This window comes from Penicillium canescens (genome assembly GCF_028828765.1).
Source record: "Penicillium canescens strain IBT 15451 chromosome Unknown utg000001l_segment0_segment0, whole genome shotgun sequence".
Lineage (NCBI taxonomy): Eukaryota > Fungi > Ascomycota > Eurotiomycetes > Eurotiales > Aspergillaceae > Penicillium > Penicillium canescens.
The window spans coordinates 1429608-1691427 of NW_026703963.1; the positions used below are offsets into that span (position 1 = coordinate 1429608).

The window sequence follows — 261820 nt, forward strand, 5'->3', positions numbered from 1 at the left end:
CTTCGACAGGTCTAGCAGGTCTGGCCCCCGCGACGGGAACACTTCCCCGTGGTCGAATTTGAATCCACATTATACCACTTCAGGAACGTATAAGTCAAAGCACAGGGCTACTGGCCACCCTCTATAGCTACTAGCTACTCTTACGAATTTATTATATATTAAACATCATCGCTACATTTTAAAACTTAATTTCACATAGATCCGATCAGACGATCGGTGGCGTACAGAAATTACGCTTTTTATGTATGTATTAAGCTTAAATCTATTGGTTAGCTAAGCTCCTTATTAACTAACGTTATTATGGCCATAAAGTCGCCCTAAAGCGGCGCATTGGTCGGTATGACAGAGCGGAACCGTATTAAAACTCAGCCACCGACGTCGTGAACAACAACGGGATTCTAAATTCGTAACGCGGTCTAGCCTAGGCCATTAAATTCCATAAGTAATCTTATACCATCCAGATCTCATAAGCCTAGATCACTAACTCGTTACGTATTTCAAGCTAAATTCTGATGGCGGCGTTTAAGTGTTACACGTAAATATTGATGGTTTGACATGATCAGCCCCAAGGTCATCTCCCATAGTTTTCCTTCCTTAGTTTTCCCTTCAACCAACTTTACAATACATCAATACTTTGATATTGCTTCTTCTTCTCGTTTGCTTCCTTTAGTAATCCTTCAGCTTATGCTGAAGAGAAATATTGATATTTGTGCAGCGGTAATCCTTGTTTCTTTTTGTTTTCATCTGCCCCTAAATCTCGTCCACTAGCAAGATCTAAAACCTAACATTTTGGTCTCCCTGGAATATACTACCCACTATGAAGACCTTCACGCTAAGCAACCTGAGCTTATCTTCATTTTCTTCTCCAGCACCACCCTTGCCAATATCGTAACAGAGACTGGTCCTGATGGGATGATTGTCAAAATCAAGTATATCCCTGATGCCGTCACTCCTTACAAGCGTTCTATCCCTGGCGGTAACAGCGATTGTGCACAATAGTCTTCAGCAAACCTTCCTGTGCGTGTTCCTTCCACTGAAGCTCATGATCGAAAATTACCCCCAAGAGTTTGGCGGTCGTAGATGGATTGATGGTATATCCATCCATGGTAAGCTGGCCCTGGCCCTGTTCTTTGCTCTTCCGGGTAATGTGAATAAGCTCGGTCTGTTCCGCAGCGAAGCAGGACCCAGTTCTCCGGGCCCAGGCTTCTTCGATCCGGGGTATGCCTTCGGACTCGATTTTGGCCATCGAGTCAAGAGATAAGGATAGCTGTATGCCGCTATCGTGGGCTGCAGAATATGGACACGAGGCTATCGTTCGGCTACCTGTTGAGAAGAATGCTGATCTCGAATCGAGACATGACCATGGCCGCACGCCGCTATCTTTGGCTACAGAGGAGGTGCGATCAGAGGCTAACCCTCAGGAACAAGAGGCCATCGTCTCGCTACTTCAAGAGAAGGGCGCAAATATCCAGAGGGAAGAGGAAGGCGGAGATGGCTCCGCATGGGGCGCCATAAGTATAAGTGCTAGCAATGCCGCTGTCAAAGCGACGCTGATAGGACGAGGTCAGAGCGAGAGATGATAGGTGATCCTCTACACAGAGAACCAAGTATGGGATATAAGGACCTGATTCCTGAGCCCGTAGGTAGACTATCCTGACATATGTACTCATAAATGACCACACAAAGATCAAATCGCTGGCAGTGTGGCCCTGAACCTCATACAATTGTCCAATATAAGGCTTGCCATTGGTCCGCTACTCCCATTGCCCCACACGTGCATAGGTAGCGCCGGCGGCCCCGGGCGCGTAACTCGCATTTTTACAGTATGCAGGAAGGGCAGTTACAAAAAGAGACTTGTGGGAAGCACATCAAATTCGAGGCTCAGATCAACAAGACGGAGGCTTACACGGACTGCAATCTCAGAAGTCTTGCATTGAAATAAGAGTATCCGACCACCTCTTCCGTATCATCCGATTGAAAATAACTCCTTTGATGTACGGCGTGGGATGGTGGATGACAATATTGATTGTAGGATACTTTCAGTAAAAGAAGCTGTCTAAGCGATGGGGGGACGAGAAATGATTGATTTACATTTGGTGGGATCGTCGTTGGGCTATGCACGATGACCCCTGCGGTTTAGCGGGGCTTAGAGTCGACCAAATCGTGTGCCTCTTTTGCCCAGGTACATAGGTAGGATACTTAAAATAGAACACGCAAGAATCGAATAATTAGGGCTTACAGCTCGCTGTTGTTAGTTCCAAGCGTCAGGTTTTCAAGCACCTAGCCAAATTACACTCTAGTATTCCTCGTGCCTTCTTCAAAGCATTCCACGCCATATTATTATGCATCTTCTTGTCGAAAGATTGCAAAAATAACAAAATTGGCTTAAATTGAAGATCACCGGTGGCTGCCACATCTGTATAATGAACTTCATGACTCGAATTGGGCTCATGTCCCCTGTTTCTTTCGCCCTAGTCAGTGAATCATTAGCGGCCGTCCTTCCAAAACGGAACAATACCATCACTGTCCCAGATGGTGTAACTTATTCCAATAATGTTATTTGTACACCAACCTCATGGACTGATATCGTGTCCTTTTTCCTGGGCAACTACGTAGCCCATGCGGCGACAGTCATCAATTTTCCCGGAGAGCCAGCGGTCATCACCACAGTGAATATGATCTTAGCCATTCTTTTCCCCTGCATGGGCGCTAGCCGGGGAGTGCTGGCCATCATTAGGAGGGGAGCTCTACACAAAGATCCTCTCAAGCGGGCGCTTCAATCTAGAGCATTATGCATGGTTGTGCGATCCCGAGAATGGAATCCGATACCTTCGCAGTCTGTGCGCTCATTATCGATAATGCCTATGTCATCCGATGTGAACGAACTCTACCCGTTCCCATACGTGAAAATCGGTATGTTTTGGTCATTTTATTCACCGGAGTTTCTTGCTAAGATTGAGTAGCCCGGAATAAAAACAACTTTGAGGAAGAGATCAAGAAGCTGTGAGCTGAAGCGGTCATCTTAAACTAAGTATTTCTGCTCACATTGTTCGTCTAGGGAGGCATATACCGGCTTGTTTGAATTCAATGTCTGCAACCCTCCGTGGCTTGTACAGGAAGGTACCCCATTCCATGTCGTGCCCCCACGCTACACAATCTCCGGAACTTGTGACCTTCCTCCTGGTTACGAATTGGCTTATGTTCCATCGACCGCCGTCGTAGAGCCTCTCTCGATCGCAGAACGACTTCGCTTCAATGGCCAAGATCCACAAAATATATCGTCGATATATAGCTTTGGGCCGCCGTTGATTGCACTAATTCAAATAGTCTATGCGTCGGTCACTATATACCAGTCTCGCGGTAATCAAGTGGACACATATGGGTACGCTGCATTTGGATTTACTGTTATACCGTATTTGATCATGTCGACCGTCAATCTGCTCGGCAATATAGTCACCCACAGTTACCCATCAATCTACCTTGTTCATACTGAACTGATGGATGAAGCAAGTCACCGCGGAGGTATTTTCGCTGGCGTTGTTGCAACCCTCAAAAGCGAGCCACTTTCAGTAAACAACATGTTCGTTTTCTCGGGCTTATGCCAACGTCGCCAAGGGTACCTGTGGGAGTTTGAAGTGGGAAAGTTGTATCGCCCTGGCGAAATCGAACCGGACGGTCCAATGGAAAGGAGACCTAGGAACTTTTCCTATCCAATACGCGCAACCGGCAATGGTATTTCTGACGCTGTTGCTCCATCATCCAGCGAATCACTTTCATCGCAGGATGAAGAAGCCAAATCTCGACTCATCATCGTCTGTCCAACCTGTTACAACTTCAAAGTCAGGTTCACAAGATTGCTTCCACCCCAGGTCTCTACTCCAGCCATGTTCATTTCATCTTTGCCCCTGGTAGCTATCGGTGCACTCTCGCATTTTAAGGCTGGCTCAAGCACTGTGGCCCAAAGGGTTTGGATCTTGGGATCCACTGTCTTGAGAATGGTTAATGTCACCAACCCAATGTTCGCGGACTGGATCATTCGCACCACCATCGATAATCCTGCCCTGGCAAAACTTCGTGGACTGAACTTGGCCGACCCACGAGAAGAGAAGTATTTCTATTTGGATTTTGGTCTCTTTTTCCTTCTGATTCTACTTTTGTGCGTGATAACCGCTCCAACAATCGGTCAATTCGTTGTGGTTGGACAGATGCTTAACGAGTATGGTTCGTGCTCACAGCTTCAAAAATTGGGAGTGTAGCACTATATGAGGTATTGGTCAAGGTGTCTGTCGGTATTCATGTACTTTTCTACAATGCTTTAGGGCCTTATACTGTATTGTTACTACACGCATAAATGTCTTACACAAATATCTGTCGTCAACAGTCTTGGACCATAAGTCCTTTCACACCTCTACCTTTATATAGTCGACATGATCAACCTACCAGTTTCAAACCACTACAACCAGACACTCTTGAAAATGGGTAAAAAGTTGTGGGAAAAGGAAGGCAAAAGCAGGGGAAAAACAACGCATGAAACAGTACACTTGCTCCGAGGCTATCGTGTCGAGACTGTGCATTACTTTATGGTACTGTATACACATTTATGACCCCCTTTTGTAGCATTATAATTGAGTCTACGTCGATGTGCTATTATGCTAATAGATCGACCTCAGTTGTTGTTCCATTTAGATAGATGAGATTCCCGATTAGCCAGACGATATGGCAGAATGGAAGCAAAATACATGTATCTTGATTCATAACAAATAATTCATTCTTGTTATCATTATGGGCTACGTGGCCCAAACCGTAAATTGCAGTCTAAAACAGACTGATGCAGATAAATATGCCGGTCAAATATGATGCGCACGTCCAAGTGACCTAGCCAGGGCGGCTAGGGACCGTAGAAGGAAGGGGATGTAAACAACTCAAATGGTCTCCATCAAGTAGAAAGGCAAAAAAAACTTCATTGATAGAGCATTTACTCAGCCGCCTCGTGCATGCGGACAGTGACCAGATCAGCAGGCGAGCTGGTCAAAGTCAAGCCGTAACGAATCTGCTGGTCGGGGTTCACATCCTCGATCTGATCGAAGCGCTGCAAAAGTCGAACAATGACATAGCCAGCCTCGGTAAGAGCGAACTGTTGACCAATGCAGATGCGAGGGCCACCGTTGAAGGGGATGTATTCCCAGCCGGCCTTGCGGTTGGCCCAGCGATCAGGCTTGAATTCGCGGGCATCGGGGCCCCAGAGATCCTTACGGCGTTGCATGACATGGGTGGTATAGATAACGGACTGGCCCTTGCGAACGTAGACGGGGTCTTGGCCGTCAGGACCACCACCGCGAGGGATGGTAGTATCGCGGGTAGCACTGCGGCGGTTGAATGGGACTACGGGGTAGAGACGGAGGACCTCGTTCATGACATACTGCAGGTACTGGCAAGACTTGAGGGCAGCAAATGTGACGTTTTGCGGGTTAGAGTAGGTGCCAAACGTGGAGATGATGGTTTCACGAAGCTTGGCGAAAACTTCGGGGTTGCGGGCAAGTAGGAGGGTGGTCCAGCTGAGGAGGGAGGCAGTAGTATCGCGGCCAGCCAGGAGGATGTTCAGGAGTTGGGAGCGTAGCTCGATTGGGTCCCGGGTTACTTCCAGAAGGGCGTCGAGGAACACATAGGGGGTCTTTCCCTTTTCGGTGTCCTTCTTTTCATTGTCGGCAGCTCGCAGAGCGGTTGCAACAACCTTGTCAACAAAGGCTTGGACTTGCTTGTCTGAAATCTTGCTTTGCTTGGTCTCAGCGAGGAAGGGAAGTTTCTCAAAGCGGCCGCGCTGCGCGCAGATGAATTGCGAGTAGTCAAAGTGGCCGGCGAAAGAATCCTCGGGTCTGTTCAAGCCGTTCAGGGCACCAAGTTGGCTCTCTACACTTTCACCGAACAGGAACTCTGTGGCAGAATCGATAGTGAGGCGGAAGAAGATAGTCTGAATGTCGGTGGGAGCTGTCCAGCCGTTAGCTGCGACAGGCAGCGCCTGCATGGCCTTTTGCACATGTTCTTCCTCCAAATCCAACTGACTGATTTGCTCCCGGGTGAACTGAGGTCGTAGCAGACCTCGGGAACGAGACCAATCCTCACCATCGGCAGTGAACTACATTCGGTTAGTACCCACACCGAGCGGGAAGAAGTTATCATGTGACTTACAATACCAGTGCCGAGCAAAGGGTGCAAAGCTCTCCGACGAGAATCACCGAGTTCGAACTCCTTGAATTGTGTTGCTAGCACGGCCTGGATATTTTTGGGGTCGATAGTAAAAATGCCATCACGACCGAGATTGCGGATCATAAAGGTAGTGACGAAGCGGTTCTCCTGCTCGGCCATAACTTCAAAGCGCTTCTCAGCCAAGTCTGGCACGGTGTTTTCCTTGGCTGCTGCCAGAGACTGCTTCAGAGTGTCGATTCCAAAAGGATCCTTGCAAGGATACACGGGCAGACTGCCACAGCCCAGCTTTTTGGCATTGCGCGAGTGCTGCCATGAGTTGATCACCATACGGATAACCTGCAGCACGACGGCCGCGGCCGCAAAACCCACGATGAACGTCAGGGCCATATTGGTGTGTGATTTTGTTCAAGGAGAGACCCGAGGTTTTGCAAGGGCATGAGGTGGGTTATATGGATGAATGCAGCATTACAGGCAGAGTGGGGACACATCCGGAACACAGTAAGATTCAGTCAAGATCGTCAATGTCGGGAGCCAATGAAATGCACAACGGAGGTCAGAGTCGATGAGCGGTCGGAGTTCGCACTGATTTCTGTCGCTGAGCCGATCGATCTCGGACCCCTTACTTGGTGAGTCCAAGACAGAAAAGATCTCGGAGTCCACAGGTTTCACCTTCGGAGACACCGCCAGGTTGCAAGTCTTTGTATCCACAGAGATCTGGAGTTCGTACCCATAAAATAATCTTGATGTTCGCGCCACAGTCGGTGGGTTACGCCCTTTGGCCTCGGTCGCACCCAAGGGGAGGTCTGTGGGGTGTGAAAACACGAAGCGGAATTCGGAATTCACAGACTGCATATACTCCGTACACTGTGCACAAATCAGAATAACTTCAGAATAACTTTACATTTGTTCTGCAAAGAAGTATAGATGAAGTCATGGGGCGATGTCATATCATGCGGGCCACCCCTGTCGATGTTTGCATTAGTGTAGTTGCGGCTTGGCCACTGCCGAGGTGATGAGTGATCAAAAAATCACAGGATGAGGAGTTCTTTGATTACTTGTCAACTTTCTAACTCTGACCATCTCAGCTCAACCCGATGCAGAAACATGAGAATTCCTCGGACATGCTATCAGACATGCTCTCATCGAGATCCTACCTGGACTTGTCCCCTGAGCGGCCACAGGATCTCCCCAGACGGGAACTAGACCCCGAAATTAAACATGAACCGGAGCGCAATCTAAGGCCGCGGAACAAGCGAGCCCCTAAAGCACCGGAGATGGCCGACCAACTAGCCATCAACAGGGAATCGGCAGCTCCGGATCGTCCCGCTCGGAAACGAGGTCGGCCAAGACTGGAGACGGTCAAGGATGCAGCTGCCATTGAGGTAGGTTGCGATATAATCTCTTTAAGGTCCACCTCGCTGACTCCAACAGGAACGTCGTCTACAGATCCGGCGTGCCCAGCGCACATACAGATTAAGAAAGGAGTCAACTATCCAGTCTCTCAAATCTCGCGTCGATGGGCTAGAACGGACCTTGAAGAACGTGTCTGATCTACTCAGCGCCGCCGATCAAAATGCAGCTGGTCACCAAGGCGGCGCACTCACGGCAAAGCCGGGTATCAACTATCTGGCTCGCGCACGGGAATTGGTCCTAGCAGAAATCCAAAACACCCGTTCTACTCCAGATGAAGAGATTGAGCAAGCCGGCAGATCATCGAGGGATATCTTCGGATACCAAGTCTCACATGCGTCAAACGACACGGTGGCACATCCCCAAAAGAAGGACTACCCTTCATACTCCAACCGCGCCAGATCCCCCTCTCCATTAATTAACCGTATCCTCCCGGTAACAACAATATACACATACAGCCACCAAGAATCCAATCTCTCGCGACGCCTGCACAGATTCTGTCTCGAGCATACCTACCGCTGGCTCACAGATGCTCGCACTGACCCAGCACTATTGGGTCGCGTCTTCGGACTGGTACCTTGCATCCAGGACATGCCGGGTATAAGACGTAGTTTCCGGCGCACGCTGCAGTCTGAGATTGGAAGTACGCTGGAAACTACCAAGCTCCCTTTCTACACGCTCGGCGGAGCAGGAAAGCATTTCCCCCGTAAGGGGAGAGATGGAATGCCCATTTACCCGGAGAATAGTCGAAGACCTGGCAAGATTCTGCGGAGGATGGTGAGGATTCTGCAGCGTGGTGGGATTCAGGATTGGGATGAGGATTGGAGTGGGGACCGGGAGCCCGGGGTTGCAGGACTGGGCCACGGGAAGGTGGAGATGGATAGGGAAGAGAGGATCCGTTCGTTGGATCTGGATGGTGAGTGGTTTGATTGCCATGATATACAGGGTTATCTGGAGCACCGGGGTCTTGCGCTTGATGGATCAGCGCTGAGGTTAGAAGTACCCGCTGCTCTGGTTGGGCATTTGCATGGGTTCTCGCCAGATCGGTCTGTGTCGAGTTTATACACTTCTCCCGAAGAGGTTTCAGTTGACCGGGCCACATCAGTGTCAAGTCCGTCTCCTTACATGCTGGACATGGAGTGTTTCTTCAATCGTGAGTCACCATCTATATTCTTTTTCTTTCGTCAAGATATACTCACACATCACCAGTCCTCCTGGCCAACCTACGAATCCTTGGTCGCGCTCCAGGCTTCCGAGTGTGGGATGTTGACGCTGCATTGCGAGCCGCCATATACCGACGCCCCTTCAGCTAGCAAAGGCGTACGGAGAACAGCGTATAACCTGCAACTATATCACGCCGCCGCATTGATCAAAGCATTATTGAATGCCAAGAAATTAGAGAGTTGAACTCCATCACTGGCATTGTTCTGGGTATAGTGTAAATTCGGAAAAGCGGTGTAAAAAGGCAACAAAAAAGAAAAGCAACAACAAAACCCACAAAGACCCCCAACACGTCACATTACATCTGATCATGATCCCAGCAACCTCATCATGTTCTCAGTATGCGCATGTCGGTATCGTTGGTCACGTATAGTAGATCAAATCGAGATAGAAGCCGTCAAATCGTGAACTGTTTAACAGCAAATTTCCATGCACTCGCAGCAGGCAAGACCGGCGCAACTATTTAACGCGTTAGTTTCATTTTTACCCCCTCGAGATGCGACTTCGATAGACGGTATAACCGGGTGTGATAAATATCTTACATTCCGCAGCAACAACCACCGGCGCCACCTCCACGCAGCTGCATTTGCTCTTGGCTAGTCTAGATGCGACAAGTGTTAATTTTGGTTTTTGGAACTGTATCAGAAAAGATATTGCACATACGGGCTGCTCAGAAACAACGGCCTGGTTGCTTGAAGGGGCAGCGGGGCTGATGGGCTGCATGGTGACGGTGTTGGGGTTCCAGGTACCCTCAGTAGGGGTCTGATCGTTGATCTGAGTAGACTTGAAGAGGTTGAAGTTGAACATGGTGACAGAGTGTCGTAGAGTTGTAGTATAATTTGAGACGAGTGTATGCGACAGGTAATATGAGCCAGGAAAAAGTCAAAAACAGGAGAGAAGGAGACTATATGTACTTTAAGAATGTGGAGGATCAGCTCCTAAAATACAATGAAACAACTACGGTACAATTAGCGCCCGACACTCATTCGGGACCCGTATGCATGGGACTTTGTCACACATGCCTACACTCCAGCGCTGTACGTATGCGCTATGCTCGTACACTAGTTTCAGTGGACTAATCAGAATGATGCTGCCTGCTGACTGCGGCCGAGCTATGAACAACGCAGTGAGGCTTTGCACACATACGTAGTCCACTTTAGACTTGTTGATGTTCTATATTTATTAACCAGGACTTTTTGCATACAGAAGCAGAACGCACAGCCTCATTCACGCACCCTAGTCCATCCATCTTCAAGCATCATGAAACTGGCTCAGCCCTAAGTTCTTCAGCCCTGCCGCGCGAGGGTGGGCTGCCAAGAGTCTTGGCAAAACACTTGTATCGACGATGTAACGAGGAGATCACAGTGGTTCAAATGTTGGCATAAAAGATTGTATGCATTAATACCAAGGCTGTTTGATTTGTGCATATATACGTAGATAAAATATGTGTCGCTTCTCCTTGTCTTCTTACAGCTTCGAGAGGACACCATCTGGCTGCAAAACTGAAAGATAACATTTTTGAATCTCGCCGATCGTTCGGCACCTGCTTCCGATCAGTAAAGAAAAATTCAAAAATCATCATACGAGCATTCCACTTACCCGGCCAGTGCCATGGTGATACGCAACTCCTGGCGCAGAATTCGGATCGCCAGTTCAACTCCTTCTTGTCCGTTATACTGTCAAAGTTTAGTTATGATCAATACCACCAAAACAGGGGAAATCGTACAGCCAAACCCCAGCAGGGGATCCTTCCCATAAAACAGAAGTCCGCTCCCAGAGCTAGAGCTTTGAAGATATCCGAACCTCGACGGATTCCACCATCAACTGCAATCGGGATCCGGTCTTTTGCTACCGGCGCACAGGCACGAAGGGCGTCCAATGTCGAAGGCATGCCATCTAGCTGGCGGCCTCCGTGGTTTGAGACGACAATTCCGTCGACACTATATTTGATAGCTAGCTCTACGTCTTCGGGAGAGGTTACTGTCATAGCAAAGCGTTAGTGGATCATCCATCTGAACACAGAGAAAGGAGAAGAAGGAGTGAACATACCACCCTTGAGCCAGATCTTCAGAGAAGTATGCTGTCTCAACCAAGGAATCGTGCTTTCCCAGTCCAGACTGGGATCTACTAAACGTCAATTATCTGTCCTGCACATATGACACATACACCTCTTCATCCGTCGCAATCAAACATACCATAATCAGTGCGGTCAGAAGTATCGCCGCCGTGACTCAGAATATTCGGCCAAGACATATCTTCCGGAATGCGATACTCATGGCGGTATTCATTCAACCGTTTTCCCAAAACGGGTACATCAACTGACAGAAAGAGTGCCTTGTATCCAGCCTCTGCAATACCAAACCATGTCAGTCCAATATACAACGAGACATGATTGAGGTTGACCGTTAAAGGTCAGCCTCAGCAGAAAAACATACTCTCAGCCCGCTCCAAAAGCTGAATCGTAAGTGACCGATCCCGGAGCACGCACATCTGCATCACATATGGATTACCCGTTCCCTGCGCGGCAACATCTTCGAGAGGATAATTTGAGTACGAGGATAGACCCATGACGAGGCCGTATTTCGCCGCTGCACGTGAGGTTGCGAGTTCACCGTCTGAGTGGGCTAGTTTCATTGATGCGGCGGGACTGAAGCCGAATGGGAGGGAGACCTGGTGAATGAATTGTCAGATGTGATCGTGATCGAGGTTGGATTGCATTGGTCAATTCGTGAGGAAAGCGGACGCACCTTGCTACCAAGAATCTCTGTGCTGGTGTCGATTTTGTCAACATTTTTTAGGATTCGGGGGCGGATCTTGTATCGATCATAGGCGGTTTCATTCTCGTTGAGACTATATGGGAAGAAATGTTAGGAATGGAGACTGGTAGTTCGCTTGTAAGTTTCCATACGTGATCAAATCCATAGCTCCTTCATTGTAATAGTCTATCGGAGTCAGCGTTGTCTGTAGCAATCACAATCGTCGTAGTCACTCACCTCTAACCATCGGAGCCAGCCGACTACTCCCTAATCTCTTCAGATCAGCAATGCAGCACACATCTTTGTGAAAAGACTCTCCACGGTGCGCCATTGTTGCGCTGGGTGTAGGGTGTGGACGAACTGAACTTGGAGATAGAAAGAGACGACGGCAGCACGACTCAAATAAGATTCGCAGCAACCCAAGCTAACCTCAAGGCGAGACTCCTTTTTTTTTTTTACCAAATACAGCTATGCACCATTAACTGCCCTTTTGCTATAGATTGAATGTTGGTTTCCTATCTTGGATTTCCCCACGGGCGATCGTCGGAACCGCCTGCCTGGTCGAGAGAATGTAACATTGAGGATTTCTAGTCGCACACGACTTTTAGAAAGCTGTTGTCCGAAAGGAACTTTGGTTTGAAATCATATGATATGGCGCGCATTTTTCTGTAGGTGGTCCGATATTTGTTTGAGTCGCTCTGCTAATTGCTTTTTTATAGTACTGGCGCCTCGGGCTACATCGGTGGTGATGTCTCGCATCTCCTTAGGACGACACATCCCGAATATGAGTGTCGGGTTTCGATGCGAGATGTATCCAAAGCCACTACCCTTACACAGGCTTATCCAGATGTCCGCATCGTCTTGGGTATCTTGGCTCCTCGTTTCTCGAGGAGGCTAGCCAGACGGATATAGTTGTTCGTAAGCCATCCCCGGTAACAACATCGAGCATTACTAATGTACAAAGACGCTGCAAGTTCGAGTCATATCAGAAGTATCAAGGCATCACACGTGGCCTAGCTAAGTGAGCAGTGTCGAAGCCTGGTGAGATTAAGCCAGCAGAGAACCTGGTAGATGATGGTCACTGACAATTAGTAGGATACTGGATCCAGATATCTGGAGCGAGCGTAATGTCAATTTCAGACATCGTCAACGGTCGCTTCAGCGAGGCATCTGACCAGGTGTTTAGTGATGTCGATGGCGCCGATGAGGTCTGCGAGATCATCCACCTAAACTCATCCAGGCAGGTTGTTGACGACTTCATTCCCAACTTGACATTCCCACCTATCATCTACGGCCAAGGAAGAGGTATCCTCAAGCAACGCACTGTTCAAATTCCCGAGCTTGCTCCGGTGGCCATCCAAATTTGGGCAGCGGTTCAAGTCAGCAAGGAGGGAGTACCTGGAGCAGTCCTTACCATCTCCGATGTGAGTGATGTGTTCTTAAAACTAGTTGAGAACGCCGTCATGGGCGAAAATGGCAACGGCAAGATGTGGAACAAGGAGGGCTTGTATTTTGTCGGAAGTGGCAGACTGGTATGTCTTCAACACCTTGGTTTACATATCAAAATTAATGCTAAAATGAAATCTCGCAGCTCATCGCGGAGGTCGCATACAGGCAGATTCCACCATCATTCAAAGCCCGAGCCCGAACGAGGGCAATGAATTATCGGTCACGCGAACGTGTTGTGGGGTACCAATGCACAGCAGCACTCACAACGTGCCTCTCAAGTACTTGGATGGACACCCGGCGGTCTCTCATTGCAGGAGGAGATTCCGACGACAGTGAAGGATGAGGCAATTGGTTTCTTGGCGGTAAGATAAGATAGCAATTCACCAGTTAGGAAGGCGTTTCCGAGCTTTGCGGGGTTGGCCCATCTCCATGTTTTCTATCAATATGCGGAAATGACATCTATTGCAATATATCTATTTTCGTCATGGTTACAAAGAGACAACGTCCTCATCGGTCGCATGTGCTCGGAGGTTGCAGCACATGCAGGCGCCGGCATGTCAAATGTGACCAGAAACGGCCCGTTTGTCGGACCTGTCGGGCCCTCGGAGTGACATGCGAGGGATTCTCCGATCAAGTGCTTTGGATGCGCACTGATAGTAGCGAGGAGGCTGAGGGACCTCGTCGGGGTACTAGGCGGCATCTATACACAGGTAAATCGTCCGATCAAGGATTATCGTCTGATATTAATTCATGCTATAGAACAATCCAGACTGTCTATGAGCGCTGCTCTCGGATCTGATCTAATATCTGGATCTATTGATGCGTCTTTGGCCGAGGTCGACTCGAGACTCAGAGACCCGGAACGTTCACTTGATGGTGATATTGTGATCGGACCTTTTGCGGTCCTCGACTTCTCTACTACGCCAGAAAAACCACAGCCACTGCAAGAATTACATGAAGTCGAACCTAACCAGGTTGAGTCTGAAGTATCATCTGGGATTGTGGCTGACCAAATTGATACCGTGGTGTCAGAAGACATACAAGGTCCCAGTCCTTCCTCAATCCTAGATTCCCTATCCCATATCGATGACTTCCTCCACTGGTCTGATCTGTTGAGCTTCAGTCCAGATCAGAACAGATTTGCTATGAATGGTGCATCGACTATATCAAATGATCTAACTTTCGATATAAGCCAAGAAATGGGATTGCTCCCAGCGGACTCGACCATGAATGACGAGCTGCTCCGGATGTTCACACCCCAGCAGACACCAGCAGATCCCATACCAATGGATATTGATGCTTTGAATGATACCCCGTGTCTTTTGAAACACTTCCAAGATATTGTCATCCCACAAATAATGGCAATCCCATGTCTGCAGAAATCACCTTGGAAGATTCTGAATGTTCCAGCGGCTGTAGTCACTTATGGTGACTCAACCTTCCTCGGGACGGAGAAAATTAGCCATGCTAGGCTTGCGAACTTGTATGGCTTACTTGCATGCTCGGCCATCCATCTTGTTCTCAATCCCTCGACAATATCGACCAAACCACCCGAGTATTGGTGGCCGGTTGCCAATCAGGCGTACCAACAAGCCAAGGACCATATGCAAATCTCGCTACAGTCTGAAACTCACGGTCTAAAAAAGGCAAAATACAAAGATCAGCTAATGGCTGCCTGTATTCTTATTCAGTTCACAGTGAGTAACCTTTTCGAGACTCTCTGAATAGCACTAACTCGTTTAGATAATGTCCGGTCAGCAACAGCATGCTCGATGTTTCATGATTGATGCAGAGCGGTTATTACGGCTTCGGGGGCTATCAAAGACACGAATATCAAAGAAGGCCCGACTTCTACATCATGTCTATACTTGGCTACGAATCGTCGGCGAAAGCACTTTCGTTCTACATGACTACAATATATCCTCCTCCTCCCTCGAAGCTCTTGGCTCTCGATTCAAATCACATCGGTCAAGCGCTACACGGCCCTCCGATACAACGATTACCAAGGAACCAAACCCCCGCCTCGATGACTTCCTTCGCCTTGAAACACAAAACTCAGATAATGATCTTAACATCGATGAACCGAAAGATAAAACCTCTGGACTTCACGACATTCATCTCCAAGATTCACGAAGCTACCCTGAGACATTATACAAACAGATCTATGGTATCCCGGAAACATGGCTTAGCCTGGTATCACAGACTACCAGACTCGCGAATGTGTTAGAGACATTCCGCACAGCACGTGAGTCAGGCAAGAATGTCAACTTCGAAGCATGGGACGCTCTACAGCGACGCAGCATGCGCTTGGAAAACATGATCTGCTCTTTCAGTCTGGGTCGCACGAGGGGTGGAGTCTTGGAACTTCATGCCGACTCCAAACCGCACAGTCATATGGTGGAAGCATTGAATGCAGCCCTGGTGATCTTCTTCTACCGAAGGATCAGACAAACCCATCCAGCTGCTCTTCAAGGTCATGTTGACAATGTCATTGCTGCGTTGGATTCATGCAGTGCGGCCATTGCACCAGATAATCCCACTGGTCCGGGGACGGCATGGCCACTGTTCATTGCAGGATGCGAGGCCATGTCATCGTCAAGACGAGAGGCTATAACAAGCTTGTTGGACAGAGCAAGTTCTGTTTGCGGATTTGCTGCCTTTGCAAGCGCTAGAAACATCATTTCTGAAGTATGGCGCAGGCAAGATGAGCACCTTACTGCCAATCGAGGTGATTTAATGCCATCATGGGTTGATACTGTGAAGGAAGGACAGATATGGCCCTTATTTTGTTGATTTTACTAGCGATTTACTTTTCTTGACTATGTATATATCTCTAACGTTACATTCGATAATTATTTACGGCAACAAAACAATGTTTTACAAATACTTACTCATATAGAAAGATACAGAGTATGCAATGGAGAACGCTTTCATTTCACATATTGAAATTTCGCTGGCTATGTATCATTATTCTGAAAATATTAATATAGCAAATCCCGAAGAAAGTCGTGATTATTTGTGATACCCCCAGGGTTCACATTCGAGAATGCTCCGTCTTCCATGTTTTGCTTGAACTAGTCAGTGCTGCTGGAGCCTATTGAATTGAAGATCTGGCCTCCTCATCAGAGACATCAGGCTGGGGTTTCGGCTTGACACTCCTCCAGCGAATCCCGAGAGAGAGGAGCAATGCAACGGCAGCAACACTGGTTGCGACGTAGAACGTTCGGGTGATCGCGTAGTTGTATGCATGCAAGACGCCTGGAATATGCTCTGCGGAAACCACGCTCCTCGCTTCGGCGGAGCCTGCACTGAGAATTTTCTCTATCTCATGGCCCTCAAATCCCCAACTGTCCAGTCGCGAGACAAGTTTGTTCTCAAAGATAGCCTCAGCAATGGCGAGGTTCACGGAAGCGCCGAAGAATTGGAAGCATTGCAATAATGAAGTGCCGACAGGAATATCTTCTGGCTTGAGGACTGTTTGTGTCGCAACATAGGGCATTGAGAGAGTCATCCCCACACCAATGCCTTGGAGAACTTGGAATGGGATCCACTGCTGGTGGGGAGTGCTTTGAGAGAAGGTAGAGAAGAGTCCCGTTGCTATGCTCATCAGGCCCGTTCCAAGGAGCATGTAGGGATTTGGGTATCCAAGATACTTGAGTGAGGCACCTGTCAGGGTTGCAGAGAGGACATCCGACAGCGCTAAAGGGAGGTACATAACTCCGGATTTCGTGGGCGAGGCTCCTTTGATGACCTGGAACCATTCTGGAAGGTAGTAGATCGAAATGTAAACAGCACCCATGGCGAAGAACTCGCTGAAACAGGAGAAGAACATCGTACGCTCAGTGATCAGACGCGGCGGAATCATGGCATTGTCACCCCGTCGTATTTGCCAGAAAGCAAAGACAACACCAAGACCCACACCTCCAATGAAGAGGCCAATGATGGTGGCACTCTTCCAAGCGTGTTCGGTCCCTCCCCATTGAAGAGCCAAAAAGATCATGATGATGGCGGGAGCGAAAAGGAAAGCGCCGAGAAAGTCCAAGTTTTCCAGTCTACTAAGAACAGACGGAGCTTTCGTTGAGTTGTGCGGAGGTGGTTTGAAAAAGAAAACCAGTGACAAGATAGTGACAGCACCGATGGGGAGATTGATCCAGAAGCACCACCGCCACGTCACATGCTCTGTGAATGTACCACCTAACACGGGTCCAATTATGGTGGCAATGCCGAAGGTTGACTGAAGGATTCCAATATAGAAGGGTCGCTTGACCAGCGGGATGGAAACCGCGACAATACAGAAGGCTCCTGTAAAGCAACCTGCTGCCCCAATTCCGGCTATAGCGCGCCCGATTATGAACATAGGACTATTGACAGCAAGGGCACAGAGCAATGAGCCGAGCTCGAAGACGGCAAGACATCCGAGGAACATGCCCTAATACTGTTAATGAGCTTTCCATCTCCAATTAGAATTAGAAGATTGGGAATATCTCACCTTCATTGCAAAATTTGCAAACAGTTTACCTGCGATAGGCTGCAAAGCGCACATCGCAAAGGAGTATGCACTTCCATACCAGCCAATATCACCGGTGCTTTTGAATTGTGACGTGATCCGAGGTATAGCAGTGGCAATAATTGAAGAATCCAGTGACATGAGGAAAATAGAAAGACCAAGTCCAGTGATGACCAGGAATAGTGGAATTCCGGTCAGCTCGTAGGCGCTCGCATCGTCTGCGCCAGAGTCGCTGTTGCCAGTCGACAGGCTGTTTTCCTCGGGGAGGCGTAGACCCTCGATGGGATCTTTCTCAGCCATTTGGTCTGGTTTTTAAGAGGGCTATATGGTTGAATTGAAAGACATCAACAATGGAGACGACAACATTATATACTGAGTGAACCATATAGTTGATCCCCACCCCCAAATAAAGCTAAACCGGTTTGGGCTTAGCGCAATTGAATCAAGGTGAGTCATGATGGCTCAAGGTGCATCATTGGTCCGCAGCTACTTTCTAAGGGAGGCTGACATATTTTTAGTTAGCACCCATGGGCCTACCTTTATAAGGACTATATAACCTACAACGGGATAAATATTCGAGCATCTACATAATTATTTACAAAACTACGCTTAGTTTACTTTTTATTACAATTAGGTATTAGTACAAGGTCAAGGTGGGAAAGGCAAACACCAAACATTTCATTACTATACGGATGCTGAATACGTCAACAGCACTTAGGCTTGTGAGACTAGCTAGTTATATCTGGCTACTTTAACCCTTTCCTCACGCGTTCTTCTTGGCCTTTGCTTGGCCAAGCTTGAAAATACTCGACCTGGCCTCTTCCTTGTCCAGCCCAGCCCCCTTCAACAAGGTACTATCAAATACATTCCTTGGTCCCACAGCGTTCAAAAACCAAACCAAGAAGGCATTAGAACCTTTCCAAATCGAGGCACTCTTCCCACTGATAACTTCGTCTACAACTTCACGGGCGAACTGGGCCGGCCCCATCGTCTTTGCAAGGTGAGTAGCTGTTCGTGCCTTTACAGAATCCTCCACCACGCGGTAAATACTCTCCGGCCCAAAATTGACATTGTCCGCCGCCATCAATGGGGTCGATACCTCTCCCATGTACAAGGTTTTGACTTTGAGGCCAAGCGGCTGCAACTCGAGTCGAAGAGTGTCCGAGTAGGATGCCACAGCCGCTTTGCTAGCGTTGTAAGCGGAAGCGAATGGATTCGGGACGCGCGCTAGGACAGAGGCGACATTAACTATTATTGGCGAAAAGTCTGCAGTCACTCCGGCGAGCAGGAGAGGGGTGAAGGCAGTAGTCACTTCCATGAGGCCAAAAACGTTCGTGTTGAAGAGTGCACGCACGCGGGCGGGATCTGCCTCAACAGCGGGTGCTTCGTAAACTAGGGTGCGAGCAGCGTTAATTCCGGTGCAAAACCCTGCAGTCGATTAATCTGGAGATAACCTACGAGTGCCCGCATTGTTGAAAAGTATGTCCAAGGAACCTCCTGTACGACGAGAAATTTCTGTCGCTAGAGTCTCGATACTTCTCGCGTCGGTGACATCGAGAGTGAGAGTCTCAATATTCTTTTCCTGTAGGTTGGCCAAAGTCTTCAGCGATCTGGCGGTCGCAAAGACGCGGAAGCCCTTAGAGGCAAACTGCAGGGCTAGGGCGTTACCGGCACCCCCTTGGGAACATCTAGCGAGTGGATGGTTAGGTCAGGGAGTATGGAGGGAGTGAATGATCTCAGCGCACCCGGTGATCAGGATTGACCTTTGCTTTGAGTCCGACATATTGAGGTGAAACGAGGCCAATTATGAAGCATTAACCGTACAGCGCCTGCTTATATATTTTGACTAGTATCAAGCACGAGGACCTCCAGGTATAATCTAGGATATGGGAACAAGACGGGCTGATTATTAAACACTTTAACTTACTATCAGCCACCCAGCCGATTTGCCTCGACTCCGGCCCACCACGGATCTCCCGAGATCCTCTGCGTCCGTCATATTCGGTTGAGTTATTTAACCATTCCGTAGCGACTCCACACTAACTTTTACAAGTCGGCAAGATAGTTGCTCCATTCCCACCGCAGATCACAGACGGCATTCTTAAAGTTTTCCGGCATTTGCCCCTCTCGCAACCGAAAGCATGTCGAGTTGACCTTTTCTATAAGTACAAGAACCTGCTACTCTTCAGCGTATCCTTTTATTTCTTCGTTGCGCACCGGCACATCATGAAGGCTCTTATTTCCAATCGCAACATTGTCACCAGGTTTGTCAACCTCGTCTGTAGCAAATCAGTCGGTGGCCAAGGAGGACAGGTCAAGGATATTCCCATTCCTACAATCTCGCCAGACGATATTCTCGTCAAAGTCAAGGCGGTCGCGTTGAATCCGACGGATTTCAAGCACCTGGATTTCATTTCTCCTCCTCACTCAATTATAGGCTGCGACTATGCCGGTGTGGTCCAACAGGTCGGCAGCGCTGTCAAGTCAGGATGGAAACCCGGCGATCGCGTCGCGGGCGCTGTGCACGGCGGCCTTTTTCCCAACAAGGGCGCTTTTGCCGAGTACTTGGTTGTCGACTCGGATTTGGCTTGGAGGATTCCTGATGAAATGAGCGACACGGACGCCACCACTTACGGCGTCTCAGCCGTGACTGCCATGTTGACCCTCAATGTCCGTCATGGCCTCCCCTTCATCCAAGGTGATGATGCAGCCCTTGGAGATGAGGCGATCTTCATCTATGCTGGAGCCACTAGCGCTGGACTGTTTCACATCCAGCTTGCAAAGGCAGCAGGGTATAGAGTTGTTACTACGGCCTCGCCGCGTTCATTCGATCTTGTCAAGGCGTACGGCGCCTCTGCAGTGTTTGACTACAACTCGGCAACCGTCGCAGCAGATGTTGTCAAGGCGTATCCTAAGATCTCGAAGGCCGTCGATTGTTTCTCCGAAGGGAAATCAACTTCTGTATGTGCAGAAGTACTAAGAAATAATGGTGGTACGGTGATAACGCTATTGCCCAATGGCAAGTCAAGCGTTCCTGGCGTGGCGTACGACCTGGTAATGGCGTATACGGTGTTTGGTCACCCTTTTCAGTGGCTACCACCAGTTGGCCCAAAGTTCGAGGCCAGGCCAGCCGACCGCGAAGCTCTTGTCCGCTTTTACAAGGTCCTTCCAACAATCACACATGTCTTGAAACCGATTCCTACTGTCAAGCAAAAGGAAGGGTTTGAGGGTATTTTCGATGGATTGAACAAACTACGAGCAGGCGCTGTAGCCGGGGGCAAGCTAGTAGTGCCTTTTCCAGCTTAGCTTAGTATAGCGTTGTATTATACAAAGTGAGACGAATCAAAATCGAGTCAGAGAAACTTAGTACCACAACTATAATAGAGCTTGACTGTGCGTGGGTCGATCAGGTCAATTACCAAAGGCATAGGAACACTGATCGACTTTCGGGCTATTACCGCCACGACGTATACTTGCCAAACCCGAAGGAATTACGCAATCTTCCTCTGAAATACAACAAATAAAGTTGAGGCTTCAGAATTGAAGAATTTGTCAGACCGTGAGATGCCTGTATACTAGCACTGAGGGAACCAATTGGCAGGATCGATTGAGAAAATTGAGGAACTGTCAAGAGAGACTGAACCTGCAAATAGACTATTGCTTTACATCACCGCCTGCGTTTTGGTAATGTCAAGGTATCTAATCTCGACTGATTTCAGCGAGAAGATCACGCGAAACGCTGCCGCATTGGAGACCTATCGGTAGATTTCAAAAGCGTCAATTATGTCTCGTATATCGAAAGTTCTAGATGTCCTACGCATCTCGGAAGCAGTTATTGTGGAGCAAGCCGCGGCGCAGTTATTGTGCCGTGCCCGGGATAGTAACCACAATTGAAGTAGCCTATGGAATTTCTGCATTTAACCAACGGTAAGGAGGGGTGTTTATTCCCGCAGCTTGATTATTAATCATGAACTTCCGAGGTCTCTGAGGGGGAAACGGAGTAGAGATTTCTGTAGACGGGCCTTGATGATAGGTTCTTTCGTAGTCTACACCTGACTGTGAAGGTGTGTAACACTAGTTAGTTAACTAGTTAACCTTATCAGCAAATGAGCTGCGTATCCCAAAGGACCATAGTAAATGCGATAAACTACAACGTGCTGGAATATTTGATTTATTGGGCAGACAGATTACCCGATGGATGCTTTGACTGATCCATGGATAGTCTCATTGCTTAAGTAAGAATAGTACACATCATACCTAGGTAGAAGCGAGATTAAAGTTGAACGTCGGCTGGGATGATAACTCGTGATGAACATTCGAGTATAACGTTATAACCAAGAAGTTACTTGTTAGCTCTATGGCAGTCGGGTCTCTTAGGGCTAGTGGCCATATCCGATTTTTGCCTATAGTGCTATTAATAATACTCGTATTCCATACATAATCCCGTATATTAGAAAATAGCTATACATATAAACTATCTCGGGTACATTTCCTGCACCTCTACGGCCGATCAGAAAGTAGCTCTTCAAACTTTTATATCTCTACCTCACCACCTTGTCTACTAACCTATTTCCCCTACCGAGCTGGCCACCCCACCAAAAATGCTACCATTGAATTGCAAAAGTTTGCACCACAACGCTATATAATTAAAAATGAAGCTATTCAGACCTCCCTGGGCACCTATATCTCTTATGTCTAGGCGTTTTACAAAGACTGTATCGCTATAGCCTCCTCTCATTGGCAGGATTCGGCGTCGGGGATGAACCGCCATCACCACCTAGGCCTACTTCATCGGCTATTCCTAGACCTAATACTACCTCCATAGCCTCCAGCACTGACATGCCAACTTTATAAGCTATTGGCTTCCTTATACGCTTCTTTTTTTGGGTGGTTCTCGTATTAGTGGCGCGTAATTCTTGGTTTTCCTAGCATAATTTGGTAAAACTGCTCAGTTTGAACTTGGTACATTATCGTCATTTGGCTCCCTGAGTACACACTTGAGTCCACACACGTGCTCGCATATTACACATTGCTTGTCCAGGCAATTTTAAGTATCGATATGAACTTTCTTGGTGATTGGGCCTGAACCAGATTTAGGTATGGTTATAGAAAGAATGCCGTCTTTCAACTGGGCGCGCGTATTCTCCTGGTCGATGGCGGTTGGAAAATTAAAGGTTCGTCTAAATTCTCCAGTCGACCGCTCGCACACCCACCACGAGCCTTCACTAGAGCAAGACTCGCGCGAATTATGACCTTTCACATTGACATGATGTGAATCTTCGAATTCTATATCAATATCACTAGGCTGAACTCCAGGGAGTTCTCCCTCAAGGTAATACGCATCGTCTGTTTCGCGCATGTCAAAGGATGGAGAGTATGCCCAAACTCGGGATCCGGAGCGATTTGTCAATAAGCGGTCATAGTCGTCAAGAAGTTTGCCCACACCAGTGCGGGATCCTTTCGGCAGAGAGGGGACCAACGACACATTTCTGCAATTGTAGGCACGAACAAGAGCGTCAAGTGGCTTTCGCCGGACGCACTGTGTGGAGCTGATGGTAGGCAAACAGAAACGTGAAATACACTTGACGTCTCTCGACGACATTGTTAGGATAAATCGAAAGGATTAGTTGCATAGCAACTGCAGCAAAGCACGTCGTTATATACCGTGTTACTTGCAGGCCATGATGTAATATGTAATGTATCGAGCGATAACGGTTGGCGACGTCCACGTTGTGGCGAGCTTGATCGTAAGGATCGGTCCATATTCCTGGAATACCTTTGCCAATTCATGTGATTAAAATCCCAAAAAATCCCTGGAACGACATCATCCGCAGCCTGGACCAGCCTAGGCATTTATACGCTAACCCGCTCGGATGGCGGCACCATAACAGATGACGTATACACCTTCCGAATGCTACGTCAATCGTTGGGTCATCACATGTAAATGCATTTAGAAGTGTAATATTAGTGGTAGCCCGAAGTATGTTGTGTATAAATCAGTACCGGCTAACTAGGTACGAATTTGTTGGCTAGATGGTTAAATCAGCTTACTGGACGATGTGCCGGCCACCACAAGTACACCCGCGTATATGTATTTCGCAAGACTTACCCTACTGTGACTCTCGAAACGTAAAGCTTCTCCTCGTAACCATCTAACAAGTAACAGAAACGGAAGATGTCCTTGGCTCAGCATGTTACCCAAGCAGAAGGCTTCGACTTCGAAGGCTCTAACAGCTCTAATCCATATTCGACCAATGAAGGCATATGTGAAAGCGCAACGCCTGGCTTCCAGACGTCTGCAAGCAATGGGGATCAAGAGTGGCGCTTCATGGATTTCGCTCCAGCTGATTCAACTTCCGAAGAACCTCATATCGCTGCATACAAAGTACCATTTGCAAAACGATGCGGTATGTTCCAGAAAGTATACTGTTATTTAAGGTAGCACTAACCATATTGATCTAGCTCAAGTGGCAACTGGAGCGGTAGCGTGCTGGCTATCCGCCGGTATCGTGTTTGGCTTTGCTGCTTTGAAGCCCGTGCTGATCGCTGAAGGAATATATAGCGGTCTCTGTGAGTCGAACGTGACAGTCGGCGTCGGCAACGATCAAACAGGCCGCGGAGCAATCTGCGCAGAACAAGATCTACGCTTAAATCTTTTCTTCATTGTCGCTTCTGTGACCACTAATGTTTCGTCTCTGCTGGCTGGCTGGGCTCTAGATCGGTACGGCCGACGCGCCTGTTGGGTTTCAGCCTGCTTGTCTCTGATAGTTGGCTCTCTGTTAATGAGCGGTTCGTTTGCACTTCGCGGATTAGATGGATATCTTCTTGGGAATGTATTCCTTGCGCTAGGGGGGCTTTCGTCTTTGTCCCCAGCTTCCAGCTCGCGCATGCGTTCCCAAAGCACTCGGGCGCTATAGTTGCTATGGTCACCGGCGCTTTCGATGCATCCGCTGCTATATTTCTTCTCTATAGCTTGGTCTACGACGCCACTGACGGGAACTTTACTATCAGGAAGTTTTTCCTAAGTTATACAATTGTTCCCGCTCTTATTCTTACCGCTGAGTTTATCTACATGCCACCGCACTCCTATCACACCATCACCGAGTTGGAGTGTAAAATTGATAAAGCCAAGGACGATAGCCGTGATGTCCACGAATCCGACGAAGACATACACGTCGCTGATGACTTGTTCAGGGTACGCAGCGCCCGCGCAGATTACCGCAAGGCTACCCTACATGAAATTGAGAATATTGCTGGTGATGCTCACCAAAGGGAAGAACGGATGAAAACACTTCAGGAACGACAGAGGGTTAGTGGCGTATGGGGTGTTTTACACGGTGCACCAGCCCGTAAACAAATGCTCAGTTTCTGGTTCATTCTCATTTTATTGCTCACTGCCCTTCTAATGTTGCGTATGAACTACTTCATCGCCACTATACGAGCACAGTACCTATACATGTTGGGCTCCGAAGATGTCTCGGCGTCCATAAATCGCCTGTTTGACATTGCTTTGCCCATCGGAGGTATTGCCTCAACCCCGGTTATTGGGGTTTTGCTCAACTCCCTAAGTGTGGCAGTGTTATTTTGCCTTCTAACGGTCTTGATTGTTGTCATTGGCGTTTTCAACTGTCTGCCCTACCTCTGGTCAGCCTACGTTACCGTTGTCATGTTCGTGATTTTCAGGCCTTTGTATTATTCTTCTGTCTCGTAAGTTCTCTGTTCCATGCCCTAGCTTGCCTTCTAACGCACGTGCAGTGACTATGTTACCAAAGTTTTCGGTTTCGCTTCATTCGGGAGAATCTATGGAACTGTGGTGTGTGTTTCAGGAATATTCTGCCTTATCCAGTCAGAGCTGGACGCCGTTACCCGGTTCGCTCTTGACGGCAACCCGATTCCTATCACCATTGCACTTACTGCTGCAGGAGCATTCTTCAGTGCTACATTGGCAGTGTTTGTGGCGGTTAAGGGCCGAAAATTTGTTGCTGGAGTGGAAGCAGGACCGGGTGATCATGATGAGCGAGAACGGTGTCTGCCAGCGGCTGGAGCGGGATATGGGACTATCTAACTATAGTCCTGAAGATGCATCCATCTGGTCAAGTTCGCTCAGGGTTGACTCATGCTCAGAATATTTCCTGGCTCAATGCAGCAAGCCAATGTAGGCAGCTTGCAGCAGTAGTCATTGCTACTACTTTTTCTGGGCATCTAGTCAAGATTTTTTGATTTCTTTCCGCTGCATTTTTAGCTAAAGGTTTTAGCTGTATATTTCGTAGGTCAAATGTAGGTATAGACTTCAATGAAATAGTAGAGACGCGGTCACGACAGTGAAATACATGTCAGTTCACAGTTCACAGTTCACCTGCCTACCGAATTGAGGAAAGTTGTTCTATATAAGGAACGAGAAGCAAATGTCGCACGGCCGCGCATCATTCTCCAACCGTTGCCACAAGCGACCGGCTTCGCGGCGGCCTGAGGCAACGACACAAGTTCACGCGGTAGTCTCAGACACAGCGGCATCGCCCCTGCTTGCTTTGCCCACGGCCAGTTTTGTGAATTATAACTTGTCAGCGGAGCGGGCTGACATTCGGGTGAGCTCCGTGACGAAGGACTGGCTCCAAAATGCACTGGAAATGAGGTTAGCTGCCACCTCATAGCTTGGACCAGATCAACGCTCATACCGGGTGTATTTGAAAACGTATTTGTCGAGCTTGGCGAACGTAAAGGCGCGCTCCCATCATCCATGGTGACAGCTTCTCTATATGCACTCGCCAGCTCGTCCGAGCTCCAAGGTTTAAATATTATGCTGCCATTCAGACTCTGTGCAGCACCTGCAAACTCAGACAGACACAAAGCACCATGACGTTTCTGCTGAGACGCGATGTCCTCATAAGCCACCATTTTCATCCCGTCACGCGTGGAAGACACGAATGCAATCATTGGATACGGCGTAATGAGCTCATCAATATTAACTGATTTGTGAAGGAAGTCGATATGCGTATATTCAACGGTGCCAAACTTGCCGTTAACGCGGCCAACTAATGTGTCAAGTCGCATTCTGTGTCTGGTATCGATTTCTGATGTGAAAACAGAACCAGATGCTGGAAGCGATGAGGCTCTTCGACTCCTTGGTAACAGCGACTGCTTTAAGAATAAGCCTATCCTCCTTGTCCTAGACAAACTGGACTTGTATGGAGTTCCCCCACTGGGTTTAAGCTCGGCCGGATGGAACGGATTCCTGTCATTACTGCAACTGACCTGCGTATTGCAAGCAATCTTTGGGAGCCTTTTCATGACTGTTTGCTTCGGCATGAATGCATCAAGGTCATGTGCAAACTCCCTTGGGCTTTGTCTCTGCCTGGTATTAGTATCAAATAGCTCGAAAAAAGTCCGAAGACAGTGTTGCCATGATCCCACAGATGTCCATGGGGACACGCGGACTACATTCAAGTACAATGCCAGCAGAATCCTTAAACAAATGAGTCATATTCGATACTGTACATCATGCCAGTTATGAGCAGCAATGCTTTCCTTTGGCAATGATGTAGATATAATTTCTTCCAGTAAGTTGTCACCGGGACTAAGGCACCGAATGGTAGACTTTATCAACCACTTGTGAAAGAACCTGGCAAAAGAAACTTACGTATCCTGTCGTGCAACAGGCATTGAATATCGTCAAATGGGAGGGATAAGAATAATCCCACTAATGCCCGAAATCACATATAAACAGTACGAAAATTGCCAAACAATTATTTAGTCTAGAATGTGCTGTGTACAATTCTGGGATATGTAAGATATATGTGTAGAGTACTTAAAAGAAAATATTCGACAACCAAACAACCCAACCAAGTCGCCCAAATCACTTTCTGAACAGTGCGATATTCTCATTGAAAACATTCAAGTTATCAGCCTGGTTGGCAACGCTAGTGCCGTCAATATCAACCATACTGGCCGATCCTACTGTGTTGAGATTATAGATGGAGACCGAAGATGACCCCTCAAGACTAAAGATTGAGTTCTGGCAGCTTCTTCCGGAGTCTTGAGCCGAGCATGCTAGAAAATGTCAGTTTTAACATAGGTTGGATGGTATCGGACTGAGTTGCTTACAGGCATCATTGTTATCGAAGAAAGAGTACAATCCCGCCCCATAGATGAAGATACCTGTTGAATCTAGAACACGCAGACCCCAGCCCTCAGCGCAGTACTTGCCTTTGCCAGCGCAGGAGGTCGTAAAGTTGGGATCATGGATAGATGAGACGACCGGGAATGGAGCTGTGGCGAGAGGGTTTGGTTGGTAGTATCTGGGAAATATTAGTAAAAGGACTCGGTCATTTAACGGAAATGCAATACTCACGCTGACTCTGTTTGTATCTGCCCCATGTAAATGTTCTTGGTTGAAGCGAGTTGATATTGGTACAACACGTTGTGTTCCACCGAGGTGCCCGAGCTGGATGTTCAGTTAGTTCATCTTGATATTTTCTTCGGACCTCAACGCGGGACTTACAGCCAAATATTTCCCTGGGTACTCTCAATATTCATGCCACGACCGCTATAGATGGTGATCTGACCATTTCCATCAAGGTCACTAATTCATGTAGGTTAGCAGGAATCCTAAGACGGGAAATAGAGGGAACATACTGATCCGCAACCCAGAGCCAATTGTTTTCCATATACAAACCAGTTGCAGATGATGTGATGTGCATGAGCATGAAGGCAGCAATGCAGTTTGCGTTCGGCGTCGAAGTAGGTGTGCCTGGCGTCGCAATACACTGTGCAGCCTGGAGCTGGGAGCCTGCGAAACCTCCAACCCTTGCGTGTACATCCCACATCCCAGAGGGGCTACCAGAGGGAGAAGCAAGATTCCACTCAATGAGAACAGCGCCCGCCTGTGCACCTTGTGTGCTAACAATCATGTCCGACCATTCAACCTGACCACTGTCACCGGAAGCGCCAACTCGAACAACAGGCTGGGGACTACCCATGTTGTTGAAGAAACTGCCACTAGACATGATCACGGGGTAGGCTTCGCCAACGATTTTGGAGCCTGCCGGAATCTTGAGAGTGCTGGTCACAAGATACGTACCAGCATCGAAGTAAACTATCTTTCCAGAGGATGCAGCATCATTGATAACCTTTTGTAAAGCGGCTGTGTCGTCTGTCTTTCCGTCACCCTTGGCACCACCACTTCGAGTGCTGCTGAAAGAGGATACGCTCACGGTGCTGTATTGAGGCTTGGAGCGTTCATAGAACTGCTGTCCCTGTAGGAGGGATGCCGGGCGAGAGTTTGGCGCGAAGGTACCCTGGAAGGTCTGAGGGCCATTGGGGGTGTAGCTGTGGCCTTGTCCCCAAGCATCGATATGGACGTTTCCACCAGCGAGAACAGTTGTCTGGCTGGGGCCTTGAACAATTACAGGGACATTTTGAACGGAGACGTTTTCAAGAACAACACTACCAGCCGTTGGAGGCTTGGAGGTGGAGTCTCGGGCAGTAAGGATACCCACTGGGGTATTAGTGATGAAGCTGTCCAACAAGGTAAGGGAGCTGACACTCTGCTGGTCATGGCCTCCTGAGGTAATATCGATGCCGACCTGACAGTTGTTGATATTGATGTTTTTATAAGTCCATCCCCAGTCCCAGTAGTGGCTGATAGCGGTGATTGCATTGTTGAACGTCAAATTCCTCATGGTGAATTGCTGGTTGCCTAGTGCTGCACCGATGTTTCCGCCGTTGAAAACAAGATCACCCATATATCCGGCAGAGCCTTTGAACTATTAGTCGCAGATCACCGTTTACTGTCAGAGGGATCGCAACTAACCGCTTTCACAGAAGACACCCTGGTGTTTCGTGCCGGAGGCTGAGCTCATTTGAAATACCATGTTCTGAAGACTGGTTGCCTGTGCGGTTGGCCAGTGGATGCCACTCACGGTGTTACCTGTGGGAATATTGCGGAGATCCAGAACAAGATTCCTGATTTGTCGGAAGAATACGACGGTAGATCCCCAATTAAGTTCCGAAGTGAAATAAGGGTCGGCGTCGATGAGGTATCCGCCCTGGAATCCTGATGTTGCTTTGATCACAGGCATGTTTCTGGGATCTCCAATGATTTGCGTGTAATAGTAGTCGAAGATCGGATACGAAATCATATAGGTACCGGCAGGGAAGTAAACCAGTGCTGGAGTTGTTGTATCTGAACCACATCCCTGTCCACATCGGCTGCCGCTGCTAATTGCTGCGTTGATTGCTGCAGTATCATCGGTAACACCGTCACCTAGAATCCATGTCAATATATAGATCTCGCTATATTTTGATCAAGAAAGCAAGTTACCTTTCGCACCAAAGTCTTTGACGTTGCGAAAGACTTGATATCCAGAAGCTCCAAAGGCAGAAACACCTTGGTGGCTAATTGATTCCAACCAAAACGTTGAACCATCGGCGAGCAATGCGTTTTCTTGCGTGAATTTTGCCTTAGCCGGGGGCTTCTTTTGAGGGCCGGTGTATGCTCCATAGTTCCCATAGTCTTTGAGCGCCGCAGAGACAGCGGCATCGACGGACGGAATATCTATCTGGGCAGCACTTGCATTAAGTACCAAAGGCAAGATAGCCAATATATTGAAGCGAACCATTTTTGCCTTGGTGAGTTGGTTGAAGTGAAGGATGAATCTGAGAGACCACGGCGCTCAATCCTATTTATATGCGTGGATATATCATGAGAAAGATACCAATTTCTGTTAGGAACTAGTATCAAAATTATCATGAACACCATCATCACCGTAGAATTGATTTTTGGGCTAGACTAGGCAAGAAGAAACTTGGAACCCAACTTCCCCTCAAAATTAGCTGCATGTGGCGCTACGTTAAGCCGGTGCAAGATCCATCCGAGCAATATACATGGCAAGCTGGACCCGAGACTCCGCAGAATCGATTCTGACAGCCGGAAAAGATGTGGAGCTAATGCAAGTGATCCGTGAAGGAAGTTTATCCCATTGTAACCCTCGTTTTCCCGGAAGTCAGCTCTTCGAGTTCAAACAAGCAGATGTTTGGAGAATTTGGGATTTGGTCTCAATTGAGCTTCGAATAGAATCCGAAATTCCGCGTCTTAACGTCCGGACGTTTCCATTGGACTGGGATTCTAGCGTAGTATCATACCTAATTTCAGTGTAAGGGGAACTAATGTAAAGGAAACAACCGGTGAGGAGCAATCAAATAGCCGGAACATGGTTACGGCTTTTGGCAATAATTGGGTAGCACAAGTAAAGATTGCGAAGCTCGTAGTAGAGTGTATTTTAGACAAACGAAGACTTCTAAATGACCTAGGGGTACTCTCCTCTATCCTTACATGTAATTGTCAAAATATTTCATTGCCTATGTTCAGGACAGGTCGCAATTCCCTACCACGATAACCTCCGCCTCAATTGATAGCAATGACTTATACCTATCTTCTCCTGGTTGTTTTCCTTCTTCCTGAAGCAAACGGCCTTGCTGCAAAGAGAGGCATTGCGTACAACAACAATAACCCTTCCGGAAACGCCGTGTATGCCAACCTTTTTAAGGGACACACGAAGGTGTCATGGGCCTATGACTGGGGATATCCATCCTGGAACCTGGACTCATCATTCGAATTGTGAGTTGAACCCCATCAAGTGAAAAGCTATGTTTAATTGACCCATTCATCAGTGTTCCTATGTTGTGGGGACTGCCCAGCGGTGCCGATCCAGACTGGACGGCTGCTGTGCAAACTCCTGGAACAGTTAACATCCTTGGATTCAACGAGCCTGATTTGACTTATGATGCTTCATCCAATATCATTCCCGAGAAGGCCGCTGCTGGGTATCTCACGTACATGCAGCCCTTTGCCGGAACCGTGCGAATTGGATCTCCCAGTGTGCTGTGGAATAATGTTGGCTCATCGTCTGGCGGCTCTTATAATACCGCTACATGGACTGACTACTTCTTGGGAAATTGCACCGGTTGTCACTTGGACTTTGCAGCTATTCATTATTACCAGGATTGTGTTACTCCCGATGGTCAGAACGGTGCTGTCTGGTTCGAAGGTAATGTGACAAACGCGCATGACGTTTTGGGTCTCCCGATTTGGATTACGGAGTTTGAGTGCTATGGAAGCGAGGAGCAGCAGATCGCGTTTTTGGAGCAGGCTCTTCCTTGGTTGGACTCGCAGGGCTACGTTGAGAGGTATGCGTATTTCGGTGCCTTCCCTCAATATCTCATCAATGCGGATGGAACTGCACTGTCGGATTTGGGGAGCACCTACGCAACTATCTGAGTCTTCTATCATGTTACATATGACTAGGAGGCAAAGTAGACATCTACTAGGGAGTGTCAGATTGAATTGAATTACATTCAGAATGGGCAGCTCAGCGTTGACTTTGACCAAGTCTTTACACAATGGTTAGCTGAAACCAGCGGGATATACCAATGTCATTAACCAGTAACTATGCTAGTATTCTGGGGTATCCTGTTTGTTTATTTCATGCTGTCACTAAAGTGTAGTCTACAGTCCTAGATTCTTCTCTGAAAACCGTGCGTATGGCCCGGCAATTGTGGCAACGGACCCCCCCCCCCCCTCTTCTACTATAGACCCTTTAATCTCGGCGAAAATACTGCAGGCTGACCCCGCAAAGTATGCAAGTTTAATATAACTATTCAATCTACTGCCGTATTCATGCGGGGTTTTTTAGCACTATACTAGTCTTGGCAAGGGTTCTCGCACCGTGTGCTACTCAACGTAACCAGGCAGGAATCTCAACTAATGCCCGAGCCTGTACAATGAGCAATCTCCTGAGACTTGCCCCCTGAATTCTATGTATCATGCGGAGTCTCGGAGATAGTAACTAGGTCTCGCTTCACCGTGTGCATACTTTCTTGTACGCCGAAGCCTAGAGAGACCCTGACCTAGATTTGTGCTAACGGGGCGAACGACTCACAGCCAAGAATACTGAGAATAAAAGGAGTTCAGCTTGCCACGATAAGAGAGGATCATCCGAAGTTTATGTGAAGGAAAGAGACCCACCAGAGCAATGATGAAAATGCCAGCTTGTATGAGCTATATTCCCTCCTTGCTGATATATCTCAGTCCCGCACTTGCATTCTTCAAGGTGCCATGCAGTACACCTCTGGTAATTGAGAGAGCGGATCCACTCATCTCACCTGGGGTAGCCTCCAATCATGTTCACACCATCATGGGTGGATCCGGCTTTGGGTTTACCATGAACTATGAAATGACCCAGAAATCGCAGTGCAACTCTTGCTCTGCAATTGAGGACAAATCCAACTACTGGGTCGCTGCCCTCTACTACCATGCTCAGAATGGAAGTTTCATCCAAGTTCCACAGAACGGTGGAGCTCTGATATACTACGAGTAAGGGTTCCTAGGTCATCGTTAGTCAAATAGCCATAGTCACTCACACTTGCAAATATAGGCAACGCCCTGATCCAACTACGGACGGGAAAATTGTGGCACCGCCAGCCGGATTTCGCATGATTGCAGGCAGCCCATTCGACCGCCAGTACAAGGACACCATCGAAGCCGATGCGAGAAGTTTCGCCTGTCTCAACTATGACGGTCCAGCGACCCCCAAACAAACGGCTTTCCAACGACCAACTGCCCCAACGGCCTTCGCGCTCAGGTCTACTTCCCATCCTGCTGGGATGGAGTGAATTTGGACAGCCCGGACCACAAGTCTCATGTGGCTTATCCTAACCAAACATATGACAATGGCCCATGTCCAGCGTCGCACCCAGTGCGCATTGTCTCTATTTTCTACGAAATTACATGGCATACCGAGCACTTTGCAGACATGTGGTATGGCAACAGCCAACCGTTTGTCTTTTCTTTCGGTGACCCCACGGGATACGGGCTACATGGCGACTTTGTCAACGGGTGGGATATTTCAGTCCTCCAAGAAGCTATTGACACGTGCAATGATAGCGGTGGAGATATCACTGAATGCTCGCCAATTCATCTCTATCCGGACACTGTCGCGGATGGATGTCTGCTGGAACCATCGATCGATGAAGAGGTTGGTGGATGGCTGACTGCTCTACCGGGCTGCAATCCCATCCAACCAGGTCCCAATGACGCGACAGTCAGGACTGGCTGTGGAGCGCCCACACAAATTGGCTCCCCGCAGCATTACTATACCGATGTTATCGGTGAGCTGGGCTGGGAATGGATTGGCTGCGCGGTCGACAATGCAGGGGGCGTAAGGATCCTTAGTGGCTCCAGCTCGGCGGGCGCCGACATGACGGTCGAAAAGTGCATTTCGAATTGCAAAGCTGCAGGGTATACAATTGCCGGCCTTGAGAACTCTCGGGAGTGCTACTGTGGCAATAGCATTGACCCTGCCAAGAAGCCTTCTGTCACGCCTATGGGAAATTGTCTTTATCCCTGCAGCGGCAACCCTAGTCAAAACTGCGGGGGTTATGGCTTTATCGGACTTTACCAGCAATGCACGGGCAACTGTCAGAATTTGCAATACCCCGTGGTTCCTCACTAGGGGGCTGCATATGTGGCCATTTCCGGGAGAGGAGTATAGGGGAAGAATAGTAGCCAGATGTAGTCAGTGTCGCGGAATTGACGCTTTTTTGGTTGGTTTTCTCAAAGGCATAAGCTCTTAGACCCTTATTTCTCAGATAGAGTGGTTTATTTCCTGTTTCGAGGATGGGCTTACCCACTAGCCCCGGGTAATAATCAAAATCGGGGCCGAATTCCGCCCTTGTGCTCGCTTTATATTTCCCGAACCCGGCTCTAACAATCACTACATTTACCCTGCTTTCTTAATTAGTACAAAGTGGAGTACCTTCATAAAGCAAGAGACTATACACGCACTAGTTTCCATCCTATGTCTTCTATGCACAGACCTTTGCAATAGTCAATCATTGCTCTACATAGCTAAGCAATGTCTTGGAAAGATTATACAACTCTGATTGGATATTGGTAGAGTCAACCTAATCAGGAGGTCCGGAGCACCAAGCTCTGATCAAGGTCCACATCCGTAAACCACTGATTTGCAATAAGCAGACTGCCATCTCAGGCACTATCAACCAGCCTAAACTTCAGCTGGGGTCCGTTTTTCAGAGACCTCACCGAATGCTTCTTCTCCATCAAAGATCAACGCAACTTCTTCCAAACTGTGCCCCTTGGTTTCGGGGAATCCAAAGTAGACAAGAGCAATTTCAACAGCAATCACACAGCAGTAAACGATGTAGTATTTCCAGCTGATTGCATCCATCGCCACCGGGTTGGCATATCCATTGAACAGAATAACACACGTCGATGCGATCTGCATGATGTTTGTGCCCTTGGCACGGAGGTGGGTGGGAAGGACTTCGGTAACATAGACCCATGGTGGCCCATTGAGACCAGCGTTGTAGAAGAGCTGGTACATGAAAATCATAACGATGACTCCGGTACCAAGAGAGGTATCGTGGAAGCCCCTCTGTTCGTTTATGGCAGAGAGGATTGTCCAGATCACATAACAGCATAACATGCCTATTGTCGAGAATAGGAACAGGCGTCGCCGACCAACAATTTCCATGAATGAAGCTAGGATGATGGAAACTCCCAAGTTGAAAACTGTCAGGCCACCATTAATACGGAGTTGCTGTGGGTCCGAGGTGAAGCCGATCGAGTTCAAAATGAGATGAAGGTAGTAGGCGATGAGGCCATTACCGGAAAGCTGCATCATGCACGGTACTGCGATGATGATAAACAGGCGGTGCATGTTACCTCGAGTGCCAAGGAACTCGCGATATCCGGTTGACGACACACTTTTGGCGGTCTGGATCTGCAAGATGATTTCCTTCATCTCAAAGTCGACAAGCGAAGAGTTCTCATCTCCGCCGGCGTGGTACTTGGTGAGTACCTTTCGGGCTTCATCATATCGGTCTTTCTGCACAAGATACCGGGGCGATTCTGGAAGCATATAGACGAAAATCACTTGCACCAAGGGAAAAAGTCCTTGCAGCAGCGAGGGAATGCGCCAGGCCCAAGAAGCATCGGGTCCCATGAAATAGGTTCCATATGTGACCCATGCAGCAAGCAAGGCCCCGAGATACCACAAGTTGTTATAATAACCAACTAGAACAGACCGGTGGGGCGGATATGCCAGTTCGCTGACCAACATCGGGGATGCTTCAACTGCAATCAGGCCTCCGAAGCCGATAACCATGCGGGAGGCCAAGAACATGGCATAGTTCTGGGCGGCACACTGAAGAACAGCACCAACGACCAGGAGAGCCGATCCGATGAAAATCGGGAAGCGGCGACCTGTGTGATCACATAGCCAAGGAGCAATGGGAAAAGCGAGAATCTGACCAAAGATGACACCGTTGGAAAGTGAGCCCAAACGGGTTCCGGTCGGCGAGCCGAAGAAGTGCTGCCACTGACTCATTGACTGAAGGCCATTGAGCATAGATCCATCATAGCCGTTGGTAGTCGAGGATAGGTAGGGAATAATCATCCCGAGATTGAGAAGCAGAAGATGCCGCTGCTTATACCAGGGCGTGCCGGTATCGGGTAGAACGCTTGCAAGGCTCCACTCTCCAGGGTTGTTGTGAACATCATGAACCTCGGCGGTTGTCCTGTTGTCTTTGTCGCTCATCCTGACTCGTTCCTATTCTGATGGCTATCTTGGTTGTCAGATGCGTCAGACAGAAAGCTGATTTGAAGGCCGCTGAAGTCTGGAATTGTCGTGGTCAAGTCCCTGATATATTATTTTTCCATCAGAGACCTCCGTGATTCCGCAATGAAGCCTTGACGAGGCGTGGAAGCTCCAGCCCGAATGGTCCTTCATTTTCCACTGCCGAAAGGGGGGAGGAAAGCCAAATCTCACGCAGTGTGGCGTATTTGCACAGGCCGGCTAACCGCTTCGGATCGAACATGTCAGACTTAGCCTCATCTCCCAAGCGAGAGAACCCCCGCAGTGGTATCCCCAGAGTCTGTAGTCCGGGGAAGGGACAAAGCGCACCATGGCGAATCGAATGTCCCCATGTTGACGAGCGAAAAACTCAGTTGCGCACTACAACCGAAACAGCGTAGGAAAACCCCTGGGTTTCCGAAACTCCGCGGACTACTTAATTCAGTTCGTGAACTCTTCTCTAGGCCTCAATCTGCCAGTCAAGAGACTGCCCTTCAACCCTGATGGGGACGGTTTATTTGTCCAAGAACCAATCGGAGTCCCCTTCCGAAGGAGAATCTCCTCCTGGCAAGGCGAGTCAAAAGAGAAAACATCCTCGTGCTGCCGGGACGTATCCGCGAAAACGAGCTACACAGGCATGTCATACATGTCGTCTTCGACGAACTAAATGCGACAATACCCGACCCGCGTGCGCATCGTGTGTCCGTCTTGGGGCGGAATGTAGCTATCAGCAGATAGATCCTTCGACGTGAGTGTCTCGAAAAAGCGTGCAGAGATTCCGACCTGACCGAGACCACAGATTTGATTCCGCGAGTCTAGCGATTTTGAAGCGCATAGATGATCTAGAATCTCTGATCCAATCCAAATCCAATGAACTACCGGTGGCTCCGTCTAACAGCATTTCTTCCACGTCGCCTATCTCTTTCAGCATCGGATCGTCCGTCATAGACCAGCAAACTGAGTGGAAACCATCTTTTATTAATATAGAGGAGGTTTTGAAATGGCCTGTGTTCGACAACCAAATTGACCTGCGAATTTGTTTGCTATCTCGGCCTGACGAAGACAAAGCTCAGCCGGAACTACCAATATCTGTTGATCTCGATCTTCAAGCGGCTGATAGCCTTATTCGAAGATTTTTCGACGATGTGCACATCTTCAATCCAACTCTAAAAGAGGAAGATGTAAGAGAATACGTCAAGATGGTTAGGTACAATGGTATCGGCTGGGATGCCACATCTTGTCTTCTAGTAAGCTCCCTTCGGCTTGTCGAAAGTTCGGTCCCACATTTAGCTTACTGAACAAAAGCTTCTTTTATATGCCCATGGCTCGATTGTAAGTCCATTTGTCAAAAATGAGCCGGGTGTGTCCTCCTGTTCTTTTCGTCAGTCGAAGGGGTTCCTACAGGCTGAGGCGTACTTCCTCGCTGCACAAAAGCGAATGGGCATGCTCCTTTGCAGAAATGGCGCGATAGAAGCGCAGTGCTTTTTCTTGGCCGGTGTCTATCTAATGGCAACATTGCGACCGGTCGGTGCCTGGAGGATGTTTGTACAGGCATTAGCCTGCTGCCAGGGGTTTTCCACCCAAAGCACAAACGACAGCCGCTACGAAGATGAATGGAACACTAAGCAGAGAATTTACTGGACTTGCTTCAAGTCTGAGTTGTAAGTTATCTCGCTGCGGACCGGTTGATCTGACCTTTTAACTTTGCCAATAGAGAACTTCGACTGGAGCTAAACCTTCAAAAGAACGTCTTGGATCTCAGCTACCCAACATTCTTTCCTTCACCACCCGACGGGCTGAAAATTAAAGACGAGGCAGCATGGTACTTCTACCTGGCTGAGATTGCCTTGCGCAGATTGGAAAATCGCATCTTGGGATACCTCTATCGACCCGACACGGCAATCTCAGAATCGACCATGGTATATGCAATCCTTGATTTTGAGGAGCAGAAAGATGCATGGTACGCACAAATCCTCGACAAGAAAGGAAATGTCAAGATTTGCTAATGCCTTGGAACTGCCAGGTTCCGCTCTCTGCCTGAAGCCTTAGCTCTCGATGCTGAAACTCCAACAAACACAGACCAATACGAGCCTTTTCGATTTATCCTCCGTGGACACTTCCTGGACTGTCAAGAGACAATGTACTGGCACTTTCTAGTGGAGGCAATCTATGGCCGTGTTCATGCAAGCAGTGATGCTTTTCTTCGGAAGGGGCTGAAGGTCTGCGTGGACAGAATCCAGCAGAATCAGATAGGCTTCTACCACCGTCACCATGGAACATGGCTTATGCTCCGGTCGTGTACACGAAGCGCACTGGTTCTCCTTGCTGCTGAGCGGTGTACAAATCTTGTGCATCTGTTGCCTCTAGGCTGGGAAGAGACGATTTTTGATGTGGCTAAGATGCTGAAGTTTTGGAAGGACGAGTCGAGTGACGTACATGAGATGTTGGACATTTTGCAAACGCTCATGAATGCTAGAGCCTCGTAGTGCTATGAAACCAGCTAATTGTGGTATAAAGTCTTCACAACTCTATTTGAACCGGTAGCATGCTCAAAGCGTACGGAGCAGTTCCACAAGATGCGCAGCCTAGACCAGAGCTCATAGCTTTAGGCTAATCAGTACAATCGTTAAAGCACAGAGATGTCTCACATTGGCACTCAAATGTCTCGTGAGTGGCAAGCAAAACCATTTAGCCAAATGGAGTCTCCACTCAAGTGCCCAAGCCCGATACTCCGCGATGCACCCGCGGACGACCTTCGCGGCTTACTTGTGTTCCGGAGGTTTTCCGATTGCAAATTAGTTTCTTTATCGAATCCTACATAGGATCTCTACATGACCTGAGATTTCCTGTTTAACATAAGAATGAGTTCCGCTCGCAAAAAAATCCAATTGCTTTCGTGTTCGAAACACCTCTATACATTTTATCACTTCCGCCAAGATGTCAGACATTGACATTGAACATGCGCTCGAGGAACTTTCCCTAAACGAAAAAGTCTCCCTTCTATCAGGTGTGTGATTTTCACTTCTAGAGCATTGCACCGCTAACCTCAAGAGCAGGGGTCGATGGCTGGCACACAGCAGCAATCCCACGACTGGGGATCCCTCAAATTCGAATGTCAGATGGACCAAACGGTGTCCGAGGGACTCGGTTTTTTAATGGTGTTCCAGCGGCCTGTATTCCTTGTGCCACCGCACTAGGTGCTTCATTTGACACAGACCTTATATTTTCTCTTGGAAAGCTTCTCGGTGCCGAATGCAAGGCGAAGGGGGCACATGTCCTTTTGGGTCCCACTATAAATATCCAACGAGGGCCACTAGGGGGACGTGGTTTTGAGTCTTTCTCGGAGGATCCTGTCCTTTCTGGCTCCTTGGCGGCCAGTTACTGCTTGGGGGTCCAGACTGAGAATATCATTCCGACACCAAAGCACCTCGTCTGCAATGACCAGGAGCATGAACGAGTTGCTGTTAGCGCGCTTGTGACGGAGCGAGCATTGAGGGAGATCTATCTACTCCCTTTCCAACTAGCGATTATCGGTGCCAATCCTGGTGCTTTGATGACTTCATACAACAAGGTTAACGGATGCCATGCGAGTGAAAGCCCGGATTTGCTGCAAAATGTTGTTCGAAAGGAGTGGAACTATAAAGGTCTCATCATGAGCGATTGGTGTGTCACCGTCCGGACCTTATATTGCTTTCAACGCTGACCAAAACAGGTTTGGAACCTACAGCGTGTCTGAAGCCGTCAATGCCGGACTGGATCTTGAGATGCCTGGCCCAACTCGATTCCGGGGACCGGGTTTAGTCCATGCTATCACATCAAATAAAGTGTCCGAAAGGACTATCAATGACCGGGTCCGCTCGATGCTGGAGATGATAAAGCTAACGGCTAGCTCAAGAATTCCTGAGAACGCACTCGAAGTCCAACGTAATTTGCCTGAAGACCAGGCACTGCTTCGCCGAGCAGCTTCCGAATCCATTGTCTTGCTCAAGAACGATGGTCACATCCTTCCTCTTGACCCAGCTAAAAAGACTCTTGTGATCGGACCCAATGCCGATATTGCGGCATACTGTGGTGGAGGCTCTGCTGCTTTGCCAGGGTACTATACAGTCACTCCCTTGGAAGGAATATCTAGCAGCTGCACCGGAGGTGTTACTTTCACACAGGGAGTCTACGGTCACAAGGAATTGCCCCTCCTTGGCTCTCAGTTGAAGACCGAAGACGGTCGCACCGGGTATACATTCAGCGTGTTTACTGATCCCTCCACCAAAAAGGATAGAAATCCGGTCGACAAGTTACACATGACCAGTAGCTCTGCGTTTTTGATGGATTACAAGCACCCAGAGATCCACTCGGATCTTTATTACATTACAATGGAAGGTATCTTCGAACCGTCTGAAAGTGGAGTGTATGACTTCGGTCTTACGGTCGCCGGCACCGGAGAGCTCTTTATCGACGGAGAGTTGGTAGTTGACAACAAGACCACCCAGCGCCAGGGAACGTCATTCTTCGGTATTGGCACTCCAGAGGAGCGCGGCTCCAAATATCTTGAAGCAAACCATCAATACAAGATTCTTGTCGACTATGGTACTGCCCCAACTTCTAATCTGAAATTGCACGGAGTCGTTTCGTTTGGGCCTGGAGGAGTGAGAGTTGGAGGATGTCGACGCATTGATGCAGAGCGTTCTATCCAAGAGGCTGTTAGTCTGGCAAAGACGGCTGAGCAGGTCATAGTCTTTGTTGGACTGAGCGGGGAATGGGAAAGCGAAGGGTTCGACCGTCCACACATGGGACTTCCACCACGGTCCGATGAGCTGGTCGAAAAGGTCCTCGCTGTCCAGCCAAATGCTGTGGTAGTTGTGCAAAGCGGTACGCCTGTAAGCATGCCCTGGGCCCGGAATACCAAGGCACTACTTCATGCTTGGTATGGCGGAAATGAAACAGGCAATGGGATTGCGGACATTATCTTTGGAGATGTGAACCCGGTCAGTAATTAAAGCCTTGGGTCTTAAGTTCCTACTTACTGACTTCATCTTGCAGTCTGGAAAGTTACCTCTTACCTTCCCAGAGTTTATCGAACAGAACCCAACCTACTTGTCCTACCGCTCAGAGAGAGGACGAGTATTGTACGGCGAAGATATCTACGTCGGTTATCGGTATCACGAGAAGACCAAAGTTAAGCCCCTATTCCCCTTCGGGTACGGTCTTTCGTACACGAATTTCCGTCTGTCGGATATTTCTATCTCGCAACCTCTGGAAAGCCTGAACAAGATCAAGGAGGAAGTGCTGGAAGTTTCCGTTTCGGTAGAAAATACTGGACCATGCGGTGGCGCAGAAACTGCCCAGGTCTATATCTCACCTCCGTCGAACAGCAGCGTTGCACGCCCAATCAGAGAGCTCAAGGGGTTCAAGAAGATTAGACTGGAAAATGGGGAGAAACAAGAGATCTTAATCTCAATCCCACTTGCTCTTGCCACGAGTTTCTGGGATGAGAGTCACTCTGCATGGCTTAGCGAAGCTGGAAAGTATACAGTAATTGTGGTTGGCACTGGCGATCTGAACTCACTCTCGGGGACCTTCAATGTTACCCGTACAAGGAAGTGGAACGGTTTGTTTGGGCCTGGTGCGCACACTCCATCTCTGCATGTCAACGGTAATGGAAATTAGAATGATGGGAATAGATAAAGTAGATAGGAATTGGAAATTGTTCAATAAGTCACATTACTATGGATTTATGAATTGATCACTCGAATATGTTTATTGAAAGCCACATAAGTTGTTCATATCTAAACATTGAAACAGTTAAACATCAAATCCAACCTAAATAGTCTTAACTCCAGCATTTTGTAACAATAGCTTAAGCTCAGCCGTCAACTCAGGGCTAAGCAAAGCAAAAGGCTTACGCAAACCACCAGTAGGCTGCCCAATCAACTCACAACCAGTCTTAACAGCAGCAGCATAGTTGTGCGACTCCAAGAACTTGCAAATAGGCCAAGCCTTGGCCCAAATCTCGCGTCCACGCTTGAGATCCCCCTTAACAGAAACAGCATCCCAAAGCTCAACCGCTAACTCAGGGATAATGTTCGCAGCACCCCACACACCACCAGGCGCACCAGCAGCAAGCCCATAGAATGTCAATGTGTCCCAACCATTGAACGCAGTAATCTGATCTGAAAGACCAAATATAAGCTCCGTAAGCGCAGGCGCATTGCCGGAGGTATCCTTCAGATACTTCACGCCAACCTTAGAAAGCCCCGCAATCTCAGCAGGCGAAAGCGTCAAGCCACTGGCGGAGGGAATATTATAGAAGACAATTGGCAGCCCGGAGGAAGTGTAGATCTCATTGAGCATCTCGTGCAACTGCTCCAGGTTGACGGGGTCATAGAAGGGAGGGACGACCATTGTAGCAGCGGCGCCGGCTTTGGCGGCGTGTACGGAGAGCTCGACGGCTTCATCGGTCGAGGTGCTACCAGTGCCGGCAATGACAGGAACGCGGCCTGCGGCGAACTTTACGCACAGCTCTGTTAACTGCTTGCGCTCGGCTAGGCTTAGGGTTGTGAATTCGCCTGTGCTGCCCCCTGGTACGAGGCCGTGGCAACCTGCTTTGATCAGGTGCTCGATGTGTGATTGGAGGCGGACTTCGTCGATTTTGGTACGATCGTCTGTGAAGGGGGTGATAAGGGCTACCATGATGCCGCCGAGGGATGCCATTTTGGAAGTTGTGTAGAGGGGGTGTTTAGGAATGGAGTAGGTTATTTGTCTGGAGGTGGGAGGGGTATTTTGACAGAGGAATCTAGATGAAGATGTAGTGAGCTAGATATAGTTGGGATGTTGGAATCTCTTTCCATCTACGTTGGTTGTATACTCGGAGAGTAGGGTTTGGGCGGTCGGAATCACTTGCCTTTGGGGTCAACCCACCATTATCAATTTCACCCCACCTTCCTGTTCGTGCTGACAATGTAATCTTCTTCAAGCCTTGCCCTGATTGAACACCATGCGCTATATTTTCTACTCTGAGTTCAATAATTTGGGGTCAAATCCATACAACACGGGATCGACGCGACCAAATGGTCCTAAAGCGGCGGCCCCACAGCCCCACAGCCCCACAGTAGATATCTTCCTAGGTTAGTAGCTCTTTGTTTGATGGCTTTCCTTATAGGGCATTGTAAGTCACCTGTCATCACATGACCATTGCTAGCATCCATCAGTCTGTATGCAATGGCAGGAAAACAATTGCTATCCATAGCTTACTGCCTGTTACCGTGAAGAGCCAATCACTGCGCCTTGAGATATACTGAGCCTTTGTTTACTCAAGACAACAAAATTAGATAAATTGAACTGTGATCTTAATACATGATATAGGACTAGAAGTCCTTCCGTTGGCCAGGTAGCGCATCTGTCAATAGAGAGAATATCGCTTTCCATCCCATGTAGAGTTTCATATATGACATCTCGGCAATGTTCTCGTTCATTGCAACCTTGGAAGCTCCCTTCGATTTGGCAACAACAATGTGAAACTGTCAAGCATTCATTATAGCCTTTCCAACCTTGTCATTACTACCATCTTGGTTAACTAAGTCAGTGTATAAAAATGCCTTTATAAGGAAACACTTGCCTAGTTGGTCGGAGATCTGTCGGAAGGACATGCCAGAACGGGTATAGCCTGAACCAAATGATCTTATATCAAACACTTCGCGCCTTGAGATCAGTTTTCTGAGTAAAAATGGATCTCTTTGTCGATATTACCACTCCCAATGGGCGCAGCTACAAGCAGCCCACTGGACTCTTCATTAACAACCAAATTGTACCTGCAACGGGAGGACAAACCATCACCTCTCTTGATCCCGCGTATGTCATACCATGCAGCAACGATAACCCCTTACTAATCGACTCGCCAGCACCGACAAGCCTATTGCTACTGTGCAAGCTGCCAGTGCCGCAGATGTTAACCGCGCCGTGGAAGCAGCCAAAGCGGCCCTAGTTCACCCCTCATGGAAACAGCTCCCCGCTACAGAACGGGGTCAGCTCATGGGCCGATTGGCCGATCTTATGGAGGAAAACCGTGAATTGTTGGCTTCTATTGATGCATGGGATAATGGTATGCATTATATGGAATAACAGCCTGGTAATTTGCTAACTCCCACACAGGAAAGCCATACCACGTCGCTGTTGATGAAGACCTCACAGAGGCAATTACCACAATCCGCTACTACAGCGGCTGGGCCGATAAGACTTTTGGTCAAACCATCAACACAACTCCACAAAAGTTCGCCTACACAATCCGCCAGCCCATCGGGGTTGTCGGCCAGATCATCCCCTGGAACTACCCCTTGTCGATGGCAACCTGGAAGCTAGGCCCTGCTTTGGCTTGCGGAAACACAGTTGTTCTTAAACCTGCCGAGCAAACCCCCCTAAGCGCTCTGATTCTCGGTACCTTAATCAAGGAGGCTGGGTTCCCTCCAGGTGTGGTAAACATCGTCAACGGATACGGCCGCGAAGCCGGCGCATCATTGGCATCGCACCCACTGGTCGACAAGGTTGCATTCACGGGATCAACTGGGACTGCTCGGGAAATTATGAAGATGGCTGCTGGCACTCTTAAGAACATCACCCTCGAGACTGGCGGCAAGTCCCCTCTGCTCGTTTTCCCCGACGCAGACATGGATCAAGCAGTCAAGTGGTCGCACGCCGGTATCATGTCCAACAAGGGTGAGATTTGCACAGCCACATCGCGCATCTTCGTTCATCGTGATATCCTCGATACCTTCACTGCTGCCTACAAAGCCGCAGTTGAAAGCGTCAAGATCGGTGACCAGTGGGACGAGTCCGTCTTCCAAGGTCCCCAAGTCACACGTGCTCAGTATGACCGCATTCTGTCCTACTTCGAAATTGCCAAGAGCGAGGGCGCCACAATTCTCACCGGTGGTGCCTCCTATAAACCTATGGATGCAAAGAATGCGAATGGATACTTCGTCCAGCCCACCGTTATCGTCAATGCCACTGATTCGATGCGCATCGCCCAAGAAGAAGTCTTCGGCCCTGTTGTGGTCATCTTCCCCTTCGATGACGAGGAAGAAGCTATTCGCCGCGCTAACGATACCACTTATGGCCTCGGCGCATCTGTCTTCACCCGCGATCTGGAGCGAGCTCACCGCGTCGCTGCAGAGATTGAGTCTGGCATGGTGTGGATTAACAGTAGCCAGGACTGTGACCCGCGTATCCCATTTGGTGGTGTGAAGCAAAGTGGTATTGGACGGGAGTTGGGCGAGGCTGGTCTTGAAGCTTATAGCCAGGTCAAGGCTGTTCATGTGAACATGGGTACGAAATTATAAAACTGATGTGATTTATTATGTGGATAGCACGATAGAACGAGGCCATGTACCGGTGTTAATACCTGAGAACATACTGACCTGTGGATCTTAATTGAAAGACTGCGCTCTTTGGTAGCTGGTTTACCTTTGGCTTCACTGGCATGTTCTGGCTGCACATGAACGAAGGTCTCTGGTTTTCCTCACCTAAGAAGATTGCTTTGACCCTTCTGAACACTTTGGCAATTACTATTTGTATTATCCTGGTAAGAGCATTCCCTAAATTATTGAACTATACTGATCAGTTACTTCTAGTGTGCTCTTGGTTTTTATGCTTCTGGAATGTCTATTCATAATGACCCCAAAGGCACTAGCTTCTCGTGTACGAGTAGTAACACTTGAGTGCCGCCATTTTAGCCGCCAGATACAATTACCATTAGTTTATGAAGCTCGGAAATATTATTGACTGTTCCAACTTTTTCACTCATCAATGTGCTTGTACTTTGTACTGTCCACTCGTCACAATGCGAAACCTCTTAAATCTACCACAAGTAGTTCCCGGCAGATAAAATAACAGTATAGAACTCGAAGGAAGTAAAGCTAGCAAAAGAAATTGGATCTCCCGGCTTTTTCGGTCTTCGTGATGACGTACGCAATAGCTAATGAACAGACACAAGACACAGATCAGGTACACATAAACTAATACCGGTAAAAGTTGCGATTTCAAATATGAAAGGTACTTAGATGCTCAAAATATCCAAGTTCCCCTGTATCATCTGGGCGATGCCCCCACACTAACCCAAACAGGCAACTTCAACAGTCGGGTCGTAACTGGATGAGGGGAAACGTGCTACATTGTCCCGAAAGCAACGTTGCATTCCTGCCATCAGAGGGGTTTGGATACATATAAAAATGTGTCTATGGTTAGTATATCATGAAGAAAGATACATTTCCTATCGATTCATCAGCCCCAGGTCATGGCTTCCCAAGAACCCCAGATCAAGCTCATCGAGTTAACCGACGAAGAGCTTGCAACTCGAAATATCGGATCACACAACCTGCAGAAATGCCTGGAAGCCCTCCACCGCGACGGAATAGTCGTCCTCAAGAACGCAGTCAACCCATCCCATCTAGACAAGCTCAATGAGCGAATGGTCGACGAAGCAAAAACACTCTATGCACGCACAGAGACCCATAGAAATTTCGGCAAAGGAACAGGCAACATTCAACAAGAGCCCGTCTGCTCACCAGACTACATCTTCGAGGATATAATCGCAAACCCCTTCGCAACATCCGTAATCGAAAGCATGATCGGCCCACACCCAACAATGCGCTTTTACAGTGCCAACACGGCATTCAAAGCAACAGAGAGACAGCCAGTACATATCGATATTGACTTTGACATGCCACGCATGCCGTTCGCCTACTGTGTCAATGTCAATCTCGTCGAGACCTCGCCTGAGAATGGAGCGACGGAGGTGTGGCTGGGTAGTCATACTGACACAGATCAATCTGTGCTGGATCAAACCACTGAGAATAAGCAGATCAAGGCCGATGTTTTAGAGGAGCGGAGGCGGATCAGTCCTGGTATTCAGCCTAGGTTGCCGAAGGGTTCATTGATGATTCGGGATTTCAGGTTGTGGCATGCTGGGATGCCGAATCGGACTGATGATCCGAGAGTTATGCTTGTTTCTATTCAGTTTGCGAGCTGGTATCGGAGTGAGCTTAAGTTTGTGTTGCCGCGGAGTTTGGAGGGGAAGGTTGATTGGGGGCGTGTGGTGCCTGCCGTGCAGTGGGTTGATGATGATTACGATTATTTGCAGGGGGCGCATGATCATGACTTTTCTTTATTGCCATAGTATTTATCGAAATATACATGTGTCGGATCTCTACTCAAAATTGCTACTTGCTACAAATGCCTGTGGTTAGTTGGCTCTTTCCACATTGGTTGAATGCTCGCGAGCGGTCCTCTCTTCTTCAGTCCTCCTACCAGTGAGCCGCGAATCATTGTACTACTCGGCGGGTTCGCCAAGGACCCTCCCTGCCTCTCGTTGAACTCGCGTCTTTGCTAAATTTCATGGGTGGAATTCTTGGCGCCCCGTGTTCCCGATTAGGAAAGTGGTGCCATGCGGGACCTCGGAATCTTCATCTGATTAGATCTGATTATCAGTCCCAAACTCTTAAATCAACCTTGCATCCTTGCATCCTTGCATCCTTGCATCCTTGCATCCTTGCATCCTCGCATCTCTTTACTCCCTCAACTTCTAAACGCAGATTATATACCCCCTGGTCATGGCCGAGGATAGACACCTAGCTATTGCACACCCACAATGGGCCGACGTACATCTTGGCTTCCAGCCCCTACATTTTACTTCCTATCACTAACTATACCCCGAAGTTCCCAAACAACCTCCCACCAGATACCCGTCGGGTTCCCGTGAGGCGTCTCGGCTAAATAAGTTCGTCTGAGCAAAGGGAACTGGAAATATGATATATAAAGTGAATGTCCAAATGAATTTATATAGTAGAATCGAAGAAAAGAAGTGAAGAGAAAGTATAAAAGTAAATAAGGGTCAACCCAGAAGAAGATCTGCCAAGCCGCCATTCGAAAAGCCATCCCCGATTTTAGACTGAACGCTTATACGCTTATGTGTCATCCCCATTAAACGCACTGGTGGTAGTAAGGGTTCTGCTCGACGCAGGTGAAGCCGCTCTCGCAGGTAGTGGCGCCAGCGTAGTTGATGCCACCGCACTGGTAGTATTGCTTGACGACACCTCCGCTGGTAGAGGAACAAGCGGAAGAGACGGCGCTGGAGGTGGTCTGGGCGGCGGAGGTAACGCTGACAAGAGTGGTAGGGGCGGAGGTGGGTACGGGAACGTCAACGGGGATGGAAGTCATCGTGGTGGGAGCGGGAGCGGTGGTAGGGGGAGCGGAGGCGGACTCGACGGGGGTAGCAGAGCTGGAGATGACCTCGTTCTGGCTGTTGGGGGTGCTGGTGACCTCGATGGCAGCGGCGGTAGTGGTGGAGGTCTGGGCGGCGGTCTTGGTGGAGGAGGTGGAGGTGGAGGAGGAAGAAGAAGAAGAAGAAGAAGAAGAAGAAGCAGAAGCGGTAGAACCAGAGTCGGAGGATACGAAGTACTTCTCGAGGATGGGCAGGTAGGTCGAGTAAGCAGGGCCGTCAGAGGGCTCCAAGCTGTACATGTAGCTGTGCCACCAGGGACCAGCAGACCACCACTCGGCGCCCATCCAGACGTCGCTGTTCTCAGACATGTAGGAGAGCATTCCCTCGACAGCGGCCTCGCAGTCCTTGTTCACGCCACCGGCGAACTCGCCGATGAAGCCCTTCTTCTTGTTGGTCTGCAGCCACTCGGTGGCAGCCTGAATGCGCTCTTTTCCGATAGTGCTGCTGACGCAGGTCTCGGATGTACCGGAGCTGTCGGAGTCAAGGTACTGGTGCATCTCGTAAACGATCTTGTCTTGAGGGTCGGTGAGGCCGCTCAGGTTGTCGTTGTTGTTGGTCCACGACCAGGCGCCAGTCCAGGCGTTACCCTCGACGAAGATGTACTGGGTGGTGGCACCGGCAGCACGGATACCGTTGATGGCAGCCTGGTTCAGGTTCAGAACGAGGGTCTGGTCCATGTCGTGGTACTCGTTGTCTATACGAGAAGATCGTTAGTATATTCACCCAATCTGTAAAGAGTTATTGTTCTTACTGGTGTCGAAGATGACCTTCTCGTTGTCAGCAAACTCGGTAGCAACGGTCTTCCAGAAAGCCTTGAAGTTGTCGGTAGATGAAATGACACTGCCAGAGCTGGAAATTGAATGTCAGTATAACGTTATGGCATCTTTCAAGTCTGATACAACTCACTATCTTCCGTAGTTGTGGGGGTCAAGGACCGCATAGGCACCGCTGTCAGTGATGAACTTGACAGTCTATAGATCGTAGTTGTTAGGATTTCCCTTTGTCTCTTTGGCCAAACGGACCCGTCAAACGTGTACAACTTACAGTCTTCAAGGCGGCCAGGTAAGTCGAATCGGGAGTGCTGGTCATGCTGGAGGGGATAAGACGCTCCATCAAGAAAGGGACACGGAAGATGTTCATGCCGGCATCTCTCAGGATCTTGATCTGAGAGGTCTCGGGCCAGGTGTAGTCTGAGCCAAGGGTACCGGGGAGGTTACCCTGGCCGAACTCAGCACCAGACTCGCTCACGCCGACCCAGGTGAAGCCGGAGCTGCGCTTCTTGATACTTTGCTTTGCAGGAACAACATCCCGTGCACGGGGGTAGGCAGCGGCCAGGCTTGCGGCGCTGGCAGCCAGAACAAGGTTGGTGAACTTCATTTTGAATGTATAAGGGAATGACTGTCGAGTTTGACGAAAATGAATGTAAAATTGCGAAATAAAGAATGAATGTCAAGAAACCAGTCTTGAGGAACTTGGATGAACAGCAGACAAGAACCCGGAGGCCGTCTATTATATAGACCTGTGGTCCCATATGTGTGCTCGGCATTGTCAAACTGCGCTTACCGCAGACTAATAGGATCCCACGCATGAATGTGGGCTCACCGTTCGAGGCCTCCAATGCAGCCACTCAGATGGTCCTCGGCTTGGTGATGACCGGTATCCCGGTCGAGGCTAATCTTGAGCTCCATAGTGAATAACCCGAATAGAGGAAGGGTTTCTCCGCCGCCGGAGAAACAAGACGATGGTTCACATTGCCCAGGGGTCATAGGTCCCAGCACGAACGGCCAGAAGCGGTTTAGACTGGTGCATATGTCAATCTAGCTTAGGATAGACCCAGTATAACGGAAATTGGCATGCTGACTTGGCCGTTAATATGATGATGGGAACGGGTGTGGAGATGAGTGGCTGCAGTCAGTCAGGGTTAGTTTCCAGAATACTAATTTGCATCAGTCTCACCGTCAAAGAAAAGTAATCAAACCGATATTATTCTGATACATTCTAGAATCCGCTATACCGATTTGGGGTGACAGCCGAGATCGAGGCGCTGGGTAAATGAGCGATTGCTCAAGGTGAAACACGACGGGGCGGTTAGTATGGCCGTTGCGATCTCCGGCATAATTTGCCCAAAGAGACTCGGAGGTTCCTTTTCAAACAGGTAAGAGAGGCAAATTGAGATACATTAACATTAACGCATCAGCCTAGTGAGACTTGCTGGAAGAGATGATAAACAAGCACCTCCAGGGCTAGGCAGACAGGTCACCACCCACAGCAACCACACTTTGGGTGGATATTTATTTTCTTGTTTATTAAAGAAAAAGAAAGTTGTGTCTGTAGCAATTATTCCAGCATCCATCCATCAGTTTCAATGATTAGCCGTCCATAAAAGCTGTGAGCATGTGCAAAATAATTTGCCACGGTCGAATTCGAACACCGGTCGCGCCCTCGACACAGGCGACCTTCCTGTATCGTGTTGTGTATAACCTCGAAAAAGCTTTGGTAGGGAAAAAAAAATTGGTAGCTTCTCTTTGATTGAGCGTGTCATCCTTAGTGCAGGGGCCATGCTAATCTTCTCTGTATATTTTCATTTGACCAAATGCCCCGTAGGGCGAAAAGACTCTCTCTTAACGGGATTATATCCCCCTTTTCCTGGCAGTATTAGACCGCCTTGACGGAGTCAGACCGCCATACAGGCGTTTTGCTCTATCGTCATCGCACGTGATGACCCAGGTCACGGGCAATAGATATCACGTGTGTTTTTGTGTTATACAGAGGATTGGCTCACAGTTGAAAAGTGAAGGGGCAGGATATTGCCAAGTGCATTTCTGGTATCATATTGAGTCCTAAGTGCTACTGAATGATAAATTCAAATGAATTATCGCCTTGTCCGAGTGGTACAGCCTTAGCATCGTTGTCATACAGCGTCCTTTCAAAGTATCGCACTCGCCCGTCTAGTCGTGCCAGGAGGACAGTCTGCTTCTGTGTTCCATATATCCCAGACGTATAGTTTTTGTCCAGAGATCCGTTGGCTGGAGTGTCTGCAGCTTGCTCATGCTCGTTTGTGTCTCCGATGACGGGGATGAAGATGCTCTCACGCAGATGCTGAATATATGTATCGAGAGTTGCGCCCTGTGAAAGTCGTGGCAACGTATCAGTGCTGAGAACCTGTAGTAATTGTTCAATCAAAGCATCCTCGTCCTCTGTTTGATTTGACACATGGTCCTGAATTGCAGCCTCCATGAGTCTCTCTCCATCTAGAATCTTTGGCCAGGTCCTATCATCAACACTGGTATTGCTGAGCCCACGAGTCTGGTCCTTCTCTGTGGCAACCCATGTGATATGATCCATGTCGGACGAGCGGTTGGAGACGATAGCCAACGGCTCGTTAATGTGTCCACATACAAGGCTGAAGCCACCCACTTGCTTGGCTTCGGGGCTGGCGACGATGGCTCGAACAAATTCCCGAGTGGCTTCTTGCTTGTCTATCGGTCCGGTCAGCCAGCTGTTGACGATCAATCCACGGCTGTAGACTCCGATGGCTTCGCTAGCCTTGTCTTCACGGTAGTTGGTGAGTATAGCAATTTTGCCATACTTTGTGACGCCCATCCAGGTTCCATGTGTAGATCTGGCTAGGTCGCGTGAGCCGAGGACATGCGAGGAAGGCTCCGGCCACCAGTCTGGAGATGACGTAGGGCGATGCAGGAATTCCTAGATCGGTCAGCTTGGCTCGAGATTTCTAGCAAGGGATATTACATCTCTGTTATTTATCACGATCAATGAGTATGCAGGATGCGCCGTTGAGATTAATGCGATGCACATTGTTGCAGATGCGAGGAGAGAATGAGACTGGAGAGCGGGGAACGGGGGTTAGGACCACAACAGTTCGAGATGACCTTTGAGATTAAAGTATAGATATGAAAAAATTGTTGAACTTATAAATCATGGATAGGAGGACAAATGTAAATACCGCTCTAGAAGAAATGCCGAATATGTATGTGTGGTGCTAGGTCTATCCAGCTGACATGCAGTCGTCATAGTGTGATCCATTTGATGTGTTCCACCTGCATCTTCTTGCGCTTTTCACCTTTTCTCTTACCATCTTTCAGCGGCCGGCCGCTGTCTTTGTTGTTACCTGTTATCCTAGTCCCGGTTTTTATTGTGTCCTCTGTTCTCTGAGACAGTGGGGCTGAAACCGATAGTGCAGCTTCTCCATTAAAGCTGTGATTTCTCTCCTGGAGTTTCCCTCACATCAGTTCCTCATACATCGCCCACCATGTTCGGAATCTTCGCGGACTTGCTGTCGTGAGTGCCTATACCTCAAAAGTCCACATCAGAAAACATGGGTCCGACAGCAAGCTAACGCAGATCTATCGTCTAGCTCGGTCATCACGATCCTCTTCCCCGTCTTCGCTTCCTACAAAGCCCTCCGATCCTCAGACCCCTCACAACTCGCACCATGGCTGATGTACTGGGTGGTGCTCTCCGTCATTCTTCTAGCAGAATCCTGGACAGTATTTATCATCGGATGGTACATTCCCCACTTCAAGCCATCCCGAGATCGCAAGCTGATTATGGATAACCCCCAGGTTCCCATTCTATAGTTGGATTCGCCTATGTTTCCTGTCTTATCTCGTTCTCCCCCAGACGCAAGGGGCTCGCTTGCTATACCAGGATTACGTGGACCCCTTCTTGACACACCACGAGCGGGAGATCGAAGATATCATCGGCCGCACCCATGAGCGCGCCAAGGCCCTGGGACTCCAGTACTTCTACCAAGCGATCGATGTGATCCGAGAGAAGGTCCTCGGTCTTCCCCCGCAGCGTCCATCCACACCGCCCCAGCCAAATGCTGCTTCCTACGCGCAGTCCCTCTTGTCACGCTTCAACATCCCCACTGCCGGAGCTTCCACCAGCAATGACTGGTACTCAGTTCTCAGCTCCGCCGTGGGCTCGGTAACATCCGGCAAGACTCGCGAAGCGCGGGAAGAGGAGCTGTCCGCCAGCGGCAATCTGCTTCAGCGACAGATGTCTTCCATGTCTGGAGCAGAGAAGGCGCACTTCATTTCCTCGCAGCGCGAGCTGTTGGATCACCTGCGATCAACCCTGACCCGTGAGGAGCAGAGCATCAACCTGGATGTGCCCGAGACAGATGACCTTGCCTACGGCGTGCCGCTACGTAAGAACCGCAGCGACAACTCCTTCGAGGTGGTCGATAACGAGGACCTGGGTAGTCGCACGGCCCGAAAGACCAGCGGCGGATGGACATCGGGCTGGTTCGGCAACGAGCAGGACTCTGCTGGCTCCTCTGGTAGTGATTTCGCCGCGCGGGCTACCGACGAGATTTCTCGCTCGCGCGCAACGGGCTATGATCGATCCTGATGTGCCTCCTGGGGATGTTTCGCCCTTTCGAAGGGATAGAGTAGATCCCCGCAACCCAAAAATAGAACCTGACATTTTGCTTTTGCTGAGCTGGGAAATGGAGGACCTGTATGGCTTACCTTGCTATATCGATTATTGAATCGAATTTGATCTGAATCCGGATTCCATGTTGTCCTACACATCTTACTGGAGCTATAGCTCTTCTGTAGATGTTTTCAAGAATTCTCTAATGTATGGGACCCAACGAGAACTGCATGTTTCTGGTCTCTAATACCAACCGGTCGTCACATGATACTAGTTATCCTTGCCTCTGCCACGGAGGCCATGTGAAGAGGATGACATGTTCCAGGGGTATTTTTAAACGCAGAGAATAGGAACTAGGCTGTGACTGTTTCGATACTACTACCAAGAGCTACTTTTCCGTATGAGGAATAAGCATTGCTAGCTAATGACCCATTCATATGTCTTCAGGCCGTCTGTTTTGAAACTAACATTATATGACCAAGAGAATAGTGCCCCCGTGATATACTTCAGCTGTTTTTACCATGGTTCCATTCTTGACGGATTGACCTCAATGCGCCACTATATGAAGACTAGAGAGATACTGTACCACACAGATCGTCAGTGTCCACCGGATGATGCTGCCAGGATGAGCCTCATGATCTCATCGGAGAATAAGCACTAATTAAAGCAGTGAGTCACGTCCCTCGCAGCAACTTAAGAGGTCGAGATGTATGGATCACGTGCCGCCAAGACATGGTTGGGCGTGACGCTTAAAATGTGGCAGGCTCTGGCCATTCACTGCTCTGCTAACTGAGCATGAATACTCCCGTGGGATTAGAGTATAGAACAGTCTATAAAGATGTTATGGAAGTGAGGTTACGAAATGCTATTGAAAGCACATCCCACAATAGAAACCATATGGAGAAAAGTACCAATGTGAATGTATAAAGCAGTCTTAAGTATGTGTATTGAACAAAATAGTACAATAGAACCTTGAACGTTCGAGACTAGTATTGTTCTGCACATTCAGGTCCCCCCCTGGAGTCGTATTGTTCCGTCATTTCCTCGCGACTTGATCTCTTTGTATAGGCGATGTCATGGTGGCGGAAGTAGATACCCAGGATCCTCCCCTCGACTCTCTGAATTCAACAATACTTTTTAACTACAATACTACGGATTGATTCTCTCGAGAATCATAGATTAAGAACGTTACTTTGAGGTGAGTTGAGCCTGACTCGTTCGTAGACGCGATCTTACCCTTTCGTTTTCCTCCACAAACCCCGAATTTTTTTTTCCACCGAAACGACTTTTTCCCTTCACCCACCCATTTGAGAAAAATCAAATCATCAACTACCCGCCTTGTCGACCAAAACGCTGCTTCATTTGCTGCGTACCTGGTCTTCATTGCATCTGGGATCTTTCATCCCTATTTTTTTCACGATTTCATCCCTTTGACTGTGTGTGCAGACATTCCAGGTTTGGATGTGGCCTTGTCACGTTCCGCGCCTTGACATCACCTCGTCTCCTCCCTCGAAAATACCTCGCTCCCTTCGCGCGTTAAGGACACCACCTGTCTAATGACCTCGAACCCTCCTCAGTCGGGACAAGCACAGAGCACCGCGACCTCCGCTTCGACCCAGCCCGCAACCCCTGCGTCCACCCAGGCGCCCAAGTCCTACGCCAACGCAACGAAGAAGTCCGCGACGGATTCATCCGCCGCTCCAGCCACCGTGGGCGGTTCCGCGCAACATGGGAAGTCGACTTCCGTCTCTCCTGTGAACGGCAAACCCATGCAAAACCAACAGGCTTCGGGTGTGACCATTGTCAATGGCGCCCCGACTGCTCCGGCTTCCCAGGGCGATCACTCTCGCAAGCCCTCTGTGACCATCTCATCCGCCGGTACCTCCGGATACATGCCCAACGGCGCCGCTAGTCGTCCCAACAGCCTTCAGTTCGGATTCGCAAACCAGCAGAGCTCCCCCAACATGGGCGCTCCCGCCGTGCCTGCATCCAACCCGGCCCAGGCTGGCCTGAGTGCTCCCTCTGCGAACCCTCGTGTGACCTCTCCTCAGACTTCGCCATCTCCCATTCCCCAGCCTGCATCCAGCGGAGGCCGTCCTCCCCCATCGACATACCAGGCGCAAGGAAACGTACCTAACTTCGGTAGCTTTGGAGAATCGGGCGATGCCAACGTAAGTATTGCTGTATTTTTTTTCTGACCTCGCACATGATATGTGGCGTATTATACGTGCGCCACTTGTCTAAACCTAAGGTCCGATCCGTTTGCTCACATAGCCCAACTCTGACAGACATCCCTCGCTCACGGTCCCCAACACCTGCGTCGCGAGTCGTCTCAATCCACCCACAGCGATATGAGCAACATGGGTAACGCCCCCGGACGCTCTGGCTACCCCCACCAAGGCGGCCGCGGTCGTGGATACTCCCAGTCCGGCTACCAGGGACCGCAGATTCCCTACTCGCCTAACCCCGGTTTCCGCCAGACTCCCAACCAGCCTCGCGGCGGTCCTAACATGGGCCCCCAGTTCCATGGCCCCAACCAGGGTCGCCCTATGGGTTACCCCAACTCACCGCACCAAGCCAACCGCAGCCCTGCCCTGGCCAACGTCAACCCTACCACTCCCCAAATGAACCAGGTCCCCATGGCCCATGGCCAGATGCCTCCTGGCGCCTACGGTTACGGCCAACACATCGGCCCTCAAGCTGTGAGACCCCCTTCTTATTCTGCTTTCAATTCCTCCCAACCTCCCGCCCGGCGTGGCAATCACCAAAAAAAGAAACAAAACAAACCCTTCCCCCCGGATTTCACCGTGGATCTTGCACCGGAAAGCGGCCAGTTTGAACAGATTCTAACTATGATGAAGACTTACCCAGGCTCGTACGACCCCAACTTTTACTATAGCCAGGGATTCTACATGCCCCCATCGCCCCAACCTCGTCCCGGCATGCCCTTCAACCCTCAAGCACAGTTCCCGAACCCGATGGGCTCCCAATTCCCAGGTGGCCCCCAGGCGCCTGCTCTCTCGCGTGAGCCATCTATGTCTACTGACCGTCCAGGATCGAGTCTCAGCGGCCATAACCCGGCACCCACCGGTCCCGCTGCTTCTGGCCACTCCCACAACGCCAGCCGTACCTCGAACAGCCCCGCTCCCAAGCCTCACTTCATCATTCCCGCCAAGAAGAGCCCCATCGTCATTAAAGACCCTGGCAGTGGTGTCGTGAAGACCTTCGAAAAGAACCCTGCATCCCCCGCACGTGCCACTCCTTCTCCTGTGAAATTCACTCCCCTCCCACAGCTACTCCTCCCCCGCGTACTGCCAGCGCCACTGAACACAACCGTTCTGACAGCAAGGCCAATGCCGCCAAGACCGATGAGGAGAAGAAGCAGGAGTTGAAGAATGCTGTTCGTCTGAAGATCCAGCAGGATGAAGCTGATCAGAAGCGTCTGGCCGACGAGGCTGCCCGCAAGACCACCGAAGCCGAGTCCAAGCCCAAGAAGGACGACGAGACCGAGGCTGCTCGCGCCGCCGTCGAGGACCTCAGCATCAAGGACAAGGCTGCTCCTGTAGAGCCCAAGGAGACCCCCGCTCCTGCCCCTGCCCCTGTTCCCGCTCCCGCCGATGACGACGAAATCGACTTCGATGCTATTGAGCGCGAGATGGCTGAAATCGAGGCCAAGGAGCGTGCTGCTGAGGAAGAATACTACCGTGCCAAGCAGGCCAAGAAGGACGAAGCTGAGCGCAAGGAGCGTGAAGAGCGTGAGCACTACGAGGCTAACATGAAGAAGGCTGAGGCTGAGGCCGAGGCTCGTGAGATTGCCCGTGAAAACGCTCGCGCACAGGGAGAAGGCGAATCTGGTGACAAGGACGCGTTCGCATCACTCAGGAAGGGTGGATATGGTGCTACCGAGTCATCCACTCCTGCCGACAGCGGTGCTGTCACTCCTGTCTCTGACATGGGTCCCCCGGCTAAGCCTACCGGTGCTAAGAAGCCTGCTGGTCTCAAGCTTGATACCCCAAAACCCACTGAGCCCCTGCAGCCCACCCCTGGTATGAAGTCTCTGCAGAATGCCAAGTTCCTGGATGACCTCAGCAAGGTTACCTACCCTCCATCCATTACTCCTCCCAACCCTGCTCTGAATGCTGCTTCTCCCGCTGGCCGTCGCTTCCACTACGACCGGGACTTCTTGATTCAGTTCCAGGCTATTTTCAAGGACAAGATCTCTGTCGACTGGGACTTGCGCATTCGTGAAACAGTCGGTGACAATGATGCCTCTTCCCGGCCTGCGTCCGCTCGCACTCCCAGCATGGGCGGTAGCCGTGCTAACTCGCGCGGCGGCCTTGGTAACTTCCCTATGGGTACCTTCGGAACTGTCCCCAGACCTGGTGGTATGCCCCCCATGGGCGGCTCCGGAATGGGTGGCCGCGGATCATCAAACTTCGGTCCCTTCCCTGGCTCTCGTCCTGGCCTCAGCGGCCCCGGAAGCATTCGCACTGGCAGTGGTGTGCCTCCTCGTGGTAGCAACAACAGCAAGGGTCCTCGCCAAGGCAGCAAGGCCGGCCCCAAGCACGGTGGCAAGAGTGAACACGAACAGAACAAGACCATGCCTCTTACCGCTGGTATGGACCTCAAGGCCATCACTACTTCCGCAACCGGTTGGAAGCCTCGCAGTGTCGGACAGACTGCTGCTGGTCCCGCCCCTGGTGGCGAGGGTTACTTGGCTCCCGACGTTGTGCAGCGTAAGGTTAAGGCTGCTCTCAACAAGATGACCCCCGAGAAGTTCGATCGTATCGCCGGCCAGATACTCGAAATTGTTTCACAGTCCAAGGACGAGTCTGATGGCCGCACTTTGCGCCAGGTCATTCAGCTCACTTTCGAGAAGGCTACTGACGAGGCCCACTGGGCTCCAATGTACGCCAAGTTCTGCAAGAGCATGCTCGAGAGTATGAGCGCCGAGATCAAGGATGAGAACATTCGCGACAAGGCCGGCAACGTCGTTGCTGGTGGCAGTCTCTTCCGCAAGTACCTGCTCAACCGTTGTCAAGAGGAGTTCGAGCGTGGTTGGAAGGTCAACCTGCCCCCAAGCCCGAGGGTGTTACTGAGGAGATTGCTATGATGTCCGACGAGTACTACGTGGCCGCTGCCGCCAAGCGTCGTGGTCTTGGTCTCGTCAAGTTCATTGGTGAGCTTTACAAGCTCGGCATGTTGACAGAGCGTATTATGCACGAGTGCGTTAAGAAGCTTGTCGACTACGAAGGTATTCCCGATGAGGCGGAGGTTGAGAGTTTGACCAGTCTGCTCCGCACCATTGGTGCCAGTCTCGATGCTTCCGAGAAGGGTCCAGCCATGATGGACGCTTACTTTGCTCGCATCAACCTCATGGTAGAGACTCCTAACCTGCCCAGCCGTCTCAGATTTATGTTACTGGTAAGTATCTTCTTCAGCTCTGGTGTCGTTCAGAAACTAATTCACTTTCTAGGATATCATTGATCTCCGTGCTGCGCGCTGGAACTCCAAGGAGGCTGACAAGGGTCCCCAGACCATTCACGAGATTCGCGAGGCTGTAAGTATCCACTACTTCATTTCCATAGTATCCACATCTAACCAAAACAGGCTGCCCGTGCCGCTCAAGCCGCCGAAGCTGAGCGCCAGCGCCAGAACAGCAACCGTGGAGGCGGTGGCCGCATGCAAATGGGCCGTGGTGATGCTCGCGGCTTCAGCTACAACAACCAAGCCCCTCCTCCCGACTACGCCTCCAGTAAGGTCGGCAGCGACGATCTCCGCCGCCTGCGCGCGACTCGCAACACCAACCAGCCAATGTCATTCGGTCCGTCTAGCCTGCTAGCAGGAGGCTCGCGCACCAACAGCGGCCGCAAGAACCTGGGTCCCGGAGGCAATTTGGTTCGCGGCAGCGACGACAGCGCCGCCAGCAGCCGCACTGGCACTCCTCCTGCTGGCAAGAAGGAAGACAAGGACACCTCGTCTATGAACGCTTTCAGGTAAGCAACATGTTCCCGTCCCTCAAACTCCTATGTACAACCTCATACTAATATCCAGCTCTTAGCGCTCTCGCCGCTCTCGAAGATCGGGATAACTTGGCGACGTCGCCACCGTCAAACCCCACCTCTCCCATGCTCACCAAGTCGCAGCCCGCGGCCGCTGAGCGTCGCCCCTCAAAAACCCCGTCAAAGGATGGCGAGTCCGCAGCATAGAAAGTTTTCCTTAGGAGTAATGATCAACGTTTCCATTATTTTGGTTCCTCTCAAAAGATTTCCTCATTTTCTTGTGATTCCATCTTGCTTCCAAATCCACCCTTGCGCTTCTTTGTGTTTTAATCTGTGCTCTCTTCCCACACACAGTTTCGCCCACATTTGCATTTCCCCCGACTGGTCGGTTTCGAACGGGGAATCGTTTCGTTTCTCTTTTACTAAACCCCTTCTTATGACTGTTTCCCCATTCGAATCCTCTTCATAGTGTACAATCTTCACATCTTTTTTATTATCCTTCTCTGTTCTCTTCTTCTTTTTCCTTCTTCGTTTCTTGTCTCCTCTTTTATTCTATTGTTCTCCTTCGCTTCGCTTTACAGAGTGGCCCGAGATAAAAAGACTGCAGTGGAGGTTAGAGGAGAGGAAAAGATGAAATACGAATGTTGATGCTGAACGTCGAATGTTGAAAAGTAGGCACAAATGCGCACACACAACGTTCTATATCTATACCGTGTCGATTGATATCTGTTGATTTTCCATGTTCTACGGTCATGACCGGTTGAATGGGGTTGTCGGTTGTCTCGGGGGTGCTTTGCTTTGCTTGAGGAGGGGAGAAATGAAATACATTGATGAGGATGGACGAGATAGGAGATGTGATGATGGTGTGGTGGTGGTGATGATCAGACGAGAAGGAATTGCCAATATTTTGAACTTCGTTGTCTCTTTTTTCCCTCTTCTTTCTTTGCATACCCTCTTCTTCCCTTTTTCTTCTCTTGTCTTTCTCAATACCCGGAGCCTTAAAGCTAAAGCTACGATGCGATTGAATGGATGCTTCGGCCTTGATCAGTTATACAATGTTCTTTTACATACGTAGGGTCTACTGTATTGTATCAAACTTTCTATCAGGGAGATAGGTAAAGATAGAAGATAGAGACAAAAGAGTTAAGTGAAGTTATACATTACAGAAGGTGTGCAGCCAAGGCAGCCATTAAGAATGAGTGCATTGTATTGGTAGTAGAGTAGAGTAGAGTAGAGCCAGAGCAATCTCTCCCACCACAGACCATAGACTAGACCTAGACCTAGACCTAGACTACATAGAGTTATCGTGTAGGGTTTCGTATGCATCGTGATATATGAAAGGGTTCCCGGTGCATAAGCAGCACGGGGATAAGGATAATAAAAGAAAGGCCAGGCTATGCATGTTTTCAAGACTCCTTCGCGGAGTCTCTATCGTTGTCATTTGACACTTCAATGACAGGAATGGATACTGGGTTCTTGCTCTCAGAGGTCTCGTCTGCCTCATTGGGCTTTTCAGTATCGGCCGCCGAGGAATCATCATTTGAATCGTCTTGCTCGACAGGCAAAGAAAGATCCGCAGCTCCATCTGGAGAAGAGTTGCTCTGTCCGCCTTCATCACCAGCAACAACGCTCTCCTGGGAGCTCTCTGCCGGACTCCCCATGACAACGGCATCCAGTGAATTTCGTGCCGGATATGCTGAGTCCGAGTCATCAACGCTGAGGCTACTCCGGTCTGAGACTGACAGTGAGCTCCGCGAGTTCGCATTTGAGTAAGAGGCGGGGAGGCCGAGAGCCTCGGCGACGGCAGCCTCCTCGCCTGGTAATTTCGAGGTACTGCTTTCGGTGCTAGAGCTAGCGTCAAAAATGCGACTGCCGCGCTGCTCGCTTAATTCAAGGATATGGTTATAACTCCGGCGAGTCGGGTCTGCCCGGCGCTTGAGTTTCTTCTTTTGGCGCTTCGGAGATGGACGCACGACGATAACGGGGATGGGAGATTGTTGAAGACAGTATTTTGAGACTGAACCGGGTAGGAGACTGTGCACTCCTTTCAAATTGCGGCCGCGCGTGCCAACGACGAGCATTGCAGGTTCATATATGCGAATCTAGGAAAGAGCAGGTCAGATTGAGGTTTCAACAAGCTTCTCGGGGAGCTTACCATGCGCTGAATTATGCTTTCGACCTTGCCGACTGCAAGCTCCAGCACCAGACTGATGGCCTTCTCATCCTGGCTGTTCTTCTGGATAACCTGCTCAAACAGCTTCTCTGCTTCTTGTCGGTATTTGCCCTCTTCGATGCCGACATCACTGGCTATGCGCGAATCCTTCTCCACGGCCCGGAGACAAACAATCTCATCTCCATCATCCACTAGCTCGTCGATAAGCCATTCGAGCGCAAACTCGGAGTAATCATTCTGGTCCGTTCCACACAAAAATGTCCTGCTGCGTCGCGTGCTCTGGTAGCCTTTGTGTTTGTAGTTCAAGGTAAGGGAGAAGTCGGTCGCGTCGAAATTATCAAAAGTATCAAACGAAACGCCTCGCTCGTATGTCCTACCGTGGATCAGTATGCATAATTAGAGAATGTGGTTGGAAAACACATACTTTGGCGGAGGCGGGGACGGCCCTCGATTTGCAAGAGCGGCCTTGCACTCCCTGTCCCTCTCTTCCAACTCCCTCTCTCTAGTCGGGGTGTCCCCATAAGACAGCCGCTTTTCCCTTAAACTCGACTTCCGAGCCGGCAGCTGAGCTTCCGCGGCTCCGACGCTAAACTGGATCGATCGTCGCCGGGGACTGTAGTCCCGGGATTTGTCACTGGCGTTGCGGGTGTGGCCGGAAGATGTGGTTTTCGTCGTATGATCCCTGGATTCCGGGCGGTCATCAGAGTCGAAGGAGGGTTCTGGGGAAGCTGGTGCAGACATGTTGATTGAGGTAACTGCGAATGATCCGGAGAGGGTGTGTTGGTTGTCCTCCTGTGGGTGGCGTAGTTGGGAGTGTAGGGCTTATCGAAGCATCTCGGGCATGTAGTTCAAGATTCCACAGGTCGCCCGGTCATGTTTTGGTTGGGGAATGGTACATAGGGTTATTGGTCACGAGGCAGCAGTGACGGATGCAGCGAGGGGTCAGGGCGGTGACCGCTTATCGATAGGCAATAAGCTTAACTAGCTGAGGTAATGGCTTATTATATAAGCCATTGGATCGGCGAGATCTCACGTGATTATAGTATGGATGCCTTTCAATCGTTCAATTGCTGACAACCTTGGGAGCCTCGGAAATTTTTGAATGTCCATTAGGTTAGCAATTGACACAAACTTACAGATGAGGCGTTCCATTCCGAGAAAACTGCATGTCAGATTAAAGCCCACTGATAATGACAGCGGGAAAAATATAATCTGAAGTCTTTATTCGAAACAACAATTAAATGTCATACGAATTCATACGTGTGACAAAGGTATATCTCAGCCCCAAGCCACAAAGTGCCAAGATAAGACAGCCACAGTGGTAAAATACAACTATGTATTGAGGCAGGGTCTGCATTGCTAGATAGGCAGATCACTCAAAAATCAGATCCAAGACCCCTTTCAACCCGTGACATAGCTTCTACAGTACACCTCATTCTCGCTAAACCTCATCATCCCAGCCCCCTCCTCTTCCCCCAAAAAAACGACCCTTACATACCCAATTCCATATTATCACGTCCCGTTAACACTAGAAGCAAAAAGAAGCGAAAGAAACTCCCTAGACCCACAATCCACAACGGAGAGTCCGAAACGCCCATCAAACCCATCAAGCCCGCTGAAAACCCACCGAGCACGCTAAAAGCTAATAATACAATGACACTAGTAAAACCCTTCACAACACTATAGCCACTATCACCACTACAGTATAGCTAGTTATAAGTTAGTCATAACACTAACCTGGTTAGCATGCCGACCTAGCCGCGCAGATCTCTCTGATCTCTCTGACGTATCCACCAGCGGTGAAGGACGGCGCATGGCGTGCTGGGTTGGCTGTGATCTACTTGGTCGTTACCCGCGCTCGGGGCGCTGGCTTACAAGGATCGACGAGTCACATGGGTTAATCTGCCAGGATGATAGGGGAAATGAGATGAGAGATGCTGTAGATGTAGATGTAGATTGTCAAGTATTGTTACGGTTACTGTTACTGGAGAAGATGATTTGGTTTGTTTAATATTTTTATTATATATTTTCTTTCGTTGGAAGACATGTGTCTGTATATACATTCCAGTCCCGGTTGGGATCAAAATTGAATGTGCCAATGCAGTCTCGACCACGCAGGGAGAGCTGTTGGGCCGCTATCACAGATAGCGCAGAGATGAGAGGGGTATGCAGTAGTTCAAATTTGTGCAATAGGTGCGCTCCAAGCGACCGACCAAAAACGCCGTTGAAAATGAAGATATGAGAGGTGGAATAATAAATAAGAAGATCGGGTATCATCGCTGTATAGTACACAAGAGCAAGAGTCGTAAAATGGAGTTATCAAAAAGGAAGGCAAATAGACAAATCAAGTGTCTAGTAAGCCTCGATAATGGTACTCTGCTCTTGTGCAAGTAAATACCCTTGTTCAAAGAGATGAGCCTGTTCAGACCCCGCCAGCGCAATGGCCGTGGTAGCGGGTTCCTTCTCATCGAAGGATTCAAGCGCAGGCTGAGGCGGGGATGGCGGTGTAGCCTCGTCCTCGGACTCACCATCCGAGTCAGCGAGGAGCTCGGGTGGAGACTGGCGAGACGGCGACCGGGTCAAGCTGAGCTCGTCCAGGTCCTCTGCGTCATCGTATTCAAAGTCTGAGTCTGTGTCGTCGGCGTCGTCCTCTTCCAGAAGGTCCTCGTGGAAGGGAGCCACGGGTGAAGGAGCCCGGCGGCGAACAGGAGTGTTGATGACAAAGTCTGATTCATCGAAGTCTGAGTCGTCACTGTCGCTGAGGTCTGAGTCGAGGTCGGAAGTGTCCTCCTCCAAATCTTCGGGCTCTTCCGCTACCGTTGAGGTCGAGGCCCATTGGATGTGACGGTCGTTGGAGGAGGCCTTGGTGGCGCCGCTGACGGTTTGGTTGAACCAGCGTTCTTGTTCGCGCTCTGCGTCGGCTAGGTCGAACATAAGGGAGTCGAGGAGGTTGGCGTGGCCGACTAGCAGGCGGAGATCGTGGTCTGCCCGAGAAGCTTCACGGGTGAGCTTCTTCCGGGCAGTATGAGCGAGGTAGTATGTTTGTGTGATGCTCATCTTCTTTTGTTGGCGGCGTTTGACGAGGGAGTCAAAGTAGGGGCTGGCGGAGGCGAGGGTAGAAGAAGTAGTAGCCATGGTGGGCACGGCTGCGTTTTGAATGTTTTCAAGTATGACTCTTGTTTGACTCAATTAGGCGTCATCCAGTCACAGTGGGGGCGGTGTGAGCTAGGGATGAGACAGATCAAGTTTGATGTTCCGATACACGTTAGTGTTGGTGTGTAAAAGAGATGTCAGTGTTAACGTTATAAGTTAATGTTATAAGTTATGAATTAAAATAGAAGAACCCTGGCGATCCAGGTTTATTTAATATCTGAGGCATCGGGCTTTCTTATTTTTTTTGTCCGAACTGGACGGAGTTTACGGATGGAGTGACCCACCGGAATTAAAAAATAAAAATTAGGTTCCCGATCTGGTATTTCCATGTAAATTCCGAGCTTTTGATACGCATCTGGTCGCCTCACCGCTACATGCAAGGGTCTAGATTAATTGACAAAATACATACTACACATACTGCACATACTACACATGTACTGGGCTCTACAATCTACAATGATCACACTCTAATTCATAGTAACTGTATGTGCAAGTTCTCTCATAGTGAGTCACCGGGACTCGGATGACCAATCCGTGCCGTAGCCCGGGACGGAGCATCGGTCGCACCTTCTCCCGATTATTCAACATTTCCCTTACAAACCTGAGTAATCCATCTGTAGTCCACGGATACACCACGGATATAAACCAACAGACTTTTTTGTCACGATTTCCAATCATTGATTTCCAATCCCCGTATTTTTAACTCTATACCATATCGCATTTCAAATTATCACGCCTTGCAGATTAAAGCACATGTATGACCTGGCATGTCAGCAAAGAGGCTCAAGACCTTGGTAGCACGGCACAATCTATCCGCATACTGTAACGAGTACGAGTCTTGGCAAAGGATATAGCATTCCCCAGATGAATGAATTATGTGCAGGCTGTGCAGCTGGTGGGGAATCCCTACTACTAAAAATTGGCAGCCTCAAGGCAACCCAATTGAAACACGTCGGCCTATAACTACGAGGATATCCTTATCTTGAGTTATACGTATACACGTATACACGTCCATTGTCAAAGAGTTGCCTGGGGAATTGAGATTACCGTCTGTACAAGTACATGTACATGTATGACCGCCTCACTCCTTGCTTGTGTTTCGGGCACTCTTTTCGTCTTTGCAACTGTGGGGACCAATAGTAGTTAGGCTCCATGTTTCACTTGTGGAATGTAATGTCCATGTCCATGTAAATGCGTCTTCATCTTCCTTGCGCCCGGCATATGTGTACGTACCATGCGAAAAAGAAGAGGCTACCTAAGCGATAACGTGTTTGGCGTACGTCACAAATTGGCACTGTACATTGCCCTGCTTTCCAGTCCATATCTTGGCGGTATACATGAAGTGGATGAAGTCAGGGATTAGCTAAGAGTGTAAATACATCCATACCTGACGCTCGGCGTGTAGGCGGATATCACCGAGCCAAGCCAGGCAGCCCAAGGCCCAAGGTGGGGAGTGGACTCGCTGGGTTTTCCATTTTCAGTGCATCCCCACCTATGCCAGCCCTACCAGAAACGAATACGATGCTGTTGCAAGAAACGGCTCGAGCATTCCACCCTGTTCCATTGAAATCTTATCCGACCCAATATAATCCATGGACCCTGTATTTAATGACACCAACATCAACAAAAGCCTAGTACGAGAACTATCGACTATAGATGAGGTCAATAGGCAGGTCGAGATCAGGCCGCAGCCTGGAACAATTCAATTCACGGAGATAGTGAAAACACAATCTCTCGGGCACAAAGCCATGGCTTGAGTTGATTTACATTAATGAACGCCCAATGGCGCCCCATGGCAGAGATCGATGGATCACCGCCAGAGGCCGAAGATCCGAGTTTGACAGATCGATGACATCAAGATGTGGCCTTTGCGGTTCGGCTATTTGGTACCGTTCGCCGGGATGGGTCGGCGATTTGGATTTGTGTTGTGAGATTGGCATTTTCCTAGAATTGACTAGCTTGGGTGGATCTAGTAGTTCATGAGTTACTTGTGTATATTGGTGATGTGATCTGGGAATGGTGTTCGGTGTTTGGTTATAGTTGACATGAGTAATACCGTACTACATCAAGTCATGACGAATTCGCCAATCTTGCTAATCATCAATAAACAACCATTATCCTAGTTCTGCCAGTCTGCATAATCCCATGGAATTCATCCATCCGCTTACTCATACACCCCGAGCCGCGGGTGAAAAATCAACTCGGACACGGACTTCGCATCTCCGAGTTCCGCTCGCACAACTTCCCAAGGTTATGAACTCCACAGGGTTTGTTTATGCTATGTCCTTATGTCCTCCTATGTCCACTTGCGTCCGGATGATCGACACGTGCCTTGTGACTCGCTCTCGGGAATTTAATCGCCGTTAATCGCTCTCTGGGTATTGCGGCATCCGTGCGGATGGACTTGTCCGTTATCTCCACTATTGTCCTTGTGACTCACGTTTGAGCCTCCGGGCTCCTAGCTGGTCCTAGCGCATACCTCAATGCTCATCGCTCATGTCGATAGGCTGATGCCGGTAGTTCGCGGGTTGGTGCGGATGCTTGGTATCTGGTCTTGCAGCTGATGCTCAGGTTTGAGATTTGTACCTGGGGGATGGGGGTGGTCCTGTCATGTGACTGCACATGATAGTCGAATGTGGTATGTAGTTCTGGGGGAAGTGATGGCCTAGGAATGAAGTGAAATATATCTGAAGTAGAATGGGTTGAGCTTCGATGTTAACATTATTTGGTGCTTTTGCAACTTCTGTCACTTTCTTTTTCTCAGTATACTTCTCTTTGTTCTTGTATAACGTTAAATCTATTTTCTTATAGGTACCATATTTCTTTCTCTTTTTCCTCTTCTTCTTCATATATATATATCCCTTCTTACGACACCTCTCCCTCCTCCTTACCCTCACATCACATATACATATACATATATATTCTATAATTACTTTCTTTCATCTCCCATCTCTCATCAAAATATATCTCACCTCACTCATCTTCTCTTAAGCAATGCCTCCACACGTCTCTTCGAACAGAGCCGAAACCACAGACCGAGCCCCGCAATCTGGCAATCGACCGCCAATATCATCTGTCCTTGGTTGGAAATTCTTTATGGGTTGCTTCGCTTGGGGTCCTGCAAGGCGGCTGCATTTTGCTGGTTGCCTAGAGCCAGCGTCGATGGCACACACTGGGAGTGAGATGACCAAATTCCGTTGATCCGGAATTCCCTGTTTACTGGCTCAATGAGTGGCCACAGGCTGCAGTTTAAAATTACGCGAGATGAATTCTCCGATCATTTTGCGTGGGTGATGAGTGGTTAATCTGGCTACCCGCGAAAAGGATGACACAACACAGACAACCTTTTTCTGCTTTGAAGAACACATACTAAAGGAGCACCTCTTTTGGAAATGGAAAAGCTGAGCACACCTCCCGTGGTCGGCCTGGACTAAAGGGTTAAGAAGAACGCCAAGATCCAGAGATGAACGACGGCAAGACATTGTCGAGCTGACCACGAAACCACCCATTGATCAAGGTTTTCGCTTCGGAGCTCTGACTTGCACTCCCCTGTTTTCATTGTGAAAACTCATCAACACCGAATGACCGTACATGTCAACGACAATCTACAGGTTATTGCCAAAGGCAGTTGCACGACTTGCGTCTTCACAGGTGCCGCCGCTTCTATCCTAGACGCTCCAGAAGCTGGCATTTGGGAAGAAGTCTTAGCGGCCCATATAGATCTCGTGCAGGCAGCTAGAACACCTTCAGGGTTCACTAGCACTAAGTACGGTCGTCTACCACACGCCTTTCCTGCAGCGCTGCAATTCCAAGGGGAAGGCTTGATCTCTGATTGCTTAGTTGGTCGTGCTCGTCGGACAGAACCGGGGGTTTCTACAGAATTGGATACCTTGTTCGGAGAAGATGAGCACGCCGTCACTGACTATGCTAGCGCCGGCGAGTCATGATACTTGGGAGGAGTGTTTGGACGGCCATGCATTCGAGATATGCTATCAGATAGGCCCGCCACTGATACACCTCGGACGCTACCTTAAGAAACATGACAACCTAGGGATCGTACTAGGAAGGGTGAAAGAACTGAGACTCATTGCTCATGCAGATGCTTCGCACGCCGATTGGCAAGACCGAAAGTCCACCGAAGGAAGCATCTGGTGATTCGCTGTCACCCCTATCATGTGGTATACAAAGAAACAGACGGTAGTGGCATCATCTACTACTGCGGCCGAATGGTGTGCTCTGGATCAACCAGCCAAAGACGCCAAGTGGCTTGCCAGGATAGCTTCACAGCTTGGCCTCCCGAGATACCAGGATCCCATTGCCATTTTCACCGACAACATCAACACCTAGCTACTTTTGGCAAAGAAAGGGTGCAAGAACAGCACCAGATGGCTTAAAATACGCTAGTTTTTCGTCAAGAATGCTGTGGCAAGACATCATATCGACGTCAAGCGAGCCGACACGAAGCGCAACCCAGATGATGGTTTAACCAAAGCACTTGACTCTATTGCGTTCAAGAGACTTCTGGAAATGCTATGAATGAAGGCCATAAAATGAAATCCAATGGCACGGAGAGCATATAACCTACATATGATCCGAGGGAATAGGAAATGAATTGAGAAAAGCACGAAATGAGGATATCTACATGCAAATTGGAGAGATTGAATTGGCGAAGCAGGAAGGGTTTTTGAGGATATCAGATGAAGTGGCTCAGGTCCATGGAGGGAATGTTGAGATCACATGACCTGATTGTTTGATAGTCCTCGAGGGGTCGAAGCTTCTCTTCTTCCCCGTCCCTTTTCTCCACCAATAATATCGTCATGTTATTGCTTCCTTTTCCCTTTGTCTAGAATCTCCCGCCTTTTGGGGGAACCCGAAGTTATATCTCGTTCTTTTTTTTCTTATCGATCTTGTCATTCCCAAAACAGACACTATTTGGAATGGACTAAAACAGGCTAACAAGATTATTGCCGAAATGGAGATCGCAAGAACCAAAGCTTGTCCTTGATCCAAGACTCAAATTGTTTCAGTGTCTCTGTCATTCTCCCTACAGGAAACCCAAGCAAATGTCCCCTCATCCGTCAATACTCGGTCTGATTTGAACATCGCTTTTGCGTGGCGTTCACATAGAATGAAAACAATGATCGTTCTCGGTTCGTGTCAAGTCATTGCTATTTGAATTTTCGGCATACATCATTCTGGAACCGCGAGTGTGTGCCCCCATATCCTCACATGCCCATGATATTGAAACACCGAGAAGTACTGACCGCAAAGAATGTTCAAACGAGTGATCCACAGCCAGGGTGGACTCAGATCGAGGCTGTTGACTTGTCAATGTGACACTACAGGCGGTTCACGCCAAGGCACTGAGAAAAATGGACCATTGAGGGGATTCAATTGACTGATATTCTGGTGGTGATATGAGCACCTGGTCATAACATGAAAGTGAAGTGCACTACAAAAGAATTAAATGGACAAATGGCGCCGCCTCAGAGAAGACCGACAGATCCATGATGGAAATGTGATTACTGCAAGAGCCGTATCTGGTTTTCTTGAGTGCCAAAGCAATGGTGGTATTTCCGCCAAGACAAATGTCTAGAGTATAGTCTCCATTGGAACCGGGATGTTACAGCACCGGCTCAATTTTGCCTGTATGCTCTACATTTCTGTCCAGGCACGGAGCGTGGAAAGGGGTGTACATGTATATCCTGTCGGGTGTTGGAATATGTTCGGCTGGCTTATTAACAGACTGGCCAGTGGTCGTGGAGCTGGCCATGTGGCGCCTCTTCTCGCCGTGGGACAAGCCTGCCTTGATCTCTCCATGTTGATGATTGCCCCCAGATGGACGTTGTGCACTTGAGTAAAGCTAAGAAAGCTTTGAAACCTTTCAATGTTCCATATTGAAGTGACAGCGAGGTTTTAATTCACCCCATCAGGTTCAATATAGTTACGATGACCAAGCCTATGCTCAAGCATTAAACTACCAATAATGTCCATGACTTCTCATACACGTAGGCCCAATGGCAGCCATTGCATTTCTATGTAAAGTTCCATACCAAGCTCAAGACTCAACTCCAACCTCCACAGTATCAGCATTAGCATACCTATGCAGAGGACCACAAACACAGAGCCAAAGGAGGATATCACCTCCCACAGGCCCAAGTTATCAACGTTCAAATCAATGGGTATCTTGCAACAAAATCCACACAAAAAGTCTAAATCAATCAAAGCCAATGAAAACAAAAACAAACCACCCCATCAAATCCTCTTCCCCAAGTGATTGATAACATCAGGAACACGATCAACATCAGCCAAGCGCCGATCAACAAAAGTCAGCGCATTAGCCATAAAAGCATCAACATCAAAGTCCTCCGCAAGACCATTGGCCTGCAATTTCCCAATAGCAGCCCGGATCCACCCAACACAATTTTGACTCGGGCCAGCACCCTTAACCGGCAACGGAATGGACCGCAAAATCGCATGAATGTTCTCGAATGCATTGCCCATTCTGACCTTCCCGACCTTGATCCTCAGCAGCAACGACCCACTATGATCCGGGTTGACATAGTAGCGCACACGAAACAGCCAGTCAAAGTTGGGGTTATGGTCCATTCGCAGCAGTCGATCTGGCGATGAGCCATCGGTCACGTCGAAGGCGTGGCAGCAGGCACCTTTCGGGCTTCGGGGCGCGAGGAGGACACCCCAGTGGTAGGCGCTATATCCGAGGTCGCGTCTGCTTTCGTCGAGGGAGAGTTCGCCGCGGTGGTGGATTGAGATGAAGATTTGGTGGTCTGGTGTTAGGGCTGGGGGGTGTGGTGGGGGGTTGGCCTAGTTTTGGTTAGGCTCGTGGTCTTTATATTGGTTTGTGGGACTGGCGGGATGCTTGGATGCTGGATGGGAGGTCCTTACTGAGTAGCCCATGGCTGGCTGTTAGTGCTCTGGGGGATGACGGTGGGGATGCCTTGTTTGATGCATCGCCTGGGTTGAAGTGGGAGAGTGGGATCGAGTGGGAGTTGGAGTTGAGGTTGTAAAATGGGCGTTCTCAGATTGTTTTTGTTAGATGCCCTTGAGTTGACTTTCTATTGTGGTAGGTCTGTTGCGGGTGCTAGGGCTGTCCAATGACCCTCCATGGGTGATTGTTCTTGATTGACCGAGACCATTCTAACCCAGCTGTACCTGTTTGTGTCTATTCTGCATTCAGATTAATGATATACAGCCTGCTGCTGCACAGAGCAAGAGTCCCAACAAGATTGCCCTAAATTCAGGTACCGCGTGCATTAAGCTCAGAGCTTAAAAGCTTAATTCGTCCTACTCTGTACATTCAGTGACACCAATAGTACAATGTGACTTAGGGCATGAAACTAGCATTTAGACAATGTGGAACATGGATTACTCTGGAATAATATGTGCAGAAGCTCTGAACAGAAATATTGATTTTTATCAAGACTATAAACAGGGATCGTAACAGGCAATGCTATAAGATCGTCATGACATAAAACGAGCCCCCAAGATGGCGGTTACTCATGGCTTCGTACCTCAAAAAAGCATACCAAATGCTACTCATATTTCCTAAGGTAGAGAAAGGAACAGCTTCTTCAACTCGGGGAAGTTGGGTGTACCCAGCCCAGTAGCCGGATCCCATCTACACGATCTGTCAGCAATATCCACAAACAAATACCAGAGAAATAGACATACCCTTCGATAGCACTGAAGCCATCTGAGCCGCAACCAACATTGGTACCGTTAGTAATATCATTGAGAACATGTGGGTGAGCATAAAGCACGGGGTTCACGAAACCAACAGGACCCTTGCCGTTGTAAATACGCTCCTCGTTGATCTAAGAAACAAGAAACTTTAGCTTCATCACAAAAGAGAATTTCCAGACTCGACTTACCAAGCTCAACACAGAAGCAAACAACGGCGACGACAAACTAGCACCATAGAAATGATGTTTCGTGCCACCGGCATAAGCAGGGAACAGAGCTCCATTAGCCGCAACATCAGGATAAGCACGACCGATCCGGTTATAAAGACCAGTTGTCTTATTAAGATCAACATTCATCTCCGAGTAATAGGGGTACTCCAGCCCAGCCTTCTCAAAGTATTTCTTGATAGTAGCCTTCTGGTAATCAGGCTGAGGGAAGTAATTCGAGAAACCCCCTGAGCTGCTGAAGTTCGCTGCTTTTCCACCCAGATTGGCGTGCATGACGCTCTCCTCGTCCTTGTACGTTTGGTCGGCGTAGAGCATTGTGCCGCCGACGGATGTGACGTATGGGCAGTTGGACGGGTATTGCGGGTTGAAGATTTTTGAGTCCGGGCCCAGGCAGCCGTTGGTGGAGCCATCGCCAGGGAATGAGGCTACGCCGTAGTCACCAGACGCGAAGAGAATTGAGTGGCCTTGTAGGCCGAGCTTCAGGAACTCGTTGCATTGGCGCTTTGTGTAGGGCATCGGGAGATCGGCTTCGGCTTGGCCGTAGGAGGCGCTTATTACGTTTGTGGGCTTGTAGACACCACATTGGAGTTGGCCTAATGGATATGTGAGTACTTGAGATGCTAAGAGGACGGTGGGAGGTACCTTTGTAGCCACCGGGGCGGGGGTTGGGATAGATTGGGTCAATGTTTGGGTTGTTACCCGTCTCGCCGTAGGCACTGTATGTGCAGTATGACTGGTCATGTTAGCAAAGTACATCTCAGCAGGAGGGCAGCACATACACCGTCGAGTGCATCGAGGAAAGTGTTGAACAGGTTAGTGGTTGCAACCTCCTCTGGCTCGTAGAGTTGATCGTCAACCTGATAGAGGGTGACGGTCTGAGGGTAGATGAGAGCATATCTTAGGGATGGTTAGCAAAATACCAGAATTAATCAACCGAGTGTGCTGTGCTTACGCCATGTCAATGTCGATGTCAGACTCGCCACCATTCAGCGAGCTAGATGCAGGTACAGAGTAGTTCGCCCCATCAATCAAAGCCGGAATAGGATAGGTACCCTGTGGCACATTTGGAGAGTACTCCTTGTAGAACAGATCAAGGTCAGACTTGGCAAAGTAGTCACCTTGCTCGTACAGACCAAGCGAGTTACCCGCGGCTGCCTTCTTGGCCACCGGAATATGGTATAAAGCCCTGATGCAGTCAGGAGTCATTTCTGATCCGCAAGTCTGGAGGTTCTTCGCAAGTGACAACGCCTTAGCAGGGACTGATGCCGCTCCTTCGGCGTCGCTAACTTCCACGCTGCCCTTGGAGTGAGCCAAGTGTGACATACGCTTCACCTTTGAGCTCTTCTTGACGATCGGGCTGAGCTTGACTCCAGGGGTAATGTAGTCAATGTGCTTTTGAATGTGCTCTGGGACATGGTATCTGATTTTCGTCAATCATCCAGATCCAAAAGTCAAGGGAATGTATAATGCCTTACTCGTCGCAACCAATTTTGATACTATTGGTACCAGCGTGCTCATGCTCATAGAATTCAGCCAGGAACAGCTTTTCCACTTCGTGGGCATGGGCATCGAAAGCCAGCCATCCTTTATTGTCCGAGTGTACGACCCGGGACTCGTCAATCCCCGAGGCCTCGAGCCATTTTCGCACTGATTCGACAGCTTCCCTGGAGGGGGCAAACATATCATGCACCTCCTCTGCGGTCCAGTACTTTCCATATTTGGCAGAGGTAGGGTCGGAGCTATGCAGGTCTTAGTGATTGGAATGCAGACAGTTACAAAGCCCGACGACTTACACTTCCATGAGTAAGGCATCACCCTTGTCCAAATTATTCTGGGTCAGACCAATTCGCACAGGCAAAACAGAGTCACGTTTGATGCGATCACCCTTCACCCAGTCGGCATGCTGGCCTCGCTTTTCATGCAAGACATGCTTAATTGGCGCAGGAACAGCACCCGAAAGGGCAGCAATCGCCAATGCGAGACACACTTGACGTACCAACATCTCGGAGACAAAGAGAAAGGGGTAGATACGACAACATCAGGGGAGAGGGGATCCCCCTTAAAATACTAGGGACTAACAACGGGCTTGTTGTGATTGCAACCCTGCTTTCCCCATCTGAGATAGCGACAGGTACCATTTCACCACGATGAGTCTGATTGGGTGTTCTGCGGGCTAATATGCACGATGCCCGAGACAAAGTTGCAAGCCCACGCGCGGCTTTAGGGCTAAGCATCCCTGGAAAGGCTAATCTCGGCATTTCTCAACTGATCCTGATCAATTGGGTCTTGCAGATATAAGGGCAATTTCCGCACGGTTATTATGTCCTTATCTTGTCTTTTCAATATTGATATCTGACTTTTCTGCGGGATTTGCCTTCGCGGGTTGGTTATCTCAGGTCCGGTGCTCCGACTAGGCCGCCCGTTGGCTGCGGAGTTCCGACGGAAGACTCTTTTGCATATTGCATGATGTGACAATATCGAGTTAAAGCGCGGGGAGCAGCAATCAAGTTTGATCAGCCACTGGAGATGGAAAGTTGAAGGGGATATGTGAGGATCAAACTGCTCGTCACACAGTGCGCCCGACTTAAGCTGTCAAGTCAGGGATGTTGAGCTTCAAGAGCATGAAGCCATGATCTGTTCCTCGGAATCAGATATCTCAACCGCATTTTCTAGAAGTTCTCATCTTAGCTGTTTTTATGTTCAGGTTTAGGTGTATATTCCAGAGACCAATGTGCGACAAGCCCTGTGACGGAAGCTGTGTCTCCCACAATGGCACAAAGCCAGCAAGCAAATGAAGCTCACAATAGAATCTTCCCTATGTCCTCGGTAAACGCTGAATCGCTCTCATCGTCAGCATTTAACAACGTATGAGTTGGCTTCGATGAACAAGCATGTTCTTTTCTTGGCCGAATCATGTCAAAAGGGCTGTCATCAGGACCGATGCAGAGCCCCCATATAGCAGCCAGATAGATTCGACTCCAATAGGGATTAAAGGATCTGCCCTGGGGTGTTATTCCAAGCATCTTCATTTTGTATTTCTTCTTTTCCTCCACGGCAAGATCGAATCCACGATGTTTGCGACAGCACCCGCCTTCGACAGTGCAGTGTCCAACCAGCTTGTAGTGAGAATCATAATTACTATCACAACCTCCGCAGCTGGTGAAAATGGGTACTAAGGCAGCAGCATCGACTGCCTTTTCCTTTGCGTCACCAATCCCAGTGCAGTGGACGGGTTCGTCATTGAGATGGCTCTCATTGCGACCCATATTATCGTCGTTGGCGTCGTCGCCGTCCAGTTCCTGAAATGCACAGTCGGTTCATTCATTGGAGGCTATTGGCAGGCGGTTTCTCAATATGGTTTCCAAAGTAAGTCTCCCCGTTCTGGAGCAAGCGGATCGGATGAGCGATGCGGAAGTCAAGAGCTGGGCTAAACACCAGTCGTTGGATCTAAAGAGCCGGCGCACCATTCGATGCCAGGATGATGGACGAGTCGCTCTAGGCGTCATGGAGGATGAAGGGTGAATATCTAATGTGGTTTCACGATGTTGACTGCAGCTGTTTGGGATCGTAGCATTTTGTACTTCGTTTATGGTCCGTGTTTCCTCATCCTGGTGAATTCTCATTGGTTCATCTGTCGACGTCTTTGGGATGTATTTATATCCCTACTCTTCTCAAGGCCAGCCTCTTTGTCTCTCGCTTGGCCAGGCAAAACGGCCAGTGAGTTCGGCACCAGTTGCTGAGCCAGCTTACAGTGAAGATAAACAAGATAGGTTGAGAAATGTGCTTTTGGAGTGGTAATAGAGTATTGCTCCACTTGGAAAATTTGATGTAATGAAGGATTCTATTAGAAATTGTAGCCCGATTTTCCCTAGATATCAACACACGCGGGAGTCACATCAAGGGATAAACGTTATAGGGCTGAAACTTAGTTCTAAAGGCGAACAGAATAGGAAAGTTCCTGTTCTATATAACTTACCTTCAAGACAGACTATTACCTCAGACAAATAACACGAAGAAAATATGTTATATTTCTAAATCACAAACAAGGAAAAGCTGACATCATCATCATATCGAATATCCATCACAGTGGAAACCGCACCAGGGTGGTACTTTTTTTACGAGAAGGGAGAAAAGAGGGGTGTTAAAGGAGAAGAGAGAAAAAGGGAGAAAGAGAAAAAGAAAAAGAAAAAAAGAGACCGAAAGATGGCTACTAGCAGAAGAAACTCAAACTAGTGGTGGAAAAGACGGATACCCTGCTCGACAAAGGTGATACCCAGCTTCTCGGCGGTCTCGAAGACGGGAGTGTCGTTCTGGCTGCCAGTAGGGGCGGCAATGTACTTGACGCCTGAGCGGGCGGCGCGGAAGACGTTGTCGATGAAGGGGAACTAATTGGATGTTAGTATTAATTAAACATAATGGTGGTAAATTGCGAAGGAACTTACGAATGCATCGGACGAGACGGCAACCTCGCTGAGCTTCTCGAGCCAGGCCTCACGCTCCTCAGCGGTGAAAGGAGCGGGGACCTCCTCGAAGACGCGGACGTACTCAGCGGTCTCGGCGTCATTGCGGGGAGTCTGGCCTGAGCAGAGCAGGTCAATGGCGTTGGACTTGTCGGCACGCTTGGTGCCCTGCTTCCACTTGATGTTGATGACACGCTCGTGGAAGCGCATCCACCAGTTGTCAGCCTTGTCACCGGCTAGACGGGTGCAGTGGATACGGCTCTGCTGGCCGGCGCCGAGGCCGATGACCTGGCCGTTCAGGGCGTAGCAGACCGAGTTGGACTGGGTGTACTTGAGGGCGATGGTGGCGACGGTCAAGTCACGGAGAGCAGCCTCGGGGAGGGCGGCGCTGTTCTTGGGGGTGATGACGGTGTTGAAGGTCTTGCTGGGGGAGATGACGACGTCGTTGCGGTGCTGGGTCAGCTGCACGCCGTACAGGGTGCGGGTCTCCTCGGGGGCGGGGGTGTAGTCCTCGTCCATCTGGAGGACGAGGTACTTGCCGCCCTTCTTCTTGGAGAGGATCTCCAGAGCCTCGGGTTGGTAGCCGGCGGCGATGACACCGTCGGAAACCTCGCGGGAGATGATCTTGGCGGTGGGCACGTCGACAATGTCGCTGAGGGCGAGGATGTCACCGAAGCTGGACATGCGGTCGGCACCACGAGCACGGGCGTAGGCCTGAGCGAGACCGGAGGACTCGATGCCCTTGATGTCATCGACCATGTACACCTTACGCTCCTTCTCGTTGAGGGGCACACCGATGGCAGCACCAGCGGGAGAAACGTGCTTGAAGCTAGCAGCGGCAGGGAAGCCAAGAGCCTGCTTGAGCTCCTTGACCAGAGGCCAGGCGTTCAGGGCATCGAGCAGGTTAACGTAGCCAGGGGATCCGTTGAGGACCTTGAAGGGCAGGTTACCCTGGACAGTGTAGGCAGAGGCAGGCTTCTGGTGGGGGTTGGTACCGTAACGCAGAGAGAGCTGCTTCACGCCGTTGCCAGCGTACTCCTTGCGGAAGAAGCCAGAGATGGCGGAGTCGTAGTCGGCAGTCTGCTCGAAGGCCTTGAGGGCGTACTGCTTGCGGCTGGCATCGGTGATCTCACCAGCCTCGAGCTCCTTGAGGAACTCGGGGTAGTCAGTGGGGTCGGACAGGATGGTAACACGCTTGTGGTTCTTGGCCGCAGCGCGGAGCAGAGTCACACCACCGATATCGACCTCCTCGACGGCCTCGTCAATGGTGACGTTGACCTTGGCGACGGTCTCCTTGAAGGGGTACAGGTTGCAGACGACATAGTCAACCTTGGCAATATTCTGTTCAGCAAGGTCCTTCTCGTCGGACTCGATGTCACGGGCGAGGATACCACCGTGGACGGCGGGGTGGAGGGTCTTGACACGGCCACCGAGCATCTCAGGGGCACGAGTGATGGCGGAGACGTCCCTGTCAGTTTATCAGCGCCTGAGCTGTATATAACCCTAAGCTTCCAGTATACTTGCACGAGGCAACTTACTCGACGGGGAAACCGGCCTCACGGATCATCTTAGCGGTACCGCCAGACGCGAGAAGACGGACATCCTGCTTGACGAGGCCCTTGGCCAGGTCGAGGAGACCAGTCTTGTCATAGACGGAGATGATGGCTATTCGAAACAAAGAAGAGGTTAGCATTGGCCTTGACCAGTTCGGAGGAAGCAATTCATAGTCTGGGTAATGCCCGATCTATGAAGCCAAGAGTCACATACCAGACTTCTGTTGAGACATGATGGAGTCGACACTAGATCTGTTAGCACAGCCAATCAAATTTCAATTGCAATATGCAATTGATCTGCACCAAGAAGCAACGAGCGTACCTGAATCCAAGTGACAACAGGGTATATAGCAATGACGAACAAGAGGAAAAAAGAGAAATGACCCGCGGGGTCACACCGTAATCGGAGGGGCTGTATTGGGCGGGTTATATTACCATAGATACCATTGGCCATTACCACCTCCGCCTTCGATATTAGCCAATAAGCGATCTCCCTCGGCAGAACTCCCTAGCGTGCCACGTGACTCAACATTCAAAAGCTTTTTTCCACTGGGCGCATTTCCTCTTTTCTTCTTTTTTCTTCATGAACAACGCAAAAAATAACATTCCAAAAAGCGTTCCTACGAGGACTTGTCTGATGAAGTACGGAAATCGTAAAGAGAATGGAGACCGAGTGCCAAATGGCTAAAGGTGTCGATCTTGGGTGCAGTGCCTGCTTGACCTTGTGTCATGTAGTGGGGATTGCAATGATTGATTCCACATCGCGAATCTCAATATCAATATTATATTTATTTATATTTTCATCTATGATGCTACACGTATACACAGTCTTAAGAGTAGACGGGTTGGAGCAGAGCCAGTTTCTATTACAACATACATATATCCATCGCATAAATTATTTCTGTATCGGTCTTCACACCCTCATAAAGCGTTGACGCGCATCCTTCAAGTTATCAAGCTGAAGAACACTTAGATACTTTTGAGCCTATCATGGCTTCAGGGTATCTCTGCTGCCGGCTCCGATGGCCAGCTGACGGCCGACGTTTCCAAAGCACACGCACGCGCAGAAAATGACACTCGCGACCCAGGTGCGGACCGCAAGGCTCTCCTGCGTAATGCCTGCTCCAAGCGCATTCTCCAGCCCAGTACCATTCAGGATGCTAGTACCGAATGAAGGACCAGTAGACGCAGGTACCAGCTCTGGCTTGAGGCCGAGAACCACTCCCATACCGGCCAGGCCGACGGTAGTCGAGAGAACGAAGCCGGTCGTGGTACGGTCAATGAGGTACCAGAGAACGGGATTGGCGAGGGCGAGAGTAAGAGAGGCTTGCGTGGTAGATTGCCAAGGGAGTCTCCGCTGCAGAAAAAAAAAAAAAAATCGCCATGTCAGCTTTGTCCCGCATGCAAAAGAACAGAGGGGGAAAAATAATAAGCACACACCATAGCAAAAGCAATCCCAACAAAAGCACCAACACTCCGAGCAACAGTAACCCAAGACGGAGTCCGGTCCTCGCGCTCTTCCTCATTACTCGCGTGCTTGGAATCAGCCTTCTCAAGCTCACCCTCACGCCAACCATCCAACCAAGGAAGCAAATTGCCCAGCGCAATTCCAGCCAACCCCCAAATCCCGAGGTACTGCCATGAATCGTAGTAATGAACATTCTCCAGCTTCACAGGGGTAATCCAATGATTCTCATGAAGATGCACCGTAATCACCCCGTAAACAATACCAAACCCAAATAGCAGCGCACTGCTCATAACCTGCGGCAAGATCACACCCCGGAACAGCCCCTGACTCAACCGCGAGCGTGTGCGCCGCAGCGCCAGCCGCCGCGGTTCAATGGCCGACTTCTCTGCTGCAAGCTGCGACGGCTCAGGCGGGTACTCTGACGCCGGGGAATTGGCTTCTGTGCCCCAGGGGCTGGATTCATCGCGCAGGCTGTCGAATGCTGTGGGCGAGTAGATACCGTACAGGGTTGAGGAGGTTAGGTTCATGATTGAGCCGGTGCGGCTGACGCTTGTTGAGTTGGGCCCTGTTCCTGGCGCTGCGCTAGGGTTTAGGTACTCCGCGTTGGGGTTTAGGTACTCCGTGCTGGTTGATTCGGCGGGGGTTGGGGGCCCGGAGGATTCGGTTGATGCTGGTGCTAGGTCGAAGGGCCGTCTTGGGCGTGGGCGCAGAATGCGTGGTTGTTCTGTCATGGTGGCTGGGTTTGGGGGGTTGTTGAGGTTGAAGTAAGCTGAGCTTGTGGAAATGTGTCTCCAGTGGTCGGCACGGCGGAATTCGACCGAGTCCCGTTCCGTATCACGCGTTGAAGATCGTACGAGGGCGTCAGATGATTCTCCGGGGAGTTGTGAAGGGAATGAAGTGGCCGAAGTCAAATTTGGGGTTTGGTCGGATGCGGAAGATTGACGCTTCCCAACAAAAATGTGTCAAATGGTGAAGATGCAGGGGGTGACAGAAACAGATAGGTCTCAGTAGATAGTTGTTTAGGAATCCGCTCTGTGCTGTTGGTTGCTGCAGTATCCACAACATCTGCCCGCTCTACAGTATGACGATGGTCTGATCTGTTGATCTTCGAGCGTAGAATGAGCCGGAGAAGTATAGAAAAGAAGAGAACGAGTCTGGCATTGCAGAGGCATAGAGAAAGAGGGGAATATCACATGTTGTTCACTGATGTCAAGTCTCCACGATGCTCATGCGCTGCATGAAGCCTCGGAGATTTCGCCACTTACAACTGGGGCCATGAAGTATTGGACTGTCTCTACACAAAAGCCTCAAAGCGAGTACAGCGTTCTGTACATTGTTTTCGCCCTACTTTGGCCTCTCTTTTAGCCTCTTTGTTTGCCCATTTTCGAGTGCATCTACATATAAGGGTTAATAATGTAGATTGTGAAAAGTCTTATAGCTATATCAGTACGAGCTTAGCCTACACAGAGTGATTCGAAACAGTCAATTCACGCCTAAACAAGACCCTTAAGCCGAAAAGCACAAAATGTAGATCATGATACACAGAGTTCAAACGCCATCCCAATTACCTAGTCTTCCATCACTTCGTCGCCATCACCTTCGCGGTGATCAGCAAGACCCCCGGGGGCGGGGATGAGGCCTCATGTCGTGCATAGCCGTTGGCACCATCGTACGTAGATGAATTCTCATCATCGTCATCATCGTCCTGGTCATCCGTTGAATCGCCATCAGACCCTTCACCGAGCAGTTCGCGATCGAGATCGTCCAGTTCCCCTTCCATGTAGTCGTCGTGTCCATGTTCCGGGTCCCAGTTGGGAGTGCCCATGGCTGATGTTGCAACGCCCGGACCGTCGGGGTAGCCAGGGTGGCCCTTGGCACGAGACGCTTGGGCTTTCTTTGCTGTGCCAGGGGTAGCTGTTACACCCGACTTGCGCTTGGCAGCAGCACTAGGGCGCGAGGCACGCGGGCGCGAGCGATTGTTGGAGTTGCGCACGTCAGCCTCCAGGGCTGCTCGGGCCTTGTATCTCTCCTCGCGTTCCTGCTTGCGATCTTTCTTGGGCCCGTTGGCTTCGTCGCAATCCCAGCGGTCCAGTCGTCGCGCGGCTTTCCTTACTACGGACAGGAAGACACTGGCACATTCTCCGAAGTCGTCTTCTTCGTCTGGATTCGGGAAAAGGCCACCCTTGCCCCATGAGTTTTCTTCATCGTCTGTATTGTAGCCTTCGGGAAGACTCTGGAGCAAGCGACCGTAGCGGCCGAAAGGAATCTCACTCTCCCGCTTGGCACGAAGGACACGGTATGCATGAGACCTGCGCTTGGCAAGCAGATAGTCGATCCTTTGGCGACGGTTTTGTTCCACAGCAATCTGGTGTTGTGTTAATGGGCGTGGTCGGCGTCCAGGCGCTGTAGACAATGAAGGCTCGGCGATGAAACGGTTCAGAACTGGATGATTGGAGCCCGGAGGCGCAGGAGAAACATCTGGAGTGTGATCCATCCTCGTCTTCAAAACGAGCCTCTGCTGGCCCATAGCTCGGTTGAGTGATGATTCCCGCTTGGCTTGTTTGGGGCGCGGACGAGAGTAACCAGGAGTCATATCATCTTCCTCGTCGTCCAAGCTTCGTTTAGCAGAGGGGTGGAGAGGGGTGGACATGGCAGAGCCGCGACCTCCGAAGCCAGAGTAGTCTCCAGCAAATGATTCTTCGTCAAAGCCGAATTCTGTGGAAGAAAGTTAGACCAGAAAGATGTCTCAGTTATCTCGGATTGAGCTTACCTTTCTTGGGTCGCTTGGGGACGCGTGGTAATGGTTCTTCTTCCTCTAGAATGCCTGCACCAATTTGTCAGTCAACAATTCCGAGTTTCAATGGCAAGCACACGTACGCTTGCGTTCCAGTCTCTTCGACTCTCCATATTCCTGCTCTTCGGGTGTATCTACATTCTCCTCATTCGACTGCTCCTCGGTCAAGATATCAAAGGCTGGCACCTTGAGAGGTAGTCCCTCAGAGCCCTCGCCTTCCATACCAGCACCAAACGGATTGTTTAGGGCCGCTTCACGGCTAAAGTCACTCTCCAGATACCACCACATCAACCACAGGAACGCTCTGGCGCGACTTTGACTACTAAGCGTAGACCTCATGACCAAATCGAAGAAGTCTCGTGGAGGGAAGAAGTGTGTTTCCGACACTTTGGGTGCGTACTGCGCCAGAACGAATATCAGATTCACCGGGTTTGTCCGAGGCACATTTAGCCGCTTGATCTTATCCAGTGTATTCGGTTGCTCGGCGTCCTCAGAGGCACCCTTGAGGATAGATTTGAGACGCGGGGCATCTTGCAGCTGCTTGTAGGCATTGGAGTCCTGGTGCGCTTGTAATGAGGGAATCGAGTGGTAGGTTCGGAGTTGAGCACGCATTTCGGGGAAGACTATAAAACAAAAGCAATTGTTGTTAGCATTGTAGACAGGGAATGTATGAGCTTCCACGTACAGTTCAGAGTGGTATTCATGCGACCGAAATTGACCAGCAGACAGACCATGGCCATACTGATAGCTGCCGGCTTGTCATTCTGCAACTTATCCTTGAGGATCTTGCTAGTCTTGCTGCTCCGGGCCATTGCATCGATGTAGACATCCGCGAAGTCCATTCCCTTTTGTCCGTCGGGGTACCGCGTAAAGACTGGTGTTTTGTCTTCAAACACCAGTTTCAAGAACTGGTATTGGATATCTTTGCGCCACAGAGGGATACCGTCTTCTTTCTTGAGGTGCCGAATCTTGTTGCCCGAGTAGACAGAGCCAATCGTGCCATTCGCTTGTCGTCTTGTACCGACCGTCGCGCTGGCGGTTAAGCCACCGTTGTTCTGGTCATCCGCAGCCTCGGACATCGCAAAGGACTCGTCCATCATGCTCTGGTCCATGTCGGCCATCTGGACGGTGGGTATGGGGGAAAGGTGGACACGTTTGCGACAGACTGAAAACCGGAGAAATCGCGGGTTGGGGCAGTGGAGATGCCCCCTAGTAGGGCGGCCGATGAAAAAGGCAGAAGTACCAGGAAAAAGAACAATGTGAGGATGAAAAAGGATAGAAGGGGGGAAGTGGAAAAGAGTGAGGTTAAGGGAAAATGAAAAATGAGGTCAAAGTTCCGGAAAATCGAGGAAGAAAGCAGTGCCGAGTGCCCATGAAGGTATAGCTGTGATATCTACCCGTATTGGGCAGTACTGCCACGCACTGTCAAAGCTCCATATATCTATCTATCTACATCTACATCTACACTTTACACACACAATTGATCTTCACGGGCTGCAATTCACTAGGCTACGTCATACAGATTTGGAAACACTTTTCGAAATTGCATTGGAGAATTCCTTCTCATGGCCCAGGGCCTCAGGTTCCTCCGAACCGGCACATTCATCCAACGGCGGCGACAGCGTCCCATCCTCCAAGGTCCGAGAAAATGATCAGAACAGACAAGGAAAATAATGTGATGTGTTCCCGCTCGGAAACAATCAGCCTCCAGGACCAGAAAGCAGAGGATATTGTGGATGCAGGTCAAGCCAACGCCATACAGAATGCATAGTAAAACCATTTTTTGTTTCGCCCACCAGCAGAAGCCCGGAGAAAGAACATATTTTTTTAGAAAAAGAAAACCGCAGAACGCACGAAGGCAGCAACTGGAAAGAAATGTCCGCCATGAGATACCGACGCTGTAAAAAGTCTATGCTGCACATAATGCAGCCATAACAAACACCGAGAAGGATGAAAAGAGAAAGAGAGAACTTTTCGAGAGGGTGAAAAGCCGGCATTCTCCGCTCGGCGCACGCGCGTCACTCGAACGTGTCCCCTGCTGGGAACGCTCGAACATAAGGGGTATCTGACGAGAGCGGACATGGGAAAAGATAAAGAGACAACGCGATCTATGATGTTCATGCAGTGCCAATCACGGTTTGCTCGAAAGCAACAGGCGATCCGACTGCGCCAATGCCCCACGTCTAGACAAGGCTATAACAAAGCCTGGTATAGAACAAGTAAGATGGGCATAAGGAACACAACAGAAATAACAGAATTAAAGAAACATGCGCAAACATGGAGAAAATGACTCTAAAACAAGCATAGGAAAGTCGTAGCAGTCATGACAAAGCCGTCCCTGAGAGATAGCAAGAGAGGAAAAAAGAGATACTCAGGGACTCGTTCTGATCGTATCCGTCAACGAGAGACAAAAGAAAATAGAGCAATGGAGCCAATCAGACCCGGCGGCCTCGTCAAAAGACCACGACCGATTTACCACCAGGAAGAGGGACCGGAGGAGCCGGAGGGGTTGCCGTAGCCACCACCGCCGCCGTAGCCGCCGCCGCCGTAGGAGGGAGCACCACCGCCATAGCTACCACCGTAGGAGGGAGTAGAGCCAGCGGCAGCACCGCCGTAACCAGAGCCGCCGCCGAAGCCACCGCCCATACCCATACCACCGGGAACGCGACGCATGTCACGAGTGGCGTTGGAGCCACGGCCGCGGCCACCACCGCGTCCACCACGGCCACTGAAGCCGCTGCCCTCGCGGGCAATGCTCTCCAGGAAAGAGGGAACCTCCTGGTGGGCCTCCTTGAGGAGTTCGAGCAAGTCACGGACAACACCGCGGTTGCCACGGTTGAAGAAGGCAGTGGCGATACCGGTGTTACCAGCACGACCGGTACGACCGATACGGTGGACGTAGTCGTCAATGTCGGTGGGAAGATCGTAGTTGATGACGTGGGTCACGTTGGGGATATCGAGACCACGGGCAGCAACAGCAGTGGCAACCAGGATGGGGCAGCGGCCGTTACGGAAGAGCTCCAGAGCACGCTCACGCTCGCGCTGGGTGCGGTCACCGTGAATGGCGGTAGCGGGGAAACGCTGGTTGATGAGGAAGTCGGAGAGGGAGTCGGCCATACGCTTGGTCTCCACGAAGATGAGGGTCAGACCAGTGCTGCCGTGAGTGTGGAGGATGTCCAGGAGGACAGAGCGCTTGTCAGCGTCCTCGACGTACTCGACTTTCTGGGTAATGTTCTCAGAGGTAGATCCGACACGACCGACGGACAAGAAGATGTAGTCCTTGAGGAAGTCGCGAGCAAGCATCTGGATGTCGCGGGGGAAAGTGGCCGAGAACATGAGAGTCTGGCGGTCCTGGACAAGAGGCATATCCTCACCCTCAACGATACGGCGAATCTGGGGCTCGAAACCCATGTCCAACATGCGGTCAGCCTCGTCAAGAACAAGGTACTTGATGTTAGCGAGGGAGATACGGCCACGCTCAATCAAATCGACGAGACGACCGGGAGTAGCAACGAGAAGATCGCAGCCACGCTCAATCTGGCGAAGCTGGGAACCGATGTCGGCACCACCGTACACGACACAGGGGCGGACCCAAGAGCGGTAAGCAAACTTGCGGGCCTCATCGAAGATCTGAGAGACAAGCTCACGAGTAGGAGCAAGAATGAGGGAAGTAGGGTAAGCCTTGCGCTGACGGCCGTAGCTGTACTGACCACCCGCAGAAGTAGGGGTAGCGGAGGGACCGTTCTTGAAAGCCTGGGAGAGGATGGGGAAAAGGAAACCACCAGTCTTTCCGGAACCGGTCTGGGCACAAGCCATAAGATCACGGCCACCCATGACAATGGGGACAGAGTACTTCTGGACAGGGGTGGGGATAACATAGCTGGCGAGCTTAATGTTGGAGATCAGGTGGTCGTCCAGAGGGGGGTTGGTGAACTGAGAAACGGGCTCGGGGACGTCGTTACCGGAGGCCTCGACGGGAATGTCATCGTAGTTGGCGAAGTTAATACCAGTCTGCTGCTTGGAGGGGTCGTTGGGAACACCGAAAAGCTCACGCTCCACGCGGGCGTTGGCGGGACCGGGAATGTGCTTGCCGTCGCGCCACTGGCCATCGCCAGAGCCACGGCCTTGCTGAGCACCTCCACCACTGTAGTTGCCGCCACCATAAGATCCTGGATGTCCGTAAGCCTGGGGATCGAAGGGTTGAAGTTGACCGATTGGGTTCGGCATATTGGGTGGTTTACCATTAGCGGGGCCGCGAGGGCTGAAGTCGGGGGCGTTAGCATTAGCCCATTTTCCACCGGGGGGACCACTAGAGAAGCCATTCATATTAGCGACAATTCATGGGGGTTTGATTTGGGAGACTGTACCGAGGGCCACCAAAGCCGCCGGCGGGAGCAGCAGCAGGATCCACGTTGGCAGGAGCAGGACCGGGACCACGCTGGCGGAGGTGTGGAGGAATGTAGGCGGCACGGCCAGCGCCAGGAGCGTTACCGGCGGGGGCGTGCTGGGACTCGTTGAGGGAAAGGTTTCCCATCTGCAGACCGTCGGCCATTTTTGCGGTTGAAAATGTCTGTGGCAAGAACTCAGGTCAGAAGGTGGAGTGCAAGGAGGGAAGAACTGATGCGAACAGTATTTTTTTTCAGGTTCACCGAGAAGATGACAGGGCGCAAGCGATCTCAGAAAGATACTTGCAGAAAAAGAGAATCACGTTCAGATACCTTCACTGCGAGAAGGACGGTGAAAAGATCGGGGTTTGCAGTGTTCCACCTAAAAAAAAAAGATGGAGTGGGCAAACAAGGAATCAAGAAACTGATAAATGCAAATCTCCCAAATCTAAAGAACTCTAGAAGAAAAGAGAGGAGAGTGGAAAAAAAGGGATAGAGAGAACTGAAGTGTGTGGGAAGGAGGCAAATCGTCAGTTGGAGAGAGTCGCAGTACCGTACTGTGAGGTAATGAGACGAAACGGGAGGCGTTGGTACCTATGAGGAACCTCAGTTTTGGCTGGACAATCGCTGTACCGCCCAGGTACTGACCAAGTACTGACCGCCACGAAAAAAATTTCTTATTTTTTACTTGCCAGTTGGTTGGGTCTGGGCGTGTCTGACTAAGAAAACGGAGCTGACTGGTTTTAGAGTGCAAGAAAGATAACAACTCTAGTTCCTCTACTTCTGGTTATTTTTGTAACCTAATGAAAGATGTAACATGAGATACTCAACAGCCCATTTGGGGAAAGTATACATTCAACTCTTACGCATCATAGTGCTCTTTCTCCTGCTGTTGCTGCTGGCTGCGCCGGCGGGCAATCCAGACACCCACAATAGCAACCAGAACGAAGAAAATCACCAGCGGCTGAAGTGAATAAGATGTTGTGATGATCTCGGGAGCCTCGGTGACCGGCTCGGTGACCGGCTCGGCGACCGGTTCTTGGTCGATTTCTTAAAATCCAGCATCATCAGCCACCAACCAGCAGCGGAGGAAACAGCGCAGACAGTCACCTATCTACAGCTCATCACGGCTACCTTTGTCCTCGGTCTCTTGCTCCACGGGGAGCTCACCGCTCTTGACGATCTTGACAGCTTCCTTGGGCTTGTCACCGGGGAGCTTGGGGACGTTCTGGATCTTGTCAACGATCTCGTAGCCCTCAAGGACCTCTCCGAAGACGACGTGACGTCCATCGAGCCAACTAGTAACTTGTCAGCCACGGATCACACTAATGGGTAGTAATAACGGGATACGAACGAGGTGATGGCGGTGGTGATGAAGAACTGGGAGCCATTGGTGTCCTTGCCGGCGTTGGCCATGCCTAGGAACGGTCAGATATCCGAAACATTCACTGATTGATGAAATGATTGAATATAGTGCTTACTCAGGAGACCCTTCTTGGTGTGGCGGAGCTTGAAGTTCTCATCCTTGAACTTGTTGCCGTAGATCGACTTGCCACCAGTGCCTGTATGCACTTAGCATCATGCGCCTCACCCCAGGTTAGAGATAACATACCATCGCCCTTGGTGAAGTCACCACCCTGAATCATGAAGTCCTTGATAACACGGTGGAAGGTAGAATCCTGGTAACCAAAGCCCTTCTCGCCGGTAGCCAGAGCGCTAAAAGCGTGGTCAGCTTAAACAGGAACATTGAAAGCGTTGGCGCAACCAGCAATCCATACCGGAAGTTCTCAGCGGTCTATATCAAGAACGACGTCAGCGATAAATCCTCAATTGCCAGTTCCATTGGATATAGCTTAACGAACCTCGGGGACAGTCTTGCCGTACAAGCCGAACACAATGCGGCCAAGAGGCTCCTCTCCATGCTGGATGTCAAAGTAGACCTAACCACCAGTCAGATTGTTTCAATATGGAGCCAGTCAAACGCATAAGGGTAAAGTAATCACCTTGCTAGTGACCTTGGGGCCACGGGGCTCCTTGGACTCCTCAGCCTGGACCAGCGCGAAGCCGACGGCGAAGACGACAAAAAGAGACAGGAATAAGTTCCGGAAATACATGATTGCTAATTGTCACTGCTTTGGGGGACTGAAGAAGGGAGAAGTAGAGGAGGCCAGCTTGCAATGGCGTGCGGAGAATACGCTCCACTTCCAAACATGTAATTTTCAATTCAGCGGTTAATAAATAGCTGGTGGGATAGAGTTTATTACATTAAATACAGAATTATGCAATGCAAATACACAGCCAGATTTGCGAATTCAGCCCCGGAAAAACATTGATGCCGGATGATTTCTCCCGGAAGTTCGAGAGCAACGAGCAACGGACTCCATTCCAAAGTTAAGACAGCAGCCAGCCAAAATACGCCAAGATGGTAAGTCAGGGACATTGACAGCACACATGGATGTCTCACTAACAATCCCTCCAGGTCTTCATCCTAGGCGTTAACTTCCCCGAGCGGAACCTCCTCAAGGCAAGCCAACCCCCATGCGCCAGCAGCGTCACCACGATCTCGACCCAATGGGGCCTCGACTAACATGCAATACTTGCTCAAAACAGAAATCCCTCGAGACATTCTTCGGAATCGGCAACAACAGCTCCTCCCGCCTCCTGTCCCGCTTCAACATCCACCCAACCTGCCGCGTCGGCGAGCTGGCCAACAAGCAAGTCCTCGATTTGACCGCCGTGCTATCGGAAATGAAGATTGAGAATGACTTGCGCAGAGAGGTCCTCAATGATATTAAGCGTCTGAAGGAGACTGGAACATACCGCGGCCGACGTCACGCACTGGGCTTGCCTGTCAGGGGACAGCGGACACGGACTCAAGTGAGTTGTCTCTCGTTGCATTGTCTATTGGATTGCTCTGAAGGTGGATTGTGGCTAATGGATTTTTAACAGATCAAAACTCCTGTCCGGTTGAACCGCATGGAGCGGAGGCTATAAATTGGACGGCAGCTCGTTCGCTTGTGTGCTTTTATGGAATTGTCTCACGCTTTTTTGTGTGAGGGGCATGGAACTGGCGTTTTCTTGATACCTGGCACTTGATTTTTGTCAGGTTGAATTGTATGTGAATGGAACACCTCTCTGGATGTATTATAGGCTAGAAATGAACCTAGTGTGAACAAAAGCAAAAGAAATACTCGACAATACTTAAGATCGTAGAAACTGTATGTTTGCTAGTAGATATACATCCAGTTCCGAGCTAGAATCAACGTGAAGATGGAACAGTAATAAAAAGTAATATGTATCTAGCTAGATTCTCAACTTTTGCAATCAACCAAGTGTTAAACGCCAGGCCCATATGTGCAACTTCATGCCTTTGAGGACAAGACACCCTCTCCGCGGTTGATCTGGATCCGCTTGTCCTCACCAGCGCTGACAATTCCAATCGTCTTGTCCCAGCACACGCTGAACACCTTGACACCTTCACCACCAACACGCTTGCTGTCGGCCTTGCCCTCCTCCTCGAGGCTCTTCCGCGTAATAGAGTAGACACTCTCTCCAACAACACCTTCCTTGTCAGTCTTGGTAGACCGGATATCCCAGATGCGACATGTGCCGTCGTGGCTGCCACTAATGAGACCATATGTGCTGTGAGGGTCGCGAGCCAAGCTCACAACGGCGTTGGTGTGGCCACGGAGAGTCATAGCTGCCACAGTTGTGGCAGATGCGCGAGGATCAATCAGGGTAATATGACGGGCGGCAGTACCTGCAGCCAGGAGGTTGAGTTCGGGGAGGTGCTCGAGCGAGAGAAGCGAGTGTGAAGTGGTACGAGTGTCAACTAGACCGCCAGTGACCAAATCCCAGGTGCGCAGAGAGTGGTCCCAGGAGGCAGAGTAACCAACTGTGGCATCCTTTGCGTCAAATATGGCGGCGGAAACGGGTGCAGTGTGTCCCGACAACAGATTCAGAGGGCCGCGCTGGGCGGTGCTGACAGACGAGTTCAGCTTGCGTCGCTTCGAGTTGCGAGCGTTAGAGGGAAGCAAGTTCTCTGGTGCGGCAGGTGCGTCGGCCTTCTTGGTTGACCAGAATCCGACAGTGTGGTCTGACGAGCCAGTCAACAGACGGTTGGACTGCGCATGCACAGCTAGTGACTCGACCCCAGACTTGTGACCGTACAGCTCCAGCTGGGGAGCGATCTTTCCAGCGAAGCCACCCTCGTCCTCGGTATACTTCCACAATCGGACCGTGCGATCAAGACCTGCCGAAGCAATCTGGTTCGGGGAAACGAACTTGGCGGCTTTGATGGAGGCAGTGTGGCCGCCCTCGGTGGCAGCAGGGGATGTCGCAATGGTCTCGGATGACATGTTCCAGATGCGAATGAGACCGTCGTAACTTCCGGAAAGAATTCTCTCTTGGCCCTTCTTGACAGTTGCGCCTGATGCCCAAGATGCAGCAGGTGAAGTGGTGGAAAGGACGTCAGTGGAGCTGACCCAGTCGTCGTGCTGGAAAGAGGCGATGTGCAGAGGAGGGATCAAAGCCCGAACATATTCAATCTCGAGGGTTGTCTCAGCAGAGATACCATTGTCGACCAAATATTCGTCAATCGAGGTCCGCAGAAAAGTTCCGTTGATCAAAAACTCAAATGGGATCGGCTTCTCGCTCGAGAGAAGGTTGTTCACCAGTGTCGACAGCGCATAACGGCGAAGACCTGTACAGAAGGAAAGTCAGTACTGTGGCTGTTACTTTTTGATCGACATCAACTTACCGGTAGGAACGAGAATTGGGCCGGTGCTCTCAGGCAGAGCAATATCCTCCTGCTGACTGGTGAGCTGCACTCGAACTTGTCTTTGCGCAGCCTCAGAGGCTCCTGACATGATTTGATCTTCACTCATGGTGAAATCGAGTCCGAATTGGTGCTGCTGTTGGAGATGGAATCTTTTCTGGTGGCAGTCGCATTTTCGGCGGGCGAAGAAAAATTACGGGGACCCGTGCGGCACACTTGCGCAGAGCGCGGAGATACGCCTCGTTTACTAGATGCAATACTGTACTAACATAGTTTCTGTGAATAAATTCATATAGATAGATTCTATGGAATAAATTGCTTTTCTATACATTTGACATCTATCCTCTGGGAGCTCTTCGAATCTCTGCGATAGCTCGTCGCCGGTAGTCAGATTCAGCAAACAATGCCTCAATCAGGTCAATCACCTCCTCGGCAGAGAATTCCAGGCCCAGCTCTCCTTCAATCCAGAGGTACTTGATGTCGGCAAGCGAGCTCTCCAGGATGTTGACCAGATATTGGAAGCGAAGCCAGCTTGGGACGTAAATTGCTGTGACAGGCAAAGCCTCGGCATCACCAGTCTCGGGCCTAAACAAGTCTTCAAGCTTCGAGATTTGGTTGCAGAAAGAGACCAGTTGCCGAGACTGATCCTCTGAGATATCGCCCAAATCCTCGATATCGATGACAACCTTGTTTATCACTGTAGACAAGAGTGATCCAACAGACTGGAGCAGAGCAGAGTGTGACAGAATGGGCTGCCATTCCTTATAGACATCGCGAATTCGGTCAACGGTGGCGCTGACAGAGTTCTCACAGTTTGACTGGAATGGTTGTTCGGAGCATTGTCCAAATCCTTGAGCTCCATCCAGCAGATCGGTAACAATCGTGCGCTGGGTCTGCATCTCTTTGCTATAAGCAAGCTTTCCGAATTTCTCCAAAGCCTCAACATCGGGCTGAAGCCTGGAGAGATCATGCTCCTCGACCAGCCTCCGGATCGCATCTGCAAGGTACAGACTGTCGTTGTAAAGATACATCTGTCCTGAACTAAGTTTCATCGAGTAGAATGTCGATGATGTAGCTTTGAACATGGCGAGGATGAGGGTCGGAAGAGCCAAGAGACCATTCCCAGAAGAGGCAACGCGGGAATTGGCATGTCTGATATCTCATTAGTTTAGGCGGAGGTGTAGTAGTTTTCAGGCATGACTTACGCGGGCTGCGAGATATCCTTTGAATCAGTGATTTGCTGCTGAACCACCCTGAGAACCGACTCTGGGATATCGGTAATGGTAAACACTTCCTTCAGGGTAACCTCCTTAGGCGACGAAGACCCGGTTATGTTCCTTGCGTCTGCTTCTTTCGTTGCGGAGGTGTTATTTTGTTTAGAAGGCTCAGTGTCAGCTCTCTGGGCATCTTCATCCTCATCAGCCCAGCCCCAGGCATCATCCGCGTCATCATCTTCTGTGGATACCGCTGCGTCTGGGTTGGGCTCATCTTGAGTCTCGTCATCATCAAGGCCCCACGCACTAACGTCTTCCTCTTCTTCTTGGGGTTTTGATGCATCTGCTTTCACAGCCGTGTCATCTTTATCATCATCCCAGTCCGCATCCCAGTCATCATTGACGGCATTTTCCAGGAGGGCCCCATTAGTCTGAGAAACTTTTTCTTTTTCGACACGTTCGACCTGTTTGGTTGTGCCCTGGCTAGCAGCGAGAACTTTCCGGACACTATCGAGTGAGTCGACCCGACGCCGAGTCAACCACAAGCGCGGGGCCTGGTTAACCCATGAAACCAGTTCTTCCTGGCCAGTCCAACCCCAAGACTCAATGGTCTGGGTGAATTGCAGGACACCGTCCAGAAGTTTCTCGAAATCGGCAAGACCACCTAGTTCGGTGGGGATGGCAGAAGATAGCCACTCTGAGATCGCCTTTGAAGCGATGCTTGGAATGAAAGACTCCGGGAGAGCCGCAGATACAACCGTAGGTAGATTCTGTCGCAAATGACCCAAAACGCTGGAAAGACGATCCAACGTCTCGGACACGGTTGCTGTTGAGGCCTCGGGATCAATACGAATGCTAGTCTCCGTCACCATAACACCATGGCTGGTTCCATCAGGGCGAGGCAGCAAGATTGGATTGAGAATTGCAGAGAAAAAGTCCTTCTGGAACTTCTGGTTGGCAGATGTAAGGATATCCATCCGGGCAAGTGACGCGATAGTGTCCTCAAGAGCAGTTGCATCCGCCTTGGAAACCTGGAATTCGCGATTCTGTCGGTCAATCTTCAGCTGGTCCGCCCAGCGCATATAAAGCGCTTCGATAATCTCGGATCGCAGCTGTGCCACCTCTCCGGAGAGTATGCCCATCACATTTGTATTGGTAAAGAAAGAATCCTTCCCAACAGCCGCGTCGGTAGACTCCAGTTGCTCAATGGCAGTCGTGATCTGGCCATTTCCGAGGGCAGCGTGGCCACTTTCCAACCGCTGACACAGCCGCTGTACCTCCTCCAGAGTGCCTGCGACGGCCTCGTTGAAGGCTATCTCCGTCTCTACCAATGCGACCTTCGCCTTTGCGTCTTCAACCTTGGCTTGTAGGGGATTGGTATGCTCATGCTGGGCGACAATCTCGCGCGCAGTTAATCTGGATCGTTCTATGTCTGCATGAAGTTGTTTCGCTTGGATAATCCAGTCGTCGGCGTCAAAGGTGTTCTCGCGACTCAGGGAGCTGATCTCGTTCTAACCGGGGACAACAGCGCAGGTCAGTAAACGTGATCAGCAAAAGAATAACTGGAGCTTCGTACTTCTACCTGCTCACGAGCCTTGGATATAAGCTCCAGCTCTCTGGCGAGGGCAGCTGCCGGGAACTTGCCAGCAACCACCTTCTCCTCAGGGTACGTGCCCTCGGCGACGAAGCCCAGCACCGCCTGGCACACCTCCTCATCTCCGGTATTCCCGGTCATGGCAGCCAATGGTTTGAGTTTAGATGTGAGCGAATCGAGGAAAAGGTGCTGGTTATAATGAAGTGTAGAGGCAAAGAGCTTAGCTGTCAACAACCCGTGACCTTGGGCGTCACCGCCCCACGTGTGATTACATTCTGTATATTCGCGTTCAGAAGGAAGAGAAGAGATTCAAGATATTATCTGGATATGACATATAATTTCTAATTTTGATACTCTGAGTGACTGGTCTATAAATCTCCAACACCGAGCTCGCTTTGTAAGGAACGGGACCCAAACTCCGCCGGGGTCCAGCACACATTCTGAACACACTCATCGTGTCTCGATTTTTACGCCTGAGTCGGGCAAACACTTGGTTTCTGTGAGTCTTCGTCTCTGCTGTCTCTTTGTTGTTCATGGAGGGGCCATCTGATACCCCAATTTTCTGTCTGCCCCTCCATTTATGTCTCTCCTCGGCGGGATGTGATAGTAGAAACCCTGACCAGGTGGGCATGTCCTTTCACGGTATGAGAGGTTGCTATGAAGAGGATGTATACGGTTACTCTCGTACTCATCATCTCAGTCTGCTCAAATCCTCTCCGGTCTTTGAGTTTCGGGCTGGGTATCAGAATGTTCCTCGCTGTGGATGCGCTGGCGATGAGACTCAATCCTCCTTGAGATGAAACTTGCTGACAAAAGCCTTTAGACTGTCAAGCTTCCGGCGAAATATCTTCACTGGGCCTGCCCCATTGATCAATATGTCGCCGTCGGTGCAAAACAGTCACTTCAAACTGCTCCAGCAGTTCAAGCCAGACTACTCGCCAAGCGAGTTCACCCAGTATGAATCACAGCGCACCGGCATGAGGGTGGTCGTCATCGACCAGCCCGGTCCTAAGGTGAATGGCTACTTTGTGCTTGCCACTGAGATCCACGATGACTCCGGTGCCCCTCACACCCTAGAGCACCTGTGCTTCATGGGATCCCGTAACTACCGCTACAAGGGATTCCTGGACAAGTTGGCTACCCGTGTATACTCCAGTACCAACGCCTGGACAGCTACGGATCACACGGCCTATACGCTGGATACCGCAGGCTGGGAAGGCTTTGCGCGTATCCTGCCAGTCTACCTTGAGCATGTCATTGCTCCCACTTTGACCGACGAAGGTTGCTATACCGAAGTTTTCCATGTCGATGGCACTGGAAATGATGCCGGTGTCGTTTACTCCGAGATGCAGGGCGTGCAGAACAATGCAGCTGAACTAATTGACCTGGAGGCCCGGCGGTTGACTTATCCGGAGGGTAATGGCTTCCGTTACGAGACTGGAGGCATGATGGAACAGCTGCGTGTCTTGTCTGCGGAGCGGATTCGCGAGTTCCATCGCGAGATGTATCAGCCCAAGAACCTATGCCTGATCATTACCGGAGAAGTCGATCAGAAGAACATGCTCGATATTCTGGATAAATTCGAAGACACAATCTTGGATGTTATTCCTAGCCCAGAGGCGCCTTTCAAGAGACCTTGGGTGGACTCCGTACAGGCTCCTTATCTGGAGAAGTCAGTTATCAAGAAAGTTGAATTCCCCGAGGAGGATGAAGACTTTGGTGAAATCGAGATCCGATTCATGGGACCTGACTGCACCGACCCTATTCAATGTACGTTTTACAAAGCTCTGCTCTTTGGCTTTCCTTGGACAAAACTAACAATGCACAGCCGGAGCTCTCAATGTATCTCTTTTGTACCTCGCCGGCTCATCCGCTGCTCTTTTAGAGAACATCATTGTTGAGAAAGAGCAGCTCGCTAGTGCCGTGTACTATGCAACTGAGGACCACCCCAGCATGGAGATTCGTTTCACTCTGACCAGTGTCGAGACAGCAAAACTCGAAAAAGTTGAGAAGAGATTCTTTGAGATTCTCCAGGATGCCATGAGTAAAGACTTGGATATGAAGTATCTCAAAGAGTGCATTGATCGTCAGCGCCGGACCTGGAAGTTCTCAACAGAGACCTCTGCCTCCTCGTTCGCAGAGTACGTCATCTCTGACTTCCTGTTTGGAAAGCGAGATGGCTCGACCATGATGGATGTTGCATCGCTCAAGGAGTATGACACTCTAGAGACCTGGTCTCAAGACCAGTGGCGTGATTTCATCAAGAAGTGGATCTCCGATGCGGCCCATGTTACCATCTTAGGTGTGCCGTCCCACAAGATGTCCGAGACATTGAAGAAGGACGAGGAGGACCGAGTCGCCGCGCAGAAGGAGCGTCTTGGCGAGAAGGGCCTCAAGGAGCTTGCTGATAAGCTCGAAAAGGCCAAGGCAGAGAACGACAAGGAGATTCCTCAGGAGCTCTTGGAGAAGTTTGCAATCCCTGGAACTGAGTCTATCCACTTTATGGATACGACAACAGCTCGCTCGGGTGCTGCCTTGAAGGCTGGGCGTCCTGACAACAAGATCCAACAGGTCGTCGATGCCGACAAGTCTGACCAATCCCTCTTCATCCACTTCGAGCACATCCCCAGCAGCTTTGTTCAGCTGGCGATCCTTATCTCTGCTGACTCCGTGCCCGTTCAACTGCGTCCCTTGCTATCCATCTACACCGAAGCGTTCTTCAACGTTCCCGTCCAGCGTGATGGCAAGACAATCGACTTTGAGCAAGTTGTGGTCCAGCTGGAGAGAGACACTGTTGGATACTCAATGGAAAATGCCCGCGGTCTTGGAAACTCAGAGATGCTCCGTGTGTCCTTCCAAGTCGAGCTGGAGAAGTACGAGAATGCCATTGCCTGGCTGCAGGAGCTGTCCTGGAAGTCTATCTTCGACGTGGAAAGACTCCGTGCCATCAACACCCGCCTACTGGCCGACGTGCCCGACTCTAAGCGCAGCGGCGATGACATGCTCGCCGCAGCCCATGTGATGGTTCACTACGCCCAGGAATCAATTGTCCGCGCTCGTTCCACTCTCGTCAAGGCTCGCTACCTCAAGCGCATCAAGCGCCTGCTCGCTGAAAACCCCGAAGAGGTCGTAGCCCGCATGGAGGAGATTCGCACTTCTCTCTTCCAGCCCGACAACGTCCGGGTCATTGTCATTGCCGACCTCGAGAAGCTCAAGAACCCCGTTTCGGCCTGGAAGTCCTTTGCCGAAACCCTGGGCACCAGCACTGACCTGCGACCCATCACCGTCCGACGCGAGCGGTTGAGCGACGCAGGAAAGAACATCGGTGGCAAGTCCTACATCGTCCCCATGCCGACGGTCGACTCGTCCTTTGCCTACGCCACCGGTCGTGGTCTGGACTCGTACGACCATCCGAAGCTGCCCGCCCTGTTGGTTGCAATCTCGTACATGAACGCCGTCGAAGGTCCCCTATGGGTTGCAGTCCGTGGCACTGGTTTGGCATACGGCACCAACTTCAGCTACAACATCGATACTGGCTTTGTCAACTTTGATGTGTACCGGTCTCCCAATGCCCACAAGGCCTTCGAGTCCAGCAAGCAGATTGTCGAAGACCATCTTTCTGGTGCTACGCCTTTCGATCCACTTATGCTCGAGGGTGCCATTAGCAGCATTGTGGTTAACTTTGCCAATGAGCAGATGACTGCTGCTAGTGCTGCTCAGGGCAGTTTCATTCGCCAGGTCATTCGTAACTTGCCTAGTGACTACAAGGAAAAGATGCTTAAGAATGTGCGCGGTATCACCCTCGATGAGATCAAGGGTGCTCTTCGTGAGATCATTCTGCCACTGTTTGCTCCTAAGACGGCCAACTTGGTTGTCACCTGCGCCACTGTCTTGGAAGAGGTGAGTAATATCTTCTATATTTGTGCCTTACATATACTAACATATATTCTTAGACTATCAAGCAGGGCTTCGAAACCTCAGGATTCACTCCTACTGTTCAACCTCTGAAGGAATTCGAGGATGACTATGGTCTGAAGGCTGGCGATGAGGAAGAGGAAGAGGAAGACGATGATGACGAAGATGATGAAGACAGCGAGGAAGGCAGTGAGGATGACGAGTGATGTGCATCATGAACCCCATGCATTACAGGTAAAGTTAGAGGGTAGATCACTTTTATACCAGAGTGTCGAGAGACTCTAGATAAACTAGGCATGACGAATCTACTCTCATACTCAAGCACATGACCCATTTCCAAGTACATGTAACCTCCAGAAGCAAAACAAAACAAAGACAAAGCTGAAAATTCAAACTACATGAAAGTTTCACACCTCCTCTAGCAGAGGTAATATGGTACACGCCAGACAAGACCCGCCACGTCGTCCTGTCTGAACCCCAACCCCATCTCAAAAGACATCAATGAAAGCAATTAGTCTCGAGAATCCGGATTCAGTAAATCCCCTCTATGTTCCCTCCATCGTGGCCACAAACCCAGGCCAATAACTTAACACAATGATACAATGAATCCCAATCTATCCGTCACAACACACATTGGTATAAACCTTCCCGCCCAAGCAAACCACCAAATTACCAACTCAACTCCTTCCGCCCCTTCATAAGCCTCCTCGTAAGCGTCTTTCTTCCATTCCGATCCTTCTTCCGCGCCAGATACCCATGGCGACGCTTCTGCACCCGCCGCGACGGCCGGAAAGTGACACGGCGCACGCCCAGCGACGCACTAGCCGAGAACGTCCGAGTCTGCTGTGGGACCTGGCCAGTTCCAGCGCGGAGTGATGACAGTGGCGAGAAGGACGTTGTGAGTGTTGAGGGAAGGCGGGAGCCGAGTGTTGATGGTTGGAAGCGGGTTGGGGTTGAGAGGAGGGAGAAGGGTCTGGAGGTGAGGATGGCGGATGTGGTTGGTTGTTGGGGGATTTGGGAGAACCTGTGTCCGAGGGGAAAAGAGAAGGTTAGTTATATGCGGTTTCTTGGCCTCGTGGTCTGGGATGATTGAGGGTTTATATGGTTCGGTTTGGGGGTTGCTTTTGCATACCTGGTCATTGGGGCTCGCATGGTCGACGTGGAGGCCCGGATAGCCTGGGGCAGGGCCCCGGTGCGGAGGCTGAACATTTTGAATGCCCGATTTGGGGTAGGCGGTTGAGGCGGGTTGGGAGGGCTTGAGCTGGGGGATGTGAGGCCTTCAAGACGCGGTGTCGGAAGTTCGACAGAAAATTAAGCGCGGAGCCGCCGAGGCACGGACCCGCCTGGAGATGTATGTCTGCAGTACTGGGCTATTGGGCTCGATATTGATATGGGGGTTGTTTTAGTTATAAATTTGATTGTATTCTTTTGCTAAATCCTTTCTTCTACACAGTTTCACCAAGAACTGAAGCAATTGAAGCATCGCTTGCCCGTTATGCATACTTACCTAATCGGGCCTAGCGTCTTCGAAACTTTTTGATCTCAAGATGCGAACTGCTCGCCGTCGCCCATTCCACTCCCTGCGCTGCGAGCAAACCACCCTCAACTCGGCAGAAACACCGACTTCCAGCTCCCTCCAAACAACCGCTGGGCAAACCCCTCTATAGCCGCCACCAACCCGCCTATCGGCGAAAAAACCACCTCTAAAATGGCAACCAACGGCCCCTCCACCCTCCCCCCAACAACAGTGCAAAGCACCACAACAATCAGCCAGTCAGCCGCGCACGATTTCCTAGCAGCTTACCTGGACCGCGCAGCCACAGACCCATCACTGCAACCGAACGCTAGCATCAGCGAGCACGGCCCCGTCTCGCGCACGACAGCCGCAGCACCAAACCTGATCCTGCACAACCTGAAGCGCGTGCAAGCAGGTCTATCTGGCGAACACCTGGGTCGCGATTTGACTGTTGCCAAGCAGAACCCCGGCGAGGAATATCTGGATATTGCGGCTGGTGTTGTGCCGAACACCCAGGAGCAGGAGCAGGATGAGGGCAATGATCTTGAGATGAACGATGCCCAGTTTGAAACTGAGGCTGAGGCATTTGCGGAACAGGAGGCTGGGATTGATAAGGAGGAGCGCAAGAGGAAGAAGAAGGAGAGACGGATGGCTGAGAAGAAGAATAAGGCTAAGGCTAAGGCTAATGTTGAGGTTGAGGTCGAGGAGGATTCTGAGTGAGTGGTTATATACCTGTTTGGTTGTGGGCGTTGATGCATTGGGTCGGAGTACTCTTTTTTATTTGTTATATCTATCATTCTGGGCTGGGCTTGGATTTAAAAGTACAAAAGTAGCTTGCATCTCACGTCTGGACAAAATTTTATGGAGAATTTAGAGGGATTGCTTCAATTCAATAGATGGGATATTCCAAGCCTCGCTTTTGACCTGTTGAGACTAGAATTAACTGCTTCAACTGACACTGTAGACCGGAAGAAAAGAAAGAAAAATCTCGCACGCCTGCTTTACAGCTCGCGGTCAGCTGCCTTGACGGGCGTCTCACTGTCCTCCTCCTTGCTGCTAGTGACCTTGCCGCCCTTCCAGCCAAGCGCAGCGAGACGCTCAGTGAGGATGGGGTGCGAGTAGTGGTAGCTGGCATAGAGCGGGTCAGCGTCCATGGTGCTCAGGTTCTGGATCTGGAGCTTGAGAAGCGAAGAAGCGAGCTTGTCAGAGTATCCAAGCTTCTGAGCAAACTCATCGGCTTCAAACTCGAACTTCCGGCTAAGGATGTTCATAAGGAGCTTAACGACAGCGTCCATGGGGGCCAGGGCATCGGAGAACAGCAGGAAACCAATCATGATGGGCTGTTGGTTGACAAACCCAAATGACTGGTAGAGTGACTTGTTGTTGACAAAGACGGAGAACAGAGCGAAGATGTAGAACATGTGGAACTGGGCAATACCGAAGAGCTTAGTAGTGTGGCTCAGGCTCCAGTGACCAAGCTCGTGGCCGAGAACAGCAACGACTTCCTCAGGCTCAGTCTTCTCAATCAGGGTATCGTAGATGACAATGTGCTTCTTCCATGGCAGACCGTAGAAGTAGGCGTTGCTGTGGGCACTGCGCTTGCTACCGTCAATAACGTGGAGCTCGGAAAGAGGGAAGTTGAGCTTCTCAGCCAGCTTCTCGACACCAGTCTTGAGTTCACCAGGCTGAAGAGGCGAGAGCTTGTTAAACAGAGGCAAAATTGCAATCGGGTAGATGGTAATGGCGAAAACCTGGAGGAAGACTCCAAACAGCCAGAGGTAGTAGTAGAATGAGGTATCGAATTTCTGGACGATCTTGAGCACACCGGTGATGATGGGAGCTCCAAGAACAATTCCGAGCATCTGACCCTTGAGCATATCCGTGATCCAAAGCTTGAGTGTCTGCTTGTTGAAGCCGAACTTCTCCTCGAGCACAAAGGTGTTGTAGTACGAGACGGGCAGCGAGAGGACAGTGCTTAAAATGTTGAAACCGAAGAAGAAGACCAGAGTTTGACAGATTTCGCCTTGGAACCGATCGGGGAGGTACCGCGCCAGCAGCAGGCCGCTAACGCCCCAGAGCTTGGGGAGGACATCGCCGTAGATGAATGCGAGGTTTTGGATTTGACCGTAGAGACCGGAGAATAGACCGAACTTGGCCTTTGCGCGACCGTATGCCTGTTGTGATATTCCAATGAGCTTTTGTCTATAATCAGTGGTTGCCTCATTCATACCTGACTTTGGTCATAGACCTTTTGGGTGACCTCCCCTTCGAGAACCTGGGGAGGCTTAGTTCGTTGCAGAATCTTGTATTGACGGAGCGAAAGAAGGCCCTCCAGGACGAACTGGCCTAAGGAGAAGCCCACAAGCACGTTCTTCCATGGAAAGAGCGGGCGATCGAGAAGGCGCGCCAGTTGCTGGAAGCAAGTGATTAGCAAGGTCATAGTGCACTGCGAAAAGTAGTTCGAGAAACATATTGAAGAACGTTTCATGCAATGAAGGGCAATGTCAAGAGACATGTGACACTGTAGTCAACTCACCTCGAGAATATACATGATTGAAGTCGCGCAAGGCGAAGAGAGGAAGTTGCTGTGTCTTAAAGGACAGAAGTTACTTTGTTGTTGCGGGCCTTAGTCAGATCTCGTCCTGCAGGCCCCCGGCCCTGGAGAGTCCTACCACGTATACTAACTAGTTGGGTAGACTATTCGAGTGTCTCTGGAAAGAGTAATTATGTGATATTTTACAAGGGCTTTTTGTTTCAAGTGAAACATACTATCTCCAAGTAGACAGGTGTTGTTCTTTTTCACTATATGTAAGTTGTTATCCGAATGCTTGGATTGTCAAAACCCTCGCTTTTATGCTCCTCATTTGGTTTTTGCATAACTCTGAGACTATTGCTATGTGCTTTTGTTCCAGTTTGTATAGAGTGTAATTCAAAATGTTGGTGGCTTGTTGGACGCAATATTATATATATATAACCCGCTTTTCATCCACACCACATCGATCTAAGACCTAGCCCTACTTTATATTTCGAACAGGAGAACAAGAACACATTGAACATGCAAAGCTCCTTAATTGTCATAATCATGACTTCCTCCTACATTTTTGATCACAGACCTATATAGGTCCTTATCTACACAAGATCCGACGATGCAGACACAAAAAGAGCAATGAACAGGAAACCTCTTGAAAACAACTCCCTCGAAAACAAAACAAAACACATCTTTCATTCGCTGACTTCACCTGCATCCTGGTAGTCTTCCATCCTGCAGACCAAACCCTCTGTCAGGCTGTCGTGAGTTAAACATGGCAGCTGACATGCGTGAAGCAGGCAATCTGATAAGGTGGCGACAATGCAGGGATGCATGTCTCCTCTCCCGTCCTCTCTCTATCTGCCAGGGGAAGCAGGTATATCATGTGTTTACTTTTTCCGATTCGTCATGACCGTAAAAATTTCTGCGATCTATGATCGTAAATCGCAAGACTCGTGGTTCGAGGGTTGGCGGGCGGAGAGACCGTTGGTCGAAGATGTAGCAGCATTTTGATTTGCGTATTTTCCTCGACGTAACAGACCTCTTTCCCTGAACCTCCCCATTTCGAACTGGGACATCATTCAAGGAATTGCTTTACTGCTGAACGGGCTCAAGGGTGTTACCACTGTAGAGAAATAGATAGTCAGCATATGCCATCAAAGTATTACTAGGCCTGTAGAACTTACGCAACAATGTTGGCCCATCCAATGAGACGCCAGTGCTTCTCAATTCTGCGAGAGATGGCGATCTTCTCGCCAACTTCCGTGCAAGCGGGGCTGGTCAAGCTGAGCTTAGCGGCATCAGCCTTGACACCGAGAACCTTAGCACCGGTGGCAGTAGAGCCAATGTTGACCATGAGAACCTCGTTCTTGGCGAGCTTGGCAACCTTGGCCTGCTTGCCGTCGGCGGTCTTGACACCGAGAAGGCGGCGGAGCAGGAAGTAGTTGACCTCGATCTCAGTGTAGATAGCAGGGAGACGGCCACGGTGACCCAGGACGAAACCGACGAGACGATCGGCACGGCAAAGCGTGGGGTCGACACGGGTACCGACACCGATAAGACCACCGGGAACGGCGAACTTGAGGTCGTTGTGCTCGGCAAAGAGGGAGACAATGCGGGAGAAGATGGGACGGCACTGGATCTTGCCCTGCTCGTCCTTGGTGACAAGACCGGGACGGATCTCAATCTCGTCGTTCAGCTTTACGACACCGGTCAGGATGGAACCACCAGCAACACCACCCTTCAGCTCGTCGATCTCGGCGCCGGGCTTGTTGACATCGAAGGAACGAATGATCATCATGTGGGGAGAAGCCTCGAAGTTACGGGGAGGAATGGGGATGGTGTTGACAAGGGCCTCGTTGACGGCATCGATGTTGTACTTCAATTGAGCGGAGATGGGAATAATGGGGGAGCCATCAGCGACGGTACCACGAATGAACTTGAGGATCGACTGGTAGTGCTCGAGCGCACCTTCTTCGCGCATAAGATCGACTAGAAGAATGCGTTAGAAAATGAATAGAGGCATAAACCGAGATTGAGATGGGACAGATACCCTTGTTCTGGAGAATAACGATGTGGCTGAGTTTCATGATCTCAATAGCAGCCAAGTGCTCCGAAGTCTGGGGTTGAGGGCAAGTTTCGTTTCCGGCGATCAGGAGGAGAGCGGCGTCCATAACAGCGGCACCTGAAAGCATAGTGCTCATCTGCGAAGCTTGGGTTAGACACGAATCTCAAAGAACAGGGAATCCATAAAAGGTGGAGACTAACGAGAATATCGTGACCGGGGCAATCGACGAAACTTTGGGGAACCAAATGTTAGCTTATGTTCGACGCAGAAGGACCTTAAGATCGAGCCTGATGGGCGGATCAGGAGTTAAATGTACCTGAGATGACGCTATATCAAATGTTAGCTTGCTATCAGCAGAGAAAGCCCTATAATCGGGCAAAGGACGAGAAACATACCAACAAACGATAACGACCTGTGCATCCATCGCGCTCACAAGGAGGATCGACCTCCTTCTCACTCTTGAAACTCTTGTAGCATGTTGGCCGGGGGCATTCGGGGCTGTCACACTTGTAAATCTTCGCGTTGGCGTAACCGAGCTTAATCGTAATATTGCGCTCAAGCTCGTTCTTGAAACGAACAGTTTGCACCTCCGAAATAGCCTTGACGACAGTCGATTTACCGCTAGACAAATATTAGTAACTCGGAGGAAGAAAAGGTCGGAAGAGGGAATCTAACTGAGCGACGTGACCGATAGTACCTATAAAAATCCCGTTAGTCAATCTGGTGCCCGGAAAAGAACAAATTCACAGAATGTGCATTTTGGAGCGCAGAACCAGTTCCGCTGGGAGTCATCTGTTGCCCGCAAAAATGCCTCCCAACAAAAAAGGTCGAAACACAGTCACAATCCAACGATCACATACCGATGTTCTGAGTGGCTTGTCTGCAAATGATCTCAGGCGACAAAGGAGTCAACTTGGACAGATCGAGGGTCGAAGGCTCGGGCTGCTCGGGGAGTTCTGGGCGCATATGCTGGGGAGCAGGAGCAGAGGTCTTCTTCATCGCGGACTTGACGGGCTTCTCCTCAAGAGGTTCCTGGTCCTCGACCTCGCCGCGGGCGTTGTGGGCGTCGAGCAAAGGCGAGCCGGGCTGGGACCCCTCGTCGGAGAAATCGCCGTTGGTAGCCATGATTGCGAAATAGAAAAAAATCGATTCGCGAAAGGGAGAGAAAAGGTGGAGGGTGGAAGGTGGTCGGGTGAAAATTGCTTCCGATACTGATGAAAGAATGTAGGTGGGGGGGATTGTGTGCAGTGGAGAGCCACTCGGGCGGTGTCTAGATGGCAAGATACTCTACACTTGTATAGCATCAATGCTTGATTGTATTTCTGTTTTTATTTTATATGGTGTGTAGTTTGTAGTTTGCCGAATTAATTGTGGACTTGGAGAAATTCCAAAATAAGGGCGTGTAGGGAAAGGTTACAGTAGAGAACTTATTTCTATGTTTCTAATGCGTCAAACTTTTGCTCATGAATACATTGCCGTTGTTTTATCAATGGTACAAAGGGTATAACAGGTGAGAGCCACGTATTACTCGTCGTCGCTGTCACTGGAGTCCTCCTCCTCGTTCTCCGAACTCTCCTCCTCAGAGTCAAACAGTGTAGATGGGTCATCTGCAGGCAACATGACAAAAGATGCTAAGCAGGTGATGCGGTTACCAGTCTCATAGGTAGTCAAAACCCTTCCAATCTGAGCATTCGTATCCTTTGCCTTTGCAAGGTCCTTTCCGGCGGCCTTCCATACACGAACCACTCCATCGCTGCTGCCGGTCACAACCAGGAAGTCATTGCGGTATTCCTTTGCTTGCTCTTCCAAGCCGAGGATCTCAAAATCCTTGATGCGGCCAGCATAGCCAGCCTGCTTTCCACCAAGCTGAGCAACGGGGGTGGCATGGGGGATTGAGCAGTCGGGATCATTCTCTGGTTCTTTCAGATCCTTGGTTGAGTAGAACATCACCCGGCCATCTTCTGTGGAAACTACCAGGAAGTCCTTCTTCTCATCACCCTCCACAGGCAGAGAAACATATTTCATCTGATGAAGTTTGCTCCGAGGTCCCGGAACAACTCTGCACTTGGGAGTTGAGTCCTGTGGCTGATAGTCAGAACCTGATTCGACAAAATACTAAGCAAGAAACTTACAATTCCAAAAACTACTGCACCCCATTCAAATGCAACGGCAAACTCCTCTCCTGGTGAGTCCCAAACAATGCGGCGGCCTTCGCCGCTGCTAAATCTCGACTCGTTAACACCCATCAGCACCTCCCTGGTAAAGTTCAACACTCCGGCCTTTCTGCCGGTCACCAGGTTCCACAATCTCATACACCTCTCACCCTTGCCAAGAGTCAGCATGAGCTTCATACTGGGGTGCACTGCAAAGTGGTTCACTCCAGACGGAGCACCGCCGAGTGGTGCGGTATCACCACTTGGCCGTCCTTGAACTTTGGGGTTTGGCGCTTTAATAGTTGAAACGACAGACCAATCACGGGTCCTGGAGATAGAGATAGTGTTGTCTTCACCAGCAGCAAGTAGTTTGCTTCGCGAAGGGAAACTCAAGGAAGTTAGGCTGGCAGTGTGATGCAGCAAGGATCCTAGTTCGCGATTCCGGGGATTTTCGAGGATTTTGTTTCCGGCGAGGGTGGGCACGGAGGGATAGTCGTCATTCACAGCAGGAGGAGCAGCGGAGATGGAGTACAAGTTGATACGTTCATCGGTACTACCGCTAGCTAGCATCACTTTCTGAGACTCGGCAGAGTCGGTGACCTTGGGCAGTGGTGACAATGCAAGACAACGGATTGCAGATCCATGGGCCTCGAACAAGAAGGTGTCCACACATTCAAACTTGGGAGAGTCAGCCTCAGTCTTGGCCTTCAGGCTGGCAGCTGGGATTCCTGCTGTGAAGCCATGCAGGACCCGCTCATAGGAGCCAGTAATGACTTGCACAGTGAGAGCCGCATCGGGGGATTCTGATGGCGTTGGGGCGGATTTGGTAGTCTTGGACGAAGGAACAGCAGGCTTGCCCTCCTTGGGGGCATCGGTTCTCTTGCGTTTAACCATGACTGTATAGCAATGCTTGTTTGATGTCGAAGCTTGGGGTGGATAACTTTTTTCTTTTGCTTTTCTGCCGGTAGTTTATCGCCGCCCGATAACATGTGGAGCCTTGGAGCCTTGGAGCCTTGGAGCCATATGTATGAGGTGTCTTTTAATGCCTGATACACCAGGCCAGAATTATGCTGCCTCAGGTGTCAACGTTACCGCAAGCGGAGGAATGAGACGATTACGCATTACATGCGATGTTACTTGGTGAGAGAAGCCAGTTCCAACTCCCATAAACACCTGATAGCTCATCGAATATTACATTTCTAGTGGTAATCGCCCTTATTGAGTTCCCCTAGACCTAAGGGACGAAGTACCAGGTACTTGGCAGACCCGTGTAATTTTTGTGAGGGAGCGAGTACTGTACCCAAACCACCCACCCGTCCTTTTTCCCAAACATTTTTTCCATACCGTAACCTCATTTTCACCCCCTTCAAAAGAAGACTCTGCTCTCCATCACTTCACTCCCTCTCTCCATCATTTTTATCTTGTCCGAGCGATTTTTTCCATCTGGATGACCTCGCTCAATCCGTTCCCCTTGTTCCCGCGTTAATCGGATGCTGTGTTCCCAAGCTAGACTCCATGCTCCGCGACGAGCTCCTTCGGTCTAAAAACGATGAGATCGCGTAAGTATTAATTATCTGTCGCGTATTTTTTGATGTTTGAAGGCTCGAAAATGAACCTTTTACTGACTTGGTGGCTAGAAACTGTTTGTCGCGCCGAAAGCGCAAGCTCAGCGCATTGTATCTAGCCACGGTCGGGTTTGGCGCGACCGAGGACTCGCATTACCAGCAAAAGGAACGAGCATTTCTCGACGCCAACGACCTCTCCAAGTGAGTACCTTGTCTACATTACTCTACTCCTCTATTCCCCATTGCAATTATTTAATTTGGTGATTTAATGCCGCAATGCTGATGCCCTATACAGAGGTCGATACTTCGATGAAGCTACGCTTCCACTGCCTGCCCATGCGCATGCGCGTTCTCCAACCAGAAGCTCAGTCTCCCCGACAACAGCTTCTGGTACCAAGACCAAACCTATTACCGAAATTACTCCCCCATCAACCTTCGACGGCGGTGTCCCGCAAGTGACCGAACCGATCCAAAGCGAAACACCCGCACCGGCGCATCCTGGAACTGCAGCTCCCAATGTCGCGCCTACTACAGGAGACACAGATGGAGCACGTCGGCCATCTGTGCCAACCATCTACAAACCGCCAAAGGATCTCGAACTGCTACCGACGACTGCGCCAGCCCCCCAATTCTCGCGCGATCAGAAAGGCAGCGCACCAGCCTTCGATGCCAATCAAGATGGAAACGAAGCCAAGGTCTCTCGCACAAAGATTGCTGCAACAGGTGCTCCCTCACTGGAGATCCCCTCCGACACCCACCGAAGGAAAGAGGCACGGCCGTCTCTGACTCTAGGGCCCTCTAATACCGAACAACCTCTTTCACCCGCCTCCTCTATCGACCCTTACTCTAATAATACACCCGTACCGGCCGCCGCATCACCCGACACAAGCCCTGCAGAAGAAGTGGCCGAGGATGCTGAAACAATCAGTCGTCCACACAAACATGACCGATCACGATTAAGCTTGGTCCCGTCAACACCCGATGAGCAATTGCGCCTCGAACAAGCCAGCTCGATACAAGAGAGGCCCGCAGATGTCAATGCCGGTCTGCCTTCCTCGAACGAGGTAATCAAGGAGAGCGCAGGAGCTGAAGACGCGCAAGATGAAATGGATATCGACCAAGCCGCTCCCGAGTCTGAAGTGAAGCTCCCAGCATCAAAATCTGTGTCGCCATCCACAATGGACGTTACTGCTGATTCTGTTACACCTGTCAAGAAACCGTCATTGTCTATCCCTCCTTCTCAGCCTGGATCGTCACAACCAGAGCGCATGACTACCCGAGTTTCGTCGGGAGCTATCCGACATAAGTCTGTTTCTGAGATTCTCGGAGAGACTCCGCGGAGTCACCATGAGAGAGTCCCACTCACACCCTCCGAGCAAGGCTCCCCCGATTCTGTTGCCAGAATGCGCTTCAAGGACCGAAAAGACCGAGAGAAGGAGAGAAGTCGACTTTCAACAGTGGTTTTCCCTAAGCAGCAGCCCTCTCAACCTGAGTCTACAGACTTGCTGCACAGAGACATGGATGCGGTTGCCAAGTTGAACGAGGAACAAGATTATCTGTTCACGCTATTCTTGAACCGAGCCTACGCTCCCCCACGAGGAACAAACCTCAATACTCTATTGGCGTCCGCACACAAGACATTGAGTACCAACAACCATTTGCTTGAATACCAAGAGTCCATGGATTGTCGTACTTTACGGCGCATTTACGCACTTCAAAACGCCAACCGGTGGCCCTTGCGGCAAATGAAGCGTTCCGTCGAACCTCCCCGCCAAGGATCACATTGGGATGTAGTGCTGGATCACATGAAGTGGATGCGAACTGACTTCCGAGAGGAGCGCAAATGGAAGCTTGCTGCCGCAAAGAGCTGTGCCGATTGGTGTGCCGAATATGTCAACAGCGACGAGGAACACCGGGCTCTACTACGTGTTCAAACGAAGATTCCTTCGCCAACCTTGGCCGAGAAGGATGCAGCAAAGGCCGGTCCCAGTCCGCCTTCTGAGGATACTGGCGATGAAGCATTTGGTGGCTCTCATCCCACTCCGGACCTTATTCCATCTGCCGAGGAGGAGTCGGTCAGTGACGGATTCAACGATGAGCCCAGACACGACCTTCAAGACACTGTGACTCCTGCCGCTATCTTCTCCCTAGGCTCGGATGAGTTCAACTTCTCAATTAACATGACTCCTGCTGCTGAGAAGCTGCTAGACGAATTGCCGATATATGGGCCATTGCAAATGACCCCTGGGACGAATGTACCGAACTTCAAAGCACCCCCTGATTCAGTATGGAAGACGGAGCTTCTGCCTGTCTCCAAATTTGCGTCGACCAAGATCACCTTCCATGATGACGAACGTCCTCGCAAGCGGAGCAGATATGACTTCTCCCAGTATAACAATGATTCCGAGCATCGCATTACCGATCTTCCCCCCGAGCAGACTAATGTCGCCCTTTTCCGCCCCGAGAACAAACCCATCCGGGATCGCATTCACCCCGGGCATTCATTCCGGCCTCCAACCGAACACCCAATGCCATCTGTTGGGTTCTTTGAATCACGTCAGTCATCACAGTGGACTTATGCTGAGGATGATGAACTGCGACGCTTGGTCAAGGAGTATTCCTACAACTGGTCTCTAATTTCCAGCTGCCTAACTCCATCGTCTATTTTTACTTCTGGCGCTGAGAGACGGACTCCTGGGAATGTTTCGAGCGATGGGTGGGACTGGAAGGTCTTCCGGCTGATATGTCCAAGACACAATACTTCCGGGCCTACCACCAGAGGCTTGAAACCGCTCAACGTACCGTGCTTGCTCAGCAGGCGGCTGCTCAACAACAGCAGCAACAACAGCAGCAACAACAGCAACAGGGCAACAGCGGTCCGCCTCAGCCACCTATCCGCCGGAGGTCCACACAGCCTATTCGTGTTGACAGGAGACGGTCATCGAAACATCTTGCTTTGCTTGATGCCATGCGTAAGCTGGCTAAGAAGAGGGAGACTATGCTTCAAAAGCAGCAGCATGGTCAGTTTTAACTGAGATTTTCAAACACATTAACACTGACATTCTATATAGCTTCTCATCTCGCTTCATTACGCAAGGCCAATGAGGCTAATCAACCCAAGCCCCCGATCTCATCGCCAGCTGAATTCAGTCGGCTGAAGTACGACAGAGAGATGAAGTTGCAGGAAAGGCAAGAGCAATACCGGCAGCAAATGATTGCGCAACAGAGAGTGAGTACCCCTTGATTTCCACAAGAGAGCTTTTTCTTTTACTAATCTCTCATCTAGGCTAGTCTTGCAGCTCAGCGTTCCGGTCAAGCGCCTAACCAGCCAGCGGCAAATGCCCCAGGGCGCAGCAACACGAACATGCCTTCCGCCTCCAACCCCAGCCTGCCAGGTGGTACTCCGAATGGAGTGCCTAATGGCATGCAGCCTAGTGCCGGTGTCAATCAAGGCCGCCCTCTGCCAATGCAAAACATGCCGGCGGGCGCACAGTCAAACGGCCAGATGCCCAACGGTATGGCTATGAAGATGATGCCCAATCAAATGCAAGGAACAGGCGCGAGACCTGGTATGGCGATGCAAACATCCCCCGATAACACTCGCGTCATTCGAGAAGCGAATCGATTGCAGGAGCAGCAGCGCCTTCTCCAATCTCGGCAACAACCGCAAGGTCAGCAGCAATTCCACAACCAGCAATTTTCATCCCAGGGATCGCCGAATCTGAACATGTCAAATGGCACCCCCAACAATCCAGCCATGATGGCCGCCATGCAGGCCCAAGGAGGAATGCAGAGCCCATCGTTCCACGGTGGCACGCCTCAAGGCGTATCAACCCCGTCGCCTCGTATGGGTCAGCCGAATCCTCTTTCGAGCGGCATGGTGCCACAAATCAGTACGATCCAAAGCCAGATCCAGCGCAGCAACCCGAATATGCCCCCTGAGCAGATAACTAAGTTGGCTACTGATCGACTCAATCAGTACCAACAGTCGCAACAGCAGCGCTTGTCCCAACAGGCCGCGATCAATGCTGCTGCGGGTAGCATCAATGCGAATGCCATGAACGCGAATTCTGTGCAGGCTAATTTCCAAGTTCCCCACGATGGCAATTTCCAGACTCCTTCGGCGCCCAACATGGCGAACGGTAATTCCGGGATGCAGGTCCCCCAAAATCAGGGATTTTCCCCGATGATGCGGGTTCCTCAGCCTGGCCAACAGAACCGCGCTGGCCCAACTAGCTCGCCCGCCATGAACGGAGCTGTCACCCAGCCTAGCCGCAGCGCCACCCCTCAAACCCAACGCAGTGGCAGTGCCCAAGCCGGCGTTCAAGGCTCCAGCAAGAGCCCGCACGCCCCAGCAGCCCAGACAGCAACCAGCTGAAGGACCAGCTAAAGCAGTCTTCGTGGCACACTGACGCATCTGTCACAACCTCCTCCCTCCCATTCTACCTTCAACTGTACATACTTACACCACACCTTACTTTGATTTATTACCCCCTCTTTGTCCTCCATCCTTTCTTTCTCCTACCTCCGTTGATTCGGATTATCGCACTACACCTCGCGCTACCCTTTATCTACCCTATCCCTCCCCCTTTGACTCCCGTTTGCGTGCTCTTATTTCTTTACCGTTCGAAAACCTCGATGTTCCCTCAATATAGCGGACTCGATATGCACTGGCTCCTTTTTACTTACCAGTGCTTCTCTTTTTTTTCTGGGTCTGGGCTTGTATTATTGATAGGATTAGGCGAAACCTCTGGGGCGGACGGATTCTAGGAATTGAAATGAATTGTATGATTAGTTTTGAACTTGCCTTTCTCCCTGTAAGGTTTTGTATTTGTCTCTACGGGTATGAAGTACGAGTAAGTAACCGCTTGATCACTGTGGAACCCCATGTACGATGGATGTGTTGTGATATGATCAAAGGCGTACGAACGGGGACGTTAGGCTTTGTTGGAAGGTGTGCTGCTCTTGAAATCATGAAATCTATTTGCAATGTAGAATAAAAACAACGGAGAAAGAATAAAACGATACCAATACCAAAGCTTCAGCGTTGACCCATTTCAGTGTCCGACAACAGTATATGAGCAGAATTGCGCTCCCCCATACGCTCATCGAACATACCCATCTTGGTGAGGTAACGAGCCTTCTTAATAAGTCGACCAGGATGATAAACCATCAGCACAAGCATAGTCAAAAACATTAAAAAGGCATCAAAAACATAGATATAAGCCTCCTTAGTATTGACATCAGCCGTTCGACCAGCACCAAACTGTATAGTCCGCACCAAGTTTCGAAGCATCAACGCAAAACAAGAGACATAGATCGCCACCATATACCGCTGCCAATGAAGACCAGGGTTATGGTTAATCAGAGGCGTAGGCATTTGCTGGAGTCGTCGATGGAACTTCGCCGTGATGTAGATGAAGATGGCGAACACGACCAGGGAGAAGATCAGTCCGGCCAGAACAACCTTTTTGCCGATATCCATGACCTTGGCATCCCCGGTGACTTGGACACCAGCACCGCCAATTTGTGTACAGAATGTGAGAACATCGTTCATGACAAAGACAAACGTGAGCCATTTGACTCGCATGCTTGACAGGTGTTCGGCGTCGAAGGAGCGGATTACACGACCGAGGACCATGTAGACTGTAGCGGCGATGAGTGGCGGAGCGCACATGATGAGCATTTCCTGTAATGCCCATGACTTGATGTCCGTTCGAGATTCATGCGACCATGCTCTGCCGTAGTAACCGAATGCCTCACCTGGTGTGTTGGTTAGCCCTAAAGCTTCTATTCTTCTCAAGGGAATTGAGTGGGGTTCATACATATTCCACCTAGCACTAGAGGTATAAAATATGCAGCACGGAAGGGGAACATCAGCACTAAATGGACGATTGTTGAGATTCCGAAGATTGCCACGAAGGCATAGCCGGCTGAGGCAGACGGTGTATAGGGATAGAACTCGACCCAGGGATCGGATCCATTTACGCCGGGGTGGTAAACGATATCCATGTTGGGACCTTGGGGAAAGAGTATGGTGTATTTCCTTCAGTTTTACTACTGAGAAGTGGCCTATCTTTATAGATTGAAGGGTCTTTAGGTCAAAACAGCATAAGCTATTTCTAAATTCCCTATCGGGCAATTTGCGAACGAATACGTCTGGATGTGGGGCATCGTGGTCCACTTGGATCAGACTTTGCGGTTTATGCTTCTTTTTTACCGCGTAGAGGTTCATCCTCGATGTATTTTTGGAAACGCCGACATATGGACGGGGCAGGCTAGCAATTTATAACTTGGTAGGAGCAAATAAAGCTTTTAAGCAGAAACAAATGGTGCGGTGGTGCGGGTCTTGGGTCAATATGGCTCGTCGGGAAGTAGAGCGTGGAGTAGTTGCTGAGCTTGTTTTCCTGTCGGTCGCTCTAGAATGTGTGGTATTGTCTGGCATAATCGGCTACATGTAGCATATAATACCCCAGGACACAATATTCCAGATATCTTCTTGAACATGTTGACCATCAGGTTAGGGCTGGCGGACAGAAACGGAAATCTAAACGCGAATACGCAGAAACTTCCTGATTAGGCTCCGATCCCCAGTTTCAGACATCCAAGAATACTTCTAGTATGGCACGCATTGTCATCCCTCGATTTATCTTCAACCTAACCTAAACAATTGCTTGTTGCCTGCTGAAGATCTTCAGCATTCAAATCTGTCTCTGGACCGGTACATTTTTTAGTGGAGCGCCATAAGATCATCGTATTCGTTTTATTGTCGGCTTTTTGCACTCTTCTTTTTAGGTACAAGAACTGTTAATCCCCATCTCACTTCTTGCCATTGAATTCTTCAGTTACGTATTCCTTGTTTGGTACTGAAGCATTGTATATTCGACATGCTGCGATTCCTTCATCTTGCTATTATTTCGCTTCTGGCATTGACTGCCACCTCATCCGCCGCACCAGATTGCAAAACTTCACCTGCTAATTCGACGTGGCCGTCCCCAGAGGATTGGAATGCTCTTAACCAGACTATTCATGGAAGCCTCATCAAGACGGCTCCTGCTGGCTCCTCGTGCTATCCGGGCAATCCCCTCGGCTCCGCTGAAAACTGCACAAATGTGAAAGACCATTGGTCCTATGCAGCCTATCATGCAGCCTGGCCTGAAAGCATTGATTACTCTATCTATGCAAACAACTCGTGTCTACCCCCGGAGTAGATGGATACTCCAAAGACAAAGGGTGTAGTATCGGAGGCCTGCCGCAGTATATCGTGAATGCCACGTCCGAGAACCAGGTTGCCACTGCAATGCAATGGGCATCCCGAAGAAACATTCGAATTGTCGTGAAAGGAACAGGACATGATCTTGGTGGCCGGTATGTTACTTTCTTTTGGACTTCCTTTCTTTCTGACTCCATTTTGGTCTGACTTCAGTATCCTGACTAACTCTTCAACAGCTCCACTGGCGCTTATGCACTTTCCATCTGGACGCACAATTTCAAAAATATTGAGAGAAGACGTACCTGGAAGGTGCCTGGAAGCAACGCTACCCAGGATGTTGTTATCTGTGGCAGCGGTAACAACTGGGGATCTGTCTATACTGCAGTACACAAGATGAACCGGACAGTGGTTGGTGGCGAGGATGCCACGGTAGGCCTCGGTGGCTTGATACAAAACGGTGGACATGGTCTTCTTTCAAGCCATTATGGTCTTGCGTCAGACCAGGTTTATCAAGTTACTGTGATCACGACTGAGGGCAGACGCTTCGTCGCCAATGACGTCCAAAATCAAGACCTCTTCTGGGCTGTTCGTGGTGCTGGTGGAGGTCAGTATGGAGTCATCTCCGAATTCGTGTTGAAAACATACCCTGTTCCCGCCAACGTGGTAGCTGGCGGGCTCGCGTTCAATCCCGCCCAGAATTCGATTGCTAGCGGCCAAGCATCTTGGAATGCGATGGCCGAAGCAGCAGCCCAGATCCCTGACCTGATGGACAATGGACTCACAGGAACTGTGCTTGCATTGACCAAGAAGAAGGCTATGTCATATTTAGGACTCACGCAGGAATTGCCAGGCGTTTCGGCTATCTTCAGTTTGACTGGCTTCAACATGACCACTAAAGAGATGAATGCCACTCTCAACCGACTGGCTGATCAGCTCAGCGTTGGAAATGTCAACATTACGCTCCAATCACCCTCTTCCCAAGGCTACTGGTCATCTACCAAGCCAGACCCTCTTACCAGCGCCAGCAGTGGAGCCGTCAGTTTAATGACTAGTCATCTTCTGGGAAGACGTGAGCTTTCGAATATCGCAAAAGGAAGACTGGTCACATATCTCCAAGACATCATGGTCGCCCAGGATCCAACTGCAGGCTCAATGCTTCTGTTTGGACTGCAAGCCGGAAGAGGAACAGCCAGTGTGCCCGAAGAAAGGCGTGGAAGTACTCTTCCGGCCTGGCGTACAGCCTACGCTCATACAATGGCTTATGGAGTTTCTGTCAATGCTACCGCTGACCCGAGTCATGCATTGAGAGCCGGAGCAGACTGGTTAGATGCTACGCAAGAGCCTGTTTGGAAGGAATGGGCACCTGAGAGCGGCTCTTATATGAATGAAGGCAATCCTTTTGCCAGCAACTGGAAACATGACTTCTATGGAGAGAATTATGGCCGTCTTCTGGAGATTAAGCACAAGTATGACCCCACTGGGAGTCTGTTTGTCTGGAGTGGAGTTGGGAGTGATGAGTGGACCCATGATCTCAACAGTGGTCTGCTGTGTCGGGTTTGATTTTGTATATGTTGGAAGACGGAGCAGCTTGTACAATATGTATAGCAATAGGTCAAACATTGAAGTCAGCTAGAAATTCAAAGGATCATCTGTTGTGAAGTTATACTTCGCCGGTGTTAGGCGCAACCTTTTTTGCCACCGCCCGGTTTAAGCTCTCGAGATATCAGCTCCGCCTTCCTCTGGTATCTCTTCTCAAGCATTCTAAGTTTCTTAAAAAACACTTGGGACTGTCATGATGTCTTCACGCGACCACAATGGAGACGGGCAACCCTCGCCCAAGCCCATCTCCCTCTCTCTTTCCGGCTCAAATGCTCCCTCGAAAAAGACCGGTTTCAACCTCCAATCCTCGAATCGCGGCCGTGCCACCGACTCCCCAGCAGCTAAAGGCCGGTCTCTCCCTCGGCGGCCTCACCAACTAGCGCACGGCGATGACTCTGACGAAGAAGAAGCCGCCCCGGTTCACGAAGAAGTCTCAGGCTTCGACACGCATACTGGTGGCGCGATTACCGTTGACGGACAAGCGGTCGACGATAAAAACCAGCCACTGGTAATTCCAGTTACAAGCAAGAACAACTGGCGCGACCGAGCAGGTGTCAATGTGAAGAAGGGCAAGAATCTGCTTCCCCGTGAAGTGCAGGCTATGCAAGAGGCGGAAAAGAATGGACAAGCACCCGGTGGAGATCCCACGGTCGAGACAGATGCGCCGAGCATGGCATACGGTCTGAGTTTTGCGCAGCAGTCCGAAGCTCAGGAAGACAAGGGCGCAGCGAACGATGATCAAGCTATGCCCGATGCGAAGCCTGTTGCGACCAAGCCTCTTACCGACGACGAAATTGCCATGCAGGCGCTCATTCGCGAGACCAAGGGCGACGTGGAGCGGAGAACTGATCTTGTGATTGAGTCAGCTACAAAGGACGAAGATGAAGCCCCGGTTCACTACAGCGAGACCAGCTCTTTCCGGACAGATGTGGCTTCGCGACCAGAGTCTGCTACTTTGGATGCCTACAACGCCATTCCGGTGGAGGAGTTTGGTGCTGCGTTGCTACGAGGAATGGGCTGGAAGGACGGCCAATCTATCGGAAAGGGTAATTATGGTGGCGCCGCGGCTGCTGAGAAGGCGAAGAATGCCCGTGTCCCCGAACGACGACCTGGATTTCTCGGTATTGGCGCAAAGGATGCATCTGGCGGCAAAGGTGCTGAAGCGGAGCTTGGCGCTTGGGGTAAATCAGCCATGCGCAAGGCATCCAGGAAGGCAGGCGAAGAGAACGGAAAGGCAGAGGGTGTATATATGCCCGTCACGATGCGCAACAAGAAGACGGGTGAGCACCTTACCGAGGAAGAGCTCGAGGCCCTGAAAAAAGAGGCAAAAGCTGCCCCCAAGGAGGACGACTGGCGCGAGAGACGAGACCGCAACCTCGAAAAGAGCGGACGGGACAAGGACCGAGAATATCGCAAGCGTGATTATGATGACGAGGATCGCTCCCACCGGAGAAATGGGTCTTCACGCCGTGACCGCAGTCTATCCAGTGGCCGCCAATCCTCCAGGCGATCCCGGTATGATGACGACGATCGAAGCAGACGGGACGATCGTTCCCATCGCGATCGGGATTATGACCGGGATCGTCGCCGGGACCGCCATGATGGTAAAGACCGACGGAGAGACCGCGATCGAGATCATGAGAGAGATCGTAGTGATCGGAACAGAGACGATAAGTACAGCAGTTCACGCTCGTCCCACTCATCTCGACATGACCGGGACCGAGATCGCGATAGCGACTCTCGTCGCAGCCGTCGCGACGATTGAAAATATCAATTACTTGAACGGGAAATTGGGAGGATGTTGTATATCAGAACTTGCATTACACGAGATGCGCCTGACCACCATTCGGCCATTAACAAGTGTTACAAAAATAGCGATACCCTGGACAATAAAAGTGAAGAGTGACAAAGTAGTGACAAGAAATCCTATATCGACGTGAAGATGGCCAGCTACATGTACTCTGTATGTAATCATTTTTTCTAGAAACCGAGATCGAAGAGCCGTAATACACTGTTCAATTCTATAAAAGTAGATGGCTTTTATCCTTCCCACCGTGGTACTCCAAGAAAGAAAGCGCCAAATTCAATATACAAACATGGCAGAAGACAAAGCCAGATTATGCTTCCAACATAACAACATCCTTCTCATGCTCATCCCCGTTCCCATTGGCATCGTCCACAGTCAAAGCACTGAGACCACCAAGTCCAACACCACCATCCATCTCACCGAGCACCCACTCAACCAGGTAGCTGTCATCAACCAGCTCCTCAACTCGGCGGTAGTGTCTCTCCGTATACGCAGCCAGCGCCTGCAGGATATCCTTCAGGCCAGCAGCAGCACGGGCGTTTTTTCCGCGGACGGACTGGGTCGCAAGCTCCACGAACGTGGATGCAGGGTACGAGCGGAACAGGGCGTAGAGGATACGCTGTGAAACGCGCGCGGTGCGGGCATTGGTGTTCCAGTCACGGAGACGGAGGAGGAGAGTGCGCAGGTTGGCAGGATCCAGAGACTGCAGAACCTCGTCGATGGAAGGGTTACCGGTCAGACTGGCTGCGGCACGTTTGCGTTCCTCGGCTGGGAGGGTTGGGTCATCTGCGGCGTTGATGGCGGCTGTGAAGAGAGATAGAAGTCTACCAGGGTGGTTGAGTTGCAAGGCCAAAACGATGGCTTCGCGGTAGTTACCGGCCCGGATGTGGTTCTGCAGCTCCTGGTCCTGCTCAATGCGTTCGGAATTGGCGTGCACAGCGGCGGTGTATGTGGCCGAGGTGGTGTCTGTCCAGAAGGTGACTGTTGCGTCTGCGGAGCCGGAGGCGATGGCGTAGGGGGTGGAGTTGAGTTTGGAGGAGACCTGCTTCACGTCTGAACGGGAGCCGGATGGGGTGGGGCTGGCGAGGGCCCAGACTCGGTCTTCGTGGTTGTCCAGGGTGGTTTCGAGCTCGCCTGTGTAAGGGGACCAGATCTTGACCAGACCGTCTGCAGCGGCGGAGGCGACAAGAGGACGCGCCTGGATGGCGTTATGGCGTGCCGCTGCGGATTCTTCATCTTCGTCGTCACCGTGCTCGTTGGAGACCTGGGGAGGGGGAAGCCAGAGAACCTTGAGGACACTGTTGGTGTGGCCTTCGAAGGTCAGGAGACAGCTGTAGTCAGACAGACTCCAGAGCTTGACAGTCTTGTCACCGGAGCCTGTGACGGCCAGTCCTCGACTTGTGCTGGTACGTGCATCGGTATTGATAATTGGTGTGCCTTGGGGAGCGAATCGCACAGACCAAACACCTCTCTTGTGGCCGCGAAGAACACCAACTGGGGAACCTTCCTCGGCGGCCCAGATCTTCACGGTGCGATCTTGTGACGCCGAAGCAAACAACTCAGATGTGGAATCGATATCAATCGCGTTGATATCCTTCTCGTGAGCCTTGCGGGTATAGATAGCCTTGGGGAGTGCGGCTTGTCTTCCTTCAGAGGGGCAAGCTTGCTTGTGTCCCACCGCTTGATTGTGCGATCTTGCGAACCAGTAATCAGGAATGATGGCGGGTGGTTGACGGGGTCATTGTATGCGGCACTGCCAACTGGCGGTGGTACCCGGGGAAGGGCGATGGCTCCCAAAGACTCGGCGTGACCAGTGAAAATAGCAAAGCAGGTATAAGAGGATGTCTTTGGGTCAATACGCCAAAGACGTGCAGAGTTATCCTTAGCGCCGGTTGCTAGCCAGTGTCCTGACCAGTCCACATCAATGCAAATAATGATATCGTCGTGACCTTCAAGGTGTGTGACATCAGCACCGAAGTACTCCTCCTCTCCCTTGTCCGAGGGTCGGTCTTCCGACGGGGCAACCGACACGACACGGATGCTCTCAGTGTTGGTGGCTAATGCAAGCATTGATCGGTCAGGTCCAACATAGGCCAAATCAATAATCTCATCGTCGTTTCCAGAGATGCGACGGATGATTTTCAAGGGCTCCAATGTTGACCCGGGCTTGTAATCAGACAGGGACTCGAGCGAGTGGAGGCGAAGTGTCTGGTCTGCGTGAACAGTCAAGACAAAAGGCAAACCAGCCGAATACTGGATAGCGACAACGCTCTCGAAGTCCTCTCCGGCCTCTTGTTCCTCTGTGACCTCGCTGCCACGATTGCAGTCCCAAACACGCAATTTGCCATTCTCTCCGCCAATAACACAGAGCCCACTATCAGCAATGAAAGCAGCGGCTTCCACACTCTCCAAAACAGGAATGATTCTGCGAGTCTTCCAAGTGCGCGTATCCCAAACGATGACCGTCTTGTCTCGGCTGGCTGAGATCAAAGCGTTTTCTGAAGGAGAGAAGGATAAGCTGCGAACAAGAGAGACATGCGACTCGAGGGACGCAATGGACTTTCTCTTGTGCAGATCCCACACGCGCAATTTGCCGTCTTCGCTGCCGGACGCTAGGCGGAACCCTGCAGTAGAGCCTGCAGAAAAAGCGCCCTCGTCCATATCTTCATCGTCTTCCGTAGACTTGCGCTTGTTCTTTTTGGAAGATTTCTCGTCGGCAGTAGGAACCTCGAAGAAGCAAAGCGCAGAAATGACACCACCATGGCCGTGGAAAGTGTGCGTGACGAAGCCACCTCTAATATCCCAGACCTTGATCGAGCCGTCGGCGCCACCAGTAGAAAGCAAAGTACCAGTAGGATCAACAGCAATGGTCACGACTGGTGCAGTGTGGGGTTTAAGGGTTCGGAGAAGTTCTGTTTCAATGGTTTGAGAAGACTCGTCGAAAGGTGAGAGGGAGTATATGCGCATAGACATCGAGCGCGAGCAGACAATAGCGTGTGAAGCAGATGGCGTGACTAGAAAAGATGTTAGGCTTGAATCTCAACGAGAGCAATTGTTACTTACTGGCCAAACCGGTAACAATTTCTCCATCCTGCGTGGCTTGCGGTTAACACTTTGCAATTGACCCCAAGAAGAACAAAAGCGACAAAACCTACTCCTTCAAGACTGGCAAGCTGATTGCCGGTCTCCAGATCGACGATCAAAGCATCCTCGCCGACGCAGCTCAGCAAGATGCGCCCACTGGCGTCCAGCGCCGTACTACCGCCAGTGTAAATAGGGCGGAGCGTGCGAGACGCTTCGAAAGTAGTTTTGACAATAGCTTTCGACATGACTGTAGGATATTAAATCAGAATTCAGCCATGGAGAGAAGTTCAGTCGCAAAAAACGGCAGCTCGAGCGGGCAACTTTTTTGTTTGCTCTGTTTGCTCGGTGATAAGATATGGCGTGTGCCTCAGGCGCCCACCCGCATCACTTCCACCTTCGACTGCGCTTCCTTCGCATCTTTCTTGAAATGCGCGTCTATATAATCAGGGTACATCTCGCTTGCTTGCACTAGAAGGCGATGTAGCCAGGATACTGGCCCAGCTAAATTTCACGATATGGGTCGACAGGCCTACTTGAACCGGCTCGCTTTGGTAAGCGTCCTCTCTTGACTTGCGAATATCCTCTCTTTGCTTCAGATGCAATAATATATATGTGATCTATGGCAAGATGATCCCGACTTGATTTCTGGAAGCGGGATCTTCTGGATGTACCATGTGAAGCCATCTTATTGCCCCCGAGCACAACATATCATCTTGTTATGATGTCCTCGCTTGAAACAAACTACAGCTCGGCATATCAATCATACTGACTATTTTCAAGGGCCGGTCACCATATGAAGCACCGGATAATGCGGCGGTTGACCCTTCTAATCCTGTCCGACGGGTTTCGAGTGTCCACGCTGATAGCTACATGCAACAGTATGATGCTCGTGGCCACCCTGTAAACCCCGAATCCAGGTCTCTTGGGCGGGAGTTTCGAAGGGCAAAGAATGATATCCTTTCAACGATGGGAATTGTTGTCAGCGGAGGAGACCGAAACACGAGTATTCCAAACGAACAACAGAAGATCAACCAAATTGCGAGTGAAAACGATTTTGGACTTGTTATAACGACCCTTGACCAATTATTCGTCTTTTTCGGTACCTGGTGGACCTCTTCGTTTACTGGTCGAGTACAGGTAAATGCACTCCGATCGCTTTAGGGGTTAGACTAACACCTGGCTGTTATTGTCCAGACTTACAAACATTATGCACACGCTGCCTTGTTTGATGTCATTAAATCCGAGCGAGGATCAACAGGGATCCTCGGTTTCTATTTTGCAGGAATTCCTGCATGGGCAATGTCAAGTGGATTGGCCATTGCTCGCGAGAATCCGCTCAAACGCATTTTTGCCTCTCTACGGGAGTATGCCCAGTCTCTTACAGGCGAGTCACTTGGTGTTCGATCTCTTTTTGGACTCATCTACACAGTGTAAGTTCATTCTTTATCCACCATGACAGTAAGCAAGACTGAGACTGATGATGAATCAAGGGCGAAGAACACGGTGCTCATGCTCTCTGTGGAGTTCTACATGTATTCCATACTCCAATCCCTCTCTCTTGTGTCGCCCTACTCAATTCCCAGCGCTCAACTTCTCATTCCGTTTGGCAAGGGGTCCTTACTGCAGCTGCCGGCACTTCCTACTGATCTCTCTCCTGGCTCACTGGGCATTTCACTAGTGGGTCTATTGACCCATCCCGGCATCTTAGCCTTCGTCTATGGCTATTATTTGCGTCCGGATCTCGAAGAGCGTATCTATAGATTGATTCGTCGGCGTCTGCCGAAAGCAACTATTGCGGATGAGCTCTCAGTTCGAGTGGCGTTTGAAGAAAATCTGATTGAGTGGGTGGTGCCGACCCTGGGACGCAAATCAGACGAAGAAATGTACCGCGGCAATCTCACGCTCTTTGAAGATATCAAGTACGAGCTAGGTGCTTTGCGAAAATGGGTATTTTCGTTCTTTGGGCTGCGATCGAGAAAGTCATTAGACCAGCAAGCTTTCGCGTCCTTCAGAGACGAGAGGATTGAATCTCTCAGAAATTCGATTGAGATGTTACAAAATGAACTCGAAGGAACACAGCTCAACTCTTCTAATGAGAATGAGCCAAGTGACCCGCTACGCAGACCCCCGGGAATCACACCCGATGCCCAGATTGCCGCCGCTGCACCGCCTCCACTACAAGATACAACAGCGTCTACACATTTGAGTCAATTAGATTCGGCTATGGGCTTGCACCAGGTGCTCACAAATGAAAACCGCATGTCTCAGTCGCCCGGTGAAATGAGCAATGATTATTTCTCTGAGATAGCCACAGTTGGGCGAACAAGTGGTCCGTCGACCACTTCAAACCAACAAGACCAACCAGGCGGTTCACAAAATGGCGAGAGCTCAACAATGGACCGAAATAACTCACGGTCCAATACGCTTTTCTCTCGTCCGTCTTCACCAGAGACGTCTCCTCCTACCTCACCTCGTGTCAGAGCATCCTTGATCCATCAGAGCTCTGACATTATCACAATGCAGCTTGAACTATTGGGCAACCGGAACCGGAACCCGCAGAACCAAGCTTCAAATCTTGCCAACCTAAATGCCCTCGCAGGCAATGATGTCCCAGGTCTTGATAGACACGCAGACGCCATGGATAGACGATCAATAGCTGAATTCCTCGAGGCTCTAATTTTAAGCCAGGCCCAGCGCCAGGGATTGCATCCACCAGCGCAAGGAGATACCGACGGCCTCTCCAGTGTCACCTCTGGTCAACCCATCATAACCCATCAAGATCTAGGCGTCCCCCAGCCGGAAACTCAGCGTCGGACCCAAGCTAATGAGCCCGAGGATGTGCTTCCGGCTCTAGAATCCATCGAGGAAGCACCAGAGCCCAGCGTTCCAAACATCCTTCCAGATGGCGTGGAAGAACCAATCGACGAAGAACCCACCAACCAGCCAATCCCCGTCGCTGTCGCAGACCACAACGTAGACACACAGTACGATACCCTTCACCAGCCACTTCCACCCACCTCTCGCATTCCTGGACATATTACCGACCATTCATCAGGTGTTCACCGCGTGACACTTCTCTCGGCATACCCGGTCGACTCACTTGCATCCAATCTCGCAGCTGCAATCAGCAGCATTATTCTTGCGCCCCTTGAAGCACTCTTCTTCCGCTCATTAGCCCAGTCATGGCTGAGCACACATCCTTCGTCTGTTGCCCGACTTTCGGATGTCCATCCTTTGGGTCTGTGGTTTGGCGGAAGAACCTGGCCAGATATCGGCGCGTATACGTGCCGATTGGTACTCATGAGGGGAATGCATATTGCAATGAGAGCCGGAATATGGGGATTTATGGTCGGTTCGACGATGAGGATTGGTAGGAAGTTTTGTGGTTGGGGGAGCTTATGATGTGCTATTTCTGTTGGCGTTGTCAATACATAGGATATGCTTTACGAGCCAACCATACACTAATCAGTGCAGCAGTTGCACGGTTTTAACACCTCATACTGTTTCTCAAATACCAAAAACGACACCAAAAAAGTAACTCCAAGGTACATAAGTTTGTCATTATCCAATAATACACCAGGCTTGCTCTTGAGGAAGCAACGAGAAACTGGAAAGCATAGCATGTATGAAGAAAAGGTAATACAGACATCCAAATCAGCACCCTAAGCTTTTACTCTTTCAGATTCAGATTATGCTCGGCCCTTTCCCTTCTTCCCAGGGACCTTGCGTCGTTCCCAGACCATCAGGTAACCCTCTCGTGTAAACAGCGTCTCGCTCTCTGCACGCTTAACAAACAGGTCCTGGATCTCGAGCCATTCCGGTCCACGCTGCTGTTGCTCCGTGGCACCGCCATTTTGGGTGCGCGCGTTCTCGGCCGACATGGCCTTGTCGTGGAGCTGGACCATCCACGAGACTTTCTCACTGCCGCCGCCGGCACCGCTGGAAGAACCACCGGCACCGGATGCAGCATTGACGCCCTTATCGACGGCGTCATCGGTTGCACCTGGTGCGGCTACGGTTGGGTCGAGGATGATGTTTGCCACGAGGTCGTAGAGGATTGGCTCGCCAGGTGGCCAGATGTCGGGGTTAGGCTCGACGTATGGTGACATGTCCAGAGAACGGGGAGAGGGGAAGGTCACGATGGTTGGATTGCGCTCGGAGACGAACCGGTTCTTGCTGAAACGTTTGATGTGGAAGAAAAGATATGGTGGTAGAGGGTGGAGAAGACGGTGCCGGACACGGTGGGCCAGTTTCTCTGACGCCGTGTAGCCGTTATATTTGTTCAGGAGGGTGGTCAGGGGAATCTGGGGAATGATGGACTCCCGGTTGGCCGATTGGAAAAGAGGTGTAGGAGGCAGATCCAATGTCAAGATGAGGAAAGGTGTGACCTGGCTATTGATGGTGCCAGACTCGGTGAATACCAGGCGGGCATTCTGGGTATCGGAGTGGGCGGTAATAGCTTGGCTTTCAATTCGGAGGTGGCCCTGGAACGCTGCGTGAATGACACTCGTAGGTGTTGACGATGGCTTTTTGGATCCGCCCAGAGATAGGTGAAGGGCGTTTAGGAACCAGGACAGGAATTCCACCGGGTCTGACTGATTTGTGAGTGTGAAACGTTTTGAGGATCGCAGGGCAATCTCCTGTAGCAACTCGTGCGGAGATACATGTGACCGGAACGCTTTTGGGTTCCATAGCTTGCGCACAAGGGTCCTGAACCGAAGGACCATCTCCGGTGTGCCAGGCGTGGGGAACTCGTGGAGGAGGAAGAAATTGCGGATTGGTAGAACGTGCGCCATCAGTTGAGCTACTACATTGACGTAGTCGTTGGCTTTGATGTTGTTCATGCCGACGAATCCTGTAAGATAGATGGTCAGTCCCAAGTATCCAGTTCCCGGTGTAGTCGATGCACTTACCTGGTCTGTATCGAGCTCCAGAGAGGTCCCAGGCATCATGGACTTCTCTGTCGAGCTTGACCACCTCGTTCTTTGTGTAGTGGGGATCCACCACGTATTTGATGTCGTCCAAACTCTTGTTTTTGACCTCATATCCCTCTGGCAGAACGTAGACCTTCCTTGTACCGATATTGATAAAGACGTGGTGTCCGACTTCGAGTGCATGGAAATATGCGTGTGATTTGGGACCGCGACCTTGGAAGTATTTGCCGCAGACGAGACAGGCGTACACATTAATATTCGACAGACTGACGGAGCACAGCTTCTCGAAATCGAAATCGAGAATCTCCCGGTTGATCGTGTCCAGGTAGAGGTCGCCGTAGCCTTCCATGGGAGCGCTTTGTCGCTTTGGAGCACTAAGCGCAGGCGCATCTTCATCGATATCCGAGAGACCTGAAGGATCCTTCTCACCTTCCTCCAGCTCCTCTCTCTCTATTTCGGCTGCTCCTTCGATATCCGCCCCATTGCGACCATCCTGTTCCAGCTTGCCGCTGGAGAGTCCTGCGCCATTCGGAGAATCACCCTCGGACTTGTCCTCGACACGGGCCTTTTTCGAGGCGGGCGAGCCCGAAAAGTCTTGTTCCAAAGGGAGCTCTGCGTGCCTTTTCGACATTGCGATATGGTTGTAGTGAATGGTTGATCGCGCAGTTCTTACGGACGGAATGCGATTTTGATGCAAACAAGTCAAACCAACACGAGACGAGATCAAAGGAAGCTCCCTAAGAATACACTACACCAGTCACTGTTTATTGTACTCTTTCAAAAGATGCGGTCTTTGTTAAACTGATCTTTTAATTGTCAAGACCATTTAGAAATCCACTCATTTCTTACAGCCTAAGTCATACCATCTCAAGATGAAGCCGTAACGAAAGAAAACGTCATAGGATGTGATTCAACAAACGCCTCATGTCGACCTTTAAGCACTCTTGACCACCTTATCGTTATCAACGTCTATTTCCCTCACACCGTCCTTCGTCACCACTTTCACCAAGACCTGTAGAGAGAGTCAGTACGTTGGCATGCGGAAAAGGTCGCATTTTACTTACTCCCTTGTAGTCAATAGGTAGTCTGCGCTTCAGCTCATCTGTGCACAAAGTGAGGAGCTTGAGTCCCTCGTCAAGATTGATGTTAGGATTGTGGTGTTTGTCAAGGATGGATAGGCAGTAGTATCTATTCAAGTTAGCATTGACACATCGTCCCAAAGCTCGGTTTCAACATACTGGGCATAGCCGTGGGCAGCATATGGTAGGGGTGCCAATGACGCAAGGTAGTCAATCCAGTAGAGATGGGGCGCCTCAGTGACCGGATCTATGCCACCGAGCAGGAGGTTGACGGTGTAAGGACTCCGTGACCGCAGACTGCGCGCCAATTCTCCTCGAACGAAATTGGCAACGGCGGAGGGGCTGAGTTCGGTGTCATTACGCATGCTGTAAAGCGCAGCGTTGGCTTGGATATATTCGGCAAATTGAACTATAACGACCCATCTCATTAGCATGTTTATCTCATTGGGGCCGTCGTAAGAGTGGCATACCAGTATCTCCAGACTCTCCAGAGAAGGCCATGAGTGTGTTCTTGTTCAGCTGTCGTGTCTTATCATCTTCGGCCTTGAGAACTGTCGGGCCTCTCATTGCGGCCTTGGATGCTGCAAGAATGACGAAGTCCTTGCCGGCGATACCCAAGAGAACCTCCCTAGCAGCAGTCAGTAACCATTTGTGAAATAGCAGGAATAATTAGCGATAATCTCACATGTTTGCGGTAAGTGATAATCAAAAAAAAAAAAAAAAAAGAAACAAGCAAGTAGATGATTGAAGACGAAGGAGAGAAGTGGTCAAGTGAGGAGGACCGCGCGGTGAGCTTGACGCCTGGAGCTCCCGGGGTCAGCTACTGCTGACTCAGCCGCCGCTTAGCGCTTTTTTTCTGCCAAAAAAAGTTGAAGTTTTGATCTCCGCAGCCCGAGACTTTCGAGAACGCCATTCCTTCAATTTCTTTTTGTTCTCTACGGAAATTAGGAAGTGATAACCTGGCTTGACACAAGGTCGTTATGTCTTCCTTTTTCACTGTCCCTGCTGCCCAGCGCAAGCGGAAGAGAGACGACCGCGCCTCAGTCCCAGGATCAAAGAAGCGAGGCGGAGATGCCAAAACCGACGGCGCCGGTCGTCGGGCCAGAGAGAGAGAAGAATCGATCTCTGGTAGTGATATCGACGAGGACGAAATTGCATCGGAATCAGGCGACGAGAGCGGATCAGATTCAGAAGACGGCGAAACGGCGGGAGATCGAAGATTGAAACTCGCTGAACGCTACCTGGAAAACATTAAAGACGAGGTTGACGAAGCCGGATTTGATGCGGCAGACATTGATCGAGACTTGATCGCGGAACGACTGAAGAAGGACGTTGATGAGTTCAAAGGACGGACGTTCCGTCAAATCGCTGCGAAACTATCCTTCCCTACCGCACCCCATTCGTTTTTCCGCTCAGATACCCAATCGACAACTGCTATTGCTGTTCACCCGCCATATGTCTACGCTGTGTCAAAGGATAAGACATTGACCAAGTGGGAGTTGGTTACACCGAGTGTACCCGCCTCTACCGCATCGAACGGTGATGCTGATACTTCCAAGCGGCCTCCACGTCCCCAGCGCAAGAAGCCTAAGCGTGTCAGATATGCTCGGGGTATGCGCAAGAACCCTGAAACCGGCGAGGAGCATGGACATACAGGAAACATCTTATCCGTTGCCGTGTCCCCCTCTGGACGGTTTGTGGCCACTGGTGGAGCAGACAACAAACTGATCATCTGGGATGCGGAAACTTTGACGCCCACCAAGACGTTCCTACAACACAGAGACTCTGTTTGCTCATTGTCCTTTGCGCGCCATATCTCAACGATGAGTTCTGGAGAGCAGCTATTCTCCGGTTCTTACGATCGTACTATTAAGACATGGTCCATTAGCGGAGCTGGCCACGCCTATGTCGAAACACTCTTCGGTCACCAGGACCATGTTACTGGAGTTGCCGCCATGACCATCGACGAATGTGTTAGTGTTGGTGCTCGTGACCGCACAGCCCGTTTGTGGAAGGTTGTCGACGAAACGCAGCTAGTGTTCCGTGGTGGTGCCGCGAAAAGTGCCCCTTACCACGAGAGCAACATTGATTGTATTGCTCCTCTACCACCAACCCACTTTGTCACCGGTTCAGACTCTGGCTCTATCTGTCTCTGGTCCGTACACAAGAAGAAGCCGCTCTTCACCATCCGTCTTGCCCACGGCCTGGACCCAATCCCACCTCTGGAAGAATTATCACCCGAAGTCAACGAAGAGACTGCCGCCCACAACATGCGGCACATGCGCCCCATGCCTCGCTGGATTACCGCCCTAACCACGCTCCCCGGTACCGACATTGTACTCAGCGGCAGCTGGGATGGTTGGATTCGGGCATGGCGCATCTCGGATGATAAAAGGACTATTATTCCTCTAGGCCCCATCGGCCAGGGCTCCCTTGGCAGCGCGACGCCTGACACACCTTCGCAACAACTCAACCAGACCCTTGCTTTCGACGCTACCCCAGACCGCATGGTTGAAGATGAGAAGCCTCAACCCGAAACCCAAGAACCGGAGCCTATGATCAAGGGTGTCATCAACGGCATTGCGGTCTTTGAACGTCGTCCCGAATCCGATCTTCCTGGTGAATCAAAATCCAAGTCAGAGACCCAAAACGAACCTCGCGGTGTATCAATCGTTGCTGCTGTCGGCAAGGAGCACCGCTTGGCTCGCTGGAAGTGCTTTGCCAACAACTACTACGAAGGCACTACTGCTGAGGGCCGTAACGGAGCTGTCGTGTTCGAGGTTCCGCTTACCACTAATGAAACCGTGAGGGCTGATGTATAAATCTTGTTCATAATTGTTCTGTCTCGGCCTTGCTCACCAGTCGAGGATAAAATGAGGAGCGTTGCTCGGGGTTCGGTGTCTTTGGAGTCAGATCTGTGTATGTATTTCTACCATTTTTGCATATGTACCGGATTTTTTTGGTGCATTGGGTATTCAATCATATCCCTATTGCAAGCATATTCGATGTAAACGAGGACCTGTCATAAGCCATCAGTATATGCGTAGGTACCAGTTAGCATTCTTTCGAGGTTCAAAAACGCTCATGGAAGACGTCGGAATGGCCGCAGCTCAACTGTGTAGAGGCCGTACGAATACTTCATGGGTAGTGATGACCCTTGTTATACAGCAGATGAGGGAGATCACGTATATTATTGTGTTTACTCTCAAACATACTTTAACCTGTTTTGGTCCCCTAAGGTCCCTGGGCATTATCGCTCATCGATTGTCCACAGTTGTTAGAGCGAACCAGACTAGTGCTACATGAGGGAACAATAGTCGAGAGGGGAACTCATCAGGAACTGCTAGATATGGACGGAAGATACTATAACTTGTGGCAAAGACGGTTTGGTAGCATACAGGAGGAAGGCTCTCTTCCAGATGTTTGAAGTAAAATAGGAAATTGATCTCATTGTTGTGAGACATCGCCATTATTGTAATACAGGCACATTTAGTTAGGGGTGGTTGCTCAAATTACGTTTGGTTGGACGCCACCAGCTCCATGGCGCTCTACAATACTGAAAACTCCATGACAAGCTAAACCAGTCTCTCTTGTTGAAAAGAGATGCCGTAAGAAATATTTGGATTCGATATTATGAAGTAGCATCCTTTGGAAGTTCAACAGCTGTTTATCAAATATTAGGTTTGGTGTCTGTTCTTGGTGGTAAGAGGCGACAAAGGGTCATTCGGGCCGAGAAAGAAGCAACTGGGGCATACGTTAAAGACGGATAGGACCGAGGTAAGAAGGATGAGAGGGGGGACATGAAGATCTAACTCCTAGTCGCTGAAAACCACCAAAGATGACAGAACCCTTTTGGATATCAAAGCATAGAAAAAATGCAAACAAAGCGCCAAGCATGCTTTCTACCTATTCCCTAAACGCCATGCTGAAGAACAAGAAGTAGGCGGCATAGGGTGATGGTAGATGTTGTGTTCAAAAATGTGTCTTAGTATGGGGAGTATCTGTTGCGCCGTCTGTGAGTATTTCTTCTCACTGGGCCAACAGGTTGATCGTCGTCGGAATCATCAAGGGCAATCGCATTGCGAGCGGAGAGCCCACGACCAGTATTAGGTCTTGTGGTTGCTGGAGGACGATGAGGCGATGAGCTCGCAGCTTCCGAGCCTTCGGATGCCTCGCTGGATTCAACAGTCTCGGCAGAAGAAGTAGGAAGGTCTTCTATCCTTTGCGCCCATGGAGAGGTGCCGGGCTCTCGCCAGACAGGCCGAGGTGCGTTGCCAAACGCCTGTCGAGGAGGCGCAGCCCGGATATCATCTTCATCGGATGAGTCTGAATCACTTACCTCCTCCGAATCTTCCTCGGAGTCATCTTCACCATCCGTATCTGTATCAATTCGTGGTGGTGTTTGATGACGGGATACATTCGGTCTGGGAGGGCCATTGGGCTGGGAACTGCTTACAACAGTAGAATGATCCGAGTCCGATTCGTAGTCGTCACCCGTAAGCTGGGTTCCATCATTAATGAAAGAGTCTTCATGATCGTACTCGTTCTCATCCTCGATGTCTTCTTCAAAATCAAACTCGTCCTGGCCGTAGTTTCCAGTGAATCGTGAAACGAGTTCAGGTGGCATTGCGGATCCATGATACCCTAGGCGAGCCATCGTCTGGTAGCTACCCATAAAGCCTGGCAAAGGGGGCATCCCAAAGGTGGGACCATTGGTAGGATATCGACTTGCGAACTCGCCCCACAAGCCATCATCAACGTCTCCAAAATCGTCCTCGGGCTCCTCGGGCTCTTCGTCGTCCATCTCATCTAGTGAATCGAGGTCGCTACCACTTTCACTCTCATCACTTGATTCGGTCTCGTCTGTTTCGGACCCAGGGCGATATCGATAGCCACAGCCAGCACAATGCTCTCCTTCCTCGAGTTCCCATGAACAATACGGACATCGCATAACCCCATCATCAATGTCAATGACGGGCTTTAGAGGGGGGCTTTGGGTCTGAAAAGTCCGCCGAATAGACCTCCTTGTGTTGGATGGTTATTCGACTTGTCTTGGTCAAGTTTCCCAGCTTCCTCTTGTCGGTTTTTCGTATGCTCCATGGTCGTTTCGCCCTTGTCTAGAAGCTCAGCGCGAGCTGTGAACATCTGCACGACCGCCCGGACCTTTAAAACACCAGAATTGTTAGATGTAATGAACTAGATTAAGGTTTGTGTTGTACTTACCAGATACGCTGGTGCCGGTTGGGATTTGACGGGTGCTCGACAATCGGGACATGTTCGTTTTGATCTCCCTCCTGAGAACCATGACGATAGACACTGTAAAGATCCGAGTTAGATCGAGGAACGGGAATCAAATTGATAGCGACCAACTCACGGAATAGCAGAAAGTGTGTCCACACGCAAGAGTGAAAGGTTCGTAGAGAGGTCGAATGCAAATACCGCACTGTATCAGAGTGCGAATGTCGTCCACATGTCCTTGGAGAGTATTGGCTAGCTAAAAAGCGCGCGTCAGTTTCAGTCACGTTGTGTAATTGCGGCACTTGACTTACTCCGGATGTTTCGGCCGCAGAACAGCATTTAGTTGACATTTTCCCTTCCGAAGCTTGTCAGGAGCTGGTATCACCGCAAGAGCAGCTTTATCATCAACCAGGCGCGTTCGGCGTGTCGGTGGAGTGACGGCGCGATTTGCGACACGATGCGGTGGGGTCGAGAGGAAAAGTTTCGTGTGGCAAAGCAGGTCCAGAAGCTTGCGCAGAGGCTAAAGAGATATAAAGATTGCGCTAATAGTGAGATCTGGGCTTCGGATGAAGAGAAAAGAAAAGAAAAGAAAATAAGGCAATGTGATTCGGATTCAGAAGTGAGGAAGCCAGGGTAGACACTTCGCTTTGGCCTCAGGCACCGCTCACATAATCAGGAACCCTTAGCAAACAACTTCGCTTGACTTGTCACATTGATCACCTCTTTGTGCTATTTATGATTGTTCACTCCTCGAGTAAGGGGCGAACTCTGGGTGCCCTATGTGTGCCTTTGTGTATCAAAGTCGGAATATAGCCTACTATCCTATGGGCTCCACTTAGCCTTCCGTTTCCTTACAAGCCAACAGGTCATTCTTTTGCTCTCCAGAATGCTCCACAGAAGTACGAGCTTGCTCTTCGTCACGAAAAGATGGCTGTTGTCGAAGACACCCTTGGACATTGTCATCGTCAACAATCTCCTCGTTCATATGTTTCAGGGATCCAATCTGCTCAACAAATAAATTCTTTTGAGGCAAGTCTTATCGAACTGATGCCTTGCTTGCTTCTGGTCCCGCATCAATCGGTTTGCATCATGGAGCCGGTCCTGAAGCAACATGAAGTGATACTCGGCAAGTTGATGATACAAATCACCGAGTAGTGACGTTATTGTCCTTAGTAGCTGGAGCCCTTGGTGTTAGATGTACCGACCCTGCAGAATCACGGCTGGTCCCTGTGCGCAGGTGGAAGTCTTGAACGTTGTAGATGCTGTTGGCACCATTTGCGGTCCACAGACTTCTATAACCTCACCATTCCCGTTACCGAGAGCAGTCTCGCCCCCAACTCTGTCCGCATAGTCGGAAATCATGGCAAGGCACACCAAGGAATAGTATCAGTGTAGTTATCACGATATGGCTGTCGTAGTTTTGCGACTGATCTCTCTCTGCTTCCTCTGCCTCGCTACTGACCCAAAAGCGGACACGTTCAATCTCATACTGTCCATTCTATACCGGTTTTCAATTAATCCTATCCTAGGCTCACAGCGTTGGATGACGTCCCCGTCCTTATCTTTATACCCGCATTCTTTATACTTCACATCCATGAGGCTTCAAGTACACTACCCTCTCTTTCTGTCAGCTTGAGATTCCAATTAGGCCTATCAATTCGAGTACTTGCATAAGTACTGACATGAGTCGTGCAAACTGCACTTATGCATATCCTTGTGACACACTACTGCATTTTCGGATGATTTTTGATACACCATTTTGCCCATTATTTGCAAATTAAATTATGACCTACTGGCAAATTGACTAATAATTAGTATGCAAATATCAAAGAAAAGAATGTTTATAGAAACATAAGAATCCCAGTAGTGATCGCAAACCCGTTACGGCCTATGCCCGCGCCAAGACCGCGGATCCCCAACTCTTCCTACGCTCAGCGCTAACTTCTTCTCCAATCAAGCTAACCTTCAACTCAGTTCCAACCAACACTTTGGTATTTGCCCTTGATTAGGGTCTATTGCCTTGATCATCTATTACCAATACAAAAGACATACAAAAGCGCCGTACTCATGGCCGACTCAACACAAGGTGACACGCACGACAAGGCGTGGGAGAAAGCTGAGAAGAAGTTTGCACAGTATGTTTTGATGTTTCTTCATTGTCTCGATCCACTGATCTTTGATTCTCGCGAGGTGTGATCGCGTTTCCATAGTTATCCGTGGAGGCGAGTTCCCTGAGGAGCCTCTCTTTGGACCCTACACGGAAACATCGGTCTGGCCTAAGCATATCAATCGAGATTATATGTATAAACCTACACAACTGATAGCTAACATGTCATAGCAAACATGCCAGCCAATATTACGATCCATGCCAGGACTTCGCGGATCGGAGCCTTAAGTGCATGAAGCGGAATGGCTTTGATCGCGAGATGTGCCATGATTACTTCCAGTATGTTCATGACCCTTTATTGCATCTGGTCTCTCGTGTATGATGCTCAAATCGGCTTCCGGTGATTGATCTGCTCATGGTTAACTCGGGCTCTATGGTCGTCAGACATCCCAGCTCCAAGGCTTTATACTAACTGCTTTACTTGCCTAGAGCATATCGCGACTGCAAAAAGAACTGGGTAAGTCGAGTGAAGAGTTACTTTGTACCGTCTCAGTCTCATGTCTTGTGTGGTATCCGCGATCCGCGGGCCCCTTTGGCCGTGATTCAGCACGTTGTGTCTTCGATTGCTAATGGGGCCAAAATAGTTAACCCAGAAGAAGGTTTCCGGTCTTTCGTCCAGATAAGACATGAAACGCCGACAAAAATTGAGATCTTCCGACAGGTGAAGAAACTCCAGTTGGCGATTTGCAAGATTAACGGGTCCTATGTTTCGCATTTTTGTTTCCTGCTTTTTGTGTTATGTTCTTCTTGGCGTATCAGCCCTTTGATTTAAGTTTATATATTAGCATCTTTGTCTTGAGATCTTATCTATCGTGTTGGAGTGATGTGGCCTCTTCGTTCGCAAAATCTATCCTCATCGTGTCTGAGGCTTGTCGATTGCATCTAATATATATGTGTATACCCCCGAGGAAAGACATACTTTTTCTTTCATGTATACGCAATTTATACCTGCATGCCACCAATCCAGGTACATATCCCTGGCCCTGATATAATTACGATTACTGATCAAGCTTGCGCCGGGCAACTATACTTGGTTCATACGTCACCAGGAGACATCGTTTGCATGTTGGGTTTACTGCCGGCAGTATAGTGCGGGGAGGCGCATACCGCCTTCCTCTTGACATCCTTCCCCGCCAAATAAAAATGCGGCATTCGATCAGTCCCTATTGCAAACCAGCTCCTCGAAAACCTTCGGCGCGTGCTGTGCCTAGCACGGCGGATCAAAAATAAGTTTACCTACCTGGATTCGAGTTTGAAAGTTCAAATTGAGCCAACCCTCCACCATGAGCTCCGGCAATGATGCGGTCTTCTTGCGCCGCAACAACCAGATACAAGATGCCATTGACAGCCAGAACATGAAGCAGGCCTTGCAGCTGATTGAAAAGCGCATGAAGAAAGGCGAGAACACACCTTTTCTGAAGGTAAGGCTACCCTCACCAGCTCCCGAATTCTACTTGCGGCCGAGCATGTTGGTCTCATTAACACATGAACTCGACGGAAACAGGCCTGGAAAGCGAACGTCCTCTTCAATCACACGGACGAAGCCCATAAGAAGCGAGGAATTGCCGAGACTCTCGAGCTGTGTAAATCTGAGCCACCAGTCACCGATCTGGATACCCTGGACACACTTCGCCGAACCCTGCAAAAGATGGATGACCAGACCGACCTTCGGAGCGCATTGTGGGAAAGAGCAGCCAAGGCAAAACCGCAGGATCACGACCTTCAGATGAGATGGTTTACGGACGGATTTGAGGGCCGTGACTGGAAATCTGCACAGAAGGTAACATGGTACACAAACACCGCATTTCTATGGGTAGCTGACACAAACAGGCCGCCATGAGTCTCCAAAAGAACTTTCCCCGCGAGCGAAAGTACTATTTCTGGGCCATCTTCTTTTGTCATATTGTTTCAATTGACTCGGCCTCCTCGGACATGGACCGTAAGTTGTTTGGGACTTTGGCATATCGTATGATTTCGAAGGCGGTAGCCGAAGTTCCCACCAATCCGGTATGTGGTCACTACTATGGAATCTTCGGCCAAAGGAACCTGACGCCTGGCCTTAACATTGACCAGTGACTGACCGAGCATGAAATTATTTCCTACAGACCGAGCTACTGAGCCCCCCAAGAGCTATTCAAAATGCCGAGGAACTTTTGTTGCTCATCAAAATCTTTGAAAAACAAGATAAGCATGATGAGATCCTCAAGATTCTCGACAGCGAGAGTGCTGGTCTCAACTCTCGGATAGTTAATAATGACCGGATATTTGTGGCGAACAAACTGCACAGCTTGGGAATTACTGAGCGCTGGGAAGAGGGACACGCATGTGCGAAAAGCCTTCTGACTGTACCCGAAGATGAAGATGGGCGCAAAGCCCTCAAGGAGCGTGACGAATGGAAGTTCTGGAATATGCTCATTGCAAGCACTCGTAATTTGGAAGAAACCCCAGGGTAAGTTTTTCAATATCTTTAAAAGTAACCGGACTTACAAGATTCCTATAGACTGCTCGCCGAAACACAGGAGATTATCGAAAAATTCATTGAATTCAGCCCCAAGTCTCGCAACGCACATCTCGCTAGATTGGATTTGACCCTGGTCGGCATCAGACGGGGCCAGAACACATCGGATGATCTGGTTTCTGCTTGTCAAAAATACTGGGACCAGCACAAGCACAAACTTTATCTCTTCGGCGACTTCCGAGGTATTCTGGAGACTCGCGATGATAGCTTGGTCCACCAAGTGTGTGAATATTGCATGGACAGCGTTGAAGGCAAAGCTGTAAGTGAACGATTTTTTGTTCTCTATATGTACGAGCTAACCATTTCTGAAGGATGATGCTATTCCGTTGATCAATGCATACAAGATGCAGTATTATGCACGACTGTCTGGCAGAGACCCGTCAAAGTCCACTATTGAGAATCTTGTCCGCAATTGTCTTGACTTTTATGAGAACTTTACTCTTCTTGCAAAGACCCAGAACAAAAGGGACAACCAAGAAGCTTCCGTAATGGAAAGTCGGCCCACAGATGACTTCTGCCTTATTGCCGCCATGGCTCTTCTTCGGCCCAATAAGACATCTGACCAAGTCAGCGACAAATCTTTGATTCGTGCTGCTGGCATTCTAGAGCGTCTGCTCGTTGATTCGCCTCACAACTATGAGGCGATTTTGATTTTGATCCGGATTTACACCCTTCTCGGCGCTGGTTCGCTCGCTTTGAAAGCGTTCAGTAAGCTATCGCTCAAGCACGTGCAGTATGAAACTGTTGGCCATAACCTCTTCACCCGTTTTGCCACAATCCACCCTTACTCTGCGCCTCCCTTTGAAGGCGCAGAGTATAAGGACTTTGATCCACAGGCTGCCTTTGTTCAGGGTCTGGACTTTTACCGCTCTGCAAACCTCACCGTATCGAGATCCCTAATGAATGGACTTCGCGAAGGTTCCTATGCAAACCTAGAGGAAACAATTGAGCTGCGGAACCGCCTCAATGACAGTATTTGCCGGAGAATTTTGGCGCTGGAGACTCGACGGGTGCAAAGACTAAGAAAGGGGGAGCACTTGAGCTTCCATGAGGAAACTGGTAAGTTATCATCAACTCGCTGGCCGTATAAGCAACTGGTCACTAATTACCTTACAGCCCAGTCTACTTCGCCGGCTTATGACCAGCGGTCGTACGATGCGTATATGAACTTGGAACACCATAGCCAGCCAACATTCGAGACGCGACTGCGCGCAGGCCCGGTTCCTAAGGTAAGTTTATCTGACTACTTAGGTAGTGATAACAACTAATGCCAATGTAGGTAAACTGGCTGGCCTCCGCCCGAGTCACTGATCAACTATTCAGTGTTCTCAAGGGTATCGCTATGCAAAAACCGAACCCCATTAAAGAAGAGTTGCTTGATATTAGCGACTTGACGCTTTCTGAGACCGAGAGTGATCTAACGCCCACCGAAGTGGATGCAAGCAAAATCAACCTTGAATTGCTCAAGGTGGCTAATTTCATGGCCGGATCTAAGACTCATACTTCGGACCAAATTGCGAAGACTCTTGGTCAGGTAGAGGTCTGGTTGAATGATAAGAAACAGGGTCTGGTTCTCCAAGACGACAAGAAGTCTCCTCTTATCGAGAACACGACTGTTGAGTTTGACGGAACTCCTGCTGCCCCAACTTGGAGATACTTCCATGCCATCTGGTCTCTTGTGGAGAGCCTCAAAGCTTTGTCAAACATCATTACCCTGGATTCCCGGAAGGCTGTGAAAACCACCAAGCTTCCAGATGACCACTTAAAGCGGGTGAGTGCTCTTGTTTGCGGTGTTTTCGAGGATGTCCGTTCAAACACCCGGGCTCTGAAACGGGGCCTTTCCGAATCAGCCAACCTCAGCACAGTCATCGACCTTGTTATGCAGGGTGATGCAGATGATAAATATGAGAAGCCCCTTCAGGATGTTCTCAACAGAATGATGGACGCATCCGCAGTAGAGGTGTTCTGTGGAGAGTTGAGGGAGAGCTGGGAAGAGGCACTTGATGGAGTGATGGCGGCCAAGATTTGATACTACATATCAAGCGATGTAAAATGTGACTTATGAGTCCATGACGAACATAGTTAGAGTACATTCAAATGAATGACCAGACGTCAAGTTTCAACCAAATGCCTATCTGTAGACAACAGTCTCACAAATCAATAAGAAGGGCAAGATGAATCACGTGATAGAACCAAGATACGCAACAATTCCTGCCTTAGGGGTCAATTCTACGCTAGTCCAAATTAGTCCACAGCCCTAGCCCTAAGCACTCGCCTACCGCACCAACCAGCGCCAAGACCCCATTTTGCGGTTCCAGGCAAAAGACCAGGTGATTTTCACACGGCTTCCTCACATCCTCTTCGACAACCCCCGCCAAACCCTTCAGTCAACAACCGTCGAGATGGTGCAAGAACGCTCCGGAATTGTGGTCGGCCTCAACAGCGGTCGGGTACGTTAATCCTATCTCTTTCTCCCATATTACCGGGCCATTTGAAGGTCTCCAAATCTCTTCTCGTTCGGTCTGTCAGTCTTCGAAGCCAGTCGGGTTAGGGTATATCACGAAAGCACTGGGAATCACCACGCAAGGAACGACTGTGAACAAATAATGGATCAAAAGTAAGCCAGACTCGCTGGAGAAAAATTGAAGATGTGACGGAAATTTTCTGGGACTCGAATCCGACACAACAATCACACGACCTCAACGCAAACCAAGCCTGACTCTCGATGACGCACTGAAGACCGACAGACGCGAAACACGAACAGAGATTTGGACCTGTAGCTGCTGCAATGCATCCTTCATGAAACAATAATACTGACTTCCATGGTCAATAGAAAACCACCGCCCTGAACACCCCCAAGACCCGCATCAGCCGCTCCGTTGGCAAGTCTTCCCGCCGCACCGCTTTCGTCCGCGAGATCGCCCAGGAGGTTGTCGGCCTCGCTCCCTACGAGCGCCGCATCATCGAACTCCTGCGCAACGCCCAGGACAAGCGTGCCCGCAAGCTCGCTAAGAAGCGCGTATGTCTTCAAATCCCTACGCAGATTTTGTCTACGCTGGTTTCACATTTGTGGTGGAGGTCGTTTTGTTTTGTTTGAAGTCGAGGTCATTGGGCCAGAATGGTACAGCTTGGATCGTGCGAGCCAATCCTGCGAACGGAAACGCCCATCGCATTTGGACGCTCCATGAACGCTCCATGCTATTGTCATTCTGTCTCGATTGCCGAAACTGCTTACAAGACCATCCGAACACCCGAATTGAGTCTAGACAAGTTGCCACGATATCTACGAAACATCACGCTAACATTAATTTTTCCCAGCTCGGTACTTTCGGCCGTGGCAAGGCTAAGGTTGAGGCTATGCAGAAGGTCATTGCTGAGTCTCGCCGCGCCCAGGCTGCTCACTAAATCGCTCGACCCGTTTCTGTTTTTCTTTCGTTATAACGACTCGACGCAAAAAAAGCGGCTCGCGGATCGAAATGATGGGGTTTTGACTATTGGTTGTGCATGAAAGGGGTGGCAAACATGGTATTCCTTCTTAGTTGTATGGAAGTGAAACCATAATGAAAACAAATTTTCAAACATTTTATGATACCATACTTTTTGATCTTTTGAGAGGATACGACGTAGAAGAATTGACAGGTAGGATTGACGAATGGGTGATGTTAGAAACTTGATGGACTATCTGGTACTTTTCCACATCTCATTGCTGTAGTCACTTGTTTACTGTTTGTTCGAAGGGTGCGTTCGAGTCTATTTGCTAGTCTGATATCCCCCGAAACGACGCGCTACGTATACCAGTCACCATCATCAACCAAGAGTAGCACATCTCGCTTCTATGAAGCAACTGCGATCCATTACGCCCTTTATTTCTTCCCTGGTAGCTTCAACCACTTGGGCATAGCACCACTCTTTCGTGGCCCGCTGGGCTTATCACCCGTAGAACTCGGACCAGCTTTCGAGGGAGCTGATGGCTCCTCTTCTTCCTTGGGCTCCGGCGGTTGCTCCACCTTAAGCTGCTGAGCTTGGCTTCGGAGCTCAGGACGGAGGACCTCTGCACGGCGCTCGTGGACAGATTGAGCAACACTATCAGCCCAGGAGAAGTTGACCAATACACGGCCAGCCAGTCCGAGGCCCTTGATTAATTGTGTTTTATCTGAGTCGGGGATAGTGGTTGCATTGTGAGATCGAGAGATGGCGTGGACTGTGAGGTGGAACTTCTCGCCGGCGAATGGTGGAGCAAGACACCCGCGGACAAATTCATACAGCGAGTATCCTGTGTCCTCCGGTCCGAACTTAGCGACTACTTGGCTCTGGTCAGGGAAGCGGACCTTCACGTCCACCTCGCGGATTGCTGCTCGCCTCGCCTCTTCTGCTTCTGCTTTGGCCGCAATCTCGGCGTCCGTTGGTAAGCGTTGGTTGCGAGAAGACTGGTTGAGTAGTCGCTGGTGCAGTTTTGCGTGCTCGATAGAGGGTATGTAATCATTCTCGTTGTACGCTATTTGTGCCGATGAAGGTGTGTTGTCTGAGGGGGAGAGAAGACGGTGATAGCTCGGCCAGATGAGTCGGTCGTCGAGGTAGCTACTTCGGAGGTAGCTGTAGGGTTGGCATCCGGTCTGGATGGAGTGGGTGTGCTGGAGGTCTCAGACTGCAATGAGCTGGATGGCTGCTGGGCAGGTTCTTCGCTTATACTTCCCATGGAAGCCGCTGCGGGGGCCACCGCTTTATCCTCTGATGAAGGAGCCTCATCCTCTGATGATTTGAAGAACTCGCCGATCTGCACCATCGCTTCTTCAATCGGCTCTTCTGTTCGCCGGAAGCTGAGTCGCATGAGCACATTTCCACTGTTGAATCCGAGCTGGGCCAGGGTTTTCTGGAGATCTGTAAAGGTCGATACTTCACGTTCCAAGATCTGAAGCACGGGCATCTCATAGTATAGACGTCCCGCACCATCGCCGCCATCGGTAGCGGGCACTGCACGAGAAGTGAGATTCCGTACCGGGCCACTTCCTGCAACACCAGCCTCAAACTTGCGCAATACTAGCCAAAGTGTGGTCGTGCTTGGGAACTTGTCAAGTATACGGCCATTTGGGGCACCTCGAGCTTCGGATTCGGGGAGTTGGAGGCCGACAGTAACAACGGAAGGAGAGCGAGAGAACTGCACAAGCTCAAGCTTCGCCCCAGAGCTGAGGCCAGTAAGACGGAAGGAGAGAGAAAGGTCTAGTTGTTTGCGATTGTGCCTGATGCGACGCAGAACTATGTTAATGCCTCTCGCTTTTTGAACGTAATGAGCATATACTCACTTCAATCCGTATTGGCTAGCATTGTATCCAAGCTTCGAGCAAGCTTCTTGCAGAACATCGGTCATAGGTTTGGTAGGGGTCGTCTTAATCGTTGCCCGCCTGGCCGTCGCGTCGATCACCACGACGTGGGCGCTCATCGTGACGGTGTATGGAAGATACCAAATATGTTGGAGATAAAGAGGCAGATGCGGTATGAGGAATAGATGGACCCTGAGAGTAAACAAAGTGAGTGAGAAAGCGAAATGCGGGGAGAAAGAGGGCGAAGAAAGTAGTCGAAGGTCACATACGAAACAGGCAGCGGTGCGGGCGTCATCCGAGCTCTCGCGTACCTCAGAGCTTCCCCGTCATCAACTCCCCCATCACTTCCCCCATCTCGCCCCCTTCTCAACCCCGTTTTCTGCTCTTTATCCTGTCAGTTAGCTCTGGAGCCTCTCTGTCTCTCTGGATTGCTTTGATATACCGCAATAATGGTGAGTAATAGGCGCCCTTTCTCCCATTGAACTTTGGACTCCAGCTGACCGACTTCTCTCATCACAGTCCAACCCCTTCGACATCAGTATGTCGGAACCTCGAATCCCGTGAAAAGTCGATAAGACACTAACCGTTTTTCAGATGGCGGTGCCTGTGTCGCCATGGTGGGCAAGGACTGCGTCGCCATTGCCTGCGACCTCCGTCTGGGCATGCAATCCCTGACTATCTCCAATAACTTCCCCAAGATCTTCAACTACGCCCCGTCCACCTACCTTGGCCTGACTGGCCTGGCCACCGATGTCAACACAGTCTCCGATCTTTTCCGCTACAAGGTCAACATGTACCGCCTGCGCGAGGAGCGCGATATCGCACCGCAGACCCTGGCCAACCTAGTGAGCTCATCGCTTTATGAGAAGCGTTTCGGTCCTTTCTTCGTCAGCCCTGTTCTGGCTGGTATCAACCCTACAACGGGGAAGCCATTCATCTGTGGATTTGACAGCATTGGCTGTATCGATTTCGCCAAGGACTTCATTGTCAGCGGAACGGCGAGCGATCAGCTGTTCGGTACTTGCGAGGGTCTTTGGGAGCCCAATCTGGTGCGTACTGTCGCTGTTTGCGTTCGATCGCCCGGTGCTAATATGATCTCCATTACTCTAGGCCCCCGAGGACCTCTTCGAGACAATCTCACAAGCGCTGCTTAGTGCCGTCGACCGAGACGCTCTCTCCGGTTGGGGTGCTCAGGTTTATATCATAGAGAAGGACAAGGTTACCCAGCGGTTATTGAAGGGACGACAGGATTAGATTTGGGGAAGTGGTTTTTTTGGGCTTTCCGTTGGTTCGAGGGCAAATCCCGGCGTCTGCGGTCTTCACTGGATGATATGTGCCGTGTACGGTCATCAAGAACGGGATAGCACAACAGCGACGTGAGAGCGGTCGATATCTGAGCCGAAGGGCGCATATGTTCTTCGACTCCATGTTTCTCATACTCCTATCATGATAATTCAAAACCCCGTTGTCACGTCACGATAGTGTCCCATTCTGCGTTATCGTTTGGATATTTTAACATGATATCAGTCAGACTTGCCGCCATCAATATCCATCCCTGTCAGCTACAGCCCCGTAGGCCGGTCCATCTTTACCCAGGAACGCCTTCAAATCAGCCGCCAGCGACTCCGGCACCTCCCAAGCCGCAAAATGACCACCATGATCATACTCCGTTTCCCTAACCACATTCCCAATAGACCGATACCAAGCCATAGGAAACATAACAAGTTCCTCCGCGAACTGCGCCACAGCAAAGCGCACATTCTGCGGAGCCCTCGCTCCAAGAACCTGCTGAAGCGAAATATACCTCGAATCCGCCTTTTGCAGCTTCTCACCTTCACTGTCACCTTCACCATCATACCGCTTCGGTGCCGAAGCCTCATAATAAATCCTCGTCGACGCCATCGGCCCAGCCGTAGAAAAGTAATAAACACTCACCCAAGTCAAAATTTCCTCATCAGTCCAGGGATACTCATCCGACCAAGAATGCATCTTATCATAGATCCAAGCGAGCAATCCAACAGGACTATCATGAAGCCCATAACCCAGTGTCTGGGGCCGAGTCTCTTGTACTTTCATATATGCATTGCCGCGGGTGAAATAACCCAATGACCGGGCGATGAAGCCGCGGTCTTTCGCTGAGAAGGGCACTGATAGGAGAGACTTTATGAATTGGTAGGGGCTTCGCCATGGGTAGGGCGGGATGACGGGCACGAAGTTTAGGTGGATGGCTTGCGTGTGTTCTGGGTAGTATTGTGATATGCTGCGTGCGATCATGCTGCCCCAGTCGCCGCCTTGGATTGCTGGGTTGAGATTAGTTGAGGGTGAAATATTCTGGGGGATGGGGATTAGGGCTTGCCGTATTCTTCGTAGCCTAGGGTTGTCATAACTTTGTGGAGGGTTTCGGCGTACTGGGCTAGTCCGAAACCTCTCTGGACGGATGGTCAGTATTATGGTACGAAAACAAATTTACAACATGTAATGTACCCTGTTGACACCCTGTGAGAATCCAAAATTGGGCAACGAGGGTACCACAATGTCGAATAGTGGGCCATCCTCCTCGTCCTTCGCGAGCAGTGGGATCAGCTTGGTAGCCTCAAGGAAACTGCCCGGCCCTATTATGAGAGGAATAAATTAGTAACGCGATGCTGAGGTGTTGAAAAGGTCATAAGACTCATACATCCATGGATAAACAGCAGTGGAATGGCTTTGGGGTTCTCGCTGCGGTGATGCACGGCATGTATATCCAGCTCACCGAACCCATCTACACCCACTTTAATACTGACATGCTTGAATTGCTCGTTCAATCTGTGTTCTTGCGCACGCCAGTCAAAGCTGTCACGCCAAACAGTGACAAGTCTCTTGATTTCATCGAGTGGAACACCCATATCCCAGCCCGAGGCATCGAGCTCATCGGGGAAGGTTGCGTTCTCCAGCTTCCGGTTGAGCTGCTGGAGTTGCTCGTTTGGGACGGCGATCGTGTATGGAGTCACGGAAGGCATAGTGTTAAAAATGAAGTTGAAGTTGGAAGAGATATTCAAGATTGGTTTTCATATAATTGCTCCACATATATTGTGTCACGTCGTACAAAAGTTTGTTGCCTGCAGCGATGATCAATCGATCTGTTTGGATATTACCTCGGTTTCACGATACTGGCTTGCATCACACAAAATATTGTGTATAGGTGGTAGAGATATAAACTATAACTTTCTTTTTAATTTTACTCTTAACGACTATAGATATTAGCCGTTCTACTATACTTAAATGCAGACATTCTGGCACGATATCGTAGATGTATCCTAATCGGGTCACGCCAAGTATCTACGCGCAATTTTGAGACGTTGCCCTAACTCTATCCCCAGAAATTGTAGACCGGGATTGGAATAAGTATATATTTCGATTGCGAAGAGAAAAAGGAAAAACTCCGAATTAAATGACGTTGAAGATCTCAAATGTCAAATGATCCTCGAGAGGCGTTGTCGAGCACCCCTGTCATGTACTGAGTACCTAGCATATCCAGGGTAACACCCAGCAAACCAAGTACCAGTACCTGGCGGACCTGTTTTGGTCTAGATCGCCGATCCCATTAAGGCGACCTCCATGCACCACCGCAAGGAACGAGAAAAACATACACAAACACGTAAAAAAGGAGGCCAAAATGAGCACCACAAGCCTTCTAGAAGCAATAAGCCAGTTAATAGCCTATGTTCAAGTACATGAAGTTCTAAAGAAATCGCTGTTTTAGGCCCCGCCCGTGTCTAGACCGCCCCCATCGAACTAACGGAAAATCCCCTCTCCCCTCCTTCACTCCGGACACTTCTTGAGATATATGGTGGATGTTCTTCTGATTCATCCAGCCATGGTTGTTGTCCTCAGCTAAAACAACAAAGAAAGGACAAAGATCCCTGAATTCCCCTTACCACATGGACTATGCCCGACACGCCCGAGCCGGATGCCTCCAATCCTGTGCAGCGTCCCACCATGCCCTTCCCCTCCTGCAAATCCGAGTGCATCCCTGATCTGAACGTACGTGACGACGACGTGCAACTCGACTCGGGAACATGGAACGACGGTGCCCAGACCACTGCTATTGAGCATCTGGTCACGCTCAAACAGGGGTTGAGGACGTCCGACACCGAGCTGTTCTGGAAACGGCTCATGGAAGATATCACCTCGATCACAAAAGCCCAGTATGGATTCGTGGCCCGGAGGGTGCACGGAGGTGAGCCCATGCCAGAACTATGCGGGCGGCGCCCGTCGCTGTTTGGCGCGGCTTTCTACTACAACGATGGCTATCAGACAGTTGGTTTGCAGCGAAACAGGTATTTCGCAGGCGGAAACCCCTTGTTGCACATGGACCACGAACGTCCTTGTTTGATTCCGGAAAACCTCAGCTCGTTGGTATCCTTCGGCGACGATCAACTCCCATTTAGCGCCGATGGCTATTTGGCGATTCCACTATTTTCAGCTGGAAAGTGCCTGGCGCACCTCGGGTTGATGTGGTCGAAAGATGGTCTTCGGAATCGAAATCTATCCTGGTCTTTTCTGGAGATGATTCTTCACTCGCTCGAAGACCTCATTGTGCAACGACTCCTTTCTGGCGAGGTATTAGCAAACGGCCAGACCTCGCATACTTCCGCTACGAGTACCTCGATTCCCCACCCCCACGATACCGGCATTCACGAACACTCCCATTTCAACTCCCAACCCCTCAAACCGTACGCACGAAGTTTGTCACATGAATTACGGACCCCAATGCAGGGTGTGGTAGGCATGCTCGATGTTATGCATGCCACGGTACGCGAGGCGATGGAGAGCAAGACTCCCGTTAAATCTGGTGCAATATTCCAGGCTCTTAAAGAGGGGATTGAGATGGTGCAAGATAGCGCGAGACGGGCTGTTGAGGCAGCTGACAACGTCGTTCACGCGTACGATCTCAATATGCAGGTCCCTAAAACACCGCAGCGAGAGGAAAATGAAATCCTAGGCCAACCCGCAATTCCTTACATACCCGAAATCCCCGAAACTCGCCCGAGTATTTTCATTGAAGGAAACAACATCGCGGTCAATCCCTACAAACGACGACGCAGTCTACCACCCGAAATGAATCCAAGGCCGGCACGGAAGCAGAGGCTTCGCGCGGCATCATCTCGACAAGAGCTTTCGCCTCGCAGTGAAGAAGTTAAGAATGCTGTCCACGAGAGTGACCAGATCGTCCATGCAACCCCAGCTCGCCAGATCGAAGCTGTCATGGCTAACATGGTCGATCCACGCCCGTCTCTCGCCGTTCGACGATCCGCACCTCACTTACTCTTGGAGGGCATCAACGTGAACTCAAGGGGCTCTGCTTTGCGCTTTACCAAGTTGCGGGATCTTCTTCGTTTAGTGATTAACGAGTCTCTTCACGTCGGGGGCCGACCTGATTCTGCCGTTAGCAATACAACCGATTTTGGCGAGAGGATTGAGATTCGGTCCCGGTCATCGAACGGCGAAATGTTCACCCAGGTTGTGGACTGGTCCGTGGATCCAGCACTGCCCGATACCCTTCTCGCCGATGACCGTGACCTGGCCAAACTGATTTCATGTGTCTTCCTCAACGCAATCAAATTCACCAACAACGGCACCATCACTGTGTGCGCCACTATCGACCCCAAGAGAAACGACGTCCTCATTCTTGTCCGAGATACTGGTCCCGGAATTCCAGCTGCATTCCTACCGAACCTCTTCAAAGCGTTTGCTCGCGAGGACGCATCGACCACTAGGAGCAAAGATGGTCTGGGTCTTGGTCTCCTTGTGGCCAAGGGACTCTCACGTAAGATGGGCGGTGACTTGACCTGTGAACGCTCGTCAACATCAGGGCCAGAGCGTGGCTCGGAATTCCAAATTCGTATCCCTGTGAATCAAGGCGAGGCTGATGGCCGACCTGCAACTCCCAACGAACGGACTCTGACACCACCCACAATCAACGACCAAGCACGACAGGGCAGTGCTAGCAGCTTCATCTCCGAGCCTTCTTCTTCCGTATCCCCTTTCATCCTCCCCCAAAATAGCCAGTTGCAACAACCAACTCCGAGTACCTCAGACGAGAACATGTCTCAAAGCTCAACGCCCCCGCGCCGAGTATCACAACCCCGTCTACATCGAACAAACATCTCCTCTGGCGATGTATACGACAAGAAGCTCGCAGAAAAGTATCCACTACGCTTCCTTGTTGCGGAAGATAACCGAATCAACCGACGCGTCCTTGTGAACATGCTCCGCAAACTTGGCTACCGCGATGTCCTCGAAGCAGCCGACGGCAAAGAAGCGGTTCAAATCGTGCACGGTATTCTGTCTGCAGCAAAACCATCCAAGGAACCCGAAGCCGATCCCAACAACGCGCAAAGCATGCAAGGCGTAATCAATGAGCCGTGCGAGGCGACAAAGATGAAAGCCATTGATGTGGTTCTAATGGACCTCTGGATGCCAGAAATGGACGGATATGAAGCCACCTCGCGCATCCTTCAGATGGTCCATAATCACCGAGATCAACATGCCGGTTTCGAGCCACCAAATCTAAACAGCCCCGACTCGATGGAGATGGATCCAAAACCCATTAATTCTTGCGCACCCCCACCTCCTACCGTTCTGGCCGTTAGCGCAGACGTCACGGATGAGGCACTGAACCGTGCATCCAGGGTGGGAATTAAGGGCTACATGACGAAACCCTACAAACTCTCCGACCTCGAACGATTGATTCTCGAATTCTGCGGTGGCTCTAGCAAGCCGAACTTCTGAACAGCTATGTTTCGTTGATATCACCATCAGAACATACTGCTTTCTTGCGCAACCCTGCACAAAACGCAATTTGTTTTTCTGTTTGGCCCAGGGGCCTCTTATTTCGAAACAAGACAGCGAATCTCTAGGCTTTGTCTGTTATTTGCTTGCATGTCTTGCTCTTCTCTTCATGTTTAACTGCCATATACCATTTCGGCATTTTTGACACCACTTTGTTTATTACCTCCTTCTTGGATATAATGATTGATGATAAAATCTCAAGTGAACATTCTGCTATATAGCGCCATGCAATGCATATTTACGTCCATGCCCTTTTGACATACTTTTCAATTTTTTATCGAACTCACAGTTTGGCCTACACACATAACATAATAATAACGTTACATAATTTCGCTGCTATCGATGCCATTCACAGGATAATATCAAAACAAAACAAAACTAAATCAAAAAAAGATAGACGTAATATGCCCACGATCCAAGCACACCAACCCCCTCGAGCAGTCTGATATCCCCCAGTTTAGCCAAAAATCATTAAGTGATAAGAGACAGCCTTGTTAACACAAGTCGCGTTGTCCTGCGACTGCAGGACAAAGTTATATGTCACGAAGTTACATTCGAACATATTTCCCAACTTCTGTGCCAATCGGGTCGGCCCCTTCAACATAATTTCTTTGTGTACCACTATATGTGGAGCCTTGATGTCTGCCCTGGTGAACTTATCGGGCCTGGCAGGTATGGTGGTTGTCTCGTCGCCCTACGGGCTTTTCTCGGGGGCTTTTGTTTCCTTGCCCCCAACCTGTTTTGCGCACCTTTCTCCGGATCGAAGGTTGATTGGGACCCGAATGGGTATGGGATATGCAGTTATGACGATAGGCAACTTGGTTGGCACGCCTGTAGCAGGCGCTATTCTGCAAAATGAAAGTTTCAACTCAATGTGGATCTTCGGGGGAGTTACGTCGATTGCTGGAGGACTGACCATAACAGTTAGTCGGAACATTCAAGGACGGTGGAAGCCACTTGCGAGAGTCTGAGGATCTTGAAAGAGGCTGCAATCTTCAGTGTTCCGCAGAACAGGCTGGTCGCGGCATTCTGGCCAGCTTCGCCCGTCATAAAACATCAGCAGTTGACATTCTCCATGATACATAGTTGATTTGACAGAATAATGGGCGATTGCATTGGCTATGAACAGTCAAATGACATATTACCGCCTGTTTTCAAACTATGGTCCAAAAATGCACATTTCGCCCTTGTCCACGACATACACCCTGATGTTAGATCGCAATGAGACTAGACTTCAGAGTTACTTGTATTATACAGTATAAAACTTTCTGATATTGAGCTTATAGGGCCATCGTCTACATAATCTCATACGATGTAGTTCATGTTTATTGGACAGCTATTGGGCAGAGGGGTTGAAAATATTCCCTTTGCTATGCTAAGCTAGGGCTATTTCCGAGACCAAGTGAGATTTTGCTTGGGGCGAGTATATACTCCATGTATGAGTACAGCTGACCTAGGGAACTTACAACGCCAAAGGAAATAGAAGAGAAAAGCTATCATTACATCCATTATCAAGATCGACATCGCTCCAAGCACACCGCAGTCTTTTTTTCGCGTTGAAATGCTGACCCAGTCCGCTGACTATCAATAAACTAGGCATTCACAGCCTGGAATCTTTCTAGCCAACATTATTTCAATCGCAAAGAAACAGTATAAAATCGAATCCCATGGGTAACCAGTGGTCAATATTCGCGTAAACTAACGTGGCCATAGCAAATATGTAAGGGACATGCAAGGCATTAGAAACGAGGTATGTGGCAGGGAAGAAGGCAACAACTTAGGTCAACTTCTGCTTGATGAAGAATGACCGCAGGTGCGAGAGTTGCCAGGCGCAAGCAGCGGAAAGGACGGCCAGCTGAATGAGAGTCCAGCGAACAACGCGAGAATTGGTAGTCTCGGACTGGTCACGGAACTCGGACTCGCGTTCCTAAGCAAATCGCATTAGTACATGCATAGTTCATTCTATATGAGGACTCGCAATATGATAGCGGATCGTAAGCTGCATATGGGGATCACTTACCCGCTGGTACACCTGCTCACGGCGGATATCGTGCAACCGGCTGTTCAGGTCCTTGACCCGCTGCACAATGTCCTTCATCTTGTCCTTATCTTCGGTTTCGATCTTGCTGGTCTCACCAATGGCAATGTCAACGCTGACCTTGACAGCACCCAGAGAAGAAGACATGAAGCCGGAGGTGGCATCGGTCTCCGGCGTGAAGCAGATTCTGTGCTGGCCGGCGTCGGCAGCGGAGAAATGGAAGCGGCCAGAGTGGCTGTCGCGCTTGGAAACAACTCGGTGGTCATTGTCGAAGGTCTCTTCAACGGTGATGAGCACCTTCATGTTGTGGTCGATTGCGTAGGTGTTGGACTGAGGTTGGAGGACATGTGTCTCGAAGCGGCCTGTTTATTATTCCAATATCATGCATTAGTTTTCATTTTGATGCAGGCATAAGACGTTAAGTCTTACCGGCCACAAGTGTATCCTTGGGCAGGTCCTCGAAGAAGCACTTCGTTTGCCTGCCCTCCATGTAGAAGTACAAGGCATTAGTGGGGATCAGAAGAGAGAATAGAGAGAGGAGAGTCAAGGTTGATGCCAGCCATGACGAGGATGTCCCAGAGAAAGCCATGATGAGGGAGTGGGCAATTGGACAGTCGCTATTCCAAGTATCTCCGCGAAGGTGTCAACATCAAGGACCGTGAAACTTCACCGCCTGCCGTCTTCGGAATCCTCCCTTACCAACGGGAAACCTCTGTCGACTTGGTCTTCAATTTATCACTTCTCTGTTCTTTGTTTCATCAAGGCAGACGCGGTATTCTGTTTTCATCAGTCACCTCATCGCGTAGAATTCTTACTTCACCCAATACCTCGATTTATCGCGTCGCGCCGGAGCAGATTTCCCATCCGACCGAACCGCCATCATGGCCGCGGCCGCCGATGTTCGCGACATGCTGGATCTGCCCGCAGAAGGGCAGCCCAGACCACACAAGAAGCAAAAGGTGGTGGAAAAGCGACCAGGTTCGTGCCCTCGACACTGCCAGGAATGGGACGAATGACTGACAATTTCTGTTGCAGAGGGTATCACTCGCGAACTGTACGCGCTCCTGGGCGAAAGAGCGCCCCCAATCGCGATAAATGAGAATAAATACAAGGGTCGACCAAAATGGATGAACAAATTGCGCGTCCGGCCGTGGTATGTCCTGGCTTTGGATATTGTAAGGTCTGGGCGAATGCTGATATGAGATTGTGTATAGGAGCATGTCACCGTTCACCAACAACGCTCGTTCCGATGGCCTGGTCCTACACCATTGGCAGAGAAAACACGAGTCGGCAAGACCCCCGTACCGGCGCCGGCGCCTGAAGGGTCTCAGATGGAAATCGATCAACCGAAGGAAGACGGGAAAGACGATGCGCCCAAACCATCGGAGCAGGAATACGCTTTCGCCAAATACAACATCAAACCGCGGTTACCCCAGCGATACACAGACGAAGACTATGCGCGACACCTCAAAAGCGAAGACTGGTCTCGTGAGGAAACCGACTACTTGGTGGATCTGGTCACCGAATACGATATTCGATGGGTGGTCATCGCGGATCGATACGACTACCAACCGCCAATGGACACAGAGCCAGACGCCAATGCGATTGTACCAGCAAAGCAGTTCCGGACAATGGAGCAGATGAAGGCACGGTACTACTTCGTTGCTGCGACAATGCTTTCATTGGAACACCCACCATCCGAGATGTCAGAGGCAGAGTTTGAACTACACGAGAAGATGCTCAAGTTCGACCCAGACCGGGAACGAGATCGCAAGGAGCTGGCCGCCCTCCAGCTTAACCGCACAGCTGACGAAGTCCGTGAGGAGGCAATGCTCCTGGAGGAGCTGAAGCGCATCACCAGTAACGAACAGAGCTTCATCACCGAGCGCCGCGAACTCTACTCTCGCCTCGAGGTTCCTATCAGCGTTGGAAACACGACCATGTACCAGTCCAGCGCTGGCCTATCCCAACTCCTACAAACCCTCTTGCAAGCCGACAAGAGCAAGAAACGCCGCTCCATCCTCGGCGATGGCGCCATCCCCAGTCCCGCTGGCCAGACACCCACTCACACCGGTGGCCTCGGCCGCGCCGAAACCCCCGTTACCCAAGCCGCAAACAAGAAGGGCGCCATGGCCTCAAGGGATACCCAACAAAACGTGCGAACCCTCACCCCAGCCGAGGAAGCCAGGTACGGCGTCCAGCACCACGAGCGTGTTACAGCAGGTGTCAACTTCCGAAGCGACCGTGCCCAGCGCCTCACCCAGGCTAAGTCCAACGTACAAACCCAAAAATTGGCCAGCGCCCTTTCCGAACTCGAGATCCCCGTCCGCCTCTTCATGCCTACCGAACGCGTATGCAAGGACTTTGAGAAACTTATCCAGTCCGTCAACCTACTACTCGATGCCCGAAAGGTCTCTGAGAAGGTTGAAAGCGAGATCCGCGTTCTCGAGGCTGCCAAGGCAGAGCGCGAGCGCAAGTACAGAGAAGCCGCTGGTATTCCAGAGCCGGAACCTCCTCACCCCCAGGTAAAGACCGAAGCCGAGGACGGTGACGCAAGTGTTTTGGATTCGTCTGCCGGTGGTGCTCAAGCCCAGTCCACAAATGACAATCCTGCTACGCAAGATCATGCCCACGGTGCCGTAGGGAACCACAAGCGCTCTGCCAGTGTGCTAAGTGGCGCAAGTGAGAGCAACAAGCGGCAGCGGAGATAGACCATTTGCTACTCTGTGCAATGGAGCTGGATGTACCTTGTGTATCTGGGACGTTACCCATACTTCTTTTCTGTACGATTAATGACATCTGGCGTGGAAATATATTCATAATTCAATCAACTCTGTTCCTGCGGGTAACAATGACTGCAACACAAAATCCATAACTGTAAGAATGTTTTTTGCGTGTCCAAAAACTAATATACCTCAATGAGTTCTGTCGATTCGTCCACTATCACTCCGCTTCCACCACCAGACTAGTCCGGCTAGCCCATTTGCTGCCACGGAATGCCCCTGGCATTTCAATGCATTCCTGATACGCACTCGCCAGCTCCTCTGCCATTTCGCTGCGGGTGGAGTTTGTTCGTCCCAACCCTTGATGTTCACGATCTTGGTACTGTACCGATGAGTCCTGAGATGGCTCTTTTGGATGGAGATTCGAGCGTCGCTGGCTTTCCCTGTTCCTGGAGAATCTTAGAATCCAACGTCCACTTTGAGAACGTGTCGGTGTCTCTTCCACTTGGTCTGCACTCCCGGTATTCCCGGAGTCAAAGTATACGGATTGAGGCCGATTCGTCTGATCCATCGAGAAACGGCGTTGTACGGATGGTGAACCTTCTTGGAAAGGTTGTCTTTCTTCACTCTGGAAGCCGTTGACCTTGTTGGCCTTGAGTGGCTGCGGCTGCATGTCTTTGAAGAGGCTATTCTTTGTCCATCGACCCAGAAATGATTCTGTGTCTTCGACATAATCAACACCCTTAGACAGTGTGGGTGCCTTTTGCTGCTCTCGTACCGCGATTGGGCTATGAGAGCTTCTAGCGGCCATTTGATCTGCTGCTAGGTCCACCGCGAGAGGCGCGTGCCTGGAAGCTCGGACTGAACGACTTTTCATTCTTGCCCACAAATCCGGCGTTGAAATGGGCCCACCCAAGGCCTTGGTAGGATTTTTGGGATTGGACAAGCGGCGATTATCAGGAGAATGGCAGATGGGGCTCTGTTCTGGCGAACCCGAGTGAGTTGATTGTGCCATGTCGGTTTGATGCTGGAGAGACCCGTTCATCTCCCGCGTTTGGACATTACTAGGTGTCGGTTCTGGGGTCTGCTTGCGCCAACCCCCGTTTGGGAGTGGACTGTCGATTCCATCGATATGTGTTGGCTCCCTTTCAGCGTTGTCCACCATGGTATATCCGTACCCCATTCGCCGGCCGCCAGTCATCCACCCCGGACTGACCTTCCGCTGTCCTGCCATTTCGCTGGACATGTCTTGATCCTGGACCAATGTCAAGTTGCTATCCCCAAACTGCTCAACGAATCTGCCCATCCGCAACTCGGTTCTCAGATATTGCTGGTTGTCGATGACGTGAGCCTTATCACGCATATCTTGATGGATGATTGGCATATTGCCTCTGGAATTTTCCGCGCAAGCTCTGAGTGATTGAGTGACTGGGGATGCCTCTCCTGAAGGGTTGCTGCTTTGGCGTGAGTAGAAAGAGGAGACATCTCGTTTGTGAAGCATTGCCTGCTTGTGAGCCTCGACACCCACGATTGTTGATGCCCCTGACTTTACAGATGATAGCACATTTTCCTGAGACGCCATGAGCGAACCGTATCTTTTTGGATGCGCAAGATCTGACATGGATGGATTGATTGATGTCTGTCCGGACCCCATGTCTGTCCCCGCAACTCTCTGCGAGATACCCATATCGCCCAAACGCGGTGCTCGAAATTCATGAACTGTTCTTTGAGATCCCGGTTGCTGTCTTCTTTTGGAAACCAATATTTCTTGTGGTTGGTTGTGTACAGACCCCGAAGACGCCGTGCGGTAACCCTGGGGGCTCCCTCCCAGATATTGGGCCCAATCAGCCACGAGGCTCTGAAGGTTTTCACCACTGCCACCCACAACGCCATCCCGAGCCCGCAGATGCTCTTGACTTGACGCAATTTCTTGGCTGGGGTGGAGGCTTGGAAGAGATTTAGTAAAGGCGTCTCGGTGACCAGATCCACCATTTCCGAGTGACGGAACAGACTGACTGCTTGTTCCCTCCATTGAAGGTTTAGCATGAGCTCCTCGTGGCTGCCCTCTCATACTTCCTGGGGGAGTGGGTATAAAATGCATGCCAAATGGAGGCCCAGGACCGTTCGGATGAGTTTGGACTCTGTTGTCAGTCCAAAGCTCTGAGGCATTCCGCTCACGGCTTCCCTCTATCAAGTCATTCAACTCCATCCCGCGGAAAGCTGGACTATTGGGCGATGTGTTTAAAGGCTCGAGGTGCCGTGGAGTCCCAATATACTGAGCGTCACTGTCATACCCCCGTGCGCTCATTAGACTGCTTCCCATGTCCCCATATACTGACATCTCTGTGGTAGCTTTGGGTGTACTTGGCTTTGGCTTGATCCCGAACGGAAAGATGGTGCGGAGTTCTGAGGACTGTCTCGATTCTCTGGAGAACCGACGCCGCAGCCTGCGCGAAAGGCTTGCAGATATTCGTTTCGGGTTTTGAGGATGGGCTGGGCTCGTTCCTGTGGGCTCTGTGATAACTCAATGTCAGTTAGGACTTGCCAGAACCAGACATGGGAACCTTGCCTTGCGGCTCCGGGGCCTGCTCATTCTCTTGAGATCGGTCACAATTGGCGGGAGAGACAGATCGTCTATAAAGACGAGGACATATAAGAAAAAACATCACTGAAAGAATATTTACGAGATGAGGTTTGCTGTGACTGCTGCCCTTTGTTTTTGGGTTGACTTTGGAGAAGGCGCAGGTCAAACCTCTCGTGCCTTCTTAACTGCACACTCCCGCATCTATAGAGCATATCTTCTAACAAAAATGCGCTTCTTGCAATGATAATATTTTCAGTGGCGATCTCGCATCTCTATTTGCTATGTCTTTGGGAAAAGAGGTGTCGAGTTTGAGGTCAGAAATGTCTATACCGGCGCCATATAACGGGGTCAGATTGGCTTTGAGGTGCCTTTCTTAGCAATTCAAGTCCCATATCTAGGCTTCGCAGTTTTTGGTAACTGTTTCGGAAATCGTCCAAAGCAGTTTCCGTTCATCCTCAATAGAGGACAAAAACACACTCACCCAAAAGAAAGATCATCAGACAGAAGTACATTATCTCAATGCATGCAAACAAGGATGTTCCAAAGAGATGTGCCCCTGTATTTCCGACTTGACATTCCTTGGGATGGTGTAAATGTAATGTCAGTTTATGAAATGTAACTTGCAAATCGGATAAGGCTATCTAATAACTCAGTCCACTCTTGGAGCTCACAATCATTCAATCGATCTGTCTATTGGATGCACTACAATGAAACCTCAAACCGTCGCCCTTGCCTAAGTTGGTGATCCTGGTCGGTACCTATGTGACGAGCTTTTGTACGACGATCGGCACTCTATTGTGGTCCTAACTCGACAGGTGAGAACAAAGCATCACCCCCAAGTCACATAACGGGTGAAAATATGAACAGTTCAATACGCAGAAAGATCACTATATCTCTTCCAGCATAACTACATGCGCAACCGACTATTCCAAAGAATCAGTACTCACTATATTGAATGAAACAGGGGCTTCGGCTCTCATATCTCTTGTCCGAGGCCCTGACAATGATTACATCAATTTGCATAGTAATCCTCAAAGCCTGCCTTGGGTCTAACTGCAAACGGTTTATTCCATCGGAACGGGCAGGTGACATTGAAGATTCCCAGAGATTCCTAGAGCATATAGAAAGACACGCGCACCATTTCGGGAGATTCTGCGAAATACTAAAGATATTCAGGACCCTCTTCACTAATGGATGGTTAATGGAGTACTTTGTCCCTGAACAGAAGTCCTACATGAGATATAGATTGAAGAATTTCCAATCAATCTTAGGGATTGGCATTATTGCGTTTGTGGCACTGGCGATGAGCCACAAGGTAAGACATGAAGATGCGACGTTGCCAAAGCCATCGCCGAACTTTTGGTTGCCGATGATTGAGTAAGATAAATCCTAAGAGCTATTATTGGAAGATGATTGAAGAGATTTATACCAGGAGCCCATCATGTATGCCGCAGGATCTGCTGGCCATGAGACAAGCGTTCTATCACGGCAAAAATTTCCTTGAGTTTGGGCTTCCTGTATACATCGAGGACAATGTTTGGCTGGGTGCAAATGTCATTATCACGCAGGGAGTCACGATTGGAAAGGGGTCTACCACCACCATACTCAGTTGCAGTGGAAACACCGACTCGAGTGATCAAAAAGGTTCCTGTACCGGAGAAGGAGATGTGCAAGATCCAGATAGTCCATTTCGGAGTGCTGTTGCGGTATGCGGCAAATATCCCATGATCAATAATACTAGATAGGCTCTATGACAATCAATTGACGTATGCTCTTCTTTAATCCTTGGGACTTCTAAAAATACTCTTGTCTTTGTTTTGCTCCAAGCTGGGGATTTCTTCATTCCCAAGGCAGAAACGTATACTCAACGTTTAACTCATTAGACTTGAAACGAGCAGACAAAGCAACCTGCAGCTATCTTGGTTCGATCACAAAGGATTTTGATTCAAAGACTTGGATTTTTCCAAAGGCGGGGTGCTCCCCCTTGTCATATTCTATGATATGACTATTTGATGCACGAAGCCAGGGGTGACACAAATTAACGAATAAACTCAGGGCTGGAAAAACCTAACGAACACCCCCTATTTTTCTCATTTCGGCGTGCTGGCTCTACAACACCCATGAAGATTCTTTTTCTCAAAGAGTTCGTGTTTTCAGCTTCACTATGCGACCCTCGGTTGGCCTCGCGGCCCAAGCTGTCTTGGCGCAGCCGCATGTTGGCATTAAGAACTTATTTGTATTGTCCGTCACGAATTGCTCAGATCCTGTGTGTAGCATGTGTAATAGTTTGGCTGACCTGAGAAAATGGCTATGCAGCGGCGACTCCTATACAAGCACCGGCTTCAATACATCTGGACCACAGCCATCGTTGTCTGATCCTCTAGGCAATCCAGTACTTGGCCAGGGCACATCGACCAATGGGAACAATTGGGTGGGCTATACAGCGGCTGTTTATAACACCAGTCTGCTCTTAGCCTATGATTTGGCTGTATATGGCGCCACGATTGACAACAATATTGTGTCCGCCGTGCCACATGACCTTGTTTACCAGGTCGAAACTGACTTTCGTGAGCGATACTGCAAGGATGACGAGAATCCACAAGAATGGAACTCAGAAGATACTCTTTTCGCCATTTGGATCGGAATCAATGAGTGTGTTTACCTCTCAACTTGGACTTCTATCCACCAGCCACTCGCTAATCCCAATTGACAGCATACACTTTTCCTACGAGCGAGATGATACTGATGAGGTTTTGACTTATCTTTTCCAGCGACATTTGCAACTTGCTGAGACTATGTACAACTGTGGAGCCCGTCGGTTCTTACTGATTAACGTGCCACCCCTGAGTCGCACACCAACGTACCTGAAAAAGGACGAGTGGCACCGGAACGCCCACCAGGTCATGGTAGAGAAATTCAATAACAGACTGGCCCTTGAGAAAAGGAAGTTCGAGAAAAGATTTCCGGATGTGAGTTATGACCTTACTGAATTCAATTCCCGGATCACTAGGGAGACAACAGAAGACTGACCTGATAATGATCAATAGTCATCAACTTCATTGTATGATTCGTGGTCATTTTTCACGGAAATACTTAATCATCCTACTGGATATGGATTTGATGCTGATACTAGCTGTATTGGAAATGGGTGTTTATGGTGGGATTCGTATCATCCCACTTCTGCTGTTCACTCATTACTGGCCCAGGATCTTCAGCAGGTCATACCGTCATGATCAAAGATTAAGATCTATGTTCAGGAGAAAAAAAGCTGTAAGGTAGAATGTGACTGCGTACGGCGTTCACAAATATCGGGAAGATCTTCATGGTATAAATGGACATTATTACAGTGAAATATGATTCAATACAATAATTACATTTAATAATGGCGCTCTTGATTGTGCTTGTTGCTTTAAAATCAAGATAGACAGCATGTTATTCAAGTCAAAAAACAAAAGGATGTTAAGCGCTTTGCCCTGGAGATGATTTCATGCCCGGATTGAGCGGCCTGGGCTTCCTAAAGGGGCAAATAGGCCAGCCTATGTTTTATATTGACATAACTGAACATCACGCCTAACAAAATATCCGTCTCCAATTTACCACTTGTGTGACTTCAATCGGTGCCATGAAAATCTCTGTCTAGCTTTGGGCTACGTTTATAAAAACGCTCATCATTCTGCTCACTATTCATACTAGCGTGATATTCGAATACTTTATACCCGTTTCCCTCCCCTGCAACGTTTCATGCAAGTGCCATTTCTAGTAACCTGTTCCCGAACTGCAAAAAGTAATAGTCGGCGTACACCACACCAGTGTTGTTGCTCCGACTGAGAGAGTACTCATTGTTGTTTATTGTCGCGTTCATCAAGACGGAGTCCCAATTACCGGCGGGAATAGCTGTCTTCCCGATCGGACTGAGCGTCAGGCTCGTCGGATCATGTGATAAAGACAGCTCAATGGTCTCCCTCACTATTTGTATGGCGTGGTCCAAGTACGGCGACTCGCCTTGGAGAGCCTGGTGGAGCAGAAGAAGACCATTTGCAGCCACAAGGCCGGCGGAAGTGTCCCGAGGAGGGAGCACACCATCGACCGTGGGCGCGTCAAAGTCCCAGAGAGGTACGTATGGGTGAGTGTGGGACGACTTGGAGAGTCGATTCACGAAATAGTCGGCGAGTCCTCTAGCTGTCTGCAGAAATACAGCATCTTTAGTCCACCGATATGTCTGGACATAGCCTAAAATTCCCCAAGCTTGGCCCCTAATAGAACGTCAGCCTCCTGCTTATCCGAGAGAAGGAACGATCTCCTACCGACTCCAGGTTGACCAATCTTTGTATCCCTGCACAGTCTCTTGAAACTTGATCTTATCATTTTGTGGATCGATATTACAACAATGGAAGGTCGAGTAATTTTTGCGGACAATATTGCGCCGGACCGTGTGTGCGTGCGTCGTGGCAATGTCAATCAGCGTCTGATTTCCGGTGTGGTGGCCTGCATAAAAGAGCAGGTCCATGTCTGAATTATCAGTCCTGAGTAAGCAGACGGGCTCAATAACTTACTACACATGCTATCGATAATGACCAAAAAGTTGGTCTCCTTATTCGTGATATTTTGGCGCTTGTTAACAAGTGAGTCCCAACTCCGTACTGCCTTGACTCGTGGGTCGAAACGCGTAGCTAGACTGTGGGCCGCCGTGACAATAGTGTCGAGGCTATCTTGGTTTCCCGTCAGTTCCCAGTCTTTTTGGAAAGCTGGCATAATGAGGAAGCCCATATCATGGGTGTTAGTCCGGAAGGCTTGTGTCTGCAGGGGTTTGGCCCACTGGCGCGAAAGTTCGAGAAGTTGATCATGGATATCCTCTGGGTCAACGCTTCCGGTCTTCAGATGATCAGGGAATCGTACGCTTCGTTCTAAGAGCTCGTACATGGACCCTGGAAAGAAGCCACTCGTCCATGCTGAGATGTCGCTGAAGACGTACTGTCCAATATTCGACCCGGTACTGGGAACGTAATTCGGAAATTTCCCCGGGAGCTTGTGCAATGCATAAGTACGCAACATATTGTATTAGACAAGAATAATAAACATACCTGACTGATAGAATTCACTGCAGTACGCCAGATCTTCGCTGTAGTTGTTTCCGAGAACAACGCGGGGAGATCAATCCCTATATTTTGGTTGAATCGCTTCGATGGTGCATCAGAAGGCAAGGCAAGACACACAGACAGGGCCGAAAGGAAAGGTAAGATATTCATTTTCATTTTGAAGGCTTATCCAGAATTAGTATACTAGGCGTCCGGGCCTCTGAGACTGTTCAGGCAAGGTTATATTGTGTTTAAACCTGGATGAACTTTTCCTTGAGGCCATTGGAGATTGTTATATAACAATCGATAAATACTTCATTTGCCGAATATTCACAGTTAGTTTGAGAGCGGGGTCAGGACGCACGAGCACAGGTAACTAGAAGGCAGAGAAATACAAATTACCCCACGATTTAACGTGGGGGTTGCATATTGGACTTTGATTCAAGGCTATATAGGATCGCAAGCATCCACAGCCAACCCGGAAAGTCACATCAAAATTCCCGCCAATGAATGGAATGGAGCACCGCAAGAAGTCTCGCCGTACTTGGCACCCGCGGAGTGTCGGCTTCGAATGGAAATATCATCGCCAGATGGAACAGCCATTAGATGTACTTCCATCCGTGTAGCGTTACATCTATTGCTAAGACCCGTTTACCCCTCAAGTTTAAGGGGCATATGCCGTGCTAAACCGGTTGTTGAACAAACTTTACAACGTGAGCCCATCCATGGAAGCCTGATCTGTTATGAAGATAAATAATTATAAGAAACAACCACCTCTCAATGCGTTTATCTAAGCTAGTAAGCGATACTAGGAATCCGATTCCCCTCATAGTGCGAGGTTTAGGCTTTGCAGTGCGACAATTAAACTAGCGGCTTACCCAATGACCTCATTGATAGACGCTGCACGATCTAGCAGGGTGACAGTCACCTCATGCCTTCCACTTGGAACGGCGACATGAAGGGCAGTCCTTCCGGCAAACACTTAGAGTGAATACTTGCGCCTCGGTGAAGAAGTAATCTCGCAATTGTGTCAGAACTTAGAGGCAATATGCGAGGGTGTTTCTCCTGAGCTATTGATAGCATTGATATCTGCTCCTCATTGGTATAGGTAGCCACAAGGCTATATGGCGGTGCAAGATAGCTTCATGCAAGTGGGTATTTCCGATCTGATTATCATTCACTAGACGCGACCAATTCTCTCTGCCATCAATGCTCAGTGACTTGGGTAGTGAATCTGGCCGGCCGGATGTTAACTGAATAAGGGGATATTTTGCAACCTCGGTGTATGTGGCTCATGCAAAAGAGAGAGAAAGAGTATTCGAGGACGCCCATCATACCTCATGCTCTAGCCAGTAATCTTTGTTCAGTTCGAGCTTCATCGAGGGAAATAGATTGGGATGGTCTTGATGAATGGCAGTTAGCTAAAAATGGAAGGCCTTGTATAATCGTGGCCATGACAAGACCCATCTCCAGTACTTTGGGGACGCTGGGGGTCTTTTAAACGCTCAAGCAGTTGTCCTGCTCGATGGTCTCAGCCGTCCCTGCAAAGCTTCTGTCATTGCCGCCGAGTCCTGTCCACTCGGGAGCTGACATTTGTCTTTGCTATATCTGCCCTGACGCACGAGAGTTCTTTCCTGATCGAGAGAGAAAAGCCGGATTGTGTTATCTTGGTTAAAATGATGATCTTTTGGTGAATAAGAGCAGCAATACTCCACTGTATTTGCATTGTGAAAGTCGACTGTGAACTCTTCTGCGGGCGAAGACAATTTGGTGAGATTATTGGATGTAAACGCTGCTTTTGAAGCCTTATAGAAGAAATCGGATGATAAATATCCGGAGGTGTGATTATATGAAATTTCCCTCTGCGAGATATCATCAGATAGATGTTGTACATGAAAGTATTTACCTTTAACGTATTTCACAAGCGAGCTGGCCACCCCAAAACACCATAGTAAATGCGATAAATTACAACATAGTATCACAACAACGGTAGGTTATAGGGACTTTTCCTTAAAAACTAATGCTTTTTAGGTGGTATTTAGTCTCTAACCGGGGTTTAAAGAATTTCTATAACTTAATAATTGAGATATAATCAGATATTTATATTTCTAGCTGCTAGCCAACGTAATTTTCGATACCGTAACAATGTAGGTTTCAGATTTCGTCAAAATTAATATATAGTGTTGAAAAGCCTTATCAACAGCTATCGGCAAATAATAAAATAAAATAAAAACGTGGTTGTTGAGATATCAGTGTAGAATATATCGTATTTACTATGGTGGTTTGGGGTGGCCAGCTCGCTTGGCTGGCCAGCTCGCTTGTGAAATACGTTATCTTCTGAGATAAAATGCAGCAGAAATCCGACCTAGTTCCAAACTTGGAAATAGAACAAATATAATTTTGTCTCATATTATCCAAAGCACATTAAATACTCAATTAGGGTGTGGGGATAAATGGTAGATAATTCCAGGAGTTGAAACGTCTCAACATAGTCAGACTAACATGAGTAGGTACCCCAGAGGTGGCAGGACATGATGTGACGTCTAATCACTGATATCAACGCTGGAATACAATTGCGTTAATGCTTATGTCATGGTACATCGAGAAGACAGCGAGGGTCCCGGTCTACCGTCGTAGCGCTAGGTAACTGTGAGCCTCTCTATAGACCTCCTATTACTGAAAACTCCTACGATTTGCGACTTCTCTGGCCTATATGACTCTAATAACTCAAAGTCAGCATTAAGCATGGCTCTAGAATTCGTTGATGGCGGCAAGTATCTTATGTTCATGCCCCGATAACTCATCTCCATGACCAATCATTGCGAGAATTAGTTCGCGGCACTAGTAGCGCATGGCACGTTCGGAGCGTAGTATGGCGTGCGATGTGCTCATTCAGCCGGTCTGTCCGGCCACCACCTAGAAATATCCATTTGTCGCTTCCACATATAGGAAGTCTCGAAATATTTTCAGTTAAGAAAGGTACGGATATAACGGAAACATGGGTGGCAAAGAGATGACTTCTGTTGCTATAATTGGTGGTGGCCCTGGAGGACTTGGTACCGCCATCGCTCTCTCCCAGCTTCCATTCCTACGGGTTACTCTTTATGAGAAAAACCCAGAGCCAAGAGAGGCTGGGGCTGGACTCAGTCTAAGCTCGAATGCGTGGAAAGTGCTTGATTTACTAGGAGCAAGTGATATGGTCAAGGGAGGCTCCAAATCAAACACACATCAAAGGTGAGTGTTACTTTTGGAGCTCGTGGGGGAATCTCTTTCCCATGTCTGATAACCACTAGGAGTGCCTATACAGGAAAAGTTCTTAGCATTACGCAAAATCCGGAAAATTCTGCGGAACATCACCGTGGAGCAATTCGTGCTCGCAGGACCCGGCTACAGTCAGCCCTCTTGGCAAAGGTGCCTGACGGGGTCATTCAATACAGCAAGAAGCTTGTGTCTCTTGAAGATTTACCAGGTCATGGTGTACGATTGTTGTTCCAAGACCAAACAGATGTTGTCGCGGACATTGTAGTTGGAGCTGATGGAATACATTCTGTTTGTGGAACTTCTTCTCTTTGGTTTCGCTTGTATGTCTGACTAACTTGATCAAAAAACCCCAGATTGTCCGGAGACATCTGTTTCCTGATCATCAGCTTTCCTTCACAGGAAACACTGCATTCCGTGTCCTTGTCCCTAGATCACACCTGTCTCATATTCCAGATATCACGCCCACAACATCATGGTGGTGGGGAGAAGCTGGTCATGTTTACCTCTCGGATGTAGATGACGAGACTGAGACTGAGAATCCACTTTTTGAAATTACTGTACGGTCATATCGTGAGCCTGAGATCCCCGGAGAAACGGTTTATTGGGGCATTCCCGCGACGAACGCGAAAGTGGCATCCCGTGTTAAGGTTGGAGGAACTATTCCACTTTTAAGTCACTCAAGGATCATATTTTCTAACTACTCAATAGACCTTTGATCAAAGGATAAGGGATGCTGTCAGCATGGTAGCCGAAGGCGAGTGGAGGGAATTTGCAACATTCGCAGGTCCTCGTTTGGAGAAGATCACTGGATGGGATAAGGTTGTTCTTATTGGAGATGCTAGTCATCCTCTATCCGGTAGGTCCAAGACTTCGAAAAGTATCTCATTGTGGAGGGCCATTCACACATTTCTAGGTGCCTTTGGCTCTGGAGCGACATTTGCTATGGAAGATGGTTGGATTCTCGCTCGCGCACTTGAGCGGACACGGTTCACTTCCCATCTTGCACGGGACGCCCTTAAGATCTTTGAATCTATCCGTTCTCCTTATTACAATAAAATGTGAGTTCTTTTTGGGATTCGTGCTTTTAGCAAACTGCAAAACTGCAGATCTAGTCTAACAACTACTTTTCCACTCTACGAAGGTATCAACACCTGGACGAGAGCAAAAGCAGAACACAGAAGTTCCAAGCGAAAACTGAAGATTTCGATGCCATTTTACAATACAAGGTCGACAGCTTTTTGTATGGGGATAAGGACTTCATCTATAAAAATGATATTAAGAAAGTCTGGGAAGAATTTTGTGTTACAGAGCAGACAAAAGAAGAATAGGCCGAGTTTGTCAACCGTTTGACTGAGGGCTATCGAACTCGTGTCATCCAATACTGAACACAAACCGCTGTATAGCTCAGTGGTACTATGGAATTATATTGGCTGTGCATTTTTACCCTCTCTCCAGTAACTATCTGTCGAGGTACAAGCTGTGGATCCATTAGTTTCAGCATGGCCTATCCAAGTCTCCCTCATTTGGGGTCACAATCAAAGCGATTCTCTTGGCACCAATGGTAGATACTCCAACTTATCCAGGGCTGCATGTTAAATCTGCCGCCATTATTGCACCAACGGGGATATAGCCAAACACGGACGATGATACGTTATCAGGCGAAGATGTCGTGATGACGCAGGGATCATTCTGAGGGGTAGTATTTTTATATCAACATGGCCCTATCAGCCCATTTGAGTCGTGAATTCTTGCAAAAGGAGCACTTCATCTCGAGACGCGACTCAATATGGCGGGAATAAAACCAGTCGGCCAAACGACCTCTGCTGTGGAATACAATCCCGACCATGAAAGCCAATCAAACTCCCAGCTACCACGCCGTTCGTTTCGATCCTTCATCTGGGATACTGATACTCACTTGAAATCACCCGAGGAGCGCCGACTGCTGCTCAAGCTCGACGCTGCAATTCTCAGTATTGGCTGTCTAGGGTTCTTCATGAAATATTTAGACCAGGGTAACCTTTCAAATGCTTATGTATCAGGGTTACAAGAAGCTCTCTCAATGTACGGAAATGAGTATACATACGCTGGCACCGCATACACCGTCGCCTATGCCGCCATGCAAATCCCCAGCACTCTGATTGTCCAACGGATTCGACCTAGTATCTGGCTTTCCGCGATGGAGGTTGGCTGGGCTATCTTCACTTTTGCACAGGCTGGAATGCACAACGTTGGTGAGCTGTATGCCTTTCGGTTTCTTGTCGGGTTTTTCGAAAGTTCATTCTTTCCAGTGCTATTGTATGTCTTGGGAAGTTGGTATACAAAGACGGAACTAGCAAAGAGGGTTGCCCTGTTTCATATGACAGCACCGCTAGGCTCCGCCTTTGGCGGATATCTACAGGCGGCAGTGTATAAAAATCTCAATGAGGCTCATGGACTGGCTGGATGGAGGTGGCTTTACATTGTCTGTGGGGTTAGTGAACTCAAAAATAGGCTTGAATCCTATGGTCTATGCTAACGGGGAAAACTGCAGTGCATGACCATCCCTGTCGGAATTGCGACATACTTTCTGCTTCCTGACACTCCGTTTACCACACGTGTCTGGTATCTCTCGAAGAGCGAACGCGATCTCGCTGAAGAACGAGTTCGGAAAGCCGGAAAGGCAGCACCGGCGAACATAAATATGGAAACCTTCAAAAGAATTCTTAGCTCGTGGAAATGGTACGCTTTCGTTCTAGGATATGTGGTAAGGCCTTTTCATTTTCCGTTTTTCAAGGCGGAGGATACCGCCTGGCTAATACATGCTATAGCTATACGGATCGTCATGCGGTAGCGGCAGCTACTTTGCCATCTGGCTCAAATCCGAGGGTTTCTCGGTCGTCGATCGAAACATCATCCCAACTGGGACTTCTTTAATTGGAGCGGCCTGCGTTGTACTCTGGGGGTTCCTCTCAGACTACACGGGTAGTAGGTTTGCTTTGGTTATCATACCGCTTGTGAGCCCCTTAAGCACAAAGATACCACTACGGTGTATAGAAATATTGCTAATGGAAAGTGTGTCCCAAAGATTCTTGGACTTATTCCAAATGGAATTCTGGCTGCGTGGCCATCGAGCATTCCCCTTAAAGAGTTTGCATTCCTGACGACGAATGTCCAGCTTATGACAGCCGTATTGTATGTTGAATCCCTTACACCAGGTAAACCGTAAGGCTTGCTGACGTCTCCTGATCTTCGCCAGCTACACCTGGGCCAATGAAGTATGTGCCGACAATAACGAAGAAAGAGCAGTTGTCGTTAGTAGCATGAATGGTTTTCAGTACGCTGTGGCCGCCTGGCTACCCATTGTGATTTTCCCGCAGACGATGGCGCCGACTTTTCGTAAGTCAAATTCGTTTCCGTTTCCAGGCGGATTTGGTTGAGGTTGAATTCATAGCTTACATTCTTATTTCTAGGCTACGGATTCCCAGCAACGTTTGGATTGGTCATCGCAGCAATTTTCGGTGTCATTGTCATTCAACTTTTTGTCCTACGTGATAGCAAAAAGACCAAAAAAGGGTACCCTCAGCTTGAGAGCCGGGACAAAACGAGGTGGCTTAGTTCCTATATGCCCGCCAATACAGCATCCCAAGAATGCATACGTCAAGTCAAGGCAGCAGATTTATGGCGGCCAATCTGTCACTTAAGAGGTCAGCTATAATAAATCAATTTTATCGATACATTCTACCAATGTTTTACTTTTACATTGTGAAAGACCGAGATTTAAATTGCGTGAAACGGAAAACAAATATTTCATCTTATCCTGAAAACCCACCGAAAACCACTATACTCCATAAATATGCGAAAAAGTTTAACAAAGCAGAGAATCACAGAATTGTTGCTTAGAGGCATGTCCCAAAAACTATACCTTTTCAGTTGGCTTTCCCAACTTAGCTTAGCTTTTGTTCGGCCTATTCTTCCATCTCGTCCACATTCATCAGGGCGTTGAATACCTCTTCATACGCTGCTTCTTGCATCTGTTCTTCGGTCAATTCTTCTATGTGTTGGTCCATAGGCTCATCCATCGTCTCGTCTATTGGATCCTCCATCTGCGTATCCGCTGGCTCGTCTATCTGTTCTTCGCTCTGCTGATAATTAGTAGAGGTGTTGAATTGCTCTAAAGATGTCACTTCTTGAGATGACAATCTCGGCTCAGCTTGCTGCCCGACCTGCCCTTGTGTCTGTTGCACATTAGTCCAAGTGGTAACTGGCCCTACTTCCATTTGTTGGTCATCAATGGCGTTGGACTGCTGTAAAAGCATCATATTTTGGTTTGACATTCCCAATTTCTCTTCTTGTGGGGTTAGGTCTTGCGTCGATTGCGCAGTAGTAGGGGTTTCGGGTTGCTCTTCCGCCACCTGCTGGACTTTCTGAGATTCAAGCAACTGCCTTAAGTATGCCTGCTCTTGGGGCGATGTTTCGAAGTCCTCTTCTTCTTCGGTCTGTTTTTGCGGCTGTTGTTGTGTCTGTTGCTCGTTAGTAGCAAGCGGGCTTACATAGTCTTCCAAGGCGGGATCTATGTCTGGGTCAACTGCGCTGGCCGGAGCTTTAGTCTTAACGGGTAAAGGAGCGTCATCTGTTTTATCTGTTCTAGGTCGCTTTGAACCGGTCGCTGGACTTGGGCTCCTTTGTCGCTTGGGTGACTGCCGTGTGGGTTGATACTGCGGATGGGGCAGAGGCTGCAGCTGGGGTTGAGGCTGGGTCTGGGCCTCAGACTGGCGTGAAAGATGTGCTAGGAAAGTAGTGTATCCATATGGCTTGTTCTGGAGTTGAGGCTGGTCCTGGGCTTGCGGCTGGGCTGGAACCTGTGCCTGGTATTCACCAAATGGGTTGTTTCGAAGCGCATGCTCGGGTTGGAGCCGGCCCATCAGTTCAGTGCCGACTGGGCGCTGTACCTGGAACTGACGTAACGGCTGATATTGAGGCTGAGCCGGTGCCTGGGTTGGAGGCTGGGTTGGTAGTGCCTGCAAAAGTAGACCTCGCGTGTGTAGATCAATGAACTCCTCAAGTCTACCTGCGAGCAATTGATAAAGAACATCCTCAACACCTGCTTCTGGTGTGGGTGCTACATAATTCGCAATTATTGCTGGAAACAAGTAAAGTCGACGCCGGATGTGGGCTCTTATATCATCGCGTATACCCTTGGACCTAAGCATCGTCGCTCGATCCGAGGGCTCGAGCGGCACCACTAGGGAGAAGATGTATCTGAGTACGTTTAGAATCGCATTCAGGGCGAGATTATTACCGGTGATGCTGAGTTCGTCAAGGAGCCTGGCTTCTCCCCTTCGTCTGACACCATCCTGCAATCGATTAACAAATCTCTCTCTCTCCCCCTCTTGTATCCTTTTCTGGTCATGATAGGCTATTGTAATAGTAAGTTCTGTATTGTGTGCGGTGGCGTCTTAGAATGCTTGATGCTTGAGAATGAATATCGAATTGGGAGGATGCTTCTCGACTTAAATACTCGAGAGCGCTTCTGCTATTTTCATTGTCACCGAAGCCTAACAATAGTGGAATAAAGGAAAATAGTCTATATTTGAAGCTCAACTTGACTGGACACTAAGACAATGCCACTGTAGAACAAAGCGGCTTGTTCTAAGGGATTATTTCTAACGCTTGTTTATGAGCTTTGGGCTTTGGGCTTTTGGACGTACCTTATTGGGCTAATTCCTACGCTCTCTTGTAAATCAGGCTCTGTTTTGGTACTACGAGAGCATCGGGCGTACTTAATATGAGTTCTTGCTTCATTCGGAAGAAGAGCCTGCATAGCAATTACGACAATATTAGGCTCCAACAGGTTGATAGAACTTTGATTGATTGATTGATTGGAAGGAGCAATGAACTCCTAAGCAACAAGGCTAGGTGATTTGTTTTGTCTACAGAAGGGTACGGGTGCTTCCTGGGTCTTTTATAATGGCCGTTTTTAAACCGCCATTCCTTCCATTTACTAAAGCCCCTCCGTCCTCTTTCAAACTAAATTGAAGATGCGCTCTCTTTAAGCTAGGCCGATATTTATTTCCACCATATGCCTCATTTAATCATTGAGAAACGCATTGACATCAAGTCCTTTGATCATTCCCACCACTCCCTTGCCATGATTTGTGGCCTTAATATCGTGAATATCCAGACAAGAATCTCCTTCATCCTCGTAGTTTATACGTCCGACAATGAGCTTTCCACCATCGCTTATTTCAACCTTAGTGATCTTTTCCCCCGTGCGTACCTGGTGAGCCTGCGCGAGCAGGTCTTCCAAGAGTTTCCGAGACTCATCAAGAGTAACACGTTGATCTCGGAGTTGCTCCATCACTTCGGAGCGATCCTCATTCTCTGAGAGCGGCGCTTCCGCGAAATTCTGTGGGGCTAACTGCACTAAAGCGTTTTGTTCATCGATCTCGACTATCTGTTTCGAAATTTCAATTTCCTTAGTGCGAAGATCTCTTCCTTTCGTGTCAGAGGACAGGGCTGAGGACGATATCCTTTCCAGGTTGTTAGTTTTCTTATGCTTGATAATAGTTTGCACACGCAAACAGAATACCTACAATGCTGCTGTGCTAACCGCTGCGTTCATAGTTGACTTGCTGCAGTTAAGCTGTGCACTCAAAGCCTTGACGGACCTTTCAGCGAATAAGCCGACGCGAAAGCGATCTCGCCAGTGGAGACCGTCTTCAGAGTGCTTAGTCCACTGCCTCAGCTTCAGTCGAAACTTTTCGCAGGACTTTTGGCAGTTGGTATTGGCCAACTGCAAAGCCACCTGCACATCGGCTGTGAGGTTTTCAAGCTGGGAGTTCTTGCGCGCATTATCCAAAGCCACAAGAACCGCCTCCATGGCTATCAGCTCATCTTTGAGATCAGCTATCACATTCGGTGCATCTTTGACAGCATTGATATCCTGGATCAGACTGTTGATACTGTGTATCGCCATGCTAGTAATACCCACAACACCGAAAGCTGTCTCCATTTGTGCAGTACCGTAAGGTCGCGAGATCTTGGCTTTGAGTAAAAGCTTAGGGGTCACGCGCTTTCTTGGTTTTTCATATGTGATTTTCGTTTCCTTTCTCTCGTACTTTTCGTGATAAGAGTTAAGAGTCACGCGTGAAAGGCGATTGGCCGGATATTTATTTTTCGGGGCGGACCGCCAGCATCTAAAACCGACACAACTTGATTGTTGCCTGTAGCTGCCTTGAGCTAAGGACTTGGGTGCTGTTAGCGAATTGATTTGCTGATTCTTGGCCGTTGGAGGAGTGGGCTTACCCGATCGAGCTAGTTACAACCCCATCCTGAAACACTTCTAGCGTTAATTCAGCCCCCAAATTGCTCATCTCCAATTGCAATGCAACACGTTGGACCCAGTGCAGCTGGTGTGACAGTGAACGACGACGTGCAGCATTTTCACAGAGCGGGCGAAACGCTAAGAAATGTGACCCGGGGAAAGCAGTAGCCATATGGTGGCCGGCAAACCTTTATTTACCATATTCGCTCTTGACCTTGACCACCAGATACTGAAGAAAAAACTCAACTTTCCCTTTCCTTCCATATCGACAACACCAATTAACGCGGACACGATGGTTACGTTCGAACAGACGGCTACAGAGAAGCCCATGAAGATCATTCAAATGTCTCATATTAGCGCCGAATCTCATGGAAGAGCATCCGCAGTGTACGCAGATCACAGCACCAGCCATACTTTCCATGGAGGGATCCATCATCATCAACACGCAGGTAGGTGATAGAAAGAGAGATCCGAGCTTTACTAACTCTCACACCTTGCTAGAGATATCGGAACACTGCCCAAAGCCTCTATGGACTGTTCCGTTCCCGCCAGATCCAGACTTTGTCAGCCGTGAGGCGCTACTTGAACAAATCGACGAGAAAGTCTCGATACCGGGGTCTAGGATAGCGCTTGTCGGTCTTGGGGGGGTCGGGTCAGATCAACCCACAGTAGGAGCGTTTCATCAATACTGACTATGCAATAGAAAAACACAACTTGCCCTTGAGTATTCTCATCGCGTTCGACAGCAATCGCTAGAGACGTCGATTTTCTGGATCCACGCGAGTAACGCGGCCCGCTGTGAGAAAAGTCTCCGCGACCTTGCAGATCGAGCTAAGATTCCCGGGCGGCAGGACCATAACGCCAATATATTCCAACTCGTCGGGGACTGGTTACAAGATGACAGAATCGGCAAATGGATTCTCATTCTGGATAATGTAGACGACGATGAACTCCTTCATAGAACTTTGGCGACCGGTACGGGAAGCCAGGTAAATATCCAGAATAAAACCTTGACGCAACCACCGCTGAGATATCTCTTCCAAAGCCCTTACGGCTCTATCATTGTTACGAGTCGAAATAGAGGAGTGGCACTGGATATAGCTGGTCACAAAAACTCTATCGAAGTGCAACCAATGAACGAGGCTGAAGCGCTGGATCTGCTACAGAAGAAGCTAAGTACACCGGCAGAGCGCGAGAATATGGTGCAGCTAGCAGAGGCACTTGAATTCATGCCACTCGCGATCGTACACGCTGCTGGCTATATCACATATCGATCACCCCGCTGCTCAGTATTACAATACCTCGAAAAGCTCCAAAAAAGTGATCGAGAAGCAGTACGGCTACTCAATCACGAGGCAGGTCTTCTATACCGAGACTGGGAGGCCAAGAATTCCATTCTGCTCACATGGCAAATCTCCTTTGACCATATTCAGAATGTGAGACCTTCCGCAGCTGGCCTACTCTCTCTTATGAGCTTTTTCGACCGGCAGGGAATTCAAGAAAGTGTTCTTCAAGTCCAGCAATGTCAGGAAAGAAATGAGACCTCGTGTCCGGGACGGGATAAGGATAGTTCGAATGAGGAGGATAGTGACAGTTCGTGTGAATCTGACACAGATCAGTGTTTTGAAGATGATATCACAACACTATGCAACTATTCTTTGATCTCGGTCGGAGGTAATAACGCAGTGCTCACAATGCATCGACTAGTGCAATTGACCGTGCGAGTGTGGTTGAAAACTCATGGGCAACTTGAACACTGGAAGGGAAGGTTTATCAATAATCTACATCGGGACTTCCCAACTGGAGAATATGAAAATTGGGCGTGTTGCCGGGCACTCTTTCCACATGTCAGATCAGCGGTGTCACATCGACCGAAATCGCAAGACACGCTACGAAAGTGGGCTGCGTTACTTTATAGGGGGGCATGGTATGCGCAAGAATGTGGCAATATCCCGGATTTACGGGAAATGGCATCGGAATCGAGAAAACACATGGTGAAATTACTTGGGACTGAGGATGAAGAAGCCCTTGCAAGTACTGCAATGTTAGCAGAGGCATATTCGCTTGAGGGCCAATGGGAGGAGGCTGAGAAACTCGAGTTAGAAGTTATGAAGACTCGCAAGGCTAAGCTCGGCGGCTCGGGCCATGCTGACACGTTAAAGAGCATGGCCAATCTAGCAGTGACCTATCGAAGCCAGGGCCGATGGGAGGAGGCCGAGCAGCTCCAGGTGCAGGTCATGGAGACTCATAAGACGAAGCTAGGCGATGGCCATCCTGACACGCTAGCGAGTATAGCTAACCTAGCGTCGACGTATTGGAATCAGGGCCGATGGGAGGAGGCCGAGCAGCTTGAGTTGCAGGTCATGGAGACGAGCAAGACGAAGCTCGGCGAGGACCACCCCTCTACGCTGACAAGCGTAGCCAACCTAGCGTCGACGTATGGGAAGCAAGGCCGACTGGAGGAGGCCGAGCTTCTCCAGGTGCAGGTTATGGAAAAGATCAAGACGAAGCTCGGCGAGGACCACCCTGACACGCTGACGAGCATAGCCAACCTAGCGTCGACGTTTGGGAAGCAGGGCCGATGGGAGGAGGCCGAGCAGCTTGAGGTGCAGGTTATGGAGATGAGCAAGACAAAGCTCGGCGCGGACCACCCTGATACGCTGACGAGCATAGCCAACCTAGCGTCGACGCTCTGGAACCAGGGCCGATGGGAGGAGGCCGAGCAGCTTGAGGTGCAGGTTATGGAGACGAGCAAGACGAAGCTCGGCACGGACCATCCTGACACGCTGATGTGCATGGCAAACCTTGCCTTCACCTGGGAATCTACAGGTCGAAATGCCGAAGCAATCGATTTGCTCAAAACCTGCGTGACCAAACAGCAACAAGTTTTAGGTCCGACTCATCCCCAAGTCTTGTCCAATTCTGATACCCTGCTGGAATGGGAAACTAGCAATATGGCTATCGAGGGACGATCAATTTAGCTTCACTCAGTTCATCATGTATCGGGTAGGCCTGACTATATCAATCAATCAATCAAATCAAAGTTGTATTAGCCTGTTGAGCCTCAGTGGTATCTGGACTGGGCGGGATTTATTCTTGTCCATAGGGAATAAAAGTATTTTATCATACAAAGCGCGCCGTCCGGTCATATACGCTTGAACGATCTTCTACCGTCGCCGCAACCCCATAGTGGACCATTATAGTGCGCCTGTCTGTTGGATGGGCGAGTGTCTCTTGACTGCTTGCTGGGCTGGATGACCGATAGGCATTTGCGGACTGATATGCCTCCACTTTTCCCGTAAATCTGCTCAAGGCAATGTCCGTCTCTCTCAGCCCACCTGATCGGTGTTATGGTATACCTCCACCCCCACCCCGGGCCCCCGGGGGTGGCTACTTATGTTGTACGAGTCACATGAATGGAATTGTTTGGAGGGCGAGATACCGTTTCTGATGACTCGATAGAGAACGGGACAGCAATCGATCAAGACAGCTATCAAAGCTGCGGTTAGCAAGGCCCCGAAAGGCGACTGGACGAAAGGCCAACATGATGTCTTACCTATTGCGGCCTCGATAGATGCCCACATGGCTAGCCATGATGGAGCCGGGACGCCATAGACTGATTCTCCTAGTTGAAGGACTCGGATAGTAGGTATGTTTATACAAATCCACCAAAGGCAGAACAGGCCGCTGATGCTCATTTTTTGTCTTGGTTTCATGTTGAGATTCTAGATCAGACGTAGAGATAAAGCCATAACTGTCATGGGTCAGCTATTTCATTTAAAAATCGTTCTTGTTGAATATGACACGTATTGGCTAGATCAGGAATGATATCCACAGCGAAGTATAAGCTGATGACGGCGGCGCGATGATCTCGTGGGGTGGAGCATTCTCCCGCTGTAAACCACGAATGAAAGCTTGAGCACGAAAACCATGATGATAGAATGCAGCCGATGAGATACTGGCGAAGTTTGGGCCGGTGTGTGGGGACACATAACAGTCGATCGGGACATTTGTACCAGAATACAGAATACCAAAATCACCCATCAGGCGATGAGGTATGGTTTGCCAACTAGTAATCGCTTATACATCGACAAAAGCGAGAATTTGCTCATCCACAAACAGAGCCATAGCGACGAGGTTGTGACGAAGAAAACAATCTGCAAATGAACTAAGTCTTGCAAAACGGTCACATAAATCGGGATTTTTCCAGCCGGGAGTGCTGCTATTCGGAATATGGCAGGGGCGATGTAGATGTAAAGGATGCTCAATTCCAAAAGAAGACATAGGCCACGATCAGAAGGTAGTCCTCCGCTTTGAGGTCTTTGGGTCTTCGAATGCGCCGGCAGATCGAGTACCCACAACAAGTGAGGTCAGCACGATCAAAGCGATCCCGGTTCCTTTGATTGTTTGGGGCCCAAAATTGCCCTCCGAGGATGCCCACATCACTGACTGCGCGTGAAACTTGAAGAAAGTCTGCAGGGTAGTGCGGAACGCCCAACATCCATATAAGCTTCTTCTACCAGTTCTACCACACATTGCTGCAGTCATCTAGTGGGTGGCCACTGGCCTCGACTTCCCTAGAATCAGCTTCATGCACCATACAGGGATGGTAAAACTCAGTCTCAGGGCAAATCTATACCGAGCGCGGGGTCCATGGCAGGTCCCCCACCACTGGCCGGGCCACTCAGGCAAGCGAAACAACGCTTGGTCTAACCACGGTGGGCGACTCGAATTCCGAAGTTTTCTACAAACGAGGGACCCAAAATTGCTCTCGTTGTATGGCCCCATTGCAATCGTGTAGGGCAAGGCCTATTTAGGACTAGATTTCGATATCGATCGGGATCTAGTCCTCTTCGGATTAGCGCATATTAGGCAAGTATATGCCCAACGACCGCTTTCATGCGTGGCGTTCTAAGCCCAGTCGCTTAGCACAATATCTCATTGAACCGGGCTATGCCGTTTCGCTGACAAATCGAAGCGGAGTTGTCTCTTGTGTTTACAAAAGTGTATTCGACGCAGGGGTAATGGCTCCCTTACTATATTCCAAGAGCCCATCGGATCCAACTTAGATCCAATTCGACCGGCTGACTGGAGGTTTAAAAGAGGCCATACTTTCTCTACCTCGCTTGTTCTTCCAACCCTTTTTCTCTGCGGCTTTGCCTATTTTGTTGTGTTTGTTCCTGACCGTCAAGACTTTTTATCATTCATGCTTGGACCTTACTTGGCGGATTATCCGCGATTGGAGGAGTTGCCCTTGGGCACGTCAGTACAATTGAACCAGATAATTTCAACATCACCAGCGCATTGAAAGATCTAGGTGTGGACATTTTGAAAATTCCGGCATTGCAATCGCTGTCTAGCATCCAATCCCGGTCACGCGAAAAATCGTGCTCTATTGCGGTTAGTGAGAAACTTGGATCAGTCGGAGCTATGATCTCAGGCTCACTTGGCCTTAACCAATACTAATTGTGCCAATTTAGTGTGCAAGTCTGAGCTTCCTTTTTGGATCTAAGGTGTCAACTCAAAATACTACTGGGTACAATAACTTCACTGGCTCGTTCTGGTCTGTGCAGCAAGAAGAGGTCCAGCCACATTGTGTTTTCCGGCCTGTGGTAAACACTGAAGTCAGTGCTGCAGTCTTGCTCTCCCGTCTTACTGGTTGTGAGTTTGCTGCTAGGAGCGGCGGTCATGCTGCCTTTACGGGTGCCTCCAGCAGACCTGGTGGAATTAGCATCTGGTTCAGAGACATGAACAAAGTCACTTTGAACCGTGACAAATCTGTCGCGTCCATCGGACCTGGAAACAACTGGCTGTCGGTTTATTCCGCACTGGAGCCCTACGGGCTCGCTACCATCGGAGGTCGTGCTGCTAGCATCGGTGTTGGTGGATTCGTTTTGGGTGGCGGCATCTCTTATCACTCTAACTTGTATGGATGGGCTTGTGAGAACGTTAAAAGCTTCGAGGTAAGATCATCTTCACTTCCCAACCAACCAGTTACTAACGGGCTGTAGGTCGTCACTGCTAATGGTTTGATTGTTACCGCAAGTGACTCCTCTTTGTCGGACTTGTATTGGGCTCTGCGGGGTGGCGGCAACAACTTTGGTCTTGTCACTAAATATAACCTTTACACCATCCCTGCGCCGGTTATGCGTGGCGGTGCGAGAAGCTTCCTCCGAAGCTCCGTGACTGGCTCGGAGTCTGGCTTCAGCGAAGTTACCAACGCTTTCATCAATGTCGTCAACAACGCCTCCGTGGATGGCCATGCTCAGCAATATGTTGCCTTCCTTCAGATCGGCGGAATGGACCTTGCCTCGGCTGAGCTGACCTACACAAAGAATGTCACCGACCCGGAGATCTTCAAGCAATACAAAAGCATTCCTGCAGTTTCCGACGTAACGAGTACTAAGACTCTAGTCGAGTACGTCAAGTATCTCGAGCTTGAGAACCCGTTCGGCCTTCGTGAGGCATACTGGCCACTCGCTTTCCAGTTTGATGAGGAATTCTCCAACTGGGTTGTCACACTTTTCTACTCGATAATTCCCCAGGTAGCCAATGTTGCCGGCGCCCAACCCGTCCTCGTCTATCAGGGTATTACCGAGCCAATGCTCAACAACATGAAAAACCATGGCGGCAACGCTCTCGGGCTGGATGGTTCGAACGGCCCTGTTCATCTTATGCACGCGGCCTGCTGTGGACCAATAAAGATGATGATGAGGCCAGCTATAGCTTTGTTAACAGCTTCTGGGAGCAGGCGGTTGCAAAGGCTAAAGCTGCAGGCGTATACAATGAGTATATCTACATGAACTATGCCAGCATGTTCCAAGATCCCATCTCCAGCTATGGAGATTTGAACAAGGCCTTGTTGAATAATATTGCGAAGAAGTATGACCCCAAGAAGGTTTACCAAACTCTCCAGCCGGGTTACTTCAAGCTTGATGGCGCTCCTGTTACTGGTGCGTTTTAAAAGCACCTAGAGATGGACCTGACCGGGATCTTTATCGCCTAGTTCTCTGAAGTAGAGCATGATATCTGGAGTATAGTGTAATAGACGTCGTTTCAGCATACGGGAAGAAGAGACTGTTGTCGTAAAGTAAACTCGGCATCCCTTGCAACCATGCCTTGATAGTGCTGGAAAATATCGACAAATAAGAGTGAGGAAAGTTTCTAAATCATGTTGTGCATTTCAGTGATAGGAGTCAGGTGCCGACGTCAAAGCCGAGGTCTTTAAGTTCTATGCCTTTTTCTGTGCCACAGGCGGAGTTTCTGTTGGCTTATGCTTGTCTTTGATATGCCTCTTCCATCGGCCCTCCGTCGCTTAAAATTGAGTAGTGAGGTATCTAGATCTCTCTCTCATACAGAATGGAGCCTCTTAGATATCTTGACATATTAATGCCTCATGGGCTGTGGATACCTTTACCACTAACACCGTCAATAGAATTTACGCGTAGACCTTGGTTATGTTTACTGCTGGGGCATACACAATGTACAAGCAATAACTAGAATGTTTACAATGCGGTGGTACCCAGGTCTACCAAGGTTATGATGGCGAGGCAGTCTACTTATAAAAGGGGTCATAAGACTTTTCACACCCTCACCGTTATATAATATATATGATCAATCAGGGGCACTGGGAAATGGGCAAAAAAGAGGCGAAAGCATTGTATAAGATGGCATACTCACTCCGAGGCTTCCGTGTATAGACCGTCCAATACTTGATGCCACTGTATGCACATTGATGACCTCTATTGTCAAATCAACGTACAACAGGCAATGCCAAAGTGTCTACAAACATGAACCTTTGTCTGGAATATCTCTGTGTAAAAATTATAGAAATCGTGTTGGTGGTTGCAGACGTATTGGCTCCCATCCCAGTTGCACTTGCCTCTTGAGGGTTTGCTGCTGTTTCCTCACCATCGTCGACTTTACCCAAATATCACATCTCTTACTTTAGTTTAGTTTAGTTTAGTTTAGTTTAGTTTAGTTTTCCCCCTCGTCACTTCGTGATTTCTTGGAGTTACACATTCCGGACTATTTCATCATCTTACTGGTCTCTTGGTATCTGCCTTCTTGCTTCTTACCAACACAAGATGGCTACCAAACTCTTATTCCAAGTGATTATCTGCTTCATCCTTGCAGCAGTCTTCTGCGACTGGTGGAAGCAACTTCCAGCCAGCCGAGTGTTCCGCAGATTGAGATCAAAATGGGTGCTCATAACACTGGACGCATGAGCTCGCTGACCATCAAACAGGGCTCGAAGTTCTTCTATTCTAACAACGGCAGTCATCATATTTCCCGTCAAGTCTCGCTGATACTAACTCAGTCATCAGTTACATCCGAGGAATAGCCTACCAGGGTATGTTGACTGACCTGACTACCTGTTGTCAGCTTAGAGCTGACCTACGGACCAGAGGATTATGATGCTCGAGGAACGAACACAATCGGCTCTTCCGATTCCACCAAGTACCTGGACCCTCTGATCAGCCCCTCTTACTGTGCCCATGATATTCCCTATCTCGTCCAGTTGCGGACCAATGTCATCCGCAACGCCATCGATCCGATGCTGGACCACAACGGATGTATGAAGATGTTAGCTGATGCGGAATCTATGTCATCACCGACCTGGCATCTCCCGATGTTTCCATAACTGCCGACTCCCCTTCATGGACAGTGGAGCAATACGATCGGTATACCTGGGATATTGACGCGTTACACCAATATGACAATGTGATCGGCTTTTTTGCTGGGAACGAGGTCGTCAACCATGCCAATCAGTCTGCGGGTGCGGCCTTTGTCAAAGCTGCGGCGAGAGACATGAATGCATACATTAAGGCTAGGGGATAGGACATCACTGGCAGTTGGATATGCGACCACCGACCACGAGGATTACCGCCTATCGCTTTCTGACTATCTCAACTGCGGAGATCGACCGAGCTCTCTGGATTTCTTCGGTTACAACATCTACGAGTTCTGTGGAGACAGCAGTTTCAAGACATCTGATTACGAGGCCCGAACAGAAGAATACAGAAGAAACTACTCAATTCCAGTCTTGTTCTCCGAATATGGATGCAACACTGTCAAGCCTCGCAAGTTCAAAGACGTGCCTGTGCTTTTCGGTTCCAATATGAACAATGTCTGGAGCGGTGGTATACTCTACATGTACTTCGAGACTCCTAACGATTACGGAATCGTGTCCGCTGGAGACCACCTCTCTATCAGCGCCCAGGCAGACTACAGCTATTATTCTGGGGCAATTGAAAGTGCCAGCCCGACTGGTATTAACAGCGGCAGCTACTCCCCCACCAACTCCCCTCATGCGTGTCCCACTGTCGACAATATCTGGCGGGTAATTTCCAGCCATCTCCCTCCTGCACCAAACAAGGAACTATGTTCCTGCATGTTGGACGCTCTGGAATGTGTCGTTAAGAGCAACGTGGGCCCACATGAACTCGGGAAGCTATTTGAGCAGGTCTGTGGGAATTCGAAGGGCGCCTGCGATGGAATCTCTGACAACGCGACTTCCGGAGAGTATGGTGCATACAGTGTCTGCTCCAGTCGCGATCAACTGTCCTTTGTCTTCGATCGCTATTTCCATGCCCATAAGGCCCCCGCTTGCGATTTCAATGGTGCTGCCACGATAAAGGCGGCCAATATTGCCACGGGGAACTGTAAGAAATTGATCGAACAGGGACCCTTACCAATCATCCTACCGCTGCGACCTCCACTTCCAAAGGAGCCGCTGCCAGTTTGGTGGACCAAAGTGCAGTACAGGGTAGCCTCCTTCTCGCAGTCACGCTTTGTGCTGCGGCTATGATCTCTCTTTGACCAGCTTTCGCTCAGGTCATCCCAATCCTGCAACACAGATTGTAACAGAACACATTATTTTAGTGATTGGAACGCCTGATTTGGCTCATGTATTTGCGCCGAGACGTGAATAACACAATTTCTCAATGATGATATCCTTAGTACAAATTCCCAATATTTTTCGTAAGGACAATCACTGAAGCAATGAAATTCTCCCCTACTTGATCCGAAGTATACTGAATCGGGACTGGCGCGGGGCCCAAATTTTTTGTTTGCTGAGTAAGCATGTATCTCCCCCCCCCACGTGGAGATAACCCGCTCTTACTTTTTTTTACAAAAAATTACAGATTTCCCTCGACATCTAACTACACAACCGTCACATTTTATCATTTCGTATTCCCCTCCTTTACAGACCACGAGACTTATACCGCAACCATGGGCAACGTGAGACCAAATCCGAAGCGCACGAAGCAGATGTCGCAAAACTTTCTGCGTTCCGTCTCAGAGCCTCCGGCTGATGTGCCGATTGACTGACAATATCCACAGGGAGCGAAGGCTTCAATGAAGCGCGAGCGCGAGCGCAACCAGAATCAAACCAAGTCTGCTAAATCCCAGACCAAGAGCGTACGAATAAATGCCTTTGAACTGCATATCCGGTTGCTGACACTCAAAATGATATTTAGAACGAGAAGGCCTGCAACATTCAGTGCCAGGTGTGCAGACAGACATTCCTCCAGACCACCAAGGCCCCCGCGTACGTGATCCTCAGCCTCCAGCTTCTTGTGTCCTTATCGCCACGAACACCACTCTTCACGCTGGCTTTTGGACTAAATCTTACTAACGAACGCCTTCCATCTAGTCTCCTCGAGCACGCCTCCAACAAGCACAATAAGGGCCTCGCCGACTGCTTCCCCGGCATTAGCGCATAAGATACCCAGTCGAGTGAATCGAAGACGAGTCTCTTTACGATATTACGGGTTAGCATGGGTTAAGGAGTTTGATGGAAAGCGAAACTGCCTGGGAAATACATTTGGGACTGCGGATATGCACCGTAGGCAGCTACAAAGGCGTAGTGTGGTGTAGAGTAGATTTGGGGTTGGTGTGATTGCCTATGATGAAGTTCTACGTATTCGAGTCATACATATTGTCTTGCTCTCCCATGATGCTCACCAGTTATTCTGCAGCTTTATAACGAGGGGGACGAAATTGGTCAGTCTGGTAAATTTGGACGTTTCTTGCTCAGCCACTTTATTGCGCTGTAAGTGTTCATCGTTGATGACCAGATATGTGGCTACTCCTCCTCCCCCCAAAAGACAGGCCTTCACTGCAAACCTCCTTGGGGGATTTTCTTTTATGATTGAATGTATTCAACATGCCTCCCAGTTGCCTTTGAAACTCTTCGTTGGGATTGGCCTCTACGGCCCATCTAGTGATGATCCTTGAACCCACATTGGATCTGGCGTGACCCACTGATTGATTTACCTACTCCACATCCGGCAGATGATCTTCTTTTCAAATTCGAGTATTAATATCTAAGGCGCACATAAAAAATGTCTTTAGATACAGATGTCAGTTCAGGTTGAAGTTGGTGCTGTGCTATGCTTGCTTTAAGCCTTTGTATTGCTGTCAAAATCGCCGAGAAAGCTCCAGTGCAGTAAATCCTTCATCCCTTCAGCTTCCAATTGTTGACATTTGCGGGGAATAAATCAATCCTCCCAGTTAAGGATGCGTCATGTCCGATACTCACTAACACATCATTATTCCCATCAAACCTGCACAGTTTTTGTATGGAATGTTTTGCAGCAACGACGTCACACGGTGGCATCTGCTGGCATTTCACAAAACAGTTGATCAAAGCATTTTTGAGGGTGGATATCAAAATGCTGCGGGACAGCTTGCAACGCTTGAACAATTTTCAAAATTGAGGGGTCCGTGTTCGCTCGGTCGAAATGTTCTTGGATAATGATAAATGTCGCCAGCTGAGAAAACAAATGTGTCTCTTTGGTGAATGTTGAAGGATACCAGATGCGGAGTTGGCTCCTGAGATTACCCTTGCCAATGCTGCAAGATGCCCGGCTGTATAACCATGGGCATCCAGAAGAAAGAAGCTTCCATCCCCGAAATAGTCAACCGCTTGAAATCCACCAATAGTCTTAACATTGGGGCCTTGCTGGGATGATATTTCTCGTACATTACGCCACGTCCAATCTGCATCAATGAGAGACGAGCCAGGATTGATGGGCCATCCTGGCAGATGCGTAGCCTTGAAGTCAGGCTCGACAACGATATCTGTCGTTTTAGAAAATTGACTCAGACCGCCTAGGTGGTCGAAGTGGTGGTGGCTAAGAACAACGGCCTCGATCTCTAAGAATATTTGAAACGTTCTTGTCAACTCTCAAATCCCCTCCTGAATCGGAGAAAAACTTCTGCAATGTTGGCGGCAGTGCCCGAAAGGTCCTTGCGCAGGCCGAGATCGAAAAGAAGTTCGCGTTTGGTTGCAGTGTGTTCAATGAGAAACGATAATGATCGCATGTGCAAAGGTTTCATGGTGCGTGATTGATGGTGTGAGCAAATGAGAGCAGGGGAGACTCATGTATGCACTTGGTTTTCTTTGTTAGAAATAGACAATGCATACTGCTTGGCTTTCGGCTGCGAGATCTCCCGCGGGGACCCCACGCATACCTGTCAATCACATACATTCACAATTGTCGAGCCATTCAGTATTTGCAAACTCGGAGGCTCTGGTACTTTCGTCATCTTTCTTGGTAGGTGAGTAACGCTGCTCTACCTGGCTGATCAAACTTAACAACTATCAGAGACATGAAGCGGATTTGTTGTGACTCACTTTTGGGTACGATGCTATCACTGTTGGGGCCTTGTTTATCAGTCCCCGATCAAGGATGTTCTTGCCCTTGCAAAGCGCAGGTGTGAAAAGCCATGTTCACTGGGAGGCGGGATCTCATATTTTCTCTTAACATCCAATCATCACTTCCCGCCTTAGTAGAAGTCAAACTCCACTGTCATTCTACAATGACTTGAAGGCGATATGCAATACCCCTTGAGCTGTGGAGATGTACCCCACAAATCTACCCCGGCTAAGTGATGATCCTGCTGATCAATCAACATTCGCCTTTCAGGGTTGTCAGGTTTGGGTTGGCTACACAACTACCGGCATAGCAATATTCCACCCCTTGTTTGGGTCCTGGTAAGATGTTATGTCAAATTATGCATACATTATAGATGAGAATTTCCCTCCAATGGAGGCCGAGGACACATGGAAGCGAAAGCCCTGCATTTCCTGGGCACTTTCCCCGCACTATCCCCGCAATATAGGGCCAGTTCGCTTAACAAAGTGATTAGCCAGAGAGTCTTTCCACCGGCATAGTGCTTTTCCTGAGATCTCTCATCATATTTAACACTAAATTGTCTTAGCAGATCCCCGCTTTGGCTTTCAGGGCCTAATATCCCACACAAAAGCATTCTGCCGTTCAGTATGGACACAAAAGAAAACTCCGGGGCAAGCTATAAAAGGGTCCGCACTGCCAAGGTAATCCGATGAAATAATCACTCCAGTCAATTCTTCCGCAGAGATCTCTGGTGGGTCTTCAAGATGCAGTTACTCGCTTTCCCCGCGTTAGCGGCTCTTGCTTTGGGGGTTTTCGCTGTTCCTACTCTCAGCCCGAGAAGCAACACCGACTCTGGTCTACTTGTCGAAACAACCTCTGGGTCCGTCAAAGGCTTCGTTAACCATACGGCTCCTGATGTTCGACAATTCCTCGGTGTCCCATTCGCAGAGCCACCAGTGGGAGATCTTCGCTTCGCCCGACCACAGAAAAAGCAGCACGGTGGAATTATCAAGGCATTCTCGCTTCCCGATTCTTGTATGCAGCAATTTGACACCAGTGCCTCAACAATTTACACGGAATATGAGTCGGAATTCCTAATCAGTGGAGGGAACTCTGAAGATTGTCTCTATCTTTCTATCTGGGCGCCACGTCTTGACAACATCCAATCACAACAGCGTCCGCTGCCGGTCCTGCTCTACATTCCCGGAGGTGGCTTTACTAGTGGTGGCCAGGCATCTATGTACAAGATTCCTGACAAGTGGGTCCAGCGAACACAATCCCATATTGTTGTTATTATGAAGTAAGCTATATCGCGATTGGATTTTAAAGTATCAGCTGACACCCTTGATCAGTTATCGTGTCAATGTCTTTGGGTTCCCGAATGCGAAGGGGTTGGAAGACCAAAATGTTGGGTTTTTGGATCAAAGACTCGCGTAAGTCAACAACAGTCACTTTGTAGAATCCTTGACTAACCCACCAATAGTGTTGAGTGGGTCTATGTCAATATAGGAAATTTCGGCGGCGACCCGAAGAGGATAACCCTGTGGGGTCAATCTGCTGGAGCTGGTAGCGTTGCCGTTTATCCGTATGGATATCCCGATGATCCTCTTGTTGCTGGCCTTATCGCAGACTCGGGGGGTCCAGGTATTGTCAGCGGAAGTGATTTGGCGCACACAAACTTCACTTTCTTAGCTGGACTGGTTGGATGTAAGGGGCTCAGCCCTGAGAAAGAATTGAGCTGTGTTAGAAAGGTACCAGCTCAGACGCTTGAGAATGCATTGTCGTATTATTCCGGCAACGATACATTACCGTCTATCTCGTTCAAACCAGTCATCGACAACAAAACTGCGTTTTCAAACTGGACCGAGCGGGTATTGGATGGAAAAGTCGCCAAAACAGTCAGTACGCAGATCCTAAGCACTAGATTCGTGAGAATACTAACACAATCCAATATTCTAGCCAATGATAATCGGTAGCAATTCAAATGAAGGTGCTGGCTTTGTGTCATTCACCCCCGAGGGACCCGGGGAGCAAGCACTAGCCGGCGCTACAAAGATTATCAGCTGCCCTGTCGCATCAGAAGCTAAGAACCGCCACCTTGGCGACCTTCCAACTTATCGCTACGAATATGCTGGCAACTTCTCAAACATTTCTCCTCTGCCTTGGTTTGGTGCCTACCATAGTTCAGAGCTACCTCTGCTATTCGGAACACATTCCGAGTATGGTGGCGCCTCAACCAGGTTTGAATGGGAGGTTAGCTACGCTATGGAAGCATTATGGCTAAGCTTTGCTGAGGACCCCACGCGCGGTCCTGTCCGTGCAGCATTAGGAAATGTTGCCGCAAATCCGACACAGCAGAGTTACTTTTCCTGGCCGCAATTTCAGCAGGGATCCGCTGATATGGTATTGTTTGCTAAGGACAACAAATTGATGCAGCTGGTATCTTCCAAGAGTATTGACACCTCATGTTCCGTTTCTTAGGTGTTTCTCGTCTTGGTTTTCGTGAAGAGAAATAAAGACCGTCAGATACAATTTGCAATTCAATTTCACTACAGGTCTTATCTTACTCCTGAACGCCGCGTTAAACTGCCATCTTCCTGACTTGATTAGCGTCTTCTTTGTCTCGGCCAAACAGGGTAGACGAATCAATTTCTCGAATACTTTTCTTTTAGCGGATGTTGGCGGGTTAAAAACATTAGCGCAGCCAATCGTTGGGCATAAAAGACCGGTGCCTGGATAGTCCGCTAACTAAATCCAGCAAACGTCTCCATCTAATTTGGCAGAGTGGATACAGACAGCATTAGCGCGAAGCCAAGCTTCGCAGGCTTCGCAAGCTCGCCTCGGTCTCGGAGATAAACTAAGAAGTTCAAATGAATCTGGCACAAATTTATGCGCTAGGCTGGAACAAGCATAGATGGCTTCTAATTACAGGTGGAATCATCGATAACTCTTTTAGCCTCGCTTATTGACCTCCCTAATCTTGATTTTGCCATCAGTGATGTGGAATTTTCAGTTCTTAAAAATCCAGACATGGACACTTTCATTCCGAATCCTTGATGAACATCGATACATACCCTTTTACCAATCTTCTCGCTCAATCTCTAGCTAGACTGCATTAGCAGCACCGATATAGCCAATCGGCCCATTCGGATCGGAACGAGCAAACCGTGTTGACACGGCACACAACTCAACCATCATGATGTCCTGGTTTCCCTTCCTCCTCGTTGCTTTGAGCACATTACTCAGTTTCACGAATGCCGAATATACCGGCACGGATTGTAACCCCCTCAACAAAACATGCGACCCCGATGCTGCCCTCGGTACCGAGCATACTTGGCTGTTCAACTCGACTCTTAATAGTGAACTTTGGGACATGAGAACTGGAACACTGGATTACACATCGGAGGGAGCAGACTTCACAATCAAGACTGAGAATGCATCCACCCTCTTGGTATCCAACTTCTATATCTTCTTCGGGGTTATGGAAGCGCATGTCAAAATGGCCAAAGGAGCGGGCATTATCAGCAGCGTCATCTTGCAGTCTGATGACTTGGATGAGATTGACTGGGAGTGGGTGGGATACAACACTAGCGGTGTTCAATCCGACTTCTTTGGAAAGGGAAACACAACTACCAGTGACCGAGGTGGATACCATGCTGTTTCAAATGCGGATACCGAGTACCACAACTACACGTCATACTGGGATAAGGATCGCCTTGAATGGTGGATTGATGGCGACCTAGTCCGCACAGTGAACTACTCGGAGCCTTTGACTGTTTATGGCAAGAATTACCCGCAAACTCCATGCCAAGTTAAGGTTAGCAACTGGCCAGTTGGTGTCAAGGGACAGTCAACCGGTAATCTTGAATGGGGTGGTGGCCTAGTCAACTGGACCAATGTACCATTCACCATGTCGGTACAAAAGATCCGAGTTCAGGACTTCCACAGTGGGAAGGAGTACAAGTATTCAGGAAACACTGGTACATACGAGAGCATTGAAGTGGTTAGGTGAGTTCTTCCGCCGCGAAACAGCAGGGCTAGTCATCTCAGACTAGGTTCTGTGCCGCATTTTCTCGTGACTGATTCTGTGGGTAGCGGAAACTCGACCGCAAAAACGGTGATCAACAAGAAACCAGCGCAAACATTGGCCCAGAAATGGGATGATCTGGGAAATGAGGCACACATCGGGGTTTATTGCGGCGCTGCAGTCGCAGGTGCCCTACTTATCGGTGCCTTTACGTGGTTTTGTGTTCGACAACGGCGAGATGGAAGACTTCAACGTGCGCTCGACGACGGCCAGCATGGCGAAGAGCTCACGGCCTTGGCGGATAGCAAAATGAGGTGGAGATCGAGCGAACTTTTCCTCCAGAACCAGAAGTACCAGCCAGTGCCATGACGTTGTTTCCAGAAACTAATTCTCATATTATATTCCGCGCATTCTTATAGACCTTGAAAAAGACTTGAGTGATTTCAGTGACTGATATGTCACGTCTACCTGATTCAGCTGGAGGTCTTAACTATGTCGGCCTTGAGCGTAGATTTCCTGGTCTTCATTTTAGGTATAGATAGACAGCCGATCATTTCTCAATAATCCAACGGCGGGGCTTCCTGATTCAGTGTAACACATGCTCTGTTTGGACACGTGAACTTGGTTGATACACGTTACATGCCCTGTTTCGACGTGTTTTCCACAGATTTTGGCGGGGCAGGTAATCTTATGAGAACTGCGAGTTCAATCTACTTTGGGGCTTACAGTTTGGAGGGAGCTACAGGAGTCTACAGTCAAATGTAAGCACCGGCCTAAGCTTCCGCCTATCGTGACAGGCGGTTCTCTTATTTGGTTATTAACGAGCTACTATAGAATACCATGGCCGACATATCACGACGATAAAAACAATTGAAAACGGCCAGCACAGCGCGAGATTCTCAGGGAAGACGCGTTAATCCTCAACCACGTGCATGAGGAGTGTCTTTATTGTAAGATTCTTGCGCTTAGAATTCGGAGTTCTAAGCGGCGCCGTCGATGGCGGTACACTATCAAGATGAGTCATGTCAGTGTAAGTTTTGACTTGAGGGAAGTGAAGTTGGTTCTTACCTTGCCAGTGCCCTCGGGGCAGCATGCAATGATGTTCTTGCAGACGGGGCCGGAGTTAGTGTCCTTGGTGGAGGCTGTAGGATTTTAGTAAGCTGCGGAGGAAATGGATATCGGGACAAACATACCTAGGACATTGAGATCGTCGAGAGCGCTGGTCTTAGCGCAGGCGGCATCGTCGTTGCCGAGGAGGCCGTTCAGGGCACCCTTGGCGAGGAGGTTGCCGAGAATGCCGTCACCGCTGATGACCTCCTTAGAGTCACAGCAAGCAATGTCGCCGGAGCTGCACTGGCCCTTCGCATAACTCATGGCGGCAGAGTTGGTCAACCCCATGTTGGTCTTCTGGGCAACGGGTGCGACGGCGGCAACGGACATGGCCAAGGCCAGGATGGCGGTGAAGCTGGTCATCTGCATTCTGATGGATTGGAAGTTTGGATTTGGTTTAAGGTGAGAGTGCAATATGAAGTGTGATGTTGAATACAGGCGGGATCACGACAGTAATTTATACATTTGTGTTGGACCCCTATGTTCCTTATTTGTGACGTAGATAACTGTAATTGAGAAGGAATGTGATACCGGAACTATTCTTACTGCTATTCTCGGAGTAATTCCTTACTGAAATGGTACAATACTACGCCTCTCCAGAGATCGCCAGGAATGTCAATCCGAGAATCTGGAATGACCAACCCAACCACCGCTTTGCTAGATGATCTACATCAGAGACAAAGACCAAGACTATCTCTTTCAACGCAGTACATTTGTTACAGCAAGTCAGCTGGACTTTGTGGAAATGTAGCTTTCCTTCATCATGGAATCGATCAAAATTTGTGACTATTTCTATACTTAGATCGCCTATATGCAAGAGAAAGATTGGAAGGTGACGACCCGATCTGAATGCAAACCCGGAAGGGTCGAATGGATCACAAGTGAGCTATTCCGTGTCTTTCTGGTCTATGTAAGTGGCGATCTGACTGTGTTCATGATACCAATGAGCCCCTTGTAGACTGATGGCCTAAATAGGAAGTGGGCCAGGGGCGACGAGTGCTCAACGAATGCAACGGTCCCAGAAACAAAAGTTCCGGCCAATCAGCAGCTTGTTAAGATGACGTTGCAAAGCTAATCTGGCTCTTACCCTGCGATATTCGTATTGTAGAATTCCGGAAAAGGCTTCCTGGATCGCGACCGGACAACCCTGCCCGCTTCCTTCTTTTAAACGAAAGCTCTTGCATAGGCATGTATCTCCATCTAGACTTGGGGGCAAGAGCAATAGTTGCAGGAACTACAGTATTTGCCCACAATAGAATGCAGCAAATGAAATTCCACGACTAAATCGGGCTCGATCAGCATTCGAATTTCCACCGTGGGTTAAGCAAAGTACTTTTGGATCGAGCTTGCCCAAACATAGACAATCAGCTACTACAAAATTGGATGAGTCTTTGACATTCATTTTCTGGTTACTGTCACCCTAGCTCTCCGGCCATAATCAAAACCTCGGGTAGGTCAAGAATGCGACAAAAAATGTCGATCGGAGAATACTACGAACTTAGCCTCGCTAGTCCCAAGGCCAAATTTGTTCACAATGCTTAGTATTTGTAGACACTTCCTGCTCATAATAGGTTGGCGAGTGTGTGGTGGTCATGAGACGGAACTGTCTACGTGTTTACGTGGTTTGATCCGAGCCCTGCTGTACATCGGCCTTGGCTATTCAGACCTCCTCTCCATCTGGCGTTCCAAATACACACATGCTACCACATGATTATCGATGTCTAATTTATCTTTTCAAGTCAGCTTGGCATTTGAGTTTGTTTCTAAACTTCTCGTATCTCAAACTTGTACTGAGGATCGACATTTGGAAAAAGGCATAGCTTAGAGGCTTTTTGTAATTACATGTACCTAACATGATTGTCAAACACTTGATCAAGAGGCAAGGGACATATCTTTATACCGATAGCAAGCTTTCCTAAAAATAAATCTGTCACTATACAGATTTTTCCCCGGTGCGTTTATTTAGTTAATGGCGGTGATCTAGTGCTATAGACTCGCCTCTTTCTAGTAAATTTGAGCACCCGGAGAAGGGAGATACACGCTGCACTTAAAATTAAAGGGTGTTTTTTTAGTGTGGTGGTAAATAATCTCTGGATTTGTAATAGTTAAAGTAAAATAAATTAAGTCATGCTGATCCATACGCAACGTTGGAAGTCATATCATATATATATTTGAACCTGCTTGTCAAGAACCTCAACTCTTTTTTGTATATTTAGGGCAATGTTAAAAGGACCACTTTTTGTTGATATTCGAACTCCCTCCCCACCTAGTAGCCATAATTAAGGAAGGCGTAGTATTTGTTTTCCCAATGTCATACGATTTAGGTACAAACCCTAGGAGTTCCATAGAGAAATCCCATAGAGAAATTCGAGGTAGTCCGTATGTATGCCTAGAGGTGTCCTCCGAACCCGCCACCAACACCCCCTCCCAAAACGACCCTTAGAGCTTCTTTTATTGCCTCTAACTTCCTACCTGTACGTAGTGTAGTAAGGAAGGTATAACTTAGGGGGAATACCTTCCGGGCTAACTTGAATTCCCAAGTCACTTCGTACCTATACCGTAGACATTGGTAAAACAAATACTACACCTTCCCCAATTGGGGTTAGGTGGGTGGAGAGGGGTCCGAAGATCAAGGAGTGGGGGGCTACTTTTAACTTCGCCCTATATCTAATCGTCGAAGTGCTCGTGTTAGTACATAAAACAATATTTAGGTGTTAATTTGGGACCTCATTATTGGGACTGTACAACCAAGCAGATCTTCTGGATCAGTTTAGTCAATATCGCTGTTGTGATGGATGCGGTGTTACTTTGGTTTTTGGTCTTTACAATGAAAACACATAGGTCATGATTAAATAATTCTTTACATGCAAGGTAAAATGAGAAGGTTGGAATCCAGGATCTTTCAGGTGGAAAGAGGATTTGGTTGTCTTCTGAAAGTAATCACTGTTCTTTTCGATTAAAGCAATTTCATTTTGTCGATCTAACTAACTTGATTGGAGCTGCTATGCATCACTCCATACAACGAAGATGCAACAGGAGAAGAGCAAACAAATGTAAGCCTTAAATTATTCCTTCTAGGCATCTCGTCTCTCCAGCGTCATTGATCTATTTGCTGGATTTACCGGAGCTGCCGGAGTTGTCGATAGCGATGCACTAATAGTTACCATTGGTTAGAATCTGGGTGATATTTTGGAAGGTATTAACATAACCTACCTCCTTGGTTCCCTCAGGGCAGCAGGCAATGATGTTCTTGCAGACGGGACCAGAATCGGTATCCTTGCTTGAGGCTATAGATATTATCAGTATCTCCCTCCTTTTTTCATCCAGTGGGGAACTACATACAAAGAATGTTAAGGTCGTCGAGGAGGCTTGTCTTGGCGCAAGCAGAGTTGGAGTTGCCGAGCAGGCCGTTCAGGAGACCTCCAGCCAGAAGGTTTCCGAGAATGCCGTCGGCCTCGGTCTCTTCCTTCGAGTTGCAGCAAGAGATATCGCCGACGGTGCACTGGCTCTTGGCATCTGCAAGAGCAGCAGACTCAGACAGCTTGGCACCCATGGCAACAGTGGCCATGGTGAGGGCAAAAGCAGCGGTTCCGATGAACTTCATTTTGAATAATTGATTGAAGGAAGGCGAGGTGTGGTGATAGAAGATGAGATTGATCTGGGAACATACCCAGACCTTAGCAGCAGCTTTATATCATTTTGTGCTGGTGACCCAATGCCACTTAGATTACGTTGAGATAGAGTCTTGTCTGTTTTCAGAGATTGGATGCTACGTATTCATATTGAAGTCTGTCTGAGAAATCTCTCGTTATGACAGCGCTGGCTTCCGCATTTAGACAGTAGAATGATATGGAGACTAATAGGATGATGCGGAGAGTTTCTTAGAATACTTGTAAGACAGTTAAGCACAGATCAATCTGTGTTACTCCACGTATCAAGTGGCCCACTGTCTCCGACTCGGACTGTAACGTTCTTTTCTTCTTTGCACTACAAGGTACATGTACCATAGTGCTCCAGTATCTCCACTTGCAACTTTCAACCAGTTTTTCTCAAAGTTATTCTCATTTAGCGCCCGCCTGAAATGATATGATATCTGGTATGGAGGTTTTGACGGGTGGGATTTTCAATCCATCTGACAGCATGGCAGTCAAATAAGTCAACGCGTGAGATCTAGGGCTTTCTTACCTGCCCAGCTTTATTTTTCCAGCACTCTCAGCCGGTTCTCAATTTGCTGACTAATCATGACATCACCGAAACTAGACCCGGACCTGACCTGATCCCTTCGAAGTGACTGTTACATCCGTAGTTCTCGTGAAAACTCAAAATGGGAGCCCACTTGTCACGGTAACTCTATGCGCGATGCTTACAACTCATGACTGATTCAAAGTGTGTACTTCTAACGAAGTCTGAATCTTCCTGATCTACATTTCAGCTAGATAACGGCGCATTCCAGAGTCGCGTGTACATTCTTCGTGGGATTTCAGAAACACTGATTTAGCCAATAATTACGCGTTAAAAGTAAGGCTAGGAAGTCCGTGCGGTGGGGCGTGTCTTGGTGGTGATCAATGGCTCTAAGCATTGGAAGCAACCGCAAGCGGATCCCATGTAACAAGACAAACTACGACAACATTAAGGGCCACGCTTGAGGAAAATGGAACTCGGTTTCTTCTAAGGCTTGAATGATCTAAGCAACTGGGGTCTGAACTGCAGACATCGGGCTCAGAATTACCCCAATCTCAGGGAGAGGGGTGCAATGTTGATCGATTGCGCGTAAAACGAGTTACTAGGACAGTAAAGGTGAAATGATATAGTGATCTGTTCAATTTTAAACATAGAGATGACAGGCTATATGTTTTATAAACGCAAGACATTGCTCTTCCCTTCCCAGACTATCAGAGCCACAAAATATATATACAGGCCCAAGGCATTCCTACGAGGGGCACCATGGGTAGGCTGTTTCAACAACTATCTTCGAATTGAAAAACACGCTGTCAGTCACAGACATCAGATCCACTGAATGAAGACCATCGTGAGCTGCCTCCGTTCATAATCCCACGAACCTCGAACGATAGATGGATTCACAAGTAAACATTTTGCTTCCACGGCTGGGGAGAAATATGCCTTCGTCAAATCCCACGGTGTAAATCGAAGATTCCCAATACCCCTCCTACAGCGACAGTGCGTTCGTACACATCCTCTAGTCCATTAAACAATATCCAGTGGGTGCCTGCACCATCATGCACATGCCCGAACACATGCAGTTTTGGTTAAATTCTCCATAGCGTCCGTAGTAGATGAGCATAGTCCAACTTTAGTAAGCCAAGATGAGCAAGTGGTGGGACCATGAGTGATGAGTATATCAATCCCGTCTGGCACTGAGCTAGCCCTTACGTCCTGGCTTTGGGGATATTGAAGGGCTCAGTTATCGCGGCGCGTAGAATAAGGACTTCCGTAGACCGTGAGCTGACCGTGAGCTGACCATTCGGACAGCAGATTGTTGCTTTCTAATTTTCTAGGTAGATGATGTCGCCCCTGTCGAGCTGGGCTCGCTCAGAGGCTGCCCGGCCTGATGAGTCATCCCATCCTGAATCAAGTAATAGCTATGATAACCAGCAATGAAGATTTTGGTGGGGTGAGGCTCGGCGCATAGCCAAGTGAGTGGTGCCTCAATTTCCTTGAAAGATCCCGATTTCGTCAGATCACCAAGATGGATCAGGATGTGTCCATCTGGAACGCTGATTTGAGTGTTATGAGTATCAGGGATGTAGACGATAGCAACAGGACTAGTGAGTGGCGTAGCTGGAACGCGTTCATATTGTTCTCCATCTAGCAAGAGCTGCGTTGTTTCAAATACAGCGTTGGGACAGTCATTTTGTGCCTGCAGTGGCATATATTGGCGTAATAGATGGAATAAGTTCACTGAAAGCGCTTTGAGAGGACTATAATATTAAAATTTTTGGGTGAACACTTGTCTTTATTTAGGAGCATAGCTCATGCGGCATGGGTTGGATTCAACTATGGATGGTGTTAGTATTAACAAGGTGTGTTCTCATACACATGGCTCCCGATATGTCTTAATGAACCTTGTCTCAGCTGCCGTACCAATCCAGAAACTCGGGAATAGAATCGAATCTTGGCTTTTGGTCGAAGAGTGTAGTTGGGTTATCAAGCCAGTCATGGTAGACGACCACCCGCCATGCCTAGTCCTTATGACTGGGTTCGTTATCTTCTACGAACCGGCGACAGTAGACAGGCGCTGTGCCATCCGTCATGCCGGAGCATGTTATCAATCTCAATTGGGCTCTCATCAGGTGTGAGCAGTTGAGAAGTCAGCGTAAGTAAAGTCATGCTGGGCCACTTCCAATGAGGTTCACAGGCATAGAAGAAATAGCTGGCATCCACAATAAATGATGCTGAGAGGTACTCAAGCTTGAGACTGGCTTTGGCAACCGCGCAGCTGATATCAGAGGTCGGGATGCGAATTGGACTGCAACCCATAAAACTATCCATGAAAGCTATTGCGTACTGTTGAGCAAAATTCTCGAAGAGTATGAGTCTTCATAGCTTGCTAGAAGCGAGCGATTCAAAAAGTGATCGGAAAGCTAGATCAGTGGTAAGCAATTTAGCAATGAATGCATACATGGTAGAGAATTATGGGCTAATGCAGCGGTACTTACTTTGATCTGTCCACTCCTGCTGGGTATCACACCATTCTCTCCAAGGCTCGTAGTAAATCTCCTGAAGTCTGGGAAGACGGGCAAACATCTGTGCTAATGCAGTTGGCTTCCACCGTCGGCGGTTCTGTTGACGTAGGAGCACACCTGTTGCTGCTGGGACTAATGGTAGTTGCTGCCACCACTGGTCTTCCTTTTTGTTATCATCAAATGGTCCTTCACCTATGATTTCATCGAAAACTTTGTGGATACCAGCTTTAGATGGAGTGGAATTTTGACTCCCAGTAATCCAACCATGCTGGTGGTCATCAAGTTTGACCAGCATTGACTGCTCAGTGCATAGACTCAAACCACACTCATCAGAGGGGATATGAGGCCCAAAGGTTATATATTTGAACCAGTGCTCTGAGTCACTGGGAGAATGAACACTGATATCAAGCAGCAAGTTGCTATTTGGTTCCCATGCGCTGAGAGTTGAGAACAGATGCTGGAAGGCTGTGGTAATTAGGGTATTATCTGTGTTGCTGATCCCCATGTTTTCCAGACCTTGAGGTGAACACTGGGTGCAATCATAACTTTGGAGTTCCAAGCAAAGCCATATGTAGCTTACAAGAGCCCGATTCCAGTGAATCATTGGACCGAAATCTGCGAGGCGTGACAATGTGAGGTTGATTTGGGCGAAGTTGTGGGGCTCAATACTCATCTGCCACTCTCGAGACACTATAGCGAAGCCAGCCAAGCTACGGCCATCCTGCAGTAAGGCTTCTAGTACCAGAATCCGGTTCTCTGCAGGCAAGCAAGACCAAGGCGTCTTATCAGCTGTCATTAATGACATTGGTGTCACTTTCATGAATGATGGTGGAAAAGAGAGTCGATGGGTGAAGTGCGGCGTGTAGCAATGTGAGTGGGTTCGGAATGGAGCAGCTAGTCTTGAATAACCTCACTGTTGAGGCACGCAGATTCCACTGCTTAAGAACGATAAGTATAAATGAATTAGGGACGTAGTAGAGGTGATAGTGAATAGTAGTGTGGGTCATGAGTGTATAAGATAGAAGAAGGAGGGTGTAAAGACCATAAATATTCGATACTAGAAATGGAAAAGGGGAAGTAAGTGGTGGAGGAAGGGAGATAAATAGGGCGGGTCACCTAATAACTAAAGGTTACGTAGTGATTAACACTATGAGTATGAAATCTGACTACTGGATGGCGGAAAAACTTATTAAAATTCAAATCCGAGAAGCCCACCAAAGAGATACAAAGCCAAATAGGAATTAAATTAAAGTCTGAGTCCCACATTTGGAAAAAAACCGCGGGCACGCAGAATATGGTTCAAGAAATGAAATAGTTTATTTAATTTCAGGTAGGAGTTCGTCTCCCAAACATTACGATACTTAAAAGACGATCAGAAAAACAACTATCAAGTGGCGGTCTAGTCAATCTTTGCAGGCATCTCTCAGATCCTGCAAAGACGTCCAAAAAGGTCACTGACGTTTGCGGCTGGCTTCTTCTTCGACATAATCAAGGGGTGTCTTGCCGTTGAAACCCTTGGTGTAAATTTTGAGATTTCCCCTTTGTTTCAAGAATTGTGTAAGAAGCTTGTTGAATGCACCATAGATCGCACCAGTGGCACATGGAAAAGAAGCAAATATTTGTTTGTAATGCATATCCCATTAGTTAATAGATATTTATTTGGTCCATATGAAAAGGTGTTCATTCAGGGAGTTTAGATACTCATACTTCCGATTTGCCATCTGTGACTAGGTCACTGTCTGATAAAGATCAATCAAGAATTCATGCGACCGAGGTCTTTAGGGGCTATCCTGAAACCACATAGCATGAGGATGCTGAATGTGTTAAGATATGGAGATATAGATCCGAGATATAGAGAAAGGAAGAAGATCTAGGACAAGAGAGAGATGCTTATCTCTCTAAACACAACGAGAAATAAGGAAGATGGATAAGAAATAATCTTGATTAGAAGCTATTAAGGTGCGTGGGAGGATGAATGTTAGAAATCAGAGATCTCAATGATTGAAGTGATAGATTTCAAAGTCCTCCGTAAGGTGCTGGGTCATACTCTGCAGCACGACCTTTCGCTTCCATGGCAAGATATCCGGGAGCATAAAATTCAACATCCTCGGCGAGACGAGGTGAATTAAAAGCCGTGAAGGCTTCTTCCTTCACTGTCTCTAGCATCTTCAGGACCGGCGCATTGATATTAAAGTTAGGTAGGGTTAGTAAGTAACTCAAGAAGATAGCTGTCACATGTTCAACCAATATTTAAAAACAAGCGTTACAGCGACTGTTGGTTTGTTTGTACTGATGATCTTGTAAGTGCTGAAGTGACTGGCAAAGATAGCGAGGATATTTGGGTCAAAGTGAATGAAGCGCCGCCTGAGCAGCTAGAGACACGGCTGGAAACCATGGACGGCCTACCAATTGCTGGCTGAATTGGGAGTTGGCAAGAGTTGTCAAATAGCTCAGAGTACAGTCACTGCAAGCCACTTTAGACCCACTGCCACTGCTTGCTGATTCATGGCTCAGTGTATATACTAAGATTCCAAGCGTTTTAGGGGGAAGGGTATAAGCTAATAACATCTTGTTGTTTAGCTAAGGGGGTTAGTGTAGTCGCGCGACTTAGGTGATTCCTACTATGATTTCTCACCCCATCTATTACGCACTCACCCTTCTCAACCCCGTCGCGCGACAATAAAGCGGCGCTCACCCTAAAATCACCCAGGGTCACACCCATGCATCTTCTAGTGGAATATTGGCAGTTAGATCTAGTCTATTTCTACAGCCTGTCTTAATATAAACCCTATATGATGCCTTTCACTGGTGAATCCAGTACATACGACCACAGGGTGTGGAGAACAGGGCTTCCCGTCCGCTCAGCCGTACTTAAGCCACACGCCGGTAAGTTAGTAGTTAGGTGGGTGACCACTAGCGAATCCTTACTGTTGTATGTCCGTGTTCACCTCTTTTTTTTTGATTTGTTAGGAAACTCCCTCGTGCCGCCCTACTCTTCAGCCCCTTCAGCCCATTCACCTGAATGCCCTCAACACCACTATACTACACCTGAATATCCTGCACGCCCCTGTACCGCTGACGTGTCCTCCCCTCCCGTACTGATATTTTCTCACAGGCCTGTTGTTTGATCACTAATCTCTGGTATTAATTTCTACTAGTTGACACATATCTTCCTAGAATTCAAATGACAGTAGGTAAGAAAAGAAGGGCCGCCTAGGAGAACCAAACTTGCTATTGAATATAAATTTGCTGGAGGTCACCCTATTTCTAACTCACTAGCGAGTGGCTTAAGTACGGCTGAGCGGACGGGAAGCCCTGTTCTCCACACCCTGTGGTCGTATGTAGTTGTTTAAATATGAAAGAGGATTATAGAGGCCGCTTAGATACCACCTTAGCTGCACAACAACAAGATGCTATTAGCTTATACCCTTCCCTCTAAAACTCTTAGCATCTTGGTGTGCTGGTTGAAACACTGTTCTCTTGCTATCTGCACACTGCCACGCCTGATTTGTTGATCGGTTACTATATAGAGTGGGGGCCCTCGGGGCAACGATCAAAATTTTGAGCTACGGCTGAGTGACCTGCCGGCCTATGGGGCCTCACAAAAAGTCACTCTTAGAAAACAACGAATAGGCGCCGTTCTCTCTAGATATTTAATTTACTACGACTCTTTTCGAAATCCGTTATATACCCGTTATACCTCTACACTCTTGAAATTTTATTGCCGGAGAATATATCTGACGTATGCCAGTTTTGATAGGATGAATGTTACATGCGTAGAATAGATTTTGTATTTCATAATGCTATAGCGAGACTTCAACCACGGTTGCCGTTTATTAGTATTTGCACTGCCCTGTCTGCCTTTATTATGTATACGTAGTTGGATGGATGTGTTGGCTGCGGCTGTGCTGCCCGATCGATGCCTAATACACTTAGACCTAACCTATGAAGCTGAATTGACTCCCCTTTCCTTCTTTTTCATTCTCGTATAGAGCCTTTTCCTTGGAATACCTTAAGCGTTTTGATATCCTTCTAGGCGAATTGGCAGTCGTTGTAGCCGAACACCACCGACCGTATCAGATAGGCACCCAATTCCGCTTTTGTTTTCTTGAAGACAGCGAAATATTTCCAAAACAATCTTTCCGCAATGGCTGCACAGATATCTACCGAGCCGAGAACTTATAACGAATACACTGTGGGATGGCTCTGCGCTCTGCTAAAAGAATAGACCGCGGCTACGGCTATGCTGGACTAGAGACATGCGGATCTCTCGAAGCCGTCGAACGACCCTAACACGTACACTCTTGGGTCTATAAGCAAGCACAATATTGTCATAGCTTGCCTACCGGTAGGACAGTATGGCCAAAATTAGGCAGCGACAGCTGCTGCCCGGATGATATCTGCTTTTCCGTCTATCAAGTTCGGCTTGATGGTTGGCATTGGTGGCGGTATTCCGACCAAGGTTAGACTTGGCGATGTAGTGGTTAGTACACTAGTCGGCTAGTTCCCTGGTGTGGTGCAATGTGACTTCGGTAAGGCGAAAGAAGGCGGTACCTTCGAGCGGACCGGCTCTCTGAATAACCCTCCTACCTTGCTGCTAACAGCTTTGTCGAAATTGGAGACGGCTTATGATATGAAAGGCTCAAAGATACCAAAATACTTGGACGAACTGAAAGAGAAATGGCCAAGACTGGTGCCGAAGTATCTGAGATCAGATTCACTCGAGGATGTCTTGTTCAAAGCAAATTACAGCCATGTCAGCGAAAACACCACGGAGTGTGACATCTTATCAGACGACGACGAAAGAGACGATGAAGAAGGGGGTTGCGGATTTTGTGACAGAACCAAGATCGTGAAGATGAAGCCTAGAGATATGCACGTGCACTTTGGTCTTATCGCATCTGGGAACTAAGTCATCAAGGACGCTGCCGTCCGGGATAAGCTTAACAAAGATCTTGGCGGTCACGTTCTTTGTGTCGAAATGGAAGCGGTAGGACTGATGAACAACTTCCTATGCATCATTATTCGAGGAATCTGCGACTATGCGGACTCACACAAGAATAATGCTTGGTAGGAGTATGCTGCTGCTGTGGCGGCTGCGTTTGCAAAAGAGCTTCTGGAGTATGTACAACCGAGCGATGTTGACTTCGAGCGCCTAGTGAAGGACATGCTAGACTAGGGTTAGTCAGCCCCGGATTTTGTCGAGCTCTGTAGCTAGCTTCTAATGATATATTAGTTCTTGTTTCTGTATCTGGGACCGTAGGAGACGTCAGATTCATAAGGTCTAGACTAGGAAAAAAGGAAGAGCTTAAGATCCTCGACTGGCTTACCCCGATCAACTACGGTCCTTAACAGAGCGACAATCTCCGGAGGCGACAAGTAGGGACTGGCCAATGGCTTCTTGATTCTGCTAAGTACTAGACTTGGTTAAACAGAAGGGGCTAGGTGTTGTTTTGTCTAGGCATTCCCGGTGCTAGGAAGACAATTCTTATATCTATCGTGGTTGATGATCTTAACAAGCGATTTTTCAAGAACATAAGCGTTGGCATTGCATATATCTACTGCGACTTCCGGCAGCAAGCAGAGTAGACGGCTGACGGCTTACTAGCCAGTCTACTGAAACAACTAGCTGGTAGTTAGCCTTCTTTACTAGCTTGCGTGAAAGACCTCCACAATCTCTATAAGCGCGAACGAACGCGGCCACAAATTGATGAACTTTCAAAAGCGCTCCAATCCGTGTCTGCTATATATTCGCAAATTTTTATCGTCGTCGACGCACTTAACGAATGCTAGGTATCTGATGGCTGTCGATCGAAGTTACTGTCCGGGGTATTCTCCCTTAATATGCGTGGAGCAAACATCTTTGCGACTTTAAGACCTATTCTAGAGATAACAAGGGAATTCGAAGGAAATAAAACATTGAAAATCTATGTAAGAGAAGAAGATGTGCGGAGATATTTGGACGGACAAATGTTCCGACTTCCGAGATTTGTCACTGGCAGTATAGAGCTAAAAGAGGAAATCAAGACTGGAATCGTCTAGTCGGTACATGGCATGTGTGTAAGGCATTCTAATTGGACTGAGAGTTTAAACTTAACTGGTTCTAGGTTCCTGCTTGCACAACTTCACCTCGAATTGTTGGTTGGCCAAAGATCGCTAAAGACGGTCCGTACTGCTTTGAAAAGTCTACCGACGGGATCCGAGGTATATAATAAGGCATATGAAGATGCGATGAACCGAGTTGAACAATAGAAGGAGAACAAAACTCACCTCGCCAAAGAGGTCCTTTTATGGGTCACCTACGCTAGGAGGAATCTCTCTATAACGGAGCTTTAACACGCCCTTGCAGTAGAAGTTGGACAAGACGAATTCGATGAAGACAACCTGTCACAGATTGATTACATTGTTTTAGTATGCGCCGGACTGGTCACGGTGGACGAAAAGAGCGGCATTATCCGCTTAGTCCACTACACGACCTAAGAGTACTTTGAGCGGACACGGGCTAGGTGGTTTCCTAGCACCGATATTGATATTACGAAAACCTGTGCTACCTACCTATCATTTAGTGCCTTTAGGAGCGGGGTATGTCAAACAGACGCCGAGTTTAAGAAGCGACTGGAGTTATATCCGCTCTACAGCTATGCCGCCCGTAACTGGGGGTATCACGCCTACCGTGCTTCCGCTTGTCCTTAGGGCGTTGTTCACTTCCTTGAACAAAAAGCTTAAGTCGAAGTATCGAGTTAAGCATTAATGGTGAACTCGCCGGCCTTTAGCTAAGATTTTCCGATGTAGATAATAGGGCTTCACTTGTTAGCATACTTCGGGCTTGAGGAAGCAGCTAAGAATCTTTAAGAAATAGTTGAAGTTGACGCGAAAGACACTTATAGCCGGACGCCCTTATCGTACGCTGTAGAGAATGGCCACGACGCGGTCGTTAAGCTGCTGCTCGAGAAGGGCGCCGACTTCGAGGCGAAAGATAGAAATCACCGAACACCGTTATTGCTGGCAACGTTGTATAGTCATGAATCTATTATGAGGAGGTTGGTCGACAATGGCGCTAGCGTTGTTTCCGCGGATAAATATGGCGACACGCCCCTGAGATGGGCAAGGATTAACAACAATGAAGCAGCGGCTATGCTGCTACTAGGGAAGGACACAGTGGCAGACTATAAACACGGTAGTCGCCTCACAATGTTTTATTGGGCGTCGAAATAGGGCCATAAGAAGTTACTTAGGTAGCTACTCTAAAATGGGATCGACGTCGACTCTAGAAGGGACTCCGGGTATAAGCGTTCGGCATTGTTATAAGCTACTGCGGATGAAAATGAGCTAGTCGTGAAATTACTGCTTGAAGTAGGAGCAAACATGGACTTGACTAATGTTAATAGTGATACACCTTTATCAAAAGCTGCTGGTAATGGATCTCCAAATTTGGTTCAGCTTTTCCTCAAACGTGACGCTAACGCCAATTCCTAAATTGGACTTGGCCGGACGCCGCTGGTGTCAGCGTCGTTGAATGGGCATTAAATGGTGGTCAAGCTGCTTTTCAAAAACGGTGTAGACGTTAATTCCGAGGATGGAAACGGCCGGACGCCGCTGGTGTTAGCGTCGTTGAATGGGTATTATACGGTGGCCGAGCTTCTTCTCGAAAACGGTGTAGACGTTGATTCTAAGGATAGGCACGGCCGGACGCCGTTAGTGTCAGTATCGTTAAACGGGCATTATACGGTGGCCGAGCTTCTTCTCGAAAACGGTGTAGACGTTGATTCTAAGGATAGGCACGGCCGGACGCCGCTTGTGTTAGCGTCGTTAAATGGGCATTAAACGGTGGTTAAGCTTCTTCTGGAAAATGGTGTAGAGGTTAATTTAAAGGATAAAAATGGTAGGACGCCGTTGTCACAAGCTGCAGCAAATGGACGCGAAGAAGACGTTAAGCTATTGCTTAGGTATAAGGCTGAAGTTAACTCTAAAGATAAAGTTAGCTGGACACCGCTCTGGCGCGCTGCAGAAAGCGAATATAAGGGAATGGCTAAGTTACTTCTCGGGTATGGCGCCAAGGTAAATGTGGAAGATATTGATAGTAACACGCTGCTGTCAATGGCTGTGATGGGTGGACGTATGACAATTGCCAAGATTTTTCTCGAGCATGACGCTAGCTCTCTCCCTACGAGTACTGAGTACGGCCGAATTCTGATATTATGGGCTGCGAAAAATGATGACAGGAGGTTAGTGAGGCTTCTACTCGACAATGGCATTCATGTGGATTCTACGGACACTAAATACAGCCGGACACCGTTGTGTTGGGCTGTAGAAGAAGGAAATGACGCAATGGTCGAGCTGCTACTTGCTAACAACGCAGAGGTAAATGTGGTAGATGGCAATGGTCAAACGCCCCTGTTTCGGGCTGTAGAAAGAGGATCTAATGAAGTGGTCAAGGTACTACTTGCTAACAAAGCGGAGGTAAATGTGGCAGATGGCAATAGTTAAACGCCCCTGTTTCGGGCCGCAGAAAGAGGATCTGATGAAGTGGTTAAGCTACTACTTGCTAACAAAGCGGAGGTAAATGTGGTAGATGGCAATGGTCAAACAGCCCTGTTTCGGGCTGCAACACACGGCCACAAAGCGGTCGTCAATCTGCTGCTAGAACATAGAGTCTTTCTGGACTCTACGGAAATCATATATAGCCGAACACCCCTGTCCACAGCCGCGGTGAATAGGCACGAGGCCGTGGTGAGGCTACTGCTCGAATTTGATGCTAAAGCAGACTCTAAGGACCACCTACATCGCACGTCACTGATGTTAGCAGCGTTGAAGGGGCACGAGCAAATAGTTAAGCAACTTCTCTCGACGGGTGCGGAAGTCAACTCTAAGGACGTGTATGGCCGAATAGCGCTGTTCTAGGCCATCTATTTTGGCAACGTAGAAACGGCTACAGCTCTACTTTAGAAAGGGATAGATCTAAACTCTAGAGACAAAAGCCAGCGGACTCTGCTAGTTGTGGCTATAGAGAGGGATTAAGAAGCAATAGTCAAGCTCCTCCTCGAGCATAGTGCGAACCCGGATCTCGTAGATAAACATAGTCCGATGCCTCTGTCTACGGCCGCGGAAGGAGGACACATAGGTGCGGTTAAGCTGCTGCTTAGTAACGGCGCCTATGTAGACTCTATAGACGTTTAATCTAGTCGATCACCGCTATGGCGCGCTGTAGAAAGAGGACATATAGAAGTGGTTAAGCTCCTACTTGCGAGTGGCGCTGAAGTAGACTTAATAGACAATGATGGTCGCACGCCCCTGTCTAGGGCCGTAGCAAATGACTATAAGGCAGTGGTTAAGCTCCTGCAACGAGGTGCTTGAAAATAGGCCTAAGGCGGGGGCTGAGATATTGAATATTGTCTTCTTGTTCCCACTCCTCCTAGTACTCGTGAGTGAACCTATATGATGCGGCATGTGCAATACGCAGTTTAAGGGCTTTTTGGGTAGCTTGTTTAGTAGAAATTATATTTGTAGACTTGAATAAAGCGATGAAAGCGCCCTAGATCAGAATTTATCTTCTTCTGTGGTGTAGGGTGGATTAGCCCCTTACCCTAGGGTGAGAATTCTCACCCCGTTCTCACCCCTTCTCACGCTAGTCTATAGACTTCTTACCTATATCACTCACTCACTCTAGGGCAGCTTGCATCGCTATTTTATGAGTTGAGAGCTGATTGAGAATTGGCCATGTAGAACTAGCGGCTTACGTACGGTCAATAGTCGGGTGAGTGTGGCCTAGGTGAGATGTGGGTGAGCGCCGCCTTAGCGTCGCGCGACCCGGGTGAGAAGGGTGAGTGCGCAATTAGAAGCCAGGTGAGAGCGGGTGAGAATCACCCTTCGTCGCGCGGCCGCCACACTAACCGGTTTAGCTGAAGTCCTATATCAGATCATTGGGTCATATTGATCCACTCGAAACACTCGGTCTCTTAGCAACTGCACGATAACATCAAATTTCAGTCCAGGATTGGCTAGATCAGCGGCAAGGCTGACTTTTCGTGTTACCTTACGTTAAATGCTCGAGGCAATCTATATAGCAGGAAGCTATCCGTTATCACGTGGCTATCAAAGTGTCTTGTCTTAGGACTAGTTAGGTAGCCCTACCTATATTCGCTGACTAACGTTACATCCACGTGACCTTATATCCTCCCGTCGTCTCCTTGCGCGCCGGCGTAAACACGCCATAGTCAAACTTTTACTTTGATGATTTTCTATGGTAACTAACAATACCCCACCAAGAAGTGTCTTTATGCCTCCCCTTACACCACCACCTACTGTAGAGAAGCCGTTATCCAAAAGTACTCAAAACGTGGTGAATCGGTTCCGGCTTTATCGTGAAGGTTATTATTCTAGGGTGTTCTATTAGGTAAATAGGTCAACTATATATAGGACCTCGAGGAAGAGTCCTAGGAATAATAACCATTATCTACAATTAATTTAATTAATTGACCTACCTCTATCTCATACTTTCTTACCTCACTGTCGCCTACTATCGTGACTATTATTTTAACGTATTTCCCTACCGAGTGGGCCACCCCTACCGAGTGGGCCACCTAACGTAAAACGCGTCAATTAATTAGACCTTCCTTCTTTAACCACCTACCATGCCACCAATTCGTACTCAATCCTCTTAAAATCGTACGGAGCAAGAGGGTAGGATCTTATTAGCTATCTAGGCTATTAAGAAGCAAGAAATTCTATCAATTCGTGATGCAGCGCGTCAGTTTAACGTACCCCGTACAACACTATAGCGACGCGTTACCGGCCATCCTTTTCGCGCTGAAACTCGCGCAAATTCACATAAATTGACCGAAATTGAGGAGGAATCGCTTCAAAAATAGATTCTCTCTATAGACTCTCGCGGAGCAGCCCCTCGGCCTTCTACCGTACGAGAAATAGCGGATTTACTACTCGCGGCGCGTAGATCTACCCCCGCTCCTTTAGTCGGTAAGGATTAGGTCACAAAATTCGTGAAAAGGCATCTAATCCTCTCCTCCCGATTCTCGAAAGGCTATAATTACGCGCGCGCTAAATGTGAAGACCCGAAAATCATTGAAGAATGGTTTTCTCTCGTCCAAAAAACGATCATTTCTCACGGTATCGATCCCGATGATATCTATAACTTTGACGAGACCGGATTCGCAATAGGCTTAATTGCGACCGCGAAGGTTATCACGAGAAGGGAATACTACGGTCGGCGATCGCTTTTACAGCCCGGAAATCGCGCGTGGGTGACTACAATTGAGTGTATAAATGCTTCGGGGTGGGCGCTTCCTCCGTGCGTGATTTTTAAGGGCAAAGTCTTTATCGAATCTTGGTTCGACGGCCTTCCGAATAATTAGAGACTCGAGGTTAGTCCGAACGGGTAGACGTCCGATAAAATTAGCGTTCGGTGGCTCGAAAAGCTCTTTATTCCGTCTACTTCCTCGCGTACGAAGGGGAAGTATAGACTTTTGATCCTCGACGGCCACGGGAGTCATTTGACTCCGAAATTCGACGAAATTTGCGAGAAAAACAATATTATCGCAATTTGTATGCCTCCGCACTCGTCTCACCTTTTACAGCCTCTTGATATCGGCTGTTTTGCGGTATTAAAGCGCGCGTATACTCGGCTTATCGAAAGCAAAATACGGCTCCGGATTAATCATATCAATAAATTAGACTTCCTCGAAGTCTACCCGTCCGCGCGAATCGAGGCATTTAAATCGGAGACTATTAAGAATAGCTTCGCCGGCGCCGGTTTAATGCCTTATAACCCCGATCGAGTGCTTTCGAAGCTCGATATTCGCCTCCGTACGCCGACCCCCCTCGAGCCGGGATAGTAAGTGGTCGCCAAAAACGCCGTCGAACTACGTCTAATTACAAAAACAAGCTTCCTCAATTAAAGCTTTACTAAAGCAGCGCTCAAAAAGTCCACCGAGCCCGCTTAATTCTGCGATAAATCAAGTTTTAAAAGCCTATCAAATCACGATGCAATCGGTAGCTATTCTTAAGAAAGAAGTAAGCGATTTACGCGCTGAAAACGAGAAGAAGAAGCGAAAAAAGACTCGGTCTACAAGGCAAATACCTTCCGAAGAAGGCCTCTCAGTTTTAGAGGCCTCTGCCTTAATAGCGCAGCCAGAGCAAGCAGTTTTAGCAGAAGGATCCCGTGAGGTAGGGCCAGCTCCGGCACCTTCTCAGCCGCGTACGAGGGCAAAAACGAAGTGTAGTGTATGTGGAATTCAGGGTCATAGAATGACTACATGTCCTAATAGACCTCGAGTTTAGCTTATTGAATTTAATGGCGTTTTGGTTGAGATAAATGCATTTAAAATGAATAGACCGGTGTAGGTGGCCCACTCGGTAGGGGTGGCCCACTCGGTAGGGAAATACGTTACCTCACCGTCGCTTATATAATATATTATTATATAAGCCTTACCTTAACGTAACTATCCTTACCTTGTTGAACATAACCCCTTAGCACCTCGTCACCTACGTGCTTATAACCGCACGCTAGATTTCATTATTACTATGCTCCCCAAAATCCACAACATTGGCCATATATTTTAACGTTAGGTCATGCTTAGTACGCATCTTGCTCGTGACAAAGCGAGGTTGGAGTGATAAAGCAAGGCTGAAGAGATGAAAGCGGAGGAAAAACGAAGGTCACTTACAACTTTTTCGATCAGAATGGGAAAATGTACGTTTTGCTGCACGGGCTGAATATTCGGGTGAAGAATATTCAGGTGGGTGAATATCTGCCCGGAGTGCCCTAAGGAGGGCTGAATTAGAGCGGCGAGCCGCCCATGCCCGAACCGTGGGCGCTAGGTGACCACAACCTTAGACATGCTGTTGTATGTTTTTATTTTTGGGACTTTTCGTTTCTACAGTGACGAAGCAATAGTTTTGACACCCCTAGACTGGTTTCCTGATAAAACACTGAACTGTTGTGGATTACGTTGAATCTTGTCTTCTATAAAAAGCACTCACTGAAAGTTTAGAAAGTAAGATCATATAGACGCTCTTCGGTTTGCGATAGGACGTCTAAAAAACGGTCTGAAAAACGGTCTGAAAAACGGTCTGTAGTTTTGTTCTTTAGTCCACAATGTTTTCTTTGCCTGAACTTATTGTCATATTAAAAACCAAGTTTTGACCTCAGAGAATCTTGCGACACTCGGTCTAGAACCGGTGATATGTCTGGCGATCGGAGAACACGCCACAAATGAGAAACCAAGAGAGGAAACGGAAAACAAACCACAGTCGGTAGGAATCTGCATTGTCTCTAAGAGATATCGCCATCCAGTGGGCGCAGCCCTGGAGGGCAGGCCCCACTTATCTAACGCGTGGCCTGCTTCTTGGCCGCGGATCCTGTCATCCCAAGCCTGCTGGCATACGCAGCAATTTTTCGAGCGTCGAATTTGTTTCTTCTCGTAAAGCTTCAGTTGCGGTTTGCTCGTGTCTGCTAAAATCAACCTTTGCTTTTCGTACCCGATTGACTTCAGCCGGGTGGTGCTTGTCGTTGTTTCGCAAAGATATACTATCACATTGACCCGCCCATAATCCACAATGCTTGATCATTATGCCCAGAATGACCATGGACAGTTTCAATCGGGAGGTCAAATACCGCAATCAGGATTCTCGAGGGCCAGCGCACAACCACCGAGCTATGGATCGTGGGGCGAAGATGCTGGAGACGAATACTCCAGATGGGATCCGCGAGGATGGTCCTTGAAGAACAAAATCTTCCTAGCGGTCGGAATTATCGTAGTGATTGTTGCCGTTATCGTGGGATCTGTCCTAGGGGTTCGAGCCAACCGATATCCGAACTACTCCTCATTGGACTACAGCTTGGTAGACACCTACTCGGGGTCATCCTTTTTCGACAACTTTGAATATTATACCGACACCGATCCTGCACATGGATTTGTTCAGTACGACTATCAATGATTTTTCCATTTTTAATTATCGCGCTGACTTGCTATCTAGATACATTAGTCGGGATAACGCAGAGTGGCTCAATCTCACATACGCTACTAGCACATCAGCCGTGCTTAGAGTGGACACGACTTATAGTGGCTCAGAAGCTGCCAGTGGGCGTCAATCTGTGAGAATTACATCTAATAACACCTATGCCCATGGCCTTTTCATCTTCGACATCTTGCACACTCCGTATGGGTGTGGTACATGGCCAGCATTATGGCTCACAGACCCCAACAACTGGCCTGCGCATGGAGAGATTGATGTCGTGGAGGCTGCCAATAAGGGTACTTATGGAAACCAAGCGACACTCCACACATCCGAAGGGTGTTCAATGGGCGTCAAGCGAAAAGAATACGGCACTGTGCAGAACAAGAACTGTTACTATGAGGCGAATGAATATTCGGGCTGTGGCGTGAAAGGAACTGAAAGCACTTATGGTCCTGAATTCAATTCGAACGGAGGCGGAGTAAGTCACGATATCATATATCCACCCCCGCCCCGAACAACATTGCTGATCTTGTGCCTCATTAGGTATATGCGATGGAGCTTCGTGATGCCGGTATTCGGGTATGGCAATGGGCTCGTTCCAGTATCCCATCCGATGTAACCTCAGGCAGCCCTGACCCATCAACCTGGGGTGAAGCCTTCGCAGACTTCCCCAATACCGATTGTGATATAGGGTCTCATTTCAAAAACCAGAGTATTATTGCCAATATCGACCTGTGTGGTGACTGGGCTGGTGCGAGCAAGTACTATACTGATCAAAGTAGTTGTTCTGGCACCTGTGAGACATACGTGCGGGACAATGCCGATAAGTTCAGTACTGCTTACTGGGAGTTCAGCAGTTTCAAAGTCTACCAAGCCAGTTGATCTTGGTTGTGCTCAGTTTTCAACATTTTCTGATGTTTTAGCGACTCTTCGTATTAGAATACCTTAGACTATTAGCGACGAATTTTATGCAGACAATTCCTATCATGATTTTGGGACTTTATAAAGGCTGCAAGGTTTTGCATTTTGAATGACAGAGAATAAAGTGTAGTATTGTAGATCGGTAGTATAGATCAGGAGAAGGAAGAAAATGGTAGCAAATAGATGATGTCAAATTGGCCTACTTACCATTTCTTGAAATGAATAGTAACTTTTCGTGTTGGGATCTATAGGTGGGACTTTTCTTGCGGCCTCAAATTCAATTGCGAAAGGTTGCTTGAAAGTGCGGGCAGACTCTTCGCGGTAAATTGGAAGTCTTGGGCTATAAACCATCGTTAATTTAAGTCAAATAAATGCATCGAAATGCTTACATTTTGCCAGCTTCAGTTTCGACATCTCACGAGGACCGGTTTCGCCTTCCTCGAGTCCGTTGCAATCTTTGCCTTCCTCAACAGCGCGCCACTTCCAAATTGGCGTGAACCGATCGGGGATCTTCTCAAGTTGGTTTTTGACGTACTGTAGAGAGGTTAGCCTAGGTCTTCATTCACCCGGAGATGAAACAAAACGAACTTTTCCGAGGATTGGAAGGAACTTGAACCCATGACCACTATAGAACTTCCATTAGAGGAGGTTTTCGCGTCGTATATGATATACTTACGAGCCACCAGTGCAGATGAAGAGTGAGTCAGAGTATCCAGGGACATAGTCAATCACGAACTTTCACCAGTTAGAATCTCGGTTAGAATTGACAGCTCAGCCTACTTACCTCATTGTCAATGCTATCCGTGTACCAACATAACTAACCTTCCGTCAGCAAAAAATTATTTCAAATGGCGACTAAATAACAAACCCGGCTATCAGTGAAACCAATATCTCTCAACTCTGGAAACAATCCACCGATGACTTCCTTCATGAGATCGAGACCGTACAGGGGTACGGTGTTGATAGGCTCGGGGCTGTATTTTGTCCGAGGGGTTGAGATGCGACTAAGGCCGATCAGCAGGAGTTCTTCGGCGCCTAGAATCAGCAACGGATCGAGAAACCTACATGTCTTGTGTTGGATGTTTTTGGAAATTGGTGAACTTTAACGGAAAGAATTAGTGAAAAGTTCAGGGAACGATGTAGAGTTCATACGTACCTTTCGAGCACGGAACCCGAACTTTAATCTACCTTCTCTGGTAATTGGGAATCCACCTCCCTCGTATGCGCTGAAATCCTGGTTACCCAGAGCCCAAATTCAATTGAAGAAACCACTTACCCATCACCGACGCCCTGGATGAATCGCCACACAGGAATATTGTCCGGATGGAACTTTTCTCTGAGATCCTTTCGGTTCTTTGGTATATCGATAAACATGACCGTGCCCATAGTGGCTTCCACAGAGCGATGTGCTTCTGGGAGAACAGTTGATGTCCAAGGACCACCTAAACTCATGGGTCAGCCGAGTGTTGCTTCACCATTTAGACAGTTACTTGTACTAACAGGCAACAACAACAAGATCAGCCGAATGACTCAACCCATCGCATGTCTTTATGCCTGTAACACGCTTGCCAGAGCCTTGGTTCTCGGTGATCAACTCCTGAAGTTCACCCTGAGGTCGACCCAGGATAAATTTGACGCCAGCTTTTTCACACAAGTATCGCGCGTACACGCAGGCCTACCTCCAAAAGTTAGGAGGAGTTGATAATGAGGGTATTGTTACTTCACCTTGTCAGCAAGTGTGATTCCTGAGCCCGCATCGAGGAACCCGTTTGTAGCACCGTCCTTGAAGTTGTCAAAGAGGTGGTACTTTTTGGCCCATTCTGGGCCCAGCTCCTTGGCCCGCTTAGAATCATCGTTGTTGTCCTATCCTTGCTGTTAACAAAAGGAATTCCAGAAATAGTTCTAGCGCGCACCTTGATAAATTGCAGTTCACGGAAGGTGGGTGCTGTGTGCTCCATCACGCGCAAGTTCTCCACATAGCGCTCAATCATGTCGGAACCATCAGCCAAATGATAAACACCACAGAGGGTAAGTAGTTCATCTTCCGGAGTCAGAGGATGGGGGAGATCAGAGACACAGCTCTCTTTAATAGACCGGTTCCATTCAAGCCAAATATCCCTAGCTTCTAGAGCAAGGTCTTGTGAACTGTAGGTTTCATTAAAACTGGTGATACTTGACATCCATTTGGGAAAGCACTTACTGTTCCTGCGCTCCGTAGGTCGCCCGGAAGATTTTGTTGATATCGGCAGAGGCACCGTCACATCCATCTGAAGGATTGTAGTGGTTCTTGTCGAAGCTGCAACGGTCGAAGATGGTGACATTCTTATAGCCACCACGGGCCAGCCAAAGGGCGGTGCTCAACCCGAAAACACCACCGCCAACGATGATCACACGGGATTCGGGAGTGGTCATGTTGTAGGAATGAGGAGCGGCACTTGGAGAAGTGAGCAGAGATAAACTGGAAAACTGGAAGTGATAGTTTGAGTAAGTATGAATACACAAGCGAGGCGAAAATCATACCTTCTATCAGCACTCTTTAAATTTCATGATATGCGACGGAATTACCGAAGCGTTGTACCCCAAGCTGAATGGACGCGGCACTCCCGCTGGAGCTGCAGGTCTCTAGCGCATAATTACACGGCACTCCCGCCCGTGATTAGTCTGTGCCAACGAAATTGAATTGATTCCCTCCAACTTCATTGCCTCGCCAGTTTACCCAACCTAGGTCAACCAATTGAACCGGATGACTTGTTATCTTTAACTACATCACGGATTTACCGAGCCTTGGCTCATAGCTTCGATATCCCCGCGTTCCACAAGATTGTGGCTGCCAGATCGCCATACCCGGGCTATAAGGATCAAGGGATGGACCAAGTCGTGCACGTTTGAAAACCCGAATTTTGCCAATAATACCTTGTCTTCATTCAATTGATACTGTGATCTTCTATCCTCAGCCACAAAGAAAGGGAAAATCATTGAGAGCCGATGTTTCTTAATTGAAGCATGAACATGGGGTTTTCGAACGTTTTCAAAAGAAGCATGCTAGCACAATATGCTCAGAGGATCAAAGATGCCCCGCGCGAGGTTATCTTCAGTGGCAGTTTACTCTTGTCATGCGCAATGTACGCGACCGCGGCGATCCCTTTAAGTGTGTCTATCTCATGTTCTACTACCTATTCCAACCCTACTAACGCCTCGCAGCATGGGATCAAGGATCGGCGTCCACGTTACCTTCTCTTTTGGGCTTCCAGGAACAGTTCGGTATCAGCTCTAAACTCGGTGCGCATTCGACCAAGAACTTTGTCTCTCTCGTCTACATCGGTGATGCAGCCGGTGCAGCTCTATCGTTCTTCATAAACGACCGTATCGGACGTCTCTGGTCTTACCGTCTTTACACCAGTGTCTGGATAGTTGGGCAACTGATTGCCATTTTCAGCCCTGGAAAAGCGGCATTATACGCCTCTCGAATCATTTCTGGGTTAGGAATTGGCTCTCTGAGTGTCATCGGCTCGGTCTCTATTGTCGAACTAGCCCCCACCGAAATCCGAGGGTTGCTGACTGCATGGTATTCTGTGTTTATGGTGATGGCATTGATGCTTGCTACATTTTGCGTGTACGGGGTGCAACTACACATGGAAGCAAATCGACTGCAGTATCAGGTCGTGATGTTCTCGCCTTGTGTATTCATGGCGCTGTGGCTTGTGGCCAGCTTCTTCCTCTCCGAATCGCCTCGCTGGTTACTTTTGAGGAACCGAGATCAAGAGGCAGAGAAGACTCTTGTTAGACTTCGTTGTTTGCCACTTGAACACGATCGCGTTCAACAAGAGCTCCGAAGTATAAAAGACTCCATCCGGTCGGAGACTGAAGCCTGCGATCACGATGATCATTCACCATCTAAGATTGTCAGTATCGCAAAAGAGACATTTACAGTGCCGTCGAACTTGCGCCGTGTTCAACAAGCCCTGATTCTTTACGCGTTCCCACAATTTTCGGGCGGAAACTCCATAACCAATTACTTTATCCCTATTCTTGAGGTCATTGGCGTCGCTGGAAGTTCCACACGGAACCTTTTCCTCAATGGAATGTATGCTATGTCAAAGTTCTTCTTCGGCTTACTTGCATCCTTTGTTTTCATCGATGCTCTGGGGCGCCGGAACACACTTTTCACTGGCATAACCCTTCAACTGCTCTCCGATATTTATCTTGCAGTATATATTAAAGTGCAAAATGATGGCTCCCCGCCTCGTGCTGCAGGCGAGGCAGCGCTTGCATCCATCTTCATCCATTCGTTGGGATATACTATCGGTAAATCTTTCCAATTCCGACCAATATTTCAGACAATTAACAACAGTCTACAGGCCTTCTCACTCTTCCATACGTATTTGGCGGAGAGTTATGGCCCAACCGAATCAGGTCCTTTGGTGCTTCGCTGTCACAGACCTTTCACTGGCTGTTTCATTATGCTATGAGCTACGCCTTACCATCCTTGTTAACGAGAACGGATAACTGGGGTGCTTTCATCTTCTTCGCATCCTGGTGTTTCGCTGCTCTTATCTACGTGTATCTCCTTGTACCAGAGATCGCGGGGCTCAGCGTGGAAGACATCGATCGCGTGTTTAATGGGCCATGGCGGGTTTTCAGTAGGAAACCAAGGTCCCACGAAGAGCCTTCAGCCATTGAAGGGCAGGATTTTGATAATAAGTTGTAACGTTACCCCAAAGCTCATGCATTGCCTGCTGCTAACCTGATGCCTAGAGATGGGAGCAAAACCAAGTCTTTTTCAGTGACGAAATCTGCCCAGTCAAGCGATGAATAAATCCATGCTACACCCCGTTAGTTCTTATTCAATGTTTAGTCTGATCTATTATGAGAGGATGCATGAATTTAGAACATTGTAATGTTTCACGATATTTCTCGTTATTTGTGGCCATAACTTGTTCGTTTTCGAAAAACCAGGGAAATGTTTCTGCCATGTGTACTTTTGTAAATGTCCCAGTAGGTTAAATGACTAAAGTCCTTACATAAAACAGATCATATGATGTGGTTCAACTTGTGCAAAGATACCACGACGTCCACTACAAAATCATTGGAAGGTTATGTTACACTTGCACAGTGTATCAGAACAGCGGGGCTACGGCAATTCCGCTATTTGGCCCCAAGTGACAAAAGTACGTTCCGAGGCTAACAAAATGTTTTACATTGTCCAGCCAATTGACTTGTTGTCCCAGTCTGCCAAGGTAACAAAGCTGTCTCGAAACGAATACTAATTCCTGATAATAGATTTTAAGGATATCAGAATAAACGGTAAATTGGTCCCGGTACAGGTGGCCGAAAGCTCACTGAAAGGCAACCAGGCTAGCGGCGCGTACTATGCCAGTTTCTCGTCGATGTCCAAACAGTAAATCGAATCACCAGTGACTATTATTTGGTTCACCCAATGAGAACGAACATAAAAGCCAAACAAAGAATAACTGGACAAATTCGGTGGCACTTGACGATCCAATAGAGCAACTTGTTGCCTGTGCTCCGGAGGGTTTGTGGGGTCGCTGGTCCCCATTCATATCTCGTATCTCTCGGGCCAAGACAACGCTAGTGTGCATCTTTCAATCCCTCTCTTCGCTTCTTCGCTTTCTTTCCTAGCTCTTTCACCCAGGGGCATCTGACTGGCGTATCTTCAGGCTGGCATTCTTTGCAGAATTTCTTTTGACTAGCCGTTTACCTCCGAGTCTTGGCAGCTGATCCTCCTGAGGGTCTCCACATTTCAGCCCCTTTTCCTATTGGTTTCATATTTGAATTCCACTCCAGTGGAGCTTCATGAGCCCATTCGATAGTTACAAAAAAACTTGGAAAAATCAAACTTCATGGAGCAGTCAATCTCAGCCCGGAAAGCCAGTCCGAGGCGGATCAACGCTGGTACCCACCGGCGAAGCACTAATGCTTGTGGGTATCCACCATTCACCGAGGCACCAGGCATGCTCACTAATTCGCCAAACTAAGGCCGGTACTGTAAACGAAGGAAGATAAAATGCCATTACAACAGCGAGAATAGCCAGAGGTCAGTACAGTTACGTTTTCTCCCAGTTCCATGCGTTTACTAAGATTTTTATAGGAAATGCGTTGCTTGTTCAAGAGCGTCAACTGGTAACATATAAAATCTCTCGCTAGCTGAGCCCTAGCTAACATGTGCCACAGAATGCTTTTTTGATGTCCCTCCAGATGGTGTTCTGAGGAATGATGCGTAAGACTCAGCCCTGTATCTCTCCTTCATATCTGTACACTACTAATTTGTCTCCTACAGATACGTTGCAACCTTAGAAGCACGTATCCAATCGCTGGAAAGTCAACTCCGCGAAAGTAAATTACAACAGCCAGAGGCAGGGCTTACTCCTGAGACGACTTGTTCTGAGCCCCAGGTTCCTGAACGAAATGGGGAGACCGTCGAAAGAATCACCCAAGCAACCCAGCTTTCTGGACAAGAGAGCTTTTTGCCAAACAACGTAATTTACTCAGCTTAATCAGCTACAATTATTTGTGGAGGAGCCTCACTGACGGCTAAACAGGTATCGAGGCCCGAGATTACGATTATGGAAATGGTGTATGGACGTGCTTTCGTTCCAGGGTTCGAAGAAGACGCGCTCCCTGCGCTTCCTTCTAGCAGCGGAGCGAGAAAACTGGTGGATGCAGCTTATTTCTATACACAAGCAAGGTATTGTATCGTGGACTGGATTCAGTTGCGTGAATGGCACGAACATCGGGACCAGATCGCCTACATTTCTACCCAAGCCCCAGTCAAATCCCAGACCGGCAAGTTACAAACCCGAAGCTGGAGTTGCTCAAGTTGACTCTGAATCTGATAGGGGCATTTTTCATTTGGATAATTTACGCTATTGGAGCTCGCTTGATTCCAGACCCAGAGAATGCAACGGATGCAAGTTCCCAGCAATCCACGTCTAAGAATCTGTATCTGACCTTCCTAGGCATATTTTGCTCGCGCTCGAATTTACCTCCCCGCTGTCATGGCTCTACAGGACTTATCAACTGTGCAGGCTCTGCTTTGTCTAGTGCAGTACTATTTTCGAGCCCCAACAGAGTCTCCTATCTGGTATGTCATATGATATCATATCATGTTCGAAATTTAGACCTGCTTATGAGGTGAATAGGCACATTGTCGGGCTTTCTTTGCGTTTGTGTGTCAAACTCAGATATCATAGGAAAATTGCGAGTTCCCCAGAGGCACAAAAGTTGGATCCATACAAAATCGAACTTCGAAAACGATTCTTTTGGTGTGCATATTGCTTTGACCGGTTCGTGCGCCCTCTCTTCAAATTCTATTTTGTACTCTCGACGGTTTTAACGAACATCTTCTTAGATCGCTCTCTATTTTAACCAAACTACCATTTGGAATCAGTGACTCAGATATTGATGCCGAGGTATTTTATCCGGATTTCGAGACAATACAATAGTTACTGACTATGTATCAGACACCTGTTGACATCGACGACACTTGCATCGATCAACAAAGGATTCGAGAGCTTCAGATGAGACAAGCTGCTGGAGACTCCCGTTATGAAGAAGGGACAATCACGACGGTACTGTATCCTTCGCATTATGCCAACAAGATACTGGACCATGCAGCCTAACAACTATACCAGATGACTGCGGCTCTACACCATCTACATGTCTACCGTATAAGGTCTAAAATACTGTAAGTCTACTACTGGACTTGTCTTGGGCGGGATTGACAAGGCTTAGAACACGATTTACGGGACCCCACGCTCAAGTTCCTTCGTTAGTCGAAGTCCAAGCTCTGCTTTGCGAATTAGATCACTGGAAACAGCAAGCACCCCCAAAGCAAGATTCAAGGCCATTTCCTCAACAAACCCCTGATCGGGTGCAAGCGACATATACACAGGCGGTTCTCCTCTTGATACGTCCTATTCTAATGGCGAATGTCATTGACCCGGATCTAATAGGCTTGTGTGTAGAATTTGCTGTTGATGCGTGCCAAGTAAGTGGCCTATCCTATTTTAAAGGCTTTCGCTGATTCCTCGCCAGGATGCAAAAATACTAAGCCTGAATCCTCACACACCTCCCGACCGTGTCACTGTTTATCATTGCTTTTATTGTGGCGTTACCTTGCTGCAATGCTTGGCGATAAAACCGACAGCTTTGACACCAAGGCGCGCTCACCAGGCAATTAGTGCTTGTTTAAGTGCATTGGCTGTTTACACGAGAGTGCTACCCGCAGTTGCACCATTTCTGCGACTATTCGAGGATCTTTCCAATCTCTTGGTCTGCGACGACCATGAGTTTGAAACTCATCCCAGCCACAAACTGCGAACTATTCTAAACAGAATCGTTTCAAGCGATCCTTCAGAAGCGCCTGGGTACGTACGGAAATCTTAGTGCATGAAATGATTTTCTAACTGCAGGATCGTAGGATTCTACATTCGTTGTCCAATCAGGAGACCCAACAAGCTACATTTGGAACAAGTTCGGAGACACTGGAAATGGAACAAATGGTGTGTATATCGCTATCTTTGATCTCTTGAAACATTTCACTAACGAGCTTTCTCAATAGGCAATTCAATACAACTCTATTTTGGGTGGGCAATCGTCTGTGGTACTCGGAACCAACTTTCCACTAGATATGCCTCTGGACTTCTCTCCGCTTTACGCGCCAGATGCTGAAACAGCAGACTTGTGGATTGAGCCATGGTTACATCTCTCATCTGCCAATTTCTCATAACTATATGATGAATGAATGAAATGTTCTTCCTTTCTTTTCTTTTCTTTTTCTTTTATCTATAATGGTTCCGCTGTTCATGCGGTTCTGAAATTTCCTCCGTTCTGTCGGATTGGTGAGCCCAGTCCAGTCATCTTCGGGGGCACGAACACCTGCCTGTTGTGGCATTGGCGACAGTCGGATTACGGAATCTTCTTATGACATTGGGGAAGAGTCGGCTGCGAGATGCTGACAGTATCTAGTCTAGAAATGTAGTAGAACATGGACCTTAATACTGCTTAAAAATGTTGAGTGCTGACAAACGAGGGTACCGCAGCATGATCGTAGGTACAGGCAACAGGAAATATGTTTGGTGCTGAATCGGATCTCAGACCCACTTGATGCAAGCTGCTGACGCGAAATGAGCCTAATGAAGCCAAATTATAGGCATCGTTTATATTGAGCAATCGCATACTTACGATTGCCGTCAAATACGCTCATTCTAGAGAAGATTCAAAGGCCAAAACTTGGACGCCCCTTAGCAAGAACCGTATTCTCTACCCTCTTTTAATGTCTCCTTGTCAGACTCTACCGACAGGGGGAAAGCTATGGGTACGCTTGGGACACGGACACAAAATCATAATAATAGTGTCACGAAGAAGAGCCGAAGGACGCTTTTCGGGCTTTCGCCACTGGAACGGAGCGTGGTACTTATGTGAAACGTTGGGTGGAGGAACGGCCATTGGATAATGCAAATCAAGCTATTTGGAATTGGAGAATGGTTTAGCAAGGTACCGATATGTTCTTGTCAACGACAACTATGTCTGAAATATATAGTCATGGATGGATGATTGTTGGCGGTAATGTATCACCGGCCAATAACGAAAAATTTGAACTAATTGGCTTCCCTGGAAGTAACGCTAATCATCTATTTCACTAGTGGAAGGAGTCAAAACCATAGCCGTAGGCAGAAGACGTCTTCTTTCCAACTCAACTATCGACTGCGAACAATTAATTTGCTGGGATAAAATTGGCCAATCACAGCCGGTTGTAGTTCAGTTGGTTTAGAGCGCAAGACTGTAATTGATAACATTCATCTTGAAGTCGGCGGTTCGACTCCGCCCAACCGGATTTTTTTGTATTCCTCAAATTTTGGATGCTCCACTATTTGATAGGACTTGGCTATTTTTTGAATTGTGATTTCAATGTGAGACCCATTACAAAGATTCTATAAGCCGAAAAAGAAAGCAGCATTCGTAAATGTCAAACGCCACAATATAGAGCAGGTGACACATGTCAAAACAAAACCTGGGTGAGTGCCTACCCAAAGCCACGGAATACTATTTATTTCGCCACAACTTCGCTCAAAATGTAATGAATCCAAAGGATGAGTCACACAGATGGCGGCATGAGGTCATGAATTGTTTATGGTGGAGGAGGACTTTTTAACAAGAGACACTAGCACTCTTTTCTATTAATTTTACATATGCTCTTCACTGCGAAATGTCGGAGCAACAAAAGAAACTGGCAAAAAGCAAAGTAACGAATCAGCCCATTTCCCAAAGCAATACCGTTGCTTTGTTCTCAAGCTCCTCACTGATGGAAAATTTCAGATCGAGAGTCGGTATGGTGTTGTCCCTCTGAGAGAAAAGCTTTTTTCCGAGGAATCAAAAGTTTGAGGCCCACAACGACAAACATGATCGCTTACGTCTAACAATCAAAGTAGCATCGAACATACTTCGATTCCGGAGATTTTGCTCTCAATTCTGCACACAAATCATCGGAGATCTCCCAGCAGAGCACCGGTACCAAGCACCCAGAACGTTCTAATATCTCTCATCCATTCTGCGCAGTCCCTAGTTCGAGTAATGTCTGCGAGGACGCGAATGACCCAATACAGGTCCCGAAAGAGACGTGCGTGAGCCATCTCAAGGACGAAGATGACCTAGTCTGCCACGAAGATCAGGCTTGATCTGTCGTGATATAATTTGATTTGTTTTAACTGGCTTGGTGATAACCCTTCTTTGCGGAGCTCGTATTTGTTGAGCTGTGAAAAAAAAAACCGCGGGATATTGCATGCGACGAGCACCTCGAATTGAATATGTCAAGCAGTATAAATTTGGCAGTATCACTTATTGGACATACATACCATGAAGGGAAAATGAGTTTCTGGAATCGATTTCTAAGGGCGGGAACCTTCGATGGCGGAGAGGTATTAAATCAAAAGGACACCAATCTGCATACGAAACGATCTATCTACACAGTAGACGTTCGAGGGCCCTTACATGGCAAACTGGGCTTCCCTCTTCTCACAGGACAATGAAATAATTAAATACATGCATGTGTACGTTGTTTATACGTTAAGCGCTGTTGCACAAGAAAGCCTGTGGCACAAACCTTACAGCGTTCATTCGATGAGGTTTGTATGTGTTAACTCCTCGAATTAACGGTCACTGTCAACGATCAATTCCATTGCCATTATGGAATCTGTCATCTGCATGAATGGTCTGCTACTCCTGAGCTACAAAGTGAAAGACTCTCTCCAGGCTTTCGATACTTGCCGGGTGGTAGCGCCCGGCAGCAGGATCTGTATAGAGCAGACAAAATAGCGACACTTTGCAACCAAGCTGGGTCCTTGTCTTTTCTCTGAACCACTAGCCCGGAGACTAGGTAACTCGTTATTCTGATTTACATTTCTTGGTTAGGTATCGTCTCACCTCTTGTATCCTTTACATGTTTGGCTGTCATTCTCAACATATTCCATAAAAGCATGCAATGTCTGGGCACCCACGTAACCCCAAATGGATAAACCAGAAGCCATCACATCTGTTGGCTTAGTGCCTTGCTATAGACAAAAGTCCGTATGCTATTGACGTTATCTCCATTGAGCTTAATTCCACTTGGCGAGGATGGGTCTAGAGACCGTCATTGTAGCCCTTTCTTGGCCTAAGTAAGTAATAATGTGGAGGATAAAAGTTTGCATGATAGTCTCGTTTAACATCCGCAGTTACCGTGACTTGATTAATCTGTCTTCAACGTTTGCAATGTCTTCCCGGTACTTACATGCTCCAAGATCATGCGCGTCAAGACCCGCAGGGAAGCATAGTCTAAAAGGACCGTGGCTAATCACGCCATTCACAGGTTCTGATAGCCACAGGTAGTGCGCCTGGAACCAGCCTCGCAACCTCGTCAACGTCCCTTGACGAATATGCCTCAGTCTCCGGGTTGGATTTCTCTCCCTCACCGATGTCACTTACTGAACGCGCACAGTTTCGTTACGCTCAATGCGACTTCACATACAAAGCAATGGCACGGATAGTGGATACCTCCCTCCATGCATATGGGAGGATCGATGGCCTTCTAAATATCGCCGGGACTCACCACCGCGGGGACCGTGACTGAGCCACCTACTACCTCGACCAAGGCATCGCTCGTGACTATCGATGTCGGCAGCACAGTGACTCCAGATGCCAAGACTGTTACTTTGACCGCCAAGTCTACTACACTAGCCATCGTTTCCGTCGCTGGTAAGGATACCACAAGCACTCTAAAGGGCACTCTCACCGTAGCTCACACAGTCACGGCTGCGGTGTCAATAGTGACAACTGTAGAGGTAGAAACGACCACAAGCCTTCAGACAATCAGTGGCAAAGCTGTTAAGTCTACGTCAATTGTTACAATCACCGTTAGAATTAGAGGAATAACAACCATCAGCACCAAGGAAACCACTATATTCGTAGATATCAGCTATGTGATAAAGACTGTAATCATAACGATCCTGGCTATAACCGACTACAGTACCGACATTATAACCAACTTCTATTAAGGCTTCCACTATCATAGGCACGATCACATGCCTCGCAACAAAGAGCTTAGTGACCACAATCCCGGCGCAAACTTCAATCGTGACTATTACAGACACAACCTCAGTTGGAAAGACAACAACCCTCGAGGCATTCACAGTCACAGACACCATTATCTCGCTATTCTGGAAGACTTCGACTGTCATTCTTCCCGGCTCAACATACACAACGGTCAGTGTTAAGTCAACCACCGTCAAGAGCACTCTTAAGATTCCTACCTCCACCACCTCCGTCACTAAGACTACGACTATTAAGAGCACTATCACTTTGCCTACTTCCACTAGTAGGATCATTAAGACTTCGACTGTGTCTAACAAACCATCTATCACAATCACTAACCGAGCGACCTCCACTTCCACCGAGGTTGTGAAGGCTACTTCAATCAGTACCGCTACTGTCACGAAGACAGCTAAGTGCTCGTGATAGCTGGTATTATTGATCATTTCTTAGCATTTTGTTACTGTTTTCCTTTGCTTTATTTCTTATATCTCAACACCTTTGATTCATATACACTATGTCGTGTCACAATATATTTTTTATCATTCATATTTGGTAGTACAGAACGCGTAGCAAGTATAGAAACTCATACAAAAGGTGCTATAATACTTATAACATTGATAAAGTAAGTATTAGACAGGCTCTACCACGAAGCCAGTGTACCATTTCATGCATTATTTTCGCCCTACTTAAGCAATTTTCCTTTTACCTCGTTTTGCCCATTTTCGAGTGCCTCAAATTACAGTTGTTTGAAAATGGTAGGTCGCATTTGATATAAATGATTCAGAATGGACAGACTGCTTCCGCGCGGATATTTTCCTAACTTCTTTGCAACCCCGTATCAACACCCCAGACAATCTCACTCCGCAACCTCAACAACTAACTTCGTACAACTGACCCCCTGAAGCAGTTTGTCCAATCCAGCATTGATAGCCCCCAAACCCTTCCCCACGATGCTCGGCTCCGGACTCGGCCTGATGGCCCCCTTAGCCAGGTTCTCCCTTAGCCACGTCCCGAGCCAGTATCGGAACTGCTCCAGTCTCTCCTCTTTAATCGACGACGTCGTCACAGATATTGTCTCCACCCCGCTCACGACCTCAGCATCCGGAGGAAGGCGGGGTGCCGACGCGATCTTCGTCGTCTTTGTCTTCTCCTCTTCTTGATTTTCTCCGAGGAACCTCTTAAGCACAGATTGACATAGCGCCAGCTGCCCGGTAGCAAGGAAACAATGCCGGATCACTAACCCGTCCTCCTTGGCCGCCGAAACGATGGCATCCACGACTTGTGAGTCTTTGTAGTCGAACACGCGGTCCGCACCTAGTGAATGCACATAGCTCCTATGCGCCGAGCCGGCCGCGGCATAAACGGCTGCGAAAGAAGAATTGGGATCTTCCCGCAGCAGGCGCGCTGTTTGCACGCCCATGGTGCCGACGCTAGAGGACGCACCCCAGATTAGGAGAGCTTCACTTTTTTCCTTGTTAGACTTTTCCTTCCCTCCGCTGGTATCGGTACTAGTAAAGCCATCAGGGACTGGGATCCCCATGAGATCCCACGCGCAGAGGGGTACCTCAACGGCTACGGGCAAGGTTGCCGCGTGGTTCCAAGATATACCCTCTTCCGGGAGAGGCACAGCATGCTGCCAGGGAACGAGACACCGCTCCTGAAATGCGCCGTAGTCTGGGTGGCTGGACGTCCAGATAGGGGCGCCGTATGCGGCGACGCGGGTGCCCGGTCGGAAGGAGGAGCCCGAACCATTGTCGGTAACACCGATGGGAACGTTGTCACCGACCTCGAGGACTAATCCCGACAAGTCGAAGCCAACGACGGTGGGGTACGTGGATATGAAGAGGCCATGATCACGCACGTAAGCGTCTGCCGGGTTGAGAGCTACAGATTTGACAGCGATGAGGAGCTCGTCTGGTCCTGGCTTCGGGGTTGGGCGGGTCTGGACCTCATAAGGTTTGCCTTTGGCTAGGGAGACGGCGGCGAGGTGGGTGGCCATTTGGACGTTTTGTGTAAGTAGAAGCTTTGGAGGCGGAGGACATATACGTTTGATGATATAAGGGCAATAGGATCACAGAACTCAATGAGAAAATGGTGCAAATAATGCAGGGTAGCCAGAATAGGGAGCAATAGAAAGAAAGAAAAGAGACTGAGAGTCTGAATGATGATGATTTTTTTTTTTGGCTGGAAATTCTCTCTCCATTTATGCTTAACCTGACCAATTGACCAATTGATCGCTTGATCATATATTTGGTATTTGTAATAACTATCAGTATTCAGAGGCTTTGTCCTCGGGGTTCGGAACATCGAGATACAAGCATTAATAATGCCTGTAATTTCGAAGCTGTGCTTACTAATTATTGAAATGGGGATGGCTCGATGGCAGTCTGATATGGCAGACGGGTCGGTATCAATGGAGAGAAGACAACCAACCACTCCCATGCCCACCGTAGGCGTAGAGAGTAGTCTCAGGAAGCGACTGAAGTACTGATCTTGAAGCTATATCATGAATGAAGAATCTGGTGGAAAAACTGTAGTCATATTGATGATGGTAGGATGCTGCCCTCGAAGGAGAAGATTGCATACAAGCTTCCTAACGCATTTGTGATACCTCAGCCCGCTAATACGCTACTGTCATGGGTTCCACCACTACATTATATATATCTCGATAATGCAAGCAGATTATGGTATTTAAGTCAAGGTTTCATGATTGTGATGTCATGGAAATTAGCCCCCTTCCTAGGATCCTGAGGAATAACCTTCTTCTTATACAATTAACCTATCATCGTGTAGTGACGGTCCGATGCACTGTTGTTTATAGATGGGAGCGGGTCAGGGCAGGACTCTGCCAATCAGAGACCTCTGTATCCGAGGGAGGGTTAGCGGGGAAGTTAGCGTATGCCTTTAAATGTGAAACCAAGCGTCCTTGGGGTGACCATGGATCCCCCGGCTACGGAGCTCTTCGGCATCGTAACTATTCCAAGGGGAAGTCCTTCACAAGCTCCGCAAAGCATTAGAAAATTAACCAAGTATAGCCTCGATTTGTCCAAGAGAGGCTCGGGAGCGTAGGACTCCGCGGAGATCGAGATTGGCTGCCGGAATTGTAAGCTCAGAAAACTCAAGGTAGGTGGCTCTCAGTTTTCCTAGACTGGTGCTTAGCTGAAAAATCTATTTGTCCCTTAGTGCGATGAAGGCAAACCACACTGCAAGAGATGTAGTTCATTCGGGGTATTATGCAACTTCATCTCTAGTATTCCCGACCTACATCCCATCCCCGCTACCACAAGAAGGCCATTGTGGTTAGAGGAAAAGCGTACTATCTCACGTCTGACAAATCCACGTCCTATCAATTGAACGCAAAGTGTCAAGATCTCATCACAAAGTATCTTGTCACATCCTACATTTCTCCTCGGATTCAACTTTTAACTCCGTTATCTCCCGGTGTTTCAGTCGTGTTTTCGCACTAATAATGAGCCGGTTGGTCACGAATATGATTTTCTCGTGCTTCGTCCGAAGCCTTTACGCATGATCTCTTCACACACCGTATGTACAAGCTGCAGCGACCCTACGGTGTCTGCCGACAAAAATATAGAATCCTCTGAAGGGGGCTATCAAATTCGAAGTATTGTACTGTTATTGTTTGACAGACTGAAACCACGCGGATCAAGAGCACCCAGGAGGTAGCCATGGTTGGATCTCGAGAGCGATCTACAGCCAGGCCATCGTGGGCTTCTTGGCCATGATCACCGCCTGGTCAAACTTGGTGAACACCCTAATTTCCGTCAACTCCAAGCCAGCACGCTGCAGCAGCTCACGAAAACCGGCGCCAGACCGACTTACGGCATCGTGGCAAGCATGCGCGGCCAGGGCTGCCGCGGGAGTCCACAGGTCCGGCTCAGGGAGCTCGCCCTTGGTCTCCCACTCCACTCCGGAGGACTAGAAAACCAGTCATATAGCGCATATAGATCAAATTACTTTTTATGCCCATTCCTGCAGCACATCATTACAGTTTGGCGGTACCCAGGCGGTAGGAGTAGAAAAGGTCGACTTCTCGAGCGCTGGCTATGCGGTATCAGCGGTAAGATTACGAAACAAGGAAGATTCCTTGCCGCTCGGAAATATGTCGGCAATATCCCTGAGTCTGGTCAGAGAGATTATTTGGATTACAGGGGGAATTTGGTACCCACTTACATCGCCTGAATTGCCCATGCCGGTTCCGATGTCTAGGATATTCTGTGCGCTCAGTAGCGAGGTCGCACACGGTATATTCCATGATCAACAAACCCCTGTGGGGTGTCGCACAATTGGCGAGTCACCGACCAGTGAGAGAAACAACGGGTTCGTTTGGTCCGAGACTATGAGAAGAGCAGCAAGGTGCTTATAAGCAGTTGTTAGTGAGGGTTGCGACCTTAGCTAGTTGCCCAAACATGCCTTGCATAGTAACTTTGAAACTATTCGTCACCAGAGGAAATACTACGTTGATAGTGTCAATTTAGGTGACGAAAGGGACCACGCCGCAATAACACAAAGCAACTCCTATTTCACGATCAGCATCAGAGCAATTATGTTGAGCCTACACGGCCAAGGGAACACGCAGACTTCGGGAATCGGTGATGATTTTGGTGTCATAATAGCGGAGAAGGATGCAGTTCGATCTTCGCCAGAGCGAGGTGCGGGATAATTTGCTTGGACTGTTACTGCGTCAAAGTCGGTCTTGACCGCTTTTTAACGACATTCCGCTGGGGACCTAGAGAAGCAGAAATGGTGTTACCTTTCAGAATCATCAGTCACGATAGGAATGAACAACCTATGGATACAGACCATGTTAGTTAATCGGAGGGACGGGCTAAGTTAATCGTATTTATAGCCAACGCAACATTCATATGTCCCATAGTCCTTGTTACCATCAGTTTGCGGTAAAGCAGATAGTACTCGAGACCATGACAGCTGGAACATGAGGTCGTATGAAACTTCTACAGACGCTAACAGCCCTCATTATACTCAGGCTCGAATGTTGTCTCGTTTATGAGAATAAAGACGGTTGGATTAAACTTAAAGATGGATTGTACCCTCAATAAGATGATGACTTGAACTCCATGCCGTTGAAGACCCGTCTCAGCACCCTGTATTGAAGATCTTCTAGGATGCCGTTAGTGCCTATCTATCTTGTCTAGAGTGTGCTACGACAAATTAGCAAGTCTGGCTACCAGACTGACGTGACCGAAGGGACGAGCGAGAGCGGAGCAAATCTCTTTGGCTACCTCGTGCTGCGTCTCCTTCTGGAGTGCACAATAGCTATACTCAAAAGATGATTCCCTCGTGTTGAACAGGCAAAAAGAGAGCCTCAAGTGAAATCATATACATATAATAGGATTGCGACACGACACTTCCACAAATCGCTCTCTGCGACACAAACCGTGTTGCAAGGAAGTACTACGATTACTCAATTCCGAGGGATAGTAATTCATATTTTGACACCTCAACTTGAACCGAGAACAAAGAAGCATTTAGACGAGGCTACAGTAGACTGTTGCGCCTAAACGGTGAAGGCAACGAGACTCCAAAGAGAGTCGGTAGCAAACAGCCCTAAATGGATATTTCGGGAAATGGATTGCCATTCCTAAATAGTGGAAGCAGCGGGGCACCAAAGGGTGACGCAGGGGCTATATAGCGATAGTGGTTATTTCTTTAGGCAAAAAAGCAGAATACGGTGGCCGTTCTTTAGGTAGGCAGCGTTGATAACTTCACTATGCTCTTTATGAGTGTTTACGTTTATCATCATTTTTTCGACACACATCGACAGATCAAACGTGGCCATTTGAGGGTGATTAATTGTAACATAAGGAGATGGTGAATGAAGAACACAAATGCGGCTGGTAAGTGACTGTGTGGTGTGGCTGTTGGTCTTGAACGTGCCAGGACCTAGGGCTATTTTGACATGTGAACAAAGGGCCGATCTTCCCGGGTAAACATGTCAATAGTAGAATGCGCATAGTAGAAAATTGAAAGTCTGTACAATAGCTGGATTTTGGTCAAGTGCATTGCTATGCCCGATCGCAACCGAAAAATAAACCGATGTGGCCATAAATACAATTGATGAAAACGGTTTACTGTAGAGATAAGTTCAGTTCGCCATCAACGCAGAGATTCAACTTACAGTACGCTGAATGTGAGGGAAAAATTATGGGGACTGGTGAAATAACGAAGGTTGGCGTTTGAAAGGGAGGTGCACAAACATCAGGACTTTTGATTAAGTGTTAAGTGTATTGCCGTTTCTAAACGCAGCAAAAATAGACTGATATGGCCGTAATGAAATCGACTTAAGTAGTACAGAGATGTAATCAATTCACCGTTTACGAGGTTCAACAGATCTTGGTCAACATAAGGAAACAGTGAATTGTCATCGAACATCAACGTACTTGGTGTTCAAAAATGGTAAAGGGGAGGAGTGAAAAGATTGGCTAGGCAAGAGACCTTCTCGACATCAAGCGTAGATCTGTGCATTTCCTATTACCTTAGGAGCCCCGTCTCGACCAGAAAGTATGTATTTCAACCAACACGCAGCGTATTTTTGGTAATGCGAGTAAATAATGACCGGCTCATTACTAGCGCGAAAACACGACTAAGATATTAGGAGATAATGGAGTTAAACGTTAAATCCGAGGAGAAATGTAGGTCTCTTGTGTACATGACCAATAACAACACACATCACAAAACAATCAATATACAGACCATGTGACCCACCGTTTTCGCTCCATATATAACGGGGCTCCCGAAACTCTTCCGCCCGATCCACCTATCCCAAATTTCCATACCCGAGGTTTCCCAATTGCCTTTGTCTTGATCGCGTCGCAAATTCATTATCAAGACCATCGCAATGGCCGCCCCTACTGCCCTCCCGCAGCTCACTAGGAGCAAACCAGAGGGCATTGACCTCTATGCTCGCTTCGCTCTTGCCGGCGCATTGGGCTGCTCTATAACGCACGGCGCCTTTACGCCGGTCGACGTGTACGTGTCCTCAATTGACTCTCGCGTCAGCTCAGCTTCACCACCGGTATCAACTAAAACATAAAAACTTCCCACACAGTGTCAAGACTAGGATCCAGCTTGACCCTGCAACCTACAACCGTGGCATGATCGGTAGCTTCCGTCAGGTCATCCAAAACGAGGGCATCAGCGCTCTCGCGACGGGCTTCGGCCCGACCTTTGCGGGCTATTTCATGCAAGGCGCCTTCAAATTCGGAGGATACGAATTCTTCCAGAAGAAGATTTCTGATAGCCTTGGCGCAGAGGCGGCCAAAAACAACCGCACCGCTGTATATATGATCTCTGCTGGTTCGGCTGAGTTCTTCGCCTCAATTGCCCTGTGTCCCCTGGAGGCAACCCGTATCCGCCTCGTCTCAACACCTGGCTTTGCTAATGGCCTGATTGGTGGCCTTGGAAAAATTCTGAAGAATGAGGGTATTGGCGCCTTCTATTCTGGCTTTGGCCCTATCCTCTTCAAGCAGTATGTTCATCCAATTATAGACTATATATAGTTGTATAAAAGCAACGTGATTGGAAAGGACGAAAACTAATCCACGAATAGGATTCCTTACACCATCACCAAATTCGTTGCCTTTGAAAAGGTTTCCGAGGCTATCCTGAGCCACTTTGATAAGTCCCAGATGTCTGCTGGTGCCTCAACTGCTGTGAACTTGGGATCTGGTCTGATTGGTGGTTTTGCTGCGGCCATCGTGTCCCAGCCCGCTGATACCATGCTGTCCAAGATCAACAAGACCAAGGGTCTGCCCGGTGAGAGCACTGTCTCTCGGCTGGTCAAAATTGGTAAGGAGCTTGGTCTGCGTGGATCTTTCACTGGTCTCCCGACCCGTCTGTTCATGGTTGGTGGCCTCACCGCGGGCCAGTTCGCTATCTACGGCGATATCAAGAAGCTTCTTGGTAAGTGCGCTTCTTATTCTTCTTCGTTTGCTCCGCTTGAAACGGACATAAAACTGACTTCATCTACAGGTGCTACCAAATAGAGAGAAAGAACGTTAGACATCATACCCAGCTTCGTACTGCTTAGACCAAGCGCTATTTCTCAGCCACTTGAGAGACTCGGGACAATCGTATCTACCTACGTGTTTAGAGCGCCTTCTGTGCATTAGAATCTAATTAGAGCAGAATTGACTACTGATGGCAGCGTTCCTACATACCCACCAATATGTGACCTGTGTTGAAGTTGCTAACTGTGCACAATTTCTACAGCGTACCTCAGGAAACACCGCACCATATCCTCAAGCACGATCTCATCTACTTTATCCATTTCTGTTTTCTTACTGATTTAAACATTTCATATATCCAAGTCAGTGGATTTTCTTTCTATGCAAACTTCCATAATTTGTTTCCAAACGGGCCTAACGTGGCTCAGAAATTCATGACGTCCTTCAGAAACGCTAGCTGGCAGCCCAAGAGTTCATCAAAGCTCACATCCTTCAAGAAGTTCATATGGCCTCTGCCCTTTACGATCTCGTACCTTTTTTGTGTTTGACCTGTTGTGACCTCCTTATCCGGGAGGTCACAACAGGTCAAACTAAGATCTTCACGCGCAGTATCAATGGCGTTTTCGAAAGATTGTTCCGGTAAAGGGACTCTATAGCACTTTTGTTGCTGTATCTATGGTACCGCAAAGCAAGACGCAGTATATGGTGGATTGAACTTTGAGGTAGAGTGGAATGCCCTTCTATTTGCTCGTACCTACGGCTATATCACAAAAGGAATGTTTCGATACAGGTATTCCTTCCAGGAGGTGCTCTCGGCGACTAGGGAACCTTGGAACTTTCCATCCATTAGGCTGCGCTGTGACCAAGGAGGAAAATTTACTCTATCGAAGTATTGAGATTCCCCTGAGACCTTCAGCTAGCAGTCATTCGCTATCAGTTATTCTTACTTCCTGATATTTATCTAGCTATAGATTATTTATCAACGTTTCAAAACGATAAAATGAATAGAAAAGAAAAGAGAGATCAAGAAAAAAGTTGATTTGGTGGGATGGATATGTCCTTCGGGAGTACAAGAAGCCATGACTAACCATGGACCAAAGTTAAAAAAGAAAAGTAAGATGATTCATAACTACGTCATTTATCACGTAGGGGCTAGCAGCTCGCGAGGGCTTCCTGGAGCTCTTCTCACTATGGCCCTTCTAAATGTATTAGTTTTATCAAATCTTGTCTACTAGGAGACTTCATAGTTTCCACGGCGTGGAAACAGAATCAACGGGTAGCCATTATTTACTGCACGCAGAAATAGAGAATGCAAAAGGAGAGTACTCAAGATACCCATCCCCACCACCCCTTCGAGCATGTCCAAGTACCTGCACATCCCTTGTCATCTCATCATCACCACGTGAGAAGGGAGGATGGCACAGAGACGAGAGATTTCGAAAGGCCTCACATCCTCGATGGATTAACCAACGTCTTATCTGGGTGGGGATGGTTGACACCTGAATCTGAGGGTCGTTCTCATTCGAGAAAATCCTTGTCAGGTCAAGGTTCTCTAGACCCACAAGGGACTTCCTTGGAGTCGGATCAGATCCAACGAACTACAGGGACAAACGACAAAGCAGAGGAAGCATCGCAGACATCGTTCGCAGAGGATTATGGAAAATTCAACAGAGTCCTCCAGTACGACGACTCCAGTACTGTTCAATTATACGAAAAGAAGGTACCGGGTTTTGATCCAACCACATCACCAGCAAAGCCTTCGCAAAGCAATATGCTGGCGAGACTGAGGCGAGCTTCTACATCGAGTACAATTAGGGAACTCTATGCAGTCAAAGTGTTTCGTCACGCCCAAAACACCTCATTTCCGCTCGACAGTCCCATTCAACATGGAAGTCAAACCGAATCACTGTGCCACCCTAATATTGTGCCCATCATCGACATTCTCTATAATAAGCAAAAGGACCTCTGCCTTGTTATGCCCTACTGTGCTGGCGGCAGCCTGCGCTATTTTCTTTCCCAGAGAGGCAGACCAAGGGAAAATCTGTCCACCGAAGAGGTAAACTGTTTTGCTATTCAAATCCTGCGGGCAGTGGCATTTCTACATGAACGTGACATTGCCCATGGCGACATAAGGCCAGAACATATACTGCTCACGGCTCAGGGTGCAATAAAGGTAGGTGGTTTTGGTGAAGATGAAGATTCAATTCGAGAACTAGCCCAACTATCACATGGCAGTAACCTCACTTCATCTGCTTCGGTACCCAGCTCTAACTCAGCTCCGGCTTCTAACTATAAGCCGAAGCTGTGCATTCGGAGAAGAGCCTCGGATTTAAGTGTCCCTTATCTTCCCCCCGAGAGGTTCCCCAGTCGCCGTGGCTCTCGGCGTCAAAGCTATACACATCAAGACGTCTTTGATATCAGAGCGGGAGATATATGGGCATGCGGCATAATATACATGGTCCTACGGTCCGGCCAACTCCTCTGGCACAGCGCTCATAGAGTCAATCCTGAAAAGTCCTTTGCTGATTATCTCTCCTGTCGGCTGGAGGAAGATGGCTATAGTCCTATACAGGTACTTGAAAATGTAAGTTACTTCTATCGTCTGTTTCTAGTGAAGTTCAGGATGAGAAAAATATCTAATGTTTCGGAATGCAAAAGCGCTGCCGAAATGTGGTTTATGCGATGTTACATCCCGACTCAGGGTCGAGGATTACTGCAGCAGAGGTCTTGAGATCTGAGTGGGCCCTTGGTGTTGCAGTTTGTGAGGTTGGGGAGAGGGGGTTGTGATCGACGTTGATGTTTTTGCGCTGTCTATATGCACGCAATTGACGTGAAATGTAAAGGACTAATATAGACCTACAGTAATAAAAACTGACAAAAACACAAGGAGTACAACGGCAGATCCCACCATGTCACATGGTCGCCGTATTTCTTTGACAAGTGATGATCCTTCTAGAATGTGACAATGTAAGTAGTACTAGGTGCCATATAGGTCTCTGCTGGGAGAAAACACGGTAGGTTTGGTTTCAATGTCGTCGATCCTAGGGAGCGAGGCAAGTCGAATGAATGACCTTTTGGCTAGCAGCGACGCCGCCGTCAAAAACTCTCCTTGGACACCCAAAATAATCACTTTTTTCTACACCACTGGTCTAACTTCTGCCGGGCAGAAGCTGTCGTGGAACAACACACTGATACCCGAATGTAGACTTGTTGCTTGGTTAACTAGCTAGGGGCTGTGAACAATCAGAGGTCTCCAGGGCTAAATTGGTTACAAGTTACTACTACGGAAAATCTTACCATGGTTCGGTACGATGTCGCCCTAGGTTTTGCCGAGGTCCTTCCCGTTTTACTCTATAAGTTTAATTTAATCTATGTCTAAGTGTTTGGTCGTGAGATAGTGACCACACTTCTGAACGAGAGCACTGATAGTAAACCCTACTAAATTATTGATAGAATAGTAATTTACTAAGGCCGTACAAAATGAATCGTGTTCCCGCCTTGTCTAGCGTGCGTTTTAGCCCATAATGTCCTCCCAAGTACCTTCTTAGTACGTGTGTTATATTTCCTTACAAAGACTAGGAAATAGCGGGATATACATGCGGTTATTAAACGTACGCAACTCGTCAATCCTCACTTGGCATCTTCCTCAGCATCCTGCGGTGTCTCGAGCCCCAGAAGGCGGGACTTGCGCCTCGTAATCTGTTCTTTCCGAGTCCATAAATACCACATGCTGATCGTAATGATTGCCAAGATGATTGTAGCAACAACAAAGATCCAGAATTGCTTCGATATTCTGAGTTCCTCGGTTGTACCGTCGTCAAACTTGATCAAATTCATCCCGAAAATAGACTAGTAAGCGGTCAGAACAGATTTCGTTTTTGAAAGCCGATGTTGGTGTTAGGCGTCTGGACGTGACTTTTGGGGCTTCTGTTCACTTCTTACCGACACAAGGTTCACGGGTAGATAAATAAGCGTCAAGATGGTGACTACCTTGACGGTTGCATTTTCGTCGAAGTTTTTGTTTCCAAGTTGGAGCAGTTGTTCATTGGCACTAAGCATGCGGTTGTTCAAGTCAACCATTCTGTTGTTGAGGTCAAGCATCTGCCTAGTCATCCTGAAATCCAACCCTAATGTCGTCTACATGCCATTAGCGAGGGGCGGTAGTGGCTATTTTCTGGCGATTGCTTCTTACCATGTTTAAGATATCCTTAACCTTTTCCTTCAATACTTCCACCCCAACAACAAGTCCGTCTAAACGATCTTTATGATATGTCAAACACTTGACAAGTTTTTGAAACCCATTGTGTGTGCCTTTATGCCGTGAGCCTAGAGCACTGCTCAAATGACATAGTTTCGTGAGAGTGTCCAATATTACGCTCAATCTGTATGACGTAGGCAGGAGAAGGTCACGCGTATTGTGAATCGCCGTCAAGTTGCTGTCTCCTCCAGCGGTCAAAAAGTGATCGATGTTTCTCAAGATGAAGTCCAGGGATTTATCAGTCTAAAATAAATGTCAGAGGATCCGACAAGTGACGATTGCAGATACTCACATGTCTATCCACGTCATGACCTAGACAGTTAACATAAGTGCGCCAATTATCCAGGCATGAAGAGAAAGCAGAAGAATGAAGTATAAACCACGGATGATCCAAACGTAGCCCCTGCGGAGACATTGAGGCATATTGTTCAAGTTCCTTCTGCATGGGTGTATTTTGTCCGACATGAAAGAAGATCCAGAGATTTTGGAGATCATTAGGATCATGATGGTGGAAGACAGCCATTTGTCGTAAAGTCCAATCGCGAATTCCCACAGGTGTTGGAAATGTGAGTCTGTAAGAGATATCTAAATTATTGTTGATATCTTCTGGTACGTGTGTCAGACCTGGGATGTTAAATACCCTTACCTTGAGTACCATTTTCACCATCCTGAATTTTAATTGCTCCTTCACCTACAGCTGCACTCATGGGTTTGTCTCCAAATGTCGAAGTCAAGTCCCATAGTTCATCGCCAATTCTATATGCGTCCTTGAGTGCCTGAAGAGCTTCCTTTGAGATTTGGAGCGGCTTGATTGATGACTTGGAGTGTATAGAGCTAGGTTCGACGGAAGTTACATTGAGCCAAGCTCTAGGGAACACTAAATTACGACAAAAATCCTACATGATTCGTAATTTAGGCAGTGGTGTGGTTGTAATATGTTTTGGAACAGGCTGTTCTCTGCGAAAACAGTAGGAATGAGTTTATCTTGTACGGTAACTGTAAGTTACAAAGGTCAGCACACATTCAGTGTCTCAATAGAGCCAGACCGACCATCGCTCTCGTAAATAGAGATGCTCGCTGGATCGCCAGTGAGACAAAATGTGGGATAGGCCGAATTGTGGACCATCGTAACTGTGACTTCTGTAGCGAACTTTCCCTTCGAGTCAAAAAAGATATGATGCAAAGGTTAATAGAATTATTGGCATAACAGAGAATTGAAAGTACCTAAATATTAAAAACTAAAGCCAGGCTTAGATTGAAAACGCCTTGGGCTGGTTCAACCAAAGGGATTATCGGTGATCCTAGGGTCTGTCCCGCCTTTCTACGTCGGGCAACACTTAGGGCGGTTCACTCCCAGGCCTCTAAAGGCTAGGATGGGTTGCATTGTTTTGATTCCTGGGGGTTGATTTGCGATGTGGTAGCATCAGGCTCGAGAATCTCACCAAGTGGCCATGCAGGGGTCTTACGATTCTGTCACACGCGGCTGGCGTTGGTCGCTCTAGGGAGGCTAGGTAGTGTGTGCTGTTATCTAATTTGCACAAACTATACACTTATTGGCCCCAGATAACACGGCTTGGTATAGAAAATGCAGGGCTGAGGCGGGGCGCAGCCCCCGAGATCCCACCTGGAGGTGCCCCATTTACGATGACCGCTAGGCCGCAAGGCAGATTGACACATGTTCATCAAAAGCAAACGAGCTAGATTTCTGACCAAGTATTCAGGAAACCTGGTAAATATCTGCTATTTCAACTCCAGTTGACCCGTTCATCTTCGCAGAGGTCGCTGTTTTAGTCAAATATAAGCAACCATCTCGATCAACGGAATTGTGACACAGATTCTCTTACGCTACCTCATGCTACTAAGATAAATGGATGTTAGAAAAAGCATAGTGAAAGGGCATAATCAATATCACATTCAGGCCACGGGTGGCTTACCTCTTCCACCTCCCGCGGTGCTTGGAAACTAATCCGGCCACAAAAGTACTATGAGATAGCTGATTTAGTCTTCGCACTGAGGTTCCATGGGGACTGCATCATTGTGCTCACCACAACTTCGATATCGCGTCCGAATAATTCGTGAAGTCTACTCTCGAGCTTTTGCCGGCTAATATACCCGCTTATTCCTTCTCTGAGTGTGGTCGAAACAGTGGATTCTGATCCGGTTCGGACACGGCTTGAGGACATTTAAGACAACGCTGTGGCAAACAAGGGCCATGCAATTCAGCATACGGTGGGCTCGTTAGGACCCAAGGAGAATGAGATTTTATGGAATGAATAAGAAGGGCGATGGCCTCCACATCAGCACTAAATCTGGGGTCTCATCCCCTTCGTATATTCCCTGGAGAAGACGCCAAGGATTTACGTATCGTTTCATTTCGCAGGGTATATGTCATCAGGCGCCTAGCACCCATGATTTATTTCAACAAAGGTCGCTATGGCTGTGATGCTGAAGATGGGCCAGCCAATTATTAATCTTTCCCGGACATCCTCATGCGTGTGCTCTGACATCGCGTGCTGCTGATGCATGTTTGCTTCCCAATATGACGCGGCGCACTTTGATAGGCTCCGGTCGTAACCGATGCTAGTTATGCACTGGTCGGCATCGCTAGGAATTCTGGATAATAATAATCATAATTAAAAGTAAATACTATTCTCATAATTTCACCCGGGCACAGCTCGTGAGGGGTAAACAAAAACAATTACCTGGTTTTCGATGGCGTATCCTCATACGGTTTTCAGGTCGGGATGGTTCCTAACATCTAGCATGACAAGGCGCGCAAACGGTATTTCGCAGCCCCGGGAATGCCCATAGAGGTATATACCCCGGAAAGTTTGGCATGGGCGCACTACTACCAAGGCTATATGCGAGCCTTGCCGTTGCGGATTTGATTATCAGCTCTCTATGATTCAGCCTCTATCTTCCTTCCTAGCGCAAGCTTAGCGCAGTTTGCGACAAGAGGTGCGGGTGACTGTCGCAGTGGTTGGCTCGCTTCTCTGAAACATGATACGAGGTTAACTCTCCAATTCACCCCGTGCTCTGTGCGTGTTAGCGTTAGAATTAACACCACAATATCCAGGCGAACATGGGGTAATTGAGGCTCTTACAGACCCCTCAAACAAACATTGGCACAGAAAATGCTTTTACTCGTCTCACGAAGACCTGACCCTTTCTTTCCCCAAATTATTCTGTTGTAGACCCGGATCTCTGGATCACTGCAAAATTGGCTTTTTGTAAAGCTACAAGATGAGTACAGACGCGCTCCCTTCGAGTCACCCAACAATGTAACACATGAAACCCAAAAGCCGGTTGATTGAAACAGCTTCTAATGGATTTGACCAATCAGAATAGACAACCCACTAGTTCATCAGGAATATCCTCAATTAGAGGCCGAGGTAGAGCTATTCCACGTCCGTCTTAAGCTCGAAAGTGTTGTCGATCTGCAAACCCTCATCAAGGGCGCGAAGATAGCAAAACAACCATGGGGCCATCACACGCTCGAGCTCACCCCTGCGGAGTTACAAACCATAAATGAGGAGAACTCGGAGAATTCGCTGTCGTTCTTGTCAACTAGGGGTCTCCTAGTTACTATCATGGCCACAGCTTGTGCGGCAATCACACAGTATGTCCATCATGTCAGTCAATCTGGTGAAATTCTTTGACCCTTGCGATAGGGGATGGCAGCAATCAACAATCAATGGAAGCGTTCTTTTGAACTGGCAGGATGATCTCGGCCTCGATCTTGATCATGATCCGCTTTTGATTGGATTCATAAACGCAGCCCCTTGGCTTTCGGGAAGTCTTATGTATGTGCCTCTCAAGTCCAAATGAAACGAGCAAAACCTGAACATCTTACTGCATACCCGATTCTAAATAACGCTACAGAGGAACATGGTTGAGTGATCCGCTCCAAGAAAAATTCGGAAGACGTCCTGCGCTCTTCATTGCAGCTGTTTTCTGCGTCGCTCTTGTGATAGGTATTAATTGTTTTAAAATCTTCCTTTCTGGGGTCTGATTCGGGTATGTAACATAGGAACGGCTCGTTGCAATTCATGGGAGTCACTACACGTCTGCAGAATACTCCTTGGTGTTGGGGTATGTTGATTTTCTCTAGTTTATTGTCTGTTCCATCCCATCTCTAGTTCCAACTATCTGACATGCTACCGTCTGAATAGATCGGATCAAAAGCTTCAATAGCCCCCATATTTGCTGCTGAAGCAGCACCTGATAAACATCGAGGTCAAGTCTTGATGTTGTGGCAACTCTTTGATGCATGGTACGTTCGAACTCTCCTTCCAGGTCGTCACCTAACTTTCTTCGAGTGGAATATTTCTTGGTTTCTTGTGCGCATTTATTGTAATGGATAGTTGGAGAGTGCTGCTCGCGACCGCAATCATTCCTGCTGTCGTGCTTCTATTTCTGGTATTTATATGTCCCGAGTCGCCGCGTTTTCTGATACAGAGGAATCGATATGCCGATGCATATAAAAGCCTCCTCGAGCTCCGAGGAACACCCATCCAGGCTACCCGAGACCTGTACTATATCCATGCTCAGCTTCAGGCGGAGGCCGTTACAGTATGGAATCCTCACGAAGGACAGTCATGGTGGTCGGACCGAGAAGAAAGTTACGTCTACCAGAAATGGATGAAAAGAGGAAATTTCTTCAAGCGGATGATGTATCTCGCCACGAAGCCGCGAACTAGAAGAGCGTGCGTGGTGGCTTTGATTGTGATGGCGTCGCAACAACTATGTGGTGTAAGCTTTCCACGTGCGCCTGTCTCTAACGTTCTACAGGTCCACTTGACTGACGCTTGATCCCAAAAAAACAAACAGATCAATATTTTAGCATTCTATTCATCCCAGCTTCTCAACGACGACGCCTTGTTTAATTCCTCTACGGCCGTTAAATGGTACAATTTTGGTAGGTTATTATCAGAGAGCATCCTAACTAGGCTCCAACTAATTTTCATAAAGGTTTTGGTCTGGCCAATGTTCTTTTCACTTTGCCAGCGTACAAGCTTATTGACTCTCGTGGGCGCCGACCATTGCTCCTTACATCATTTGTTGGGATGTTCTTGAGTCTGGTTACAATCAGCGGCTTCTTCAAAATCGCGGATCATGATACTCGGGTAAACCTGATAGCAACATTCAGCATCATATTCTTTGTCTTTTTCTACTCGATTGGTGCTGGGCCCATCCCTTTTACCCTGAGTGCAGAGGTTTTCCCTCTATGCGTGCGCGGTAGGTTGATTGCTTTCCCGTTTATTATCAGCGCGGACTAATATATTCCAGAGGTGGGAATGAGCTTTAGTGTCATGATTAATTTCCTTGGCCTTGGGCTTTTAGTACTTTTTGTGCCTCAGTTGACCATGGCGTTTAATGGAAAGGCAAATCTTCTGTTCTTCTTCTCGTGAGATACCTTCTCCCGTGACTCGTCTCATGAAATACTGACTCTCGTATAGAGCCATGAACCTACTGTCACTAATATTGATTTTCCTCTTGGTTGGTCTCATCTGCTTCTTTATGCTGCGCTTCTTGCTGATATTTCAGGTCCCCGAAACCAATTACGCGAAACTAGAGGAAATGAACTCGATATGTAAGGCTCTATTTGTTTTCAACTGGGAAGACCTTGCTTTGCTGTGATATATGCTGATAACATTCTAGTTTGCCGGGCAACAAAAGAACACATTTTGAACCACGCTCCGTTCTTCAGACCCCTCTATCGAAAATCGTCACGCCAGGGAGATAGGGAAACGGTCCTTCGAGATATAGAATAAGAATATGTGGATATGATATGGTGTTGTCTTTGTCAATATTAAGTTAATTTACAGTTGAATCCTTCAAAATCGAATGAAAGAGCAATAGAACCGGAAGTAAAAAAACCAAGATCAAACGAAAAACGGAAAATGGAAAGTTGCACCTCCTAAAACCTAGGGTCTGGATGCTACCGGTACTCTCGGTGCGCGCTTAAGAACCTTTTTCATATCATGGGAGCATCTGGGCGGTACGATGTAGCTCACTGGAAGAGTGGCACCCCCATCAACAAGCAGCCGAGCCATCAGGACATTCGTTTGCATCACAGCAATTTGCAAAGAACTCATCTCCAAAGAGGTTCCTGGGGAATACTTCCTATTCACATCCGCTCCTCCGTCCAAGAGCGCCTTGAACTTTCTTTGCCACAAAGAGTCTATTTGCAGAAACCCATATTGACCTTCCAGCGCACGCCTGATATGCAGCATGATAGGAGTCTCATATGGGGCGTCGAGTGGAGTATCGGGCGGAAACTGATCAAAGGTCATTCTGCGCTTGAAGGCAATGATGACGTCTTCCTGCGCGCGATTATCTTGTTTCACCGCAAAATGTAGGCAGTTTAGCTTCTCTTGTTCTGTGCAGATTCTGTGGCTTGCACCGCGGTCTAAAAGCAATGTGACCACACCGGCGTGGCCAAGGAAGGCAGCTTCCATCAGCGGAGTCCTCCCGTTGTTGAATAGTTCGTCCACCAGAGTACTGGAGCTAGCGTCGGTACCAGTATTGGTATCTGCATCAATAACAGCTCGCACAATATCGATGTCGCCCTTGCAAACCGCAAGATAGAGTGGCGTTTGTCCTTTAGACGAGGGAGTTCGCACGTCCAAATTTTGGTGATGACGCTCTCGCTGATAAATGGAGAGCTTATCGACCACAGCAGCATTGCCCATTTCAATAGCATGGATTAAAGGCCGTTCACCTTGATGGCACTGTTCCACATCAATCTGATCTACCAGAATTTCACGCACTTGACTGATGTCCCCAGACTTGATGACACTGACAAGAACACCCACTCCTCGTACCAGCCTTGTTGGGTGCGGTATTTGAGCTACAGTGCTAGTGATAGGGTTTAATTTGTCGGTCGCAGTGCTGCTTGTAGGACTTTCCTGTTGGGTCTGTTGGCCATGGTCTCCGGAGATGCTTGAACGACTGCTTGGGGTGCTCGAGGAGCTTGGTGAAGTGATCTCAATAGAAAATGGGCTATTGGGACTTGAATATATGGGAAGGGAATGAAGCCTGTGCAACCCACTCCGAAGTTCACGTGCCGATGATCGCTTGTGGTAATCTATCTGAAGCATTGAAAAAAGGACCTTCTGCATTTCTTTCAAAAATGCAGGGTTGTGAGACGCGCGGTATCGGGTGGACAAACTCTGAATCCAGGCTTCGATACTCGGGTTGAGTACGGGAGGAGTCCCTCGATGGAAACAATCGTCGTAAACCCGTCCGACGAGTGGTTCTTTTCGCATCTCGTCAAGCCTTGGCAGACTCGCAGGATCAAGTCCCAATGCAAAAACACGCACTAATATGCATCCGAATGACCAGATGTCGCTTCTTCGTTGAGCATGTCGGTCTGGTGCCTGATATGCGCCCCCCTTGGGAGAAGGTGCATCCGCAGTGGTGGGATATCCCGAGTCGTGCCTCCTAGCCCCCGATAGATCACGATGTGCTACTCGTGAGACGCCGAAATCCGTAATTCTCCAAATCCCCGTAGAAGAGCCGTCTTGTTTGAAGACCAAAATATTTCGAGGCTTGAGATCCGCATGGCAGATTGCTTGATGGTGAAACTCGGGCCATTCACTTTCTAGTTGGAGATGTTTGTGTAGGAAATGAATGGCAGATGCAATTTCTCTGGATTCCTGGATTAGATTATTCAGGAGACATGGGGTGGATTGCATCTCTTTGTAACCGCCGACCAAGAAATCTTCCAGGTCCATGTCCGCCCACGGCATAATGATGTTCAACTCATTCCTAATGGAAAATATTGCAATATCGGAAACGATTCGCTTGTGACTAGACAGGCTTGATCGGAGACGGTTTAATTGCCTAACTTCAACGCCATAATTTGCCTTGGGGAAGCGCTTTCGGGCGACTATGAGTTTGACCTGCATGAAAAGGGAACCTGTAAGCAGCGTGCCGGTTCGTGTCATGTACTATCCAGCTTACCGGGTGAGGCGTCTCTGGTATACCGAGGTGGTCGCTCAAATGGCTCAAAATGATTTGCTTCGGGGGTATCATCTCCTTGGTTACTTTTCCGTATCCGCCCTCTCTGACCACTGGGTCTACCTGAAACAGTGGTAACCGCAAGTCGTTCTCGTAAGGGTCTTGCCTATTCCCGTTCAAAACAATTGGAAAGTAAATCCACATGTCAGTCGTGAAAAGGCGGGCCAGGTTGGTATCCCCAAGAAACGAGTCGAGCGCAAGTTCCTCCTTAGTGAACGTGATGGTATTTTTGTCACGGCGACGCTCAGCAAGAGCATGGTTTGGCGGGAAGAAGATTGTTCTGAACCTCGACCATCCTGACCAGTCTTGGGGAGCAATGCCCGCGAGGATAGATATCGTACGCAGCAAGCCATCTCGCGCTGTATCTATCTCTGAGGCACGCAGATTTGGGCCATGAGTCCTCAGAAACCGCTCCAGCCGATCCCCGGCCCATATCTCTCGGACGTTCTCATATGGGATGAATGCCTCAGCTGTGTCGTTGTAGTATGTTGCCCGCTTGAGATCGATCTGGATTTCCTCTATGCTCATTTGGTTAGCGTTGACCGGGAGGAAGACACGCGTCGACTCGATAAATGCAGGGTTGAGTAATATTCGTCGTGAAGGTCGCCTGACCCCAGTTCGCGGTCCAATATTGAGTTGGGACGCAGATAGCGATAGAAAATACGCGTTCTTAGCAATATGTCGATTTGTGCTTGTTCGTTGAAGGGCGCACAGCAAAGAGGTGGGGGCAGCTAGGGTCACAGCGAAACGGCTGTCAGCAGAAGACTATCAGGCATCTAGATGAAGGTAGCCTAACGAGTTCTGGCGGACTCAGCCTCATTTTCAGATCTTTAGCTGCCAAGCCACTGGATGCAGCGCAGTATCGAGCCATCACATCCTCGCTACACAGAGGGATGGCTTGGGCAAAAAGGAGAGGTCCTAGATTCCTTATGGCTTATTCCCTCTTTGCCAGCATCATGAACCCAATAGTACATAAAATTTAGATAAGCCTCCATGTTTGAACGGGGGATTGGAGAGCGGGGCCCCCGGGGGTTCCCCAGACTGCGGAGTAAGCCGGGCTCGAAATGCTCAACCTTTTCCTTCAGTACTTCCACCGCACGAACAAGTCCGTCTAGACAATCCTTGTGATATGTCAAACACGTGACAAGTTTTTGAAACCCATGGTGAGGATTCGAGTTTCGACGGGGCCGCTACGGCAGTGGTTAGGGACCATTTCAAGCGATGGGCGGCGACTGCAGCTCGGAACAAGGCACCGGCCCGGGAATGTCGGAACGATACTTATATTTTATTCAGATTACGTAGGATGTGCTAGACTCGATTCTCGCTGATGAGGAAGGGTTTGTGCGCCTGATTCGTGGGGATTGGAAGGAGTATTATCCGTTCGAGGAGGGGGAGAGTTTGGAGGAGGAACAGGAGGCGATTGAGGGGTGCACCTTGGAAGATGTAGGATGGATGCAGGTTCCGTTTGATGGTGTGATGGTTATTCCTTGGTATTACTTGCGTGGTTATGCTTGGGAGAGAGAGTATCGTCGTCCGCCCACGGTCGCTTGTTTCTAGTTTTCTTTGGTGTAGACAATTGATCTCGATGGACCTTTTCTATTAGGGATATGCCTAACTCCTTGTACTTGGTCTCTTTATTCACTGATCCCGAAGACCATTCTCGTGAACTTCACATCAAATTCTACTAACGACTTGATTTGAGCATTATGACCTGATCTAAATTAATTCTAAGTCAAAAGCTCTAGGGGTAATTCCCTTGTTTGTTTCTCTAGTTATTCCGAGCCCTTTGAGATTATCGCTTTATTACTTTGGTCTTAACAATATTCGTTTTTTCGCCGAGACAAGGACTAAAGAAGATTTACGATTCATGAGAGCGAGGAAGAAACCTGCTAGCTATATTCGTATCCATGGCTACATAGGTGATGAAGACATCATCGTTATCTCCTCCGGTATGTGATTCGATCTTGGTGATCAACATCCCCCAATGCTTTACCTCTTCAATGTCAACACACCAGGAACCCAAGGAAGGGTGTTGTAGTCGTCGCTGGCGCTGGGATTATGCCCCTGGTAGAGGAGCTGCAGGTTGCATGGATCAACAGTCATTGTTTCGTCAGAGTTCGTGCGCACCAGATCCCCATGGCTAATATCTTGGTCCAAGTGGCGCCACTGTTGGCCTTTCCAGCAAAAGGGTTGCTCTCGGTTCCTGCCTGCACTTTCCATGAACCGCCCAGGTTGTCCGAAGTGAATGAGCGGAAATAACGACCATCCGATCCAATAGCTTCGACAAGCATTAAGTATTTGTTTTGGCCCTTAAGAGTGTGCACCTGGACGGCTTCGAATAAGTTGTTGGTGGTGTCAGTGAGGATCACCTCGAATTGCGTACCAAAGTCGCCTGGGAAATTACCAATAGGCATGCTAGCTCGGTAAATTTTGCCATTGTCCCCAGCAAAGAATATATACATATGCGTACTGTCGCCAATGACTGTCTGATCAAGGAATGCGGCATTAGCGTCAGAGATAGTTCCAGAGAAAAGCGGTTTCTCGGATGACCATCCATTAGTGTTGGTGGGATCACTTGATGTTCGGTATGAGAAGGCGGTTGAGCCCCATTGGTAGGCCAAGATCCAAATGTCCTTTGGCTTAAAATAGAAGAGTGTAGGTGCAACAGTTCCGTGTGTCATTGCATTCTGACTCGCGGATGCCATGTTAGACCAGTCCGAAAAAAGACCGAAATTCATCGACCCATAGCTCCCTGATGTATCTGTGGTTGACGCATACACAAGATGCTGGTTATTGTAGACCACATTGGTGAAGTCCTTGACCGCCGACCATCCTGACTTGGGACTTGCCAGTGCACCGGTTGATGTCCAACTGTAAGTGGAGGGTAGTGCGCAGTCTGCCGTGGCACCTGGCACTAAGGCAAGTAGAACAGCGCCAGATGATAACAGGACAGACTTAGTGATATGAAGTTTCATAGTGGTGCTCGCTCTTTCGTCAAAAATGCAGTTAAAACGGTAATTGGTGAAATTGAGATACCAGAGAGAAATGCAGATAATGGGGGAGATCGTGTTTATATAGCCTACTCCGGTAAGTCTTTCAAAGTTAAGGGAACCAAAGATATTACCTTAACATAAACAGATCCCAGGATAGGTTAACCGGAAAATATACTTGAGAGAATACCCGTTCTATCTGCTACCATGAAAGCTACGCGGATCCATTATATTAGGCAAATTGCATTGAATGGCCTTTCATCCGTCGGAAAATTGCCTTTCTGGTCGCGAAGGTTGCTTTTCCCAACCTATCTGCAGACACAAGATCCTTGCCAAGAGTTATTCTGCAACACTGCGTGAGACTAGGGACATATATTAAAGGGAGTTATGGAGACTCCCTTCTAAATTCCGGTACTCTTGATCAATCATCGCGTACCACATCCGGCACGGTGCAGCGCCGTATCGAGCCATCACATTCTCACTACACAGAGATAGCTTCGGTAAAAACAGACGTCCTAATTTCCCTTTGGTTCATTCCCTGTTTGCCAGCATCATGAACTCAATAATACATAAATCATTGATAAAACCTTCGAGTTTGGAGAAAGGGGCCCCGAGGGTCCCCCAGACTGCGGAGTAAGCCGGGCTCGAAATGTTCAGTTCGGGCTAAAGGGTTCAAAAGAAACAGATTTGACCTTACTTCATTTGGTAGGAGGTAAATTATCCATGAATAGTCAATCAACCTCGGTTCCAAGGGACCTAGTTAGGTAGCTGCAAGCACCCTAGCTCCCTATCACATAAAGACATCTAGGTCTGGTCTCGTATCCAGTGATACCAACTGCTGCGTCATGCAGTTCTTGTCTGGCTCAATTTATGACGCAGTATCGTCTCGCACTAAAGCGGAAACATCCTTGTCAGGAGAAGGAATTTCGCTGGAGCAACGAGCAGCTCGAGGAGTTTGTCGTCTCATTTACGATGGGAGTAGACATTTCTCAGGGGTCAAGTAGGTCAGCCGTTGCTCTTTTACCTAACTGATTCCACGGAATGTTGCTTGCCATGCTGCGAGTTCCACTTGGTGCAAGCGTTATAATTAAATATTAATAAAAACCCTGACCTAGATTCCTTAATCTTTAGACAGTTTAAACAATTTTTTAAACTTCTTCCGTTTTGAATTATTTTCTTTTTTGCTGCCGTTTTGGTCCAACAGCATAACGTCTCGATATGTCTAGAAAGCTAGATTAGCAAGGTGTGTATCATAGAGAATAGACTTGGCCTTACGTCGGATGCAATCAAGAAAGATGGCTGACCCATCCCTGCCTGCCATTCAACTACCGTCGTGCTTCCAGTTCCCGGCATTCCTTCCTGCCACCTGAACGTCGGTTCCTGCTGCCAGCACAATCGCCACATTTCGCCCTGCTTGGCCAACACGGCGAAGACCCCTACGTGATCCGTGATGAAGCGCAGACCCGCGAAAGAAGGAACCTCCACGATCACGTCGTCAGGATCTGCTGCGAGATCTGCATCTGATGGGCCGAACCAGATGTCCCGCAGATATTTCATACCCAACCGCAAGTTACTCCGATCGGCGCTTCCTCCACATAAATCTGTCGACGAAGGGTCGATAACTGCAATTTCAGCTTCGCAGGCGAGTCTAGGGCGGGTGGCAACTTTATGCTTCTTGACAACTGCAGCCTCGCTCTCTTCCCTTTCAGATCGGCACCCCCCTGGATATCTTCAAGTGGGAGCCTTAGCAGCGTTAGAACGATGGTCATCGCGTTGGCGTGCACCGAATCGTAGTTGGCCAGATGAGGAAAACAACCGAGCCCTCCGTCATAGAGATGTTTCAGAGTTTGCGTAATATCCTCTGCGACCTCTGCGGGAGGTACGTTCGAGAATTGAGGATGGTTTTCTAACATCCTTGCGACCGATGACCAGTAACCCAAAGTGGGATTTTGCAGGGATTCAACGTCCTCGGCTTCAGAGTCTGAGAGCCATCGGCGAACATGGCGGTCCAAGTCCGACGGAAGAGCATAATGCCTCATATCGGGGAGCATCGGCTTTTTTAATCCCTCTGTTTCCAAGGTGGTTAAAAAACCCTCAGAAGCGGAAATAGTAATGCTATTTTGATGAGATGTTTGTCCCGATATTTCCGATGTAAGGCCCGCGTCGATCTCGATCGGAGACACTTTGTAAGGCATTTCAGGCAGGAAAGGTGCGAGATCCGATGAAACATCGAGAAAACCGTCCAATTCAGCCATGGTAAACTCGGATTTCCAGATGCGCTCGACAATCTTCCAACACGCTGCGTGCATGGTTCGAGTTTCGCCGTGCATAGCTCGGCTGGCACGAGGGCCTGCGGTACGGGCTGTTGAGATGCTAACTGTAGATCTTGAGCGTATCCTCGCCATGCTCCTGGTCCTTTGGGGTCTTCTGCGGCGTACTGGAGCTTTATCGAATGTCCGCAGATGCGGCATTCGACGCCATCGAGGGCGAGGACCCAAGGAGCATCTTCGGATGACATTGCCGGATTCTGTTTGGATTTCTCGTTTGTGATGGATGTTATGATCGCGTCGGGCGCACTGTGATTGTCTTTGATATTTATTTCTCTCGCCTAAGACAACCCTGGTCCTCGGTAGCTTTTGAGTGCAGATCCCTCGTATTTCAGCCGACTTGGTCATCAAGAGCATCTATGATAGGTCAAGAACTTGAAAGATCCTCGGACATTTTGATTCAGGCACTCCATTTTCAACAAGCGCGGCACTGATCGCTTTCGCTCAACTCTTTCAAGAACTTTGCATATCAATTCAGGTGTCCACATTGACAGGATTTTTGCCAACGGGGGTAAGTGCTATCAGGGAAACTGGTCACCGTGTTCGTCAAAATCCACCTGCCCAGTCTCAAGTATCAGCTTCACTATCGCCTTATGCCCCGACTCTGCAGCAAGGGATAATGCTGTCCCACTCAAGCTCTTTTTGTTCACATTCACCTGGCCCGTCTCAAGTAAGAGCTTCACCACCGTCTCATGTCCATGCCCCGCAGCCTCAGTCAATGGCGTGAATCCGTAGTAGCTACTTGCGTTCACATCCACCTGTCCAGTCTTAAGTAATAGTTTCACGACCGCCTCATGCCCACCTCCTGCGGCGTGGATGAATGGTGTGTAACCTTGCTCGTCCTTTGACTCTAGATCCACACCCCCAGTGTCAAGTAGCAGTTTCACCACCGCCTCGTGCCCACCTCCTGCGGCATCGGATAGTGGTGTGGAATCGAAGTTGTCCCTTGACTCCAAATCGACCTGCCCAGTTTCAAGTAATAGTTTCACCACCGCCTCATGCCCACCGCTTGCGGCGTGGGCAAATGGTGTGCAGCCCAAATCGTCCCTTGACTCCAAATCTACCTGCCCAGTTTCAAGTAACAGTTTCACCACCGCGTCATGCCCACCTTTTGCGGCGTGGGCGAATGGTGTGTAGCTAAAATCGTCCCTTGACTCCAATTCTACCTGCCCAGTTTCAATTAATAGCTTCACCATCGCCTCATGCCCAAATTCTGCGGCACGGGATAATGCTGTCCCTCGAGATACGCCCCGGCGTGCTGCTGTCCGCTGAGGCGCATCTTTCGCCATTATGTTTGCCCCTGCCTGGATAGACTTTTGAGCTGTAGCAATTTTTCCATATCGAGCAGCCCATAGCAGCGCCGAAGATTCGGAATTCTGAGAATTCCTTCGATATAAGTAGAAATTTAGGACGTTGTAGAATTGTTTGTTGGTTTGAGATAATGAGTTAATATCTCTTTCTGCCTCTAGGAATGTCACTAATAATAGGAGTAGTTCAGTTGGCAAATGGAGGAGAGACATTTTAGGAATTCGAGGGCCGTCGGAGATGTTGGCGCCTCCACGCATGAATCATGAAGGTGAGGGAAAATTATGTTTGAAAAATAGCTTTGGAAACTCTGTGTGCACATTCTCAAGTGAGGAACATTTATTTGCTTTGTGGGTTGCTCTGGAGAAAGGGGTTACGGTGGGGGTGGATCAAGCCATATCGCCAGATCTCTTTAAGGCCCCACTTATAGCACAGTAGTCCCTATAGGACATAATTCCGCCTGCTTTGCATTGTCTAGGTAGGCTACTACTACCTAGGTCAGAAGAGCCCGGTCACTTCCGCACGGACCACTTCTAGCTGAATCATAGCCACTATGCTTGTAGCGCTCTATATTATAGCAAGGTAGGTGAAGCAGTGGGGACCAGAGCGCATAGGCTATAGTAGTGGACCTTCATGACTTGTTAAACACAGCAATACTTTAGCAAAAGGTACGTCGATATGCCCGTGAACTGAGATAAACCACTTCTGCTGATATTGGCTCCGCAGGAGAAATGGGACGCTTCTGCAGCAGAAGATGCATGTACAGTCGCGACCGTTCTTGCCTTCCATGTCGGAAAACATAGAGAGGCTCTTTCAAACCCTAGTCACATGATACGCTAGCGCAAATATGGTTAGTATGGTATTTGAAGAATCGTTCTGGAGTTGAATGGTATAATACAAGACGAGTAACAATCTAATCAAGCTGTGTTTACACGTATTTGTACAGCTCCAAAAATAAACCACATCGACCTTGACGTCGTCCCAACTCAAGCACCAGCAACGCCCCTACCCGCAGCAAAATGGCACGAAGCCTCGATTCCTAGCAGCGTGAGATCATTGTCCATATAATACACAGCAAACATAGGCTCACCACATCTTAAATGGCCAAGATCGCGAAGTGTAGTGAGCGTTCTATCACCAATATACGTAAGAACATACGGTTGTTCGTTAGTCCTAGATCCCTCTAGTCCCTACCGGCCGACCACTAAGCATCACTCCTACAATGCTAGACGTCCTTTTTTACTACCTCGCTAAAAAGCCCGGCTTATATATCGAAGAGATGGCTGTCTTTCTATAGGATGAGTTATAAAATATTACCATCATCATCCAGCGTTAAACGTGCTCTTTCCCGAGTTAGCTAGACAAAAAAAGAAAGCCTAGCAGAAAGCAAAAGAACAGAACCCGTAACTACGAGATTTCTACTAGTGTAAACTATCCGAGTTTCGTTCGTATTAGCTAGATTTTGTTGATGAATCTAGATGTGATAAACGGGTGGGATATAGGCGGACTGGTTAGTCACCACTCGGCGTGACACCTATTTGCAACATCTCCAACATTTTTACATGTTGCGGACGAGAGAGGAAGTGCTCTATATCAATATTTGCCATAAGTTGACCGGGAAGTTCGATTCCACTGACTGTATTATTGAAAACAGACCACAATATAGGCTAAACAAAACGTTCGACCATGAATCCACACTTAGTCATGTCGAAGTCTCCGTCTAAGCCCGGAAGCCACGCTTCTATACACCACTTGTCTCGATCAATAGGTTCAAACCGATACCAATCTGCAATGGAACCCGATGCTACTTGCTGCCAGTCAATATGCACGTCCAATTCCCCCATAAAAATGTCCAGTCGCACGAGGATCTCCCAGCAAATCTTTAGATAGTTTCTCAAACCCTGTCCACCACCATTTTTCAAAGGATCCGCGGGAGGGCTCTCAGTAGCAGACGGCCAGCCCCCGTGGCCGATAATTGCGCCGTAGCCAAAGAATTGCCAGTGCGGAATAGACCAAGCATATCCTGGCTCCAAGGGGCAGTAAGGTCCAAGGGCATGACAATTCTTTTCCTCTGATAGCATTGACTTATAAATAGGCGTGGAACGGTAGTCTTTCCGTCGGATAAATTTTATCGGCACCCATTCGGCGGGAGGCAATTCTGCGGTCGTCAGGGGCCCGCTAGGTTTACCAAAGAGCCAGCCAGTTCGGTATTTCCCGAGCTCCCTTTCAGGCTGATATATTTGCATCATATTCCCATCTAAATACGACTGCCACGCATTCTCACCCTCTGCGTACCATTCTGGCTTGCAGTAGAGCACGTTCATTCCAATATAGAAGTCCACCGTTCGTTCCATCAGCTGCTTTAGTCCGCACTGGTCATAATGGTCATTCCAGGACCACATTCTCTTTACTGTCTCCGGAGCGTATCGGGCGATCTTAAACAAGGTCTCCATTTCACCCAAGATAAGCCACATCGTCAACACGTCGGTCGTCTCCGCGCGACCACGCCACCAGTCGACATTTTTCCAGCACCGAGCAGAGCGCGGGGCGTTTCCTTTTTCTGCAGTTCTTCGTCGTAGGCAGCGATTTCTTCCTCCGTTCGGACTACGTTTCCAGCCCAGTCCGTGGAATAGCTCCGGGTCGAAAGTTGTGGCAGCGGAAAGGGGGCTTATCAGCCCCGACATTGCAATTCTTAGCCTTTCGTGTCTCATCTCTAACTTGATAGAAGAGATCATTTAGACCCTGGATAGCTGTTTCGCTCACAACGTCATCGTCATCTTCGATGCTCGTCCGCACGTTGATGGCTGGCGAGTACTTGCGGCGTTCCGTGGTGGAGAACTCGGTCAACGCCCGGGCGAATGCAACAGTGAAATGTGTGATCTGCTTTCCCTGGTGCGGCTTATTCAGTGGCGCCAGAAGATACTTATGCTTGCCCACTCGTCTCTGTTCAAAGTTGGCCGCTAGCGTATGCCACGGAAGGGAGTGTGCCTGATGGGCCATGGCACTCGGGGTAAAAAGAGTAGTAGGACGTTTCGAATGTCCCACTTCTTGAAGTATATTTAGGTGAGTAATGTTGGGGGATTCATGATGTGGAGGAGACTGGTCAGAGTCAGCCAATAGGATACGCATGATTCATCAGACCTCGTATTAGGAAGATCGGCAAGCGCCGCGTGTTCCTATTAGGCACAGCTTTGTTCCCGAACCCTAGTCTTAGACGCTCGAGTCTGCGGTACGATACGAAGGGCCTAAGCCGACTCGCTAGGAACCTCTGACGTCTAGTAAGATCCAAAACCGCAGCATAATGATCAGCATGGCGGAGGTTACGAAAAGATGCCTTACTGTCGAGCCTTGCCTATCAACCTGACCCCGGATGGACCCCAGGGAAGCACGAGGCTCTCTGCATTGAAGCAGCTGCGAGATGCAGAAGGAGAATTGTTTACAGTTTGCCAATTCAAGCGCTGCATTTGTTTGCTGGGTTTACATGGAGCCTCATGGAAGTTCTCTTCTAGTCTAGGACCTTAAATCTTTCATACTGGTATCTTAAAAGAACTGGTAATATTACACTGTATGTTCAAAACCTGTTATTACTCAATAACTACATCTGGATTAGCGCATCATCTGATTAGGGTTTGAAAGAGCATGCAGGTGTTTCCGATATGGAAGGCAATAAGGGTCGCGACTGTAGCTCATGTGTTACGCACGACTAACGGTCGTCGCTATGTTAGAAGATTCCTGGGTTATACTTGCCTAAATGCTTCCTTGCTTCTAACGTCAACGATCTGTCTCTTAACCGTACCGTCGCCTGATAGGCCTTACACGAGCTAAGTCCTTTTAAGGGTATCGAGGAGCGATGCTAGGTAGAACGGCGAACTAACTAATACCAGAGTATAGGTCTATTCGTAGTGTTTTTAAGTTATACTCAAGTTATACGAGTCACTAAAGGTTCTAAATAGAAGACATAAGTAATAATGTAGGATTAAACACGAAGAACTAAACTAGATATATAAATAAGTATCCTTATATATCCTAAGTCCTTCCTTAGTAGATAGGTAGAAAGTAGAATAGTAGATTTAGCTTAGTAAAATCTATCTATCGACTATCGACTTTTCTACTACTTATATAATCACGTGGTTTCCGTCTTATTAGTATATAGAGTATATAATAAGATAGCGAGCGGAAGGCCGAAAGTGGCTTCTTAGTGTAAAGAGTAGGGTTCTAGTGTTACAGGATAGAGCCTGTCAACTAGGCAAGACGAAGATGCCTGGAAGCGAACAATATATTGGAGGAATACAGAGACTGATTCTTGGAGAACCGCTGGGTTCTCCGGGGCAGAATATTTAACATGCGGGATCAGCGTTACGGTGAGCCAAAGCTGACGTGTCGACACCTATATGGTGTCGATCCTCTGTGAGTGCGAGAGATCTGTGCATGGCTTCTGAGGATTCCGTTACAACGCGCTAGGAGCTCTTCGCGTTAAAGAGCGACTCCGCTATCGGAAGGACGTTCCTTATCTAGTTACGCTCGTCCTAGAGTAGCGGACTCTTAAGCAAAATATGTTAAGAACGTATATAGTCACCCGATATAGCCTTTCAAGAAGATTCGCGGACAAAATAAGCAATTTTAAGGCGGGAGACCCCACCTATATAGTAGTATAAAACCTTTAGTAGTATTAAAACTATATTAGTATAAAAGCTATAGTTATAAGACTCCGGCGGTCTAGGAACTAACTTTGTTCTTCAAACCCCTTGCTTTGTCCCGGCACAGGGCCGAGCCGCTCGATGAAGCAAGCCGCGGTAAACTTAAACCCGGCCTTCATTGTTGTATATAACCTCAATCCGGCACTTGTGGAGGACCGCAGTAACTTATATGAACGGAAACCTCGTCGTGCATATCATATCACTCGCGGTTTTCATTGGAGAGTACTCGTTGGAGGTCGCCTATAACACTTAAGCTCGATGATTCTCAATGACTGCACTCTCCCGTTTCAGAGCCTCGCACTAAGCGTTTCCTATGGATTGAATTTGGTGGGTCTGGGCCACACTGTCATATGAAAAATTATGGGCATGATCAGGATAATCTTCCTGAGCATGTGTCTCGCATGGATGCAACCAGTGAGCAGGGCTTGACTAAACGCAATGTATATCCAATGTATCAGCCGATCTTGGTATAGAAGGCTAGTGGTCAGCTTTTATTATACTACTAAGTTACATCCCTAGATAGAATCTATTGCCCACTTTGTCCCGCTACGCAGAGCTTACTAGTGCCCTCGCACATAGTCGCCACTGTGCCAAAACAAATCCCCTTATATGAAAGTGAAAACGCCTCGCCTACACATTCATATGATTACCTCTTCTGGTATATCGTTCACCTCAAGACGCTCGGTCGCGCTGTTTTTCAGCCGTGAGAAACAAAAAGGTACCACGTGCATCTGCAACGAGATACCGCGGGCAAGGTATCGATGATAGATAGAGATCACTATTCAAAAGACTTTCTGTAGAGTCTTCTAAAGGTTTCTCTCTAAGTTTATTAAATAATGGACCACAAGTTTAACCCTTTTACGATCGTTCGGAAGTATAGGAGCAAATTATGTACTACTTACTATATTTTAATGCATATACGCCGTAAATTTCCTTGAATGACTCTTACAGACCTTGGAAATCCAACGTGAGCATGTGGCTTAGTAGGCATGTGGCTCAGGGGCCGAAACTGTCAAACTCCGAGAAATTACCGCTTCGGCCGAAAGTCTAGAAATGACCCCATATTTCATAGACTCATAGCAGCATGGACTAAGAGCTCCCTGGCGTTGAGCCAGAGACTGAAAGAATCTTCGTTAGTATGAGTGGTTTGTTCCTGACTAGGATCACATATCTAACAAGAAAACAAGCTGGATTTTGGCGAATACGATAGGCGAGCATAAACCTCTCGACAGTATGTCAGTGTGAGTGTTAGAAAGACTAGGACGTATCCACACTCATTTCAAATCGAAAGAAGTTCTCCTGGACCTAGTCACACGTGACGCATTGGATCGGAGGAATAAAAGCCTCTGTTCAAGGGGTTTCGTTTCTACTGAGGCCGAAATTGGAGATAAAATCCTACACTTAGAAAACAGCATTCCAATCCGAACGCTAATATCCTTGACCTGCCAGGTATGTTGTGTTCATGTGTCCTTTCTTCTGCCTGCCAGCAATTACTAAATTTTGTAGCGCAACCACCTACTATCTTCCACTTTCGTGTCGACGTGCAGGATGATTATAACTCGCGGGTTTTCTCTCACAAATTTTGTGATCGCCAGCTCAGCATTCTGCTTCCAAGTGTGTGTTCTGTACCCTTGGCATCACAAACTCGACGATGAATTTCAACAACTGAAGGCAGAGCATCTTCGGCTGCTGCAGGAGGGTGAGGAGAACCGATTGAATGAGTTAACTGGTATCCGTGAGCACCTTGGCGTCTTAAATGCCAAGAGGAATTAATTGCTTAATGGCTTTGGTGCCGTACAACATGTCGCGCAGCGTGAAACCCTCACCGAATGGGCCTGGAAGCAAATGTATATAATCAACCGCACTACGAGCGTCAAACCCCAAAATTCAAACTAACATCGTTTGCTACATTACAATATATTTGAACACACTTCCATTCAATTGCACGGTCAAGCTCTAGGGAATTGTTTCTCCGTTGAGTATTTCAATGCTTTGCTTGGTGGCGAGTGGCATCTAAGGGGTTCCGCAACTAGGTAGTGCAAACTGGACCGAGAGAATGAAAGGAAATTTGGAGGCTTTTCCGTCGAATTGATGTGAGAAATGACTTGGTCTGGTGAAGTAGATCGCATTCTGACTTGAACAGCAGGGAATTTTGTTCAAGTTGAGCTTATTTCATCTTTGGTCCTAATTTTGCTCTTTATACAAGATCAATTGGGCTATACGGGAACTGCACTCAATTCTCAAAGTGTCTCAAGATGCAAACCTTCCCATCGGGTAGCATCATCTTAATTTGAAGACTTCCTACTTGAAAATGACTCCCATCAAGATCCGAACTTGAATATTCACAGCGAGAAAACTCACAGTATGTTTGTGGAGAAGTGCATAGAGCTAATTTCCAGTGTCCTCAAGCAGAACATGTTTGGTTCGGATGATGCTGGCGCTGCTGTGACTGAGCTTGACAACACCCAAATCCGGCGCTTCCTACCTCAGACATTCGAAGGCTATGCCCCTGCTCTTGCCTTGGCATTCTCCTCTGAAGGTCGGAACTCGCTTCTGGCTGATCCAATGGCAAGATTGAGCTTTGGGGTATAGGTACCGGTCAGCGTTTTCAGTTACTTGAATGCGATGGTGAGCTAATTCAAACAGTTGTGTTCCACCGCGAGGCTCGGACTTTGCGTTCTGTCTCCTGTCGGCACCCTCCGCCTATGGGATAACGTTATCTGTTACTACATACTCCGTATAGTAGGTAGAGGATTGATTTTTGGGCAGCAGCCCCCGTCCTAACATCTAAGGTTTTATCGAACCGTAAAACCGCCGTCAACCCGAAGATCTGCCCCATTAATCATCCCACTAGAATCCTACATAAATCAAAGTCAGAAGAACACTATCATCAAAACCAGAGACTGAAGGAAACACTCACCTGACAAAGAAAAACCACGGCATCCGCAACCTCCTCAGGCAACGCAAACTTGCCTGTAGGAATACTCTCCAAAAAAGCCCTCCTCACCGTATCCTCCCCCCAAGCCTTCTTCCCCAACTCCGTCCAAGCAACAGTCGGCGAAACAGTATTAGCCGTAATCCCACGACCACCCCACTCAGAAGCCATACTCCTCGTCAAGCCAAGCAACCCAGCCTTGGACGCACAATATGCACCATGGCGGTGTAACGCGGCATGCGCAGCCTGAGAGGAGATACTAACGATCCGGCCTGGAGGGGGTGGTGAACTAGTTGATGACTGCGCCTGTGCAGACTGCGATGCAGCGAAGTAGCTCCGTGCGAAGGCTTGCGAGCATAGCATTGGGCCGAGGATATTTGTTGTTAGGTGTTTCAGGGTTTCTGCTGGTGGTGTGTGCTCCATGTTGCTTAGGGAGACGTAGCCGGCAGTGTTTATTAGGATGCTTGGGAATGCTTTTTCTGTTGGTGATGCTGGTGAGGGCGTTTGGTGTAATAAAGAGTCGAAGGCGGATTGGACTGACTCTGGGGATGTTATGTCGCATGCGTAGGTGTGGATGTTATCCATGTTGCCGGCTTTTGCGCCGTAGCGTGATTCTAAGAGTTCGTCGCGACGGGAGGCTTCGAAGGGGGCGTAGAGGATTGCTATGCTTGCGCCTTGTTGGTGGAGCTTTTTGCCTATGCTTGAGCCTAGGCCGCCTGTGCGGTTGTCAGCGACGGCACGCTTATATAGAACACTGCAACGTTATCCGTATTGTCGTTCATACCGAGGCCACCTGGGAGGATTGCTAGTCTGCGGGCAAAGGCCATTGTGTGAAGATTTCTGAGCTCGAAGCTAGAGGCAAGGCTACTAGAAAGGGGTCTGCTTGGGAATGGGTTGGATATGAAGATGAAGTTGTTCTGTTCCCCACGCTTGGACTGAGGGGAATGTACGCTTTCGGTAATGATCGTCTACACGCTTGACGTCAGACAAGACCACATCGTTGTCTATGCGAGCTAGACAGCAAATGTTGATATTGCTTCCAGTATCTTCATACATCACCAATCGATTCCCAAGACATACCGGTAGTCCCATTTTTACAATGTCAGCCGTGGTAGGAAAGGCAAAGCCACTGGTTTGACAAAACTCAATTGAAGAGAGCTCTGTCCAATCATATTAAACTACAAACGAGGTTAGTGAGGACGTTTAGTCTACGCATGTACATGTCTACGAGCGGTTTGCTATAACTGGCAATCTCCGGTACCGACCTGCCAATCAAGCGGGTCTAGTAGAAGAGCAAGATGCCTGTGCAGGCCACAGTACTGCAACAGCTCGATCCCAAGGGTACGCAAGATGTATGTGCAAAGATGTGAATCCCTTTGGCGCACCGAGCAGATCAGAGATCCAGTCGATCGGGTGACACCCTGCATAAATGTGCAGGG

General features: G+C 48.8%; 103 protein-coding genes across 103 annotated transcripts; 51 read left to right on the forward strand and 52 right to left on the reverse strand.

Moving 5' to 3' along the window:
- Positions 1-2858: 2858 nt before the first annotated feature.
- On the forward strand, positions 2859-4256 carry N7446_000542 (uncharacterized protein; the record flags this gene model as incomplete). The annotated part of the gene is made up of 3 exons (XM_058509309.1): positions 2859-2913; positions 2964-3003; positions 3059-4256. The coding sequence occupies 3 exons, from the start codon at positions 2859-2861 to the stop codon at positions 4254-4256; spliced, it is 1293 nt and encodes a 430-aa protein (XP_058378288.1).
- Positions 4257-4975: 719 nt separating this feature from the next.
- Positions 4976-6591, reverse strand: N7446_000543 (cytochrome P450; the record flags this gene model as incomplete). Its single annotated transcript, XM_058509310.1, has 2 exons — positions 4976-6133; positions 6187-6591. 2 exons carry the CDS (start codon positions 6589-6591, stop codon positions 4976-4978), a joined length of 1563 nt encoding a protein of 520 aa, XP_058378289.1.
- Positions 6592-7337: 746 nt separating this feature from the next.
- N7446_000544 (bZIP transcription factor) lies at positions 7338-8927 on the forward strand (the record flags this gene model as incomplete). The annotated part of the gene is made up of 3 exons (XM_058509311.1): positions 7338-7586; positions 7636-8767; positions 8824-8927. 3 exons carry the CDS (start codon positions 7338-7340, stop codon positions 8925-8927), a joined length of 1485 nt encoding a protein of 494 aa, XP_058378290.1.
- A 321-nt stretch (positions 8928-9248) lies between these two features.
- Positions 9249-9642, reverse strand: N7446_000545 (uncharacterized protein; the record flags this gene model as incomplete). Its single annotated transcript, XM_058509312.1, has 3 exons — positions 9249-9294; positions 9378-9436; positions 9499-9642. 3 exons carry the CDS (start codon positions 9640-9642, stop codon positions 9249-9251), a joined length of 249 nt encoding a protein of 82 aa, XP_058378291.1.
- A 660-nt stretch (positions 9643-10302) lies between these two features.
- On the reverse strand, positions 10303-11922 carry N7446_000546 (alpha-hydroxy acid oxidase; the record flags this gene model as incomplete). The annotated part of the gene is made up of 9 exons (XM_058509313.1): positions 10303-10378; positions 10435-10511; positions 10562-10815; positions 10885-10959; positions 11031-11183; positions 11271-11505; positions 11583-11685; positions 11744-11777; positions 11829-11922. 9 exons carry the CDS (start codon positions 11920-11922, stop codon positions 10303-10305), a joined length of 1101 nt encoding a protein of 366 aa, XP_058378292.1.
- A 796-nt stretch (positions 11923-12718) lies between these two features.
- On the forward strand, positions 12719-13383 carry N7446_000547 (uncharacterized protein; the record flags this gene model as incomplete). Its single annotated transcript, XM_058509314.1, has 2 exons — positions 12719-13123; positions 13183-13383. 2 exons carry the CDS (start codon positions 12719-12721, stop codon positions 13381-13383), a joined length of 606 nt encoding a protein of 201 aa, XP_058378293.1.
- A 300-nt stretch (positions 13384-13683) lies between these two features.
- On the forward strand, positions 13684-15833 carry N7446_000548 (uncharacterized protein; the record flags this gene model as incomplete). The annotated part of the gene is made up of 3 exons (XM_058509315.1): positions 13684-13750; positions 13800-14737; positions 14784-15833. The coding sequence occupies 3 exons, from the start codon at positions 13684-13686 to the stop codon at positions 15831-15833; spliced, it is 2055 nt and encodes a 684-aa protein (XP_058378294.1).
- Positions 15834-16134: 301 nt separating this feature from the next.
- Positions 16135-17847, reverse strand: N7446_000549 (MDR family MFS transporter; the record flags this gene model as incomplete). Its single annotated transcript, XM_058509316.1, has 2 exons — positions 16135-17469; positions 17530-17847. 2 exons carry the CDS (start codon positions 17845-17847, stop codon positions 16135-16137), a joined length of 1653 nt encoding a protein of 550 aa, XP_058378295.1.
- Positions 17848-18310: 463 nt separating this feature from the next.
- N7446_000550 (uncharacterized protein) lies at positions 18311-19330 on the reverse strand (the record flags this gene model as incomplete). Its single annotated transcript, XM_058509317.1, has 3 exons — positions 18311-18939; positions 19006-19235; positions 19293-19330. The coding sequence occupies 3 exons, from the start codon at positions 19328-19330 to the stop codon at positions 18311-18313; spliced, it is 897 nt and encodes a 298-aa protein (XP_058378296.1).
- A 443-nt stretch (positions 19331-19773) lies between these two features.
- N7446_000551 (zinc-binding alcohol dehydrogenase family protein) lies at positions 19774-20853 on the forward strand (the record flags this gene model as incomplete). The annotated part of the gene is made up of 1 exon (XM_058509318.1): positions 19774-20853. The coding sequence occupies one exon, from the start codon at positions 19774-19776 to the stop codon at positions 20851-20853; it is 1080 nt and encodes a 359-aa protein (XP_058378297.1).
- A 1741-nt stretch (positions 20854-22594) lies between these two features.
- N7446_000552 (Hsp20/alpha crystallin family protein) lies at positions 22595-23149 on the reverse strand (the record flags this gene model as incomplete). Its single annotated transcript, XM_058509319.1, has 1 exon — positions 22595-23149. One exon carries the CDS (start codon positions 23147-23149, stop codon positions 22595-22597), a length of 555 nt encoding a protein of 184 aa, XP_058378298.1.
- Positions 23150-23645: 496 nt separating this feature from the next.
- Positions 23646-24464, forward strand: N7446_000553 (MFS transporter; the record flags this gene model as incomplete). Its single annotated transcript, XM_058509320.1, has 2 exons — positions 23646-23954; positions 24010-24464. The coding sequence occupies exons 1-2, from the start codon at positions 23723-23725 to the stop codon at positions 24462-24464; spliced, it is 687 nt and encodes a 228-aa protein (XP_058378299.1). The 5' UTR covers positions 23646-23722.
- Positions 24465-24469: 5 nt separating this feature from the next.
- On the forward strand, positions 24470-25890 carry N7446_000554 (major facilitator superfamily transporter; the record flags this gene model as incomplete). The annotated part of the gene is made up of 2 exons (XM_058509321.1): positions 24470-25254; positions 25303-25890. 2 exons carry the CDS (start codon positions 24470-24472, stop codon positions 25610-25612), a joined length of 1095 nt encoding a protein of 364 aa, XP_058378300.1. The 3' UTR covers positions 25613-25890.
- A 1510-nt stretch (positions 25891-27400) lies between these two features.
- Positions 27401-30164, reverse strand: N7446_000555 (glycoside hydrolase family 55 protein; the record flags this gene model as incomplete). Its single annotated transcript, XM_058509322.1, has 7 exons — positions 27401-27594; positions 27649-27842; positions 27896-27988; positions 28046-28126; positions 28180-29302; positions 29357-29809; positions 29867-30164. 7 exons carry the CDS (start codon positions 30162-30164, stop codon positions 27401-27403), a joined length of 2436 nt encoding a protein of 811 aa, XP_058378301.1.
- A 798-nt stretch (positions 30165-30962) lies between these two features.
- Positions 30963-31822, forward strand: N7446_000556 (glycoside hydrolase family 128 protein; the record flags this gene model as incomplete). The annotated part of the gene is made up of 2 exons (XM_058509323.1): positions 30963-31162; positions 31216-31822. 2 exons carry the CDS (start codon positions 30963-30965, stop codon positions 31820-31822), a joined length of 807 nt encoding a protein of 268 aa, XP_058378302.1.
- Positions 31823-32585: 763 nt separating this feature from the next.
- Positions 32586-34055, forward strand: N7446_000557 (DUF1996 and WSC domain-containing protein; the record flags this gene model as incomplete). The annotated part of the gene is made up of 3 exons (XM_058509324.1): positions 32586-32917; positions 32979-33065; positions 33128-34055. The coding sequence occupies 3 exons, from the start codon at positions 32586-32588 to the stop codon at positions 34053-34055; spliced, it is 1347 nt and encodes a 448-aa protein (XP_058378303.1).
- Positions 34056-34607: 552 nt separating this feature from the next.
- N7446_000558 (uncharacterized protein) lies at positions 34608-36161 on the reverse strand (the record flags this gene model as incomplete). The annotated part of the gene is made up of 1 exon (XM_058509325.1): positions 34608-36161. The coding sequence occupies one exon, from the start codon at positions 36159-36161 to the stop codon at positions 34608-34610; it is 1554 nt and encodes a 517-aa protein (XP_058378304.1).
- A 1542-nt stretch (positions 36162-37703) lies between these two features.
- Positions 37704-38683, forward strand: N7446_000559 (transcription factor domain-containing protein; the record flags this gene model as incomplete). Its single annotated transcript, XM_058509326.1, has 3 exons — positions 37704-37858; positions 37912-38157; positions 38221-38683. 3 exons carry the CDS (start codon positions 37704-37706, stop codon positions 38681-38683), a joined length of 864 nt encoding a protein of 287 aa, XP_058378305.1.
- Positions 38684-39134: 451 nt separating this feature from the next.
- Positions 39135-41861, forward strand: N7446_000560 (beta-glucosidase; the record flags this gene model as incomplete). The annotated part of the gene is made up of 4 exons (XM_058509327.1): positions 39135-39204; positions 39254-39860; positions 39910-41179; positions 41235-41861. The coding sequence occupies 4 exons, from the start codon at positions 39135-39137 to the stop codon at positions 41859-41861; spliced, it is 2574 nt and encodes an 857-aa protein (XP_058378306.1).
- Positions 41862-42014: 153 nt separating this feature from the next.
- On the reverse strand, positions 42015-42905 carry N7446_000561 (dihydrodipicolinate synthase family protein; the record flags this gene model as incomplete). Its single annotated transcript, XM_058509328.1, has 1 exon — positions 42015-42905. The coding sequence occupies one exon, from the start codon at positions 42903-42905 to the stop codon at positions 42015-42017; it is 891 nt and encodes a 296-aa protein (XP_058378307.1).
- Positions 42906-43917: 1012 nt separating this feature from the next.
- On the forward strand, positions 43918-45526 carry N7446_000562 (aldehyde dehydrogenase ALDH; the record flags this gene model as incomplete). Its single annotated transcript, XM_058509329.1, has 3 exons — positions 43918-44042; positions 44093-44292; positions 44343-45526. 3 exons carry the CDS (start codon positions 43918-43920, stop codon positions 45524-45526), a joined length of 1509 nt encoding a protein of 502 aa, XP_058378308.1.
- Positions 45527-46479: 953 nt separating this feature from the next.
- N7446_000563 (phytanoyl-CoA dioxygenase family protein) lies at positions 46480-47361 on the forward strand (the record flags this gene model as incomplete). Its single annotated transcript, XM_058509330.1, has 1 exon — positions 46480-47361. One exon carries the CDS (start codon positions 46480-46482, stop codon positions 47359-47361), a length of 882 nt encoding a protein of 293 aa, XP_058378309.1.
- Positions 47362-48164: 803 nt separating this feature from the next.
- egl3 (putative extracellular endoglucanase/cellulase) lies at positions 48165-49842 on the reverse strand (the record flags this gene model as incomplete). The annotated part of the gene is made up of 4 exons (XM_058509331.1): positions 48165-49159; positions 49217-49314; positions 49372-49436; positions 49510-49842. The coding sequence occupies 4 exons, from the start codon at positions 49840-49842 to the stop codon at positions 48165-48167; spliced, it is 1491 nt and encodes a 496-aa protein (XP_058378310.1).
- A 1470-nt stretch (positions 49843-51312) lies between these two features.
- N7446_000565 (NRDE family protein) lies at positions 51313-52281 on the reverse strand (the record flags this gene model as incomplete). The annotated part of the gene is made up of 2 exons (XM_058509332.1): positions 51313-52170; positions 52216-52281. 2 exons carry the CDS (start codon positions 52279-52281, stop codon positions 51313-51315), a joined length of 924 nt encoding a protein of 307 aa, XP_058378311.1.
- Positions 52282-52735: 454 nt separating this feature from the next.
- Positions 52736-53841, forward strand: N7446_000566 (HVA22/TB2/DP1 family protein; the record flags this gene model as incomplete). Its single annotated transcript, XM_058509333.1, has 3 exons — positions 52736-52764; positions 52841-52990; positions 53049-53841. The coding sequence occupies 3 exons, from the start codon at positions 52736-52738 to the stop codon at positions 53839-53841; spliced, it is 972 nt and encodes a 323-aa protein (XP_058378312.1).
- Positions 53842-55421: 1580 nt separating this feature from the next.
- Positions 55422-60074, forward strand: N7446_000567 (putative eukaryotic translation initiation factor subunit eIF-4F; the record flags this gene model as incomplete). The annotated part of the gene is made up of 8 exons (XM_058509334.1): positions 55422-56036; positions 56154-56567; positions 56727-57117; positions 57159-58865; positions 58931-59289; positions 59342-59425; positions 59476-59861; positions 59927-60074. The coding sequence occupies 8 exons, from the start codon at positions 55422-55424 to the stop codon at positions 60072-60074; spliced, it is 4104 nt and encodes a 1367-aa protein (XP_058378313.1).
- A 1075-nt stretch (positions 60075-61149) lies between these two features.
- N7446_000568 (universal stress protein) lies at positions 61150-62948 on the reverse strand. Its single transcript, XM_058509335.1, has 3 exons — positions 62465-62948; positions 62023-62413; positions 61150-61969 (listed from the first exon to the last, which is right to left on the reverse strand). The coding sequence occupies exons 1-3, from the start codon at positions 62779-62781 to the stop codon at positions 61274-61276; spliced, it is 1404 nt and encodes a 467-aa protein (XP_058378314.1). The 5' UTR covers positions 62782-62948; the 3' UTR covers positions 61150-61273.
- Positions 62949-64392: 1444 nt separating this feature from the next.
- N7446_000569 (uncharacterized protein) lies at positions 64393-65175 on the reverse strand (the record flags this gene model as incomplete). Its single annotated transcript, XM_058509336.1, has 1 exon — positions 64393-65175. One exon carries the CDS (start codon positions 65173-65175, stop codon positions 64393-64395), a length of 783 nt encoding a protein of 260 aa, XP_058378315.1.
- Positions 65176-68774: 3599 nt separating this feature from the next.
- N7446_000570 (uncharacterized protein) lies at positions 68775-69140 on the forward strand (the record flags this gene model as incomplete). The annotated part of the gene is made up of 1 exon (XM_058509337.1): positions 68775-69140. The coding sequence occupies one exon, from the start codon at positions 68775-68777 to the stop codon at positions 69138-69140; it is 366 nt and encodes a 121-aa protein (XP_058378316.1).
- Positions 69141-71448: 2308 nt separating this feature from the next.
- Positions 71449-72111, reverse strand: N7446_000571 (uncharacterized protein; the record flags this gene model as incomplete). The annotated part of the gene is made up of 2 exons (XM_058509338.1): positions 71449-72018; positions 72100-72111. The coding sequence occupies 2 exons, from the start codon at positions 72109-72111 to the stop codon at positions 71449-71451; spliced, it is 582 nt and encodes a 193-aa protein (XP_058378317.1).
- A 566-nt stretch (positions 72112-72677) lies between these two features.
- Positions 72678-75130, reverse strand: N7446_000572 (S53 family peptidase). The gene is made up of 8 exons (XM_058509339.1): positions 74918-75130; positions 74600-74863; positions 74077-74544; positions 73904-74021; positions 73767-73857; positions 73086-73717; positions 72886-73028; positions 72678-72832 (listed from the first exon to the last, which is right to left on the reverse strand). Exons 1-8 carry the CDS (start codon positions 75124-75126, stop codon positions 72760-72762), a joined length of 1998 nt encoding a protein of 665 aa, XP_058378318.1. The 5' UTR covers positions 75127-75130; the 3' UTR covers positions 72678-72759.
- A 792-nt stretch (positions 75131-75922) lies between these two features.
- Positions 75923-76390, reverse strand: N7446_000573 (uncharacterized protein; the record flags this gene model as incomplete). Its single annotated transcript, XM_058509340.1, has 1 exon — positions 75923-76390. One exon carries the CDS (start codon positions 76388-76390, stop codon positions 75923-75925), a length of 468 nt encoding a protein of 155 aa, XP_058378319.1.
- A 963-nt stretch (positions 76391-77353) lies between these two features.
- On the reverse strand, positions 77354-81336 carry N7446_000574 (uncharacterized protein; the record flags this gene model as incomplete). Its single annotated transcript, XM_058509341.1, has 7 exons — positions 77354-77509; positions 77567-79052; positions 79123-79249; positions 79352-79383; positions 79460-79549; positions 80199-80494; positions 80578-81336. The coding sequence occupies 7 exons, from the start codon at positions 81334-81336 to the stop codon at positions 77354-77356; spliced, it is 2946 nt and encodes a 981-aa protein (XP_058378320.1).
- Positions 81337-82013: 677 nt separating this feature from the next.
- N7446_000575 (uncharacterized protein) lies at positions 82014-84703 on the reverse strand. The gene is made up of 4 exons (XM_058509342.1): positions 84085-84703; positions 83483-84022; positions 83376-83429; positions 82014-83320 (listed from the first exon to the last, which is right to left on the reverse strand). Exons 1-4 carry the CDS (start codon positions 84518-84520, stop codon positions 82185-82187), a joined length of 2166 nt encoding a protein of 721 aa, XP_058378321.1. The 5' UTR covers positions 84521-84703; the 3' UTR covers positions 82014-82184.
- Positions 84704-85871: 1168 nt separating this feature from the next.
- Positions 85872-87951, reverse strand: N7446_000576 (DEAD/DEAH box helicase; the record flags this gene model as incomplete). The annotated part of the gene is made up of 3 exons (XM_058509343.1): positions 85872-87568; positions 87641-87708; positions 87767-87951. The coding sequence occupies 3 exons, from the start codon at positions 87949-87951 to the stop codon at positions 85872-85874; spliced, it is 1950 nt and encodes a 649-aa protein (XP_058378322.1).
- Positions 87952-88646: 695 nt separating this feature from the next.
- N7446_000577 (peptidylprolyl isomerase) lies at positions 88647-89898 on the reverse strand (the record flags this gene model as incomplete). Its single annotated transcript, XM_058509344.1, has 8 exons — positions 88647-88834; positions 88919-89082; positions 89139-89202; positions 89266-89346; positions 89397-89500; positions 89563-89579; positions 89647-89724; positions 89788-89898. 8 exons carry the CDS (start codon positions 89896-89898, stop codon positions 88647-88649), a joined length of 807 nt encoding a protein of 268 aa, XP_058378323.1.
- A 308-nt stretch (positions 89899-90206) lies between these two features.
- N7446_000578 (mitochondrial 37S ribosomal protein uS13m) lies at positions 90207-90778 on the forward strand (the record flags this gene model as incomplete). The annotated part of the gene is made up of 4 exons (XM_058509345.1): positions 90207-90209; positions 90264-90308; positions 90395-90661; positions 90734-90778. 4 exons carry the CDS (start codon positions 90207-90209, stop codon positions 90776-90778), a joined length of 360 nt encoding a protein of 119 aa, XP_058378324.1.
- A 368-nt stretch (positions 90779-91146) lies between these two features.
- Positions 91147-92670, reverse strand: N7446_000579 (WD repeat WDR12/YTM1 family ribosome biogenesis protein; the record flags this gene model as incomplete). The annotated part of the gene is made up of 2 exons (XM_058509346.1): positions 91147-92486; positions 92544-92670. The coding sequence occupies 2 exons, from the start codon at positions 92668-92670 to the stop codon at positions 91147-91149; spliced, it is 1467 nt and encodes a 488-aa protein (XP_058378325.1).
- Positions 92671-92899: 229 nt separating this feature from the next.
- N7446_000580 (uncharacterized protein) lies at positions 92900-95510 on the reverse strand (the record flags this gene model as incomplete). The annotated part of the gene is made up of 3 exons (XM_058509347.1): positions 92900-93713; positions 93767-95286; positions 95352-95510. 3 exons carry the CDS (start codon positions 95508-95510, stop codon positions 92900-92902), a joined length of 2493 nt encoding a protein of 830 aa, XP_058378326.1.
- A 734-nt stretch (positions 95511-96244) lies between these two features.
- Positions 96245-99490, forward strand: N7446_000581 (putative zinc metalloprotease; the record flags this gene model as incomplete). The annotated part of the gene is made up of 3 exons (XM_058509348.1): positions 96245-97139; positions 97198-99269; positions 99323-99490. 3 exons carry the CDS (start codon positions 96245-96247, stop codon positions 99488-99490), a joined length of 3135 nt encoding a protein of 1044 aa, XP_058378327.1.
- Positions 99491-99953: 463 nt separating this feature from the next.
- Positions 99954-100493, reverse strand: N7446_000582 (mitochondrial 54S ribosomal protein bL34m; the record flags this gene model as incomplete). The annotated part of the gene is made up of 2 exons (XM_058509349.1): positions 99954-100308; positions 100417-100493. The coding sequence occupies 2 exons, from the start codon at positions 100491-100493 to the stop codon at positions 99954-99956; spliced, it is 432 nt and encodes a 143-aa protein (XP_058378328.1).
- A 499-nt stretch (positions 100494-100992) lies between these two features.
- Positions 100993-101520, forward strand: N7446_000583 (uncharacterized protein; the record flags this gene model as incomplete). Its single annotated transcript, XM_058509350.1, has 1 exon — positions 100993-101520. The coding sequence occupies one exon, from the start codon at positions 100993-100995 to the stop codon at positions 101518-101520; it is 528 nt and encodes a 175-aa protein (XP_058378329.1).
- A 252-nt stretch (positions 101521-101772) lies between these two features.
- Positions 101773-103349, reverse strand: N7446_000584 (zinc metalloprotease). Its single transcript, XM_058509351.1, has 2 exons — positions 103031-103349; positions 101773-102974 (listed from the first exon to the last, which is right to left on the reverse strand). Exons 1-2 carry the CDS (start codon positions 103313-103315, stop codon positions 101802-101804), a joined length of 1458 nt encoding a protein of 485 aa, XP_058378330.1. The 5' UTR covers positions 103316-103349; the 3' UTR covers positions 101773-101801.
- Positions 103350-104422: 1073 nt separating this feature from the next.
- On the reverse strand, positions 104423-106520 carry N7446_000585 (translation initiation factor eIF2 subunit gamma; the record flags this gene model as incomplete). The annotated part of the gene is made up of 8 exons (XM_058509352.1): positions 104423-104453; positions 104515-105319; positions 105381-105531; positions 105596-105626; positions 105712-105722; positions 105791-106016; positions 106071-106092; positions 106256-106520. 8 exons carry the CDS (start codon positions 106518-106520, stop codon positions 104423-104425), a joined length of 1542 nt encoding a protein of 513 aa, XP_058378331.1.
- A 325-nt stretch (positions 106521-106845) lies between these two features.
- N7446_000586 (putative 60S ribosome biogenesis protein Mak11) lies at positions 106846-108471 on the reverse strand. Its single transcript, XM_058509353.1, has 2 exons — positions 107528-108471; positions 106846-107474 (listed from the first exon to the last, which is right to left on the reverse strand). Exons 1-2 carry the CDS (start codon positions 108440-108442, stop codon positions 106920-106922), a joined length of 1470 nt encoding a protein of 489 aa, XP_058378332.1. The 5' UTR covers positions 108443-108471; the 3' UTR covers positions 106846-106919.
- A 342-nt stretch (positions 108472-108813) lies between these two features.
- Positions 108814-113971, forward strand: eaf1 (MYB and HSA domain protein). The gene is made up of 6 exons (XM_058509354.1): positions 108814-109107; positions 109150-109314; positions 109409-111842; positions 111866-112133; positions 112185-112342; positions 112400-113971. The coding sequence occupies exons 1-6, from the start codon at positions 109064-109066 to the stop codon at positions 113489-113491; spliced, it is 4161 nt and encodes a 1386-aa protein (XP_058378333.1). The 5' UTR covers positions 108814-109063; the 3' UTR covers positions 113492-113971.
- Positions 113972-114154: 183 nt separating this feature from the next.
- N7446_000588 (RTA1 domain-containing protein) lies at positions 114155-115125 on the reverse strand (the record flags this gene model as incomplete). The annotated part of the gene is made up of 2 exons (XM_058509355.1): positions 114155-114876; positions 114939-115125. 2 exons carry the CDS (start codon positions 115123-115125, stop codon positions 114155-114157), a joined length of 909 nt encoding a protein of 302 aa, XP_058378334.1.
- An 875-nt stretch (positions 115126-116000) lies between these two features.
- On the forward strand, positions 116001-117886 carry N7446_000589 (putative isoamyl alcohol oxidase; the record flags this gene model as incomplete). The annotated part of the gene is given in 3 exon segments (XM_058509356.1): positions 116001-116307; positions 116325-116481; positions 116563-117886. The coding sequence occupies 3 exon segments, from the start codon at positions 116001-116003 to the stop codon at positions 117884-117886; spliced, it is 1788 nt and encodes a 595-aa protein (XP_058378335.1).
- Positions 117887-118121: 235 nt separating this feature from the next.
- Positions 118122-119690, forward strand: spp2 (spliceosome ATPase-activating subunit SPP2; the record flags this gene model as incomplete). Its single annotated transcript, XM_058509357.1, has 1 exon — positions 118122-119690. One exon carries the CDS (start codon positions 118122-118124, stop codon positions 119688-119690), a length of 1569 nt encoding a protein of 522 aa, XP_058378336.1.
- Positions 119691-120042: 352 nt separating this feature from the next.
- On the reverse strand, positions 120043-123061 carry N7446_000591 (U3 snoRNA-associated protein UTP13; the record flags this gene model as incomplete). Its single annotated transcript, XM_058509358.1, has 4 exons — positions 120043-121412; positions 121436-122746; positions 122796-122823; positions 122888-123061. The coding sequence occupies 4 exons, from the start codon at positions 123059-123061 to the stop codon at positions 120043-120045; spliced, it is 2883 nt and encodes a 960-aa protein (XP_058378337.1).
- Positions 123062-123331: 270 nt separating this feature from the next.
- N7446_000592 (uncharacterized protein) lies at positions 123332-126218 on the forward strand (the record flags this gene model as incomplete). The annotated part of the gene is made up of 4 exons (XM_058509359.1): positions 123332-123367; positions 123597-123953; positions 124011-124246; positions 124307-126218. 4 exons carry the CDS (start codon positions 123332-123334, stop codon positions 126216-126218), a joined length of 2541 nt encoding a protein of 846 aa, XP_058378338.1.
- Positions 126219-126505: 287 nt separating this feature from the next.
- On the reverse strand, positions 126506-128381 carry N7446_000593 (ubiquitin carboxyl-terminal hydrolase family protein; the record flags this gene model as incomplete). The annotated part of the gene is made up of 2 exons (XM_058509360.1): positions 126506-127671; positions 127730-128381. 2 exons carry the CDS (start codon positions 128379-128381, stop codon positions 126506-126508), a joined length of 1818 nt encoding a protein of 605 aa, XP_058378339.1.
- Positions 128382-128496: 115 nt separating this feature from the next.
- pre1 (proteasome core particle subunit beta 4) lies at positions 128497-129742 on the reverse strand (the record flags this gene model as incomplete). The annotated part of the gene is made up of 6 exons (XM_058509361.1): positions 128497-128762; positions 128815-128938; positions 128989-129238; positions 129300-129453; positions 129515-129630; positions 129661-129742. The coding sequence occupies 6 exons, from the start codon at positions 129740-129742 to the stop codon at positions 128685-128687; spliced, it is 804 nt and encodes a 267-aa protein (XP_058378340.1). The 3' UTR covers positions 128497-128684.
- A 67-nt stretch (positions 129743-129809) lies between these two features.
- Positions 129810-131651, forward strand: N7446_000595 (ribosomal RNA-processing protein RRP9; the record flags this gene model as incomplete). The annotated part of the gene is made up of 1 exon (XM_058509362.1): positions 129810-131651. The coding sequence occupies one exon, from the start codon at positions 129810-129812 to the stop codon at positions 131649-131651; it is 1842 nt and encodes a 613-aa protein (XP_058378341.1).
- Positions 131652-132814: 1163 nt separating this feature from the next.
- On the reverse strand, positions 132815-133780 carry N7446_000596 (uncharacterized protein; the record flags this gene model as incomplete). The annotated part of the gene is made up of 1 exon (XM_058509363.1): positions 132815-133780. One exon carries the CDS (start codon positions 133778-133780, stop codon positions 132815-132817), a length of 966 nt encoding a protein of 321 aa, XP_058378342.1.
- A 29-nt stretch (positions 133781-133809) lies between these two features.
- Positions 133810-134417, reverse strand: N7446_000597 (uncharacterized protein; the record flags this gene model as incomplete). Its single annotated transcript, XM_058509364.1, has 4 exons — positions 133810-133992; positions 134053-134145; positions 134204-134323; positions 134379-134417. The coding sequence occupies 4 exons, from the start codon at positions 134415-134417 to the stop codon at positions 133810-133812; spliced, it is 435 nt and encodes a 144-aa protein (XP_058378343.1).
- Positions 134418-136134: 1717 nt separating this feature from the next.
- N7446_000598 (coiled-coil-helix-coiled-coil-helix domain-containing protein) lies at positions 136135-136857 on the forward strand (the record flags this gene model as incomplete). Its single annotated transcript, XM_058509365.1, has 4 exons — positions 136135-136202; positions 136406-136513; positions 136664-136691; positions 136819-136857. The coding sequence occupies 4 exons, from the start codon at positions 136135-136137 to the stop codon at positions 136855-136857; spliced, it is 243 nt and encodes an 80-aa protein (XP_058378344.1).
- A 660-nt stretch (positions 136858-137517) lies between these two features.
- Positions 137518-140781, forward strand: N7446_000599 (MDM20/NAA25 family protein; the record flags this gene model as incomplete). Its single annotated transcript, XM_058509366.1, has 8 exons — positions 137518-137655; positions 137739-138014; positions 138065-138241; positions 138340-138683; positions 138735-139011; positions 139064-139811; positions 139869-139981; positions 140032-140781. 8 exons carry the CDS (start codon positions 137518-137520, stop codon positions 140779-140781), a joined length of 2823 nt encoding a protein of 940 aa, XP_058378345.1.
- Positions 140782-141154: 373 nt separating this feature from the next.
- On the forward strand, positions 141155-142157 carry N7446_000600 (60S ribosomal protein eL36; the record flags this gene model as incomplete). Its single annotated transcript, XM_058509367.1, has 3 exons — positions 141155-141202; positions 141586-141771; positions 142071-142157. 3 exons carry the CDS (start codon positions 141155-141157, stop codon positions 142155-142157), a joined length of 321 nt encoding a protein of 106 aa, XP_058378346.1.
- Positions 142158-142615: 458 nt separating this feature from the next.
- N7446_000601 (putative UBX domain protein) lies at positions 142616-144311 on the reverse strand (the record flags this gene model as incomplete). The annotated part of the gene is made up of 3 exons (XM_058509368.1): positions 144053-144311; positions 143399-143989; positions 142616-143345 (listed from the first exon to the last, which is right to left on the reverse strand). Exons 1-3 carry the CDS (start codon positions 144187-144189, stop codon positions 142616-142618), a joined length of 1458 nt encoding a protein of 485 aa, XP_058378347.1. The 5' UTR covers positions 144190-144311.
- Positions 144312-144393: 82 nt separating this feature from the next.
- Positions 144394-145597, forward strand: pup3 (proteasome core particle subunit beta 3). The gene is made up of 4 exons (XM_058509369.1): positions 144394-144522; positions 144590-144608; positions 144665-145119; positions 145181-145597. Exons 1-4 carry the CDS (start codon positions 144520-144522, stop codon positions 145322-145324), a joined length of 621 nt encoding a protein of 206 aa, XP_058378348.1. The 5' UTR covers positions 144394-144519; the 3' UTR covers positions 145325-145597.
- Positions 145598-145612: 15 nt separating this feature from the next.
- N7446_000603 (epoxide hydrolase) lies at positions 145613-147069 on the reverse strand (the record flags this gene model as incomplete). The annotated part of the gene is made up of 4 exons (XM_058509370.1): positions 145613-146441; positions 146480-146499; positions 146555-146682; positions 146748-147069. 4 exons carry the CDS (start codon positions 147067-147069, stop codon positions 145613-145615), a joined length of 1299 nt encoding a protein of 432 aa, XP_058378349.1.
- Positions 147070-147997: 928 nt separating this feature from the next.
- Positions 147998-150844, forward strand: N7446_000604 (ATP-binding response regulator; the record flags this gene model as incomplete). The annotated part of the gene is made up of 1 exon (XM_058509371.1): positions 147998-150844. One exon carries the CDS (start codon positions 147998-148000, stop codon positions 150842-150844), a length of 2847 nt encoding a protein of 948 aa, XP_058378350.1.
- Positions 150845-152681: 1837 nt separating this feature from the next.
- N7446_000605 (p24 family protein) lies at positions 152682-153531 on the reverse strand (the record flags this gene model as incomplete). Its single annotated transcript, XM_058509372.1, has 3 exons — positions 152682-152831; positions 152925-153304; positions 153372-153531. The coding sequence occupies 3 exons, from the start codon at positions 153529-153531 to the stop codon at positions 152682-152684; spliced, it is 690 nt and encodes a 229-aa protein (XP_058378351.1).
- A 159-nt stretch (positions 153532-153690) lies between these two features.
- N7446_000606 (SANT/Myb-like DNA-binding domain-containing protein) lies at positions 153691-155796 on the forward strand. Its single transcript, XM_058509373.1, has 3 exons — positions 153691-153920; positions 153978-154117; positions 154157-155796. The coding sequence occupies exons 1-3, from the start codon at positions 153824-153826 to the stop codon at positions 155651-155653; spliced, it is 1734 nt and encodes a 577-aa protein (XP_058378352.1). The 5' UTR covers positions 153691-153823; the 3' UTR covers positions 155654-155796.
- An 89-nt stretch (positions 155797-155885) lies between these two features.
- N7446_000607 (uncharacterized protein) lies at positions 155886-158006 on the reverse strand (the record flags this gene model as incomplete). The annotated part of the gene is made up of 1 exon (XM_058509374.1): positions 155886-158006. The coding sequence occupies one exon, from the start codon at positions 158004-158006 to the stop codon at positions 155886-155888; it is 2121 nt and encodes a 706-aa protein (XP_058378353.1).
- Positions 158007-160413: 2407 nt separating this feature from the next.
- Positions 160414-161482, forward strand: N7446_000608 (SGNH/GDSL hydrolase family protein; the record flags this gene model as incomplete). Its single annotated transcript, XM_058509375.1, has 4 exons — positions 160414-160490; positions 160566-160901; positions 160963-161218; positions 161297-161482. The coding sequence occupies 4 exons, from the start codon at positions 160414-160416 to the stop codon at positions 161480-161482; spliced, it is 855 nt and encodes a 284-aa protein (XP_058378354.1).
- Positions 161483-161988: 506 nt separating this feature from the next.
- Positions 161989-163301, reverse strand: N7446_000609 (uncharacterized protein; the record flags this gene model as incomplete). The annotated part of the gene is made up of 3 exons (XM_058509376.1): positions 161989-162502; positions 162554-162758; positions 162803-163301. 3 exons carry the CDS (start codon positions 163299-163301, stop codon positions 161989-161991), a joined length of 1218 nt encoding a protein of 405 aa, XP_058378355.1.
- A 3021-nt stretch (positions 163302-166322) lies between these two features.
- Positions 166323-167913, forward strand: N7446_000610 (uncharacterized protein; the record flags this gene model as incomplete). Its single annotated transcript, XM_058509377.1, has 5 exons — positions 166323-166558; positions 166618-166873; positions 166939-167232; positions 167294-167643; positions 167727-167913. The coding sequence occupies 5 exons, from the start codon at positions 166323-166325 to the stop codon at positions 167911-167913; spliced, it is 1323 nt and encodes a 440-aa protein (XP_058378356.1).
- A 458-nt stretch (positions 167914-168371) lies between these two features.
- N7446_000611 (uncharacterized protein) lies at positions 168372-170001 on the forward strand (the record flags this gene model as incomplete). Its single annotated transcript, XM_058509378.1, has 5 exons — positions 168372-169055; positions 169116-169328; positions 169393-169553; positions 169619-169756; positions 169821-170001. 5 exons carry the CDS (start codon positions 168372-168374, stop codon positions 169999-170001), a joined length of 1377 nt encoding a protein of 458 aa, XP_058378357.1.
- Positions 170002-170529: 528 nt separating this feature from the next.
- On the reverse strand, positions 170530-171774 carry N7446_000612 (uncharacterized protein; the record flags this gene model as incomplete). Its single annotated transcript, XM_058509379.1, has 1 exon — positions 170530-171774. One exon carries the CDS (start codon positions 171772-171774, stop codon positions 170530-170532), a length of 1245 nt encoding a protein of 414 aa, XP_058378358.1.
- Positions 171775-173153: 1379 nt separating this feature from the next.
- On the reverse strand, positions 173154-173576 carry N7446_000613 (uncharacterized protein; the record flags this gene model as incomplete). Its single annotated transcript, XM_058509380.1, has 1 exon — positions 173154-173576. One exon carries the CDS (start codon positions 173574-173576, stop codon positions 173154-173156), a length of 423 nt encoding a protein of 140 aa, XP_058378359.1.
- Positions 173577-176053: 2477 nt separating this feature from the next.
- N7446_000614 (uncharacterized protein) lies at positions 176054-176570 on the forward strand (the record flags this gene model as incomplete). Its single annotated transcript, XM_058509381.1, has 2 exons — positions 176054-176494; positions 176562-176570. 2 exons carry the CDS (start codon positions 176054-176056, stop codon positions 176568-176570), a joined length of 450 nt encoding a protein of 149 aa, XP_058378360.1.
- Positions 176571-179081: 2511 nt separating this feature from the next.
- Positions 179082-180852, forward strand: N7446_000615 (FAD-binding oxidoreductase; the record flags this gene model as incomplete). Its single annotated transcript, XM_058509382.1, has 4 exons — positions 179082-179288; positions 179369-179851; positions 179900-180578; positions 180665-180852. Coding segments are annotated over 4 exons (1557 nt in total), but the record flags the coding sequence as incomplete, so codon positions are not given.
- Positions 180853-182088: 1236 nt separating this feature from the next.
- N7446_000616 (glycoside hydrolase family 72 protein) lies at positions 182089-183699 on the forward strand (the record flags this gene model as incomplete). Its single annotated transcript, XM_058509383.1, has 5 exons — positions 182089-182144; positions 182216-182241; positions 182297-182464; positions 182557-182667; positions 182723-183699. The coding sequence occupies 5 exons, from the start codon at positions 182089-182091 to the stop codon at positions 183697-183699; spliced, it is 1338 nt and encodes a 445-aa protein (XP_058378362.1).
- Positions 183700-184124: 425 nt separating this feature from the next.
- Positions 184125-184618, forward strand: N7446_000617 (uncharacterized protein; the record flags this gene model as incomplete). Its single annotated transcript, XM_058509384.1, has 3 exons — positions 184125-184133; positions 184236-184313; positions 184373-184618. The coding sequence occupies 3 exons, from the start codon at positions 184125-184127 to the stop codon at positions 184616-184618; spliced, it is 333 nt and encodes a 110-aa protein (XP_058378363.1).
- A 2681-nt stretch (positions 184619-187299) lies between these two features.
- On the forward strand, positions 187300-189016 carry N7446_000618 (uncharacterized protein; the record flags this gene model as incomplete). Its single annotated transcript, XM_058509385.1, has 4 exons — positions 187300-187835; positions 187888-187968; positions 188019-188433; positions 188495-189016. 4 exons carry the CDS (start codon positions 187300-187302, stop codon positions 189014-189016), a joined length of 1554 nt encoding a protein of 517 aa, XP_058378364.1.
- Positions 189017-189731: 715 nt separating this feature from the next.
- Positions 189732-190931, forward strand: N7446_000619 (glycoside hydrolase family 16 protein; the record flags this gene model as incomplete). Its single annotated transcript, XM_058509386.1, has 2 exons — positions 189732-190543; positions 190631-190931. The coding sequence occupies 2 exons, from the start codon at positions 189732-189734 to the stop codon at positions 190929-190931; spliced, it is 1113 nt and encodes a 370-aa protein (XP_058378365.1).
- Positions 190932-191542: 611 nt separating this feature from the next.
- N7446_000620 (uncharacterized protein) lies at positions 191543-192041 on the reverse strand (the record flags this gene model as incomplete). The annotated part of the gene is made up of 3 exons (XM_058509387.1): positions 191543-191569; positions 191631-191704; positions 191756-192041. The coding sequence occupies 3 exons, from the start codon at positions 192039-192041 to the stop codon at positions 191543-191545; spliced, it is 387 nt and encodes a 128-aa protein (XP_058378366.1).
- Positions 192042-194777: 2736 nt separating this feature from the next.
- Positions 194778-195276, reverse strand: N7446_000621 (uncharacterized protein; the record flags this gene model as incomplete). Its single annotated transcript, XM_058509388.1, has 3 exons — positions 194778-194825; positions 194886-194959; positions 195015-195276. The coding sequence occupies 3 exons, from the start codon at positions 195274-195276 to the stop codon at positions 194778-194780; spliced, it is 384 nt and encodes a 127-aa protein (XP_058378367.1).
- Positions 195277-197184: 1908 nt separating this feature from the next.
- N7446_000622 (uncharacterized protein) lies at positions 197185-198881 on the reverse strand (the record flags this gene model as incomplete). The annotated part of the gene is made up of 4 exons (XM_058509389.1): positions 197185-197611; positions 197775-197872; positions 197910-198187; positions 198350-198881. 4 exons carry the CDS (start codon positions 198879-198881, stop codon positions 197185-197187), a joined length of 1335 nt encoding a protein of 444 aa, XP_058378368.1.
- A 3642-nt stretch (positions 198882-202523) lies between these two features.
- N7446_000623 (ankyrin repeat-containing protein) lies at positions 202524-203288 on the forward strand (the record flags this gene model as incomplete). Its single annotated transcript, XM_058509390.1, has 4 exons — positions 202524-202571; positions 202632-202724; positions 202749-202859; positions 202881-203288. 4 exons carry the CDS (start codon positions 202524-202526, stop codon positions 203286-203288), a joined length of 660 nt encoding a protein of 219 aa, XP_058378369.1.
- Positions 203289-205625: 2337 nt separating this feature from the next.
- On the forward strand, positions 205626-205852 carry N7446_000624 (ankyrin repeat protein; the record flags this gene model as incomplete). Its single annotated transcript, XM_058509391.1, has 2 exons — positions 205626-205659; positions 205686-205852. The coding sequence occupies 2 exons, from the start codon at positions 205626-205628 to the stop codon at positions 205850-205852; spliced, it is 201 nt and encodes a 66-aa protein (XP_058378370.1).
- Positions 205853-205903: 51 nt separating this feature from the next.
- On the forward strand, positions 205904-207277 carry N7446_000625 (ankyrin repeat domain-containing protein; the record flags this gene model as incomplete). Its single annotated transcript, XM_058509392.1, has 3 exons — positions 205904-206173; positions 206213-206858; positions 206886-207277. The coding sequence occupies 3 exons, from the start codon at positions 205904-205906 to the stop codon at positions 207275-207277; spliced, it is 1308 nt and encodes a 435-aa protein (XP_058378371.1).
- Positions 207278-207460: 183 nt separating this feature from the next.
- N7446_000626 (ankyrin repeats (3 copies) domain-containing protein) lies at positions 207461-207730 on the forward strand (the record flags this gene model as incomplete). Its single annotated transcript, XM_058509393.1, has 2 exons — positions 207461-207518; positions 207603-207730. The coding sequence occupies 2 exons, from the start codon at positions 207461-207463 to the stop codon at positions 207728-207730; spliced, it is 186 nt and encodes a 61-aa protein (XP_058378372.1).
- Positions 207731-211948: 4218 nt separating this feature from the next.
- N7446_000627 (glycoside hydrolase family 16 protein) lies at positions 211949-213232 on the forward strand (the record flags this gene model as incomplete). Its single annotated transcript, XM_058509394.1, has 3 exons — positions 211949-212313; positions 212369-212828; positions 212894-213232. 3 exons carry the CDS (start codon positions 211949-211951, stop codon positions 213230-213232), a joined length of 1164 nt encoding a protein of 387 aa, XP_058378373.1.
- A 284-nt stretch (positions 213233-213516) lies between these two features.
- Positions 213517-215683, reverse strand: N7446_000628 (NAD(P)/FAD-dependent oxidoreductase; the record flags this gene model as incomplete). The annotated part of the gene is made up of 13 exons (XM_058509395.1): positions 213517-213611; positions 213661-213805; positions 213860-213896; positions 213948-214006; positions 214056-214088; positions 214140-214275; positions 214337-214371; positions 214428-214497; positions 214548-214713; positions 214772-214946; positions 214997-215134; positions 215185-215416; positions 215472-215683. 13 exons carry the CDS (start codon positions 215681-215683, stop codon positions 213517-213519), a joined length of 1533 nt encoding a protein of 510 aa, XP_058378374.1.
- A 627-nt stretch (positions 215684-216310) lies between these two features.
- On the forward strand, positions 216311-217979 carry N7446_000629 (uncharacterized protein; the record flags this gene model as incomplete). Its single annotated transcript, XM_058509396.1, has 3 exons — positions 216311-216419; positions 216473-217576; positions 217630-217979. The coding sequence occupies 3 exons, from the start codon at positions 216311-216313 to the stop codon at positions 217977-217979; spliced, it is 1563 nt and encodes a 520-aa protein (XP_058378375.1).
- A 1153-nt stretch (positions 217980-219132) lies between these two features.
- On the forward strand, positions 219133-222020 carry N7446_000630 (uncharacterized protein; the record flags this gene model as incomplete). The annotated part of the gene is made up of 16 exons (XM_058509397.1): positions 219133-219211; positions 219269-219326; positions 219381-219412; positions 219464-219509; positions 219570-219768; positions 219832-219982; positions 220033-220199; positions 220249-220373; positions 220432-220575; positions 220641-220701; positions 220753-220860; positions 220924-220976; positions 221024-221279; positions 221327-221658; positions 221712-221793; positions 221853-222020. 16 exons carry the CDS (start codon positions 219133-219135, stop codon positions 222018-222020), a joined length of 2061 nt encoding a protein of 686 aa, XP_058378376.1.
- A 1479-nt stretch (positions 222021-223499) lies between these two features.
- N7446_000631 (camp-regulated phosphoprotein family protein Igo1) lies at positions 223500-223968 on the forward strand (the record flags this gene model as incomplete). The annotated part of the gene is made up of 3 exons (XM_058509398.1): positions 223500-223535; positions 223610-223669; positions 223723-223968. 3 exons carry the CDS (start codon positions 223500-223502, stop codon positions 223966-223968), a joined length of 342 nt encoding a protein of 113 aa, XP_058378377.1.
- A 1881-nt stretch (positions 223969-225849) lies between these two features.
- Positions 225850-226282, forward strand: N7446_000632 (uncharacterized protein; the record flags this gene model as incomplete). The annotated part of the gene is given in 2 exon segments (XM_058509399.1): positions 225850-225901; positions 225915-226282. 2 exon segments carry the CDS (start codon positions 225850-225852, stop codon positions 226280-226282), a joined length of 420 nt encoding a protein of 139 aa, XP_058378378.1.
- A 433-nt stretch (positions 226283-226715) lies between these two features.
- N7446_000633 (zinc-binding alcohol dehydrogenase family protein) lies at positions 226716-227858 on the reverse strand (the record flags this gene model as incomplete). Its single annotated transcript, XM_058509400.1, has 1 exon — positions 226716-227858. One exon carries the CDS (start codon positions 227856-227858, stop codon positions 226716-226718), a length of 1143 nt encoding a protein of 380 aa, XP_058378379.1.
- A 1709-nt stretch (positions 227859-229567) lies between these two features.
- Positions 229568-230068, reverse strand: N7446_000634 (S-adenosyl-L-methionine-dependent methyltransferase; the record flags this gene model as incomplete). Its single annotated transcript, XM_058509401.1, has 2 exons — positions 229568-229795; positions 230051-230068. 2 exons carry the CDS (start codon positions 230066-230068, stop codon positions 229568-229570), a joined length of 246 nt encoding a protein of 81 aa, XP_058378380.1.
- Positions 230069-232736: 2668 nt separating this feature from the next.
- Positions 232737-233883, forward strand: N7446_000635 (uncharacterized protein; the record flags this gene model as incomplete). Its single annotated transcript, XM_058509402.1, has 4 exons — positions 232737-232867; positions 232947-233366; positions 233448-233800; positions 233870-233883. 4 exons carry the CDS (start codon positions 232737-232739, stop codon positions 233881-233883), a joined length of 918 nt encoding a protein of 305 aa, XP_058378381.1.
- Positions 233884-237474: 3591 nt separating this feature from the next.
- On the reverse strand, positions 237475-239228 carry N7446_000636 (uncharacterized protein; the record flags this gene model as incomplete). Its single annotated transcript, XM_058509403.1, has 7 exons — positions 237475-237693; positions 237787-237981; positions 238037-238345; positions 238395-238726; positions 238749-238969; positions 239003-239052; positions 239124-239228. 7 exons carry the CDS (start codon positions 239226-239228, stop codon positions 237475-237477), a joined length of 1431 nt encoding a protein of 476 aa, XP_058378382.1.
- Positions 239229-241452: 2224 nt separating this feature from the next.
- N7446_000637 (Major facilitator superfamily domain general substrate transporter) lies at positions 241453-243876 on the forward strand (the record flags this gene model as incomplete). Its single annotated transcript, XM_058509404.1, has 11 exons — positions 241453-241721; positions 241774-241905; positions 241985-242076; positions 242133-242194; positions 242275-242375; positions 242422-242854; positions 242933-243020; positions 243074-243340; positions 243392-243509; positions 243562-243695; positions 243764-243876. Coding segments are annotated over 11 exons (1809 nt in total), but the record flags the coding sequence as incomplete, so codon positions are not given.
- A 153-nt stretch (positions 243877-244029) lies between these two features.
- Positions 244030-246655, reverse strand: N7446_000638 (uncharacterized protein; the record flags this gene model as incomplete). The annotated part of the gene is made up of 2 exons (XM_058509405.1): positions 244030-246009; positions 246071-246655. The coding sequence occupies 2 exons, from the start codon at positions 246653-246655 to the stop codon at positions 244030-244032; spliced, it is 2565 nt and encodes an 854-aa protein (XP_058378384.1).
- A 1571-nt stretch (positions 246656-248226) lies between these two features.
- N7446_000639 (uncharacterized protein) lies at positions 248227-249102 on the reverse strand (the record flags this gene model as incomplete). Its single annotated transcript, XM_058509406.1, has 1 exon — positions 248227-249102. The coding sequence occupies one exon, from the start codon at positions 249100-249102 to the stop codon at positions 248227-248229; it is 876 nt and encodes a 291-aa protein (XP_058378385.1).
- A 1502-nt stretch (positions 249103-250604) lies between these two features.
- N7446_000640 (poly(ADP-ribose) glycohydrolase isoform) lies at positions 250605-251635 on the reverse strand (the record flags this gene model as incomplete). The annotated part of the gene is made up of 3 exons (XM_058509407.1): positions 250605-250637; positions 250692-251490; positions 251556-251635. The coding sequence occupies 3 exons, from the start codon at positions 251633-251635 to the stop codon at positions 250605-250607; spliced, it is 912 nt and encodes a 303-aa protein (XP_058378386.1).
- Positions 251636-251965: 330 nt separating this feature from the next.
- Positions 251966-252733, reverse strand: N7446_000641 (ankyrin repeat domain-containing protein; the record flags this gene model as incomplete). Its single annotated transcript, XM_058509408.1, has 1 exon — positions 251966-252733. The coding sequence occupies one exon, from the start codon at positions 252731-252733 to the stop codon at positions 251966-251968; it is 768 nt and encodes a 255-aa protein (XP_058378387.1).
- A 1683-nt stretch (positions 252734-254416) lies between these two features.
- Positions 254417-255749, reverse strand: N7446_000642 (uncharacterized protein; the record flags this gene model as incomplete). The annotated part of the gene is made up of 2 exons (XM_058509409.1): positions 254417-255466; positions 255513-255749. 2 exons carry the CDS (start codon positions 255747-255749, stop codon positions 254417-254419), a joined length of 1287 nt encoding a protein of 428 aa, XP_058378388.1.
- A 4061-nt stretch (positions 255750-259810) lies between these two features.
- N7446_000643 (uncharacterized protein) lies at positions 259811-260038 on the forward strand (the record flags this gene model as incomplete). Its single annotated transcript, XM_058509410.1, has 1 exon — positions 259811-260038. One exon carries the CDS (start codon positions 259811-259813, stop codon positions 260036-260038), a length of 228 nt encoding a protein of 75 aa, XP_058378389.1.
- A 203-nt stretch (positions 260039-260241) lies between these two features.
- Positions 260242-261208, reverse strand: N7446_000644 (putative short-chain dehydrogenase/reductase; the record flags this gene model as incomplete). Its single annotated transcript, XM_058509411.1, has 3 exons — positions 260242-260304; positions 260367-261097; positions 261166-261208. 3 exons carry the CDS (start codon positions 261206-261208, stop codon positions 260242-260244), a joined length of 837 nt encoding a protein of 278 aa, XP_058378390.1.
- Between the last annotated feature and the right edge of the window lie 612 nt (positions 261209-261820).

What these genes read in the sequence shown, in the direction of transcription:
- N7446_000606 (XM_058509373.1), top strand. Translation starts at nt 153,824, where the DNA reads ATGGCCGCGGCCGCCGATGTTCGCGACATGCTGGATCTGCCCGCAGAA. An exon ending in GGTGGTGGAAAAGCGACCAG is followed by an intron (nt 153,921 to 153,977) that starts GTTCGTGCCCTC and finishes TTTCTGTTGCAG; the next exon opens with AGGGTATCACTCGCGAACTG. An exon ending in ATGTCCTGGCTTTGGATATT is followed by an intron (nt 154,118 to 154,156) that starts GTAAGGTCTGGG and finishes GATTGTGTATAG; the next exon opens with GAGCATGTCACCGTTCACCA.
- N7446_000586 (XM_058509353.1), bottom strand. Translation starts at nt 108,442, where the DNA reads ATGGTTAAACGCAAGAGAACCGATGCCCCCAAGGAGGGCAAGCCTGCT. An exon ending in GTGCAGTAGTTTTTGGAATT is followed by an intron (nt 107,475 to 107,527) that starts GTAAGTTTCTTG and finishes TATCAGCCACAG; the next exon opens with GACTCAACTCCCAAGTGCAG.
- N7446_000575 (XM_058509342.1), bottom strand. Translation starts at nt 84,520, where the DNA reads ATGGCCGACATGGACCAGAGCATGATGGACGAGTCCTTTGCGATGTCC. An exon ending in CATGAATACCACTCTGAACT is followed by an intron (nt 84,023 to 84,084) that starts GTACGTGGAAGC and finishes TTTGTTTTATAG; the next exon opens with TCTTCCCCGAAATGCGTGCT. An exon ending in CCCCAAGCGACCCAAGAAAG is followed by an intron (nt 83,321 to 83,375) that starts GTAAGCTCAATC and finishes TTTCTTCCACAG; the next exon opens with AATTCGGCTTTGACGAAGAA.
- N7446_000572 (XM_058509339.1), bottom strand. Translation starts at nt 75,126, where the DNA reads ATGTTGGTACGTCAAGTGTGTCTCGCATTGGCGATTGCTGCCCTTTCG. An exon ending in GACATCGACATTGACATGGC is followed by an intron (nt 74,022 to 74,076) that starts GTAAGCACAGCA and finishes ACCATCCCTAAG; the next exon opens with ATATGCTCTCATCTACCCTC. An exon ending in TTGCTTCTGTGTTGAGCTTG is followed by an intron (nt 73,029 to 73,085) that starts GTAAGTCGAGTC and finishes CTTGTTTCTTAG; the next exon opens with ATCAACGAGGAGCGTATTTA.
- eaf1 (XM_058509354.1), top strand. Translation starts at nt 109,064, where the DNA reads ATGCTCCGCGACGAGCTCCTTCGGTCTAAAAACGATGAGATCGC. An exon ending in GACGCCAACGACCTCTCCAA is followed by an intron (nt 109,315 to 109,408) that starts GTGAGTACCTTG and finishes TGCCCTATACAG; the next exon opens with AGGTCGATACTTCGATGAAG. An exon ending in AAATGATTGCGCAACAGAGA is followed by an intron (nt 112,343 to 112,399) that starts GTGAGTACCCCT and finishes TCTCTCATCTAG; the next exon opens with GCTAGTCTTGCAGCTCAGCG.
- N7446_000568 (XM_058509335.1), bottom strand. Translation starts at nt 62,781, where the DNA reads ATGTCTGCACCAGCTTCCCCAGAACCCTCCTTCGACTCTGATGACCGC. An exon ending in CCGTCCCCGCCTCCGCCAAA is followed by an intron (nt 62,414 to 62,464) that starts GTATGTGTTTTC and finishes GATCCACGGTAG; the next exon opens with GACATACGAGCGAGGCGTTT. An exon ending in AAAGCATAATTCAGCGCATG is followed by an intron (nt 61,970 to 62,022) that starts GTAAGCTCCCCG and finishes GCTCTTTCCTAG; the next exon opens with ATTCGCATATATGAACCTGC.
- pup3 (XM_058509369.1), top strand. An exon ending in GTCTTTGGGAGCCCAATCTG is followed by an intron (nt 145,120 to 145,180) that starts GTGCGTACTGTC and finishes CCATTACTCTAG; the next exon opens with GCCCCCGAGGACCTCTTCGA.
- N7446_000584 (XM_058509351.1), bottom strand. Translation starts at nt 103,315, where the DNA reads ATGTCTCTTGACATTGCCCTTCATTGCATGAAACGTTCTTCAATATGT. An exon ending in AGGTCTATGACCAAAGTCAG is followed by an intron (nt 102,975 to 103,030) that starts GTATGAATGAGG and finishes ATATCACAACAG; the next exon opens with GCATACGGTCGCGCAAAGGC.